Consider the following 288,358-nt stretch of genomic DNA (forward strand, 5'->3'; position numbering starts at 1 on the left):
GAGCTACCAAAGTCGAGAAGTGCGGAATAAACTGACGATAATAATTTATGAACCCCATAAAGCACTGCACCGCTTTAAGAGAATGGGGTTCCTGCCAGTCCATCACAGCCTGTAGTTTGGCAGGATCCATGGCCGATCCCTGGGCGGAGATGATATAGCCCAGGAAAGGTAAGGACTCCTGCTCAAACACACACTTCTCCAACTTGGCATAGAGGAAGTTTGCCCATAGGAGGTTGAAGACTTTGCAAACATCTCTCCGGTGGGAGTCAACATCTGGAGAGTAGATGAGAATATCATCCAGATAGACTATGACCGAGGTGGTGAGCATATCCCGGAAGATGTCATTCACAAAGTCTTGGAAAACGGCTGGGGCATTACAGAGCCCGAAGGGCATCACCAGATATTCATAGTGCCCATCCCTGGTATTAAAAGCCATCTTCCATTCGTCCCCCTCACGGATACGAATGAGGTTGTAAGCACCCTGCAGATCTAGTTTAGTAAACACCCTTGCTCACCGAAGCCTATCGAAGAGCTCAGATATCAAGGGCAAAGGGTACTTATTCTTAATGGTGATGGCGTTAAGACCTCTCTAGTCTATGCATGGACGCAGTTCCCCATTCTTCTTCTGCACGAAGAAGAACCCAGCCCCAGCAGGTGACACTGACTTCCTGATGAACCCTCTTGCCAGATTCTCTTGAATGTACTGAGACATTGCCTCTATCTCCGGGAGAGATAATGGATAAACTCGACCCCGAGGAGGCTCAGCACCAGGCAAGAGATCAATAGGACAGTCATAGGGGCGATGGGGTGGAAGGGTCTCTGCCGCCTTTTTGGAGAACACATCCGCATAAGACCAATACTGCTTGGGGAGAGAGGATAGATCTGCGGGTACCTCTGTAGTAGCAACCTGAATGCACTCCCTCTGACACCTACCCCCACAAGATTCACCCCATCCCAAAATTCTGCCTGAGGACCACTCGATATGAGGAGAGTGGTACAGTAACCAAGGTATCCCCAACTGGACCTCATCAATTCCCTCAGGAATGACGAGCAGAGATATAATCTCCTGATGGTATGGGGACATGGACAGAGTAAAAAGGATGGTCTGGTGTGTTATCTGTGAGGGCAGTGTCGACCCATTCACCACTCGTACCGTCACTGGTTGAGCAAGCATAATCAGGGGTATTGCATGACGTTGGGCAAAGGCAGAAGACATAAAATTGCCCTCCGCCTCAGAATCCACGCAGAGCTCTACCGAGTGGGAGGATGAGCCAATAATAATTGTCCCCTTAAAGAACAATTTGGAGGCAAACATCGCTATGTCTAGTGTACCTCCACCTACTACCACTAGATGCTGACATTTCCTCGACTGCTGAGAACATCTGATGGCAAGATGTCCTGACTGCTGGCAAACATGACAAACCTGGGGTGCACGAGCAGTCCGGGACTTAGAACCCGCTCGTGACACTTCCATGGTCTCATGTGACTCAGGTACCATGACCGGAGACTTGAGAGGTTTGGCGAAGGTGGGAGCCAGCCGAAACCTCTGCCTACACTGGGCTTGCTCTAACCTCCGCTCGTTAAAACGGAGGTCAATGCCCCCCTCTGCACAGGGGGAATCTCGGTCCATCTTCGCTGGGGTTTCCCATTCTTCTCCTGCCACAGTGGAGCCTGCTCAGCGGAGACGTCAGTCCCAGCGTCTCGCTCAGTCTGACTCTGTGCTAAGTTACTGCTGCCTTTCCTGCTTCTGCCATTGAAGTCGGTGCTGGGCAGCGGCGAGCAGATGCTTCTGGGTCTAAGTCCTGCTTTGCTCGTTCTGAGCATGCCCAGAATAAGATCTCTCAGTGGAGATCGAGGGTCACATGATCCGTTACTGCAGCTAAGGTCATTGGCTCCTTCAGGAAGGTCCTGTTGGTGCTCACGCTCTGGTGTAGCTTCTCATTGGTCCTTCTAGGAAGGTCCTGTACATGCTGCAGCAATTTAAGGTTCGCATGACCGCACGGCCATGCGCTAGTATTGTTCTTTGTTAAGTGCTTTGCGCCAGTGTGGTCACGAGAGTATGTGTTCAGGGACCCAGCTGAAATAAGCCCCTAGAATGCTGGCACCTCCGGCGAGGAGTTTGTGTTTGAATGTGTACAGGGACCCGGCTGAAATAAGCCCCTAGAATGCTGGCACCTCCGGCGAGGAGTTTTGTGTGCATGCGTGACCACTGACTGCTCTCTGTGTGGGCAGTTAGCCTGTGCCTCTGTGAAGCCTAACAGGTCACAGTGCTTTTCTTTCACGACTACTCAGTGAAGTAACTGAGTTTGTCCATACCGCCATATCGTGCCGCCGTTGCTAGCAGCAGGTACTCCTGCACTGTGGACCCCAGGCTGTGAACGCACCAACATCTCTATTTATTCGGTGCGTTCGGCTAGCCGTAACAATGAGGAATGATTAGAAGTGTGGGTACATCCTGTTCTGCATGGTGGGCATGGAAGTACAGGCATGGCTGTGATTGGCTGCTGAAATGATGTCATGATGCACTATAAAAGTCGTTGCCGCCATTTAGGGCTCACTCTGCTGTGAATTCAGTTAGGGACAGGATGCTGTGTTCTGACTGAGGGCCAGTTTAGAGATAGCGATTTGCTTCATTGTGCTTTACCAAGGCTAATTTAGCAACCGCTGTGTGAGATCCTTGCTTTTGCCTTGCAGCGCTGTTCACAGCTGTCTGCAAGGTCTCTGTGTGTGTGAGTGCACATCGCTCTGTAGTCTGTCTGCAGCCACAGCCAGTTGTAGTCAGCTCAGAGTGCGTCACTGCCTCATACTGTTCTATCCATTGTCCTTTTTTGCAATTAATGCAGCCTGCTGCACATTTTTTCAAATATTTCCTATTAGTGGCTTTCCATCCGTATCCAACAAAATTGTGGAAAACCACTACATAGGATTACATAGAGCAGCTTTTTTTGGCCTTGCAGTGACGTTTACGGCTGTCTGCACTGCCTCTGTGTGAGTGCACATCGCTCTGTAGTCTGTCGGCAGCCATAGCCGGTTGCAGTCAGCTCAGGGTGCGTGACTGCCTCATACCGTTCCATTGTCTGTTTCTCAATTAGTGCAGCCTGCTGCATATTTTTTCAAATGTATCCTATTAGTGGCTTTCCCTCCATATCCTGATAGATTGTGGAAAAACACTAAATATGATTACATAGAGGATCTTGTTTTTCCTTTCAGCGCCGTTCACGGCTGTCTGCACGGTCTATGTGTGAGTGCAGCTCACTCGGTAGTCAGTTCTGCAAAAAAAAAAATTTATAAAGTTCACCAAACACATCACTTTACAGTTGTGTAGGCCACATTAGCTTATATTAAAGTATAGTCCACACTTTAGAAAATTAGTGTTTCTTATACCTGTTAGGAGCTGTTCAGGAATAAGCACACTAAGCCCTTAGTACTTTTCTGCTTATCTTTATCAGTCAACCAAGATGAAGAAGGCAGGGAGTAAGGCACGTGGGCGTTGGCACGGAGCAGGGAGAGGACATGGGGATTCTGTGCCTGCTGCGGGCACCGGTGACTCATCATCACCCAGTTTCAGCAGGAACAGTCCTTCATGCGCAGCTTTGTAGGAGATCGCCGTAAACCGCTGCTGCGTGAAGAACAAATTGAAGCCGTTGTCGGATGGATGGCAGCTAACGCAGTGACTTCAATTAGTGCCACATCCTCTCAGGCACAGAGCACTGGAGAGCACCCATCTGTCTCTTCACCACCTGCCAAATTACCCAGGCAGTCAGAGAGCCCAGGACAGGAGCCTTCTCTACTTCTGTTCTCTGAATCTCTTGGCTTGGAAACAGGGGGCCAGCCAAGCAGCATTGGAGAAATGGAAGAAGAGGCAGTATGCAGTGATGCCCAACAGCTTTGTCTCTCTGACTCTGAAGAGACGGGTGGGCCAGTGCCTCCGGTCACCACACCACAGTACGCATCTGATGATGAGACTCAGGTGCCGCTTTCTGGTGCATACTGTGCTGCCAAGACTACCCAGGAGAAGCAGTTGGTGGCAGAGTGTAGTGTAGATGATGAGGTCCTTGACCCATTGTGGCGTAAGATACAGGAAGGTGGTGGGAGCAGCTCTGAGGAAGAGATTCCCCGAACGGGCCAAAGAGGGAGGGGGAAGACTGCGGCTAATGTAGCCTCCACTTCAGCACCCGTTAGTAGCATGCCTCTTCCAAAAGCCAAAACGGGCACTCCCAAGACTTGCAGTGCCTGGTCCTTTTTTGACACAGATGACATTTGCTTTGTCAAATGCAAGGTGTGTCATCAGAAAGTCAAAAGAGGGAAAAATGTCAGCAACCTCAATACCACAAATATGTGGAAACATGTGCGGACAAAGCACGCGGTGGAGTTACAAAAACACACTGAAGACCTAGGCCAACCAACAGCGGCACCTACCACCTCTTCAGCTCGTGTTGTTGCCTCTTCCTCCAGCTCACACACAGCTGGTTCAGCTTCCTCACAGGATCGCCATGGAAGAACCTCTGGCACTGTTGTCCAGAGACCCACTGTAATTCCCCCCACAGCATCACGTTCCCAGTCATCCTCACACTCCCAGCCCAGTCTACAGCCATCGGTAGCACAGGCATGGGAGAAAAGGCGGCCTTTCTCGGCAAACCACCCCTGAGCACAGGCTCTGAATGCTGGCATTGCAAAACTACTGTCCCTTGAAATGCTGTAATTCAGGCTTGTGGAGACTGACAGCTTCCGTAACTTGATGGCATTGGCAGTCCAACAATACAATGTGCCCAGCTGCTTTTATTTCAGCAGGCAAGCCGTCCCTGCCCTGCACAAGCATGTGGAGGGACATATAAAACACGCTCTACTGAACACCGTCAGTAGCAAGGTCCACCTCACCACCGATGCATGGACCAGTCACCATGGACAGGGGCGATACCTTTCCCTCACTGCCCATTGGGTTAATGTTGTTGAGCCTGGTACAGATCGTGCGAGTGGCTCAGGATGTGTTCTGCCAACTCCAAGGATTGCAGGAATCCAGTCCGTATGCATTGACTCCTCCTCATACACAAGTTCCTCAGCATCATCGCTGCAGGAGCCGTCACAGTCCACCTCCACATGGACCCGTGAACGTTTACCTGTTATGACTGACATGAGCACAGCTGTGGCCAAATGTCAACAGGCCGTCTTGAAATTAGTTTCTTTGGGGAATCGAAGCCACACAGCACAGGAGCTCTGGAATGCCATCAAGCAGGAGAGCGACGTGTGGTTTGTGCCAGCAAATCTCCAGCCTGGCATGGTAGTGTGTGACAATGGCCAAAATCTGGTGGCAGCTCTTGCCCTAGGCAACCTCACTCACATCCCATGTCTGGCACATGTGCTCAACTTGGTCGTGCAGAGTTTTTTGAGGGACTATCCGGATCTTGATGCACTGCTGCAAAAGGTCCGCCTAGAGTGTGCTCACTTGTGGCGTTCCAGCATGGCAAGATCACGCATTGCAGCTCTGCAGCGCCGATTCCGCCTTCCGGAACATCGCATCATATGTGACCTACCCACCAGGTGGAATTCCACGTTACATATGTTGGAGCAGTTGTGTGAGCAGCAGCCAGCAGTAATGGAGTACCAGCTGCATCAGGCGCAAAGAAATCGCACTCCACGCTGTTCAGACTTCACAACCACTGAGTGGGCCACTATGAAGAACGTCTGCCAGGTTTTGCGTTTCTTCGATGATTCCACGCAAATGGCGAGTGCAGATGATGCACTAGTCAGCATGACTGTCCCCCTTATCTGCCTGCTTCAACAAACACTGAAATTGCTAAGGGATGATGTTGTGGAAGAGGTTGAGGATGAGGAGTCACAAATTCCATCAGCTTCTGGACAGTCAGCGCTACGTGGTTCCTCACAAAGGCCTAGGCAGGGGACACTTTGTGAGGAGGATGAGGAGGAGTCAATGGAGGAGGAAGACATCGGTCCAGAGGAGGGAGTTACACAATTCTCCAGTAGTCAGTGTGTAGAGCGAGGGTGGGGTGATGCAGAGCAGGCAGAGATCACACCTCAAGCAGGGGACAGCGTTTCTTGGCCAGTTGGCAGTCTGCAGCACATGGCTGATTACATGCTGCAGTGCCTGAGAAACGACTGCCACATCGCCCACATTCTCAACACGGCTGATTATTGGGTGTACACTCTCCTAGATCCTCACTACCAGGACAACTTACAAAGCCTCATAACACCGTTGAACCGGAAGCGTAAAATGTGGGAGTACAAGACACACTGGTGAATTCCATCATCTTCTCCAGTCCAAATGAGAGCAGTGCTGCTAGTGCTTTACAAAGCAGCTCAGTGCGTCGAGGCAGTGGAGGAAGCTCTGCACAAAGAGGGAGCAGAAGCAGTGCTTCAGCATAAGGCAAGACCAGTATGGCCCAACTGTGGCACAGTTTTGTGTGCCCGCCACACATGTCTACATCATCACAGACGGCTCCAGTCAGCAGGAGGCAATGTTTCCGTCAGATGGTGACAAACTACATGTCTTGCCCTCTTACTGTACTCCCAGACGGCTCTTCCCCCTTCAAATTTTGGGTCTCTAAGCTGGATACATGGCCAGAGCTAAGCCAGTATGCATTGGAGGTGCTGGCTTGCTCTGCTGCTAGTGTATTATCGGAACGCGTCTTTAGTGCCGCAGGTGGTATACTAACAGATTGTCACATGCGATCATACTCCAATAACGTTGACCAGCCTACTTTTCTGAAAATCAACAAGGCCTGGATCTCGCAGGAATTTGCCACTGCTCTTCCAGATTAAATAATTGGTTGGCTACAGTATCCAGGTCTCCTGTTGCGTTTATGTTTCTTCCACCTGAACTGTAATCCCTGGGCTCCAACACCGCTAGTTGATGCTCAGAAGTGCCGTCTGCACATTCAAAACACATGACCCAGTGTTATTGGGTTTCAGTAATGTCAGCTGATCCCCAGCTGTGTAGTCGGCAATGTGTCCTGCGACCGCCACGCTGACACATCTACTGAAATTTAATGGAACCTGTCCCCCCCCAGGCGTTTGTTACTGAAAGAGCCACCTTGTGCAACAGTAATGCTGCACAAGGAAAAGGTGCCTCTTGTTGTTGTGGTCCTTGCATATGCTGAACCTAACACTTATGAATTGTGTCCCCTCACACCGTGAGACCGTCCCGGAGGTGGGACCTTCCTTCATAATGGGAAGCAGCACAGCCGTCATTCCTACCCCCTTGGCGCCGTGTGCTGCCTCCTCAGCGTTGTTTGATTCTGTCCCGTAGCCTGCGCTGTTATGTTCAACCTTGGCCATGCGCATTTAGCGCTGCCCTTCTGACATCATTGTGTTGTCAGGCTGCCTGCGCCTGTGTGGCCACGCAGCCCGAGATCCCGCCTCGCAGTCTCTTAACCTCAGGCTCTCACTCATCTCCCTCTGCCTTATTCAGACTATGCCCTGTCAGCTGATCCTTAATAGCATGCCACGGCTGTGACGTCTGAAGAAGCCGGAAGGAGGGGAGTGAGAGGCGAAGATATGCACTGCGCATGCCCATAGATCCCAGGCCCGCAGTGTGATTACATTATGACGACACTGCCAGGCAGGATATCGGGCAGCGCGTCAGCACAGGCGCAGCCAGCCTGACACCAAATGATGTCAGAAGATGGGCTGCGCTAACTGCGCATGGCCAAGGTTGAACATAACAGCGCAGGCTAGGGGACAGTTTCAAACAACGCTGAGGAGGAGGCGCATGGCGCCAAGGGGGTAGGAATGACGGCTGTGCTGCATCCCATTTTGAAGGACAGTCCCACCTCCGGGATGGTTTCACGGTATCAGGGGACACATTTTATAAGTGTTTAGTTCTGCGTTTGCAAGGAGCATAATTAAAAGAGCCACCTTTTTCTTTTGCATCCTTAGTGCTGCACAAGATGGCTCTTTCAGCTACAAACGCCTTGGGGGAGGGTTAAAGGTTCCCTTTCAACTTCCTCCAATCAGGCTTCGGCCTACACTCTGTTCCTCCTTGATTCCCTTTTCTCTAACACTTCCAGTTGGTGCTCGGAAGTGCTGGCTGCACAGAGAAAAACACTCGCCACTGTGTTAGTGGGGTTCAGTAACGCCAGCTGTTTCCCTGCTGTGTAGCCGGCAACGTGTCCTGCAAATGCCAGGCAGACAAAACAGACAATAAGCTGCCTCTAGTGCAGGTTTCGGCCTACACTCTGCTCCTCCTGCTGTCCCTGGGCTCTAACACCGCCAGTTGGTGCCCGGAAGTGCTGGCTGCACAGAGAAAAACACTCGCCACTGTGTCAGTGGGGTTCAGTAACGCCAGCTGTTCCCCTGCTGTGTAGCCGGCAACATGTCCTGCAAACGCCACGCAGACACAACAGACAATAAGCTGCCTCCAGTGCAGGCGTCTTCCTGCACTCTGCTCCTCCTGCTGACCCTGGGCTCCAACACCGCTAGTTGCTGCTCATAAGTGCTGGCTGCACAGAGAAAAACACTCGCCATTATGCCAGTGGGGTTCAGTAACGCCAGCTGTTCCCCTGCTGTGTAGCCAGCAACGTGTCCTGCTAATGCCACGCAGACACAACAGACACTAAGCTGCCTCCAGTGCAGGCTTCGGCCTACATTCTGCTCCTCCTTGATTCCCTGGGCTTTAACACCGCCAGTTGGTGCTTGGAAGTGCTGGCTGCACAGAAAAAAACAATCGCCACTATGTTTGTGGGGTTTAGTAATGTCAGCTGTTCCCTGCTGTGTAGCCGGCAACGTGTCCTGCAAACGCCACGCAGACACAACAGACAATAAGCTGCCTCCAGTGCTGGCTCCAGCCTACACTCTTCTCCTCCTGCTGACCCTGGGCTCCAACACCGCTAGTTGCTGCTCGGAAATGCTGGCTGCACAGAGAAAAACACTTGCCACTGTGTCAGTGGGGTTCAGTAACGCCAGCTGTTCCCCTGCTGTGTAGCCGGCAACGTGTCCTGCAACCACCACGCAGACACAACAGACAATAATCTGCCTCCAGTGCAGGCTTTGGCCTACACTCTGCTCCCCCTGCTGACCCTGGGCTCTAACACTGCCAGTTGGTGACCGGAAGTACTGGCTGCACAGAGAAAAACACTCACCACTGTGTCAGTGGGGTTCAGTAATGCCAGCTGTTCCCATGCTGTGTAGCCTGCAACGTGTCCTGCAAACGCCACGCAGACACAACAGACAATAATCTGCCTCCAGTGGAGGCTTCGGCCTACACTCTGCTCCTCTGCTCCTCCTTGATTCCCTGGGCGCTAACACCACCAGTTTGTGATCAGAAGTGCTGGCTGTACAGAGAAAAACACTCGCCACTGTGCCAGTGGGGTTCAGTAACGCCAGTTGTTCCCCTGCTGTGTAGCCGGCAACGTGTCCTGCAAATGCCACGCAGACGCAACAGATATTAAACTGCCTCCAGTGCAGGCTTCGGCCTACACTCTGCTCCTCCTGCTGACCCTGGGCTCCAACACTGCTAGTTGCTGCACGGAAGTGCTGGCTGCACAGAGAAAAACACTCGCCACTGTGTTAGTGGGGTTCAGCAACGCCAGCTGTCCCCCTGCTGTGTAGCTGGCAACGTGTCCTGCAAATGCCACGCAGACGCAACAGATATTAAACTGCCTCCAGTGCAGGCTTCGGCCTACACTCTGCTCCTCCTGCTGTCCCTGGGCTCTAACACCGCCAGTTGGTGCTCGGAAGTGCTAGCTGCACAGAGAAAAACACTCGCCACTGTGTCAGTGGGGTTCAGTAACGCCAGCTGTTCCCCTGCTGTGTAGCGGGCAACGTGTCCTGCAAACGCCACGAAGGCACTAAGTTCCACCAACGTCAGGTGGTCCTTGGTAGTGCTTTCTGGCACGGGTACCTCGTGCTTAGTAACCGGGTTCCAGTAATGTCAGCTGGTCCTCGGTAGTTCCATTGGCTCTTGGACCTTTGGGTAGCCATCCGAGTTCCAGTTCCATCAGCTGGTTCTCAGCATTTTCTCAGCCATCTTGTACCTTCTGCTACATTTCCAAGTTCAAGACCCTAAAGACGATGACCCGGAAGACCGAGAAGCAGAAGAACAAGAGGCTACAGAACAAAGAGCAGAAGAACATTAAGCATAAGACTAAACATCAGAGCAAAAGATATTATCTAAATTATAAGCAGAAGAAGACTAAGCAGTGTATGGAGGTGAGTCCGTTCCTCCTCGTGGTGCCCCTGGAAAAAGCCTGCTGCTGCAGGCCTAACTGAATGCGGACAAATCCTGCTGTATCTCTTTTGTGACAGACAGAACGGAAGGTGTAATCTTCACACTGTTATAGATAACAACTACAGGAATGCCTGTCACAAATAAGAATATGATGAAGAAGTAGAATATGAAGAAGAATAATAGTTTAATAAAAAGAATATGAAGAAAGTAACAAAAAAAAATAATCGGTAGAAGATGAAGAAGATGAATAAGGTGAAGAAGAAGTTGATGTCAAAGATGCTGCTGCTGAGGATGATGAAGAAGAAAGTGTCGGAGAAGTAAAAAACAAGGTGAAGGGCATGGAAGTAGTGAAATATCAATATCTGACAAAATAAAATTTTTTTTAACATAGTCAATATCTTTGTAACTCCGAACCCAACGTCACGGCTTGTGTGATTGGTCGCGTCGCGGTCACATGGGCGGCACGCGACCAATCAGAAGCCGTGAAGTAATTTTCAGGTCCTGAATGCCTAGAATTAGGCATTCAGGACCTGAAAATTACGTCACAGCTTGTGTGATTTGTCGCGTCGCGGTCACATGGGCGGCACGCGACCAATCAGAAGCCGTGACGTCACGGAAGGCAGTAAACACGCGCATTTTAAGCAAAGAAGGCTGCCGGTTCCCTCGGTAAAGTGCAGGCTGTGTCGGAGAGGTGAGTATATCAATATTTTTTATTTTAATTCTTTATTTTACACATTATATCGATCCCGATACCGATTCCCGATACAACAAAAGTATCGGATCTCGGTATCGGAATTCCGATACAGCAAATATCGGCCGATACCCGATACTTGCGGTATCGTAATGCTCAACACTACTTATAACCTGACGTTAAATTCATCCATTGGTTGGATAAATTATTCTTTTGAAAGCTGAAACCCTCCGAAATGTGGTTTAGGTTATGGAAATAAATTGGCATCAATGCAGAAATATTGATCAGTTAATGGACACAGAATGGTCAGATTTTGGCAAGACAAAAGTTTTGTCGCATGGTCATATAATGCACCCAATCCTAGCTTATATCCTCACCTGCGCTAAGTAAATGTTCGATTAATTAGTGTGTGTGTGTGTATAAAAAGAAACCCAGCACCCCAGACCTTCACTTGAACTGCAAATTGAGCTCTGACAACATGCCAAAAATCCACCCTGTGACCAAAGCCTGGATTATCAAGAGGCTGAAGACCAGATCCACTGCAGAGGTGGCTGGCACCTTTAATATGTCTCAGCGTCAAGTACAAAGAATTAAAAAAAAAGATTTGAAGAGACTGGAGATGTGTTTGACAAGCCCAGGTCCAGCAGACCCCGCAAGACATCTGCTCAGGAGGAACGTTTGTTGGTTAGAAAATCCAAAGCAAGCCATTCTCCCTCTACAGCAGAGCTTCATCAGGCCTGGTCACCTCAGGTCCCTTTGTCAACTAGAACAATTTGTAGGATTCTGTCTCGAAATGGCCTCCATGGTCGATTCAGTGCCCAGAAGCCAACACTAAACAAAAGGCAAATAAAAAACCGTGTGGCATTTGCAAAGTCCCACAGCCTGCTAAACAGATGGATGCTGGAAAAGTGGCAGAAGGTGGATTTCTCTGATGAATCTTCAGTAGAATTACACCACAGCTGCCGCAAGTACTGCAGGAGACCCACTGGAGCCCGTATGGATCCAAAATACACCCAGAAAAGTTACATTTGGTGGTGGAAAGATCATGATCCGGGGTTACATTCAGTATGGGGGTGTGCAAAACATTTGCAAGGTGGAAGGCAATATCAATAGCCTAAAATATCAAGAAGTATTAGCTATCTCTTATGTTCCAAATCATAAAAGGGGTCAAATTCTGCAGCAGGATGGTGGCCCATCTCATACATCCATCTCTACAACAAAGTTCCTCCAGGCAAAAAAGATCAAGGTGCTCAAGGACTGGCCAGCCCAGTTACCAGACATGAACATCATTGAGCATGTTTAGGGTAGGATGAAAGAGGAAGCTTGGAAGACAAAACCAAATAATCTAGGTGAACTCTGGGAGGCATGTAAGACTGCATTCCTTGCCATTCCTGATGACTTAATTAATAAATTGTATGAATCATTGTTGAACCCAGGGGCGGACTGGGCCAGGTGGCAGGAGTGCATATGCCCCCCGGGCCGGTGCCTGAGCAGCTGCACAGGGCCGCTGGAGGACCGGCAGCGATTTTAATACATAGTGCGCCGCATCCCTCCAGCCGGCCCTTTAACCAGGTCCTGTGTGCGCGCGGTGCCGCGCTGATAAGTGCCGCGGCGGCCCACGCTAGTGCGCGAGCACGGCCGCGGTCCTAGTTCCTGCGCATGCTCGTCTGCTGCCCGTGTCAGTGCGGGCAAGCAGAGACCACGCGCGTACATTTGAAAAGGCCGGCGCGCATAGGACGCCTCCACCTGACTGTGTCTGACGCTGGCCGGCCTGCACCAGCGTCAGAGAAGACTGCTCACCAATGCCTGGGATCCTCTTCACTGCCGACGCTGGAGAGGACCCGACACACCTCAGCCCTTCATCCTCCCGACCTCCCCCCCCAATCTCAGGGACCTGGGTGAGTCCCAAGATGATTTTTTAATGTATATACAGCAGTTGCAGCTATATAATGTGTATAGACTGCTATATATACGTTATATAGGTGATACTGCTGTATATAATCACTATACCACTAAAATGTATGTATAGCAGCCTATATCTTATATAGGTGACACTGCTACTGATGCATATATACCTTATATAGGTGACACTGCAGTGTGTGTGTATACATACTGTATATACAGTATACTGTACACACACATGTATGTATACACATATATGTACATGTATACACAGCAGTACCACCTATATAATGTATATACACATCAGTAGCAGTGTTACCTATATAAGATGTAGACTGCTATACATACATTATATAGGTAGTATAGTGATTATATACATCAGTATCACCTATATAATGTATATTTAGTAGTCTATACACATTATATAGGCAATGCCGCTACTGATGTGTATATAGGTGATACTGCTGTGTATATATGTCGTTATATAGGCGATACTGGTGTGTGTGTGTGTGTGTGTGTGTATGTGTATACACGCACATGTACATATATACACAACAGTATCACCTATATATAACATATATACACATCAGTAGCAGTATTGCCTATATAATGTATATAGACTGCTGTATACATGATATATAGGTGATACTATCATTATATACAGCAGTAGCAGTATCGCCTATATATCGTGTATCCAACATTTGCAGTATCACCTGTATAATGTATAGACTACTGCATATACATTGTATAGGTGATACTGCTGTGTATAGCAGCACTATCTATCTGTGTCTAATATATATATATATATATAATTTTATTTTTTCAGTTTCATCTATAATGTGTGTACACCAGTCACAGTATCACATACAATATATAGGTGATACTACAACTATAGAGATCAGTCGCAGTGTCAACTATATATTGTATATACAGTAGCTTCAATGTGATATATATTCAGCAGTCGCGGTGTCTCCTATGTACATCAGCCTCTGTGTCTCCTACGTGATGTATGCCTCATAACATAGCATAATGCTGTCCTAATTACCGTATATTGTAGAGATGTGTGTGTGTTTATATTTTTTGAATATATATATATATATATATATATATATATATATTATATAGAGAGAGAGAGAGTGTAGAGATGTTTGTATAGTGTAGAGATGTTTATATAGTATGGCGCTATGTATATAGTGTGGAATTCACACTATATATACACTGCTGCCACATCTCTACACTATCTACTATATAATTGTCTAAGGGCCACTTCCGTCTGTCTGTCACGAATATACATTGGTTGTGGCCTCTGTCTGTCATGGAATCCAAGTCTCTGATTGGTCTCGCCAGCTGCCTGTCATGGCTCCCGCGACCAATCAGCGACGGGCACAGTCCGATTAGTCCCTCCCTACTCCCCTGCAGTCAGTGCCCGGCGCCCGCTCCATATTCCCCGCAGTCACCGCACACAGGGTTAATGCCAGCGGTAACGGACCGCGTTATGCCGCGGGTAACTCACTCTGCTACCGCCGCCGCCTGTGTGACCAAGTTTTTACTATTGACGCTGCCTATGCAGCGTCAATAGTAAAAACATCTAATGTTAAAAATAATTTAAAAAAAATAAAAAGTCATTATATACTCACCTTCCGCCGCCTTTCCCACTCCTCGCGACGCTCCGGTGACCGGTCCATGCAAGCGGCAGGTTCCGTTGGCAAGGATGGTCTGCGAGAAGGACCTGCCGTGATGTCACGGTCATGTGACCACGACGTCATCACGGGTCCTGCACGAGAAGGACCTGCGATGACGTCACGGTCAAGTGACTGCGACGTCATCACACCCTTGGACCGGAAGCTGCCGCCTGCACGGCACACAGGCGACAGAACTACAAGGGACCCCTCGGAAGGTGAGTATATGTTTATTTTTGATTTTTTAACCTGTGACATACATGGCTGGGCAATATACTACGTAGCTGGGCAATATACTACATGGCTCTGTGGTGTATACTATGTCGCTGTGCAATATACTACGTGGCTCTGTGCTGTATACTACGTCACTGGGCAATATACTACGTCACTGGGCAATATACTACGTCACTGGGCAATATACTACGTGGCTGGGCAATATGCTACGTGGCTGGGCAATATACTACGTGGCTCTGTGCTGTATACTACATCGCTGTGCAATATACTATGTAGCTCTGTGCTGTATACTACGTGGCTGGGCAATATACTACGTGGCTCTGTGCTGTATACTACGTGGCTGGGCAATATACTACGTGGCTGGGCAATATACTACGTGGCTAGGCAATATACTACGTGGCTGGGCAATATACTACGTGGCTGGGCAATATACTACGTGGCTGGGCAATATACTACTTGGCTGGGCACTATACTACGTGGCTGGGCAATATACTACATCACTGGGCAATATACTACGTAGCTGGGCAATATACTACGTGACTGGCCAATATACTACGTGGCTGGGCAATATACTGCGTGGCTCTGTGCTGTATACTACATCGCTGTGCAATATACTACGTGGCTCTGTGCTGTATACTACATCGCTGTGCAATATACTACGTGGCTCTGTGCTGTATACTATGTAACTGGGCAATATACTACGTGGCTGGGCAATATACTACGTCACTTGGCAATATACTACGTGTCTGGGCAATATACTACGTCACTGGGCAATATACTACGTGGCTGGGCAATATACTACGTGGACATGCATATTCTAGAATACCCGATGCGTTAGAATCGGGCCACCATCTAATATAATATATACACCGCTCTATATTCCTTAACACGGTATATAATATGCCTCTGTGTATATAATAGATTGTAGTATACCGTATAAACTCATGTATAAGCCGAGTTTTTCAGCATATTTTTTTTGTCCTGAAAACACCCCCCTCGGCTTATACACGAGTCATTGTCCCAGAAAAACGGAGGGGGAGCAGCGAGTCACAGAATATTCCAGTGCCGTGAATATTCATTTCTCTTATAGCGTTCACAGCCACAGCCGCCGGCTTCCAGAACACATCCTACTTACCTTCCCTGCGCTCCCTCGCTGCATCTTGTTCCGGCGCCAGCAGCTCTTCAGGCCGAGCGATCATGTGTCTGCCTCTCATTAAGGTAATGAGTATTCACCCCTCTCCACTCCCATAGGCGTGGGTACATATTCATTACCTTAATGAGTGGGGGACACGTGATCACCCAGCCACAGGAGCTGCTGGCACCAAAACGAGATGCTGCAAGGGCATACAGGGAAGGTAAGTAGGATGTGTTTTTTTTTTTTTATCGGAACCATGCATACATGAACAAGGAAGGAGCCATGCATACAAGGACGGGGATAAGGAGCCATGCATACAAGGACGAGGATAAGGAGCCATGCATACAAAAATGGGAATAAGAGGCCCATGCATACAAGGACGGGGATAAGGAGTCATGCATACAAGGATGGGGATAAGGAGCTAAGGAGCCCATGTAGACAAGGATGGGGATAAGGAGCCATGCATACAAAGACGGGGATGAGGATCCATGCATACAAGGACGGGGATAAGGAGCCATGCATACAAGGACTGGGATAAGGAGCTCATGCAGACAAGGATGGGGATAAGGAGCCATGCATACAAAGATGGGGATGAGGAGCCATGCGGACGGGGATGGGGGAGCCATGCAGACAAGGATGGGGATGAGGAGCTATGCATACAAGGACTGGGATAAGGAGCAATGCATACAAGGACAGGGATGGGGGAGCCATGCAGACAAGGATGGGGATAAGGAGCCGTGCATACAAGGACTGGGATAAGGAGCAATGCATACAAGGACAGGGATGGGGGGACCATGCATACAAGGACAGGGATGAGGAGCTATGCATACAAGGACGGGGATAAGGAGCCATGCATACAGGGACAGGGGAGCCATGCATACAAGGACGGGGATGTGGGGACAATGCATACCTGGCTTATACTCGACTCAATAAGCTTTCCCAGTTTTTTTCTGGCAAAATTAGGTGCCTCGGCATATACTTGGGTCGACTTATACTCAAGTATATACGGTATATTGTGGAGCTGTGTATACTTCTACTGTCCTGCATAAATGGTGTAATTCTCAGTATCTATTCTTATTATGTATGTGTGTGTATCTGTCTATCTATCACTCTGATTAATTGTGAGAAAAGTAGCGTACTCCTTATTGGCCCATGTGGCAACGTTTCGGATCCATAACTGCACATTTCTCTGATATGGAAGTGAAATGTTGCCACATGGACTAATATAGTGTATAAAAAAAAAATCGGTTCCATTTTCTTCCACAAAAGTAGTACGATTCTCTTCTCACTTGCTGTCCGTGTGCAGTCGTTTTTTTTTTTCTCAGCAGATGTTGCAGTCTGATACACGGCGAGTCAGACCATTGAGAAGATGGAGAAATTAATTTCTCCGTCTCCTCCACACTTGTGCTGCGAGAGCATTGGAGCACGGACACTCGGATCATGCTCACAGCAGAGCAAGAGCCAAGTATCATTGGCAGATCACATCCAATGCCATATGCTAGTGTTATTCCACCCTAATGAGCACCTGTATTAAAGGGAACCTGTCACCCCTCCCCCCCCCCCCCCGGCGTTTTTAACTAAAAAAGCCACCTTGTGCAGCTCTAATGCTGCATTCTGTGAAGGTGGCTCTTTTAGTTCTGGTCCCTTCCAACGCTGAAGTAATCGTTTTTAGAATTTGCCTGTCATACCTGTAGTTTGTCAGGGGGGCATGTCTTTTCCCCCCTGACACAAACGCCTCCCTCAGTACTCTGTGTGCCAGGCACCACCTCCTCTTCCTTCATTAGCGTCTCCAGCGCCTGCGATGTAAGGTTTTTTTCGGGCATGCGCAGCTTGCGCTGCCCTTCCAACTTACAACCCAGGCGCCGGGGGCACTAATGAAGGAGAGGAGGAGGCGCCTGGCTCCGGAGCAGATACTGCTGGGCAGCAGGAGGAGCGCTGGTCCCCTGTGAGGGAGATGGCACCTCTGCTGTGAGTCCTCTGCAGAGCGGTCACTGGGCGCTGTGCTCCTCAGTCCTCTGCCATCCTCTGGGCTCTCCTCATCCCCAGCGGTGTAAAGAGCACCATGTAAATGGACCTGTGTTCGATCATGCGCACTGCGGCGCCATTCACATGTGGCTCTTCAAATAACGCCTTTAAGAGGAGTGTTGAAGGGCAGTACAAAGTATAGCAAAATTCACTGATCGGGATGGGGAGTGTTATAGTATGTGGGCTGGTGGGGTTTGTGTGGCAGGGCTGTTTTTTGTTGTCCCAGTCCAGCCCTGTGTGTCTGATTATACAGTGTGTGCGTGAGATTATACAGTGGGGCTGTGCGTGTCATTATACAGTGGGGCTGTGCGTGTCATTATATAGTGGGGCTGTGCCTGTCATTATATAGTGGGGCTGTGCCTGTCATTATACAGTGGGGCTGTGCCTGTCATTATACAGTGGGGCTGTGCCTGTCATTATACAGTGGGGCTGTGCCTGTCATTATACAGTGGGGCTGTGCCTGTCATTATACAGTGGGGCTGTGCGTGCGTGTGTGTGTCACTATACAGTGGGGCTGTGTGTGTGTCATTAATTATACAGTAGGGTTGTGCGTGTGTGTGTCATTATACAGTGAGGCTGTGCCTGTCATTATACAGTGGGGCTGAGCCTGTCATTATACAGTGGGGCTGTGCCTGTCATTATACAGTGGGGCTGAGCCTGTCATTATACAGTGGGGCTGTGCCTGTCATTATACAGTGAGGCTGTGCCTGTCATTATACAGTGGGGCTGTGCCTGTCATTATACAGTGGGGCTGTGCCTGTCATTATACAGTGGGGCTGTGCGTGCGTGTGTGTGTCACTATACAGTGGGGCTGTGTGTGTGTCATTAATTATACAGTAGGGTTGTGCGTGTGTGTGTCATTATACAGTGAGGCTGTGCCTGTCATTATACAGTGGGGCTGTGCCTGTCATTATACAGTGGGGTTGTGTGTGTGACTGTCACTGTATGTGACTGTGTGTGTATGTAGGACTGTGTGTGTGTTATATATATATATATATATTCAGTCGCATGCTTGCAGTCACAAGACCACCTGTTCCCGGCGCCGGCACCAGAGAATCCTCACAGTGTGCACGATATGGGGATTCACACACAGTGACTTTAGACATGTAGGTTAAGATCCGACAACCCCTTTAAGGATGGGCCGCGACTCATGGGCCACTGCTGTGTGGTTGCCCCCCAGGCTAAAATTTGCCAGCCAGCCCCTGGTTGAACCGCATGGATGCAGTCCTTCAAGCTCATGGAAGTCACACAAAATATTAAATATGACACTAATAGCACCGCAACTTCATTCACCAATGTTATGCAACATATATTTGTCTTTAAGTTATTAATTGTATGAATATCACATTACTTTCTGTGGGTGACAAAACTTTTGTCTTGCCAAATACTGACCATTCTGTCTCCATTAACTGATCAATATTTCTGCGAAGATGACAATTTATTTTCTTAACCTGAACCACATTTCGGAGGGTTTCAGGTTTCAAAAGAATAACTTATACAACCAATGGATGAATTTAACATCAGGTTATAAGCTTTTATTTACATAACATGGATAAGCAACATAACTTCTGTCAGGGAGTGTAATAAGTAACACAAGACCTCTCTAAGAAATTCATATAGATAGGCCACAAGAATGTATAGTTAAAAAATACAAACTTTATTTCAAACAAAAGAGAAAAAGTATCTCAATCATAAATATAAACACATAAATGTAATGTTAATGATGCCTCCAATCTAACATAGGTCCTGGTGAAAAAAATCCACAGTATCTAAATCTCATACAGTATAAACATATCATTCGATATGCCACCTAGTAGCTATTAATATAGATGCATCAATATGATAACGGCAGCTATACAGACAGGTTAAAGTGCATGGTGCCTATGTTTTATTTTATGGCTTATTTTTTGTTTTATTTTATAACGATACCACACATGATTGGAAAAACATCTATGGTGTACCCATACATATAATTAGCCACTAATATGCCTCAGATACTCCAAAGCCAAATACCGATATCAAACTTATTGGACTGATCTGCTCAGCCTCCCTGTAGTCAAGTGCAAATGTGCTGACAGGAGGTATTATAGAGGAACCTGTGTCAGAGATCTAACAATAGTGTTGTAGCATAGCAGGCCAAAGTCCTCTGCATGCGGTATAAAGGCTCCCTATAATAAAGTGCAAATGTGCTGACAGGAGGTATTATAAAGGAACCTGTGTCAGAGATCTAACAATAGTGTTGTAGCATAGCAGACCAAAGTCCTCTGCATGTGGTATAGAGGCTCCCTATAAAATGCAAATGTGCTGACAGGAGGTATTATAGAGGAATCTGTATCAGAGATCTAACAATAGTGTTTTAGCATAGCAGGCCAAAGTCCTCTGCATGCGGTATAAAGGCTCCCTATAATAAAGTGCAAATGTGCTGACAGGAGGTATTATAGAGGAACCTGTGTCAGAGATCTAACAATAGTTTTGTAGCATAGCAGACCAAAGTCATCTGCATGTGGTATGGGGCTCCCTATAAAATGCAAATGTGCTGACAGGAGGTATTATAGAGGAACCTGTATCAGAGATCTAACAATAGTGTTTTAGCATAGCAGACAAAAGTCCTCTGCATGCGGTATAAAGGCTGCGCACTGAAAGAACTGAAACCTGTGGCATAGTTACCAGGATAGAAGACACCGGACCTGAGAACCCCTACGCGCGTTTCGATGTATATTCTTCTTCCGGGGGCATGTAGTGTTAGAGGGAAGTGGGAGTGTTTTATATAAACCCCAGCCAATCAGATTGTTAAGAGCCCACATGATCCAATATGCTGTGACGAGTGTTACTACACATGGGGCGGAAACTGAACAGACACCAATACAAATTGTACTGCTGGATCAGAATGTGTGGGTATAAAAACTAATCAATTGTGGGCATACGTGCTAACGTTCAGCCCGTAATATAGTGAGTATGCATGTAAAATACAATTCAACATGAATATATTATAGAGGGTGCCGGACCGAAAGTGATCAACGGTGGATAGTAAACAAACCGCAATATTTTGTTAAAAATACACAAAACCATGTGCTGAATTAGAAAAGGAATTGCGATAATAATATTGCCGTAATAATAGGCTGTGATCGCCATATTGTGTAAAAAATACAAGATAAATCCAGTATTAGCGGCGCATGCGCTGTCGGCGCCGCAAGTAAAGTGACCTATTCCACTGCCGATGGTGACCGGATCTGCGCACTAACCCGATGTTAACGGGTAGGTCACAGGTATAGTCTGTATCAGCAGCAGAATGATCTGCTCGCGGCGCAAAGGTGCATGCGCACTACTGGCATCCGTATAACGTGGAAGTGACAGTGCCTAAAGTGCCAAGTGCATAGGGCTATGATGATTAATCACTGTCACATAAAGAGATTGTAATAATAAATGCAACAGTTAATTATAAACAATATCACACATTAGTGACAAATCAAATACATACAATAATGCATATAATTTAAATTAACAATAGGTTGTGAAAAATTAAAATAATGACCCAACATATAAGATTATTCTCTGTAGGGCTGTTGGATGTGCATTTGAACGTGAAGCATACGAATTCATTCCGCCAACTTGCTCGAACAAGACAATTGGACCAAAGATAAAAATTGTGGAGCTGGGGTGTACTATTGAGATAAACAAACATACAAAATAATTAATGGTTAAAATAAAAACATTGGATAATTAAAAACAAAACCCATTCCCATAAAACAGTATCTGATAGGAGACATGTTCAATAGTAGAAATACTGGATGAAAAAACTACCTATAGGAAGGACCCAAAACCTAAATTCTCATTTAAGCCCTGTGGAGCCATGGTGCCCAGTCTATAAATCCAGCGGCTTTCAGTTTGCGCCAGGAGTCGCCCAAGATCACAACCACGTATGCCCATTGATACAGAGTCAATACCCCTTATTATAAGGCCCACAGTACTACATTTATGATAGATCTTGAAGAGGCGGGGTAATGTTTTGAGCACTGTTACATCTTCTATTGTTTTGGCCTTTTCGATGTCCCTACAATGTTCCCTGATCCGGACTTTGAGCTCTCGGGTGGTGAGCCCAATATAAATCTTGCCACAAGGGCAAGTAGCATGGTAAATCACTCCTTTAGTGGAGCAGTTGATATACTTCCTAATATCATATCTTTTTGAGCCATCAAAATTGACAAATGTTGATGTCCTGATAGTATTGGCACAAGCCTTACATAGCCCACAAGGATGAAAACCGGCATTGGGGCTGACTCTAGTGTTCCTATTGGGGTCAGTGGGATTGTAAAAACTGTGCACCAAGGTGTTGGCCAAATTTCTGGATCTCCTGGCTGTTATTAATGGCTTAGTAGGTAGAAACTTTTTCAATATAGGGTCTGTAAATAATATTTGCCAATGTTTGTTAATAACATCCCTGAATTGATACCATTTATTGTGGTAAGTTGTAATTAGTCTCGCCTGCATAGAGTCGTTATTTTTGGTTTTGTTGGTTTGTCCGTATAATAAATCTTGTCTAGGTTTGTTTACAGCCCTTTGGTAACCCCTTCTAATGCTTTTTTTGCTATAACCCCTTTCCTCAAAGCGATCGGCCAGATCCCTGGCCTGAGCATCAAAATCCATAGGGTTAGTGCAAATCCTTTTGGCTCGAAGGAACTGGCCGATCAGAATGCCCCTGATGGTTGAGGATGGGTGGGATGAGGTTGCGTGCAAAAAAGAATTTGTGGCTGTAGATTTTCTATACAAATTCGTTACAAGACAACCATCTTGATCAGCTTTAATGGAGAGATCCAGAAATTCAACTTCCCTACCGTATTTGTAAGTAAGCTTGATATTTAAGTTGTTATCATTTAGTTGAGTCATATAGGTGTTTTAGAATATTAAGGGGGCCCTCCCAAATGAACCAAATGTCATCGATATACCTCATCCAGCCTGAAACCAGGCTGGAATGAGGTATAGGGGCACACACAAATATCTCACGTTCCCAAGCCCCAAGAAACAGATTGGCATATGAGGGGGCACAACTGGCCCCCATTGCCGTACCTTGGAGTTGTAAGTACGTATAGCCCTTAAATATAAAGATATTATGCGTTAGGGCATACTCCAATAGTTGCAGCAACAGTTTAGCAACGTCATGATCCAAGCTGCTGGAATTCAAAAACATTTGGACCGCATGAAGCCCGTCTTCATGCCGGATGGAAGTGTAGAGTGTTTCTACATCGGCTGTTACCATGACTGCTGACTCGCTCAAGTATATATCATCAATTCTTCTTAGGGCGGCATTAGTGTCCTGTATATAGGACGGTAGTTCACTGACTAGGGGCTTAAGATAATGATCTATTATCTTGGTGACAGTCTCACAGAGACTCCCAAACCCAGAGATAATGGGTCTCCCGGGTGGATCCAAAGGATCCTTATGGATCTTCGGGATTAGGTATAAAGTTGGAAGTCGTGGATGCATTCCCTTTACCACGTCCAAGAATTTTTTTGGGATAATGCCTTGACTAAAGGCCCCATTCAAAATTTCAATCAATTCATCCTGAAATGATTGTAATGGACTGTTGGTTAACTTGCGGTAACATTGTCTGTCGTTTAATAATTTCGTAGCTTGCCCCTCATACATTGAGCATGGCCAGATGACGATATTGCCGCCCTTATCGGAGGGTTTGAACACCACATCGGTAAGATTTGCCAGCGTGTTGATTGCCTCTCTCTCAGCTTTGCTGCAATTTGAGTTACCATACCCATTCATGCATAATTTTTCAATATCAGTGGAAACCACCTTGGTAAAGACTTCAATCGCAGAACAAAGACTGAGAGAGGGGAATTTTTTTGATTTACCCAATAAAGATATCGGGAATTTGTGGCTTACCGATGTGCTGCTGTTTTCCTCCTCAAGGGCCTCTAGATCCGCTAATGCCTCTTTCTCCTGAGTGGTGGTAAACAGATCTTCTACATCTGATCTGTAATGCATTCTCTGTAGAATCATTTTTCTAGAGAAAAGATGGAGATCTTTGATGGCTACGAATGGATCTAGACGTTGAGAGGGAGAAAAAGTTAATTCTTTGGATAAAACCCTATGTTCAATGTCAGATAGGCAATAGCTAGATAGATTGATTACCTTAAATTTGTCATCCCTAGGCTTGGGGGTTCTAGAGAAGATGTCAGCCTGTTTTTTTAAATCATTTTTTCTCGACCCAAATCTGGTAGTCATGTTTGGTTCTTGATTAGTACTGGATGTACTAGTATCAGACACAGAGGAAATCGAGCTGAGAGATGATTGGCGATGTCTACTAGTATCAATATTATTTTTCTTCCATTGCCACTTATATATTTTATTTTCATCGTAGTCTCTCACGTCTCTTTGATATTTTTTATATTTTCTCTGTGACACTTCATTCTCCCATTTATCCAAATCAGTGTTGAACTCACTTGACCAGGCTTCCAAAGTTTCTTTTTTAATGTCCTTTTTCATGCACTCCTCCAATTTTTCTAATTCTGAGTGTAATAAGTATGTTATTACGTTATTTGTCAATAAAATATAGGGCTACTCTGTAGAGGAAGAGAGGACATGGTTGGGCAATTATCTTTAGTAGACATTTGTAAAAAAACCCATATTGTTGTGAATTCCGTCTGGGCTCCCTCTGGTGGCCTTTAGCGATACTGCGGGTCTGGAGCTGGGCTCAGCTGCCTCATTTCCTGCTATGCTGGTTCCTATTTAACTCCACCTGCACCTTTGTTTGTTGCCTGCTGTCGTTGTATTCAGTACTGGTTCTGATCTCTCTGGACTTCCTTGTGACCTGTCTCCATCCGGAGAAGCTAAGTCTTGCTAGTTCATGTTTGCTCATTTTTCTCTTGAAAATATGTTTCATTATATGATGAGTTCAGTCCAGCTTGCTTATATGTGATTTTTTGCTTGCTGGAAGTTCTGGGGTGCAGAGTGCGCCCCTCACATCGTGAGTCAGTGTGGGGGTTCTTGTATTTTCTGCGTGGATAGTTTTTGATAGTTTTTGTACTGACCGCACAGATCCCTTGCTATCTTCAGTCTATTTAGCGTTAGCGGGCCTCATTTGCTTAAAGATGTTTTTCATTACTACGTTTGTATTTTCCCCTTAACTCACCGTTATTATTTGTGGGGGCTGTCTAAACTTTGGGGTCATTTTCTCTGAGGCAAGTGAGGCTTGGCTTTCTCTCTAGGGGTAGTTAGTTCCTCAGGCTGTGACGAGGCGTCTAGGTTTTTAGGTAACGCTCCACGGCTGCCTTTAGTGTGTTTTGGATAGGTTCAGTGTTGCGGTCAGTATAGTTTCCACATCCCCAGAGCTCGTCCTAATATTCTGGTTTACCTATCAGGTTAGTTTGGTGATCCTACCTCTGGATCATAACAGTACAGCAGGCCAGTAAAGAGTTAATGCATCGCAAAAGAGGGATAAGAGAAATCCTGAGTTCATTTTTTTTTTTTTTCTGCAGTGTGTCTAGCCTCTCTCCTCCCCTTAATCTCTGGGTGGTTCAGAATTCAGCTGCAGCCATGGACCTTCAGAGTCTGTCTTCTAGTGTGGATCATCTCACTGCTAGAGTACAAGGCATTCAGGATTATGTAGTTCACAGTCCTATGTCAGAGCCTAAGATACCTATTCCTGAGTTGTTCTCCGGAGACAGATCTAGGTTTTTGAACTTTAAAAATAATTGCAAATTACTCCTTTCTCTGAGACCTCGTTCCTCTGGTGATCCGGTTCAGCAAGTTAAAATTGTTATTTCTTTGTTGCGTAGTGACCCTCAGGATTGGGCATTCTCTCTGGCGCCAGGAGATCCTGCATTGCAAAATGTGGATGCGTTTTTTCTGGCGCTTGGAGTGCTTTATGAGGAACCTAATCTGGTAGACCAAGCAGAAAAAGTTTTGCTGGCTCTCTCCCAGGGTCAGGATGAAGCAGAGGTTTACTGTCAGAAGTTTAGGAAATGGTCTGTGCTCACTCAATGGAATGAGTGTGCCCTGGCAGTGATTTTCAGAAAGGGTCTTTCTGAAGCCATTAAGGATGTTATGGTGGGGTTCCCCATGCCTGCGGGTCTGAATGAGTCAATGTCTTTGGCCATTCAGATTGATCGGCGTTTGCAGGAGCGCAAACCAGTGCACCATCTGGCGGTATTTTCTGAGCAGAAGCCTGAGTCTTTGCAATGTGACAGGATTCTGACCAGAATTGAACGGCAAAATCACAGACGTCAGAATGGGTTGTGCTTTTACTGTGGTGATTCTGCTCATGTTATCTCAGATTGTTCTAAGCGCACAAAAAACTTAGCTAAGTCTGTCACCATTGGTACTGTACAACCTAAATTCATTTTGTCTGTTACTTTAATTTGCTCTCTGTCATCCTACTCAGTTATGGCTTTTGTGGATTCAGGTGCCGCCCTGAATTTGATGGATTTGTCTTTTGCCAGGCGCTGTGGTTTTGTCTTGGAGCCTTTGCAATTCCCTACTCCATTAAAGGGAATTGATGCCACGCCATTGGCCAAGAATAAACCTCAGTACTGGGCTCAAATGACTATGTGCATGACTCCTGCACATCAGGAGGTGATTCGCTTTCTTGTGTTACATAATTTGCATGATGTTGTCGTGTTGGGTCTGCCATGGCTGCAGGCTCATAATCCAGTCCTGGATTGGAAAGCAATGTCTGTGTCAAGTTGGGGTTGCCAGGGGATTCATGGCGATGCTCCTTTGGTGTCAATTGCTTCTTCTACTCCTTCTGAAGTCCCTGAATTTTTGTCGGACTACCAGGATGTATTTGATGAGCCCAAATCCAGTGCCCTACCTCCTCATAGGGATTGTGATTGCGCCATAAATTTGATTCCTGGTAGTAAGTTCCCTAAGGGACGACTTTTTAATTTGTCTGTACCAGAACATGCCGCTATGCGGAGTTATATCCAGGAGTCTTTGGAGAAGGGGCATATTCACCCGTCCTCATCCCCTTTGGGTGCGGGGTTCTTTTTTGTGGCCAAGAAGGATGGTTCTCTAAGACCCTGTATAGATTATTGCCTTCTAAATAAAATCACGGTCAAATTTCAGTATCCTTTGCCACTGTTGTCTGATCTGTTTGCTCGGATTAGGGGGGCCAGTTGGTTCACCAAGATAGATCTTCGTGGAGCGTATAATCTTGTGCGTATAAAGCAGGGCGATGAATGCAAAACAGCATTTAATACGCCCGAAGGCCATTTTGAGTACTTGGTGATGCCTTTTGGGCTTTCTAATGCCCCTTCTGTGTTCCAGTCCTTCATGCACAACATCTTCCGAGAGTATCTGGATAGGTTTATGATTGTGTACCTGGATGATATTTTGGTCTTTCCGGATGATTGGGAATCTCATGTGAAGCAGGTCAGGATGGTATTTCGGGTCTTACGAGCCAATGCCTTGTTTGTGAAGGGCTCTAAATGTCTCTTCGGAGTCCAGAAGGTTTCCTTTTTGGGCTTTATTTTTTCTCCTTCTACCATTGAGATGATCCAGTCAAGGTCCAGGCTATTCATGACTGGACTCAACCTACATCGGTAAAAAGTCTTCAGAAGTTCTTGGGTTTTGCTAATTTTTACCGTCGCTTCATCACTAATTTTTCCAGTGTGGTTAAGCCTTTGACGGATTTGACTAAGAAGGGTTCTGATGTGACGAATTGGTCTCCTGCGGCCGTGGAGGCCTTTCAGGAGCTCAAACGTTGGTTCTCTTCGGCTCCTGTCTTGCGTCAGCCAGATGTCTCTCTACCATTCCAGGTCGAGGTTGATGCTTCTGAGATTGGAGCAGGGGCTGTCTTGTCACAGAGAAACTCTGATGGCTCTGTGATGAGGCCATGTGCTTTCTTTTCAAGAAAGTTTTCGCCTGCCGAGCGGAATTATGATGTTGGTAATCGGGAGTTGTTGGCAATGAAGTGGGCATTTGAGGAGTGGCGACATTGGCTTGAGGGAGCCAAACATCGTGTGGTGGTCTTGACTGATCACAAGAATTTGACTTATCTCGAGTCTGCTAAACGGCTAAATCCTAGACAGGCTCGATGGTCGCTGTTTTTCTCCCGTTTCAATTTCGTGGTTTCATACCTTCCGCGTTCGAAGAACGTGAAGGCTGATGCTCTTTCTAGGAGCTTTGTGCCTGACTCTCCGGGAGTTTCTGAACCGGCTGGTGTCCTCAGAGAAGGGGCGATTTTGTCTGCCATCTCCCCTGATTTACGACGGGTACTGCAGGAATTTCAGGCCAATAGACCTGATCGTTGTTTGTCCCGGATAGATGGACCAGTAGAGTCATTTCCGAGGTTCATTCTTCGGTGTTGGCAGGTCACCCTGGGATTTTTGATACCAGGGATTTGGTGGCTAGGTCCTTTTGGTGGCCTTCCTTGTCGCGGGATGTGCGTTCCTTTGTGCAGTCCTGTGGGATTTGTGCTCGGGCCAAGCCATGCTGTTCTCGTGCCAGTGCTTTGCTTTTGCCTTTGCCTGTCCCGAAGAGGCCCTGGACGCATATTTCCATGGATTTTATTTCGGATCTTCCAGTCTCTCAGAAGATGTCTGTTATTTGGGTGGTTTGTGATCGTTTTTCTAAAATGGTCCATTTGGTGCCCTTGCCTAAGCTGCCTTCCTCCTCTGATTTGGTTCCACTGTTTTTTCAGAATGTGGTTCGTTTGCATGGTATTCCTGAGAATATTGTGTCTGACAGAGGATCCCAGTTTGTGTCCAGATTTTGGCGGTCCTTTTGTGCTAAGATGGGCATTGAATTATCTTTTTCATCGGCCTTCCATCCTCAGACGAATGGCCAAACTGAACGTACTAATCAGACCTTGGAGACTTATCTGAGATGTTTTGTTTCTGCTGATCAGGATGACTGGGTGACTTTTTTGCCATTGGCTGAGTTCGCCCTCAATAATCGGGCTAGTTCTGCTACTTTGGTTTCGCCTTTTTTTGCAATTCTGGTTTTCATCCTCGTTTTTCCTCAGGTCAGGTTGAGCCTTCTGACTGTCCTGGGGTGGATTCTGTGGTGGATAGGTTGCAGCAGATTTGGAACCACGTGGTGGACAATTTGACGTTGTCACAAGAGAAGGCTCAGCGCTTTGCTAACCGCCGTCGCTGTGTGGGTCCCCGACTTCGTGTGGGGGATTTGGTGTGGTTGTCTTCTCGTTATGTTCCGATGAAGGTTTCCTCTCCTAAGTTCAAGCCTCGTTTCATCGGTCCTTATAAGATTTTGGAAATCCTCAACCCTGTGTCATTTCGTTTGGACCTCCCAGCATCATTTGCCATTCACAATGTGTTCCATAGGTCATTGTTGCTGAGATATGTGGTGCCTGTGGTTCCTTCTGTTGATCCTCCTGCTCCGGTCTTGGTCGAGGGAGAATTGGAGTATGTGGTGGAGAAGATCTTGGATTCTCGTGTTTCGAGACGAAGGCTTCAGTACTTAGTTAAATGGAAGGGCTATGGTCAGGAGGATAATTCCTGGGTTGTCGCCTCTGATGTCCATGCGGCCGATTTGGTTTGTGCTTTTCATTCGGCTCATCCTGGTCGGCCTGGGGGCTCTGGTGAGGGTTCGGTGACCCCTCCTCAAGGGGGGGTACTGTTGTGAATTCCGTCTGGGCTCCCTCTGGTGGCCTTTAGCGATACTGCGGGTCTGGAGCTGGGCTCAGCTGCCTCATTTCCTGCTATGCTGGTTCCTATTTAACTCCACCTGCACCTTTGTTTGTTGCCTGCTGTCGTTGTATTCAGTACTGGTTCTGATCTCTCTGGACTTCCTTGTGACCTGTCTCCATCCGGAGAAGCTAAGTCTTGCTAGTTCATGTTTGCTCATTTTTCTCTTGAAAATATGTTTCATTATATGATGAGTTCAGTCCAGCTTGCTTATATGTGATTTTTTGCTTGCTGGAAGTTCTGGGGTGCAGAGTGCGCCCCTCACATCGTGAGTCGGTGTGGGGGTTCTTGTATTTTCTGCGTGGATAGTTTTTGATAGTTTTTGTACTGACCGCACAGATCCCTTGCTATCTTCAGTCTATTTAGCGTTAGCGGGCCTCATTTGCTTAAACCTGTTTTTCATTACTACGTTTGTATTTTCCCCTTAACTCACCGTTATTATTTGTGGGGGCTGTCTAAACTTTGGGGTCATTTTCTCTGAGGCAAGTGAGGCTTGGCTTTCTCTCTAGGGGTAGTTAGTTCCTCAGGCTGTGACGAGGCGTCTAGGTTTTTAGGTAACTCTCCATGGCTGCCTTTAGTGTGTTTTGGATAGGTTCAGTGTTGCGGTCAGTATAGTTTCCACATCCAGAGCTCATCCTAATTTTCTGGTTTACCTATCAGGTCAGTTTGGTGATCCTACCACCAGATCATAACACCATATACATTAGATGGCTGTCAGTCGAAGGGTCATTCCAGACGTCTCTTCCACTCACAGGGTCATTGAGTGCTTCTATTTTCTCAATAAGAATGTCACCAATACACATATCTCTGCCGGCATCTTATACCTGGGAGATCAAAGTACTTGGCAACCCGAAATCAGAAACACTTGATTGACACATCATCCAGCAATCAGTTGGCTGGCGCCGCCATATATTAGACTGTTGACTGAACCTGTTGATATTGGTGGGTCCAGCAAACATTAGTTTAATATTTACAAAGGGCTTTAGACTTCCTAAAAACTCTCTCCTTTGAAATGCATTGTCGACATTTCAATTTACACATAGAGAACTTTTCGTGATGTATACAGTAATCAACTTTTTAACAACAATTAAATTCTTACAAAACTTGAATTATTGGTAGCAATGGTCCCTGTCACGACTTGCTTAACTACTTTAGTCAGTCCCCAGTTAAACACTGACATAGCAATACCATCAGCTTGACAATATTTCATATTATATGACCTGATAAAACAGATAAATCAGACCATATTTAGCATTGTTTGATAAGGAATAAAGAGTCAAGGCAGATTACACTAGTCTTCAATTTTTTTTTTGTCCCACATAGTAATTAAATATGAGTGAACCTGAACTTAAAAGTTTGGCGCTCGTACAATACAGATAGTGTCTGGTGCTAAATGCCAAACACGGACTTCTCCCAGGAGTCCATTGCATTGTTCGGTTTTCAGGGCTAAGTCCATTGCAGAGAGTTAATTTTCCAGCCAAAAGTTTGGTTCCCCATTGTTTTCAATGAGGTTTGAGTTCTGGTTCAAGTTTGAGTATAGTTCTTGCAACCGAACCGAATTTTGGAATAAAGTTCAGCTTAGGTACTAGAACCTGAACTTCCACGGCTCCTCTCATCCCCAGCAGTAACATAGGTGACTATTTTATTTTTTTGTGCTAAATTCAAATATGCTATCACTTTATACACTGCTCAAAAAAATAAAGGGGACACTAAAATCCCACATACTAGATATCACTGAATGAAATATTCCATTTGTAAATCTTTATTCATTTCATAGTGGGATGTGTTGAGAACAATAAAACCTAAAAATTATCAACATAATTCCGAATTGATATCCCAAGGAGGTCTGAAGTTGGAATGATGCTCAAAATCAAAGTGGAAATTAATTTACAGGCTGATCCAACTTCAGTGGAAATGCCTCAAGACAAGGAAATGATGTTCAGTAGTGTGTGACCTCCATGTTCCTGTATGACCTCCCTACATGGGCATGCTGCTGATGAGGCGGCGGATGGTCTCCTGAGGGATCTCCTCCCAGACCTGGACTAAAGCATCCGCCAACTCCTGGACAGTCTGTGGAGCAACATGACGTTGGTGGATGGTGTAAGACATGATGTCCAAGATATATTCAATCAGATTCAGGTCTGGGGAATGAGCGGGCCAGTCCATAGCTTTAATGCCTTCATCTTGCAGGAACTGCTGACACACTCCAGCCACAGGAGGTCTGGCATTGACATGCATTAGGAGGAACCCAGGGCCAACCACACCAGCATATGATCTCACAAGGGGTCTGAGGATCTCATCCCGGTAACTAATGGCAGTCAGGTTACCTCTGGTGAGCACGTAGAGGGCTGTGTGGTCCTCCAAAGAAATGCCACCCCACACCATTACTGACCGACTGCCAAACCGGTCATGCTGAAGGATGTTGCAGCATCAGATCGCTCTCCATGGCATCTCCAGACTCTGTCACATCTGTCACATGTGCTCAGTGTGAACCTGCTTTCATCTGTGAGGATCACAGGGCACCAGTGGCGAATTTGCCAATCCTGGTGTTCTGTGGCAAATGCCAAGCATCCTGCATGTGTTAGGCTGTGAGCACAACCCCCATCTGTGGTTGGACACTCAGACCATCCTCATTGAGTCAGTTTCTAATTGTGCAGACGCATGCACATTTGTGGCCTGCTGAAGGTCATTTTGCAGGGCTCTGGCAGTGCTCCTCCTGTTTCCCCATGCACCTCAAGGCTGAGGTAGCGGTCCTGCTGCTGGGTTGTTGCCCTCTTAAGGCCCCCTCCATGTCTCCTGATGTACTGGCCTGTCTCCGGGTAGTGCCTCCAGCCTCTGGACACTACGCTGACAAACACAGCAAACCTTCTTGCCACAGCTCGCATTGATGTACCATCCTGGATGAGCTGCACTACCTGAGCCAATTTTGTGGGTCGTGGAGTCCATCTCATGCTACCACGAGTGTGAAAGCACAACCAACATTCAAAAGTGACCAAAACATCAGCCAGAAAGCATTGGTACTGAGATGTGGTCTGTGGTCCCCACCTGCAGAACCACTCCTTTATTGAGTGTGTCTTTATAATTGCCAATAATTTTCATCTGTTGTCTATTCAATTTGCACAACAGCATGTGAATTTGATTGTCAAACAGTATTACTTCCTAAGTGGACAGTTTGATTTCACAGAAGTTTGATTTACTTAGAGTTATATTCTGTTGTTTAAGTGTTCCCTTTATTTTTTTGAGCAGTGTATATTATCCATATTTTTTAAGTTTCACCCCTATTTGACACATTAGGACACAGTAACATTTCTCAAATCTACAAGATGTCAATTTGAGTGTATCCAAGTGATTTTGAGATTGTTTTATCATTACACATTGCACTTTTTGACTTAATAAATTTCAGTCAATACATTTAAATGTTTTTCATTTATTGAAAAAAATAAAATATAAAAATATGTTTTTTTTAAATTCAATTTTCAAACTTTTATTGTGTCTATTGTGTTTCTTTGTGATTTTTTTGTCAATTTTCTGGAGGATTTTTAAGTCCTCTTTGTGCGTCTGTGAGCTTTTACTCAATGTTTAGCGTTAGGACCGGCAAAAATGTAAGGACCCTTGACTTGGGTTGCCGGCTTACGTGTTGAGGCCCCAGTATAAACTAATACCTTACATACAGTACAGACCAAAAGTTTGGACACACCTTCTCATTTAATCATTTTTCTTTATTTTCATAACTATGAAAATTGTAAATTCACACTGAAGGCATCAAAACTATGAATTAAGACATGTGGAATTATATACTTAACAAAAAAGTGTGAAACAACTGAAAATATGTCTTATATTCTAGGTTCTTCAAAGTAGCCACCTTTTGCTTTGATGACTGCTTTGCACACTCTTTGCCTTCAAGTTTGAATAAATCCGCAACAGTGTCACAAGCAAAGCACCCCCACACCATCACACCTCCTCCTCCATGCTTCACGGTGGGAACCAGGCATGTAGAGTCCATCCATTCACCTTTTCTGGTCACATAAAGACACGGTGGTTGGAGCCAAAGATCTCAAATTTGGACTCATCAGACCAAAGCACAGATTTCCACTGGTCTAATGTCGATTTCTTGTGTTCTTTAGCCCAAACAAGTCTCTTCTTCTTGTTGCCTGTCTTTAGCAGTGGTTTCCTAGCAGCTATTTTACCATGAAGGCCTGCTGTACAAAGTCCCCTCTGAACAGTTGTTGTAGTGATGTGTCTGCTGCTAGAACTCTGTGTGGCATTGACCTGGTCTCTAATCTGAACTGCTGTTAACCTGTGATTTCTGAGGCTGGTGACTCGGATAAACTTATCCTCAGAAGCAGAGGTGACTCTTGGTCTTCCTTTCCTGGGACGATCCTCATGTGAGCCAGTTTCTTTGTAGCGCTTGATGGTTTTTCCACTGCACTTGGGGACACTTTCAAAGTTTTCCCAATTTTTCGGACTGACTGTCCTTCATTTCTTAAAGTAATGATGGCCACTCGTTTTTCTTTACTTAGCTGCTTTTTTCTTGCCATAATACAAATTCTAACAGTCTATTCAGTAGGACTATCAGCTGTGTATCCACCAGACTTCTGCTCAACACAACTGATGGTCCCAACCCCATTTATAAGGCAAGAAATGCCACTTATTAAACCTGACAGGGCACACCTGTGAAGTGAAAACCATTTCCGGTGACTACCTCTTGAAGCTCATCAAGTGAACGCCAAGAGTGTGCAAAACAGTCATCAAAGCCAAAGGTGGCTACTTTGAAGAACCTAGAATATAAGACATATTTTCAGTTGTTTCACACTTTTTTTGTTAAGTATATAATTCCACATGTGTTATTTCATAGTTTTGATGCCTTCAGTGTGAATTTACACTTTTCATAGTCATGATAATACAGAAAAATCTTTAAATGAGAAGGTGTGTCCAAACTTTTGGTCTGTACTGTACATTGATATGTGGGTTTTTTGCACTTTATCTTACAGGGAGCAGTCGGACCAAGATGGCTCTGTAAACTGTAGGTCTCTATTCACACAGCATGCATTTTTTAGCACTGGGCAGCCCGCCTGTATGTGCGTTAGTTATAGGCTGTAGACCAGATGCTCTGCATTGCTTGTGTGAACAATGCCACATACAGACTATTATCGCTTATCTCTTTGTGCACTAATGCCAAACAACCAATACTGGATTGAAAGTGGTTGTTTCATCGGTATTTTTTGCACCTGTGTTTTTGCCATCATTAATCGGGTCCGATGCGCCCTGCTGGTGCATTTGTTTGGAGGCTTCAGCAGGTAACCATCTCTGCTTTTTTCTCTGTGATTTTTATTGTGTCTACCCTTAAAACAGATGGTGATACCATACAAATTACTTAGTAATTAATATTTACCATATGACTATTTTCATTTGGCATCATCTTTATGTTTCCATTTATTTTTTGAGGACATTAGACAAATTGTAGGGTTGACAGAAATTTTTCAAATTTCCAAGAACTTTAAGGCTGTGTGCACACGTAGCGGATTTTTCACGTTTTTTTCGCTATAAAAACGCGAAAAAAATGCATACATTATGCATCCCATCATTTAGAATGCATTCCACAGTTTTTGTGCACATGATGCATTTTTTTCTGCGAAAAAAACACATTGAGGTAAATAACGCAGCATGTTCATTAATTTTGCGGATTTTTTTCAGATTTCCCACTATATAATTGCATTTGGAACCTCCAGAAAAATCCTCAAAAAAAGCACCAAAAGCACAGTTTTTACGCGTTTTTACCGCGCTTTTGGTGTGTTTTTTGTGCAGTTTTTTTGGGGATTTTTCCTGAGGTTCATGTGCAGAAAAATTGCAGAATGCATTCTAAATGATGGGATGCATAATGTATGCGTTTTTTTCACATTTTTATAGTGAAAAAACGCGAAAAAAAGTGAAAACGTGCAACGTGTGCACACAGCCTAAGAAGCCTGTCTTATCAGGGGCCAATTCAATTCTAATGTGTCAATTAGGGTTTTGCATATTATTATTTCCTTACAAATCTCCCTATTTTGAAAAGAGGTGCCTTCACTAAAAATTATCGCAAGGTGGAATTAAAAACCAAAATTTTATTCCCCCAAAATATTGTTTCAGGGTCAAATTTTTAATTTTCACAAAGAGTAAGAGCTGAAAAAACACCCCACATTTTATTATGCAAGTTCTCCCAAGTTCAGCAATACCTTATATGTGGTCATGCACAACTGTTGGGACACAGAACATGGCTCAGAAAAAAAGGTGTGCAATTTGGCTTTTGGAGCACAGATTTTTACTGGAATAATTTCTATCCAGGCTGAGAATCACTGGTGAAGGAGCTGTTGGGAACACAGCGAAAGGTGACCGACGGTGAATTCATAGAGGTTATCTCTGGTCACTGACGCTCTATTCTATTCCCAGTCGGGCTGAACTGGTGACTTCGTTGTGATCCCAGCTAGCACTGTGAGCCTTGAGCGCTCACCGCAGCTCAGCCCGACTGGGAACAGAGCCTCAGGGATCAGAGATAAATAGTGATGGGCGAACGTGCTTGCCACTACTCGTAACTCACCCGAGTATTTCCGGGATTATTCGGCGGGAGCTCGGGTCTCCGCCCTGCAATTCTGGTGCTCCTTAAAGTGCCAATGACAGTGCAGGGATTGTCAGTCATGCACTGTAATACCGCAGCCATCTTTGTTGTGGTATTAAAGTGATTGGCTGGCCACACAGCATCATCAGGTCTATAAGAGAACTGACGCTGCCCTGCTTGCTGCATTCTGATCCAGACTTAGCAAGTGTAGGGAGGGCTGCTGCTGAGATATGGTCAGAATCGTGCTTTTGAGGCCGGCGTCACACTAGTCAGTTTTACGGATGTATGAGAGGTGCAGAAAATATGGATTGCATACTGTACAATGATTCTCTATGGCTCAGCTCCTATCTGCCGCATTTTACGGATCCGTATTATACGGTCTTGTACGGCCGTAGAAAATTGCAGCATGCTGCATTTGTCACCATATTACGCAAAAAAATTGCCAAAGAAAGTCTATGGGGGCGAGAAAAATACAGATTACACACGGACCAGCAGTGTGACTTGCGAGAAATACGCAGCGGTGTTCTATAGAAAAGCCGGTAATTCAATTGCTTGCTTTTCCTCTCTCCTTCACAAACCCAACATGATATGAGACATGGTTTACATACAGTAAACCATCTCATATCCCTTTTTTTTGCATATTCCACACTACTAATGTTAGTAGTGTGTATGTGCAAAATTGGGGCGCTGTAGCTTGTAAAATAAAGGGTTAAATCGCAAAATTGGCGTGGGCTCCCGCGCAATTTTCTCCGCCAGAGTGGTAAAGCCAGTGACTGAGAGCAGATATTCATAGCCTAGAGAGGGTCCATGGTTATTGGCCCCCCTGGCTAAAAACATCTGCCCCCAGCCACCCCAGAAAAGGCACATCTGGAAGATGCGCCTATTCTGGCAGTTGGCCACTCTCTTCCCACTCCCGTGTAGTGGTGGGATATGGGTGATGCGCCCTCTGCTGGATGAACTCACCGCGACTCAAGGTAACTACAGGACATTCCCCTGCACTCCGTTCATTCACAAAATTTTACAGACAGGAGCACAGCTGCATTAGCAGGCTCCAGGGTGTAAAATGATTTAACCCCTTCAGATGGATTTACATCGTGGGAAGTGACGGAAGGTATGGGATATTGTTGATTTTTTATTTTTCCTTTTTTACAGAACAAGGGTCTTCAGGTGGATTAAGAGTATAATAAAATATTAAAACACCCTGTGTCTTTATTTCATTGAAATACTTTTTAATAATGTGTGTGTGTTTTATTAACCATTTCGTACTATTGGATTAATAATGGATAGGTGTCGTAATTGACGCCTCTCCATTATTATCCTGGCTTAATGTCACCTTACAATAGCAAGATGACATTAACCCTTCATTACCCCATATCTCGCCGCTACACGGGAGTGGGAAGAGAGTGGCCAAATGCCAGAATAGGCACATCTTCCAGATGAGCCTTTTCTGGGGTGGCTGGGGGCAGATGTTTTTAGCCAAGGGGGGCGAATAACCATGGACCCTCTCTAGGCTATTAATATCTGCCCTCAGTCACTTGGAGCCCACGCCAATTTTTTCTGCAATTTAACCCTTTATTTTGCAAGCTAGAGCGCCCAAATTTTGCACATACACACTACTAACATTAGTAGTGTGGAATATGCAAAAAAAGGGATATGAGATGGTTTACTGTATTTAAACCATGTCTCATATCCTGTCGGGCTTGTGAAGGAGATAGCACAAAAGCCGGTAATTCAATTGCCGGCTTTTGCTATCTCGTGCTGAATTAAATATAAATACAGTATATATTGTAGCATGGCTAAAGGGTGTGTAGTCGACGGGAGGTATGTACCACATAAGTGCCTTGTTGCTGTAATGTAGCCCGGAATATTTCTTTGTTGCCCATAACCATGTATATATATGTGTGTCAGGACCTGTGGTGATGTCAGACCACATGGCTAATCATGTGATGGGTTACTGGGTGTGGTTAGCTCTATATAAGACAGGCTAATGCTTAACACAGAGGATATGTGTGGAGGTGAAACCCTCCAGAGTGTGTTAAGGCTCCAGGTCTGAGCCTGAAAGACTGGACACTTTGTTTTTCCTTTTCCTGAACTAAAGGCTATTTGTTTGCTGTTATTTTGCCACGTGGTTTATGAAGTAATAAACCCTATGAACTTTTAAAGGAACGTGCCTACTGAATTGTCAGCCGTCGCACCTGAGTGAGTGAAATCCCTACAATTGGTGGTAGACGTGCGGGCAGCGTTCCCAGCGGAGACGAAAAGTCTGTTATTGAATGTCCTGGGTCAAGTCTGTTGTAAGCCAGCCGGGGAAAATGGAGGAACTGCTGAAACACTTGGTCCAGTTGCAGTCACAGCAGCAAGAGGCTAACAGGCTGTTGCAGTCACAGCAGCAAGAGACCAACAGGCTGTTGGTGCAGCAGATACAACAGAGCCAGCAGGAGCAACGGCAGCAGATGCAACAGAACCAGCAGGAGCAACGGCAGCAGATGCAGCTTCTGGCAACCGCCATCGAGGGCAAGACAGGCGCCCAACCCCAGGTTTGGCTGATGACACCCACGTCCGGAAGACGGTAAGACACGCATTACAGAAAATGACTCCCGGGGATGATGTTGAGGCCTTCCTGACGGTGTTTGAGAGGGTCGCTGAGAGGGAGAAACTTCCGCCAGAGCAGTGGGCAGAGGTGTTGGCGCCTTACCTGATGGGGGAACCTCAGAAGGCGTACTATGATTTGACCTTGCAGGATGCCAAGCAGTATCGCAAACTGAAAGCCGAGGTTCTCACACGTTTGGGGGTGACACTGACTGTTAGGGCACAGCGAGTTCACTGCTGGGCCTATCACAGGGATAAACCGCCTCGCTCCCAAATGTTTGACCTGTTGCACCTGGTCCAGAAATGGCTGCAGCCAGAGTCTTCTACGCCTGCACAGATGGTAGAACGGGTGATGATGGATCGTTTTGTGCACTCCCTCCCGAGGTCCATACAGACTTGGGTTGCCCAGGGTGATCCCCAGAATGCCGATGAACTGATTGGACTGGTCGAGAGATACCAAGGGATGGAAGCCTCCTTTGGGAGACAGCCCATGCTGTACTGGGGGTCCCAGAAAAGTGCTGAGTCCCAAAAAGGGGTGGCGCGTCCAAGGTCACAAAGGGCGGGGGAGGTGGTGCCCAAGGTCCCTACGGGTGATATTATTTGCTGGAGGTGCCACGGGCCCGGACATATAGCTGCCTGTTGTTCCCAGACCACTGAGCAGATGGACTGCAGCATGGGACGCCGTAGTTCATACTATGCATATCCAGCCTGCAGTGTGAACTCTCCACCCAATGAGGGGCCCAAGCGTGTTCTGTAAAAGTGAACGGTCGAGCACTAATGGCGCTGTTAGACTCGGGGAGCTTAGTGACCCTGGTGAGGGCCACTTTCCCTCTCCACCTGCTCCCGGGAAAGAAGGTCGGCGTGCGGTGCATACATGGTGATGCAAAGGACTACCCTATGGCCAGGGTGGATATTGAAATGGCATGTGGTACTGAGTCCCATGAAGTCAGTGTTGTTCGGGACTTGTTGCACCCTATAAATATTGGTCGGGATTTCTGTTTGTTTTGGGATTTGTGGGGTAAGGGTTCCGAGGTCACTAGCAAGAGTAGGGAACCAATGAATCCTAAAAAGGTATCACCACACCCAGAGACAGACAGGTTTCCTTTTAGTGTCCTGGTTGGGGATGAGGAGGAAGTGTCCCCTGCATCTGACATTCTGGAGTTAGAGGTAACCGGTGAAAATTTTGGGACTGCCCAACATAGGGACCCAACTCTGAGGGAAGCCTTTAATAATGTCACAGTTATTAATGGGGTTGCACAGGAGCCGGGCGCAGACACCAGATTTCCCTATTTTCTTATGAATGGGGAGTTGTTGTACCGAGTCACAAAAATGAGGGAGGAGTTGATAGAGCAGTTGGTAGTGCCGGGTCCATATAGACGGAAGGTATTAGATATGGCCCATTCACACATCTTGGGTGGACACCTAGGGGTGGAAAAAACACAGGAACGGGTTGTGCAGAGGTTCTATTGGCCTGGGTGTCACCGGGAAATAGTGAACTATTGCAGGTCTTGACATACATGTCAACTAACTGCCCCCACTCCTCATTTCAGGAACCCCCTTGTGCCACTGACCGTTATTGAGGTGCCATTCGAGAGAATTGCCATGGACTTGGTCGGTCCCTTAGTTAAATCAGCCCGGGGCCATCAGTATATATTAGTCACCCTGGACTATGCCACACGCTCTCCTGAGGCAATTCCTCTGAGAAATTCTTCCTCGAAGAGTATAGCCCGCGAGTTAGTCCATGTGTTTTCCCGGACAGGTCTGCCGAAGGAGATTCTGACTGACCAGGGGACACCTTTCATGAGCAAGGTGATGAGGGAGTTATGCAAAGTCCTGAAAATCTCTCAGTTGAGGACCTCGGTGTATCATCCCCAGTCAGATGGTCTTGTTGAGAGATTTAACAAGACACTGAAGAGCATGCTGAGAAAAGCTATAGAGAAAGATGGTAGAGACTGGGACTGTCTCTTACTCTATCTGATGTTTTCCATTCGTGAAGTTTCACAGGCCTCCACAGGGTTCTCACCGTTTGAGCTTCTATATGGCCGACATCCGCGAGGACTCCTGGATATAGCCAAGGAAACCTGGGAAGCCGAAGCCACGCCCCACAGAAGCGTCATTGAGCATGTGGCCCTGATGCAGCAGAGGATTGCAAAGGTGATGCCTATCGTGAAAGAACACCTCCTCCAGGCACAAGAAGCTCAGGCCAGAGTCTACAACCGGTCTGCAAGAGTGAGGCAGTTCAATCCGGGAGACCGAGTTCTTGTGTTGGTTCCGACGGTGGAGAGCAAGTTCTTGGCCAAATGGCAAGGGCCATATGAGGTTGTCGAGAAACTGAAGTAAATTATAAAATTCACCAACCAGGACGACGGAAACCATTCTAAGTATACCATGTCAACCTCATCAAGCCGTGGCAAGATAGAGAGCCGACAGTAACTCCATCGTTGTTAAGCAACCCAGAAGGTGAGGTTGGAGCAGTTACTATAGCGGAGATGCTATCGAAGACCCAGAAACAACAGTGCCGGGAGTTACTCCAGAAAAACAGGGACCTGTTTTCAGAGTTGCCAGGACACACGAAGGTCATAGAGCACGAGGTCCTAACAGAGCCACATTTGCAGGTGAACGTGAAGCCCTATCGTATTCCTGAGGCTTGTCGAGAAGTTATCTCCAAGGAAGTGGAGCGTATGTTGAAGCTTGGAGTCATTGAGGAATCCAAGAGCGGTTGGTCGAGCCTAATTGTCCTGGTCCCAAAACCTGATGGAGAGTGGAGGTTTTGCAACGACTATCGGAAGTTGAATGAGGTCTCCAAGTTTGACGCTTATCCCATGCCCCGCGTTGATGAGCTCATCGAAAGGCTTGGGCACGCCAGATATATATCCACCTTGGATTTGACAAAGGGGTATTGGCAGATCCCCATGGCACAGGAAGCCAAGGAGAAGACGGCCTTTTCGACACCTGATGGATGCTTCCAGTATGTCCAGATGCCATTTGGCCTACAGGGAGCTCCGGCGACCTTCCAGAGGGCTATGGATAGAGTCCTTGCACCCCATAAGGCCTATGCTGCTGCGTACCTAGATGATATCGTCATCTTTAGCCCGGACTGGGAGAGTCATCTGGAGAAAGTCCAAGCAGTGTTTGATGCTCTAAGAGAGGCGGGGTTTTCAATAAACCCGAAGAAGTGTGCCTTGGGTAAGGAAGAAGCTAAATACCTAGGCTATATAGTGGGTCGTGGAGAAATAAAGCCCCAAATCAGGAAAGTGGAGGCAATCCAAACATGGCTGAAACCACTCTCCAAAAAGCAAGTTAAAGCCTTTCTGGGAATCGTGGGATATTACAGGAGGTTCATCCCGAACTTCGCCACAGTGGCTGTGCCTCTGACTGATCTGCTAAAGGGGACAAAATCGGTGATGGTTAAATGGTCCGAAGAGACAGAGTCAGACTTCTAAGAGTTGAAAGGGGCTCTATGTAAGCAGCCCGTTCTGATGGCCCCAGACTTCAAGAAAGAATTTATTCTTCAGACAGATGCCTCAGATGTTGGGGTAGGAGCAATCCTTTCCCAAGAGCTACATGGGGAGGAGCATCCTGTTCTCTATCTGAGTAGAAAGCTGTCCTCATCTGAGAAAAACTACTCAGTCGTGGAAAAAGAGTGTTTGGCCATAAAGTGGGTGGTGGACACGTTAAGGTACTATCTGCTGGGTCGTAAATTCAGACTAATATCTGACCATGCCCCTCTTAGATGGATGAGGGAAACAAAGGGTAGAAATGCTAGGGTCACCCATTGGTTCTTAGCCCTGCAGGACTTCAGTTTCCATGTGGAACATAGGGCCGGAAAGCTGCACGGTAATGAAGATGCCCTATCAAGAATCCCTTGTTTAGTGGGGGAAAGTGCCAAGCCCCATAGCTTTAGGCAGAGGGGGAGGTATGTAGCATGGCTAAAGGGTGTGTAGTCGACGGGAGGTATGTACCACATAAGTGCCTTGTTGATGTAATGTAGCCCGGAATATTTCTTTGTTGCCCATAACCATGTATATATATGTGTGTCAAGACCTGTGGTGATGTCAGACCACATGGCTAATCATGTGATGGGTTACTGGGTGTGGTTAGCTCTATATAAGACAGGCTAATGCTTAACACAGAGGATATGTGTGGAGGTGAAACCCTCCAGAGTGTGTTAAGGCTCCAGGTCTGAGCCTGAAAGACTGGACACTTTGTTTTTCCTTTTCCTGAACTAAAGGCTATTTGTTTGCTGTTATTTTGCCACGTGGTTTATGAAGTAATAAACCCTATGAACTTTTAAAGGAACGTGCCTCCTGAAGTGTCAGCCATCGCACCTGAGTGAGTGAAATCCCTACAATATATATATATACACTCACCGGCCACTTTATTAGGTACACCTGTCCAACTTCTTGTTAACACTTAATTTCTAATCAGCCAATCACATGGCAGCAACTCAGTGCATTTAGGCATGTAGACATGGTCAAGACAATCTCCTGCAGTTCAAACCGAGCATCAGTATGGGGAAGAAAGGTGATTTGAGTGCCTTTGAACGTGGCATGGTTGTTGGTGCCAGAAGGGCTGGTCTGAGTATTTCAGAAACTGCTGATCTACTGGGATTTTCACGCACAACCATCTCTAGGGTTTACAGAGAATGGTCCGAAAAAGAAAAAAAATCCAGTGAGCGGCAGTTCTGTGGGCGGAAATGCCTTGTTGATGCCAGAGGTCAGAGGAGAATGGGCAGACTGGTTCGAGCTGATAGAAAGGCAACAGTGACTCAAATCGCCACCCGTTACAACCAAGGTAGGCCTAAGAGCATCTCTGAACGCACAGTGCATCGAACTTTGAGGCAGATGGGCTACAGCAGCAGAAGACCACACCGGGTACCACTCCTTTCAGCTAAGAACAGGAAACTGAGGCTACAATTTGTACAAGCTCATCGAAATTAGACAGTAGAAGATTGGAAAAACGTTGCTTGGTCTGATGAGTCTCGATTTCTGCTGCGACATTCGGATGGTAGGGTCAGAATTTGGCGTAAACAACATGAAAGCATGGATCCATCCTGCCTTGTATGGAGCATCTTTGGGATGTGCAGCCGACAAATCTGCGGCAACTGTGTGATGCCATCATGTCAATATGGACCAAAATCTCTGAGGAATGCTTCCAGCACCTTGTTGAATCTATGCCACGAAGAATTGAGGCAGTTCTGAAGGCAAAAGGGGGTCCAACCCGTTACTAGCATGGTGTACCTAATAAAGTGGCCGGTGAGTGTATATATATATATATATATATATATATATATATATGTGTCTCAATGACATATATATACATATATATATATATATATATATATATATATATATACATATATAGACTGTATATATGTTTTAACGAACATTTGAGCCCATAAATCCATTAGATGTCGGTTTTGCAAGCCTGCGAGAAAATATCGCAGTACGGATGCCATACGGATTACATACGGAGGATGCCATGCGCAAAATACGCTGCCACACCCTGCCTACGGATGACATATGGATCACTATTTTGGGAACATTTATGCGTATTACGGGCGTAAAAAACAGACCGTAGTTTTATACGCTGAGTGTGATGCCAGCCTAATAGTGTAGGTATGCAACAGTCCACAACTCCTGAGAAACCAACAGTCCTTTTTAGTGCTAATTCGGGGGTCCCAAGATGGCAGCGCTGTAGGTAGGCAGGGGAGTCTATGTGCGCATATCCACATCAGTGCAAGGCCTGCAGGCACTGTATGTGAGTACATAGCTCTCACTGCATACCTCCAAAAGCTCCATTACGGTCTGCTGCTGCCTATTTAATATATATCTAGCTGCAGTTTTCTGTGGCTTTTTTTTTCTTCAGCTGATACGTGCTCCTTTTATTCTAAAGCAATCCATAGCCCCCTTATTTTAATATTTATTTGCTTGCTCACGCTACCTACTACCGCCAGGATATTGAAATCTAAGAACGTACAAACCTACCTTTTTTTTTCTTAGTCCAAGACACCACACGTGAGCGCTGAAAAATATTTCTTTTTTCTTTTTTTGTGTCATAGCCAACTTGTTGACACAATTTAGTTGTGCCCAAAAAATCAAGGCCACATTTACATCAGTCTGTTATCTGAGGCTAAGAGCTGGTGTATCGGTGTTGGAAAAATCGTAGCTTTGTAGGCATAAGTTTCATAGTTCTGTCTGCTAGCCTTGTTCCACTCTTTTTTTTTATTTGAAAAATTCTCCAAACCCCCCCAAATATTATACAGTCTGTTATGTCAGGCTGAGGCCTGGTGTATCTGTGTTTGAAAAATTGTAGCTTCGCAGGCATAAGTATCATAGTTCTGTCTGCTAGCCTTGTTCCTCTTTTTTTAAAAAAAAAATATATATATATCCAAAAACTATAAAAAAATATATGCAGTCTGTTATGTCAGGCTGAGGCCTGGTGTATTGGTGGTGGAAAAATTGTAGCTTTGCAGGCATAAGCTTCATAGTTCTGTCTGCTAGCCTTGTTCCACTTTTTTTTGTTATTTTAAAAATTCCTCAAAACCCCTCCAAAAAATTATACAGTCTATTATGTCAGGCTGAGGCCTGTTGTATCGGTGGTGGAAAAATCGTAGCTTTGCAGGCATAAGTTTCATAGTTCTGTCTGCTAGCCTTATTCCACTCTTTTTTTTTATTTTAAAAATTCTCCAAAACCCTCCCAAAAATTATACAGTCTGTTATTTCAGACAGAGGCCTGGTGTATCTGTGTTTGAAAAATTGTAGCTTCGCAGGCTTAAGTATCATAGTTCTGTCTGCTAGCCTTTCTCCACTCTTTTTTTTGTTATTTTAAAAATTCTACAACCCCCCCAAAAAAATTATACAGTCTGTTATGTCAGGCCTCATGAGGCCTGGAGTATCTATCTGTGTTTGAAAAATCATAGCTTCACAGGCATAAGTATCAAAGTTCTGTCTTCTAGCCTTGTTCCACTTTTTAAAATGTTCTTTTTCCAAAAACCCCTCAAAAAGTTCTACATTCTGTTATGTCAGGCTGAGGCCTGGTGTATCTGTGTTTGAAAAATCATAGCTTCACAGGCATAAGTATCATAGTTCTGTCTGCTAGCCTTGTTCCACTTTTTTTTTTTTTAACTATACAAAAACCATAAAAAATATATATACCGTCTTTTATGTAAGGCTGAGCCCTGGTGTATCGGTGGTGGAAAAATCTTGCCTTCGCAGGCATAAGTTTCATAGTTCTGTCTGCTAGCCTTGTTCCACTCTTCTTTTGTTTTTTTAGAAATTTGCCAAAAAAAACCCAAAAAATTTATGCAGTCTGTTATGGCAGGCTGAGGCCTGGTGTGTCTGTGTTTGAAAAATCATAGCTTCACAGGCTTAAGTATCACAGTTCTGTCTGCTAGCATTGTTCCACTTTAAAAAAACAAAAAAATATCCAACCCCCCAAAAAAAATATATACAGTCTGTTATCTCAGGCTGAGGCCTGGTGTATCAGTGGTGGAAAAATCGCAGCTTCGCAGCCATAAGTATTTGTTATTCCAAAAATTCTCCAACCCCCAAAAAAAAATTATAGTCTGTTATGTCAGGCTGAGGCCTGGTGTATCTGTGTTTAAAAAATTGTAGCTTCGCAGTCATAAGTATCATAGTTTTGTCTGCTAGCCTTGTTCCACTTTAAAAATATATATACATATTTCCAAAAACCATAAAAAAATATGCAGTCTGTTAAGTCAGGCTGAGGCCTGGTGTATCGGTGGTGGAAAAATAGTAGGTTCGGAGGCATAAGTTTCATAGTTCTGTCTGCTAGCCTTGTTCCACTCTTTATTTTTTATTTTAAAAATTCTCCAACCCCCAAAAAAATTATAGTCTGCTATGTTATATCGGTGGTGGAAAAATCGTAGCTTCGCAGGCATAAGTTTCAGAGTTCTGTCTGCTAGCCTTGTTGCACTCTTTATTTTTTATTTTAAAAATTCTCCAACCTCCAAAAAAATTATACAGTCTGCTATGTTATATCGGTGGTGAAAAAATCGTAGCTTAGCAGGCATAAGTTTCATAGTTCTGTCTGCTAGCCTTGTTCCACTTTTTTTTTTAAAACTATATAAAAACCATAAAAAATATATATATCGTCTTTTATGTAAGGCTGAGCCCTGGTGTATCAGTGGTGGAAAATACTTGCCTTCGCAGGCATAAGTTTCATAGTTCTGTCTGCTAGCCTGGTTCCACTCTTCTTTTGTTATTGTAGAAATTCGCCAAAAAAACCCCAAAATTTATGCAGTCTGTTATGTCAGGCTGAGGCCTGGTGTATCTGTGTTTGAAAAATCATAGCTTCACAGGCTTAAGTGTTGTGAATTCTGCTCCTGGGCTCCCTCCGGTGGTTGTAAGTGGTAGCGCTGCTGTCTCTGAATCACAGCAGATATCAGGTTTGTTCACTTTTTGCAATTCGGACTGGGCTATTTAGTCTTGCTTGACCCTTTAGTCAGTGCCAGTTGTCCATTGTTCCTGGAGGATTCACATCCTTGCCTGGTCTCTCCTGCTTTGCTGTTCATTTCAACAAAGATAAGTTCTGGCCTATGTTGCTGTCCACATGCTGTGGTCTATTGTTCAGTTCTTTTCCATGTTTTTGTCTTGTCCAGCTTGGTCTGTATAAGGATTTGTTTTGCCAAGCTGGTATCTCTGGAGATGCAGATATACCCTCCATATCTTTAGTTAGCTGTGGAGATTTTGTATTTTCTGTGGTGGATTTTCTAGTGTTTTTATACTGACCGCATAGTACTCTGTCCTATCCTTTCTATTTAGCTAGAAGTGGCCTCCTTTGCTAAAATCTGATTTCAGTCTGTGTATGTTATTTCCCTCTCTTCTCACAGTCAATATTTGTGGGGGGCTGCCTATCCTTTGGGAATTTTCTCTGAGGCAAGATAGTTTTCCCTTTTCTATCTCTAGGGGTAATTAGTCCTCCGGCTGTGTCGAGATGTCTAGGGAGCACTAGGTACATTCCACGGCTACTTCTAGTTGTGGGGTTAAGTTCAGGGTCTGCGGTCAGTACAGGTACCACCTTCTCCAGAGTACGTCCCATGCTGCTCCTAGGCCACCAGATCATAACAGTACAACTGGCCCACAATGAGTTAACCGCATCTCAGAAGAAGGGAAGGAAATTGCTGAGCCATTTTTTTTCTGTAGTCTGTTGTGTTTTTTTCCTTCCCTCTTTACCTCTGGGTGGCTCAGGAGTTCGGCGCTGGTATGGATGTTCAGGGATTAACTTCTCGTGTGGATCAACTTGCTGCTAGAGTACAGGGTATTTCCGATTATATCGTTCAGATTCCAGTTTTGGAGCCTAGAATTCCAACTCCTGATTTGTTTTTTGGGGATAGGTCCAAATTTTTGAGCTTTAAAACTAACTGTAAACTGTTTTTTGCTCAGAAACCCCGTTCCTCTGGTGATCCCATCCAGCAGGTTAAAATTGTTATATCTCTGCTGCGTGGTGACCCCCAGGATTGGGCATTTGCCCTGGAACCTGGGAATCCGGCGTTGCTTAATGTTGACACCTTTTTTCAGGCGCTTGGGTTATTGTATGACGAACCTAATTCAGTGGATCATGCTGAGAAGACCTTGTTGGCCCTGTGTCAAGGTCAAGAAGCGGCAGAATCATATTGCCAGAAATTTAGAAAATGGTCTGTACTGACTAAATGGAATGAGGATGCCTTGGCTGCAATTTTCAGAAAGGGTCTTTCTGAATCCGTTAAAGATGTTATGGTGGGGTTCCCCACGCCTGCTGGTCTGAGTGATTCTATGTCTCTGGCTATTCAGATTGATCGGCGCTTGCGCGAGTGCAGAGTTGTGCACACTATGGCATTGTCTTTCGAGCGGAGTCCTGAGCCTATGCAGTGTGATAGGATTGTGTCTAGAGCTGAACGACAAGGATTTAGACATCAGAATAGGTTGTGTTTTTACTGCGGCGATTCTGCTCATGTTATTTCTGATTGCCCTAAGCGTACCAAGAGAATCGCTAGTTCAGTTACTATCAGTACTGTACAACCTAAATTTCTGTTGTCTGTGACCCTGATCTGCTCATTATCGTCATTTTCTGTCATGGCATTTGTGGGTTCAGGCGCCGCTCTAAACTTAATGGACTTAGAATTTGCCAGACGTTGTGGTTTCCCCTTGCAGCCTTTGCAGAGTCCTATTCCTTTGAGGGGCATTGATGCTACACCGTTGGCTAAAAATAAACCTCAGTTTTGGACACAGCTGACCATGTGCATGGCACCAGCCCATCAGGAAGATTGTCGTTTTCTGGTGTTGCATAATTTGCATGATGCTATTGTGCTGGGTTTCCCATGGTTACAGGTGCATAATCCGGTATTAGATTGGAAATCTATGTCTGTGACTAGTTGGGGTTGTCAGGGGGTTCATGGTGACGTTCCCTTGATGTCAATTGCCTCCTCCCCCTCTTCTGAAATTCCTGAGTTTTTGTCAGATTTCCAGGATGTATTCAATGAGCCCAAGTCCAGTTCCCTTCCACCGCATAGGGACTGTGATTGTGCTATTGACTTGATTCCAGGCTGTAAGTTCCCTAAAGGCTGACTTTTCAACCTGTCTGTGCCAGAACATACCGCCATGCGGAGCTATGTTAAGGAGTCCTTGGAGAAGGGGCATATTTGGCAATCTTCTTCACCATTGGGAGCAGGTTTTTTCTTTGTTGCCAAAGAAGATGGCTCTTTGAGACCCTGTATTGATTATCGCCTCTTGAATAAGATCACGGTCAAATTCCAATACCCTTTGCCTTTGCTTTCTGGTCTGTTTGCTAGGATTAAGGGGGCTAGTTGGTTTACTAAGATTGACCTTCGAGGGGCATATAATCTTGTTCGTATTAAGCAGGGTGACGAATGGAAAACTGCGTTTAATATGCCCGAAGGCCATTTTGAATACCTTGTGATGCCATTCGGACTCTCTAATGCTCCATCTGTGTTTCAGTCCTTCATGCATGATATATTTCGGAATTATCTTGATAAATTCATGATTGTATATTTGGATGATATTTTGATTTTTTCAGATGATTGGGAGTCTCATGTGAAACAAGCCAGGATGGTATTTCAGATCCTTTGTGATAATGCCTTGTTTGTGAAGAGGTCTAAGTGCCTCTTTGGAGTACAGAAGATTTCTTTTTTGGGCTTCATTTTCTCTCCCTCATCTGTAGAGATGGATCCAGTTAAGGTTCAGGCCATTCATGATTGGATCCAGCCCACATCCGTGAAGAGCCTTCAGAAATTTTTGGGTTTTGCTAATTTTTATCGCCGTTTCATTGACAACTTCTCCAGTGTGGTTAAACCCCTGACCGATTTGACGAAGAAGGGCGCTGATGTGACGAATTGGTCCTCTGCGGCTGTTTCTGCCTTTCAGGAGCTTAAATGCCGATTTACTTCTGCCCCTGTGTTGCGTCAGCCGGATGTTTCTCTTCCTTTTCAGGTTGAGGTTAACGCTTCTGAGATTGGGGCAGGGGCCGTTTTGTCTCAGAGGAATTCTGATGGTTCCTTGATGAAACCGTGTGCCTTCTTTTCTCGAAAGTTTTCCCCTGCGGAACGCAATTATGATGTCGGCAATAGTGAGTTGTTGGCTATGAAGTGGGCATTTGAGGAGTGGCGACATTGGCTTGAGGGGGCCAAGCACCGTATTGTGGTCTTGACCGATCATATGAATCTGATTTACCTCGAGTCTGCCAAACAGCTGAATCCTAGACAGGCCCGATGGTCCCTGTTTTTCTCCCATTTTGATTTTGTGGTCTCGTATCTTCCGGGTTCTAAGAATGTTAAGGCTGATGCCCTCTCTAGGAGCTTTTTGCCTGATTCTCCTGGGGTCCTTGAGCCGGTTGGTATTCTGAAGGAAGGGGTGATTCTTTCTGCCATCTCCCCTGATTTACGACGGGTTCTTCAGGAATTTCAGGCTGATAAACCTGACCGCTGTCCAGTGGGGAAATTGTTTGTTCCTGACAGATGGACTAGTAAAGTGATTTCGGAGGTTCATTGTTCTGTTTTAGCTGGTCATCCTGGGATTTTTGGTACCAGAGATTTGGTTGGTAGGTCCTTTTGGTGGCCTTCTTTATCATGGGATGTGCATTCTTTTGTGCAGTCCTGTGGGACTTGTGCGTGGGCCAAGCCTTGCTGTTCCCACGCTAGTGGGTTGCTTTTGCCTTTGCCGGTCCCTAAGAGGCCTTGGACGCATATTTCTATGGATTTTATTTTGGATCTTCCGGTTTCCCAGAGGATTTCAGTTATCTGGGTGGTTTGTGACCGGTTTTCTAAGATGGTTCATTTGGTACCTTTGCCTAAATTGCCTTCCTCTTCTGATTTGGTTCCGTTGTTTTTTCAGCATGTGGTTCGTTTGCATGGCATTCCGGAGAATATTGTGTCCGATAGAGGTTCCCAGTTTGTTTCTAGGTTTTGGCGGGCCTTTTGTGCTAAGATGGGCATTGATTTGTCTTTTTCTTCCGCATTTCATCCTCAGACAAATGGCCAAACCGAGCAAACTAATCAGACTTTGGAAACTTATTTGAGATGCTTTGTGTCTGCTGATCAGGATGATTGGGTGGCTTTCTTGCCATTGGCTGAGTTTGTCCTTAATAATCGGGCTAGTTCTGCTACCTTGGTTTCACCCTTCTTTTGTAACTCTGGTTTTCATCCTCGTTTTTCTTCGGGGCAGGTTGAGCCTTCTGATTGTCCTGGGGTGGACTCTGTGGTTGATAGGTTGCAGCAAATTTGGGCTCATGTTGTTGACAATTTGGTGTTGTCTCAGGAAGTGGCTCAGCGTTTTGCTAACCGTCGTCAGTGTGTTGGTTCCCGGCTTCGGGTTGGGGATTTGGTCTGGTTGTCTTCCCGTCATGTTCCTATGAAGGTTTCTTCCCCTAAGTTTAAGCCTCGGTTTATTGGCCCTTATAGGATTTCTGAGATTATCAATCCAGTGTCTTTTCGTTTGGCCCTTCCGGCCTCTTTTTCCATCCATAATGTTTTTCATAGATCTTTGTTGCGGAAATATGTGGTGCCCGTTCTTCCCTCTGTTGATCCTCCTGCCCCGGTGTTGATTGATGGGGAGTTGGAGTATGTGGTTGAGAAGATTTTGGATTCTCGTTTTTCGAGGCGGAAGCTTCAGTATCTTGTCAAATGGAAGGGTTATGGCCAGGAGGATAATTCTTGGGTTGTTGCCTCCGATGTTCATGCTGAGGATTTGGTTCGTGCCCTTCATTTGGCTTGTCCGGATCGGCCTGGGGGCTCTGGTGAGGGTTCGGTGACCCCTCTTCAAGGGGGGGGGCACTGTTGTGAATTCTGCTCTTGGGCTCCCTCCGGTGGTTTTAAGTGGTAGCGCTGCTGTCTCTGAATCACAGCAGTTATCAGGTGTGTTCACTTTTTGCAATTCGGACTGGGCTATTTAGTCTTGGTTGACCCTTTAGTCAGTGCCAGTTGTCCATTGTTCCTGGAGGATTCACTTCCTTGCCTGGTCTCTCCTGCTTTGCTGTTCATTTCAACAAAGATAAGTTCTGGCCTATTTTGCTGTCCACATGCTGTGGTCTATTGTTCAGTTCTTTTCCATGTTTTTGTCTTGTCCAGCTTGGTCTGTATAAGGATTTGTTTTGCCAAGCTGGTATCTCTGGAGATGCAGACATACCCTCCATATCTTTAGTTAGCTGTGGAGATTTTGTATTTTCTGTGGTGGATTTTCTAGTGTTTTTATACTGACCGCATAGTACTCTGTCCTATCCTTTCTATTTAGCTAGAAGTGGCCTCCTTTGCTAAAATCTGATTTCATTCTGTGTATGTTATTTCCCTCCCTTCTCACAGTCAATATTTGTTGGGGGCTGCCTATCCTTTGGGAATTTTCTCTGAGGCAAGATAGTTTTCCTTTTTCTATCTCTAGGGGTAATTAGTCCTCCAGCTGTGTCGAGATGTCTAGGGAGAGCTAGGTACATTCAACGGCTACTTCTAGTTGCGGGGTTAAGTTCAGGGTCTGCGGTCACAACAGGTACCACCTTCTCCAGAGTACGTCCCATGCTGCTCCTAGGCCACCAGATCATAACACTTAAGTATCACAGTTCTGTCTGCTAGCCTTGTTCCACTTTAAAAAAAAAAAAAATATCCAAACCCCCCCAAAAAATATATACAGTCTGTTATGTCAGGCTGAGGCCTGGTGTATCTGTGTTTGAAAAATTGTAGCTTCACAGGCATAAGTATTCGCAGGCAAAAAAATATATATAAACCCCCCAAAATATATGCAGTCTATTATGTCAGGCTGAGGCCTGGTGTATCGGTGTGGAAAAATTGTAGTTTTGCAGGCATACCTATCATAGTTCTGTGGGCTAGCCTTGGTCTCCTCTTTTTTTCTTTTTAAATCCCCCCCCCAAAAAAAAAAAAATTATACAGTCTGTTATGTCAGGCTGAGGCCTAGTGTATCTGTGGTGGAAAAGTCGTAGCTTTGAAGGCATACTGATCAGATATAATTTTGCTCCAAATAAATAAATTTATGTTGAGCTTTTGCAATAGCTCAGTAGTTCATTTAGAATGGGAAAGACAAGGGATGTGGAAGTGGACAAGATGCTGATGGTGCATGAAGAAGACGAGGCCGTGGCCAAGCTGAAAGTGGGCCACAACAAAGACCCACATCTTCTTGATCGACCTTCATGTCCCAGTTTTTAGGGGATCACAGCACACCACTATTGAAGCCAGAGCAGTGTGAAATGGTTGTTGGCTGGATAGCGGATAATGCTTCCAGTCACTTAGCCACCACCACCATGTCTTCCACACAGTCAAGTCTGAGTAGCCGTGAGTGTGGACCAGATATTCCTCACCCTGATCCTCCTTCCTCCCACCATGCCGAGTGCCCTGAGACAACTGATCTCACACTTGGAAACTCTGAAGAGCTGTTCAGTTTTCCCTTTCAAGATTCCGTACTCTCGGCCGGTCAACTTGAAGTGGGGAAAGATGAGATCGCATGTAGAGCTGCCCAAAGCTTTGACATGTCCCAGTCACACGAAGGCGATGGTGGGAAAGTGTCACAAGAGGTGGACAATGATGAGGCACAATTGCCAGAAAGTCAGGAGGAGGAGCAGGGTGCGGATGTGGAAGACAAGGTTGTGGATGACATAGTGACTGAACTGAACCTGGCAGGAGGACATGCAGAGCGAGGTCAGCACACCAATGGGGAAGGAGGCATATCACCCCCAACAGGCAGGAAGAAGCAGTGTGGTGGCCGCAGACAGAAGGCGTGCATCCGTTCCTCGTAACACCAACATAAGGGAAGTTGCCATTCCAACTTTATTTTTTCCAATGGGAAGAGGGTCATGTGACACAGCAAACTTATTGAGAATTTCACAAGAAAAACAATGGTGTGCTAGGTTTTAATGTAACTTTATTCTTTCATGAGTTATTTACAAGTTTATATTTGTTTACAACCATTGACATGTCGCAGAGGTTAACACGTGAGGAGTGGATAGAAATTGTGTTGATTTCAGGTGAACAATGTATGCAAGAAAACTATCACAATTTCAATGTTATTTAGGTGTATCCATATAAATGGCCACCCGAAAAAGTTTGCCTCATCACTGAACATAATGTTCTGTGTAAACTGAGGGTCCTGTTCCAATTTTTGTTTTGCCCATTCTACAAATTCAGCGAGCCTATCTGAGTCATCCTTGTTGAGATGCTGCAGCTGCTGGATTTTGTAAGGGTGCCATTTGTAAGTAGCTAATATCCGCCGAAGGGATGTTCAACTGATGCCAGATTGGCTCGCTGTATTTGCAAAATGGGCAAAACAAAAATTGGAACAGGACCCTGAGTTAAAACAGAACATTATGTTCAGTGATGAGGCAAACTTTTTTGGGTGGGCCATTTATATGGATACACCAAAATAACATGGGAATGGTGACAGTTTTCTTGCATATGGTTTCTTGCAATGAAATCTGCTGCAATGCTGCAACGGGTACTGTGTTCATCAGACATCAACTCAATTTCTATCCGCTCCTGACGTGTTACCCTCTGCGACATGTCAATGGCTGCAAACAAAGAGAAACTTGTAAATGACTCATGAAAGAATAAAGTTACGTTAAAACCAAGCACACAATTGTTTTTCTTCTCAAATTCTCAATAAGTTTGATGTGTCACATGACCATGTCCCCTTTGGAAAAAATAAAGTTGGATCCAAAATGGCCGACTTCAAAAAGGACGCCATGGTCACCACCCATCCTGAAAAGTTTCCCCCCTCCCATATACTAATGTGCCACAATCATGAAGTTGATGTCTCCAACTATTCCCATTTTTTTAGGTGTATCCATATACATGGCCCACCCTGTACTCTAGTTTAAATGTCCTGTAGAAATGTCCCATTGTTCTCGTAATGTTACTGTTTTTTAAATTACTGTGTTGAACTCCCACATTGTTTTCCGAATGTTACTGTTATTTAAGTCACTGGTTAGAACTCCCCTATTGTTCTCAAAATGTTACTGTTTTTTAAAATACTGTGTAGAACTTCCCAATTTTTCCCAGAATGTTAGTGAAATATAAATTACTCTGAGGAACTCTCCCAATGTTCTCAGAATTCTACTGTAGTTTAAAAACTCCTTGAGAACAATATCATTATTCTTGGAATGTTACTGCTATTTAAAAATTGTGTAGAACTATCCCATTGTTCTCAGAATGTTATTGTTATTTACACTACTCTGCAGAACTCTCCCAATGTTCTCGGAATTCTATTGTATTTTACATATCCTGTGTATCCCTCCATAGTTCTATTGTTACTGTTATTTAAATTACTGTGTAAAACTCCTCCATTGTTCTTAGAATGTTATTATTTAAATTAGGCTGGTTTCACATTTGCGTTTTTTGCCGCCGCGTTTTAGCGCAAAAAAAGCATGCGGTTTTTTTCCTATATTTAACATTAAAAACGCATGCGTTTTTTTGTATGCGTTTTGACGCGTTTTACGATGCATGCGTTGTTTCTATGCTTGCGTTTTGTTGCAGAAATGCAACATGTAGTAATTTCTAGAGGTGTTTTTTTGCCGCAAAAAAAAATGCATGCTTTTTTTGCGGCAAAAAAACTTATTGCTGTCTATGTAAACGCATGCGTTTTTAAGCACATGCGTTTGGTTGCATTTTTAAACGCATGCGTTTCCATAGAAAAAAACAAGACTACACACTGATAAGCCACCCCCCACCATCAAGGTGATAAAGGGATCCAAACCCTAACCCTACCCCTAACCCTAACCCTAGGGATCCTAACCCTAACCCTACCCCTAACCCTAGGGATACTAACCCTACCCCTACCCCTAACCCTAACCCTACCCCTAACCCTAGGGATCCTAACCCTACCCCTAACCCTACCCCTAACCCTAACCCTACCCCTAACCCTAACCCTACCCCTAACCCTAGGGATCCTAACCCTACCCCTAACCCTACCCCTAACCCTACCCATAAACCTAACCCTACCCCTAACCCTAGGGATCCTAACCCTACCCCTAACCCTACCCCTAACCCTACCCCTATCCCTAGGGATCCTAACCCTACCCCTACCCCTAACCCTACCCCTAACCCTAACCCTAGCTATTTCTATTTCTAGTGGGTTTTCTTGTTGATTTTGATGATTGGCAGCTGTCACACACTTCTCAGCATGCGTTTCAAAAACGCAAATGCAGGAAAAAACGCATGTAAACGCGGCAAAACGCTGCATTTTTTTTACCGCATGCGAAAACGCATGCGTCTAAAAAACGCAGCGTTTGCACGTGTTTACATGTGTTTTTTTCACCACCTGCGTTTGCATTTTAAATGCTGCGTTTTTAAACGCAAATGTGAAACTAGCCTTACTCTGCAGAATTCTCCCATTGGTCTCATAATTTTATTGTCATTTAAATTTCTCTGCAGAGCCCTCTGATTGTTCGTGGAGTGTTATGGTTATTTATTTTACTTTGTTGAACTCTCCCACATTGTTCTCAGATTGTTATTGATGCATAAATTACTGTGTAGAACTCACCCATCTTTCTCAGAAAGTTATTGTTATTTAAATTACTCTGTAGAACTTTCCTATGGTTTTTGGAAAGTTACTGTTATTTAAATTACTGTGTATAACTACTCCGTTGTTAAATCTGAATGTTATTGAATTTAATTTACTGTGTAGTACTTACCTATTGTTTTTGGAAAGCTATTGTAATTTAAATTGCTGTGTAAAACTCCCCCATTGTTCTCAGAATGTTACTCTGTAGGACTCTCCTATTGATAAATCAGAATTCTATTGTTATTTAAATTATTGTGTGGAACTCACCCATCATTTTTCGAGTATTATTGTTATTTAACTTACTGCGTAGAACTCTCCCATTGTTCTCGGAATGTTAATGTTATTTAAATTACTCTGTAGAACAACCTGATTGCTATCTGAATTTTACTGTTATTTAAATTACTCTTTCGAACTACCCATTCTTCTCCGAATGTTACTGTTATTTAAAAGACTCTGTGGAACTCTGCCTTTGTTCTCATAATTCTACTGTAGTCTAAATATCCTGTAGAATTCTCCCATTATTCTTGGAATGTTTCTGTTATTTAAATTACTGGTTAGAACTCCCCCTTTGTTCTCAAAATGTTACTGCTATTTAAATTACTGTGTAAAAATCCCCCATTTTTCCAGGAATATTACTGAAATTTAAATTACTCTGTAGAACTCTCCCATTGTTCTCAGAATTCTACTGTAGTTAAAAAACTCCTGGAGAACAATATCATTATTCTCGGAATGTTACTGCTATTTAAATATTGTGCAGGACTGTCCCATTAACCTCGGATTGTTATTGTTATTTAAATTACTCTGTAGAACTCTCCCATTGTTCTTTTAAATTATTGTTATTTAAATTTCTGTGTAGAACTCCCTGATTGCTCTCAAAATGTTATTGTTATTTAAATTACTCTGTTGAACTCTCCCATTGTTCTTGGAATGTTATTAATATTTAAAGTACTGTGTAGAACTCACCCATCGTTCTCAAAAAGTTATTGTTATTTAAATTACTCTGTAGAACTCTCCCATTGTTCTCGAAATACTACTGTACTCTATAAATCCTGTAGAAGTCTTCCATTGTTCCCTGAATGTTATTGTTATTTAAATTACTGTGTAGAATCACCTATTTTTCACCGAAATGTTACTGCTATTTATTTGAATTTGTGGACCTCTCATATTGTTCTCAGAATTCTACTGTAGTTTAAAAATCACAATCCTGTAGAACTTTCCCATTGTTCTTGGAATGTTAAAGTTATTTACCGTATATACTCGAGTATAAGCCGACCCGAGTATAAGCCGACCCCCCCTAATTTTGCCACAAAAAACTGGGAAAACTTATTGACTCGAGTATAAGCCTAGGGTGGAAAATGCAGCAGCTACCGGTGAATTTCAAAAATAAAAATAGATGCCCCATACCGTTCATTATGGCCCCATAGCTTTGCCATATAGTGCTCTGCACCGTTCATAATTGCCCCATAGCTGTGCCATATAGTGCTCTGCACCATTATTGCCCCATAGCTGTGCCATACAGTGCTCTGCACCGTCCATTATTGCCCCATAGCTGTGCCATATAGTGCTCTGCACCATTATTGCCCCATAGCTGTGCCATATAGTGCTCTGCACCATTATTGCCCCATAGCTGTGCCATATAGTGCTCTGCACCATTATTGCCCCATAGCTGTGCCATATAGTGCTCTGCACCGTCCAATATTGCCCCATAGCTGTGCCATATAGTGCTCTGCACCATTATTGCCCCATAGCTGTGCCATACAGTGCTCTGCACCGTCCATTATTGCCCCATAGCTGTGTCATATAGTGCTCTGCACCATTATTGCCCCATAGCTGTGCCATATAGTGCTCTGCACCGTCCATTATTGCCCCATAGCTGTGCCATATAGTGCTCTGCACCATTATTGCCCCATAGCTGTGCCATATAGTGCTCTGCACCATTATTGCCCCATAGCTGTGCCATACAGTGCTCTGCACTGTCCATTATTGCCCCATAGCTGTGCCATATAGTGCTCTGCACCATTATTGCCCCATAGCTGTGCCATATAGTGCTTTGCACCATCCATTATTGCCCCATAGCTGTGCCATATAGTGCTCTGCACTATTATTGCCCCATAGCTGTGCCATATAGTGCTCTGCACCATTATTGCCCCATAGCTGTGCCATACAGTGCTCTGCACCATCCATTATTGCCCCATAGCTGTGCCATATAGTGCTCTGCACCATTATTGCCCCATAGCTGTGCCATATAGTGCTCTGCACCATTATTGCCCCATAGCTGTGCCATATAGTGCTCTGCACCATTATTGCCCCATAGCTGTGCCATATAGTGCTCTGCACCGTCCATTATTGCCCCATAGCTGTGCTGCTGCTGCTGCTGCAATAAAAATAATAAAACACATACTCACCTCTCTTGCTTGCAGCTCCTCACGTCCCGTCCCGGCGTCTCTCTGCACTGACTGATCAGGCAGAGGGCGGCGCGCACACTATATGCGTCATCGCGCCCTCTGACCTGCACAGTCAGTGCGGAGAGACGCCGGGAAGATGGCGCGGCACCCGGCGTGTGGAACGAGGACAGGTGAATATGCGATACTTACCTGCTCCCGGCGTCCCGCTCCTTCCCCCGGACAGCTGGTCTTCGGTGCCGCAGCCTCTTCCTCTATCAGCGGTCACCGGCACCGCTGATTAGAGAAATGAATTATGCGGCTCCGCCCCTATGGGAGGTGGAGCCGCCTATTCATTTCTCTAGTGAGCGGTCCCACGTGACCGCTGAACAGGGGAAGAGCTGCGGCACCCAGAGACCGTGGGACAGGCAGGGACAGCGTCAGGAGCGCCGGGACTAGGTAAGTATGCCTCGGGCGCCCTCTCCCCCTCACCCGCCGACCGTGACTCGAGTATAAGCCGAGGGGGCACTTTCAGCCCAAAAATTTGGGCTGAAAATCTCGGCTTATACTCGAGTATATACGGTAAATTAATTTGTAGAACTTTCCCATTGTTAGATCAAAATGTTATTGTTATTTTAATTTCTGTGTAGAGCTCACCCAGTTTTCTTGGAATGCTATTATCATTTAAATTACTCTGCAGTACTCTCCCATTGCTCTTAGAATTCTACTGCAGTTTAAATATCATGTAGAATTGTCAAATTGTTCTCGGGAAGTTATTATTTTTTATTACTCTGTAGAAATTCCCATAGAACTCTTCCATTGTTCTCGTAATGTCATTGTGTAAATTACTGTGCAGAACTCCTCCATTGTTCTTAGAATGTTATTGTTATTTAAATTACTATGTAGAACTCCCCCATTGTTCTCGGAATGTTATTGTTATTTAAATTACTCTGTAGAACTCCCCCATTGTTCTCCTAATGTGATTGTTATTTATCCCCTTCACGACATGTGCCATACCTGTACTGCACATGTCCTGTCTCCCCCTTTAATGTGGGCTCCAGTGGTGAGCCCACATCTTTCCCAACACATGTCAGCTGTTTTGACTAGCTGACATGTGCCCGGAACAGCCGCTGGTGAAATCGCGATCCACCCGCTGCTATTAACTTGTTAAATACTGCTGTCAATCTCTGACAGCTGCATTCAACGAGCACTTCTGGCCATTGCAATGGAAATCTGCCCATCGGTGACACCCATCACATGATCACGGGTCACCGATGGGTGGTATGACAACCAGATCTCCTTCAGACATCTAAGGATGTCAGTGCAGGATTGAGCACCGCCCAGTGATTGGCGCACCAATTCTGCTACATACAGTGATCTTATCGTTGCATTTAGCAGAGCAGATCGAGCTATGGCAGCTGCTAGTCTTCCATGGAAACTATTGAAGCATGCCAAAAGTAAAAAAAAATGTTTTTAACCCCTTCAAGACTGGGCCCTTTTTTGTTTTTGCTATTCTGTTTTTCTCTCCTGTCATGATCTCTGCAGGCAGAGATCATAGCAAGCCTATAGAGGGACAAGCTCTCGGAAGATGGAACTATACTGACCATGAACTAAGCCTGCCGCGCAACTAGAAATAGCCAGGTAGCATTTCCTATTTATCGCTAGATGCCCAGCTCTGGCCTAAGACCTAAATAGCTAGCAGAGGGAAATATAAGACCTGGCTCACCTCTAGAGAAATATTCCAAAGAAGACAGTAGCCCCCCACATATAATGACGGTGAGTTCAGATGAAACAACAAACGCAGCAGGAAAATAGTCTTAGCAAATTTGAGGTCCGCTTACTAGATAGCAGAAGACAGATAGTATACTTTCATGGTCAGCAGAAAAACACTAACAAAACACCATCCAGAGATTACCTTAAACTCTGGCATTAACTCATAACGCCAGAGTAGCAATCCCTGATCAACGAGAGCTTTCCAGACACAGTAACAAAACTTCAGCTGTGAACTGGAACAAATAGGCAAAACAAAACATGGACAAAAGTCCAACTTAACTAGTAGTTGTCTAGAAGCAGGAACAAGCACTGAGAGGCATCAGATAACATTGTTGACCGGCAAGAAACCACCAGAGAAATGAGCTTAAATAGCGACACCCACTACTGATGGAACCAGGTGAAACAGGAAAGAGGATGACAAGTCCAATTCCACAAGCGGCCACCGGGGGAGCCCAGAATCCAAATTCACAACAGTACCCCCCCCTCAAGGAGGGGGCACCGAACCCTCACCAGATCCACCAGGGCGACCAGGATGAGCCCTATGGAAGGCACGAACAAGATCAGAAGCATGAACATCAGATGCATTGACCCAAGAATTATCCTCCTGGCCGTAACCCTTCCAGTTGACCAGATACTGGAGTTTCCGTCTGGAAACACGAGAGTCCAAAATTTTCTCCACAACGTACTCCAACTCACCCTCAACCAACACCGGAGCAGGAGGCTCAACTGAAGGTACAACAGGTACCTCATACCTGCGCAATAACGACCGATGAAAAACGTTATGAATGGAAAAGGACGCAGGGAGGTCCAAACGGAAAGAAACAGGATTAAGAATCTCCAATATTCTATAAGGGCCGATGAACCGAGGTTTAAACTTAGGAGAAGAGACCCTCATAGGGACAAAACGAGAAGACAACCACACTAAATCTCCAACACAAAGCCGAGAACCAACACGACGATGACGGTTGGCAAAACGCTGAGTCTTCTCCTGGGACAACTTCAAATTGTCCATAACCTGCCCCCAGATGTGATGCAATCTCTCCACCACCGCATCCACTCCAGGACAATCCGAGGATTCCACCTGACCGGAGGAAAATCGAGGGTGAAACCCCGAATTACAGAAAAACGGGGACACCAAGGTGGAAGAACTGGCCCGATTATTGAGGGCGAACTCTGCCAATGGCAAAAAAGCAACCCAATCATCCTGGTCAGCAGAGACAAAACACCTCAGATATGTCTCAAGGGTCTGATTAGTCCGCTCGGTCTGGCCATTAGTCTGAGGGTGAAAAGCAGATGAAAAAGACAAATCTATGCCCATCCTAGCACAGAATGCCCGCCAAAATCTAGACACAAATTGGGTACCTCTGTCAGAAACAATATTCTCAGGAATACCGTGCAATCGGACAACATTCTGAAAAAACAGAGGAACCAACTCAGAAGAAGAAGGCAACTTGGGCAGAGGAACCAAATGGACCATTTTAGAGAAACGGTCACAGACCACCCAGATGACAGACATCTTCTGGGAAACAGGCAGATCTGAAATAAAATCCATCGAGATGTGTGTCCAAGGCCTCTTAGGAATAGACAAGGGCAACAGCAGTCCGCTAGCCCGAGAACTACAAGACTTGGCCCGAGCACAAACGTCACATGACTGCACAAAGACTCGCACATCTCGTGACAGGGAAGGCCACCAGAAGGATCTTGCCACCAAATCCCTGGTACCAAAAATTCCGGGATGACCTGCCAATGCAGAAGAATGTACCTCAGAGATGACTCTGCTGGTCCAATCATCCGGAACAAACAGTCTATCAGGCGGACAACGATCCGGTCTATCCGCCTGAAACTCTTGCAAGGACCGCCGCAGATCAGGAGAAACGGCCGACAAAATTACTCCCTCCCTAAGGATACCTGTGGGTTCAGAATTACCAGGAGAGTCCGGGTCAAAACTCCTAGAAAGGGCATCTGCCTTAACATTCTTAGAACCCGGTAGATATGACACCACAAAATTAAAGCGAGAAAAAAATAAAGACCAGCGCGCCTGTCTAGGATTCAGGCGTCTGGCAGTCTCAAGATAAATCAAATTTTTGTGGTCAGTCAATACCACCACCTGATGCCTAGCCCCCTCGAGCCAATGGCGCCACTCCTCAAACGCCCACTTCATGGCCAAAAGCTCCCGATTCCCAACATCATAATTCCGCTCTGCGGGCGAAAATTTGCGAGAAAAGAAGGCACAAGGCCTAATGACGGAGCAGTCGGAACCTTTCTGCGACAACACTGCCCCAGCTCCGATCTCCGAAGCGTCAACCTCAACCTGAAAAGGCAGATTCACATCAGGCTGACGCAACACAGGGGCAGAGGCAAAACGGCGCTTAAGCTCCTGAAAGGCCTCTACAGCATGAGGGGACCAATTAGCAACATCAGCGCCTTGTCTGGTCAAATCAGTCAGTGGTTTAACGACATCCGAAAAACCAGCAATAAATCGACGGTAAAAGTTGGCAAAGCCCAAAAATCTCTGAAGACCCTTAAGAGAGGAGGGCTGAGTCCAGTCACAAATAGCTTGCACCTTGACGGGATCCATCTCAATGGAAGAGGGAGAAAAAATATACCCCAAAAAGGAAATTTTCTGGACCCCAAAAACGCACTTAGACCCCTTCACACATAAAGAATTAGACCGCAGAACCTGAAAAACTCTCCTGACCTGCTGGACATGAGAGTCCCAGTCATCAGAAAAAATCAGAATATCATCCAGATATATTATCATAAATCTATCCAGAAAATCGCGGAAAATATCATGCATAAAAGACTGGAAAACTGAAGGGGCATTAGAAAGACCAAAAGGCATGACCAAATACTCAAAGTGGCCCTCGGGCGTATTAAATGCGGTCTTCCACTCATCCCCCTGCCTGATCCGCACCAAATTATACGCCCCACGAAGATCAATTTTAGAGAACCACTTAGCACCCTCTATACGAGCAAACAAATCAGTAAGCAATGGCAATGGGTATTGATACTTAACAGTGATCTTATTCAGAAGCCGATAATCAATACATGGTCTCAAAGAGCCGTCTTTTTTTGAGACAAAGAAAAACCCAGCTCCCAAGGGAGAAGAAGATGGACGAATATGTCCCTTTTCCAAAGACTCCTTTATATATTCCCGCATAGCAGCATGTTCCGGCACAGACAAATTAAACAAACGACCCTTTGGATATTTACAACCCGGTATCAAATCTATGGCACAATCGCACTCACGGTGCGGAGGTAACGACCCAAGCTTGGGTTCGTCAAAGACGTCTTGATAATCAGAGAGGAACTCAGGGACTTCAGAGGGAATGGACGACGAAATAGAAACCAAAGGTACGTCCCCATGAATACCCTTACATCCCCAGCTCAACACAGACATTGCTCTCCAGTCCAAGACTGGGTTGTGAGACTGCAACCATGGCAATCCCAGTACCAAATCGTCATGTAAATTATACAGCACCAGGAAACGAATAATCTCCTGGTGATCCGGATTGATACGCATGGTTACTTGTGTCCAGTATTGTGGTTTATTATTAGCCAATGGGGTGGAGTCAATCCCCTTCAGAGGAATAAGAGTCTCCAAAGGCTCTAAATCAAAACCACAACGATTGGCAAAGGACCAATCCATAAGACTCAGAGCGGCGCCAGAGTCAACATAGGCGTCCGTGACAATGGATGACAAAGAGCAAATCAGGGTTACAGACAAAATAAACTTAGACTGAATGGTGCCAATGGAAACAGACTTATCAAGCTTCTTTGTACGCCTAGAGCATGCTGATATAACATGAGTAGAATCCCCACAATAGAAACACAATCCATTCTTCCGTCTAAAATTCTGTCGCTCGCTCCTGGACAGAATTCTATCACACTGCATACTTTCTGGCGTCTTTTCCATAGACACCGCCAGATGGTGCACCGGTTTGCGCTCCCGCAGACGCCTATCAATCTGAATAGCCATTGTCATGGACTCATTCAGACCTGCAGGCAAAGGGAACCCCACCATAACATCCTTAACGGCATCAGAGAGACCTTCTCTGAAAGTTGCCGCCAAGGCGCACTCATTCCACTGAGTAAGCACAGACCATTTACGGAATTTTTGGCAGAAAACTTCAGCTTCGTCTTGCCCCTGAGATAGTGCCATCAAAGTTTTTTCTGCCTGAAGTTCCAAATGAGGTTCCTCATAAAGCAAGCCCAAGGCCAGAAAAAACGCATCCACATCGCGTAACGCAGGATCCCCTGCTGGCAATGAGAAGGCCCAATCTTGAGGGTCACCCCTGAGCAAAGAAATCACAATCCTAACCTGCTGAGCAGGGTCTCCAGCTGAACGAGACTTCAGGGACAAATAAAGCTTACAATTATTTCGGAAATTCTGGAAGCTAGCTCTATTCCCTGTGAAGAACTCCGGCAAAGGAATTCTCGGCTCAGATACCGGAGCATGAACCACAAAATCTTGTAAATTTTGTACTTTCGTGATGAGATTATTCAAACCCGCAGTTACACTCTGGAGATCCATTATTGTCAGGTGCACACAGAGCATACAGAGATTAGGAGGAGAGAGAGAAAAAAGACTGCAGCAAGGCAGACTGGAGGAAAAAAAAAAAAAAAAAAAAAAAAAAATTCCAGCAGACTTCTTATAACTCTCCTTTCTCAACCTGGGTCTTTAACACTTTAGTGGCCGGTCAAACTGTCATGATCTCTGCAGGCAGAGATCATAGCAAGCCTATAGAGGGACAAGCTCTCGGAAGATGGAACTATACTGACCATGAACTAAGCCTGCCGCGCAACTAGAAATAGCCAGGTAGCATTTCCTATTTATCGCTAGATGCCCAGCTCTGGCCTAAGACCTAAATAGCTAGCAGAGGGAAATATAAGACCTGGCTCACCTCTAGAGAAATATTCCAAAGAAGACAGTAGCCCCCCACATATAATGACGGTGAGTTCAGATGAAACAACAAACGCAGCAGGAAAATAGTCTTAGCAAATTTGAGGTCCGCTTACTAGATAGCAGAAGACAGATAGTATACTTTCATGGTCAGCAGAAAAACACTAACAAAACACCATCCAGAGATTACCTTAAACTCTGGCATTAACTCATAACGCCAGAGTAGCAATCCCTGATCAACGAGAGCTTTCCAGACACAGTAACAAAACTTCAGCTGTGAACTGGAACAAATAGGCAAAACAAAACATGGACAAAAGTCCAACTTAACTAGTAGTTGTCTAGAAGCAGGAACAAGCACTGAGAGGCATCAGATAACATTGTTGACCGGCAAGAAACCACCAGAGAAATGAGCTTAAATAGCGACACCCACTACTGATGGAACCAGGTGAAACAGGAAAGAGGATGACAAGTCCAATTCCACAAGCGGCCACCGGGGGAGCCCAGAATCCAAATTCACAACACTCTCCCCTTCCAGGTGAGGGCTTGTTTTTTGCCAGACAAGTTTTACTTTTGAACAAAACCATTGGTTTTACCCTATTGTGTACTCAAAACGGGAAAAAAATCGAAATAATGTGAAATTGCCAAAAAAGTGCAATTCCACAATGTTTTTTGGATTTTTTACCATGTTCCCCTAATGCTAAAACTGACCTGCTATTATGATTCTGCAGGTCATTACCAGTTCATAGGCACCAAACATGTCTAGGTTCTTTTTTATTCTCTTAGGCAATTCATTAGACATAATACCTATCAACAGGGTTCAACAATAACTAAAGGAATACGTTATTTATTGATTTACCTTACTATTTACTACAGGGTTGTTATTGTTTAAATATCTGTACTGCACATGAAAACAGTTATTGGATTGGAGGTATTCTTTGTATTATGAAATTTTATGTTGCTGTATGTGATGTGATGAGTTTTTTTTATCTCATTTGTTATAAATAAAATTACTAGTTTGAACTGAACATTCTTTGGCCTGTTTAATTATCTATGAGACCTTTCTTAGTGCATCTTTTTTATTTAAGTGGTGAAAAAAAATCCAAAGTTTGTTAAAAAAATGCATCATTTTTTGAGACCCATCGCGTCTCCATTTTTCGTGATCTTGGGTTGGGTGCGGGCTTATTTTTTGCGTGCCGAGCTGACATTTTTATTGATATCATTTTAGTGTAGATACAATCTTTTGATCACCTGTTATTGCATTTTAATGCAATGTCATGGCTACAAAAAACATAATTCTGGTGTTTTTACTTTTTTTCTTGCTACGCCATTTAGCAATCAGGTTAATCTTTTTTTTATTGATAGATCGGGCGATTCTGAATGCAGTGATAACAAATATGTGTATACTTGAGGTTTTTTTATTGTTTTATTTTGAATGGGTCAAAAAATAATCAAAAACAGTTATTTAACTTACTGTGTAGAAGTCCCCCATTGTTCTCAGAATATTATTGTTATTTAACCCCTTAGTGACAGAGCCAATTTGCTGCTTAATGACCAAGCCAGTTTTTACAATTCTGACCACTGTCAATTTATGTGGGTATAACTCTGGAACACTTCAACGGATCCCACTGATTCTGAGAATGTATTTTGTGACATATTGTACTTAATGTTAGTGGTACAATTTCTTTGATATGACTTCCATTTATTTATGAAAAAAATGGAAATATGGCGAAAATTTTGAAAATTGTGCAATTGTCAAATTTTGAATTTTTATGCCCTTAAATCAGAGACTGGTGTCACACAAAATACTTAATAAATAACATTTCCCATATGTCTACTTTACATTAGCAGAATTTTGGAAACAATTTTTTTTGTTAGGAAGTTATAAGGTTTAAAAGTTGACCAGCAATTTCTCATTTTTCCAACAAAATTTTACAAAACCATATTTTTAGGTTTTTCATTTGATGTGAGTTTGGGAGGTCAATATAACAGAAAATACCCAAAAGTTACACAATTCTTAAAACTGCACCCCTCATGGTGTGCAAAACCACATTCAAGAATTTCATTAACTCTTCAGGTGCTTCACGAGAACTAAAGCAATGTGGAAGGAAGAATGAACTTTACTTTTTTTCACAAGGGTATCAGGAGAAAATGAACCAAACAATTGTTGAGAAATTTCTCCTGAGTACGCCGATACCCTATATGTGGGGGAAAGCCACTGTTTGGGTGCATGGCAGGGCTCAGAAGGGAGGAAGCACCGATTTACTTTTTGAATGCAATATTGGCTGGAAGCAATTATGACACCATGTCGCGTTTGGAGTCCCCCTGATGTACCTCAACAGTGCAGACCCCCCAATTCTAACTCCAACCTAAAGCCCAACACACCCCTAAACCTAATTCAAACCCAAACAATAACCTTAATGAAAAACAACCCCAACACACCCCTAACCGTAATCCCTACCCTAACCCTGACCCTAACCCCAGCCCTAATTCTAATCCTAACCCTAGCCCTAACCCTATCCCTAACCCGAACCCTAGCCCCAAACCTAGCCCCAACACACCCCTAACCCTAATCCCAATCCTAACCCTGACCCTAACCCTAGCCCTAATTCTAATCCTAACCCTAGCCCTAACCCTATCCCTAACCCTAACCCTAGCCCCAAACCTAGCCCTAACACACCCCTAACCCTAATCCCAATCCTAACCCTGACCCTAACCCTAGCCCTAATTCTAATCCTAACCCTAGCCCTAACCCTATCCCTAACCCTAACCCTAGCCCCAAACCTAGCCCTAGCACTAACTCTAGCCTTAACCCTAGCCCTAACCCTAATTCTAACCCTAAACATTACCCTAGACTTAACCCTAGCCCTAACCCTAAAGCTAACCCTAGACCTATTCCTAACTTTACCCCAGCTCACTTTTGCAAAATTCATTTTAGCCCAACTCAAAACCCTATTGGAAAAATGGAAATACATTTTTTTTTATTTCATTATTTTTCCCTAACTAGGGGGGTGATAAATGGTTCATTTATTATTTTATTTTATTTTGATCACTGTGATAGTGTCTATCAAAATGATCAAGATAAACCAGTAGGAAAAATTTCCTATTGTTGCCGGGTGCTGGCCAGCAAATCTTAGCAGGGGCACTGTGCATGCGCTTGCCATTTTCTCCCAGAAGAAGTCACTGGTGGCCCAGGGGACTTTGTGGGGGCATGCAGGTGATGATCGGGAGACCACGGGACCCTATTTCTCTCTCTCCTCTGATGTGCGATCACATCAGAGGAGAGAGAAATTCAATGCAAAATCTGACTTTTTTTTGCAGTCGCCGTTATAACATTAGTAACGGCAATCTCAACACTAGGGTTGGTAAAAACTGACATGAATCATGTTATTTTGGGTCTCAGCTACCCCCAGTAGCCGAGACCCCAGAGAAATTCCTACTCTGGGGACGCTATACACTTTTTCCACAGCGCTGTGGTTTAAGTATCTTTAACTTCCGCTGTTTAAAGGCTTATTATTGGTCGCTAAGGGGTTAAATTACTCTGTGGAACTCTATCATTGTTCATGGAAATCTACTGTAGTTTACATATCCTGCAGAACTCTCCCATTTTTCTCAGGATCTTACTGTTATTGCAGTTACTGTGTAGAAAGCCCCCATTTGTTCTTGGAATGTTATTATTTAAATTACTCTGTAGATCTCTCCATTTGTTCCCGGAATATTTTTGTTATTTAAATTACTCTGTAGTACTCTCCATTGTTTCGGAAATCTACTGTAGTTTAAAAATCCTGTAAAACTCTCCCATTGTTCTCGGAATGTTAGTTTTTTAAGTTACTCTGTAGAACTCTCCCATTGTTAAATCAGAATATTATTGATATTCAAATTACTGTGTTGAACTCTCTTATGGTTCTTGGAATTCTACTGTAGTTTAAATATTTTGTAGAACTCTCCAATTGTTCTCGGAATGTTATGGTTATTTAATTTACTGTGTAAAACTCCCCGATTGTTCTAGGAATGTTTTCATTATTTAAATTACTCTGTAGAACTCTCCTATTGTTCTGGGAATTATATTGTAGTTTAAATATCCTGTAGAATTATCCAATTGTTCTCATAAAGTAACTGTTATTAAAATTACTGTTATTTAAATGACTGTAAAACTTTTCCATTGTTCTCACAGTTTTGTACTGTAGTTTACATTTTCTGTAGAACTCTACATTTTTCTCAAAATTTTACTGTTATTTAAAATACTCTGTAGATCTATCTCATTGTTCTTGTAATGTTATTGTTATTTAAATTTCTGTAAAGAACTTCCCTATTGTTCTCAAAATGTTATTGTAACTTAAATTTCTCCGTAAAACTCTCACATTGTTCTTTAAATGTTATTGTTATTTAAATTACTGTGTAGAACTCCCACAATTTTTCTCATATTGTTATTGTTATTTAAGTTACTCTGTAGAACTCTCCTTTTGTTTAAATGTCCTGTAGAGCTCTCCCATTGTTCTCCGAATGTTACTGTTATTTTAAATGACTTCATGGATCTCTCCCTGTGATCTCGGAATTCTACTATAGTTTAGAAATCCTGTAGAACTCTCCCATTGTTCTAGGAATGTTAAAGTAATTTAAATTACTCTGTAGAACTCTCCCATTGTTAAATCAGAATGTTATTGTTATTTAAATTTATGTGTGGAACTCACCCATTGCTCTTTGAATGTTATTGTTATTTAAATTACTGTTGAACTCTCCCAGTTTTCACCGAATGTTACTGTTATTTAAATTACTTTGTGGACCTTTCCCATTGTTCTCGGAATTCTACTATTAACTGTTGTGAATTTGGTTTCTGGGCTCCCCCGGTGGTCACTGGTGGTACTAACTTGTGTGCTTCATCGCCTCTGTTCACCTGTTTCCATCAGGATGTGGGAGTTGTCTATTTAGCCTTGCTCCTCAGTCATTTCTATGCCGGCCAACAATGTTACCAGAAGCCTTTCTGTTGCATGTTCCTGCTCCTAGACTACTATCAGCTAAGTTGGACTTGTAGTCCTAAGTTTGTTTTGCATTTTTGTTCCAGTTCTCTGTGTTTGAATATTTCTGAGGCTGGAAGCTCTTGTGAGCTGAAATTGCCACTCTGGTGTCATGAGTTGATATTAGAGTCTTAAAGTAATTTCAGGATGGTGTTTTGAAAGGGTTTTCAGCTGACTGTGTAGTTCCCTTTTCTGTCTTCCTACTATCTAGTAAGCGGACCTCAATTTGCTAAACCTATCTTCATACTTCGTATGTCAATTTCCTCTAAAATCACCGACATTATATGTGGGGGCTACTGTCTGCCTTTTGGGGAAAATTTCTCTAGAGGTAAGCCAGGTCTGTATTTTCCTCTGCTAGGGTCAGTCAGTTCTCCGGCTGGCGCTGGGCGTCTAGGGATAAAACGTAGGCACGCTACCCGGCCACTGTTAGTTGTGCGGTAGGTTTAGCTCACAGTCAGCTCGAGTTCCCATCTTCCAAGAGCTAGTCCTTTTGTATGCTTTACTACGGTCTCTTGCCATTGAGAACCATGACAGTTTGGCCGGCCACAAGAATTTGATTTATCTTGAGTCTGCCAGGCGCCTGAATCCTAGACAGGCGCGCTGGTCGTTATTTTTCTCTCGGTTTAATTTTGTGGTTTCTTACCTACAGGGTTCTAAAAATGTGAAGGCGGATGCCCTTTCTAGGAGTTTTGAGCCTGATTCCCCTGGTAATTCTGAACCTACAGGTATCCTTAAGGATGGAGTGATATTATCTGCTGTTTCCCCAGACTTGCGACGGGTCTTGCAGGAGTTTCAGGCGGATAGACCTGATCGTTGCCCGCCTGGTAGAATGTTTGTTCCTGATGATTGGACCAGTAGAGTCATCTCGGAGGTCCATTCTTCTGCGTTAGCTGGTCATCCTGGAATCTTTGGTACCAGGGATTTGGTGGCTAGGTCCTTCTGGTGGCCTTCCCTGTCGCGAGATGTGTGAGGTTTTGTGCAGTCTTGTGATGTTTGTGCTCGGGCCAAGCCTTGTTGTTCTCGGGCTAGTGGATTGTTGTTATCTTTGCCTATTCCGAAGAGGCCTTGGACTCACATCTCCATGGATTTTATTTCTGATCTCCCTGTTTCTCAGAAGATGTCTGTCATCTGGGTGGTATGTGACCATTTCTCTAAGATGGTCCATTTGGTCCCCTTGCCTAAATTGCCTTCCTCATCCGAGCTGGTTCCTCTGTTTTTTCAAAATGTGGTTCGCTTGCATGGTATTCCGGAGAATATCGTGTCGGACAGGGGAACCCAATTCGTGTCTAGATTTTGGCGAGCGTTCTGTGCTAGGATGGGCATTGATTTGTCTTTTTCATCTGCTTTCCATCCTCAGACTAATGGCCAGACCGAGCGAACTAATCAGACCTTGGAGACTTATTTGAGGTGTTTTGTGTCTGCGGATCAGGATGATTGGGTTGCCTTTTTGCCCTTGGCGGAGTTTGCCCTCAATAATCGGGCTAGTTCTGCCACCTTGGTTTCTCCTTTCTTCTGTAATTCGGGGTTTCATCCTCGTTTCTCTTCCGGTCAGGTGGAGTCTTCGGATTGTCCTGGAGTGGATGCTGTGGTGGAGAGGTTGCATCAGATTTGGGGGCATGTGGTGGACAATTTGAAGTTGTCCCAGGAGAAGACTCAGCATTTTGCCAACCGCCGTCGTCGTGTTGGTCCTCGTCTTTGTGTTGGGGACTTGGTGTGGTTGTCTTCTCGTTTTGTCCCTATGAAGGTTTCTTCTCCTAAGTTTAAGCCTCGGTTCATCGGCCCGTACAAGATATTGGAGATTCTTAACCCTGTGTCCTTTCGTTTGGACCTCCCTGCATCTTTTTCTATTCATAATGTCTTCCATCGGTCATTGTTGCGCAGGTATGAGGTACCGGTTGTGCCTTCCGTTGAGCCTCCTGCTCCGGTGTTGGTTGAGGGTGAGTTGGAATACGTTGTCGAGAAGATCTTGGACTCCCGTGTTTCCAGACGGAGACTTCAGTATCTGGTCAAGTGGAAGGGCTACGGTCAGGAGGATAATTCTTGGGTGACAGCCTCTGATGTTCATGCCTCCGATTTGGTCCGTGCCTTTCACAGGGCTCATCCTGATCGCCCTGGTGGTTCTGGTGAGGGTTCGGTGCCCCCTCCTTGAGGGGGGGGTACTGTTGTGAATTTGGTTTCTGGGCTCCCCCGGTGGTCACTGGTGGTACTAACTTGTGTGCTTCATCGCCTCTGTTCACCTGTTTCCATCAGGATGTGGGAGTTGTCTATTTAGCCTTGCTCCTCAGTCATTTCTATGCCGGCCAACAATGTTACCAGAAGCCTTTCTGTTGCATGTTCCTGCTCCTAGACTACTATCAGCTAAGTTGGACTTGTAGTCCTAAGTTTGTTTTGCATTTTTGTTCCAGTTCTCTGTGTTTGAATATTTCTGAGGCTGGAAGCTCTTGTGAGCTGAAATTGCCACTCTGGTGTCATGAGTTGATATTAGAGTCTTAAAGTAATTTCAGGATGGTGTTTTGAAAGGGTTTTCAGCTGACTGTGTAGTTCCCTTTTCTGTCTTCCTACTATCTAGTAAGCGGACCTCAATTTGCTAAACCTATCTTCATACTTCGTATGTCAATTTCCTCTAAAATCACCGACATTATATGTGGGGGCTACTGTCTGCCTTTTGGGGAAAATTTCTCTAGAGGTAAGCCAGGTCTGTATTTTCCTCTGCTAGGGTCAGTCAGTTCTCCGGCTGGCACTGGGCGTCTAGGGATAAAACGTAGGCACGCTACCCGGCCACTGTTAGTTGTGCGGTAGGTTTAGCTCACAGTCAGCTCGAGTTCCCATCTTCCAAGAGCTAGTCCTTTTGTATGCTTTACTACGGTCTCTTGCCATTGAGAACCATGACAATTAACTCATCATAATCCTCTTTGTTCTCTCTCTCTTCGCCCTGAGAGTCACCATTCGCCTCTTACTTCCTTGACAGCACAGCACAGTCCGCTGGCAGCTCAAGTATCTGATTCTCATCACAAATGGATCACCTTCACCCAACGGGTTAACGTCTGTTGATGAGGGTTTGGTTTATGCTCAGACCAAACTTCGTCCGGCCATGCGAGAAAAAATTTGGCTATTGGAGCACATGATTTCCTCTTCTTAACTTTGTGATTCTTTAGTGTACATTTCCTATATCCATGGCATACAATATATGAAGAGATCTTCTGACTCAGCCAGTCAGTTCGGCGCTTGGAGAGTCATGATGTTGAGGAAAAAAGGGTAATTGGGGTGCCACCACTGAGAGCTGTACTGTGTGTGATGTTAAAGTGGAGGAAGAGAAGCAGAGGCCACTTGATTCAGCGCTTATCATCTGGAGCACATGTTATTTCTGGCCCTCATCTACAAAGTGCACCTTTGTATGGCTGCCTAAGAAAGGGAGCAGAGTTGCCCATCCAGTAACAGAAGTTGTAAAAATGCTGTGCAATTGCTCACTGCAGCAAAACAAACCAACTTCTCATCTCTCATATCATACCTGTCTCACAACCCTAAACAACTATTCAATGCTTTCAATTTTTCCTGCATCCACCAGCTCCCCCTCCCTCTGCTCACATCTCAGCTGAATACTTTGCCTCACCACCTGTCAACTTGACACAATAACGTCCCACTTCATTCCAAACTTTATCACAGTCTTCATCACAAGTATAACCCACCTCTTCAGCCTGTCACTAACAACTTGTGCCATATGTGGAATCAGGAAGGATTTTTTTTTTCCCAAATGTGGAGCTTACTGTTTGCCACATGAGTTTTTTTTACCTTCGTCTGGATCACCATGTTAGGGCACTTTAGGTTATGATATGGGTTGAACTAGATGGACTGAAAGTCTTCCTTCAAGCTTAAAAACTATGTTACTATGTTAAATAGCTTGCCCAAGACCAACACTCACTTTTATTCTGCATTGCAATCCCAGCTATGCCTGTTACTGCAATGCACTTTTGCGGCCTCAAAACGCTTCTGTGCGCATCCTGGGGGACACATAGGGACCCTCGCATATGACCCTGGTCACTGCCTCACATACTCCCCCTATGTTTAATCTTGTGGGGTTGAATATTTGTCAAAATAACTAATACCTCTAAAGATTACTTCTTATTTATATTTAAATATAAGAAGTATTAGTTTTTTTGATGAGACTACACTTCCACAAATCCTAACTATTCTTATTTATAATTTGTTGAACATTTGTCACCATACAGGTTACCCGTGACAGGGCGGCCGCATTAACCTGTGACTTCCCCACCCAATTTTCCATGGTAAAATTGAAATTTTGCAAAGACAGGAACCATCAGGTGACCTAGCATTCCTCTCCTTCGCATTCCTCATCCTGACCAAGGGCGAATGATCTGTCACCAAGCGAAATGGTTGAATGACCAATATGTGGTCCTGCATATTAGCCACATGTTCTATTACACTTTTATGAAGCGTAGGTTCCTGCCCAATCGTCTTTTTGGCTACATCCAGCAGACACCTAGGATGCCTGCCATACAGTTGCTCGAAGGGTAAAAACCCCATGAAAGTCTTCTGTGCCTCGTGAATGACGAATATCAAGTAGGGTAACAACATGTCCCAATCCCTTTCATCCTTGGAAACCACCTTCTTAAGCATTGACTTGAGGGTTTTGTTAAAGCACTCACTTAACTCGTCAGTCTGAGGGTGGTACACTGACTTACACGACTGCCTTGTCTTGAGTAGCCTTCACAGTTCACTCGTCACCTTGAACATGAAAGGAATCCCCTGATCAGTGAAGATCTCCTTAGATAGCCCAAGGCGATGTGTTGGTTGCCTTGGGCAAATTTTACTATTGGCCCTACCAGGTCCATTCCTATCCACTCAAATGGTACCTCTATGATGGGCAGATGTACCAACAGACTCCAGTTGTTTGCGGTGAGTTTAGTTGTCACTCTGGACACTTGTCACAGTCCCTCTAGACCTCCGCGTAGACTCCAGGCCAAAAGAAACACTGCAGTATGCGCTCCTGCATCTTTTTGGCTGCCAAGTGCCCTCCCAGGATGTGGGTTTGAGTCATGTCGCGCACCACCCGACAGTACGATTGGGGCACCACAAGTTGTTCCACCAACTCATCCAAGATTTTATCCACCCTGTATAATAAATCCTGATGGGTAGCCATGTGGGGAAAAACTGTTTCTGCCCCCCAGGTGTTGAGCCACCCCATTTATTTCCACCACCCTTTCTCAGGCCTGTGCCAGGGTGGGATCCTGGAGCTGCACTGTCCCGAACTTACCAGGGAACACTTCCAGCTCGGGGATTGGTGGGGTCTCCTCGACCTCTCCTGCCAATACCTCTAAGGGAAACCTATCAGAGTTACACTCTGTCTCTAGGTTGGTGACCCCTACGGCAGGTATCCATGAGTTGGGACCTTTGGGTGCTGCACCCGAAATACCATTTACCTTGAGAGGGTTAACCCTTGTCTCCCACAGGGACCATAACAGGGGCAAGTCTTTTCCCAACACAGTCCCATATAGAAGAGTCTTTACAACTCCCACCACATGTCTTATTTCTCCACAAGAGCATGTAAAATGTAACCTCTGTGGTCGGGAACTCTTGGAGTTCCCCGTATATACACACGACCCCCAATTTCCAACCTTTGGGTATGTGACCCATGTACCAGAGTTACTAAGCTCCCTGAATCCTAGAGAGCCTCAGTCTGGTATCCATTGATAAGTACCTGGCAAAGTTGGGGTTTGCTGCCAGTAGTGCCTGTAGTCGCGGTGCATACTGGCTGGGCGTACATCGATGTATGATGAATGTACACAAAGTCCGTGGGTTCAGCTGTCAGGAGGCAGTTAGCAGCCATATGTCCAAGCTCTAGGCACCACCTTGGGGTCAATTTAGGGGAAACACGTCTGTTATCACTGCCACTTCAGGATGCTCCTCCAGTATGGTCTCGGTCCAGATTGGCCCCGAAGAGGATCGCATATTTTTTCCCAGCTCAGTTGCAACAGTTGAAGTGGAGCAGTGACCCGTATGAAGTACTGAGTGGCCGTATACTGCTCAATCAGTCCCACCACCTGGTCCACAGTGCCCGGGTCCCCTTGCCCCACCCAACTCTTTATGGCTGCTGGCAGAGCCCTCACCAGCCAGTTGACCACCACCCTCTCTACTATATGCAGTGGGGTTAAGGTCTCAGGTTGGAGCCATTTTTTTTACCAGCAGCAGTAAGTCATATGCTTGAGACCTGGTGGGACGAGACTCTGCAAAGGACCCCTGGTACACCATCTGATCCCGCACATATGTATTAACCCCCAGTTGGGCAAGGATCTCACCTCTCAGCGTCCTGTAGTCCAGTGCAGTGTCCTGACTGAGGTCCATGTAGGCCTATTGGGCATTTCCCATCAGGAAAGGGGCCACCATTTCAGCCCACTGCGTCACCGGCAAGCTCTCCCGCTCTGCAGTGCATTCGAAAATGGTGAGGAAGGCCTACATGTCATCCTCATGACTCATCTTCCCAAGGCTGACCATACTTTGTACCGGGCCTCTGAACAGAATGTGGTCGCTTGAGTGGAGACCTCTCACAGAGCCATGATCTGTTGCATCAACAGGTTAGTTGTCTGCTGCTGTAACTGCAGCGCCTCCTGCTGCTGCCGTTGCTGATGCTTCTGCTGCTGCCGCTGCAGCTGCAGCGCATCTTGCTGCTGCTGCTGCTCCTGCTGCCATTGCTGAGTGAGGACCAACTGTTTTAAAAGCTTTTCCATCTTGTTGGCAGACTTGGGCTTTAGTGTTGCAGGCCTAATTACTGACATGCCACACGCTTTGTCTTATGCCTCATTTCACACTGCCCGCAATTTTCAACCATATGTAATGCAGCGGGGTTGGTGCAGTGTGACAGAGGCAGTGACCAAGAAAAGTTCAAACAAAAGTCTCTTTTAATATCCAGTGTACTCACAAAACAGAATGTAACTAGAATTCTCTGGATCACAGCTGGAAAGCAAGATAGTCAGTAACCAGGACCAGCACCGCTGTGTACTCTGAGGGGTGCCAGTCCTTTTGGCTCCTATTGGCTCTGTGTTGCCTTATACAGGTGGAGCTCTGCAGAGCCTCCTGCTATGCACACTTGCAAAATCAAAATTGACACACCCAACCCTCTGCTGCAGGGGGTTGTACAAGGAACCTGTGGCTGTAGGCCATATGGAAAACCTGACAGGGGAGGAAATGGACTGCTCCACTACCTTCCTATAGTCCTTTTAAAAAATAAAAGCCAATGGCAGATTTTCCTAAATCTTCCTTGGACAAATAGTTTGTCTAAGACCAACACTCACTTTTATTCTACATTGCAATCACAGCGATGCCTTTGACTGCAATGCACTCCCACAGCCTCATTATGCTTCTGTGCGCATCCTGGGGGACACATAGCAATCCTCACATATGACCCCAGTCACTGCCTCACAAGCTGCAAAGGCTTCCTAAGCATTTAAAAAAGTCCCTCTGTTTCAGTAGGCTCCGCAATCATGGGGAGATGGACTACACCTCAACAAACCTGGGAAACACACATTCGCCAGAAGACTCGCTACACTCATCAGGAGGGTGTTAAATGAGAAGAAGAGGGGACAGGAAGAAAAACGTTAGACACGAACATGAAGCCAGAAAATATATTGATGAAGAATATGAGGTGCTGCAAAGAAGACCCAAGACATCATTCTCTGCGTCTGGAGGAGAGAAGGTGTTTCCACCAACATAGCAAAGGATTCTTTACTGTTAGGGCAGTGAGAATCTGGAATTTCTTTCCTGAGGAGGTGGTGATGGCGACCTCAGTCAAGGGGTTCAAGAGAGGCCTTGATGTCTTCCTTGAGCGTAACAATATTGTATCTTACAGTTATTAGGTTCTTTAGAAGGACGTAGATCTGGGGATTTATTCTGACGGAATATAGGCTGAACTGGATGGACAAATGTCTTTTTTTGGCCTTGCTAACTATGTTACTATCATACTCAGAAGGAAGGTAAGACAATTTCTAAAACAATCCTCAGGGAGGAGATTGGAACAAAACAAAATCCTCTAAACTGCATGTTCGCAAATGCCAGAGGCATGACTAACAAGATGGAAGAACTAGAAGCAGAAATATCTACAGGTAACTATGACATAGTGGGAATAACAGAGAATTGTTAGATGAAAGATATGACTGGGCAGTTAACTTACAGGGTTACAGTCTGTTTAGAAAGGATCAGAAAAAATCGGAGAGGAGGAGGGGTTTGTCTATGTAAAGTCTTGTCCACTTTAAGGGAGGATAGTAGCAAAGGGAATGAGGATGTCGAGTCCATATGCGTCGAAATACATGGATGGAAAAAAAGTAACAAAATTCTCATTGGGGTCTGTTACAAACCCCCAAAAATAACAGAAATCATAAAAAGTCTACTACTAAGGCAGATAGATGAAGCTGCAACCCATAATGAGGTCTATTTTATGGGGGACTTTTACTACCGGATATTAACTGGGAAACATAGACCTACAAAACCCATAAAGGCATAAGGTTTATGAAAAAAATTATCTTTCACAATTGGTGCAGTATCAAACCAGAGGAGCAGCACTTTTAGACCTAATACTAATAGACCTGACAAAATAACAAATCTGCAGGTAATCGGGCATCTAGGAAATAGCGATCACAATATTGTACAGTTTCACTTGTCTTTTACTAGGGGGACTTATCAGGGAGTCACAAAAACACTGAACTTTAGGAAAGCAACGTTTGACCAGCTTAGAGATGCCCTTAATCCGGTTGACTGGGACAATTTCCTCAGAAATAAGAATACAGATAATAAATGGGAAATGTTTAAGAGCATCCAAAATAACTGTAACCAGTTTATACCTTGTGGGAATAAAAGGAAAATAAATAGGAAAAACCCAATGTGGCTAAATAAAGAAGTAAGAGGGGTAAAAAGAAAGCAGTTAAATTACTAAAGCAGGATGGAACTGTTGAAGCTCTAAAAAACTTTATGGAGAAAAATATTTTATCTAAAAAACTAATTAAAGCTGCCGAAAAGGAAACAGAGAAGCACATTGCTAAGGAGAGTAAAACTAATCCCAAACTGTCCTTCAACTATATCAATAGTAAAAGAATCAAAAGTGAAAGTGTAGGCCCCTTAAAAAATTGTGAGAAAAGAATGGTTGTAGATGATGAGGAAAAAGCTAATACACTAAACAACATCTTCACCACGGTATTCATGGTGGAAAATAAAATGCTAGGTGAAATGCCGAGAGACAAAGAAAAGCCTTTATTAAGGGTCACCAATCTAACCCAAGAAGAGGTGCGAAACCAGCTAAATAAGATTAAAGTAGATAAATCTCCGTGTCTGGATGGCATACGTCCATGAGTACTAAGAGAACTAAGTAATGTAGTAATGTAATAGACAAACCATTATTTCTTATATTTAGGGACTCTAAAGCGACGTGGTCTGTGCCACAGGACTGCTGCATAGCAAATGTGGTACCAGTATTCAAAAAGGGCTCTAAAAGTGAACCTGGAAATTATAGGCCAGTAAGTCTAACCTCTATTGTTGGTAAAATATTTGAAGGATTTCTGAGGGATGTTATTCTGGATTATCTCAATGAGAATAACTGTTTAACTCCATATCAACATGGGTTTATGAGGAATCGCTCCTGTCAAACCAATCTAATCAGTTTTTATGAAGAGGTAAGCTATAGACTGGACCAAGGTGAGTCATTGGACTTGGTATATCTTGGTTTTTCCAAATCGTTTGATACGAAGACTTAAAGTCTTCCTTCAACCTTAATAACTATGTAACTATGTAACTATGTGCCACACAAGAGGTTGGCACACAAAATGAAAATGCTCGGTCTGGGGGAAAATGTGTGTAAATGGTTAAGTAACTGGCTTAGTGATAGAAAGCAGAGGGTGGTTATAAATAGTATATTCTCTAACTGTGTCGCTGTGACCAGTGGTTTTAGAATCTGTTTAGTTTGTGACTATCCGCCATTTTCTTGTGGAGTTCTGGCTGCTGGTCTTTTTCCTCTGCTGCTGGGTTTGTCTTGGGTCAGGTGTTTGTATCACTCTTTAATAACCAGCACCTGCCTCCCAGTCCTTGCTGGACAATAGTGTTAATCTGCTTGAGCTCTAGCTTGGTGTTCTGTGTGTGTTATTTGTGCAGTGCTGGTACCGCTGGTTCTGCTAGCCTTAGTTTCTGTTTTCTATTGGTTTCTGCAGCCTTCTCTGTGTTTTTTATTAGGAGGTGACCCATTTTTGTACCCAGCCCTTAGTTCTTTTAGGGAACTCCTTCCCCTTATCTATGGGTCTTCATTTGAGATTAACCTATGATCGTCGGTGGGTCTATTTGCAAGGAATGGGTCGCCCACTCCATCGTAGGGTTTCAGCCTAGTCATAGTGTAGGGACAGTTTTCCCCCTTCTACCTTAGTCCTGTGTTGCAGATCCGTAACAAGTGGGGTACCACAGGGGTCAGTGTTGGGAACTATTCTCTTCAACATATTTATTAATGATCTGTTATAAGGTTGACACAGTAAAATATCAAAATATCGATATTTGCAGATGATACAAACTATGTAAAGCAGTCAATACAAGAGAATATAGTATTCTGCTGCAGATGGATCTGGATAAGTTGGAAACATGGACGGAGAGGTGGCAGATGCAGTTTAACATTGATAAATCTAAGGTTATACACATGGTAAGAAGGAAACAATATCACCATTACACACTGAACAGGAAACTACTGGGTAAATCTGAACATGGAGAAGTACTTGGGGATCCTAGTTAATGATAAACTTACCTGGAGCAGCCAGTGCCAAGCAGTGGCTGTCAAGGCAAACAGGATCATGGAGTGCATTAAAAGAGGTCTGGATACACATGATGAGATCATTATACTGCCTCTGTACAAATCTCTAGTTAGACCGCACATGCAGTACTGTATACAGTTTTGGACACCGGTGCTCAGGAAGGAGTACAAAGGCGAGCTACAAAATTAATAAAGGGGACGAGGGTACTACAATACCAAGAGAGATTAGCAAAATTAGGATTATTTAGTCTAGAAAAATGACAACTGGAGTGGTGAACTAATAACCATGTATAAGTATTTAAGGAGACAATACAAATATTTCTCCGAGGATCTGTTTATACCAAGAAACGTGACAGTCCTTGTGACTGTCACCTTTCTTGGTATAAACAGATTCTCGGAGAGATATTTGTATTGTCTCCTTATATACTTATACATGGTTATTAGTTCACCACTCCAGTTGTCATTCTCTGCATATGGAGGAGAGAATGTTTTTCCACCAACATAGAAGACAATTCTTTACTGTTAGGGCAGTGAGAATCTGGAATTCCTTACCTGAGGAGGTGGTGATGGAGAAATCAGTCGAGGGGTTCAAGAGAGGCCTGGATGTCTTTCTGGAGGGTAACATTATTGTATCTTACAGTTATTAGGGTCTTTAGTAGGACGTAGATCTGGGGATTTATTCTGATAGAATATAGTCTGAACTGGATGGACAAATGTCTTTTTTCGGCCTTGCTAACTGCGTTACTATGTTACTATGGGGAAGACTGCTGACTTGACAGATGTACAGAAGGTAGTGATTGTCACACTCCACAAGTACAGTAAGCCCCAAAAGGTCATTGCTAAAGAAGCTGGCTGTTCGCAGAGTGCTGTATCCAAGCATATTAATGGAAAGTTGAGTGGAAGGAAAAAGTGTGGTAGAAAAAGGTGCACAAGCAACTGTGATAACCGCAGTCTTGAAAGGATTGTTACTAAAAAGCAATTAAAAAATTTGGGAAAGATTCACAAGGAGTGGACTGCTGCTGAAGTCATTGCTTGAAGAGCCATTACACACAGACTTATCCAGGACATGGGCTACAAGTGTCACATTCCTTGTGTCAAGCCACTCATGCCCAATACACAACGCTAGAAGCATCTTAACTGGGCCAAGGAGAAAGAGAACTGGACTGTTACTCAGTGGTCCAAGGTGTCGTTTTTAGATGAAAGTAAATGTTGCATTTAATTTGAAAATCAACATCCCAGAGTCTGGAGGAAGAGTCGAAAGGAACACAATTCAAACCAGTGATGGTTTGGGGAGCCATGTCATCTTCTGGTGTAGGTCCACTGTGTTTTATCAAGACCAAAGTCAGAGCAGCCATCTACCAGGAAATGTTACAGCACTTCATACTTCCCTCTACCAACAAACTTTTTGGAGATGGACATTTTATTCTCCAGCAGGACTTGGCACCTGTCCACACTGCCAAAAGTACCAATACCTGGTTTAAAACAATGGTATCACTGTGCTTGATTGGCCAGCAAACTTGCCTGAGCTTAACCCAATAGAGAATCTATGGGGTATTGTCAAGAGAAAGATGACACCAGACCCAACAATGCAGACGAGCTGAAGGCTGCTATCAAAGCTACCTGGGCTTCCATAACACCTCAGCATTGCCACAGGCTCATCGCCTCCATGCTTTGCCGCATTGGTGCAGTAAGTGATGCAAAAGGAGCCCCGACCAAGTATTCAGTGCATTTACTGAACATACATTTCAGTAGGCCAACATTTTGGATTTTAAAATCATTTTTCAAGCAGGTGTTATAAAGTATACAAATGTACTGAGATAATGACTTTTGAGTTTTCATTGGCTGTAAGCCATATTCATCAACATTAGCAGAAATAAACACTTGAAATAGATCACTCTGTTTGTAATGACTCTATATAATGTATGAGTTTCACTTTTGTATTCAAGAACTTAAATAAATTAACTTTTTGATGACATTCTAATTTTGTGAGAAGCACCTGTATGTTTTAAATATTTAGAGCACCAAATATCATTTCTAGGGATGAGCGAACGTGCTCGATGATACTCAGTTATCACTCAAGTATCACAGTGCTAGGATGTGCTTGTTACTCAGCAAGTAATGGGTGGTGCTCAATGTAAAGCTCAAATTCCTACCCTGCATCTTTGGCGCCTGTTATGCAGCCATTAAGCATTGCCTGTGAGTCACTGTAATGCTGTAGCCATCTTGGTTGTGGTATTACTGTGATTGGCTGGCCATTTGATATCATCACGGATTATAAAAGTACAGACGCCACCAGGCACAGCACACTGACTCCATTTCACAGCTCGGTGACACTTCAAATTGGAGGGAGAGTGCTTGTCTAGGCCTGTGTGCACAGTATAACAAATAAGAGGTCTGTAGTGTTGATACTGGTGCTGAAGCTGAGCTATCATAGCCATTCTAAGGGCTAATCATTTGCATCACATGCAATGTATATTAAAAATGTTTGCTTCATTTCTCAGACATGCAGTGTGACATTTCTGTGATCTCTAAACCTCAGAGAAAGCATTGGAACATTTTCTGGATTGAAATTGATTATTATCCACTTTTGCACTCTTTCTGTAACATTATGGTGGAGTACACTCACAAAAAACACTTTGATTACTGCAGGTGACAATTTTTTTCTTCTAATAAAAATAAACTTGGTTTCAAGAGATTAAGCAATTACAAAATGTCCAAGGTGTGCGTTATTTTATTTAATTGTATGAACATATATTTTAACATCATATAAGAATGAATAACGAACAATAGAAAAATGTTTAGAATTGAGAGTCCTCAGTGGTTGATACCTTTTAATGGCTAACTGAAAAGATGGTAACAAATTGCAAGCTTTCGAGACTACACAGGTCTCTTCATCAGGCATACATGGTATCAAGATATATATCTTTCCTGTAACGAACAATAAACAGTGATTGAAAAGAACAAAGGAACAGAAATCAGAGTTGAACATTGAGATTTTCTATGTATACAATGACATTGTCATTTCCAGTGTACAAATCATTCTTGTCACCAGTAGGGTTGAGCGACTTTCATTTTTTTAAGATCAAGTCTGGTTTTGTGAAACCCGACTTTGTCCAGAGTCGAGTCGAGTGCAGTCGGCCGATTATCGCTAAAAGTCGGGGATCGACCGAAACACGAAACCCAATGCAAGTCAATGGGGAAGCATAGTCAGCAGTGAGTGGAGGCCAGGAAAACACCTACAGTGCCCATTTTAATGCCAAAAACATCCATTCTTGTTTCTGAAGCTTGTCAATCTTAATTAACTTTATAATAATAGTTGGGCATAGGAAATTGGGGGTCATTTGGCAAAAGTTGTGGGGGGAGTAGGGCTGGCTCAAGTTTTTCGTGGGCCCAGGAAATGCAGACTACGTCACGGCGGTGGAGCAGGGAGAGGTAAGTATTTCAACGTTGCAAGTGCTGTGATCCTGAGCAAGCAGGGGGGGCCCACTCGTTCGCATTGGCACTGGCACAGGGCCCCTCAAAGTACGGCGGTGTGTTTGCATGGCGGGGGCACCTCCCACCAGCAGCGACACTTTTGCGTACTCTGAGGGGCCCTGTGCCAGTGACGTCGCCAACGAGTATGCCCCCCCCCACCTGATGAAGGAACCTGCACTTTCATCTGCACTTTCCTCTTTGTCCTTGTGTAAGGTGGTATAACAAGCGGGAGGGGGAACCTTACTTTCAGCAGGGTCAGATTCTGGCTGTGTAGAGTGCAAGGGGAATGTAGTGGCCTAGGTCAATGTACCAGCAGACTCATCTAGCAGTGGCTGGGCAATGGGCAGGATGAGGAGGAAACAGATATAGGGCCAAAGAATAAAGTAGGCTAAATGCAGTTCAAAATTGCTAACAGGACTAAACAGGCGGCATTGCTTTGTTCAGTGGAGTAGCAAACCCAAGAGCAGCAGACACTGTTTCAAGGGCCTAACCACACTAGTAGGCCAAATGCAGTTTAATATCTGATAGTATAGGCCGAAAGCCAGAATGTGGAAGCTCAGCTTTGTTCAGTTGAGGACAACACCAGGGAGGGGCAGACACCGTTAGTAGGCCGGAACCACCAATTTTTTAAAAAACAGCAGTTAATCAGAGCCAGAAGGTAGAAGCTCAGCTTTATTCAGTTGAGGACAACACCAGGCAGGGGCAGACACCGTTAGTAGGCCGGAACCACCAATTTTTTAAAAAACAGCAGTTAATCAAAGCCAGAAGGTAGAAGCTCAGCTTTGTTCAGTTGAGGACAACACCAGGGAGGGGCAGACACCGTTAGTAGGCCGGAACCACCAATTTTTTAAAAAACAGCAGTTAATCAGAGCCAGAAGGTAGAAGCTCAGCTTTATTCAGTTGAGGACAACACCAGGCAGGGGCAGACACCGTTAGTAGGCCGGAACCACCAATTTTTAAAAACACAGCACTTAAAGAGAGCCAGAAGGTAGAAGCTCAGCTTTATTCAGTTGAGGACAACACCAGGCAGGGGCAGACACCGTTAGTAGGCCGGAACCACCAATCTTTAAAAAACAGCACTTAATGAGAGCCAGAAGGTAGAAGCTCAGCTTTATTCAGTTGAGGACAAACACCAGGGAGCAGCTAACAGAGGTATTAGGCCCCATCCAGCAATAAAAAAAAAAAAAACAAACAAAAAAAAGCTTAATCAGAGCCAGAAGGTAGAAGCTCAGCTTTATTCAGTTGAGGACAACACCAGGCAGGGGCAGACACCGTTAGTAGGCCGGAACCACCAATTTTTTAAAAAACAGCAGTTAATCAAAGCCAGAAGGTAGAAGCTCAGCTTTATTCAGTTGAGGACAACACCAGGCAGGGGCAGACACCGTTAGTAGGCCGGAACCACCAATTTTTAAAAAACAGCACTTAATGAGAGCCAGAAGGTAGAAGCTCAGCTTTATTCAGTTGAGGACAAACACCAGGGAGCAGCTAACAGAGGTATTAGGCCCCATCCAGCAATTAAAAAAAAAAAAAAAAAAAAAAAGCTTAATCAGAGCCAGAAGGTAGAAGCTCAGCTTTATTCAGTTGTAGACAACACCAGGCAGGGGCAGACACCGTTAGTAGGCCGGAACCACCAATTTTTAAAAAAACAGCAGTTAATCAAAGCCAGAAGGTAGAAGCTCAGCTTTATTCAGTTGAGGACAACACCAGGGAGGGGCAGGCACCGTTAGTAGGCCGGAACCACCAATTTTTTAAAAAACAGCAGTTAATCAAAGCCAGAAGGTAGAAGCTCAGCTTTGTTCAGTTGAGGACAACACCAGGGAGGGGCGGACACCGTTAGTAGGCCAGAACCACCAATTTTTAAAAAACAGCAGTTAATCAGAGCCAGAAGGTAGAAGCTCAGCTTTATTCAGTTGAGGACAACACCAGGCAGGGGCAGACACCGTTAGTAGGCCGGAACCACCAATTTTTTAAAAAACAGCAGTTAATCAAAGCCAGAAGGTAGAAGCTCAGCTTTATTCAGTTGAGGACAACACCAGGCAGGGGCAGACACCGTTAGTAGGCCGGAACCACCAATTTTTAAAAAACAGCACTTAATGAGAGCCAGAAGGTAGAAGCTCAGCTTTATTCAGTTGAGGACAAACACCAGGGAGCAGCTAACAGAGGTATTAGGCCCCATCCAGCAATAAAAAAAAAAAAAAAAAAAAAAAAGCTTAATCAGAGCCAGAAGGTAGAAGCTCAGCTTTATTCAGTTGAGGACAACACCAGGCAGGGGCAGACACCGTTAGTAGGCCGGAACCACCAATTTTTAAAAAAACAGCAGTTAATCAGAGCCAGAAGGTAGAAGCTCAGCTTTGTTCAGTTGAGGACAACACCAGGGAGGGGCAGACACCGTTAGTAGGCCGGAACCACCAATTTTTAAAAAACAGCAGTTAATCAGAGCCAGAAGGTAGAAGCTCAGCTTTATTCAGTTGAGGACAACACCAGGCAGGGGCAGACACCGTTAGTAGGCCGGAACCACCAATTTTTTAAAAAACAGCAGTTAATCAAAGCCAGAAGGTAGAAGCTCAGCTTTATTCAGTTGAGGACAACACCAGGGAGGGGCAGACACCGTTAGTAGGCCGGAACCACCAATTTTTTAAAAAACAGCAGTTAATCAAAGCCAGAAGGTAGAAGCTCAGCTTTGTTCAGTTGAGGACAACACCAGGGAGGGGCAGACACCGTTAGTAGGCCGGAACCACCAATTTTTTAAAAAACAGCAGTTAATCAGAGCCCGAAGGTAGAAGCTCAGCTTTATTCAGTTGAGGACAAACACCAGGGAGCAGCTAACAGAGGTATTAGGCCCCATCCAGCAATTAAAAAAAAAAAAAAAAAAAAAAAAAGCTTAATCAGAGCCAGAAGGTAGAAGCTCAGCTTTATTCAGTTGAGGACAACACCAGGCAGGGGCAGACACCGTTAGTAGGCCGGAACCACCAATTTTTAAAAAACAGCACTTCATGAGAGCCAGAAGGTAGAAGCTCAGCTTTATTCAGTTGAGGACAAACACCAGGGAGCAGCTAACAGAGGTATTAGGCCCCATCCAGCAATTAAAAAAAAAAAAAAAAAAGCTTAATCAGAGCCAGAAGGTAGAAGCTCAGCTTTATTCAGTTGAGGACAACACCAGGCAGGGGCAGACACCGTTAGTAGGCCGGAACCATTAATTTTTTAAAAAACAGCAGTTAATCAAAGCCAGAAGGTAGAAGCTCAGCTTTATTCAGTTGAGGACAACACCAGGCAGGGGCAGACACCGTTAGTAGGCCGGAACCACCAATTTTTAAAAAACAGCACTTAATGAGAGCCAGAAGGTAGAAGCTCAGCTTTATTCAGTTGAGGACAAACACCAGGGAGCAGCTAACAGAGGTATTAGGCCCCATCCAGCAATTAAAAAAAAAAAAAAAAAAAAAAAAGCTTAATCAGAGCCAGAAGGTAGAAGCTCAGCTTTATTCAGTTGAGGACAACACCAGGCAGGGGCAGACACCGTTAGTAGGCCGGAACCACCAATTTTTTAAAAAACAGCAGTTAATCAAAGCCAGAAGGTAGAAGCTCAGCTTTATTCAGTTGAGGACAACACCAGGGAGGGGCAGACACCGTTAGTAGGCCGGAACCACCAATTTTTAAAAAAACAGCAGTTAATCAGAGCCAGAAGGTAGAAGCTCAGCTTTATTCAGTTGAGGACAACACCAGGGAGGGGCAGACACCGTTAGTAGGCCGGAACCACCAATTTTTTAAAAAACAACAGTTAATCAAAGCCAGAAGGTAGAAGCTCAGCTTTGTTCAGTTGAGGACAACACCAGGGAGGGGAAGACACCGTTAGTAGGCCGGAACCACCAATTTTAAAAAAAACAGCAGTTAATCAGAGCCAGAAGGTAGAAGCTCAGCTTTATTCAGTTGAGGACAACACCAGGCAGGGGCAGACACCGTTAGTAGGCCGGAACCACCAATTTTTTAAAAAACAGCAGTTAATCAAAGCCAGAAGGTAGAAGCTCAGCTTTATTCAGTTGAGGACAACACCAGGCAGGGGCAGACACCATTAGTAGGCCGGAACCACCAATTTTTAAAAAACAGCACTTAATGAGAGCCAGAAGGTAGAAGCTCAGCTTTATTCAGTTGAGGACAAACACCAGGGAGCAGCTAACAGAGGTATTAGGCCCCATCCAGCAATTAAAAAAAAAAAAAAAAAAAAAAAAAAGCTTAATCAGAGCCAGAAGGTAGAAGCTCAGCTTTATTCAGTTGAGGACAACACCAGGCAGGGGCAGACACCGTTAGTAGGCCGGAACCACCAATTTTTTAAAAAACAGCAGTTAATCAAAGCCAGAAGGTAGAAGCTCAGCTTTATTCAGTTGAGGACAACACCAGGGAGGGGCAGACACCGTTAGTAGGCCGGAACCACCAATTTTTAAAAAAACAGCAGTTAATCAGAGCCAGAAGGTAGAAGCTCAGCTTTATTCAGTTGAGGACAACACCAGGGAGGGGCAGACACCGTTAGTAGGCCGGAACCACCAATTTTTTAAAAAACAACAGTTAATCAAAGCCAGAAGGTAGAAGCTCAGCTTTGTTCAGTTGAGGACAACACCAGGGAGGGGAAGACACCGTTAGTAGGCCGGAACCACCAATTTTAAAAAAAACAGCAGTTAATCAGAGCCAGAAGGTAGAAGCTCAGCTTTATTCAGTTGAGGACAACACCAGGCAGGGGCAGACACCGTTAGTAGGCCGGAACCACCAATTTTTTAAAAAACAGCAGTTAATCAAAGCCAGAAGGTAGAAGCTCAGCTTTATTCAGTTGAGGACAACACCAGGCAGGGGCAGACACCGTTAGTAGGCCGGAACCACCAATTTTTTAAAAACAGCACTTAATGAGAGCCAGAAGGTAGAAGCTCAGCTTTATTCATTTGAGGACAACACCAGGCAGGGGCAGACACCGTTAGTAGGCCGGAACCACCAATTTTTTAAAAACAGCACTTAATGAGAGCCAGAAGGTAGAAGCTCAGCTTTATTCAGTTGAGGACAACACCAGGCAGGGGCAGACACCGTTAGTAGGCCGGAACCACCAATTTTTTAAAAAACAACAGTTAATCAAAGCCAGAAGGTAGAAGCTCAGCTTTATTCAGTTGAGGACAACACCAGGCAGGGGCAGACACCGTTAGTAGGCCGGAACCACCAATTTTTAAAAAACAGCACTTAATGAGAGCCAGAAGGTAGAAGCTCAGCTTTATTCAGTTGAGGACAAACACCAGGGAGCAGCTAACAGAGGTATTAGGCCCCATCCAGCAATTAAAAAAAAAAAAAAAAAAAAAAAAGCTTAATCAGAGCCAGAAGGTAGAAGCTCAGCTTTATTCAGTTGTAGACAACACCAGGCAGGGGCAGACACCGTTAGTAGGCCGGAACCACCAATTTTTAAAAAAACAGCAGTTAATCAAAGCCAGAAGGTAGAAGCTCAGCTTTATTCAGTTGAGGACAACACCAGGGAGGGGCAGACACCGTTAGTAGGCCGGAACCATTAATTTTTTAAAAAACAGCAGTTAATCAAAGCCAGAAGGTAGAAGCTCAGCTTTATTCAGTTGAGGACAACACCAGGCAGGGGCAGACACCGTTAGTAGGCCGGAACCACCAATTTTTAAAAAACAGCACTTAATGAGAGCCAGAAGGTAGAAGCTCAGCTTTATTCAGTTGAGGACAAACACCAGGGAGCAGCTAACAGAGGTATTAGGCCCCATCCAGCAATTAAAAAAAAAAAAAAAAAAAAAAAAGCTTAATCAGAGCCAGAAGGTAGAAGCTCAGCTTTATTCAGTTGAGGACAACACCAGGCAGGGGCAGACACCGTTAGTAGGCCGGAACCACCAATTTTTTAAAAAACAGCAGTTAATCAAAGCCAGAAGGTAGAAGCTCAGCTTTATTCAGTTGAGGACAACACCAGGGAGGGGCAGACACCGTTAGTAGGCCGGAACCACCAATTTTTAAAAAAACAGCAGTTAATCAGAGCCAGAAGGTAGAAGCTCAGCTTTATTCAGTTGAGGACAACACCAGGGAGGGGCAGACACCGTTAGTAGGCCGGAACCACCAATTTTTTAAAAAACAACAGTTAATCAAAGCCAGAAGGTAGAAGCTCAGCTTTGTTCAGTTGAGGACAACACCAGGGAGGGGAAGACACCGTTAGTAGGCCGGAACCACCAATTTTAAAAAAAACAGCAGTTAATCAGAGCCAGAAGGTAGAAGCTCAGCTTTATTCAGTTGAGGACAACACCAGGCAGGGGCAGACACCGTTAGTAGGCCGGAACCACCAATTTTTTAAAAAACAGCAGTTAATCAAAGCCAGAAGGTAGAAGCTCAGCTTTATTCAGTTGAGGACAACACCAGGCAGGGGCAGACACCATTAGTAGGCCGGAACCACCAATTTTTAAAAAACAGCACTTAATGAGAGCCAGAAGGTAGAAGCTCAGCTTTATTCAGTTGAGGACAAACACCAGGGAGCAGCTAACAGAGGTATTAGGCCCCATCCAGCAATTAAAAAAAAAAAAAAAAAAAAAAAAAAGCTTAATCAGAGCCAGAAGGTAGAAGCTCAGCTTTATTCAGTTGAGGACAACACCAGGCAGGGGCAGACACCGTTAGTAGGCCGGAACCACCAATTTTTTAAAAAACAGCAGTTAATCAAAGCCAGAAGGTAGAAGCTCAGCTTTATTCAGTTGAGGACAACACCAGGGAGGGGCAGACACCGTTAGTAGGCCGGAACCACCAATTTTTAAAAAAACAGCAGTTAATCAGAGCCAGAAGGTAGAAGCTCAGCTTTATTCAGTTGAGGACAACACCAGGGAGGGGCAGACACCGTTAGTAGGCCGGAACCACCAATTTTTTAAAAAACAACAGTTAATCAAAGCCAGAAGGTAGAAGCTCAGCTTTGTTCAGTTGAGGACAACACCAGGGAGGGGAAGACACCGTTAGTAGGCCGGAACCACCAATTTTAAAAAAAACAGCAGTTAATCAGAGCCAGAAGGTAGAAGCTCAGCTTTATTCAGTTGAGGACAACACCAGGCAGGGGCAGACACCGTTAGTAGGCCGGAACCACCAATTTTTTAAAAAACAGCAGTTAATCAAAGCCAGAAGGTAGAAGCTCAGCTTTATTCAGTTGAGGACAACACCAGGCAGGGGCAGACACCGTTAGTAGGCCGGAACCACCAATTTTTTAAAAACAGCACTTAATGAGAGCCAGAAGGTAGAAGCTCAGCTTTATTCATTTGAGGACAACACCAGGCAGGGGCAGACACCGTTAGTAGGCCGGAACCACCAATTTTTTAAAAACAGCACTTAATGAGAGCCAGAAGGTAGAAGCTCAGCTTTATTCAGTTGAGGACAACACCAGGCAGGGGCAGACACCGTTAGTAGGCCGGAACCACCAATTTTTTAAAAAACAACAGTTAATCAAAGCCAGAAGGTAGAAGCTCAGCTTTATTCAGTTGAGGACAACACCAGGCAGGGGCAGACACCGTTAGTAGGCCGGAACCACCAATTTTTAAAAAACAGCACTTAATGAGAGCCAGAAGGTAGAAGCTCAGCTTTATTCAGTTGAGGACAAACACCAGGGAGCAGCTAACAGAGGTATTAGGCCCCATCCAGCAATTAAAAAAAAAAAAAAAAAAAAAAAAGCTTAATCAGAGCCAGAAGGTAGAAGCTCAGCTTTATTCAGTTGTAGACAACACCAGGCAGGGGCAGACACCGTTAGTAGGCCGGAACCACCAATTTTTAAAAAAACAGCAGTTAATCAAAGCCAGAAGGTAGAAGCTCAGCTTTATTCAGTTGAGGACAACACCAGGGAGGGGCAGACACCGTTAGTAGGCCGGAACCACCAATTTTTTAAAAAACAGCAGTTAATCAAAGCCAGAAGGTAGAAGCTCAGCTTTGTTCAGTTGAGGACAACACCAGGGAGGGGCAGACACCGTTAGTAGGCCAGAACCACCAATTTTTAAAAAACAGCAGTTAATCAGAGCCAGAAGGTAGAAGCTCAGCTTTATTCAGTTGAGGACAACACCAGGCAGGGGCAGACACCGTTAGTAGGCCGGAACCACCAATTTTTTAAAAAACAGCAGTTAATCAAAGCCAGAAGGTAGAAGCTCAGCTTTATTCAGTTGAGGACAACACCAGGCAGGGGCAGACACCGTTAGTAGGCCGGAACCACCAATTTTTAAAAAACAGCACTTAATGAGAGCCAGAAGGTAGAAGCTCAGCTTTATTCAGTTGAGGACAAACACCAGGGAGCAGCTAACAGAGGTATTAGGCCCCATCCAGCAATAAAAAAAAAAAAAAAAAAAAAAAAAGCTTAATCAGAGCCAGAAGGTAGAAGCTCAGCTTTATTCAGTTGAGGACAACACCAGGCAGGGGCAGACACCGTTAGTAGGCCGGAACCACCAATTTTTAAAAAAACAGCAGTTAATCAGAGCCAGAAGGTAGAAGCTCAGCTTTGTTCAGTTGAGGACAACACCAGGGAGGGGCAGACACCGTTAGTAGGCCGGAACCACCAATTTTTAAAAAACAGCAGTTAATCAGAGCCAGAAGGTAGAAGCTCAGCTTTATTCAGTTGAGGACAACACCAGGCAGGGGCAGACACCGTTAGTAGGCCGGAACCACCAATTTTTTAAAAAACAGCAGTTAATCAAAGCCAGAAGGTAGAAGCTCAGCTTTATTCAGTTGAGGACAACACCAGGCAGGGGCAGACACCGTTAGTAGGCCGGAACCACCAATTTTTAAAAAACAGCACTTAATGAGAGCCAGGAGGTAGAAGCTCAGCTTTATTCAGTTGAGGACAAACACCAGGGAGCAGCTAACAGAGGTATTAGGCCCCATCCAGCAATAAAAAAAAAAAAAAAAAAAAAAAAAAAAAAAAAAGCTTAATCAGAGCCAGAAGGTAGAAGCTCAGCTTTATTCAGTTGAGGACAACACCAGGCAGGGGCAGACACCGTTAGTAGGCCGGAACCACCAATTTTTAAAAAAACAGCAGTTAATCAAAGCCAGAAGGTAGAAGCTCAGCTTTATTCAGTTGAGGACAACACCAGGGAGGGGCAGACACCGTTAGTAGGCCGGAACCACCAATTTTTAAAAAACAGCAGTTAATCAAAGCCAGAAGGTAGAAGCTCAGCTTTGTTCAGTTGAGGACAACACCAGGGAGGGGCAGACACCGTTAGTAGGCCGGAACCACCAATTTTTTAAAAAACAGCAGTTAATCAGAGCCAGAAGGTAGAAGCTCAGCTTTATTCAGTTGAGGACAAACACCAGGGAGCAGCTAACAGAGGTATTAGGCCCCATCCAGCAATTAAAAAAAAAAAAAAAAAAAAAAGCTTAATCAGAGCCAGAAGGTAGAAGCTCAGCTTTATTCAGTTGAGGACAACACCAGGCAGGGGCAGACACCGTTAGTAGGCCGGAACCACCAATTTTTAAAAAACAGCACTTAATGAGAGCCAGAAGGTAGAAGCTCAGCTTTATTCAGTTGAGGACAAACACCAGGGAGCAGCTAACAGAGGTATTAGGCCCCATCCAGCAATTAAAAAAAAAAAAAAAAAAAAAAAAAGCTTAATCAGAGCCAGAAGGTAGAAGCTCAGCTTTATTCAGTTGAGGACAACACCAGGCAGGGGCAGACACCGTTAGTAGGCCGGAAACACCAATTTTTTAAAAAACAGCAGTTAATCAAAGCCAGAAGGTAGAAGCTCAGCTTTATTCAGTTGAGGACAACACCAGGGAGGGGCAGACACCGTTAGTAGGCCGGAACCACCAATTTTTAAAAAAACAGCAGTTAATCAGAGCCAGAAGGTAGAAGCTCAGCTTTATTCAGTTGAGGACAACACCAGGGAGGGGCAGACACCGTTAGTAGGCCGGAACCACCAATTTTTTAAAAAACAACAGTTAATCAAAGCCAGAAGGTAGAAGCTCAGCTTTGTTCAGTTGAGGACAACACCAGGGAGGGGAAGACACCGTTAGTAGGCCGGAACCACCAATTTTTAAAAAAACAGCAGTTAATCAGAGCCAGAAGGTAGAAGCTCAGCTTTATTCAGTTGAGGACAACACCAGGCAGGGGCAGACACCGTTAGTAGGCCGGAACCACCAATTTTTTAAAAAACAGCAGTTAATCAAAGCCAGAAGGTAGAAGCTCAGCTTTATTCAGTTGAGGACAACACCAGGCAGGGGCAGACACCGTTAGTAGGCCGGAACCACCAATTTTTTAAAAACAGCACTTAATGAGAGCCAGAAGGTAGAAGCTCAGCTTTATTCATTTGAGGACAACACCAGGCAGGGGCAGACACCGTTAGTAGGCCGGAACCACCAATTTTTTAAAAACAGCACTTAATGAGAGCCAGAAGGTAGAAGCTCAGCTTTATTCAGTTGAGGACAACACCAGGCAGGGGCAGACACCGTTAGTAGGCCGGAACCACCAATTTTTTAAAAAACAACAGTTAATCAAAGCCAGAAGGTAGAAGCTCAGCTTTATTCAGTTGAGGACAACACCAGGCAGGGGCAGACACCGTTAGTAGGCCGGAACCACCAATTTTTAAAAACACAGCACTTAATGAGAGCCAGAAGGTTGAAGCTCAGATTTATTAATTTGAGGACAACTTGAATCAGGGACTGCAGACAGACTTACCAGGCTGTCCCCTGTGTGGACCATGCATCCAATACATTAACCCATTGCGCCACAAAGGACACGTAACCTTCCGTGGCCATGCCTACCGCTCCATGTGTCTGTTGTCAGGTGTACCTTTGGACTCACAGATTGACAGAATGTAAGGACAATGTGGTCTTTAACATGCTGGTGGAGGGGTGGGATGGCTTTTCTCGCAAAAGAATTGTCAACTGGGTAGCTCATAGTGTGGTACAGCGTAGTACATCATGGCTTTATTAATATTAAATAAAATAAAAAAATAGGCTCTATGCACTGTAAAATTGGTTCCAGGGGTACACGGGCAGCAGTGGTCAGATCAGTGGAGGGCTAGTGGAAGGAGGGACCGCAGACAGGCTTCGAAGGCCTAACATTATAAAATGGGCTGGCTGTAGGCACTTTATAATTGGTTCCAGGGGTACACGGGCAGCAGTGGTCAGGTCAGTGGAGGGCTAGTGGAAGGAGGGACCGCAGACAGGCTTCGAAGGCCTAACATTATAAAATGGGCTGGCTGTAGCCACTTTGTAATTGGTTCCAGGGGTACACGGGCAGCAGTGGTCTGGTCAGTGGAGGCCTAGTGGAAGGAGGGACCGCAGACAGGCTTCGAAGGCCTAACATTATAAAATGGGCTGGCTGTAGCCACTTTATAATTGGTTCCAGGGGTACACGGGCAGCAGTGGTCAGGTCAGTGGAGGGCTAATGGAAGGAGGGACCGCAGACAGGCTTCGAAGGCCTAACGTTATAAAATGGGCTGGCTGTAGGCACTCTATAATTGGTTCCAGGGGTACATGGGCAGCAGTGGTCAGGTCAGTGGAGGGCTAGTGGAAGGAGGGACCGCAGACAGGCTTCGAAGGCCTAACATTATAAAATGGGCTGGCTGTAGGCACTGTAAAATAGGTTCCAAGGGTACACGGGCAGAAGTGGTCTGGTCAGTGGAGGCCTAGTGGAAGGAGGGACCGCAGACAGGCTTCGAAGGCCTAACATTATAAAATGGGCTGGCTGTAGGCACTTTATAATTGGTTCCAGGGGTACACGGGCAGCAGTGGTCAGGTCAGTGGAGGCCTAGTGGAAGGAGGGACCGCAGACAGGCTTCAAAGGCCTAACATTATAAAATGGGCTGGCTGTAGGCACTGTAAAATAGGTTCCAAGGGTACACGGGCAGCAGTGGTCTGGTCAGTGGAGGCCTAGTGGAAGGAGGGGCCGCAGACAGGCTTCTAAGGCCTAACATTATAAAATGGGCTGGCTGTAGGCACTTTATAATTGGTTCCAGGGGTACACGGGCAGCAGTGGTCAGGTCAGTGGAGGGCTAATGGAAGGAGGGACCGCAGACAGGCTTCGAAGGCCTAACGTTATAAAATGGGCTGGCTGTAGGCACTCTATAATTGGTTCCAGGGGTACATGGGCAGCAGTGGTCAGGTCAGTGGAGGGCTAGTGGAAGGAGGGACCACAGACAGGCTTCGAAGGCCTAACATACTAAAATGGGCTGGCTGTAGGCACTTTATAATTGGTTCCAGGGGTACACGGGCAGCAGTGGTCAGGTCAGTGGAGGCCTAGTGGAAGGATGGACCGCAGACAGGCTTTGAAGGCCTAACATACTAAAATGGGCTGGCTGTAGGCACTGTAAAATAGGTTCCAAGGGTACACGGGCAGCAGTGGTCTGGTCAACGGAGGCCGATTGTAATATGAGTGTCTGCCAGTTAGTAGTCAAAAAACAACAAATAAATGTGAATGTCTCGCATTAAAACAAAACAAAAACACTAAAGGGTGCAATCATTAGGTTCAGGGGTGGGATCCTCTGCGTTGTTTCAGACCTACTAATTTAGCGCAAAGTATTTACTGTGGTAAATAGAGGACACTGCCTCTGACTATGTTAAGTACCATCATACATGTCAACACAATGGTATTGTCAGTGGCAGGTATGGAAGGATGTCAGCGCATAGACAAAACATTGGTGGAAGTGTGAGAGATAACTGTGGAAGTGTTAGAGCAATGTTTGCCCTGGGGGTGGGTGAACTCTCTTGTGGCCGGCGGTACAGGCTCAGGGCCCCTCATGTTACAACAGTGTGTCTGACGTTGGGTGTGCACCACCACCGCCAGAGACACTTTATTGTACTATGAGGGACCCAGTAGCAATGCCGTCGACCAAAAGCGAGCACACCCACCTCTTCAGACAAACAGCAGTCTCACGGGTGCTTGCGCCAAGTCACGATACCACGGCCCCGTGTGGTGAGTTTGGCCATTTAGGGAGGTGTAAACATGTCGTATGCTGGACAATCAGCTGCAGCAAATTAGACATTAGAAAAGTAATTCACAGTAGTCCACAGGCAAGAGCTTTTCATAGGAAAGCTAGGTGTCGGCCGGGCAAGGTGGGGCAAAAGATTTCGAAATCCAGTTGTGGTTCATTTTAATGAATGTTAGATCATCAACATTTTGGGTAGCCAGACGAGTCCTTTTTTCGGTTAATATTTCATATATTAATGTTATAATATAACCTGCAGCACTGAATACTCTTTCTGATAGGACACTTGCTGCCGGGCAAGCAAGCTCCTACAATGCATATTCTGCCAATTCTGGCCAGGTGTCTAATTTTGATGCCCAGTAATCAAATGGGAATGACGGTTGAGGGAGAACATCGATAAGGGATGAAAAATAGTTAGTAACCATACTGGACAAATGTTGTCTCCTGTCACTTTCAATTGATGCAGCAGTACCTGTCCTGTCTGCGGTCATAGCAAAATCACTCCACAACCTGGTCAGAAAACCCCTCTGTCCAACGCCACTTCTGATGTGTGCACCCCTAACACTCCTAGTCTGCTGCCCCCTGGAGCTTGTGTGAGAACGATCACGTGCGCTGTGTGCTGGGAATGCCTGAAGCAAACGGTCAACAAGAGTTGATTGTTTGGTTGCTAATATTAGTTCCAAGTTCTCATGTGGCATAATATTTTGCAATTTGCCTTTATAGCGTGGATCAAGGAGGCAGGCCAACCAGGAATCGTCATCGTTCATCATTTTCGTAATGCGTGTGTCCCTTTTTAGGATACGTAAGGCATAATCCGCCATGTGGGCCAAAGTTCCAGTTGTCAAATCTCCGGTTGTGATTGGTTGAGGGGCAGTTTCAGGCAAATCTATGTCACTTGTGTCCCTCAAAAAACCAGAACCCGGCCTTGCCACGCAACCAATTTCCAGTGCCCCCGGGAAAGCTTCCGCATTAAAAATATACTCATCCCCATCATCCTCCTCGTCCTCCACCTCCTCTTCACCCGCTACCTCGTCCTGTACACTGCCCTGACCAGACAATGGCTGACTGTCATCAAGGCTTTCCTCTTCCTCTGGTGCAGACGCCTGATCCTTTATGTGCGTCAAACTTTGCATCAGCAGACACATTAGGGGGATGCTCATGCTTATTATGGCGTTGTCTGCACTAACCAGCCGTGTGCATTCCTCAAAACACTGAAGGACTTGACACATGTCTTGTATCTTCGACCACTGCACACCTGACAACTCCATGTCTGCCATCCTACTGCCTGCCCGTGTATGTGTATCCTCCCACAAAAACATAACAGCCCGCCTCTGTTGGCACAGTCTCTGAAGCATGTGCAGTGTTGAGTTCCACCTTGTTGCAACGTCTATGATTAGGTGATGCTGGGGAAGGTTCAAAGACCGCTGATAGGTCTGCATACGGCTGGAGTGTACAGGCGAACGTCGGATATGTGAGCAAAGTCCACGCACTTTGAGGAGCAGGTCGGAGAACCCAGGATAAGTTTTCAATAAGCACTGCACCACCAGGTTTAAGGTGTGAGCCAGGCAAGGAATGTGTTTCAGTTGGGAAAGGGAGATGACAGCCATGAAAGTCCTTCCGTTATCACTCACTACCTTGCCTGCCTCAAGATCTATTGTGCCCAGCCACGACTGCGTTTCTTGTTGCAAGAACTCGGACAGAACTTCCGCGGTGTGTCTGTTGTCGCCCAAACACTTCATAGCCAATACAGCCTGCTGACGCTTGCCAGTAGATGGCCCATAATGGGACAACTGGTGTGCAACAGTGTCATCTGCCGATGGAGTGGTTGGCTGACTGCGGTCTGTGGAAGAGCTGTAGCTTCTGCAGGAGGACGAGGAGGAGGAGGAGGGGGTGCGAACGCCTACAGCCAACTGTTTCCTAGACCGTGGGCTAGGCACAACTGTCCCGAAATTGATGTCCCCTGTGGACCCTGCATCCACCACATTCACCCAGTGTGCCGTGATGGACACATAACGTCCCTGGCCATTCCTACTGGTCCATGCATCTGTAGTCAGGTACACCTTTGTACTCACAGATTGCCTGAGTGCATGGACGATGCGCTGTTTCACATGCTGGTGCAGGGCTGGGATGGCTTTTCTGGAAAAAAAGTGTCGACTGGGTAGCTCGTATCGTGGTTCAGCGAACTCCATCAGGGCTTTGAAAGCTTTGCTTTCAACTAACCGGTAGGGCATCATCTCTAATGAGATTAGTCTAGCTATGTGGGCGTTAAAACCCTGTGTATGCGGATGCGAGGATAAGTACTTCCTTGTTCTAACCAGAGTCTCATGTAGTGTGAGCTGGACTGGAGAGCTGGAGATCGTGGAACTTTCGGGTGTGCCAGTGGACATGGCAGACTGAGAGACGGTTGGAGACGGTATTGTTTCCGCCGGTGCCCTAGATGCAATATTTCCTCCTACAAAACTGGTGATTCCCTGACCCTGACTGCTTTTGGCTGGCAAAGAAACCTGCACAGATACTGCCGGTGATGCGGAAAATGGTGGCCTTACAGTGACGGAAGGGATGTTGCGTTGATGACTAGCTTCATTGGCCGAGGGTGCTACAACCTTAAGGGACGTTTGGTAGTTAGTCCAGGCTTGAAAATGCATGGTGGTTAAGTGTCTATGCATGCAACTAGTATTGAGACTTTTCAGATTCTGACCTCTGCTTAAGCTAGTTGAACATTTTTGACAGATGACTTTGCGCTGATCAATTGGATGTTGTTTAAAAAAATGCCAGACTGCACTCTTCCTAGCATCGGATCCCTTTTCAGGGATTGCAGACTGAGCTTTAACCGGATGGCCACGCTGTCCTCCAACAGGTTTTGGCTTTGACACGCGTTTTGGGCCAGATACGGGCCCGGCAGATGGAACCTGTTGCGATGTTGATGCCTGCTGCGGCCCCTCCTCCACCTCCGCTTCTGAACTACTGCTGCCTGCACCCTGTTCCCCCAATGGCTGCCAATCGGGGTCAACAACTGGGTCATCTATTACCTCCTCTTCGAGCTCGTGTGCAACTTCGTCTGTGTCACTGTGTCGGTCGGTGGTATAGCGTTCGTGGCGGGGCAACATAGTCTCATCAGGGTCTGATTGTGGATCAGTACCCTGAGAGGGCAATGTTGTGGTCTGAGTCAAAGGAGCAGCATAGTACTCTGGCTGTGGCTGTGCATCAGTGCACTCCACGTCAGAATCTACTTGTAATGGGCATGGCCTGTTAAGTGTTTCACTTTCTAAGCCAGGGACGGTATGTGTAAAGAGCTCCATGGAGTAACCCGTTGTGTCGCCTGCTGCATCCTTCTCTCTTGTTGTAGTTTTTGCTGAAGAGGACAAGGAAGCGACTTGTCCCTGACCGTGAACATCCACAAGCGACGCGCTGCTTTTACATTTACCAGTTTCAGAAGAGGAGGCAAAAGAGCTAGAGGCTGAGTCTGCAATGTAAGCCAAAACTTGCTGTTGCTGCTCCAGCTTTAAAAGCGGTTTTCCTACTCCCAGAAAAGAGAGCTTTCGAGGCCTTGTGTAGCCAGACGACGAAACTGGCTCCACAGCTCCAGACTTAGGTGGAATATTTTTATCCCCACGACCACCTGATGCTCCACTACCACTACCATCATTACCAGCTGACAATGAACGCCCACGGCCACGACCTCTTGCACCAGACTTCCTCATTGTTTTAAAAACTTAACCAAAGTAACTTTATTTGTTGCTGTCAAACAACTTACACGGTGAGCTATAACTTCAGTATGATTTCAATATCCCTTAACAGGTTGGTGAGACCACAAGGAAAATCAGGCACAATGTTACACACTCTGTTTTCTGTGGCACCAAATCACAAAGATGCCACACACGCAGGACTGTCACTCAAGTACAAATGTCAATATTAATCTCCCACCTATTTTTTTTTTCTCAGGGAGACTTTAGAAACCAAATAAGATAAAATGTTTTTTTCAGGGACAATTTAGAAACCAAATAATAAAAAAAAAAAAAAAAAGGCTTTCTATGGCCCACTGAGTGAGAGATGGCACACACAGGAGTCAGGAGTGGCACACAAGCCCTGACTGAGGCCAATATTTTTCTCCCACTGATTGATGTAGTGATTTTTTTTCAGGTAGATTTTAGAACCCAAATCAAGCAAAAAAATAAATAGGCTTTCTATGGCCCACTGAGTGAGAGATGGCACACACAGGAGTCAGGAGTGGCACACAAGCCCTGACTGAGCCAATATTTTTCTCCCACTGATTGATGTAGTGATTTTTTTTCAGGTAGATTTTAGAACCCAAATCAAGCAAAAAAATAAATAGGCTTTCTATGGCCCACAATTTGAGAGAGAGAGAGATGGCACACCCAGGAGTCAAGACTGGCACACAAGCAGAAAGGGCAATATTAATCTCCCACTGTTTTTTTATTTTTTTATTTTTTTTCAGGGAGACTTTAGAAACCAAATAAGATAAAATGTTTTTTTCAGGGACAATTTAGAAACCAAATAATAAAAAAAAGGCTTTCTATGGCCCACTGAGTGAGAGATGGCACACACAGGAGTCAGGAGTGGCACACAAGCCCTGACTGAGGCCAATATTTTTCTCCCACTGATTGATGTAGTGATTTTTTTTCAGGTAGATTTTAGAACCCAAATCAAGCAAAAAAATAAATAGGCTTTCTATGGCCCACTGAGTGAGAGATGGCACACACAGGAGTCAGGAGTGTCACACAAGCCCTGACTGAGGCCAATATTTTTCTCCCACTGATTGATGTAGTGATTTTTTTTCAGGTAGATTTTAGAACCCAAATCAAGCAAAAAAATAAATAGGCTTTCTATGGCCCACAATTTGAGAGAGAGAGATGGCACACCCAGGAGTCAAGACTGGCACACAAGCAGAAAGGGCAATATTAATCTCCCACTGTTTTTTATTTTTTTATTTTTTTTCAGGGAGACTTTAGAAACCAAATAAGATAAAATGTTTTTTTCAGGGACAATTTAGAAACCAAATAATAAAAAAAAAAAAAAAAAAAAGGCTTTCTATGGCCCACTGAGTGAGAGATGGCACACACAGGAGTCAGGAGTGGCACACAAGCCCTGACTGAGGCCAATATTTTTCTCCCACTGATTGATGTAGTGATTTTTTTTCAGGTAGATTTTAGAACCCAAATCAAGCAAAAAAATAAATAGGCTTTCTATGGCCCACAATTTGAGAGAGAGAGATGGCACACCCAGGAGTCAAGACTGGCACACAAGCAGAAAGGGCAATATTAATCTCCCACTGTTTTTGTATTTTTTTATTTTTTTTTCAGGGAGACTTTAGAAACCAAAGAAGATAAAATGTTTTTTTCAGGGACAATTTAGAAACCAAATAATAAAAAAAAAAAAAAAAAGGCTTTCTATGGCCCACTGAGTGAGAGATGGCACACACAGGAGTCAGGAGTGGCACACAAGCCCTGACTGAGGCCAATATTTTTCTCCCACTGATTGATGTAGTGATTTTTTTTCAGGTAGATTTTAGAACCCAAATCAAGCAAAAAAATAAATAGGCTTTCTATGGCCCACTGAGTGAGAGATGGCACACACAGGAGTCAGGAGTGGCACACAAGCCCTGACTGAGCCAATATTTTTCTCCCACTGATTGATGTAGTGATTTTTTTTCAGGTAGATTTTAGAACCCAAATCAAGCAAAAAAATAAATAGGCTTTCTATGGCCCACAATTTGAGAGAGAGAGATGGCACACCCAGGAGTCAAGACTGGCACACAAGCAGAAAGGGCAATATTAATCTCCCACTGTTTTTTTATTTTTTTATTTTTTTTCAGGGACAATTTAGAAACCAAATAATAAAAAAAAAGGCTTTCTATGGCCCACTGAGTGAGAGATGGCACACACAGGAGTCAGGAGTGGCACACAAGCCCTGACTGAGGCCAATATTTTTCTCCCACTGATTGATGTAGTGATTTTTTTTCAGGTAGATTTTAGAACCCAAATCAAGCAAAAAAATAAATAGGCTTTCTATGGCCCACTGAGTGAGAGATGGCACACACAGGAGTCAAGACTGGCACACAAGCTCTGACTGAGGCCAATATTTTTCTCCCACTGATTGATGTAGTGATTTTTTTTCAGGTAGATTTTAGAACCCAAATCAAGCAAAAAAATAAATAGGCTTTCTATGGCCCACTGAGTGAGAAATGGCACACACAGGAGTCAGGAGTGGCACACAAGCCCTGACTGAGGCCAATATTTTTCTCCCACTGATTGATGTAGTGATTTTTTTTCAGGTAGATTTTAGAACCCAAATCAAGCAAAAAAATTAATAGGCTTTCTATGGCCCACAATTTGAGAGAGAGAGATGGCACACCCAGGAGTCAAGACTGGCACACAAGCAGAAAGGGCAATATTAATCTCCCACTGTTTTTTATTTTTTTATTTTTTTTCAGGGAGACTTTAGAAACCAAATAAGATAAAATGTTTTTTCAGGGACAATTTAGAAACCAAATAATAAAAAAAAAAAAAAAAAAAAGGCTTTCTATGGCCCACTGAGTGAGAGATGGCACACACAGGAGTCAGGAGTGGCACACAAGCCCTGACTGAGGCCAATATTTTTCTCCCACTGATTGATGTAGTGATTTTTTTTCAGGTAGATTTTAGAACCCAAATCAAGCAAAAAAATAAATAGGCTTTCTATGGCCCACAATTTGAGAGAGAGAGATGGCACACCCAGGAGTCAAGACTGGCACACAAGCAGAAAGGGCAATATTAATCTCCCACTGTTTTTTATTTTTTTATTTTTTTTCAGGGAGACTTTAGAAACCAAATAAGATAAAATGTTTTTTTCATGGACAATTTAGAAACCAAATAATAAAAAAAAAAAAAAAAAAAAAAAGGCTTTCTATGGCCCACTGAGTGACAGATGGCACACACAGGAGTCAGGAGTGGCACACAAGCCCTGACTGAGGCCAATATTTTTCTCCCACTGATTGATGTAGTGATTTTTTTTCAGGTAGATTTTAGAACCCAAATCAAGCAAAAAAATAAATAGGCTTTCTATGGCCCACAATTTGAGAGAGAGAGATGGCACACCCAGGAGTCAAGACTGGCACACAAGCAGAAAGGGCAATATTAATCTCCCACTGTTTTTTTATTTTTTTATTTTTTTTCAGGGAGACTTTAGAAACCAAATAAGATAAAATGTTTTTTTCAGGGACAATTTAGAAACCAAATAATAAAAAAAAAAGGCTTTCTATGGCCCACTGAGTGAGAGATGGCACACACAGGAGTCAGGAGTGGCACACAAGCCCTGACTGAGGCCAATATTTTTCTCCCACTGATTGATGTAGTGATTTTTTTTCAGGTAGATTTTAGAACCCAAATCAAGCAAAAAAATAAATAGGCTTTCTATGGCCCACTGAGTGAGAGATGGCACACACAGGAGTCAAGACTGGCACACAAGCTCTGACTGAGGCCAATATTTTTCTCCCACTGATTGATGTAGTGATTTTTTTTCAGGTAGATTTTAGAACCCAAATCAAGCAAAAAAATAAATAGGCTTTCTATGGCCCACAATTTGAGAGAGAGAGATGGCACACCCAGGAGTCAAGACTGGCACACAAGCAGAAAGGGCAATATTAATCTCCCACTGTTTTTTATTTTTTTATTTTTTTTCAGGGAGACTTTAGAAACCAAATAAGATAAAATGTTTTTTTCAGGGACAATTTAGAAACCAAATAATAAAAAAAAAAAAAAAAAAAAGGCTTTCTATGGCCCACTGAGTGAGAGATGGCACACACAGGAGTCAGGAGTGGCACACAAGCCCTGACTGAGGCCAATATTTTTCTCCCACTGATTGATGTAGTGATTTTTTTTCAGGTAGATTTTAGAACCCAAATCAAGCAAAAAAATAAATAGGCTTTCTATGGCCCACAATTTGAGAGAGAGAGATGGCACACCCAGGAGTCAAGACTGGCACACAAGCAGAAAGGGCAATATTAATCTCCCACTGTTTTTGTATTTTTTTATTTTTTTTTCAGGGAGACTTTAGAAACCAAAGAAGATAAAATGTTTTTTTCAGGGACAATTTAGAAACCAAATAATAAAAAAAAAAAAAAAAAGGCTTTCTATGGCCCACTGAGTGAGAGATGGCACACACAGGAGTCAGGAGTGGCACACAAGCCCTGACTGAGGCCAATATTTTTCTCCCACTGATTGATGTAGTGATTTTTTTTCAGGTAGATTTTAGAACCCAAATCAAGCAAAAAAATAAATAGGCTTTCTATGGCCCACTGAGTGAGAGATGGCACACACAGGAGTCAGGAGTGGCACACAAGCCCTGACTGAGCCAATATTTTTCTCCCACTGATTGATGTAGTGATTTTTTTTCAGGTAGATTTTAGAACCCAAATCAAGCAAAAAAATAAATAGGCTTTCTATGGCCCACAATTTGAGAGAGAGAGATGGCACACCCAGGAGTCAAGACTGGCACACAAGCAGAAAGGGCAATATTAATCTCCCACTGTTTTTTTATTTTTTTATTTTTTTTCAGGGAGACTTTAGAAACCAAATAAGATAAAATGTTTTTTTCAGGGACAATTTAGAAACCAAATAATAAAAAAAAAGGCTTTCTATGGCCCACTGAGTGAGAGATGGCACACACAGGAGTCAGGAGTGGCACACAAGCCCTGACTGAGGCCAATATTTTTCTCCCACTGATTGATGTAGTGATTTTTTTTCAGGTAGATTTTAGAACCCAAATCAAGCAAAAAAATAAATAGGCTTTCTATGGCCCACTGAGTGAGAGATGGCACACACAGGAGTCAAGACTGGCACACAAGCTCTGACTGAGGCCAATATTTTTCTCCCACTGATTGATGTAGTGATTTTTTTTCAGGTAGATTTTAGAACCCAAATCAAGCAAAAAAATAAATAGGCTTTCTATGGCCCACTGAGTGAGAAATGGCACACACAGGAGTCAGGAGTGGCACACAAGCCCTGACTGAGGCCAATATTTTTCTCCCACTGATTGATGTAGTGATTTTTTTTCAGGTAGATTTTAGAACCCAAATCAAGCAAAAAAATTAATAGGCTTTCTATGGCCCACAATTTGAGAGAGAGAGATGGCACACCCAGGAGTCAAGACTGGCACACAAGCAGAAAGGGCAATATTAATCTCCCACTGTTTTTTATTTTTTTATTTTTTTTCAGGGAGACTTTAGAAACCAAATAAGATAAAATGTTTTTTCAGGGACAATTTAGAAACCAAATAATAAAAAAAAAAAAAAAAAAAAGGCTTTCTATGGCCCACTGAGTGAGAGATGGCACACACAGGAGTCAGGAGTGGCACACAAGCCCTGACTGAGGCCAATATTTTTCTCCCACTGATTGATGTAGTGATTTTTTTTCAGGTAGATTTTAGAACCCAAATCAAGCAAAAAAATAAATAGGCTTTCTATGGCCCACAATTTGAGAGAGAGAGATGGCACACCCAGGAGTCAAGACTGGCACACAAGCAGAAAGGGCAATATTAATCTCCCACTGTTTTTTATTTTTTTATTTTTTTTCAGGGAGACTTTAGAAACCAAATAAGATAAAATGTTTTTTTCATGGACAATTTAGAAACCAAATAATAAAAAAAAAAAAAAAAAAAAAAAAGGCTTTCTATGGCCCACTGAGTGACAGATGGCACACACAGGAGTCAGGAGTGGCACACAAGCCCTGACTGAGGCCAATATTTTTCTCCCACTGATTGATGTAGTGATTTTTTTTCAGGTAGATTTTAGAACCCAAATCAAGCAAAAAAATAAATAGGCTTTCTATGGCCCACAATTTGAGAGAGAGAGATGGCACACCCAGGAGTCAAGACTGGCACACAAGCAGAAAGGGCAATATTAATCTCCCACTGTTTTTTTATTTTTTTATTTTTTTTCAGGGAGACTTTAGAAACCAAATAAGATAAAATGTTTTTTTCAGGGACAATTTAGAAACCAAATAATAAAAAAAAAAGGCTTTCTATGGCCCACTGAGTGAGAGATGGCACACACAGGAGTCAGGAGTGGCACACAAGCCCTGACTGAGGCCAATATTTTTCTCCCACTGATTGATGTAGTGATTTTTTTTCAGGTAGATTTTAGAACCCAAATCAAGCAAAAAAATAAATAGGCTTTCTATGGCCCACTGAGTGAGAGATGGCACACACAGGAGTCAAGACTGGCACACAAGCTCTGACTGAGGCCAATATTTTTCTCCCACTGATTGATGTAGTGATTTTTTTTCAGGTAGATTTTAGAACCCAAATCAAGCAAAAAAATAAATAGGCTTTCTATGGCCCACAATTTGAGAGAGAGAGATGGCACACCCAGGAGTCAAGACTGGCACACAAGCAGAAAGGGCAATATTAATCTCCCACTGTTTTTTTATTTTTTTATTTTTTTTCAGGGAGACTTTAGAAACCAAATAAGATAAAATGTTTTTTTCAGGGACAATTTAGAAACCAAATAATAAAAAAAAAAGGCTTTCTATGGCCCACTGAGTGAGAGATGGCACACACAGGAGTCAGGAGTGGCACACAAGCCCTGACTGAGGCCAATATTTTTCTCCCACTGATTGATGTAGTGATTTTTTTTCAGGTAGATTTTAGAACCCAAATCAAGCAAAAAAATAAATAGGCTTTCTATGGCCCACTGAGTGAGAGATGGCACACACAGGAGTCAAGACTGGCACACAAGCTCTGACTGAGGCCAATATTTTTCTCCCACTGATTGATGTAGTGATTTTTTTTCAGGTAGATTTTAGAACCCAAATCAAGCAAAAAAATAAATAGGCTTTCTATGGCCCACAATTTGAGAGAGAGAGATGGCACACCCAGGAGTCAAGACTGGCACACAAGCAGAAAGGGCAATATTAATCTCCCACTGTTTTTTTATTTTTTTATTTTTTTTCAGGGAGACTTTAGAAACCAAATAAGATAAAATGTTTTTTTCAGGGACAATTTAGAAACCAAATAATAAAAAAAAAGGCTTTCTATGGCCCACTGAGTGAGAGATGGCACACACAGGAGTCAGGAGTGGCACACAAGCCCTGACTGAGGCCAATATTTTTCTCCCACTGATTGATGTAGTGATTTTTTTTCAGGTAGATTTTAGAACCCAAATCAAGCAAAAAAATAAATAGGCTTTCTATGGCCCACTGAGTGAGAGATGGCACACACAGGAGTCAAGACTGGCACACAAGCTCTGACTGAGGCCAATATTTTTCTCCCACTGATTGATGTAGTGATTTTTTTTCAGGTAGATTTTAGAACCCAAATCAAGCAAAAAAATAAATAGGCTTTCTATGGCCCACTGAGTGAGAAATGGCACACACAGGAGTCAGGAGTGGCACACAAGCCCTGACTAAGGCCAATATTTTTCTCCCACTGATTGATGTAGTGATTTTTTTTCAGGTAGATTTTAGAACCCAAATCAAGCAAAAAAATTAATAGGCTTTCTATGGCCCACAATTTGAGAGAGAGAGATGGCACACCCAGGAGTCAAGACTGGCACACAAGCAGAAAGGGCAATATTAATCTCCCACTGTTTTTTATTTTTTTATTTTTTTTCAGGGAGACTTTAGAAACCAAATAAGATAAAATGTTTTTTCAGGGACAATTTAGAAACCAAATAATAAAAAAAAAAAAAAAAAAAAAAAAAGGCTTTCTATGGCCCACTGAGTGAGAGATGGCACACACAGGAGTCAGGAGTGGCACACAAGCCCTGACTGAGGCCAATATTTTTCTCCCACTGATTGATGTAGTGATTTTTTTTCAGGTAGATTTTAGAACCCAAATCAAGCAAAAAAATAAATAGGCTTTCTATGGCCCACAATTTGAGAGAGAGAGATGGCACACCCAGGAGTCAAGACTGGCACACAAGCAGAAAGGGCAATATTAATCTCCCACTGTTTTTTTATTTTTTAATTTTTTTTCAGGGAGACTTTAGAAACCAAATAAGATAAAATGTTTTTTTCAGGGACAATTTAGAAACCAAATAATAAAAAAAAAAGGCTTTCTATGGCCCACTGAGTGAGAGATGGCACACACAGGAGTCAGGAGTGGCACACAAGCCCTGACTGAGGCCAATATTTTTCTCCCACTGATTGATGTAGTGATTTTTTTTCAGGTAGATTTTAGAACCCAAATCAAGCAAAAAAATAAATAGGCTTTCTATGGCCCACTGAGTGAGAGATGGCACACACAGGAGTCAAGACTGGCACACAAGCTCTGACTGAGGCCAATATTTTTCTCCCACTGATTGATGTAGTGATTTTTTTTCAGGTAGATTTTAGAACCCAAATCAAGCAAAAAAATAAATAGGCTTTCTATGGCCCACTGAGTTTGAAATGGCACACACAGGAGTCAGGAGTGGCACACAAGCCCTGACTGAGGCCAATATTTTTCTCCCACTGATTGATGTAGTGATTTTTTTTCAGGTAGATTTTAGAACCCAAATCAAGCAAAAAAATAAATAGGCTTTCTATGGCCCACAATTTGAGAGAGAGAGATGGCACACCCAGGAGTCAAGACTGGCACACAAGCAGAAAGGGCAATATTAATCTCCCACTGTTTTTTATTTTTTTATTTTTTTTCAGGGAGGCTTTAGAAACCAAATAAGATAAAATGTTTTTTCAGGGACAATTTAGAAACCAAATAATAAAAAAAAAAAAAAAAAAAAAAAAAAAAAAAAAGGCTTTCTATGGCCCACTGAGTGAGAGATGGCACACACAGGAGTCAGGAGTGGCACACAAGCCCTGACTGAGGCCAATATTTTTCTCCCACTGATTGATGTAGTGATTTTTTTTCAGGTAGATTTTAGAACCCAAATCAAGCAAAAAAATAAATAGGCTTTCTATGGCCCACAATTTGAGAGAGAGAGATGGCACACCCAGGAGTCAAGACTGGCACACAAGCAGAAAGGGCAATATTAATCTCCCACTGTTTTTGTATTTTTTTATTTTTTTTCAGGGAGACTTTAGAAACCAAATAAGATAAAATGTTTTTTTCAGGGACAATTTAGAAACCAAATAATAAAAAAAAAAAAAAAAAAAAGGCTTTCTATGGCCCACTGAGTGAGAGATGGCACACACAGGAGTCAGGAGTGGCACACAAGCCCTGACTGAGGCCAATATTTTTCTCCCACTGATTGATGTAGTGATTTTTTTTCAGGTAGATTTTAGAACCCAAATCAAGCAAAAAAATAAATAGGCTTTCTATGGCCCACTGAGTGAGAGATGGCACACACAGAAGTCAAGACTGGCACACAAGCCCTGACTGAGGCCAATATTTTTCTCCCACTGATTGATGTAGTGATTTTTTTTCAGGTAGCTTTTAGAACCCAAATCAAGCAAAAAAATAAATAGGCTTTCTATGGCCCACTGAGTGAGAGATGGCACACACAGGAGTCAGGAGTGGCACACAAGCCCTGACTGAGGCCAATATTTTTCTCCCACTGATTGATGTAGTGATTTTTTTTCAGGTAGATTTTAGAACCCAAATCAAGCAAAAAAATAAATAGGCTTTCTATGGCCCACTGAGTGAGAGATGGCACACACAGGGATGGCACTCTAGCAGAAATGCCAATCTTAATCTCCCACAAAAAAAAAACAAAAAAAACAGGGACTGTCCTACAATTACTATCTCCCTGCAGTAATCTCAGCCAGGTATGGCAGGCAGCAATAAGGAGGGGACTGATGCACAAATTAAATAAAAAGTGTGGACAAACAAAAAAGATAGCTGTGCAGAAAGGAAGGAACAAGAGGATATGTGCTTTGAAAAAAGCAGTTGGTTTGCACAGTGGCGTACACACAGCAATGCAGCTATCAGGGAGCCTTCTAGGGCAGCCCAATGAGCTACAGCGCTGAGAGAAAAAAAAAATGTAGCTTCCACTGTCCCTGCACACCGAAGGTGGTGTTGGACAGTGGAAATCGCTACAGCACAAGCGGTTTGGTGGTTAATGGACCCTGCCTAACGCTCTCCCTGCTTCTGACGAAGCGGCAGCAACCTCTCCCTAAGCTCAGATCAGCAGTAGTGAGATGGCGGTCGGCGGGAACGCCCCTTTATAGCCCCTGTGACGTCGCAGACAGCAAGCCAATCACTGCAATGCCCTTCTCTAAGATGGTGGGGACCAGGACCTATGTCATCACGCTGCCCACACTCTGCGTTCATCTTCATTGGCTGAGAAATGGCGCTTTTCGCGTCATTGAAACGCGACTTTGGCGCGAAAGTCGCGTACCGCATGGCCGACCCCGCACAGGGGTCGGATCGGGTTTCATGAAACCCGACTTTGCCAAAAGTCGGCGACTTTTGAAAATGAATGACCCGTTTCGCTCAACCCTAGTCACCAGTGTATAAGATCTGAAGGGACATTTCTCAACAATGGGCTGAATTGTTTGTCGGTCAGCTCCACAGTCACAGGCAGGAGAGCCAGATTTTCCCCACTTACGCATGAGATCTGCACAGACACCAAAGTTTGTTCTGATGTGATTCAGAGTAAGGGTACTGTCTCACAGTGGCACTTTGGTCGCTACGACGGCACGATCCGTGACGTTCCAGCGATATTCATATGATATCGCTGTGTCTGACACGCTACTGCGATCAGGGACCCCGCTGAGAATTGTACGTCGTAGCAGATCGTTTGAAACTTTCTTTCGTCGTCAAGTGTCCCGCTGTGGTGGCATGATTGCATCGTGTGACAAAGGTTGTATATGATGTGCGCACAGTAACCAACGGCTTCTACAGCGCAAATACTTCATGAAATTATCGCTCCAGCGCCGTGCATTGCAAAGTGTGACTGCAGTCTACGACGCTGGAGCGATAATCAAGCGACGCTGGAACGTCACGGATCGTGCCGTCGTAGCGACCAAAGTGCCACTGTGAGACGGTACCCTAAAGGTACCTTCACACTGAACAACTTAACAATGATAACGATAGCGATCCGTGACGTTGCAACGTCCTGGATAGCGATATCGTTGTGTTTGACACGCAGCAGCGATCTGGATCCTGCTGTGACATTGTTGGTCGGAGCTAGAAGGCCAGCACCTTATTTCGTCGCTGGCTCACCCACTGACATCGCTGAGTCGGCGTGTGTGACGCCGATTCAGCGATGTCTTCACTGTTAACCAGGGTAAACATCGGATTACTAAGTGCAGGGCCGCGCTTAGTAACCCGATACTTACCCTGGTTACCATAGTAAATGTAAAAAAACCCAAACACTACATACTTACATTCCGGTGTCTGTCGCGTCCCCCGGCATCCGCTTCCCTGCACTGTGTCAGTGCCGGCCGGCCGTAAAGCAGAGCACAGCGATGTCACCGCTCTGCTTTACGGCCGGCGCTTACACAGTGCAGGGAAGCGGACACCGGGGACGCGACAGACACTGGAATGTAAGTATGTAGTGTTTGGTTTTTTTTACATTTACACTGGTAACCAGGGTAAACATCGGGTTACTAAGCGCGGCCCTGCGCTTAGTAACCCGATGTTTACCCTGGTTACCTGGGGACTTCGGCATCGTTGGTCGCTGGAGAGCTGTCTGTGTGACAGCTCTCCAGCAACCACACAACGACGAAACAGTGATGCTGCAGCGATCGGCATCGTTGTCTATATCGCTGCAGCATCGCTTAATGTGACGGTACCTTAACCCAGGTTTTCTTTGGTTGATTAAAGCCTGGTGGTGGATTTTATAAGGAAAAGTTTGAAGCTCACCGTCTACTGCACTGACCCAAAGTTCTCGGCATTTCTCTTCTAAATTAAAATCATGTTCATACAAAGTAATTGCAGTTTGGAAGGGTGTGCGTTAAGGTTTAGTGATGGACAAAACTTAGAACAGCCAAGGCCACAAGAGCAAGATTTTGAGGAACAGCAAATTTTAGATAAGGAGGAAGATAATGATGAGACACAGTTGCTGCTGAGTCTTTTAATTGTTGTCACAGAGTCAGGAGGACCATGTTGTACTGGAGGAAGACAAAGTGGTAAATGACAGTCACAGACCCTACCTCGGAAGCTGATATTTAGAGCAAGGCCATTAGCGCTGAGGTGGAGAGATCGAAAGCACTAAAACAGACAGGAAGAGGCAATGGGGTGGCCAGAGGGAGAAGATGGGCAACTGTTCCACAGAGCAGTGACACTCTTGAATTTCACTGTCAAAGAGCTAGGTGTTCACCAGTGTGGGACTTTTTTAATGAAAGTTCTGAGACAAAAAAATGGCCATTTGCAACCGTCTCGCGCCAGCCGGAGAACTAACTAACCCTAGAAGGGAAAAGATAGACCTTTCTTGCCTCCAGAGAAAAGACCCCAAAAGTTGGATACAAGCCCCCAACAAATAATAACGGTGAGGTAAGAAGAAAAGACAAACGTAAGAATGAACTAGGTATTTAGCAAAGAGAGGCCCACTGACTAATAGCAGAATATAGTAAGATGACTTATACGGTCAGCAAAAACCCTATCAAAAATATCCATGCTGGATATTCAAGAACCCCCGAACCGTCTAACAGCCCGGGGGGAGAATACCAGCCCCCTAGAGCTTCCAGCAAAATCAGGAATCACATTTAGTACAAGCTGGACAAAAAATAAGAGCAATACAAATAACCAAAATACAAGGAAGCAGGACTTAGCTTAATTTTTCATGAACCAGGACCAGCAGACAGGAGCAAACAGAAAGGACTGATTACAACGATGCCAGGCACCAGACTAAGAATTCAGGAAGTTCATATAGCAACACCCCTGGACTAACGACCCAGGTGGGTGCCAAACTAGGGAAAGACAATCTCAGAGTCATACCACTAGTGACCACAAGAGGGAGCCAAAAAAGTCTAATTCACAACAGTACCCCCCCTTTAAGGAGGGGTCACCGAACCCTCACCAAGACCACCAGGGCGATCAGGATGAGCAGCGTGAAAGGCACGAACTAAATCGGCCGCATGCACATCAGAGGCAACCACCCAGGAATTATCCTCCTGACCATAGCCCTTCCACTTGACCAGATACTGAAGCCTCCGTCTGGAGAGACGAGAATCCAAGATTTTCTCCACCACGTACTCCAACTCGCCCTCAACCAACACTGGAGCAGGAGGCTCAACAGAGGGAACCACAGGTACAACGTACCGCCGCAACAAAGACCTATGGAACACGTTGTGAATGGCAAACGACACCGGAAGATCCAAGCGAAAGGACACAGGATTAAGGATTTCCAATATCTTGTAAGGACCGATGAAGCGAGGCTTGAATTTAGGAGAGGAGACCTTCATAGGAACAAATCAAGAAGACAGCCATACCAAATCCCCAACACGAAGTCGGGGACCCACACCGCGGCGGCGGTTGGCAAAACGCTGAGCCTTCTCCTGTGACAACTTCAAGTTGTCCACCACATGATTCCAAATCTGCTGCAACCTATCCACCACAGAATCTACCCCAGGACAGTCAGAAGGGTCCACATGTCCCGAGGAAAAACGAGGATGGAAACCAGAGTTGCAGAAAAATGGCGAGACCAAAGTAGCGGAACTAGCCCGATTATTAAGGGCAAACTCAGCCAACGGCAAGAAGGTCACCCAATCATCCTGATCCGCAGAAACAAAACACCTCAAATAAGCCTCCAAAGTTTGCTTAGTTCGCTCCGTTTGTCCATTAGTCTGAGGATGAAAGGCAGACGAAAACGACAAATCAATGCCCATCTTAGCACAAAAGGATCGCCAGAACCTGGAAACAAACTGGGATCCTCTGTCAGACACGATATTCTCAGGAATGCCATGTAAACGAACCACATTCTGAAAGAACAAAGGAACCAGATCGGAAGAGGAAGGCAGCTTAGGCAAAGATACCAAATGGACCATCTTGGAAAAGCGATCACATACCACCCAGATGACAGACATGCCCTGAGACACCGGGAGATCTGAAATGAAATCCATGGAAATGTGTGTCCAAGGCCTCTTCGGGACAGGCAAGGGCAAGAGCAACCCGCTGGCACAAGAACAGCAAGGCTTAGCTCGAGCACAAGTCCCACAGGACTGCACAAATGACCGCACATCCCGCGACAAGGAAGGCCACCAAAAGGACCTAGCCACCAAATCTCTGGTGCCAAAAATTCCAGGATGACCTGCCAACACCGAGGAATGAACCTTGGAAATGACTCTGCTGGCCCATTTAACAGGAACAAACAGTCTGTCAGGTGGACAAGAGTCAGGTCTACCAGCCTGAAATCTCTGCAACACACGTCGCAAATCCGGAGAAATGGCTGACAAAATTACTCCCTCTTTAAGAATACCAACTGGTTCTGCGACTCCAGGAGAGTCAGGCACAAAGCTCCTTGAAAGAGCATCAGCCTTCACATTCTTTGAACCTGGTAAATACGAGACCACAAAGTCAAAACGGGAGAAAAACAATGACCAACGGGCCTGTCTAGGATTCAGGCGTTTAGCAGACTCGAGATACATCAGATTTTTGTGATCAGTCAAGACCACCACACGATGCTTAGCACCCTCGAGCCAATGACGCCACTCCTCAAATGCCCACTTCATGGCCAGCAACTCCCGATTGCCAACATCATAATTCCGCTCAGCAGGCGAAAACTTCCTAGAGAAAAAAGCACATGGTCTCATTACAGAGCAACCAGGGCCTTTCTGCGACAAAACGGCCCCTGCCCCAATCTCAGAAGCATCCACTTCAACCTGAAAGGGAAGTGAGACATCAGGCTGGCACAAAACAGGCGCTGAAGTAAACCGGCGCTTCAACTCTTGGAAAGCCTCCACGGCTGCAGGAGCCCAGTTAGCAACATCAGAACCTTTCTTGGTCATATCCGTCAAAGGTTTAACAACGCTAGAAAAATTAGCGATAAAACGACGGTAGAAGTTAGCAAAGCCCAAGAACTTCTGAAGACTCTTAACTGACGTGGGTTGAGTCCAATCATGAATAGCTCGGACCTTGACTGGGTCCATCTCCACCGCAGAAGGGGAGAAAATAAAACCCAAAAAGGGAACCTTCTGTACTCCAAAGAGACACTTTGAGCCCTTAACAAACAAAGCATTCTCACGCAAAACCTGAAACACCATCCTGACCTGCTCTACATGCGAGTCCCAATCATCAGAAAAAAACAGAATATCATCCAGATAAACAATCATAAATTTATCCAGATACTTCCAGAAAATATCATGCATAAAGGACTGAAACACTGAAGGAGCATTAGAGAGCCCAAAAGGCATCACCAAGTACTCAAAATGACCTTCGGGCGTATTAAATGCAGTTTTCCATTCATCTCCTTGCTTAATGCGCACAAGGTTGTACGCACCACGAAGATCTATCTTGGTGAACCACTTGGCACCTTTAATCCGGGCAAACAAGTCCGACAACAGAGGCAAAGGATACTGAAATTTAACAGTGATTTTATTCAGAAGCCGATAGTCAATACAAGGTCTCAAAGATCCGTCCTTCTTGGCCACAAAAAAGAATCCCGCACCAAGAGGGGAAGAGGATGGACGGATATGCCCCTTCTCCAGAGATTCCTTGATATATGAACGCATTGCGGTATGCTCAGGTACAGACAGATTAAATAATCTTCCCTTAGGAAATTTACTACCCGGAATCAAATCTATAGCGCAGTCACAGTCCCTATGAGGAGGAAGAGCACTGGACCTGGACTCGCTGAATACATCCTGATAATCAGACAAATACTCAGGAACTTCCGAAGGAGTAGAGGAAGCAATAGACACCGGCAGGGAATCACCATGAATTCCCTGACAGCCCCAACTTGACACAGACATTGCCTTCCAATCCAAGACTGGATTATGGGTCTGTAACCATGGCAGACCCAAAACGACCAAATCATGCATTTTATGCAGAACAAGAAAACGAATCACCTCCCGATGTTCAGGAGTCATGCACATGGTTACCTGTGTCCAAAACTGCGGTTTATTTTCCGCCAATGGCGTAGCATCAATACCTCTAAGAGGGATAGGATTTACCAATGGCTCAAGAACAAAACCACAGCGCTTGGCAAACGACAGATCCATAAGACTCAGGGCAGCACCTGAATCCACAAACGCCATAACAGGGTAGGAAGACAATGAGCAAATTAAAGTCACAGACCAAATAAATTTAGGTTGCAAATTACCAATGGCGACAGGGCTAACAACCCTTGTAAGGCGTTTAGAGCATGCTGATATAACATGTGTAGAATCACCACAGTAAAAACACAACCCATTCTGCCGTCTATGATTTTTCCGTTCATTTCTAGTCTGAATTCTATCACATTGCATTAAATCAGGTGTTTGTTCAGACAACACCACCAGAGGATTAGCAATTTTGCGCTCCCGCAAACGCCAGTCAATTTGAATAGCCAGCGCCATGGAATCATTCAGACTTGTAGGAATGGAGAAACCCACCATCACATTCTTAATGGCTTCAGAAAGGCCATTTCTGAAATTTGCGGCCAGAGCACACTCATTCCACTGAGTAAGCACGGACCATTTCCGAAATTTTTGGCAATACACTTCAGCTTCACCCTGGCCCTGAGAAATAGCCAGCAAGGCTTTTTCTGCCTGAATTTCAAGATTGGGTTCCTCATAAAGCAATCCGAGCGCCAGAAAAAACGCATCAATATTCGCCAATGCCGGATCTCCTGGCGCTAGCGAGAAAGCCCAATCCTGAGGGTCGCCCCGCAAGAAAGAGATAACAATTTTAACTTGCTGAGCTGAGTCTCCAGACGAACGGGGTCTCAGAGAAAGAAACAATTTACAATTATTCCTGAAATTCCTAAACTTAAATCGATCTCCAGAGAACAGTTCAGGAATAGGTATTTTAGGTTCAGACATAGGACTACTGGTAACAAAATCTTGTATGCCCTGCACACGAGCAGCAAGCTGATCCACACTTGTAATCAGAGTCTGGACATTCATGTCTGCAGCAAGCTTAAGCCACTCAGAGGTAAAGGGGAGGAAGAAAGAGAGGAAAAAAAAAAAAAAAAACCTCAGAATTTCCTTTCTTATTATCCCACTTCTGCAATGCATTAAACATTCAACTTTGGCCTGGCATACTGTTATGACCCCAATGGCAGAGGGTCTTTGCAATAAATACCAAGTCTGCAAACACAAAAAAACAGCTCATAGGGCAGTGGTAACTGGGCTGACCGTATATCTAATCCTAGCACCACAAATAGCAGCAGCCAGGGAACGTGCCTACGTTGGTTCTTGACGTCTCCCGCCAGCCGGAGAACTAACTAACCCTAGAAGGGAAAAGATAGACCTTTCTTGCCTCCAGAGAAAAGACCCCAAAAGTTGGATACAAGCCCCCAACAAATAATAACGGTGAGGTAAGAAGAAAAGACAAACGTAAGAATGAACTAGGTATTTAGCAAAGAGAGGCCCACTGACTAATAGCAGAATATAGTAAGATGACTTATACGGTCAGCAAAAACCCTATCAAAAATATCCACGCTGGATATTCAAGAACCCCCGAACCGTCTAACGGCCCGGGGGGAGAATACCAGCCCCCTAGAGCTTCCAGCAAAATCAGGAATCACATTTAGTACAAGCTGGACAAAAAATAAGAGCAATACAAATAACCAAAATACAAGGAAGCAGGACTTAGCTTAATTTTGCATGAACCAGGACCAGCAGACAGGAGCAAACAGAAAGGACTGATTACAACGATGCCAGGCACCAGACTAAGAATTCAGGAAGTTCATATAGCAACACCCCTGGACTAACGACCCAGGTGGGTGCCAAACTAGGGAAAGACAATCTCAGAGTCATACCACTAGTGACCACAAGAGGGAGCCAAAAAAGTCTAATTCACAACACCGTTCCCCTGTCCAAAACACTGGCACAGATGCCTCCTGTTCTGAACCTATCCTTGAACATTCTGACTTATCATCATCATGTATCAAGTGATTGTGGCCAGGGATGCCACATTTCAATGATGGCACACTAGGTGAACAGTGTGGGGGTTTGGGCTAAGTTACTAGAGATGAGCAAACCTTTTAAGGTTTGGTTTGGCTCAGATGGGCAAGCTTCCCGATGTTCGACGAACAGTTCGCCAAACTCATCTGGACCCTATTGAATTCAATGATGGGTAAAACCAAACGCATGGACAACACCTGCAGGAGGGCCCAAAATTTGCCAAAATAGCTCATATTAGGGGGCAGAGTCCAGCAAAAGTGGCATCAATTGACCCACAGTACAAATAATATAATTATGCAGCATGGATGCATGGGACAGGACTTGGACCAGCATTTCTAGCTCAAACATTGATCAGTAACAGGTGGATGGGTGACTGCCAAATTAAGGCAACACACATGAAGGAGATCCAATTTGGAGTCCAAACATTTCCAAAAATTAGGGGCAGACACCAGTAAAAGTGGTACAGCAGTCAGGCTTGGGCCTTGGATAAGACAGAGTCTGGGCCTGCATTTACATCTTTGAATTTAAGTTATAATTATGAGGTGGGCAAGGGACCAGTGTAGGCCTGCTGTGCTGGGAGCCCTGATATTTCATGAAACAGCACAAATTACTTTTCTGCTAAGCAACACTCAGATAGCACAAATATCAGCTTCATAGAGTACTATTGTTAGAAATATTTAAGTATAGTAACACAGGCAGTTGACTGAAAGTTTGTGCAGGCCTGCTGGTCTGGGAACCATACTGCTACAGGCAACACACATGAAGGAGACCCAAATTGGAGTCCAAACACTTCTAAAAATGAGGGGCAGACTCCAAGAAAAGTGGCATCAATTGACACATAGTATAAATTTTATAATGGCATGGCAGTCAGGCATGGCCCATACATGAGATGGGGTCTGGGCCAGGATTCAAATTAAGTTGAAATTAAAAGGTGAGTTAGGGACCAGTGTAGGCCTGCTGTGTTGGGAGCCCTGCCAATTTCAGGCAACACACATAAAGGAGACCCAATTTGGAGTCAAAACATTTCCAAAAATTAGAGGCAGACATCAGGAAAAGTGGTATCAATTGACCCACAGTAGAAAATTTATAATGGTGCAGCATGAATTGGGCCTGGCCCAGCATTTCTAGCTTACAAGTTCTTTTTTTTTTTCAAATTAATGTACACTCTTAATGTACCCCATCTTTACTGAAAAAAAACCCAAATATAGACATTTTTGAAAATTTAATAAAAAAGAAAAACTGAAATATCACATGGTCATAAGTGTTCAGATCCTTTGCTCAGACACTCATATTTAAGTCGCTTGCTGTCCATTTCCATGTGATCCTCCTTGAGATGGTTCTACTCCTTCATTGGAGGCCAGCTGTGTTTAATTAAACTGATCGGACTTGATTTGAAAATGCACAAACCTTGCTATTTAAGACCTCACAGCTCACAGTGCATGTCAGACCAAATGAGAATCATTAGGTCAAAGGAACTGGCCAATGAGCTGAGAGACAGAATTGTGGCAAGGCACAGATCTGACCAAGGTTACAACAGAATTTCTGCAGTGCTCAAGGTTCCTAAGAGTACAATGGCCTCCATAATCTTTAAATGGAAGACATTTGGGACCACCAGAAGTCTTCCTAGACCTGGCCATCCAGCCAAACTGAGCAATTGTGGGAGAAGAGCCTTGGTGAGAGAGGTAAAGAAGAACCCCAAGATCCAACCTACCAACAACCAAAAAGTGAAGAGGGTGGGTGGGTCTTCACTCTCCGGATTCTTTTTGAAAATGGCGATATTCCCGCACTTTTTTCCCACCCAAACTAATCCCTAGGCCCGCCCCCTATAACCCCCCTTCTTAAACTCCACCAATCCCTGTCCATCCTATAACCCCTTCTGGAAACTCTCCCCTAGCCAACTGCAGTCATGGGGTGCTTCCATCTAGCTATGTCTATTCCAGCCCACATCTTGACAGCGCATGGCAAATACGTGTTTCTTACCATGCAACTGCCCTCCTTTCTGCACCCAACCCATAAACCATTATACCTTTTGAAAATAAAAACATTATTCATCAGTTCTGTAGATAATATTGGCCACAGCAGCCAGTTTATTAACAAACAATAACAAATACATATCAATTATTGACATAATCTCTAAAATGAAGGGAGGGTTCTTGGAGCTAAAAGATCTGTCTTTTATTTAGCAGTAACCAATGAACTTCAACCACCATGTTACCCTCAGCCTAAACCACCAGCTCGAGGGCACCAAACAACCCGTTCAGGGAAGACTAACCACCAAAAGGTCCCAGGGTAAGACCCCGTCCAGAGCTCATAGCCGAATGCCAGATCATCCGCACCTCATTTTACTCACAATTCCTTCCCTGACGAATCAGCGTCAACTCCAAGAACCCCAACACCCCGCCAAACACCATCAGCCCTGACCACCTCAGGCTCGTGAGTGCCCCAACACCGTCACTGCTCTCTCAACCCCTTCCTGTATTGCAAGTGCCCACAAATCAATCCCTATGTCATTCAAATGAACCACGTCTTCCCTCCAAAAATTACCAACCCCAGATTCCAATTCAAAGTGTCTCACAACTTATGCCACCATTCCTGGATACAAAACTCGACATGGCCTTATTCAACTTAACCCTTGCCCTATTGATCTCCTTAACCGATCTGGCCACCCTCCACTTTTTCCTAGGAACAATATCCGACCATACTGTCAATACTCCCAGAAACGATGTCCACGGTCTCAAAAGATCAAAACAAATATCCCTGATCAATTCTCTGACCAGTTTAACTCCCAAATTGTTCCCACCCGTATGCACAACCCAAATGTCAGGAGCTTTATCAAAACAAGTGGCTCTCGAAAATTCACCTAAAACCCTACTCCAAACCATACCTCTAAAACCTAACCAATGAATAACCACCTGATCTCTACTAAAGTATAATTGCCTACCGTCCGGCCTCATGTCAGCCCGTAGGGCCCCCAATACACAAACTAATGTCCGAAAATCCAGGCTAAAAAGGGGTCCTGACCTGAAAAATACACAACAACAAACAACATGAAAAACCATTCCTGCCCCACTTGCCCCATGACATTAATAATGCACATAATTAAATAACAGTCAGAGCTCCATCTGCCAATCCGATGAATTGCCTCAGCTCCTAAACCCCGACTATGGGCCTTTGACGTGGCTCCAATCCCGAAAGAATGCGAAGCGTATGTATCCGGAGACAAGCCCAACTCATGCAACCCTTTATTCAACATAAATTGGAAACGAGACAAGAATGCCCCCCCTGCATGACACAAAAGTGGGCACGCGCTTCCTGACCACAAGCACCAGTACGATTCCACACATCTTTGCGGACACATCAAAGCACCATCCACTTTTCCAAGCACCATGCGCCTACCTTTTCCCAACTGATCGGTCTTTGAACATAATATCCAAAAAACAATGCCCCCTGTCCAAATTTCCACGTCCTATGCCATCCACACCCCTACCCTGTCTCTGCTGCGTGACACGAGTTCACCAATGAGCAATGCCCCAAAAAACGCCAAAGAAAAAGCAAGTCTAAACAAAGAAACTTTGAAGTTAGAACAACAAATCTTTTTCAACACACTGCCTAACCGTTCAAGCATGCTGAACGAGATCGGTCTGCGCCTGTCAAAACTCCAATTGCCCCTCCGCAAACCCTTTTGGGCCTGCCGAACCAAAACTTTTTTTGTAACATCTACAGACCCCTCTAACCTAAAAACAAAGGCCAAACCTGCCACAAATTTATTGCCTTTAGAAACTGACCTGCCATTGTCAGTAACATTACCCACAACCCATAACAACGCCTGTACTGTACTTCTTCCAACTCAACCACTTCCCACTGTATTAGCCAACCTTGCCACACCCTCCACGATTCAACGTAAGATGCCCAGTTCTGGCCCATAACCAACTCACGAATCAGTTATCCTGGTCGTCCGTATCCACTTGCCACAAGTGTAAAGGGCATTCCTCTCCCGATGACTCTGCTTCTGGTGCCAATTCCCAGAGACTCTCCAACTGAAAATGAGATAAAGCATCCGCTGTAGAGTTTTGAACACCTGGCACATGCACTGCAGAAATCCAAGCATTCAGTTCAAGGCACCGTAAAACTAATTCCCGCACCAACTTAATAACTGGGGGACATGACGCCGACAAGCTATTAATCACCGACACCACGCTGATATTTTCACAATGAAACCGAACTTTCCGATTCACAAACATATCTCAGCAGATGAAAACTGCCACCACAATCGAGAACAATTCCAACAAAGCCAGATTTTTTGTCAGGCCTTTCCTCTGCCACCCCTCCGGCCAACTTCCGACACTCCGCTGCCCTTTACAATAGGCCCTGTAGCTGACCCCACCTGCTGCATCCGTGTAGATTTCACAGTCAAAATTACTCAAAATCTCCTATTGAATCAATGACCATCCATTATAATGTTCCACAAAACGTTGCCACACAATCAAATCCTCCCTGTGCTCTTTCTTCAAATGGACAAAATGGTGCACTGCCCGCACTCCAACTGTCGCACTAGCCAGCCTCCAGCAAAAAATTCCGCCCATAGGTATGATTCTGCACGTGAAACTTAACTGACCTAGTAACGACTGCAACTCCTTCAACGTCAATTTGTGCAGTTTCCTAACCCTATTCACTTCCTGTTCCAGTAACAATAATTTATCATCAGGTAACCGACACTCCATTCTCTCTGAATCAATTAGAATTCCAAGGAAACTTAACACTGTGCCCGGGCCTTCAGTCTTTTCCCTAGCCAAAGGCACACCAAAACACCCTGCCACCCATTCCATGGTAGCCAAGGGATTCCTACACAGCACCGGATCTGGTGGACCTATAAACAAAAAATCGTCCAATTAGTGAATAACAGACTGGATGCTGGCAACATCCCTAACCACCCACTCTAAAAAGGTACTGAACATTTCAAAGAAAGAACATGAAATTTCACAACCCATTGGCAAACATCTATCTAAATAGTACCTGCCTTTCCAAAAGCAGCCCAACAACGGAATACTATCCAGGTGGAAGCAAAATAAAGGCCGATTCAATAGCAGTTTTTGCCAACAAAGTACCCATCGCACTGCCGTATCAAACAATGTGTATTCCACTGAACACAACCCCTGTGCAATGCCATCATTAACCAACCGGCCCTTCGGGTATGACAAATGTTGAATCAATCTGAACTTATTCAATTCTTTTTTAGGCACAACCCCTAATGGAGAAATAATCACCCCTGCAACCGGCAAAGACAAAAATGGACCCGCCATCCTCTCCAACTCGACCTCCTTCTCCAATTTTACACTAACAATTTCAGAATGTAATTCAGCTAACCTCAGATTTTTAACAGAAAAAGGAACCATGTGGTTAGGGGGAAGGATTCTAAAACCTTCCGCAAAACCACTCCAAATAACCTTTACCTTCTCTCGGTCCAGATACCTATTTAGAAAGGGGGCCATCTTTTGAAGCTTCACTGGTGTCACCCCCATGACCGGCACCCACTGCAGGCTTCCCCCTTGATTTTTTAAAACATTTTGATGCTCCATGGGAACTCCCATTGCAAAAGGAGTGTACTTGCCTGAACTTACAGGTACTGCCGTACTTGCACTGGTGATCGTTGACTTGCCAGCACATTCTGGATTTTTCTTTTGATCCTTGCGTCCCCTGACCACTGCTTCCGTGTCCTGCTTGCTGACTGCTGCTACCTCCGCTCCCATGAAAAGACTGCCCATACCGGACAGGAGCCATAACCTTCAGCCAAAGCTGCCTTTCTGTGTCTAAATTGGTCGTCGTAGCACAGCCATGCTGAACTTCCGCATGTATGGTGCACCTCTCCAATTGCATCCAAATAGCAGAATAAACCAAAACAATTTTCAGGAAATTTTTCTCCAATAACACTAGCCAAAATCGTAAACGCCTGTAGCCAATTAACAAATGTCTGCGGAATCAGCCGCCACCGCCGCTTTTCTTTTTCCTGTTTTTTACTATCATCCTTCTTTCCTTTGTCTAAATTAAACTTTTCCAATGGAAGAAGGGAGAATATTTCCACATATTCATCCCGCTAAATCTTCCCCTTTACCTCTTTCTTCAAATGGGCTACCAAGGGGCCCTCAAAACACACATAGACTTCACCCTTTGCTCGATCGTCCAACTTAATTGCATCCCTTTTTACCTTTTCTATTTGTACAGACACAGATACATCGGAACTAGTGGCCCACTCCCCTTCAACCGATACCAGCTCACTTGTGACCTGCGACCTAAAAGCTATCCCCGGCAAACATGCCCCAACTGGCGTTGTCCCCACAGCGCCCATTGCCCCACGCTAATCTCTGCAAAATCTGCGCCATACTATGCAAGATGTCGCAAAGGCCCCAACCCCCTCCCCTTCCCTCCGACCCTAGCTCCTGACTCCCCATAGCCTCCTGTAGCACCGCCCCTGTGGGCGACAAATCACACATAGAATCATGCTCACAAAGCTGCACAGGTGCTGTGTCCCCGCCAGCTGTAAATCCGTCTTCTATCCTCCTGATGATTGCTGCCCGACTCAGATTCCTCTTCTCCTCTCTGTGGCCCCAGGCCCGCGCCCCTGACCTCCTCGTCATCATGGGGGACCGGTGGCCTTAAAGAGCTTGCTGTGCTGATGGTCTCCTCGAGCGCAACTGTACCGGGGTGCCTGACCCATGCCCAACAGACTGTTCCAGAAAGCGGCCAAGCGATCTGTCAGGCAGCCCTCGGTCACCCCAGCTGCTCTACCTGCCTGTCCAAGTCGCACTGGGCCTGGCAGCATGGACTCCCATTGCTGCTGCCTGCCCGCCGAAGGCGTCCTCCTGTTGCTGCATCCGCCAGGCATCCCAGACCCCATGCCACCGGGTACCTGCCGCATTGTCCTGCCTTGTGGAAGTGTGCCCCGCGCTGCCTGACAGCTCTTCCTCCTCCGCCGCCAAGCTCCCCGGACCCGGCCATAGTTCAGCACTTCTGCTGCACCCGCCTCGGACCCGTGACACCATACGTGTAGGCTGCCATGATAATCCGGCCTGCCCTTCCTTTCCCGGCCTTGCTTCTGCTGCAGCCTGTGTCCCTGGCATGGCCCACTCTTCCATTCCAGCCTGTGCTCCTCTCAGACTCTGTTGCCCCGCACCAGCAGACCGACTGCGTGGATTCCTGCTGGAGCGGGCACAGCTGGGTGAAGCCACACGACCACGCCCGCCAGCCGCAGTGTTCCAGAGGGGCTCCAGAAACTGCTCCTGCTGCGCGCCGCCATATCCGGTGAAAGTCTCTCCGGGTGCATTGTCCTCCTGCCTCTCCTGCTCAGTTCACATGACCCAGCGGCACCCAAAATTGGAGAGAAATGTTCCTCCAACCATCCTCCCCGCCTGGAGCAAGCGACATTCCTCAGCTTGTCCATCAGGTCATCAACGGACTCCATGAGGTAACTCCACAGGTCTTCACTCTCCAGATTCTTTTTGAAAATGGCGATATTCCTGCACTTTTTTCCCGCACAAACTATTCCCTAGGCCCGCCCCTATAGCCGCTCCTATAACCCCCCTTCTTAACTTCCACCAATCCCTGTCCGTTCTATGACCCCTTCTGGAAACCCTCCTTTAGCCAACTGCAGTGATGGGATACTGCCATCTAGCTATGCCTATTCCAAGCCCCATCTTTATGTGCAGTCCCCCTACTCCTTCCCCCGTCATCATGTGCAATTCCTCCACCTCTCACCCATTTACTTCATTTTGTACAGAAAGCAAAAAAGTTTTGTATACTTACCTCACAGTCGCTCCCCAGCAGCGTGGCTCTGCCTCCAGCATTCGGTACATGTCGGGCGGTGCGTACACGATGACGTCATCTGACAGGACGTACACAGAAGATGGAGGGAGCAGGAGCTGCGCAGCCATCAAGGTAAGATGGCTGTGCACAGCTCCGGGAAAGATCCCGAGCCCCAGCACAGACATGTGAGCTGTAGCACACACCACTTTGCTGCACGATGGGGCCCGATGAACAGTAGCACATAAGCGGGCCCCCCCCCCCCGGACCTGCGAGCTCCTCTATGTACTGCAGTTTACCGGGCCCCAAATAGCAGTAAGGACATAAATGTCCTGATAGCAGCCCTGTACACAAGGCATGCAGAAGAACAAATACATTATTCTTACATAATAGCCTTTGCTGCACTATTTGCACAAAAATGCTGATGTGCTGCTTATCTAGTACTAGTAACAAAAGTCTGCAATCACTCTGTGTGAATTCAACCTATCGAATTGTGATAGTGTGTGGTGTACATCCTGTCACATTTCCCAGGATTCCAAATGCAAGTGGGTGGTCATTTGACTGTATGTATGTGATTTGCTAGACTCATCCAGTTTCTCAATTCACAATTCTCTTTTATTGATAGAAGGTGAACATGCAAATTACATACATTTTCTCACATGACTGTTCGCTGATACTGGAAATACCAGGGAAATTGTCAAAGTTTGTGCACCACACTATCAATTTTCATCAATCTGTAGTCGGATAGTAATCGTCATTAAATGTGTGTGACCAAGCTTGGAATAAGTCTGCAGTCACTCTAATTGCAGCCAAAAATAATACATAATAATGGTAATGGAAAAACATTTTTGGACTGGAATATACTTGCATACTAGATTATAAACACTAGATGGCAATATGGCAATAGGTGAAGATGCATCTGGCATTATTATTATTATTGCGTTTTCCAATTTTTATGTCACTTCCAAATTAAACATATTTAAATATTCGCAGTATTTAGCATCCTAAAGAATTTACAATCATTATTTACTCCTGAATTTTACAGATTGCTTCCTTTTTTAAAGTTATTCCAAAATTAATGTGCATGTCTATTTATACTATGTAAAATATTAGGATGCTTCAGCTTGTCTCAGCTTACCAGAGAGGCAGTGCAGACAGTTAGGACATGAATACACCGTATTAATTACAGGATTTATAGAAATGTAAATGATATGCAAATGAAAAAAAATGGAAATATTTTCAAGAGCTATCGGCTATGAGACCCACTTGCAGAAATACTCATATTAATACGCTTTGGCTGCTATCATTAAGTGCTTAATTGTTGTCTAAAGAATAGTGTTGAGCGATGCCTTCCGATATCCAGAAGTATCGGTATCGGATTGGATCGGCTGATATCCAAAAAATATCGGATATCGATAATGCAAGTCAATGGGACACAAATATCGGAAAGTAAATAAGCCCTTTCTGTCTTTCTACATCCTGTTCCGGAGGGGGGAAGAGTGTGGGCGGTGCGTGGTTGGAGACTGTGCGTGTCTGTGTGTGTGGGCGGGGCCTGCCAGGGATCTGTTCGTGACTCTCGGGGTTCTGTGCTGGCTGCCGGGGCTCTGTGCGGGCCTGCCGGGGCTCTGTGCGGGCCTGCCGGGGCTCTGTGCGGGCTGCCAGGGGCTCTATGTGAGCCTGCTGGGGCTCTGTATGGGCTGCTGCAGCTCTGTGTGGGCTGCCGGGGCTCTGTGCGAGCTGCCAGGGCTATGTGCGGGCTGCCTGGGGCTCTGTGCGGGCTGCCGGGGGCTCTGTGCGGGCTGCTGGGGGCTCTGTGTGGGCTGCCGGGGCTCTGTGTGGGCTGCCAGGGGCTCTGTGCGGGCTGCCGGGGGCTCTGTCCGGGCTGCAGGGGGCTCTGTGCGGGCTGCTGGGGCTCTGTGCGGGCTGCCAGTGGTCTGTGCATGTGTGCAGGCATTGTCCGATGCTACAGTGACAGTGATTTACGCATTAGTAGTAGTCTCATCATCCAGCTAATGTGTTGAATGTAAAAGAAAAAAAAAACATACATACTACATACATGCAAAATACTACCATCCGGCTAATGTGTTGAATGTAAAAGAAAAAAAAAACATACATACTACATACATGCAAAATACTACATACATACTACATACATACTACATACAATACATTCATACAGACATACATACATACTACATACAATACATACTACATACATACTACATATAATACATTCATACATTACATACAATACATACATGCAGACATACAGTACATTAAACATAGATTACATACTCACCATTACTTGTCACTTTGATCCACAAAGCCAGTGTCACCTGTAAAAAAGATTAAAATAACAAACAACCAATATACTCCCTGATCCACAGAAATCCACGAGTGTCCCACGACAATCTCCCGTGGAGAATGGCAGCATCAGCTGATGCTATCGCTCTCCGGGGGGTTCCAGGAACACATTGACAGGAGGAAGGTATCCTTCCGCACTGTATTCCTCCTGCACTGTAAAAAAAATAGTCCCTAGTCTCACTTTATGCCATTGCTGTGTGAGAAATTTTCCCACACAGCAATTGCCATAAAGTGAGACTGAGTGGTTACTATAGTTCAGTGATGCACTGCAGGAGCCATTGTCTCCTGTCAGTGTGTCACTGAGGGTCCTATAGAGCAGTGACATCACCCGATGTCACTGTTCTATAGGGGAGATCGTCGTGGGAGACTCATTATTAATTGGACTACGGCGGACAGGTAGTATATGGTTTATTATTTTACGTTTTTTGCAGGTGCTGAAGTATGGTAAGTATGGTTAAATGAAGAATATTAAAATACTTTTTTCATAATGTGTGTGTGTTTTATTAATCCTTTACTAGTATGGCATTAATAATGGATAGGCATTTTATTGACGCCTCTCCGTTATTAAACCGGCATAATGTCACCTTACAATAGCAAGGTGACATTAACCCCTTATAACCCCATATCCCACCGCTACACAGGAGTGGGAAGAGAGGGGCTAAGTGCCATAATTGGCGCATCTTACAGATGCGCCATTTCTGGGGCGGCTGTGGGCTGGTATTTGCAGCCGGGGGGGCAATATCCATGGCCCCTTTCTAGGCTATGAATATCAGCCCGCAGCTGTCTGCACAGCCTTTATGACTATAAAATATATGGGGACGCCAAGTCATTTTTTTGGGGGGGTCCCCCTATTTTAATAGCCAGTAAAGGCTGCGCAGACAGCTGTGGGCTGATATTCATAGCAGGCTACAAATATTGGCCCCCGGCCGTCGGCTTCCACCCTCTGGTGCAGAAAATTGCGCTGGAGCCCACGCCGTTGTTTTCTGTTTTTTTTAATTCAACGCTCATTAAGGCCTCTTTCACCCTTGAGTTGGTACAGGTCCATCGCTATGCATCGGGCCGACGTACCGACGCACGTTGTGAAATTTGTGCATGATGCGGGCAGCGGATGCAGTTTTTCAACGCATCCGCTGCCCATTCTGAATTCTGAATCCGCTCCCCATTCCGGGGAGGAGGGGGCGGAATTTCAGCTGCGCATGCGCGGTAGAAAATGGTGGACGCGATTAACAAAAAAACATTCACTTCAACATTTTTTCGTGCGGGCGGTCCACCAAAACACGACGGATCCGTTGCACGACGGACGTGACATGTGGCCATCCATCGCCATCCGTTGCAAATACAAGTCTATGGGTAAAAACGCATCCTGCGAGCACATTTGCAGGATCCATTTTTTTCCGCCGGATCCGTTTTTTTCCGCCTGATCCATTTTTATTCCACCGGATCCTTTTTTTATTCTGCCGGATCCTTTTTATTCCGCCGGATCCGTTTTTTCTGCGGATCCGTTTTTTTCTCATAGAGTTGTAATAGCACCGGATTGCGCCTGATGGCCACACGTTTCATCCGTTTTTTGCCAGATCCATCAGAAAAGCTGTTTCCGCCGGATGGAAAACACATGCAGAGGAATGTTTTTTTAAAAAAACGCGAAGTGTGAACATGGCCTTAGGAATTTCTGGTGCGGAATCTGCCTCTCCTGGTTGTCTGTGTGGTTCTGCAGCATTTTTTGTGCGTTTTTGCTGTGGTTTTCTTGCGGATTTGCTGCATTTTTTAACCCTGCAGTTTTCTGTAATGGAATGGGTACAAAAACGCTGCAGATTCACAAAAAAGACATGCTACTTCTTTTAACCCCTTCCTGACATCAGACGTACTATCCCGTCGAGGTGGGGTGGGCCCGTATGACAGCCGACGGGATAGTACGTCATCATCGATCAGCGGCGCTCACGGGGGGAGCGCGGCCGATCGCGGCCGGGTGTCAGCTGCATATCGCAGCTGACATCCGGCACTATGTGCCAGGAGCGGTCACGGACCGCCCCCGGCACATTAACCCCCGGCACACCGCGATCAAACATGATCGCAGTGTACCGGCGGTATAGGGAAGCATCGCGCAGGGAGGGGGCTCCCTGCGGGCTTCCCTGAGACCCCCGGAGCAACGCGATGTGATCGCGTTGCTGTGAGGGTCTCCTACCTCCCTCCTCGCCGCAGGTCCCGGATCCAAGATGGCCGCGGCATCCGGGTCCTGCAGGGAGGGAGGTGGCTTACCGAGTGTCTGCTCAGAGCAGACACTTGGAAAGCCTGCAGCCCTGCACAGCAGATCGTCGATCTGGCAGAGTGCTGTGCACACTGCCAGATCAATAATCTGTGATGTCCCCCTCTGGGACAAAGTAAAAAAGTAAAAAAAAAAATTGTCCACATGTGTAAAAAAAAAAAAAAAAAAAAAATCCTAAATAAATAATAATAAAAAAATATATATTATTCCCATAAATACATTTCTTTATCTAAATAAAAAAAAAAAAACAATAAAAGTACACATATTTAGTATCGCCGCGTCCGTAACGACCCAACCTATAAAACTGCCCCACTAGTTAACCCCTTCAGTAAACACCGTAAGAAAAAAAAAAAAAAAACGAGGCAAAAAACAACGCTTTATTACCATACCGCCGAACAAAAAGTGGAATAACACACGATCAAAAAGACTGATATAAATATCCATGGTACCGCTGAAAACGTCATCTTGTCCCGCAAAAAACAAGCCGCCATACAGCATCATCAGCAAAAAAATAAAAAAGTTATAGTCCTGAGAATAAAGCGATACCAAAATAATTATTTTTTCTATATTTTAGTTTTTATCGTATAAAAGCGCCAAAACATAAAAAAATGATATAAATGAGGTATCGCTGTAATCGTACTGACCCGACGAATAAAACTGCTTTATCAATTTTACCAAACGCGGAACGGTATAAACGCCTCTCCCAAAAGAAATTCATGAATAGCAGGTTTTTGGTCATTCTGCCTCACAAAAATCGGAATAAAAAGCGATCAAAAATGGTCACGTGTCCGAAAATGTTACCAATAAAAACGTCAACTCGTCCCGCAAAAAACAAGACCTCACATGACTCTGTGGAGCAAAATGTGGAAAAATTATAGGTCTCAAAATGTGGAGACGCAAAAACTTTTTTGCTATAAAAAGCGTCGCTGGTTTCACACTTGCGTTTTTGTCTGCAGCGTTTTTTGCACAAAAAAACGCATGCGTTTTTTCCCTATATTTGACATTGAAAACGCATGCGTTTTTTTTGTACGCGTTTGGTCGCGTTTTCAAACGCATGCGGTTTTTTTCTGCATGCGTTCATTTTCAGAAATACAACCTGCAGTATTTTCTTGCGTTTTTAAGCACATGCGTTTGTTTGCGTTAAAAACGCATGCATTTTTATCGAAAAAAAAACAGAAAACACACTGAAAAGCCACCCACCACCATCAAGGTGATAAAGGGATCCAAACCCTAACCCTACCCCTAAACTCATCCCTAACCGTTTAATGAACATTTTCTGACAGTCATAGTGCCACGTATTTCAGTGCCACGTATTTCAGTGCCACGTATTTCAGTGCCACGTATTTCAGTGCCATGTATTTCAGTGCCACGTATTTCAGTGCCACGTATTTCAGTGCCACGTATCACGTATTTCAGTGCCACGTGTTTCAGTGCCACGTATTTCAGTGCCACGTATCACGTATTTCAGTGCCACATATTTTAGTACCACGTATTTCAGTGCCACGTATTTCAGTGCCACGTATTTCAGTGCCACGTGTTTCAGTGCCACGTATTTAAGTGCCACGTATCACATATTTCAGTGCCACGTATTTAAGTGCCACGTATTTAAGTGCCACGTATTTAAGTGCCACGTATTTCAGTGCCACGTATTTCAGTGCCACGTATTTCAGTGCCACGTGTTTCAGTGCCACGTATTTAAGTGCCACGTATCACATATTTCAGTGCCACGTATTTAAGTGCCACGTATTTAAGTGCCACGTATTTAAGTGCCACGTATTTCAGTGCCACGTATTTCAGTGCCACGTATTTCAGTGCCACGTGTTTCAGTGCCACGTATTTAAGTGCCACGTATCACATATTTCAGTGCCACGTATTTAAGTGCCACGTATTTAAGTGCCACGTATTTCAGTGCCACGTGTTTCAGTGCCACGTATTTAAGTGCCACGTATCACATATTTCAGTGCCACGTATTTAAGTGCCACGTATTTAAGTGCCACGTATTTAAGTGCCACGTATTTCAGTGCCACGTATTTCAGTGCCACGTATTTCAGTGCCACGTGTTTCAGTGCCACGTATTTAAGTGCCACGTATCACATATTTCAGTGCCACGTATTTAAGTGCCACGTATTTAAGTGCCACGTATTTCAGTGCCACGTATTTCAGTGCCACGTATTTCAGTGCCACGTATTTCAGTGCCACGTATTTCAGTGCCACGTATCATGTATTTCAGTGCCACGTGTTTCAGTGCCACGTATTTAAGTGCCACGTATCACGTATTTCAGTGCCACGTATTTCAGTGCCACGTATTTCAGTGCCACGTATTTCAGTGCCACGTATTTCAGTGCCACGTATTTCAGTGCCACGTACTTCAGTGCCATGTATTTTAGTGACACGTATTTCAGTCACGTTTAGGGTTAGGGTTAGGGGTAGGGTTAGGGTTAGGGCTAGGGTTGGAGGTAAAGTTAGGGTTAGGATTACATTTACGTTTGGATTAGGGTTGGGATTAGAATTATGGGTGTGTCAGGGCTAGGGGTGTGGTTAGGGTTACCGTTGGGATTAGGGTTAGGGGTGTGTTTGGGTTAGGGTTTCAGGTAGAATTGGGGAGTTTCCACTGTCCAGGCACATCAGGGGCTCTCCAAGCGCGACATGGCGTCCAATCTCAATTCCAGCCAATTCTGCGTTGAAAAAGTAAAACAGTGCTCCTTCCCTTCCGAGCTCTCCCGTGCGCCCAAAAAGGGGTTTACCCCAACATATGTGTTATCAGCGTACTCGGGACAAATTGAACAACAACTTCTGGGGTCCAAGTTCTCTTGTTATCCTTAGGAAAATAAAAATTTGGGGGGCTAAAAATCATTTTTGTGGGAAAAAAAAGATGTTTTATTTTCACGGCTCTGCGTTGTAAACTGTAGTGAAACACTTGGGGGTTCAAAGTTCTCACAACACATCTAGATAAGTTCCTTGGGAGGTCTAGTTTCCAATATGGGGTCACTTGTGGGGGGTTTGTACTGTTTGGGTACATCAGGGGCTCTGCAAATGCAACGTGACGCCTGCAGACCAATCCATTTAAGGCTGCATTCCAAATGGCGCTCCTTCCCTTCCGAGCTCTGTCATGCACCCAAACAGTGGTTCCCCCCCACATATGGGGTATCAGCGTACTCAGGACAAATTGGACAACAACTTTTGGGGTCTAATTTATCCTGTTACCCTTGTAAAAATACAAAACTGGGGGCTAAAAAATCATTTTTGTGAAAAAAAAAAAAGAATTTTTATTTTCACGGCTTTGCGCTATAAACTTTAGTGAAACACTTGGGGGTTCAAAGTTCTCAAAACACATCTAGATAAGTTCCTTGGGAGGTCTAGTTTCCAAAATGGGGTCACTTGTGGGGGGTTTGTACTGTTTGGGTACATCAGGGGCTCTGCAAATGCAACGTGACGGCTGCTGACCAATCCATTTAAGTCTGCATTCCAAATGGCGCTCCTTCCCTTCCGAGCTCTGTCATGCGCCCAAACAGTGGTTGCCCCCCACATATGGGGTATCAGCGTACTCAGGACAAATTGGAAAACAAAATTTGGGGTCCAATTTATTCTGTTACCCTTGTAAAAATACAAAGCTGGGTGCTAAAAAATCATTTTTGAGAAAAAAAATAAAAATTATTTTCACGGCTCTGCGTTATAATCTGTAGTGAAACACTTGGGGGTTCAAAGCTCTCAAAACACATCTAGATAAGATCCTTAGGGGGTCTACTTTCCAAAATGGTGTCACTTGTAGGGAGTTTCAATGTTTAGGCACATCAGGGGCTCTCCAAACGCAACATGGCGTCCCATCTCAATTCCAGTCAATTTTGCATTGAAAAGTCAAATGGCGCTCCTTCCCTTCCAAGCTCTGCCATGCGCCCAAACAATGGTTTACACCCACATATGGGGTATCAGCGTACTCAGGACAAATTGCACAACATTTTTTGGGGTCCAATTTCTTCTCTTACCCTTGGGAAAATAAAAAATTGGGGGCGAAAAGATCATTTTTGTGAAAAAATATGATTTTTTATTTTTACGGCTCTGCATTATAAACTTCTGTGAAGCAGTTGGTGGGTCAAAGTGCTCACCACACATCTAGATAAGTTCCGTAGGGGGTCTACTTTCCAAAATGGTGTCACTTGTAGGGAGTTTCAATGTTTAGGCACATCAGGGGCTCTCCAAACGCAACATGGCGTCCCATCTCAATTCCAGTCAATTTTGCATTGAAAAGTCAAATGGCGCTCCTTCCCTTCCAAGCTCTGCCATGCGCCCAAACAATGGTTTACACCCACATATGGGGTATCATCGTACTCAGGACAAATTGCACAACATTTTTTGGGGTCCAATTTCTTCTCTTACCCTTGGGAAAATAAAAAATTGGGGGCAAAAAGATCATTTTTGTGAAAAAATATGATTTTTTATTTTTACGGCTCTGCATTATAAACTTCTGTGAAGCACTTGGTGGGTCAAAGTGCTCACCACACATCAAGATAAGTTCCTTAGGGGGTCTACTTTCCAAAATGGTGTCACTTGTAGGGGGTTTCAGTGTTTAGGCACATCAGGGGCTCTCCAAACGCAACATGGCGTCCCATCTCAATTCCAGTCAATTTTGCATTGAAAAGTCAAATGGCGCTCCTTTCCTTCCGAGCTCTGCCATACGCCCAAACAGTGGTTTACCCCCACATATGGGGTATCAGCGTACTCAGGACAAATTGTACAACAACTTTGGGGGTCCATTTTCTCCTGTTACCCTTGGTAAAATAAAACAAATTGGAGCTGAAATAAATTTTGTGTGAAAAAAAGTTAAATGTTCATTTTTATTTAAACATTCCAAAAATTCCTGTGAAACACCTGAAGGGTTAATAAACTTCTTGAATGTGGTTTTGAGCACCTTGAGGGGTGCAGTTTTTAGAATGGTGTCACACTTGAGTATTTTCTATCATATAGACCCCTCAAAATGACTTCAAATGAGATGTGGTCCCTAAAAAAAAATGGTGTTGTAAAAATGAGAAATTGCTGGTCAACTTTTAACCCTTATAACTCCGTCACAAAAAAAAATTTTGGTTCCAAAATTGTACTGATGTAAAGTAGACATGTGGGAAATGTTACTTATTAAGTATTTTGCGTGACATATGTCTGTGATTTAAGGGCATAAAAATTCAAAGTTGGAAAATTGCAAAATTTTCAAAATTTTCGCCAAATTTCCATTTTTTTCACAAATAAACGCAAGTTATATCGAATAAATTTTACCACTAACATGAAGTACAATATGTCACGAGAAAACAATGTCAGAATCGCCAAGATCCGTCAAAGCGTTCCAGAGTTATAGCCTCATAAAGGGACAGTGGTCAGAATTGTAAAAATTGGCCCGGTCATTAACGTGCAAACCACCCTTGGGGGTGAAGGGGTTAAACCGCAGCGTTTCCGCAGCGGATTTTCCGCATAGTGGCACAGCATTTTTTTCTCATTGATTTACATTGTATTGTAAATCAATTGCGGATCTGCAGCGTTTCTGCACTGCAAAAAATGCTGCGGATCCACAGAGAATCCGCAACGTGTGCACATACCCTTACAGCATCAAAAACTGCACCAAAAACCTGTATCAAAAACTGCACGAAAAACTGCATCAAAAATCGCACCAAAAACTTGCATCAAAAACTGCATCAAAAACAGCATCAAAACTGCATCAAAACCGCACCAAAAACTGCATCGAAAACCGCACCGAAAACCTGCATCAAAAAACACCAAACACTGCATCAAAAACCACACGAAAAACCTACATCAAAAACTGCACCAAAAACTGCATCAAAAACCGCATCAAAAACTGCATCAAAATCTGCATAAAAATCTGCACTAAAAACTGCATCAAAAACCGCATCTAAAACCTGCACCTGCAGTTTTTGGTACAGTTTTTTTATGCAGGTTTTTTACGCATTTTTTGATGCAGTTTTTGGTGCAGTTTTTGGTGCAGTTTTTGATGCAGATTTTTGATGCAGTTTTTGGTGTGGTTTTGATGCAGTTTTTAGAACAGTTTTTGATGCATTTTTGGTGCAGTTTCTGGTGCAGTTTTGATGCAATTTTTGGTGCAGTTTTTGGTGCAGTTTTTTATGCAGTTTTTGGTGCAGTTTTGATGCTGTTTTTGATGCAAGTTTTTGGTGCTGTTTTTGATGTTGTTTTTGATGCAGTTTTTGGTGCAGTTTTGATGCAGTTTTTGGTGCAGTTTTTGATGCAGCTTTGATGCAGTTTTGGTGCAGTTTTGATGCAGTTTTTGGTGCAGTTTTTATGCAGTTTTTTGATGCGGGTTTTGATGCAGTTTTGGTGCAGTTTTTAAAGCAGTTTTTGGTGCAGTTTTTGGTGCAGTTTTTGATGCAGGTTTTTGATGCAGTTTTTGGTGCGGTTTTGATGCAGTTTTTGATGCAGGTTTTGGTGCTGTTTTTGATGCAGTTTTTGATGCAGTTTTTGGTGCAGTTTTTGATGAAGGATTTGGTGTGGTTTTTTATGCGGTTTTTCATGCAGTTTTTGGTGCAGTTTTGATGCAGTTTTTGGTGCAGTTAAGATGCAGTTTTTGCTGCAGTTTTTGTTGCAGTTTTTGCGTGGTTTTGATGCAGTTTTTGGAAATAAATAAATAAACGGAAAATGTGCATGATTTGAATGGAAACATGCATGAAAAAATGGATCCGGAGGCCAGATTCATCATTTCACATCTCAGTTTCATACGTTTTTTGCCAGATCCATTGCTGTGCGTTTTTTTCACTGGACAGAAAAACCGTTGCTCTGTATGTGTTTTCCGTCTGGCAGAAACAGCTTTTTTGACGGATCCGGCAAAAAATGGATTAAACATGTGGCCATCAGGTGCAATCCGATGCTAATACAAATCTATGAGAAAAAAACGGATCTGGCGGAAAAAAAAGGATCTGTTGTAAAAAAACGGATCCGGCGGAAAAAACGGATTTGGCAGAAAAAAATGGACCTGGAAATGTGCTCGCAGGATGCGTTTTTTACCCATAGACATGTATTGCCGACGGATCACGACGGATGGCCACACGTCGCGTCCGTCGTGCAACAGATCTGTTGTGTTTTGGCAGACCGTCGGCACAAAAAACGTTCAAGTGAATGTTTTTTTTGTCCGTCGCGTCTGCCATTTTTTACCATGCATGCGCAGCCGAAACTCTGCCCCCTCTTCCCTGGACTTCAGAATGGGCAACGGATGCGTTGAAACACTGCATCTGCTGCCCTTGTCGTGCACAAATTTCACAACGTGCGTCGGTACGTCGGCCCGACGCATAGCGACGGACCCGTACCGACGCAAGGGTAAAAGAAGCCTTAATGAGCGTTGAAAAAAAAAGAAACAGAAAAAAACGGTGTGGCCTCCAGCACAATTTTCTGTGCCGGGGGTAAGCTGACGGCCGGGGGCCAATATTTGTAGCCTGCTATGAATATCAGCCCGCAGCTGTCTGCGTAGCCTTTACAGGCTATTAAAATAGGGGACCCCAAAAAAAATGAAGTGGGGTCCACCTATATTTTATAGCTAGAAAGGCTACGCAGACAGCTCCAGGCTGATATTCATAGCCTAGAGAGGGGCCATGGATATTGGCCCCTCTGGCTACAAATAACAGCCCGCAGCCGCCCCGGAAATGGCACATCTGTACGATGCGCCAATTCTGGCACTTAGCCCCTCTCGTCCCACTCCTGTGTAGCGGTGGAAGATGGGGTAATAATTGGTTAATGTAACCTTGCTATTGTAAGGTGACATTAAGCCGGGTTAATAACGGAGAGGCGTCAATAAGACGCCTATCCATTATTAATCCAATACTAGTAAAGGGTTAATAAAACACACACACATTAGGAAAAAAGTATTTTAATATTCTTCATTTAACCATACTTTCCATACTTCAGTGCCTGCAAAAAACATAAAATAATAAACCGTATACTACCTGTCCGCTGTAGTCCAATTAATAATGAGTGTCCCATGACGATCTCCCCTATAGAACAGTGACATCGGGTGATGTCACTGCTCTATAGGACCCTCAGTGACACACTCACACTAGACAATGGCTCCTGCAGTGCATCACTGAGGTTACTATAGTTCAAAGTCTCACTTTATGGCAATTGCTGCATGGGAAAATTTCTCACACAGCAATGGCATAAAGTGAGACTAGGGACTATTTTTTTACAGGAGGAATACAGTGCGGAAGGATACCTTCCTCCCGTCATTGTGTTCCTGGAGCCCATGGAGAGCGGTCGCATCAGCTGATGCTGCCGTTCTCCACGGGAGATCATGATGGGACACTCGTGGATTTCTGCGGACAGGGAGTATATTGGTTGTTTGTTATTTTAATCTTTTTTACAGATGACACTGGCTTCAGGGGAACAAAGTGACAAGTAATGGTGAGTATGTACTCTGTTTAATGTACTGTATGTCTGTATTTATGCATTGTATGTAATGCATGAATGTATAGTATGTATGTAATATGTAGTATGTATGTAATGTATATATGTATTTATGTAGTATGTATGTGGTATGAATGTTATGTATGTAGTATGTATGTAATGTTTGTAGTATGTATGTATGTAGTATGCATGTAGTATGTATGTATGTACTGTATGTAGTATGTATGTATGTAGTATGTATGTTGTATGTATGTAGTATTTATGTATGTAGTATGTATGTAGAATGTATGTAGCATGTATTATGTATGTAGTATGTATGTAGCATGTATGTAGTATGTATGTACTATGTATATATTATGTAGCATGTATATAGTATGTATGTAGTATGTATGTATGCAGTATGTATGTAGTATGTATTATGCATGTAGCATGTATGTAGTATGTATGTATGTAGTATGTATGTAGCATGTAGTATGTATATAGTATGTAGCATGTATGTAGCATGTATGTAGTATGTATGTATGTAGTATGTATGTAGCATGTGTGTAGTATGTATTTATGTAGTATGCATGCAGTATGTATGTAGTATGTATGTAGCATGTAGTATGTATGCAGTATGTATGCAGTATGTATGCAGTAAGTATGTAGCATGTGTGTAGCATGTATGTAGTATCTAGCATGTATGTAGCATGTATGTAGTATGTATCTATGTAGTATGTATGTAGTATGTAGTATGCATGTAGCATGTATGTAGTATGAATGTATATAGTATGTATGTAGCATGTATTATGTATGTAGTATGTATGCAGTATGTATGTAGCATGTATGTAGCATCTATGTAGCATGTAGTATGTATGTAGTATGTATGTAGCATGTATGTAGTATGTATATAGTATGTAGCATGTATGTAGTATGTGTGTATGTAGTATGTATGTATGCAGTATGTATGTAGTATGTATGTAGCATGTATATAGTATGTATTTATGTAGTATGTATGTAGTATATATGTATTATGTATGTAGTATGTATGTAGAATGTATGTAATGTATGTAGTATGCATGTAGTATGTATGTATGTAGTATGTATGTGTGTATGCAGAATGTATGTAGTATGTATGTGGTATATATGTTGTATGTATGTAGTATGTATGTATGTAGTATGTATGTAGTATGTATGCATGTAATATGTATGTAGCATGTATGTAGCATGTATGTAGTATGTATGTAGTATGTATGTAGCATGTATGCAGCATGTAGTATGTATGTTGCATGTATGTAGCTTGTATGTAGCTTGTATGCAGCATGTATGTAGTATGTAGCATGTATGTAGCATGTATGTAGTATGCATGTATGTAGTATGTATGTAGCATGTATGTAGTATGTATGTATGTATGTAGCATGTCTGTTGTATGTATATATGTATGTAGTATGTATGTATGTATGCAGTATGTATGTAGCATGTATGTAGTATGTATGTTGTATGTATGTAGCATATATGTTGTATTTTTTTACATTCAACGCATTAGCCGGATTATGGGACTACTACTGTCCCATTGTTGGCTAATGTGTCAATCACTGTCATTGTAGCAGGCATCATCCGATGGGACTTGTAGTCCCATCGGACGATGCCTGCACAGACACAGAGACCCCCGGCAGGCCCACACAGACCCCCAAGAGGCACGCACAGAGCCCCCTGGCAGCCTGCACAGAGCCCCGGCAGGCCGCACAGACCCCCCTGCAAGCCGCACAGACCTCCGAGAGGCCACACAGACCCCCGGCAGGCCGCACAGACCAATGGCAGGCCGCACAGACCCCCCAGCAGGCCACACAGACCCCCGGCAGGCCGCACAGACGCCCAGCAGGCACGCACAGACAACCCACGATCCCGCACAGACCCCGCCCGCACAGAGACACATGCAGTCTCCACCCACGCACTGCCCACGCACCGCCCACACTCAATTATAGTGCATTATTGCACTATGGGAACTTCCGATTCCGGTATCCGATATCACAAAAATATCGGAACTCGGTATCGGAATTACGATACAGCGAATATCGGCCGGTACCCGATATTTGCAGTATCGGATTGCTCAACACTACTAAAGAATGTTCTGCACACTAAATGTATTTGAGAATGCAAATTATCAAGATTCAATGCTGGCAGCTCCGTTTGCAATTGCAAACAAATGATATCCCAGATGTGGTAGATTGGAGAAAAGTTTGAAGAATATACAGTCCATGCTAGCATGCTTAGGTCACTTGGGGTGCTCATAGTAGAACAAGCAACATGCAGCATAGCATTATCATATTGAAAAACTGCTCTTGGGGGTTTTCTTGTTGACTGTGGTCCCAGCTGCCTTGATATCATTAGCAAGTTCCCCTCTTGTAGTTTTAGGCTGATTTCTCACCTTCCTCATGATCGAGGATACCCCACGAGGTGAGATTTTGCATGGTGCCCCAGATCGATGTTGATTGACAGTCATTTTGTATTTCTTCCATTTTCTTACTATTGCACCAACAGTTGTCTCCTTCGCACCCAGCGTCTTACTTATGATTTTGTAGCCCATTCCAGCTTTGAGCAGGTCTATGATCTTGTACCTGACAGCCTTATAAAGCTCTTTGGTCTTGCCCATGTTGTAGAAGTTAGAATCTGACTGAATATTGAGTCTGTGGACAGTAATCTTTTCTAAAGGTGACTTTGTAAGACACCTGTCTTTAATGCCATTAACGAGATGATTAGGAGTGTCTAACTGGTCTGTAGGAGCCAGAACTCTTAATGGTTGGTAGGGGATCAAATACTTATTTCTCACTGTAAAATACAAATAAATTTATATGATTTATACAATATGATTTTCTGGATTTTATTTTTGATATTCTGTCTCTAAATGTTAAAATTAACCTACCGTTAAAATTATAGACTGTTTATGTCTTTGTCAGTGTGCAAACTTACAAAATCAACAAGGGATCAAATACTTATTTCCCCCACTGTACTGTCTCATCTCACATCCACCCTGCTATCCCTACTATTTATTGCCTCTCTCTCCATACTGCCTCCTCACACATCTCCCCAACCCTCGTACTATGTCTGGACCCATCCTATCACCCTTGCTCACCATACTGTGCTCATATACATTCTTCCTCTCGCTTTTCATATTGTGTCTGCATACATTCACCCCTCACTACTCATACTGTGCATGCACCCATCTCACCACTCAACATACTGTGTCTGTACCCACTCCCTTCCTTGCTTCCCATAGTGCGTCTGCATGCTTTCTCCCCTTGACTACCCATACTGTGTTTGTATCCATCCTCCCCATTCGGCATCCTCATCAATCTCCACACTGACCACACTGTGTCTGTACCCATCCCCCTTCATACTGTTTTCTCATATATGCCCCACATCTCCCCCTAGCTCCTCATGTCGTCTTCAAATTTCTCCCTCTCCCCTTATTGTGTCTGCACCTGTCTCTTTCTTGCTCCCCAAACTGTGTCCTCAAATCTTCCTCTTGTTACACTAAGTCTTCCCCACCCCCTGTTACTATAAATCTTCTCCACCCACACGTTACACTATAACTTTTCAGCTAAACTGGAGCACTTAAAATCAACATTGTAGGAGACTCTGCAGTGCCACCGAGTGACATCAGCAGCGTGATCTCATGACCTGATCATGCTGCTAACGTCACCCTGACTCAGTGGTCAGAGCTTCAATTATACTCGTATCTGAAAGACACAAGTACAATTGATCACAGGGAGCTGGCGCGCTGCACCTTCTCTGAGCCGGCTGTCAGCTTGACAGCTGGCTCAGAAAACATTCAACTCCCATTCTGGGGGACAGCAAAATGCAGCCTCTGGGAAGGCACCTCAAACCGCTGCATCAGGTGGCCTGACAGCGCCCCATTGCCGGCTATGCCCAGGGCAGATTTCCTGCCTGCCCACCCTAAATACGCCTCTGCCCTCTGTTTCTGCTTCAGCCTTAAGGCAGCACTGTGTCTTTGTTGCAGGCAGTGTGATAGTATGCTGTATTTGCTGGGACTTTTGGAAGCTAAGGGGTTAACATCTATCTCTGGCTAATAGTGTTGAGCATTCCGATACCGCAAGTATCGGGTATCAGCCGATATTTGCTGTATCGGAATTCCGATACCGAGATCCGATATTTTTGTGGTATCGGGTATCGGTATCGAAACAACATTAATGTGTAAAAGAAAGAATTAAAATAAAAAATATTGCTATACTCACCTCTCCGACGCAGCCTGGACCTCACCGAGGGAACCGGCAGCGTTGTTTGCTTAAAATTTGCGCGTTTACTTCCTTACGTGAAGTCCCGGCTTGTGATTGGTCGCGTGCCGCCCATGTGGCCGCGACGCGACCAATCACAGCAAGCCGTGACGTAATTTCAGGTCCTTCAGGATTTTAAAATTACGTTCCGGCTTTGTGATTGGTCGCGTCGCGGTCACATGGGCGACGCGACCAATCACAAGCCGTGACGTCACGGGAGGCTGGACACGCGCGCATTTTAAAATGCGCACTTGTCCTGCCTCCCGTGACGTCACGGCTTGTGATTGGTCGCGTCGCCCATGTGACCGCGACGCGACCAATCACAAGCCAGAACGTAATTTTAAAATCCTGAAGGACCTAAAATTACGTCACGGCTTGCTGTGATTGGTCGCGTCGCGGCCACATGGGCGACGCGACCAATCACAAGCCGGGACGTCACGGGAGGCAGGACATGCGCGCATTTTAAAATGAACGCTTGTCCAGCCTCCCGTGACGTCACGGCTTGTGATTGGTCGCGTCGCCCATGTGACCGCGACGCGACCAATCACAAAGCCGGAACGTAATTTTAAAATCCTGAAGGACCTGAAATTACGTCACGGCTTGCTGTGATTGGTCGCGTCGCGGCCACATGGGCGGCACGCGACCAATCACAAGCCGGGACTTCACGTAAGGAAGTAAACGCGCGAATTTTAAGCAAACAACGCTGCCGGTTCCCTCGGTGAGGTCCAGGCTGCGTCGGAGAGGTGAGTATAGCAATATTTTTTATTTTAATTCTTTCTTTTACACATTAATATGGATCCCAGGGCCTGAAGGAGAGTTTCCTCTCCTTCAGACCCTGGGAACCATCAGGGATACCGTCCGATACTTGAGTCCCATTGACTTGTATTGGTATCGGGTATCGGTATCGGATTGGATCCGATACTTTGCCGGTATCGGCCGATACTTTCCGATACCGATACTTTCAAGTATCGGACGGTATCGCTCAACACTACTGGCTAATAATAAATTCCTGCTATTTGTCATGAGTGAGTATGTTAACTATTTATTCTCCTAATTCCTCCCTCCTTTGCCATATATAAGTTCTGCTTGACCTGGGCCATACATGTTTTTCACCCTCTACCCAGATTAGTGATTCCTATAGTTTGGCCTGCATTTTGATCACTTTTTTGTCTTGTATTTCTACTTCTGTTCCCTGTTTTGGACCTCCTGGAATTTAGGTGTCTTACTTACTATCTTCTGCCAGCCCACTCTCAGTGAAGGTTAAAAAAAGGAGTAATAAACAAAACAGATGTAGAAATAGGCAGTAAAAGGAAAATCACTAGCAAAACACAGTACACAGGGAATAAGTATGTTGACTAATAGACATCAGTGCAAAGTATGCTCAAAATACAATGGAAAGCACAACAAATATCACCATATATAATATGGTATGAAGGTAAATCACATGTGTATTGAGCACATCCCATGTACATGGAACATATACTGTATATGATAGTGTTAAATTGCCAAGAATTCCTTACCCATGTTTGTAGGGTATGCCTCACAACTAGTGTTGAGCATTCCGATACTGCAAATATCGGGTATCGGCCGATATTCGCTGTATCAGAATTCCGATACCGAGTTCCGATATTTTTGTGATATCGGAAATCGGAATCAGAAGTTCCCAGTGTATGGTTCCCAGGGTCTGGAGGAGAGGAAACTCTCCTTCAGGCCCTGGGATCCATATTTATGTAAAAAATAAAGAATAAAAATAAAAAATATGGATATACTCACCCCTCCGGCAGACCCTGGACCTTAGCGGTGCAACCGGCAGCCTCAGTTCCTAAGAATGCAGTGAGTGTACAGGACCTGCGATGACGTCGCGGTCTTGTGATTGGTCGCGTGACCACTCATGTGACCGCTCACGTGACTGCGACATCATCGAAGGTCCTTCACTGACTGCATTCTTAGGAACGGAGGCTGCCGGTTGCACCGCTAAGGTCCAGGGTCCGCCGGAGGGGTGAGTATATCCATATTTTTTATTTTTATTCTTTATTTTTTACATGAATATGGATCCCAGGGCCTGAAGGAGAGTTTCCTCTCCTTCAGACCCTGGGAACCATCCAGGATACCTTCCGATATTTGTGTCCCATTGACGTATTGGTATCGGGTATCGGTATCGGCGATATCCGATATTTTTTGGATATCGGCCGATCCAATCCGATACCGATACTTTTGAATATCGGAAGGTATCGCTCAACACTACTCACAACCTTTTTTTGAGCCTTCACTGAGAACCTTCGCTTGCTACTCATAGTCTGCAAAATGGGGGAGCTGTATGATCAATGTCAGTAAATTGGATTCTACCAGACACCAAAAGAATTAGAATTAAATTCTGAATACAGAAGGCCTGTATTGTGCTCAGTCTGTCAGGCCTGAAACCTGTGTCAGGAACATGTACAAGCCTCATTTTACTTGGAAGCAACCTCCTCAAGGCAAAGATACAGGAGTGCCATTAACTTTACAGTTCTTATGGAAACTGCCCAACCAGCAGAATGTATCTTTTGCATGGTTTTGAGCAACAATGAAATAATTACAGCATATGTCCCATAGAGTGTTAAGGTCTGTGGATTATATTACTCAGGTGACAGGCAGCGCTACAGAGCTCAGGTAAAGGCCTTAGTGTGGCAATTACCATGTTCCAATATGTGTAAAGCTGCGGCCTGAATAGGTCCGTGGAGCGTATTAACCTAGTCCTTAGATGTGCTTAAAATGTCATCAAAGCCACGGCGAAATGCGTGTCGGGCACGTGCAGGTCAAATAAAGGGGTATGTAGCTTGGTCAGCACCTCATTCACTGATATTCATTAGCACTTTTTCTTGCAACAGCACTTTCCTATGCATTAGCACTTTAGTAGGCTGGTTATTTTCCTTCCCACTTATATAACACTTGTTTATTATTTTTTTATGTTGACCTGTCCTATATTTATTAACCCATGGAGGTTATATATTATTGATTCTGCTGCATTGTTTGCTGATTTTCCAGTTTTGTGCACACAGAAATCAGCAGCTGACCACGCTATTATTCACTGCATACAGTATATATACATATGATATTACTATAGCACTTCGGTTTGACACATATACTTATTTTTATACTTTTTAATACTCATAGTAATTTGATTGGCCATACATTATTTATCTAATATATTGTATTTTTTATCACATCAAATAATCTTATTGTGTATTGAATTGTATAATTTATTTATTTACTTCTGTCCATATCATTAGAATTTATATGTATATGCATACCCTATTGTTTTGTCCTGTACTCTTTTGCCACCTGGTGGCCTTTCCTTTTATTAATTCCCTAAGATATATATGTAATTTGTTAGTAAACATTGTGTTTTCTATACCATCTGGCTGTGTATCACATTTTTAGGTGTTTTTATTCTTAGTGGATACACAACATTTGAATTTATTTGTCTTCTTCTATGCTAACTATGTTCCAATATGTGTAAGGCTGCGGCCTGAATAGGTCTGTGGAGCGTATAAACCCAGTCTCTTAGAATGATTAAAATATACAGAAACTGGCCAATACCCCACCACCATTTTTTATAAGGACCTAAATGTAGAAAATGTAAGGGAAGCAACAGTTTAGTAAAGAGACACAAGTCTCATTTAGGAGCCTGGAAAATTCAGCAGTGGTCAGTGTCCAGCACCGGAGAATGTAAATTGCTAACAAATATGTATGCCTCATCTAACTAGCAATTTGTGAACAGCAGTGATGAGTAAGCATGCTCACCACTACTCGGTACTCGACCACTGTGCTCGGTGTACTCGGCGAGCGCCGAGCATTTCCGGGATTATTCTGCGGAAGCTCGGGTCTTCTCCTTTTAATTTTGGCACTTTATAGAGCACCAGTCAACATGCAGGGATTGTCTGCCATGCACTGTAATACCGCAGCCATCTTTGTTGTGGTATTACAGCGATTGCCTGGCCAAGCAGCGTCATCAGATCACCAGGGTTAACGTGTTCCGTGCTGTTACAGCCAGTCTATTTTTTGGCAAGGGTGTCTATGATCCCCATAACATTTAAAAAAAAAATATATATACCCTCCATGAGGAAATGTTTGTAAGCCCATACATTCAGTGCATGAGCATTAAGAGTCTAGGAGACCGGCATCTTTGTAATGGGACAGCTTTTTTATGAGGTCCTCTTCCATTTTTCAAGGGGGGATTGGGGTGTGTGCAAATTTCAGTCAAAGGGACCCTTGCATTCAATGCATTAGGAAACAGTATGGCAGGACCAACTGAAGAATGTGAAGTGGGTTTTCCTGCGGCCATCCAGTATCTGGGTTCAATGGCTTATTGGGGTGCATAAGACTTGGTATCAGGGCAGGCCTTGCAGTCAATACATAAGAAAACAGCATGGGAGTACAAAATGAATAATGTGAAGTGTATTTTCCTGAGACCATCCAGTACCTGGGTTCTAAGGGGATTGGGGTGCATATGACCTAATAGCAGGGAAGGCCTTGCAGATAATACATAAGAAAACAGTATGGCAGGACTAACTGAAGAATGTGAAGTGGCTTTTCCTGTGGCCATCCAGTACCTGGGTTCAAAGGATTCTTTGGGTGCATATGACTTGATAGCAGGGCAGGCCTTGCATTCAATGCAACATTTTTTCAGCAAGCCCTCATGTACCTCTCATGAAAGGGATAATGGGGTGCGTGGAAATTCTTGGCAGCCCAGCCACTGACTGCACAGGCAATAACAGAATAGGAGACCCCTGTTTAATAATGGCCCTTAAAGAATATTAATGCCGCCTGATGTCCCTCTAAAAATAGGCTTTGTGACGTTAACAGTAGTGTTGAGCATTCCGATACCGCAAGTATCGGGTATCGGCCGATACTTGCGGTATCGGAATTCCGATACCGGGATTCCGATACTTGCCGCGTATCGGATACCGGAATCGGAAGTTCCCAGATTCAAAATTCCGAAATTCAGCCAATGAGAATGATTCCAAGTGTGAGCACATCCTGTTTAGCATGGAGGGCATGAAAGTACTGGCAAGGCTGTGATTGGCTGCTGAAATGATGTCATGATGCAGTTTAAAAGTCGCTGGTGCCATTTTGCGATCACTCTGCTGTGAATTCAGTTAGTGACAGGACGCTGTTTGCTGACTGAGGGACAGTTTAGAGATAGCGATTTGCTTCTTTGTGCTTTCCAAAGGCTAATTTAGCAACCGCTGTGTTCACCTACTATTCACCTTGCTTTTGCCTTGTAGCGCTGTTTTCACAGCGATCTGCAAGGTCTGTGTGTGTGTGTGTGTGAGTGCAGCCCACTCTCTAGTCTGAGTGCAGCCACATAGGCCATCCATAGCTGGTTGTATTCAGTTCAGGGAGGGTGGTTCATTGCCTCATACTGTTCTTTTTTTTTTTTTTTTTTTCAAGTAGTGTAGTCTGCTGCTAATTTATTAAAAAAAATCCTATTAGTGTCTTTCCACCCATCTCCAGCTAATTTGTGGAAAAACACTACATAGGATAAAGTAGAGGAGGGTTTTTGGGCCTTGCAGCGCCGTTTACGGCTGTCTGCACGGTCTCCGTGTGACTGCAGCTCGCCCTGTAGTCTGTGAGCAGCCGTAGCCTGGTTGTCTGCAGCTCAGGGTTGTTCACTGCGTCATACCGCCAAATCAATTTTAATTTTTTTTCAAGTAGTGTAGTCTGCTGCTAATTAATTTAAAAAAATCCTATTAGTGTCTTTCCACCCGTCTCCAGCTAATTTGTGGAAAAACACTACATAGGATAAAGTAGAGGAGGGTTTTTGGGCCTTGCAGCGCCGTTTACGGCTGTCTGCACGGTCTCCGTGTGACTGCAACTCGCCCTGTAGTCTGTGAGCAGCCGTAGCCTGGTTGTCTGCAGCTCAGGGTTGTTCACTGCGTCATACCGCCAAATCAATTTTAATTTTTTTTCAAGTAGTGTAGTCTGCTGCTAATTAATTTTAAAAAATCCTATTAGTGTCTTTCCACCCGTCTCCAGCTAATTTGTGGAAAAACACTACATAGGATAAAGTAGAGGAGGGTTTTTGGGCCTTGCAGCGCCGTTTACGGCTGTCTGCACGGTCTCCGTGTGACTGCAGCTCGCCCTGTAGTCTGTGAGCAGCCGTAGCCTGGTTGTCTGCAGCTCAGGGTTGTTCACTGCGTCATACCGCCAAATCAATTTTAATTTTTTTTCAAGTAGTGTAGTCTGCTGCTAATTAATTTTAAAAAATCCTATTAGTGTCTTTCCACCCGTCTCCAGCTAATTTGTGGAAAAACACTACATAGGATAAAGTAGAGGAGGGTTTTTGGGCCTTGCAGCGCCGTTTACGGCTGTCTGCACGGTCTCCGTGTGACTGCAGCTCGCCCTGTAGTCTGTGAGCAGCCGTAGCCTGGTTGTCTCCAGCTCAGGGTTGTTCACTGCGTCATACCGCCAAATCAATTTTAATTTTTTTTCAAGTAGTGTAGTCTGCTGCTAATTAATTTAAAAAAATCCTATTAGTGTCTTTCCACCCGTCTCCAGCTAATTTGTGGAAAAACACTACATAGGATAAAGTAGAGGAGGGTTTTTGGGCCTTGCAGCGCCGTTTACGTCTGTCTGCACGGTCTCTGTGTGACTGCAGCTCTATCTGTTGTCAGTTCAGCCCCCAAAAAAGAAATAAATAATAAAGTTCACCAAACACACCAGTTACACCACTTTACATTTGTGTAGGCCACATTAGCTCATATTAAAGTCTAGTCCACACTTTAGAAAATTAGTGTTTCTTATACCTGTTAGGAGGAGTTGCTCAGGAATAAGCACACAAATCCGTTAGTACTTTTCTGCTTATCTTTATCAGTCAACCAAGATGAAGAAGGCAGTGAGTAAGGCACGTGGGCGTGGGCGCGGAGCAGGGAGGGGACGTGGGGATTCTGTGCCTGCTGCGGGCACCGGTGACTCATCAGCACCCACTTTCACCAGGCAACAGTCGTTCATGCGCAGCTTTGTGTCAGAGCGCCGTACACCGCTGCTGCGTGAAGACCAAATTGAAGCCGTTGTCGGATGGATGGCAGCTAATGCATCAACTTCCATTAGTGCCACATCCTCTCAGACACAGAGCACTGGAGAGCAGCCATCTGTCTCTTCACCACCTGCCAAATTGCCCAGGCAGACAGAGAGCCCAGGACAGGAGCCGTCTCTACTTCTGTTCTCTGAATCTCTTGGCTTGGAAACAGGGGGCCAGCCAAGCAGCATTGGAGAAATGGAAGAAGAGGCAGGGTGCAGTGATGCCCAACAGCTTTTTCTGTCTTCCTCTGAAGAGGCGGGTGGGCCAGTGGCTCCGGTCACCACATCGCAGGCCGCATCAGCTGATGATGACACTCAGGTGCCACTTACTGGTGCGTGCTCTGCTGCTGAGACTACCCAGGAGGAGCAGTTGGGGGCAGAGGGTAGTGTAGATGATGAGGTCCTCGACCCATCTTGGCGTGAGGGACAGGAAGGTGGTGGGAGCAGCTCTGAGGAAGAGATTCCCCGTACGGCCCAAAGAGGGAGAGGGAGGGGGAAGACTGCGGATCCTGCAGCCTCCGCTTTGGCACCCGTTAGGAGCATGTCTCTTCCAAAAGCCAAAAAGGGCGCTCCCAAGACTTGCAGTGCCTGGTCCTTTTTTGACACAGTTGCAGATGACATTTGCTATGTCAGATGCAACGTGTGTCATCAAAAAGTCAAAAGAGGTCGAAATGTCAGCAGCCTCAATACCTCCAACATGTGGAAACATGTGCGCACCAGGCACCCGGCGTTGTTAGAAAAACACACTGAAGAGGTAGGCCAACCAACAGCGGCAGCTACCACCTCTTCAGCTCGTGTTGCCTCTTCCTCTAGCTCACACGCAGCTGGTTCAGCTTCCTCCCAGGATCGCCGTGGAAGAACCTCTGGCCCTGTTGTCCAGAGACCCGCTGTAATTCCACCCGCAGCACCACTTTCCCAGTCATCCACACACTCCCAGCCCAGTCTACAGCCATCGGTAGTACAGGCATGGGAGAAAAGGCGGCCTTTCTCGTCAAACCACCCACGAGCACAGGCTCTGACTGCAGGCATTGCCAAACTTCTTTCACTGGAAATGCTGTCATTCAGGCTGGTGGAGACTGACAGCTTCCGTGACTTGATGTCATTGGCAGTCCCACAGTACAATGTGCCCAGCCGCTTTTACTTCAGCAGGCAAGCCGTCCCTGCCCTGCACAAGCATGTGGAGGGACACATAAAACACGCGCTACTGAACGCCGTCAGTAGCAAGGTCCACCTCACCACCGATGCGTGGACCAGTCAACATGGACAGGGGCGATACCTTTCCCTCACTGCCCATTGGGTTAATGTCGTTGAGCCGGGTACAGACCGTGCGAGTGGCGCAGGACGTGTCCTGCCCACTCCAAGGATTGCAGGAATCCATTCTGTACGCATTGACTCCTCCTCTTACACCAGTTCCTCAGAATCATCGCTGCAGGAGCCGTCACAGTCCACCTCCACATGGACCCGTGATGAACGTGTACCTGTTACGACCAACATGAGCACAGCCGTGGCCAAACGTCAACAGGCCGTCTTGAAATTAATTTTTTTGGGGAATTGTAGCCACACAGCGCAGGAGCTCTGGAATGCCATCAAGCAGGAGAGCGATGTGTGGTTTGTGCCAGCGAATCTCCAGCCAGGCATGGTAGTGTGTGATAATGGCCGAAATCTGGTGGCAGCTCTGGGCCTCGGCAACCTCACTCACATCCCATGTCTGGCACATGTGCTCAATTTGGTCGTGCAGAGCTTTTTGAGGGACTATCCGGATCTTGATGCACTGCTGCACAAGGTCCGCCTAGAGTGTGCTCACTTGCGGCGTTCCAGCACGGCAAAAGCGCGCATTGCGGCTCTGCAGCGCCGACACCGCCTGCCGGAACATCGCATCATATGTGACCTACCTACCAGGTGGAATTCCACGTTACATATGTTGGAGCGGTTGTGTGAGCAGCAGCAAGCTGTAATGGAGTACCAGCTGCTTCAGGCGCAAAAAAGTCGCAGTCAGCGCCGTACAGACTTCACAACCACAGAGTGGGCCACTATGAATGACGTCTGCCAGGTTTTGCGTCCCTTTGATTATTCCACGCGGATGGCGAGTGCAGATGATGCACTAGTCAGCATGACTGTCCCCCTTATCTGCCTGCTTGAAAAATCACTGCAAGCGCTAAGGGATGATGTTGTGGAAGAGGTGGAGGATGAGGATTCACCATTTCCATCATCTTCTGGACAGTCAGCGCCACGTGGTTCCTCACAAACGCTTAGGCAGGGGACAGTTTGTGAGGAGGATGAGGAGGAGTCAATGGAGGAGGAAGACATCCGTCCAGAGGAGGGAGTTACCGAATTGTCCAGTACTCAGTGTGTACAGCGAGGGTGGGGTGATGACGAGTGGGCAGAGATCACGCCTCCAGCAGGGGACAGCGTTTCTTGGGCAGTTGGCAGTCTGCAGCACATGGTGGATTACATGCTGCAGTGCCTGAGAAACGACCGCCGCATCGCCCACATTCTCAACATGTCTGATTATTGGGTGTTCACCCTCCTCGATCCTCGCTACCGGGACAACGTAGAAAGCCTCATCACACCGTTGAACCGGGAGCGAAAAATGCGGGAGTACCAAGACACACTGGTCAATTCCATCATCTTCTCCATTCCAACTGAGAGAAGTGCTGCTAGTGCATTCCAAAGCAGCTCAGTGCGTCCAGGCAGTGGTGGAGGCTCTGCACAAAGAGGGAGCAGAAGCAGTGCCTCTGCCCAAGGCAAGACCAGTATGGCCCAACTGTGGCACAGTTTTCTGTGCCCCCCACAAAAGTCTACACCATCACAGACGGCTCCAGTCAGCAGGAGGCAACGGTTCCGTCAGATGGTGACAGACTACATGTCTTGCCCTCTTGCTGTACTCCCAGACGGCTCTTCCCCTTTCAAGTTTTGGGTCTCAAAGCTGGATACATGGCCAGAGCTAAGCCAGTATGCATTGGAGGTGCTGTCTTGCCCTGCGGCCAGTGTATTATCGGAACGTGTCTTTAGTGCTGCAGGTGGTGTACTAACTGACCGTCGCATACGACTATCCTCCGATAACGTTGACCGGCTTACTTTCCTGAAAATGAACAAGGCCTGGATCTCGCAGGAATTTGCCACTCCTCCTCCTGATTAAATAATTAGGTCACTGTATACGTTATCCAGGTCTCCTGTTGTGTTCATCTTTCTACCACCTGAACTTAAATTCCTGTGCTCCAACACCGCCAGTTGAGGCTCAGAAGTGCCGTCTGCACAGTCAAAACATACGACCCAGTGTTATTGGGTTTCAGTAACGTCAGCTGATCCCCAGCTGTGTAGCCGGCAATGTGTCATGCGACCGCCACGCTGACACAACAACTGAAATGTAAGGGAATCTGTCCCCCCCCCAAGGCGTTTGTTACTGAAAGAGCCACCTTGTGCAGCAGTAATGCTGCACAAGGAAAAGGTAGCTATTTTTGTTTAGCTCCTTGCACACGCAGAACTTAACACTTATAAAATGTGTTCCCTGCAACCGTAAAACCGTCCCGGAGGTGGGACTTTCCTTCGTAATGTGACGCAGCACAGCCGTCATTCCTACCCCCCCGGCGCCGCGCACCGGCTCCTCAGCGTTGTTTTATTCCGTCCCGGAGCCTGCGCTGTTATGTTATCCCGTGGCCAGGCACACTTAGCGCTGCCCGTCTTCTGGCATCATTTGGTGTCAGGATGGCTGCGCCTGTGCGGCCGCGCTGGCAGAGAGCCCGCCTCTCAGTGTCTTCTGATTTAATCCCACTGGGGGCCTGGGATCCATGGACATGCGCAGTGCATATCTGAACCTCCACCTCTCACTCATTTCCCTATGGCTTCTTCAGACTGTTCGGTGTCAGCTGGTCCCTAATAGCATGCCACGGCCGTGACACCGCACAGTCTTAAGAAGCCGTAGGGAGGGGAGTGAGAGGCGAGGATATGCACTGCGCATGTCCATGGATCCCAGGCCCCCAGTGGGATTAAATCAGAAGACACTGCGAGGCGGGCTCTCTGCCAGCGCGGCCGCACAGGCGCAGCCATCCTGACACCAAATGATGCCAGAAGACGGGCAGCGCTAAGTGTGCCTGGCCACGGGATAACATAACAGCGCAGGCTCCGGGACGGAATAAAACAACGCTGAGGAGCCGGTGCGCGGCGCCGGGGGGGTAGGAATGACGGCTGTGCTGCGTCACATTACGAAGGAAAGTCCCACCTCTGGGACGGTTTTACGGTTGCAGGGGACACATTTTATAAGTGTTTAGTTCTGTGTTTGCAAGGAGCATGATGAAAAGAGCCACCTTTTCCTTTTGCATCTTTTGTGCTGCACAAGCTGGCTCTTTCAGCTACAAACGCCTTGGGGGGGGGGTTAAAGGTTCCCTTTCGACTTTCTCAGGCTTCGGCCTACATTGTGTTCCTCTGCTTTTCCACCTGTCCCTGGGCTCCAACACCGCCAGTTGCCATCCAGAAGTGCTGTACGCACAGTCAACAGTCGCTCCTCTGTTATTGGGGTTCAGTAACGTCAGCTGTTCCCCTGCTGTGTGTGTGGCAATCCCTCCTACCTCCTCCAACCTCCTCCAACCTCCTCCTCCTCCACCTGTCCCTGGGCTCCAACACCGCCAGTTGCCGTCCAGAAGTGCTGTACGCACAGTCAACAGTCCCTCCTCTGTTATTGGGGTTCAGTAACGTCAGCTGTTCCCCTGCTGTGTGTGTGGCAATCCCTCCTACCTCCTCCTACCTCCTCCAACCTCCTCCTCCTCCACCTGTCCCTGGGCTCCAACACCGCCAGTTGCCGTCCAGAAGTGCTGTACGCACAGTCAACAGTCCCTCCTCTGTTATTGGGGTTCAGTAACGTCAGCTGTTCCCCTGCTGTGTGTGTGGCAATCCCTCCTACCTCCTCCTACCTCCTCCAACCTCCTCCTCCTCCACCTGTCCCTGGGCTCCAACACCGCCAGTTGCCGTCCAGAAGTGCTGTACGCACAGTCAACAGTCCCTCCTCTGTTATTGGGGTTCAGTAACGTCAGCTGTTCCCCTGCTGTGTGTGTGGCAATCCCTCCTACCTCCTCCAACCTCCTCCAACCTCCTCCTCCTCCACCTGTCCCTGGGCTCCAACACCGCCAGTTGCCGTCCAGAAGTGCTGTACGCACAGTCAACAGTCCCTCCTCTGTTATTGGGGTTCAGTAACGTCAGCTGTTCCCCTGCTGTGTGTGTGGCAATCCCTCCTACCTCCTCCTACCTCCTCCAACCTCCTCCTCCTCCACCTGTCCCTGGGCTCCAACACCGCCAGTTGCCGTCCAGAAGTGCTGTACGCACAGTCAACAGTCCCTCCTCTGTTATTGGGGTTCAGTAACGTCAGCTGTTCCCCTGCTGTGTGTGTGGCAATCCCTCCTACCTCCTCCAACCTCCTCCAACCTCCTCCTCCTCCACCTGTCCCTGGGCTCCAACACCGCCAGTTGCCGTCCAGAAGTGCTGTACGCACAGTCAACAGTCCCTCCTCTGTTATTGGGGTTCAGTAACGTCAGCTGTTCCCCTGCTGTGTGTGTGGCAATCCCTCCTACCTCCTCCTACCTCCTCCAACCTCCTCCTCCTCCACCTGTCCCTGGGCTCCAACACCGCCAGTTGCCGTCCAGAAGTGCTGTACGCACAGTCAACAGTCCCTCCTCTGTTATTGGGGTTCAGTAACGTCAGCTGTTCCCCTGCTGTGTGTGTGGCAATCCCTCCTACCTCCTCCTACCTCCTCCAACCTCCTCCTCCTCCACCTGTCCCTGGGCTCCAACACCGCCAGTTGCCGTCCAGAAGTGCTGTACGCACAGTCAACAGTCCCTCCTCTGTTATTGGGGTTCAGTAACGTCAGCTGTTCCCCTGCTGTGTGTGTGGCAATCCCTCCTACCTCCTCCAACCTCCTCCTCCTCCACCTGTCCCTGGGCTCCAACACCGCCAGTTGCCGTCCAGAAGTGCTGTACGCACAGTCAACAGTCCCTCCTCTGTTATTGGGGTTCAGTAACGTCAGCTGTTCCCCTGCTGTGTGTGTGGCAATCCCTCCTACCTCCTCCTACCTCCTCCAACCTCCTCCTCCTCCACCTGTCCCTGGGCTCCAACACCGCCAGTTGCCGTCCAGAAGTGCTGTACGCACAGTCAACAGTCCCTCCTCTGTTATTGGGGTTCAGTAACGTCAGCTGTTCCCCTGCTGTGTGTGTGGCAATCCCTCCTACCTCCTCCAACCTCCTCCAACCTCCTCCTCCTCCACCTGTCCCTGGGCTCCAACACCGCCAGTTGCCGTCCAGAAGTGCTGTACGCACAGTCAACAGTCCCTCCTCTGTTATTGGGGTTCAGTAACGTCAGCTGTTCCCCTGCTGTGTGTGTGGCAATCCCTCCTACCTCCTCCTACCTCCTCCAACCTCCTCCTCCTCCACCTGTCCCTGGGCTCCAACACCGCCAGTTGCCGTCCAGAAGTGCTGTACGCACAGTCAACAGTCCCTCCTCTGTTATTGGGGTTCAGTAACGTCAGCTGTTCCCCTGCTGTGTGTGTGGCAATCCCTCCTACCTCCTCCTCCTCCACCTGTCCCTGGGCTCCAACACCGCCAGTTGCCGTCCAGAAGTGCTGTACGCACAGTCAACAGTCCCTCCTCTGTTATTGGGGTTCAGTAACGTCAGCTGTTCCCCTGCTGTGTGTGTGGCAATCCCTCCTACCTCCTCCAACCTCCTCCAACCTCCTCCTCCTCCACCTGTCCCTGGGCTCCAACGCCGCCAGTTGCCGTCCAGAAGTGCTGTACGCACAGTCAACAGTCCCTCCTCTGTTATTGGGGTTCAGTAACGTCAGCTGTTCCCCTGCTGTGTGTGTGGCAATCCCTCCTACCTCCTCCAACCTCCTCCAACCTCCTCCTCCTCCACCTGTCCCTGGGCTCCAACACCGCCAGTTGCCGTCCAGAAGTGCTGTACGCACAGTCAACAGTCCCTCCTCTGTTATTGGGGTTCAGTAACGTCAGCTGTTCCCCTGCTGTGTGTGTGGCAATCCCTCCTACCTCCTCCTACCTCCTCCAACCTCCTCCTCCTCCACCTGTCCCTGGGCTCCAACACCGCCAGTTGCCGTCCAGAAGTGCTGTACGCACAGTCAACAGTCCCTCCTCTGTTATTGGGGTTCAGTAACGTCAGCTGTTCCCCTGCTGTGTGTGTGGCAATCCCTCCTACCTCCTCCTACCTCCTCCAACCTCCTCCTCCTCCACCTGTCCCTGGGCTCCAACACCGCCAGTTGCCGTCCAGAAGTGCTGTACGCACAGTCAACAGTCCCTCCTCTGTTATTGGGGTTCAGTAACGTCAGCTGTTCCCCTGCTGTGTGTGTGGCAATCCCTCCTACCTCCTCCAACCTCCTCCAACCTCCTCCTCCTCCACCTGTCCCTGGGCTCCAACACCGCCAGTTGCCGTCCAGAAGTGCTGTACGCACAGTCAACAGTCCCTCCTCTGTTATTGGGGTTCAGTAACGTCAGCTGTTCCCCTGCTGTGTGTGTGGCAATCCCTCCTACCTCCTCCTACCTCCTCCAACCTCCTCCTCCTCCACCTGTCCCTGGGCTCCAACACCGCCAGTTGCCGTCCAGAAGTGCTGTACGCACAGTCAACAGTCCCTCCTCTGTTATTGGGGTTCAGTAACGTCAGCTGTTCCCCTGCTGTGTGTGTGGCAATCCCTCCTACCTCCTCCAACCTCCTCCAACCTCCTCCTCCTCCACCTGTCCCTGGGCTCCAACACCGCCAGTTGCCGTCCAGAAGTGCTGTACGCACAGTCAACAGTCCCTCCTCTGTTATTGGGGTTCAGTAACGTCAGCTGTTCCCCTGCTGTGTGTGTGGCAATCCCTCCAACCTCCTCCAACCTCCTCCTCCTCCACCTGTCCCTGGGCTCCAACACCGCCAGTTGCCGTCCAGAAGTGCTGTACGCACAGAGCCAAACACCTCGCCAATGTGTTAGTGGGGTTCAGCACCGCCAGCTGTTCCCCTGCTGTGTATACGGCAACGTGTACTGCGACCGCCACGCAGTCACAACAAGTTTACTTTAAGGGAACCTGTCCCCCCCCCCCCCCAGGCGTTTGTTACTGAAGGAGCCACCTTGTGCAGCAGTAATGATGCAAAGGGAAAAAGTGCCTCTTTTCGTGGTGCTCCTTGCACATGCGGAACCTAACAGTTATGAAATGTGTCCCCTCACAGCGTAAAACCGTCCGGTAGGTGGAACTTTCCTTTGTCGTGTGACGCAGCACAGCCATCATTTTTACCCCCTTGGCGCCGTGCGCCGCCTCCTCAGCGTTGTTTGAATCTGTCCCGGAGCCTGCGCTGTTAGGTTAGCCCTTGGCCATGCACACATTTTGCGCTGCCCGTCTTCTGACATCATTTGGTGTCAGGCTGGCTGCGCCTGTGCGGGTGCGCTGGCCGAGATCCCGCCTCGCAGTGTCGTCTAATGTAATCCCACCGCGGGCCTGTGATCCGTGCCCGTGCGCAGTGCATATCCTCGCCTCTCACTCCCCTCCCTACGGCTTCTTCAGACTGTGCGATGTCAGCTGGTCCCTAATAGCATGCCACGGCCGTGACACCGCACAGTCTGAAAAAGCCGTAGGGAGGGGAGTGAGAGGCGAGGATATGCACTGCGCACGGGCACGGATCACAGGCCCGCGGTGGGATTACATTAGACGACACTGCGAGGCGGGATCTCGGCCAGCGCACCCGCACAGGTGCAGCCAGCCTGACACCAAATGATGTCAGAAGACGGGCAGCGCAAAATGTGTGCATAGCCAAGGGCTAACCTAACAGCGCAGGCTCCGGGACAGATTCAAACAACGCTGAGGAGGCGGCGCACGGCGCCAAGGGGGTAAAAATGATGGCTGTGCTGCGTCACACGACAAAGGAAAGTTCCACCTACCGGACGGTTTTACGCTGTGAGGGGACACATTTCATAACTGTTAGGTTCCGCATGTGCAAGGACCATAATTAAAAGAGCTAAGTTTACCTTTTCCAGCATTAGTGCTGTACACAATGGCTCTTTCAGCTACAAACGCCTGGGGGGGGGGGTTAAAGGTTTCCTTTCAACTTGCTCGAGTGCAGGCTTCGGCCTACACTCCGCTCCCCCTGCTCCTCCTGCTGACCCTGGGCTCTAACACCGCCAGTTGGGGCCCGGTACTGCTAGCTGCACAGAGAAAAACACCAGCCAATGTGTCAGTGGGGTTCAGCACCGCCAGCTGTTCCCCTGCTGTGCAGCCGGCATCGTGTCCTGCAAAAGCCACGCAGACACAAGAACTGAAATTGAAGGGAACCTGTCCCCCCTCCCCCAGGCGTTTTTACGTTATCCAGCCACCTTGTACAGCGGTAATGCTGCATGTGTGCAAGGTGGCTCATAAACGTATTCTCCTCGCACATGTGGAACTGAAAACACGTCTGCAATGTGTCCTCTGTGTGACCATTTAACCGTCCCGGTGGTGTGACTTTCCTTTGTAATGACACGCTGCAACCCCCTTGGTAGCGCTGCCCGTCTTCTGGCATCATTGTTTGGCTGGCTGCGCCTCTGCGGCCGCCCTGACCCACACAACGCCCCTCGGTGTCTTATTTATTGGGACTGCGAGGGTGTGATTGATGGGCAGGATCAGTGCATCAGTTCGCCTGTCCCTCCTCTCCTTCCGCCTTCTTCGGCCGTGGCATGCGTTAAGGGACCAGATGACGCCGCACAGTCTGAAGCGGGTGTAAGGACCCGAGTGCGAGAGGCGAACATATGTGCTGCGCCAGGCCCTGAATCCCAGCCCCGCAGTGTTTTTACAATGTTAAGACACTGCGGGGCTGGGATTCATGGTCATCGCGAACCGCACCGGCCGACATTAAATGATGTCAGAAGATGGGCAGCGCTAACAGCGCTAGGCCAGGGGATAACACGACAGCGCAGACTCCTGTACAGCAAATAACAACGCTCAGGAGGCTGCACCCAGCACCAAGGTGGGATTCTTGACATCTGTGCTGCGTCTCATTACAAAGGGAACTCGCGCCTCCAACACAGTTTGACTGTATAAAGGGCTAAATGTTATACGTGTTTCATTCAGCGTGTGCAAGGAGCGAAATTAAAAGAGCAACCTTTGACTTGTGCAGCACTACTGCTGCATAAGCTGTGGCTCTTCTACTTTCTAACCCCTGAGGGGGGGTTAAAGGTTACCTTTGAAATTGGTTCAAGTAGGCTTCGGCCTACACTCTGCTCCCCCTGCAGAGCCCGGGCTCCAACACCGCTAGTTGCTGTCCGGAAGTGCTGGCTGCACAGAGCCAAACACCTCGCCAATGTGTCAGTGGGGTCCAGCACCGCCAGCTGTTCCCCTGCTGTGTAGCCGGCAACGTGTCCTGCGACCGCCACGCAGACACAACAGACCCAAAGCTGCCGCCAGTGCAGGCTTCGGCCTACACTCCCCTCCCCCTGCTCCTGCTCCTCCTCCTCCTGCTGACCCTGGGCTCTAACAAACCGCCAGTTGGGGCCCAGATGTGCTAGCTGCACAGAGAAAAACACCAGCCAATGTGTCAGTGGGGTCCAGCACCGCCAGCTGTTCCCCTGCTGTGCAGCCGGCAACGTGTCCTGCAAAAGCCACGCAGACACAAGAACTGAAATTGAAGGGAACCTGTCCCCCCTCCCCCAGGCGTTTTTACGTTATCCAGCCACCTTGTACAGCGGTAATGCTGCATGTGTGCAAGGTGGCTCATAAACGTATTCTCCTCGCACATGTGGAACTGAAAACACGTCTGCAATGTGTCCTCTGTGTGACCATTTAACCGTCCCGGTGGTGTGACTTTCCTTTGTAATGACACGCTGCAACCCCCTTGGTAGCGCTGCCCGTCTTCTGGCATCATTGTTTGGCTGGCTGCGCCTCTGCGGCCGCCCTGACCCACACAACGCCCCTCGGTGTCTTATTTATTGGGACTGCGAGGGTGTGATTGATGGGCAGGATCAGTGCATCAGTTCGCCTGTCCCTCCTCTCCTTCCGCCTTCTTCGGACTGTGCGGCTTCATGGCCGTGGCATGCGTTAAGGGACCAGATGACGCCGCACAGTCTGAAGCGGGTGTAAGGACCCGAGTGCGAGAGGCGAACATATGTGCTGCGCCAGGCCCTGAATCCCAGCCCCGCAGTGTTTTTACAATGTTAAGACACTGCGGGGCTGGGATTCATGGTCATCGCGAACCGCACCGGCCGACATTAAATGATGTCAGAAGATGGGCAGCGCTAACAGCGCTAGGCCAGGGGATAACACGACAGCGCAGACTCCTGTACAGCAAATAACAACGCTCAGGAGGCTGCACCCAGCACCAAGGTGGGATTCTTGACATCTGTGCTGCGTCTCATTACAAAGGGAACTCGCGCCTCCAACACAGTTTGACTGTATAAAGGGCTAAATGTTATACGTGTTTCATTCAGCGTGTGCAAGGAGCGAAATTAAAAGAGCAACCTTTGACTTGTGCAGCACTACTGCTGCATAAGCTGTGGCTCTTCTACTTTCTAACCCCTGAGGGGGGGTTAAAGGTTACCTTTGAAATTGGTTCAAGTAGGCTTCGGCCTACACTCTGCTCCCCCTGCAGAGCCCGGGCTCCAACACCGCTAGTTGCTGTCCGGAAGTGCTGGCTGCACAGAGCCAAACACCTCGCCAATGTGTCAGTGGGGTCCAGCACCGCCAGCTGTTCCCCTGCTGTGTAGCCGGCAACGTGTCCTGCGACCGCCACGCAGACACAACAGACCCAAAGCTGCCGCCAGTGCAGGCTTCGGCCTACACTCCCCTCCCCCTGCTCCTGCTCCTCCTCCTCCTGCTGACCCTGGGCTCTAACAAACCGCCAGTTGGGGCCCAGATGTGCTAGCTGCACAGAGAAAAACACCAGCCAATGTGTCAGTGGGGTCCAGCACCGCCAGCTGTTCCCCTGCTGTGCAGCCGGCAACGTGTCCTGCAAAAGCCACGCAGACACAAGAACTGAAATTGAAGGGAACCTGTCCCCCCTCCCCCAGGCGTTTTTACGTTATCCAGCCACCTTGTACAGCGGTAATGCTGCATGTGTGCAAGGTGGCTCATAAACGTATTCTCCTCGCACATGTGGAACTGAAAACACGTCTGCAATGTGTCCTCTGTGTGACCATTTAACCGTCCCGGTGGTGTGACTTTCCTTTGTAATGACACGCTGCAACCCCCTTGGTAGCGCTGCCCGTCTTCTGGCATCATTGTTTGGCTGGCTGCGCCTCTGCGGCCGCCCTGACCCACACAACGCCCCTCGGTGTCTTATTTATTGGGACTGCGAGGGTGTGATTGATGGGCAGGATCAGTGCATCAGTTCGCCTGTCCCTCCTCTCCTTCCGCCTTCTTCGGACTGTGCGGCTTCATGGCCGTGGCATGCGTTAAGGGACCAGATGACGCCGCACAGTCTGAAGCGGGTGTAAGGACCCGAGTGCGAGAGGTGAACATATGTGCTGCGCCAGGCCCTGAATCCCAGCCCCGCAGTGTTTTTACAATGTTAAGACACTGCGGGGCTGGGATTCATGGTCATCGCGAACCGCACCGGCCGACATTAAATGATGTCAGAAGATGGGCAGCGCTAACAGCGCTAGGCCAGGGGATAACACGACAGCGCAGACTCCTGTACAGCAAATAACAACGCTCAGGAGGCTGCACCCAGCACCAAGGTGGGATTCTTGACATCTGTGCTGCGTCTCATTACAAAGGGAACTCGCGCCTCCAACACAGTTTGACTGTATAAAGGGCTAAATGTTATACGTGTTTCATTCAGCGTGTGCAAGGAGCGAAATTAAAAGAGCAACCTTTGACTTGTGCAGCACTACTGCTGCATAAGCTGTGGCTCTTCTACTTTCTAACCCCTGAGGGGGGGTTAAAGGTTACCTTTGAAATTGGTTCAAGTAGGCTTCGGCCTACACTCTGCTCCCCCTGCAGAGCCCGGGCTCCAACACCGCTAGTTGCTGTCCGGAAGTGCTGGCTGCACAGAGCCAAACACCTCGCCAATGTGTCAGTGGGGTCCAGCACCGCCAGCTGTTCCCCTGCTGTGTAGCCGGCAACGTGTCCTGCGACCGCCACGCAGACACAACAGACCCAAAGCTGCCGCCAGTGCAGGCTTCGGCCTACACTCCCCTCCCCCTGCTCCTGCTCCTCCTCCTCCTGCTGACCCTGGGCTCTAACAAACCGCCAGTTGGGGCCCAGATGTGCTAGCTGCACAGAGAAAAACACCAGCCAATGTGTCAGTGGGGTCCAGCACCGCCAGCTGTTCCCCTGCTGTGCAGCCGGCAACGTGTCCTGCAAAAGCCACGCAGACACAAGAACTGAAATTGAAGGGAACCTGTCCCCCCTCCCCCAGGCGTTTTTACGTTATCCAGCCACCTTGTACAGCGGTAATGCTGCATGTGTGCAAGGTGGCTCATAAACGTATTCTCCTCGCACATGTGGAACTGAAAACACGTCTGCAATGTGTCCTCTGTGTGACCATTTAACCGTCCCGGTGGTGTGACTTTCCTTTGTAATGACACGCTGCAACCCCCTTGGTAGCGCTGCCCGTCTTCTGGCATCATTGTTTGGCTGGCTGCGCCTCTGCGGCCGCCCTGACCCACACAACGCCCCTCGGTGTCTTATTTATTGGGACTGCGAGGGTGTGATTGATGGGCAGGATCAGTGCATCAGTTCGCCTGTCCCTCCTCTCCTTCCGCCTTCTTCGGACTGTGCGGCTTCATGGCCGTGGCATGCGTTAAGGGACCAGATGACGCCGCACAGTCTGAAGCGGGTGTAAGGACCCGAGTGCGAGAGGCGAACATATGTGCTGCGCCAGGCCCTGAATCCCAGCCCCGCAGTGTTTTTACAATGTTAAGACACTGCGGGGCTGGGATTCATGGTCATCGCGAACCGCACCGGCCGACATTAAATGATGTCAGAAGATGGGCAGCGCTAACAGCGCTAGGCCAGGGGATAACACGACAGCGCAGACTCCTGTACAGCAAATAACAACGCTCAGGAGGCTGCACCCAGCACCAAGGTGGGATTCTTGACATCTGTGCTGCGTCTCATTACAAAGGGAACTCGCGCCTCCAACACAGTTTGACTGTATAAAGGGCTAAATGTTATACGTGTTTCATTCAGCGTGTGCAAGGAGCGAAATTAAAAGAGCAACCTTTGACTTGTGCAGCACTACTGCTGCATAAGCTGTGGCTCTTCTACTTTCTAACCCCTGAGGGGGGGTTAAAGGTTACCTTTGAAATTGGTTCAAGTAGGCTTCGGCCTACACTCTGCTCCCCCTGCAGAGCCCGGGCTCCAACACCGCTAGTTGCTGTCCGGAAGTGCTGGCTGCACAGAGCCAAACACCTCGCCAATGTGTCAGTGGGGTCCAGCACCGCCAGCTGTTCCCCTGCTGTGTAGCCGGCAACGTGTCCTGCGACCGCCACGCAGACACAACAGACCCAAAGCTGCCGCCAGTGCAGGCTTCGGCCTACACTCCCCTCCCCCTGCTCCTGCTCCTCCTCCTCCTGCTGACCCTGGGCTCTAACAAACCGCCAGTTGGGGCCCAGATGTGCTAGCTGCACAGAGAAAAACACCAGCCAATGTGTCAGTGGGGTCCAGCACCGCCAGCTGTTCCCCTGCTGTGCAGCCGGCAACGTGTCCTGCAAAAGCCACGCAGACACAAGAACTGAAATTGAAGGGAACCTGTCCCCCCTCCCCCAGGCGTTTTTACGTTATCCAGCCACCTTGTACAGCGGTAATGCTGCATGTGTGCAAGGTGGCTCATAAACGTATTCTCCTCGCACATGTGGAACTGAAAACACGTCTGCAATGTGTCCTCTGTGTGACCATTTAACCGTCCCGGTGGTGTGACTTTCCTTTGTAATGACACGCTGCAACCCCCTTGGTAGCGCTGCCCGTCTTCTGGCATCATTGTTTGGCTGGCTGCGCCTCTGCGGCCGCCCTGACCCACACAACGCCCCTCGGTGTCTTATTTATTGGGACTGCGAGGGTGTGATTGATGGGCAGGATCAGTGCATCAGTTCGCCTGTCCCTCCTCTCCTTCCGCCTTCTTCGGACTGTGCGGCTTCATGGCCGTGGCATGCGTTAAGGGACCAGATGACGCCGCACAGTCTGAAGCGGGTGTAAGGACCCGAGTGCGAGAGGCGAACATATGTGCTGCGCCAGGCCCTGAATCCCAGCCCCGCAGTGTTTTTACAATGTTAAGACACTGCGGGGCTGGGATTCATGGTCATCGCGAACCGCACCGGCCGACATTAAATGATGTCAGAAGATGGGCAGCGCTAACAGCGCTAGGCCAGGGGATAACACGACAGCGCAGACTCCTGTACAGCAAATAACAACGCTCAGGAGGCTGCACCCAGCACCAAGGTGGGATTCTTGACATCTGTGCTGCGTCTCATTACAAAGGGAACTCGCGCCTCCAACACAGTTTGACTGTATAAAGGGCTAAATGTTATACGTGTTTCATTCAGCGTGTGCAAGGAGCGAAATTAAAAGAGCAACCTTTGACTTGTGCAGCACTACTGCTGCATAAGCTGTGGCTCTTCTACTTTCTAACCCCTGAGGGGGGGTTAAAGGTTACCTTTGAAATTGGTTCAAGTAGGCTTCGGCCTACACTCTGCTCCCCCTGCAGAGCCCGGGCTCCAACACCGCTAGTTGCTGTCCGGAAGTGCTGGCTGCACAGAGCCAAACACCTCGCCAATGTGTCAGTGGGGTCCAGCACCGCCAGCTGTTCCCCTGCTGTGCAGCCGGCAACGTGTCCTGCAAAAGCCACGCAGACACTTGCTCTTGGACCTTCTGCTCCCCATCCTGGTTCCAGTACCGTCAGCTGGTTCTGGGCAGAGCCTTTGGCTTAGGTGCCTCCCTTTGGTATCCGAGTTCCACCAACGTCAGGTGGTCCTTGGTAGTGCTTTCAGGCACGGGTACCTCCTGCTTAGTAACCGGGTTCCAGTAACGTCAGCTGGTCCTCGGTAGTTCCATTGGCTCTTGGACCTTCGGCTACCCATCCGGGTTCCAGCACCGTCAGCTGGTTCTCGGCAGTGTCTTTTGCTCTTGTACCTTCTGCTCCCCATCCTGGTTCCAGTACCGTCAGCTGGTTCCGGGCAGAGCCTTTGGCTTAGGTGCCTCCCTCTGGGTATCTGAGTTCCACCAACGTCAGGTGGTCCTTGGTAGTGCTTTCAGCACAGGTACCTACTGCTTAGTAACCGGGTTCCAGTAACGTCAGCTGGTCCTCGGTCGTTCCATTGGCTCTTGGACCTTCGGGTAGCCATCCGAGTTCCAGTTCCATCAGCTGGTTCTCGGCATTTTCTCAGCCTTCTTGTACCTTCTGCTACATTTCCAAGTTCAAGAGACTAAACACGATGACCCGGAAGACCACCCCTAAGATGACGACGACACCAGAGACGACAACCACCGTGATGACGACGACCCTGGAGACGATGACCCTGAAGACCACCCCGATGACGACGACCCCGGAGACCACCCCGATGACGACGACCCCGGAGACGACGACCCTGGAGACAACGACGACCTGGAAGACCGAGAAGCAGAAGAACAAGAGGCTGCAGAACAAAGAGCAGAAGGACATTAAGCATAACACAAAATATCAGAGCAAAAAATATTATGTAAATTATAAGCAGAAGAAGACTAAGCAGTGTATGGGGGTGAGTCCGTTCCTCCTCGTGGTGCCCCTGGATAAAGCCTGATGCTGCAGGCCAAACTGAACGCGGACAAATGTAACTGTTTTGTGACAGGCAGAACGGAAGGTGTAATCTTCAAACTTTTATAGATAACAACTACGGGAATGCCTGTCACAAATAAGAATATGATGAAGAAGTAGAATATGATGAAGATAATAGTAAACTAAAAACAATATGAACAATGTAACCCAAAAAATAATAGGTAGAAGATGAAGAAGAAGATGAATAAGGTGAAGAAGTTGATGTCAAAGAAGCTGATGATGAGGATAATTAAGAAGAAAGCGTGGGAGAAGTAAAAAAAAAGGTGAAGGGCGTGGAAGCAGTGAAACATCAATATCTGACATTAAAAAAAAAATTAACATAGTCAAATTCTTTCTAACGCCGAACGTCATAAAAAAAAACGCAAAATCCTGCTATTCTATTACATTGGGCTAAACCTCTGTGCCTTTAATATCTCCGCCACGTCCCCCAATACATCCTACATTATTCTTAGTTGTTTTCCTTCATGTAGAATGAACCTACAAGTGTATAAAGGGTTTCTTTTAATTCCGATATTTTCGTCCCATTGACTTGCATTGGGATCGGGTATCGGTATCGGATTGGATCCGATATTTTGACGGTATCGGCCGATACTTTCGGAAAGTATCGCTCAACACTAGTTAACAGTCCCTCCTTCATAAATGAAACAAGATGCGTCTCCTTATGTGTCACACACCTCATGGCGAGCTGGGGTTGTTAAATGTTACAATGACATTTCCCAGTGAATGCATTTGTATTGGTTGAAAGCAATGTTAAAGTTGAAAAACGCATCAAAAACGCAGCGTGTGAACATATCCCAAGTGGTGGAGGAACATTTTGGTCTGGGGTTAATTATTTTGCCTTATATACAAGTCATTACCCTGGAAAGGATGTACTTTAACCTATTTCCCAGCAAAATCCATTTTGATTTTGTTTTTGTATTTTTTTTGGTGCACCTGTAAAAATGGTGTGAAACTCTGACAACATTGCTTAGAGCTGTGACCTAGGAGTCAGAAATGCTTCCAGGGGTGATCCCCATGATGTTCCCTTGTCATTTGAGCAGTGTTTCCATCATTTTCAGATGTTTTTAGAACTTAAAAGGACCCCCGGGAGGATTGCGGCAAAAATGCTTGGGTTTCCCATAAACTTACATTGGACTTGGTGCTTGTGTTGCGTACCCGAGTAGTCCAATTTGTTTAACCCAAGCAATGAGCACACGAGCATTTTAGTGCTCATCCATCACTAGTGAACAGACATATATGCTGACAAGGGACAACTGAACGCTGCACTGGGACAACGAACTGGACGTGGTTGCTGACTGTTGTGTCTGTGCAACTGCAGGTTGTGGACAGGAGGCATCAGCGCCTCCTTCCTTGACAGCAGATTGTGAAGGATGAAATACAGGGGAAGGGCCAGTGGTTTCATTGTCAGATACAGATTTTGTACCTGGGCATTTCTCCCACTTGTGTGAAGCATATTAATGCATTCATGTTCCAAAATGTCCAAGTGCAGACTCAAAAATCAACATCAGGCTCCCAGATACACGCTTATAGAGACCATGAGAAGGCCAGCAAAATAAAAAAATATAATAATAGAATATATGGAGATTGAGAGCACAAATTTGACCTTTGCACAATGTACAAAGGTTTCCAAAAATTATTCCAAGAGGTCTGTATCATACAGGCTGTGATGGGGACCTCAAAATACAGCAGCAAAATTTAGCAGTTATTACAAGAGGTAGAGATAGGGAGTACAAGTTTCACCATTGCACAATGTGCAAAGTTTTCAAAAAATTACTCTATCAGACCAGCTGAAAGATGCTGTGATGGGAACATCACAAAACACTTTGCAGTTATTACAAGAGGTATATAAAAAAAATCATAATTTTAGATTGGTTTAATAAATAGTGTATCTTTACCTAGCAGTTGTGCGACTGGCGCAAAGCCTGCTGATATATGCAAACATGACTATTTACCTCTAATTTTCGTCAGTCTGCTCTTGCTGTTTGTAATAAAGCTGATTTCTTAAAAAAAATTGCCACACATTGCTACATACAGTAAATTTGTACATAACATCTCTGTGAGGGTACTTGTGAAAAATTAAGCCAGGAAATTAACCCTAGAACGCATGACATAAAAAATATACATATTAACGTATTGGGGGCCTTTTAGGCCCCCATGCACATAATGTAGAAAAACACACTTAAATAACTTTCACAAGTTTATTTCAAAATTGCTCAATAAAATATGAATAGTGGACAAAATTTAATTATAATTTTTCACAGAAAACACCAAAAAATCTTTTTTTTTTCCCAAATTTCACACAAAGACATGAAAACACACAAAAACACATAGAAATCTATAGCAAACTAGCTGCAGCTACATTTTTATTGTAACTTTCTTTTCTATTATATTAGTCTTCCAAACAATTCTGACATGTTATTTTTTCAGAAGAGTGTTCTTTGCAAACAGTTTCCTTACAAGTGGAACAATATCGCTCAGTTTTCCTCTCTATGTTTCTTGGACACATGAAACAACGCTTTTGTTTTCTTTCTCCTGGCTCTGGAATAATCTGAAACTGTACGCCACACCGTTTCATTGCTTCTTTAGTTTGCTTTGGCAAGCATTTCAAGTCGCTTCGCTCTATCATGTGAGGCATTACAAGTTCATGACAAAGGTCCTTCAAGAATATGCGTCTCCTGTCCTTCCTCTGTGCATGAAATTCCGGATGAGTTTCTGTATAAATAATGAATGAATTTAGGGCTGCTACATCAAGCATATTTGAAAATAGTACTACAGGCCATCGTTTTGTTTGCCACTTACACGAATATTCTCCCACCATCTCATCTATTTTATCTACACCTCCTTTTGTTGTATTGTAATGCAGGATGATTTCTGGTTTCAATTTTTTGTCATTGCTGTCAACACTGCAATTGTGATGCATGGTACTGAGTAAAATTACAGATTTCTCCTTCTTCGCCTTGTAGGATACCAAAGTCGCTTTGTTATTGAATCCAAAAAAAACTCTCATAAAGTGCTCGCTGACGATTGTGTTTCAGTGCTTCTGGAATTTCTCGTCTGTTTTGCTTTATAGTACCAACAAGTGTAATAGCTTTTGCAAGCAGAAAATTGCCTAGTTCAACATTGGTGAAATAATTGTCCATGGTAATGTTTCTACCTGAATTGAATATTGGAACAGCAAGAGTTTTGACTATTTCAGACCCCAGATCCTTCTGTACTGGTGCACCAACCTCTTTGCCACAGTAGATTACGCCATTTATGCCATAATAATTTGCAGAATCACACATCCAGAAGATTTTTATTCTGTACTTGGCTGGCTGTTATGACCCCAATGGCAGAGGGTCTCAGAAATAATTACTAAGTCTGCAAACACAAAAAACCAGCTCATAGGGCAGTGGTAACTGAGCTGACCATATATCTAATCCTAGCACCACAAATAGCAGCAGCCGGGGAACGTGCCTACGTTGGTTCTAGACGTCTCGCGCCAGCCGGAGAACTAACTAACCCTAGAAGGGAAAAGAAAGACCTTTCTTGCCTCCAGAGAAAAGACCCCAAAAGTTGGATACAAGCCCCCAACAAATAATAACGGTGAGGTAAGAGGAAAAGACAAACGTAAGAATGAGCTAGGTATTTAGCAAAGAGAGGCCCACTAGCTAATAGCAGAATATAGTAAGATGACTTATATGGTCAGCAAAAACCCTATCAAAATATCCTCGCTGGATATTCAAGAACCCCCGAACCGTCTAACGGCCCGGGGGGAGAACACCAGCCCCCTAGAGCTTCCAGCAAAGTCAGGAATCACATTTAGTACAAGCTGGACCAAAAATAAGAGCAAAGCAAATAACCAAAAAACAAAGAAGCAGGACTTAGCTTAAATATGCACGAACCAGGACCATCAGACAGGAGCAAACAGAAAGGATCTGATTACAACGATGCCAGGCACTGGACTAAGGATCCAGGAAGTTTATATAGCATCACCCCTGGACTAACGACCCAGGTGGGTGCCAAACTGAGGAAAGACAATCCCAGAGTCATAACACTAGTAACCACAAGAGGGAGCCAAAAAGTCTAATTCACAACAGCTGGCTTGCTGGGCATGTATTGTATGAACTTGCAGCGTTCTCTGAACGGTACAAGTTGCTCATCTACTGTAACATTAGTACTAGGATTGTAAAGTTTTGTGCAATTTTTGATAAATATGTTCCAGATATAACTGATAGGGGCTAATTTGTCTGTTTCAAACCTCGCTGCACAAGTTCGCTTATCATCAAAGCGAATGATTCTTCTAATTTCCTCATATCTGCCCACTGACATTGTCGCCTTATAGTGTGGATCAGAAAGTAGGTCCAGAAATAATTCTCGTATTGGGACATCATACGATTTTTGACTCCCTGCCAGCAGTAAAAATCCAATATATGCATAAAGTTCCTCTTTTGAGATATTTTTCCAGGACTTATTTTTTGCAGAAGCGATACGTCTTCCTTCTAGGTTTGAACATAATAGGACCTCTTCTGCAATATTGTCAGAAAAATAAGTACAGAATACATCTTCTGGGCAGCACGGTGGCGCAGTGGTTAGCACAGCAGCCTTGCAGCGCTGGAGTCCTGGGTTCTAATCCCACCTTGGACAACATCTGCAAAGAGTTTGTATGTTCTCTCCGTGTTTGCGTGGGTTTCCTCCGGGCACTCCGGTTTCCTCCCACATTTCAAAGACATACTGATAGGTAATTTAGATTGTGAGCCCCATCGGGGACAGCGATGACAATGTGTGCAAACTGTAAAGCGCTGCGTAATATGTTAGCGCTATATAAAGATTATTATTATTATTATTTAGGGGTAAAGTAACTGGGACTTCCCACAGCTCCTTGAGCCTATCTCACAATATTGTGTGTTGGAGTATGTCCGACTAATGTAGGATTACTGTCCCAAAAAACATTTGTTTTGGATGTTCTGCTTATCGCTTCTTGAGTAGGGTTGAGCGAAACGGGTCGATCATTTTCAAAAGTCGCCGACTTTTGGCTAAGTCGGCGTCTCATGAAACCCGATCCGACCCCTGTGCTTGTCGGCCATGCGGTACGCGACTTTCGCGCCAAAGTCGCGTTTCAATGATGCGAAAAGCGCCATTTCTCAGCCAATGAAGGTGAACGCAGAGTGTGGGCAGCGTGATGACATAGATCCTGGTCCCCACCATCTTAGAGAAGGGCATTGCAGTGATTGGCTTGCTGTCTGCGGCGTCACAGGGGCTATAAAGGGGCGTTCCCGCCGACAGCCATCTTACTGCTGCTGATCTGAGCTTAGGGAGAGGTTGCTGCCGCTTCGTCAGAAGCAGGGAGAGCGTTAGGCAGGGTCCACTAACCACCAAACCGCTTGTGCTGTAGCGATTTCCACTGTCCAACACCACCTTCGGTGTGCAGGAACAGTGGAAGCTATTTTTTTTTTTTTCCTCAGTGCTGTAGCTCATTGGGCTGCCCTAGAAGGCTCCGTGATAGCTGTATTGCTGTGTGTACGCCACTGTGGAAACCAACTGCTTTTTTCAAAGCACATATCCTCTTGTTCCTTTCTGCACAGCTATCTTTTTTGTTTGTCCACACTTTTTATTTAATTTGTGCATCAGTCCACTCCTATTGCTGCCTGCCATACCTGGCTTAGATTACTGCAGGGAGATAGTAATTGTAGGACAGTCCCTGTTTTTTTTTTTTGTTTTTTTTTTTGTGGGAGATTAAGATTGGCATTCCTGCTACAGTGCCATCCCTGTGTGTGCCATCTCTCACTGAGTGGGCCATAGAAAGCCTATTTATTTTTTCCGTGATTTGTGTTCTAAATTCTACCTCAACACAAAAACACTACATCAATCAGTGGTAGAAAAATATTGGCCTCAGTCAGGGCTTGTGTGCCACTGCTGTGTGTGCTATCTCTTATTCAGTGGGCTATAGAAAGCCTATTTATTTATTTATTTATTTTCTTATTATTTGGTTTCTAAAGTCTCCCTGAAAAAAAATAAAAAAATAAAAAAACACTGGGAGAGTAATATTGCCCTTTCAGCTTGTGTGCCAGTCTTGACTCCTGGGTGTGCCACCTCTCTCTCTAATTGTGGGCCATAGAAAGCCTTTTTTTTTTTTTTAAATATTATTGGGTTTCTAAAGTCTCCCTTAAAAAACAAAAAATACATAAAAAAACAGTGGGAGAGTAATATTGCCCTTTCAGCTTGTGTGCCAGTCTTGACTCCTGGGTGTGCCACCTCTAATTGTGGGCCATAGAAAGCCTTTTTTTTTTTTTTTTTTTAAATATTATTGGGTTTCTAAAGTCTCCCTTAAAAAACAAAAAATACATAAAAAAACAGTGGGAGAGTAATATTGCCCTTTCAGCTTGTGTGCCAGTCTTGACTCCTGGGTGTGCCACCTCTCTCTCTCATTCAGTGGGCCATAGAAAGGCTATTTATTTTTTTGGTTTTTTTAATATTATTTGGTTTCTAAAGTCTCCCTGAAAATAAAAAAAAAAAACTTAAAAAAACAGTGGGAGTAATATTGCCCTTTCAGCTTGTGCGCCAGTCTTGACTCCTGGGTGTGCCACCTCTCTCTCTCTAATTGTGGGCCATAGAAAGCCTTTTTTTTTGTTTGTTTTTTAATATTATTTGGTTTCTAAAGTCTCCCTTAAAAAACAAAAAATACATAAAAAAACAGTGGGAGAGTAATATTGCCCTTTCAGCTTGTGTGCCAGTCTTGACTCCTGGGTGTGCCACCTCTCTCTCTCATTCAGTGGGCCATAGAAAGGCTATTTATTTTTTTGGTTTTTTTAATATTATTTGGTTTCTAAAGTCTCCCTTAAAAAACAAAAAATACATAAAAAAACAGTGGGAGAGTAATATTGCCCTTTCAGCTTGTGTGCCAGTCTTGACTCCTGGGTGTGCCACCTCTCTCTCTCATTCAGTGGGCCAAAGAAAGGCTATTTATTTTTTTGGTTTTTTTAATATTATTTGGTTTCTAAAGTCTCCCTGAAAAAAAAAAAAAAACATAAAAAAACAGTGGGAGAGTAATATTGCCCTTTCAGCTTGTGTGCCAGTCTTGACTCCTGGGTGTGCCACCTCTCTCTCTCATTCAGTGGGCCATAGAAAGCCTATTTATTTTTTTTTTTAAATATTATTGGGTTTCTAAAGTCTCCCTTAAAAAACAAAAAATACATAAAAAAACAGTGGGAGAGTAATATTGCCCTTTCAGCTTGTGTGCCAGTCTTGACTCCTGGGTGTGCCACCTCTCTCTCATTCAGTGGGCCATAGAAAGCATTTATTTTTTTTTTCCTTGATTTGTGTTCTAAAATCTACCTCAACACAAAAACACTACATCAATCAGTGGGAGAAAAATATTGGCCTCAGTCAGGGCTTGTGTGCCACTGCTGTGTGTGCTATCTCTCATTCAGTGGGCTATAGAAAGCCTATTTATTTATTTATTTTTTTTCTTATTATTTGGTTTCTAAAGTCTCCCTGAAAAAAAAAAAATACCTAAAAAAACAGTGGGAGAGTAATATTGCCCTTTCAGCTTGTGTGCCAGTCTTGACTCCTGGGTGTGCCACCTCTCTCTCTCATTCAGTGGGCCATAGAAAGGCTATTTATTTTTTTGGTTTTTTTTAATATTATTTGGTTTCTAAAGTCTCCCTGAAAAAAAAAAAAACATAAAAAAACAGTGGGAGAGTAATATTGCCCTTTCAGCTTGTGTGCCAGTCTTGACTCCTGGGTGTGCCACCTCTCTCTCTTATTCAGTGGGCCATAGAAAGGCTATTTATTTTTTTGGTTTTTTTAATATTATTTGGTTTCTAAAGTCTCCCTGAAAATAATTAAAAAAAAACTTAAAAAAACAGTGGGAGAGTAATATTGCCCTTTCAGCTTGTGCGCCAGTCTTGACTCCTGGGTGTGCCACCTCTCTCTCTCTAATTGTGGGCCATAGAAAGCCTTTTTTTTTTGTTTTTTTTTTAATATTATTTGGTTTCTAAAGTCTCCCTTAAAAAACAAAAAATACATAAAAAAACAGTGGGAGAGTAATATTGCCCTTTCAGCTTGTGTGCCAGTCTTGACTCTTGGGTGTGCCACCTCTCTCTCTCATTCAGTGGGCCATAGAAAGGCTATTTATTTTTTTGGTTTTTTTAATATTATTTGGTTTCTAAAGTCTCCCTGAAAAAAAAAAAACATAAAAAAACAGTGGGAGAGTAATATTGCCCTTTCAGCTTGTGTGCCAGTCTTGACTCCTGGGTGTGCCACCTCTCTCCCTCTCATTCAGTGGGCCATAGAAAGCCTATTTATTTTTTTTTTTAAATATTATTGGGTTTCTAAAGTCTCCCTTAAAAAACAAAAAATACATAAAAAAACAGTGGGAGAGTAATATTGCCCTTTCAGCTTGTGTGCCAGTCTTGACTCCTGGGTGTGCCACCTCTCTCTCATTCAGTGGGCCATAGAAAGCATTTATTTATTTTTTTCCTTGATTTGTGTTCTAAAATCTACCTCAACACAAAAACACTACATCAATCAGTGGGAGAAAAATATTGGCCTCAGTCAGGGCTTGTGTGCCACTGCTGTGTGTGCTATCTCTCATTCAGTGGGCTATAGAAAGCCTATTTATTTATTTATTTTTTTTCTTATTATTTGGTTTCTAAAGTCTCCCTGAAAAAAAAAATACCTAAAAAAACAGTGGGAGAGTAATATTGCCCTTTCAGCTTGTGTGCCAGTCTTGACTCCTGGGTGTGCCACCTCTCTCTCTCATTCAGTGGGCCATAGAAAGGCTATTTATTTTTTTGGTTTTTTTAATATTATTTGGTTTCTAAAGTCTCCCTGAAAATAAAAGAAAAAAAACTTAAAAAAACAGTGGGAGAGTAATATTGCCCTTTCAGCTTGTGCGCCAGTCTTGACTCCTGGGTGTGCCACCTCTCTCTCTCTAATTGTGGGCCATAGAAAGCCTTTTTTTTTTTTTTTTTTTTTTTTTTAATATTATTTGGTTTCTAAAGTCTCCCTGAGAAAAAAAAAAAATAAATTAGGTGGGAGATTAATATTGACATTAGTGCTTGAGTGACAGTCCTGCGTGTGTGTCATCTCTGTGATTTTGTGCCACAGAAAACAGAGTGTGTAACATTGTGCCTGATTTTCCTTGTGGTCTCACCAACCTGTTAAGGGATATTGAAATCATACTGAAGTTATAGCTCACCGTGTAAGGCCGGCCTCACACTCAGCGTATAAAATTACGGTCCGTTTTTTACGGCCGTAATACGCCTCAAGCTTCGAAATACGGTGATCCGTACGAACTCCGTAGGCAAGGTGTGGTGGCGTATTTTGCGCAGGTAATGTTGCGTATGTAATCCGTATGTCCACCGTATTGCGTTTTTTTCACGCAACTTGACAAAATGGACAATTAACGGTTTTTGAGGCTGAACTTGATTTAAATTACCATCATCAACCCTATTTAAGGCCCCTACAACAGGTGTCTCCCTCCCATATGGTCATTTTGTGGTTTGCCATCTGTTGGAGTGTTGGGTTAACATTTGGACCATGTCTGACCACCTGCAGTTCACCCCAACACAGCGGGTTTTGTTTAACTGGGTCTTGTCGCGTCGGTTTGGCCAGCCATACCCTGTGATTGTGGATCTGCGAAGGAGGAGCAGAAGAATGTGGGTGCATCCTCTGTTGACCCAACGCCTCACTAAAGGCCATTTTCATCGGCTATATACAGCTCTGCGGGCACATCCAGAAAAGTTCTATCTCTACTGCCGCATGACAATCCAAACATTTGACAGATTGTTGGAGATATTACGCCCAGGAATAACATTTCAGGACACAATGATGCGCAAAGCCATCTCCGCCGAGGAACGTCTTCTCCTTACATTACGGTATGTATTCTACATCCTCACATACCTTTTGTTGTATTTATGGGTTTGTTTCCTTTATTTTTGACCCAGAATATGTGTACATTAGGTCACAAGCAGATGTGACAAAGATCATAAAATATTTTAGTTAAGCTCCCTTTGTAATTTTGGTTTGTCCCAGCATTGTTTGGGATTTTTTTATGAGAAATGTTTTGTGTGCACTCTTGACCCATATGTAATTTTTTGGTATGTGTTTCTCTTTCAGATTCCTGGCCACTGGATTGTCATTTGCGGGACTCCACCTGGAGTTTTTGATTGGCCAATCAACCATTTCTGGCATTGTGCGTTTAACATGTCGGCAAATATGGGATAGACTCAAGGACCTTGTGATGCCTGAGCCAAAACAGGCTGATTGGCTCAAAATAGCCCATGGGTTCCAGGTGAATTGTGACTTCCCAAACTGCATTGGAGCGGTGGATGGGAAACATATCCGGGTACGTAAGCCGCCGAACTCGGGCTCCCAATTCTACAACTATAAGCAGTTTTTCTCTGTAGTACTGTTAGCTGTAGTTGACAGTAACTACAGGTTTATAATTGTAGACATTGGGGCCTATGGCCGAACTGGAGACTCTAGGGTATTCAATTCGTCTATAATGGGTCGGCGGCTACGTGACAACCAGTTACATCTCCCACCACCACAACCACTCCCAGGCTCCACTGCAGAACCAATGCCTTTTTTTTTGGTTGGTGATGAGGCGTTCCAACTGACCAGACACCTCATGAGGCCTTATCCCCGGCGCAACCTGGACCACCGTCGGAGGATATTTAATTTGCGCCTTTCTAGGGCGCGGAGACTGGTTGAGTGTGCATTTGGTATTCTGGTGGCAAAATGGAGTGTCCTCCAGACTGCCATACAGCTCAGTGAGGCTACCGTCACTGAAGTTATCAAAGCATCAGTCATTTTGCACAACTTTACCCGCATACATGATTGCTTTGCAGATGGTAATGATGAACACATGTTGCGTAGTGTAATTAGGCCAACACCACATGGCCCTCCTCCGCGCCGTCCCCTTTCTGGAGTCAAAGTTAGGGATGTTTTGACAAATTATTTTGTATCTCCTCAGGGTTCTACTCCCTGGCAAGATTATGCTGTTTCTCAGTTGTAATTTTCTTATTTTCTTGATGTCTTTGTGAAATATAATTTTTTATGCCCCAGAAAAAGTACTGTGTGTGTTGTGTTTCCTTATTGACCCTATGTTTATGTTTCTAGAATATGTGTGTGATGCAATAATGATTTTGACCAAAACATCATTTAGCTTTTTCAAAAACATTTTACTTAAAGAACCAGCCTTTTTTGGTTTCCCTGTTAACATATTTTTTTCATATGTTAGTTTTCCTTTTTTAGGGTGAAGTTTAAAACCAGAAAAAACAGAAAAGGTTAAATGGTGCCAAAAATAACACAAAACCATGGTAGGCAGCTCACAAATATAAAGATTAGGCCACAAAACAACAATACATTACAAATCCCTGTAAGTTGGCGGGGGAGATGGTGTCTGCTCTGGGTCCTGGTCAGGGGGCCTTTGTTGGGCCAATGTGACTTCATCCTGTGAGGATGCACTGGCTTGTGGCACAGAATACTGGCCTTGTCCATATTGGCCAGTTGGGTGGTGTCCATAAGCCAATTGTCTCTGTGCCTCATGCTGACGGACATATTGGCTTGCATCATACCCAAGCCCAAAATGGCCATGTTGTCCAAACCCAGGTTGGGACCAGCCTACATCACTGGGTCTGGAAAAGTTGCCATATTGGGATTGGGGGTTGTAGGCTGCCATTTGGTAGACTGATGGCCTTTGTATATTTGGTGGTGGGAGGGGTTGAGGTGGAGGCATACGTGGAGGAGGTGCTGCAAATCCTGATTGATCTTGCTCCTGTTGAGGGAATTGAAGGCGCAAGAGGTTGGTTTGGGAAAGCTGCCTTCGCTCAAGATATTCAAACACCTCATAGGGGTTATTTGGAGCTGTGCTTAAATCAATCAGGATTTGCATACACCCTCTCACACGTAGCCTCACCTCATGGGGAAGGGGTCTAAGGTAACGGGCAAGGCTGCGGGCAAAGGCCTCCTCTCCATCATCCGTTGCTGCCCTGGCCAAATAATTGAGGACCCCAGCGTCAACATCATTTCTTGTTGCTTGCAGCTCTCTCCTTCGGCGGGCTCTCCGTAAAGGCCCAGCTGCCTGTGGGGATGACACCAGTGGGTGTGGAGGGCTGCTGCTCTGGGCATGTTCCTCAGGCCTTTCAGCATCATGTGGTGCTGAGGGTGGTGGTGCTGCTGCATCTTCCTCACTTGCTGCTGCCTGCTGTGATGATGATGCTGATGGGTCCTCAAGGATGGATGCTGAAGCTTGGAAAGATGGGCCTGCCACCTCTTCATCAACACTTACAGGATCGATCAGAGCCTCCGATTCTGACCCGGTCTCCCTCTCTGTGAGGTTAGACTGTGTTCTGTTAATAAAATGCAAAAAAAAAGGGATTAGTTTTTGCCCATTGTTTAATTACACATCTGTGAGCTATATTGTGTCAAAAAACATACACACAACCTCATATCAGACCAACATCTACTCCACTCTTATCTCAAATTCACACATGAATATACCAGATTTTTCTGTGGGATCACACCAAAGGTTAACAACACTATCACAACACATCATAATGTGGCCTAACATTTCAAGCTCAAACAAAAACAGGAAGACCCACATCTTCAAACAATCACAGAACATCCAGTAACAAACCAACTAACAAACCACTGCATGAACATTTCTAATCTCGCCTACTACCTTCTCATCCATCCCTTGTAGTAGGTAGTGATGTTTGGCGGGCAGGGTCCTCTCTCATCCAGGATCCTTTTTGAATTTAGCCTTGTTTACATTATATTTTGCACTATATTTACACATCCTTACATGTAATTGGCAATGTAAGAACCGTAAAAATAACAAGATAAGATTGATTATCAATCAAAATGTGTGGAGAGGTTATTACTTACTGCCTCAGATTCATACTGACATCCAAAAATGAAAGACGGTCATAGTAGATATATTTCCGCTTCTTGAGTGGGGCTGATGACCCACTTCTTGCCCGCTGCTGTCTTTCACGCCGGTATTGGTCCCGGATGCTGCGCCATCGTGTCATTACATCATCCACTGCAATTACATGTTCAAAAATATTGAGCAAGATCAGTAGGAACATAGCTTCTTACAGTTGTCAGTGATTTTTTTTTTTTGTTTGTTTTTTTTTGGGGGGGGTTTCTTGCACCATTATTTACATGGTGCAGCAGATGTGAAAGGGGTTACATGCAGTGGTCTATATATCGGTCACAGTTGGAAACTTTACAGTCACAGACTGGGAGGGGAGAGAACCCTGTTCTTGCAAACATACATTAGGTCGGATTGTGAATGTGAAATAAAAATGCCTTCTGCAAGAATTAGCCTAATGTGACAATTTAGGACAAATAAAGACAAGGGGCAACACCCCTCTGGGCGAGGTATGAGTACCAAGAAATATTTATCCGCGCAACATCAAGATTACCTATGTACATAAACACTTGGCCTTGTTAATCAGCTTTGGGATTTGACAAAATGGACATAAATGACACAGATATCTAAAAATGATTCTTCAAGTCATCATGTAGGGAAAGCATCTTGTAAAGTCAAATCTGGGGAATACATGAGTGTACTTACTTAGTCTTGTCTGCTCCGCACGTGGCCGTTGGGCATAATCAGGGAATAGGAGGCCACAGATGGCCCTCCAAGCTGCCTCTTTCCTGGCCCGGTTGGAGTAGTTTGGATCCCGCTGGTCCCATATTTCTGGCCTTTCTTGGACCAGGATGAGGAGCATGTCCACATTAATTAGACTGGCCATGATGCATGCAACTCTGTGGAGGCGAGCCCCAGACTTCCGGGATGTCTGTGTGGCGTTTTCAGCTAATTAGCATGTCTGGGATTCATGATTGAGGGCTTGGCTCAATTCCTTGCACCTGGCGTTGGCTGGCGTATTTCTCGCAAGTCACACTGCTGGTCCGTGTGTAATCCGTATTTTTCACGCACCCATAGACTTTCATTGGCGATTTTTTTGCGCAACACGGTGACAAACGCAGCATGCTGCGATTTTCTACGGCCGTACAAGACCGTATATTACGGATCCGTAAAATACGGCAGATAGGAGCTGGGACATAGGGAATCATTGGGCCATGTTTAATGCGTATTTTACGGACGTAGTTTATGCGCTCATACGTCCGTAAAACTCGCTAGTGTGAGGCCGGCCTAAGTTGTTTGACAGCAACAAATAAAGTTACTTTGGTTAAGATTTTAAAACAATGAGGAAGTCTGGTGCAAGAGGTCATCGTGGGCGTTCATTGTCAGCTGGTAATGATGGTAGTGGTAGTGGAGCATCAGGTGGTCGTGGGGATAAAAATATTCCACCTAAGTCTGGAGCTGTGGAGCCAGTTTCGTCGTCAGGCTACACAAGGCCTCGAACGCTCTCTTTTCTGGGAGTAGGAAAACCGCTTTTAAAGGCGGAGCAGCAACAGCAAGTTTTGGCTTACATTGCAGACTCAGCCTCTAGCTCTTTTGCCTCCTCTTCCGAAACTGGTAAATGTAAAAGCAGCGCGTCGCTTGTGGATGTTCACGGTCAGGGACTAGTCGCTTCCTTGTCCTCCTCAGCAAAAACTACAACAAGAGAGAAGGATGCAGCAGGCGACACAACGGGTCACTCCATGGAGCTCTTTACACATACCGTCCCTGGCTTAGAAAGTGAAACATTTAACAGGCCATGCCCATTACAAGTAGATTCTGACATGGAGTGCACTGATGCACAGCCACAGCCAGAGTACTATGCTGCTCCTTTGACTCAGACCACCACATTGCACTCTCAGGGTACAGATCCACAATCAGACCCTGATGAGACTATGTTGCCCCGCCACGAACGCTATACCACCGACCGACACAGTGACACAGACGAAGTTGCACACGAGCTCGAAGAGGAGGTAATAGATGACCCAGTTATTGACCCCGATTGGCAGCCATTGGGGGAACAGGGTGCAGGCGGCAGTAGTTCAGAAGCGGAGGTGGAGGAGGGGCCGCAGCAGGCATCAACATCGCAACAGGTTCCATCTGCCGGGCCCGTATCTGGCCCAAAACGCGTGTCAAAGCCAAAACCTGTTGGAGGACAGCGTGGCCATCCGGTTAAAGCTCAGTCTGCAATCCCTGAAAAGGGATCCGAGTCTAGGAAGAGTGCAGTCTGGCATTTTTTTAAACAACATCCAACTGATCAGCGCAAAGTCATCTGTCAAAAATGTTCAACTAGCTTAAGCAGAGGTCAGAATCTGAAAAGTCTAAATACTAGTTGCATGCATAGACACTTAACCACCATGCATTTTCAAGCCTGGACTAACTACCAAACGTCCCTTAAGGTTGTAGCACCCTCGGCCAATGAAGCTAGTCAGCAACGCAACATCCCTTCCGTCACTGTAAGGCCACCATTTTCCGCACCACCGGCAGTATCTGTGCAGGTTTCCTTGCCAGCCAAAAGCAGTCAGGGTCAGGGAACCACCAGTTTTGTAGGAGGAAATATTGCATCTAGGGCACCGGCGGAAACAATACCGTCTCCAACCGTCTCTCAGTCTGCCATGTACACCGGCACACCCGAAAGTTCCACGATCTCCAGCTCTCCTGTCCAGCTCACCCTACATGACACTCTGGTTAGAAAAAGGAAGTACTTATCCTCGCATCCGCGTACACAGGGTTTTAACGCCCACATAGCTAGACTAATCTCGTTAGAGATGATGCCCTACCGGTTAGTTGAAAGCGAAGCTTTCAAAGCCCTGATGGAGTACGCTGAACCACGATACGAGCTACCCAGTCGACACTTTTTTTCCAGAAAAGCCATCCCAGCCCTGCACCAGCATGTTAAACAGCGCATCGTCCATGCACTCAGGCAATCTGTGAGTACAAAGGTGCACCTGACTACAGATGCATGGACCAGTAGGCATGGCCAGGGACGTTATGTGTCCATCACGGTACACTGGGTGAATGTGGTGGATGCAGGGTCCACAGGCGACATCAATTTAGGGACAGTTGTGCCTAGCCCACGGTCTAGGAAACAGTTGGCTGTAGGCGTTCGCACCCCCTCCTCCTCCTCCTCCTCGTCCTCCTGCAGAAGCTACAGCTCTTCCACAGAACGCAGTCTGCCAACCACTCCATCGGCAGATGACACTGTTGCACACCAGTTGTCCCATTATGGGCCAGCTACTGCCAAGCGTCAGCAGGCTGTATTGGCTATGAAGTGTTTGGGCGACAACAGACACACCGCGGAAGTTCTGTCCGAGTTCTTGCAACAAGAAACGCAGTCGTGGCTGGGCACAGTAGATCTTGAGGCAGGCAAGGTAGTGAGTGATAACGGAAGGAATTTCATGGCTGCCATCTCCCTTTCCCAACTGAAACACATTCCTTGCCTGGCTCACACCTTAAACCTGGTGGTGCAGTGCTTATTGAAAACTTATCCTGGGTTCTCCGACCTGCTCCTCAAAGTGCGTGCACTTTGCTCACATATCCGACGTTCGCCTGTACACGCCAGCCGTATGCAGACCTATCAGCGGTCTTTGAACCTTCCCCAGCATCGCCTAATCATAGACGTTGCAACAAGGTGGAACTCAACACTGCACATGCTTCAGAGACTGTGCGAACAGAGGCGTGCTGTTATTTATTTGTGGGAGGATACACGGGCAGGCAGTAGGATGGCAGACATGGAGTTGTCAGGTGTGCAGTGGTCTAAGATACAAGACATGTGTCAAGTCCTTCAGTGTTTTGAGGAATGCACACGGCTGGTTAGTGCAGACAACGCCGTAATAAGCATGAGCATCCCCCTAATGCGTCTGCTGATGCAAAGTTTGACGCACATAAAGGAGCAGGCGTCTGCACCAGAGGAAGAGGAAAGCCTTGATGACAGTCAGCCATTGTCTGGTCAGGGCAGTGTACAGGACGAGGTAGCGGGTGAAGAGGAGGTGGAGGACGAGGAGGATGATGGGGATGAGTATATTTTTAATGCCGAACCTTTCCCGGGGGCACAGGAAATTGGTTGCGTGTCACGGCCGGGTTCTGGTTTTTTGAGGGACACAAGTGACGTAGATTTGCCTGAAACTGCCCCTCAACCAATCACAACCGGAGATTTGACAACTGGAACTTTGGCCCACATGGCGGATTATGCCTTACGTATCCTAAAAAGGGACACACGCATTACGAAAATGATGAACGATGACGATTACTGGTTGGCCTGCCTCCTTGATCCACGCTATAAAGGCAAATTGCAAAATATTATGCCACATGAGAACTTGGAACTAATATTAGCAACCAAACAATCAACTCTTGTTGACCGTTTGCTTCAGGCATTCCCAGCACACAGCGCACGTGATCGTTCTCACACGAGCTCCAGGGGGCAGCAGACTAGGAGTGTTAGGGGTGCACACATCAGAAGTGGCGTTGGACAGAGGGGTTTTCTGACCAGGTTGTGGAGTGATTTTGCTATGACCGCAGACAGGACAGGTACTGCTGCATCAATTGAAAGTGACAGGAGACAACATTTGTCCAGTATGGTTACTAACTATTTTTCATCCCTTATCGATGTTCTCCCTCAACCGTCATTCCCATTTGATTACTGGGCCTCCAAATTAGACACCTGGCCAGAATTGGCAGAATATGCATTGCAGGAGCTTGCTTGCCCGGCAGCAAGTGTCCTATCAGAAAGAGTATTCAGTGCTGCAGGTTCAATATTAACCGAAAAAAGGACTCGTCTGGCTACCCAAAATGTTGACGATCTAACATTCATTAAAATGAACCACAACTGGATTTCGAAATCTTTTGCCCCACCTTGCCTGGCCGACACCTAGCTTTCCTATGAAAAGCTCTTGCCTGTGAATTACTTTTCTAATGTCTAATTTGCTGCAGCTGATTGTACAGCATACGACATGTTTACACCTCCCTAAATGGCAAAACTCCCCACACGGGGCCGTGGTATCGCGACTTGGCGCAAGCACCCGTGAGACTGCTGTTTGTCTGAAGAGGTGGGTGTGCTCGCTTTTGGTTGACGGCATTGCTACTGGGTCCCTCATAGTACAATGTAGTGTCTCTGGCGGTGGTGGTGCGCACCCAACGTCAGACACACCGTTGTAACATGAGGGGCCCTGGGGCGGTCCCGCCGGCCTCAAGAGAGTTCCCCCCTACCCCAGCTCAAAATGTGCTCTACCACGTGCAAAATTATGTCGCACAGCTCCACCAATCTTTAGTCTATTCGCTGACATCATTCAATGTCTGGCACTGACAATACAAATTTGTAGACATCTATGATGCAACTTAAAGTAGTCTGTGTCTGTGTCCTATATTGGCACCATTAAATAGTTACTGCCAAATTACTATGTCAGAAACTCAGTAGATGAGCCCACCCCTGTACCTAAGTATGCCACCTTTTTTTTTGTTTTGGTTGTTTTGCGAGACATTAACATCTATTTATATTTTGGGAGTACTGGGACAGACACTCCTTGCACTACTCCTCCACTCACCACCAAGCTGCCTGTGTATCCATGTAACCGCTGTAAAGCTGCCATGAGCCTATTGTTTGTTATTTTAGGCCTTTGATAGCCTGTCTGCGGTCCCTACTTTAAATACTCCTCCACTCATCACCAGCTGCCTGCCCGTGTATCCATGTAACCGCTGTAAAACTGCCATGAGCCTATTGTTTGTTATTTTAGGCCTTTGATAGCCTGTCTGCGGTCCCTACTTTAAATACTCCTCCACTCATCACCAGCTGCCTGCCCGTGTATCCATGTAACCGCTGTAGAACTGCCATGAGCCTATTGTTTGTTATTTTAGGCCTTTGATAGCCTGTCTGCGGTCCCTACTTTAAATACTCCTCCACTCATCACCAGCTGCCTGCCCGTGTATCCATGTAACAGCTGTAAAACTGCCATGAGCCTATTGTTTGTTATTTTAGGCCTTTGATAGCCTGTCTGCGGTCCCTACTTTAAATACTCCTCCACTCACCACCAAGCTGCCTGCCCGTGTATCCATGTAACCGCTGTAAAACTGCCATGAGCCTATTGTTTGTTATTTTAGGCCTTCGATAGCCTGTCTGCGGTCCCTACTTTAAATACTCCTCCACTCACCACCAAGCTGCCTGCCCGTGTATCCATGTAACCGCTGTAAAACTGCCATGAGCCTATTGTTTGTTATTTTAGGCCTTCGAAGCCTGTCTGCGGTCCCTCCTTCCACTAGGCCTCCACTGACCAGACCACTGCTGCCCGTGTACCCCTGGAACCAATTTTAAAGTGCCTACAGCCAGCCCATTTTATTGTGTTAGGCCTTTGAAGCCTGTCTGCGGTCCCTCCTTCCAATAGGCCTACACTGACAAAGGTACACCTGACAACAGACACATGGACCTGTAGGCATGGCCACGGAAGGTTACGTGTCCTTTGTGGCTCAATGGGTTAATGTATTGGATGCATGGTCCACACAGGGGACAGCCTGCTAAGTCTGTATGCAGTCCCTAATTCAAGTTGTCCTCAACTGAATAAAGCTGATCTTCTACCTTCTGGCTCTCATTAAGTGTTTTTTAAAAAACAAAATGGTGGTTAGGGCCTACAAACGGCTTCTGCCCCTCCCTGGTGTTGCCCTCAACTGAATAAAGCTGAGCTTCTACCTTCCGGCTCTGATTAACTGCTGTTTTTAAACACATTGCTGGTTCCGGCCTACTAACGGTGTCTGCCCCTGCCTGGTGTTGCCCTCAACTGAATAAAGCTGAGCTTCAACCTTCTGGCTCTCATTAAGTGTTTTTTAAAAAACAAAATGGTGGTTAGGGCCTACTAACGGCTTCTGCCCCTCCCTGGTGTTGCCCTCAACTGAATAAAGCTGAGCTTCTACCTTCCGGCTCTGATTAACTGCTGTTTTTAAACACATTGCTGGTTCCGGCCTACTAACGGTGTCTGCCCCTCCCTGGTGTTGCCCTCAACTGAATAAAGCTGAGCTTCTACCTTCCGGCTCTGATTAACTGCTGTTTTTAAACACATTGCTGGTTCCGGCCTACTAACGGTGTCTGCCCCTGCCTGGTGTTGCCCTCAACTGAATAAAGCTGAGCTTCAACCTTCTGGCTCTCATTAAGTGTTTTTTAAAAAACAAAATGGTGGTTAGGGCCTTCTAACGGCTTCTGCCCCTCCCTGGTGTTGCCCTCAACTGAATAAAGCTGAGCTTCTACCTTCCGGCTCTGATTAACTGCTGTTTTTAAACACATTGCTGGTTCCGGCCTACTAACGGTGTCTGCCCCTGCCTGGTGTTGCCCTCAACTGAATAAAGCTGAGCTTCAACCTTCTGGCTCTCATTAAGTGTTTTTTAAAAAACAAAATGGTGGTTAGGGCCTACTAACGGCTTCTGCCCCTCCCTGGTGTTGCCCTCAACTGAATAAAGCTGAGCTTCTACCTTCCGGCTCTGATTAACTGCTGTTTTTAAACACATTGCTGGTTCCGGCCTACTAACGGTGTCTGCCCCTCCCTGGTGTTGCCCTCAACTGAATAAAGCTGAGCTTCTACCTTCCGGCTCTGATTAACTGCTGTTTTTAAACACATTGCTGGTTCCGGCCTACTAACGGCTTCTGCCCCTCCCTGGTGTTGCCCTCAACTGAATAAAGCTGAGCTTCTACCTTCCGGCTCTGATTAACTGCTGATTTTAAACACATTGCTGGTTCCGGCCTACTAACGGTGTCTGCCCCTGCCTGGTGTTGCCCTCAACTGAATAAAGCTGAGCTTCAACCTTCTGGCTCTCATTAAGTGTTTCTTAAAAAACAAAATGGTGGTTCCGGCCTACTAACGGTGTCTGCCCCTGCCTGGTGTTGCCCTCAACTGAATAAAGCTGAGCTTCAACCTTCTGGCTCTCATTAAGTGTTTTTTAAAAAACAAAATGGTGGTTAGGGCCTACTAATGGCTTCTGCCCCTCCCTGGTGTTGCCCTCAACTGAATAAAGCTGAGCTTCTACCTTCCGGCTCTGATTAACTGCTGTTTTTAAACACATTGCTGGTTCCGGCCTACTAACGGTGTCTGCCCCTGCCTGGTGTTGCCCTCAACTGAATAAAGCTGAGCTTCAACCTTCTGGCTCTCATTAAGTGTTTTTTAAAAAACAAAATGGTGGTTAGGGCCTACTAACGGCTTCTGCCCCTCCCTGGTGTTGCCCTCAACTGAATAAAGCTGAGCTTCTACCTTCCGGCTCTGATTAACTGCTGTTTTTAAACACATTGCTGGTTCCGGCCTACTAACGGTGTCTGCCCCTGCCTGGTGTTGCCCTCAACTGAATAAAGCTGAGCTTCAACCTTCTGGCTCTCATTAAGTGTTTTTTAAAAAACAAAATGGTGGTTAGGGCCTACTAACGGCTTCTGCCCCTCCCTGGTGTTGCCCTCAACTGAATAAAGCTGAGCTTCTACCTTCCGGCTCTGATTAACTGCTGTTTTTAAACACATTGCTGGTTCCGGCCTACTAACGGTGTCTGCCCCTCCCTGGTGTTGCCCTCAACTGAATAAAGCTGAGCTTCTACCTTCCGGCTCTGATTAACTGCTGTTTTTAAACACATTGCTGGTTCCGGCCTACTAACGGTGTCTGCCCCTGCCTGGTGTTGCCCTCAACTGAATAAAGCTGAGCTTCAACCTTCTGGCTCTCATTAAGTGTTTTTTAAAAAACAAAATGGTGGTTAGGGCCTACTAACGGCTTCTGCCCCTCCCTGGTGTTGCCCTCAACTGAATAAAGCTGAGCTTCTACCTTCCGGCTCTGATTAACTGCTGTTTTTAAACACATTGCTGGTTCCGGCCTACTAACGGTGTCTGCCCCTGCCTGGTGTTGCCCTCAACTGAATAAAGCTGAGCTTCAACCTTCTGGCTCTCATTAAGTGTTTTTTAAAAAACAAAATGGTGGTTAGGGCCTACTAACGGTGTCTGCCCCTGCCTGGTGTTGCCCTCAACTGAATAAAGCTGAGCTTCAACCTTCCGGCTCTGATTAACTGCTGTTTTTAAACACATTGCTGGTTCCGGCCTACTAACGGTGTCTGCCCCTGCCTGGTGTTGCCCTCAACTGAATAAAGCTGAGCTTCAACCTTCTGGCTCTCATTAAGTGTTTTTTAAAAAACAAAATGGTGGTTAGGGCCTACTAACGGCTTCTGCCCCTCCCTGGTGTTGCCCTCAACTGAATAAAGCTGAGCTTCTACCTTCCGGCTCTGATTAACTGCTGTTTTTAAACACATTGCTGGTTCCGGCCTACTAACGGTGTCTGCCCCTGCCTGGTGTTGCCCTCAACTGAATAAAGCTGAGCTTCAACCTTCTGGCTCTCATTAAGTGTTTTTTAAAAAACAAAATGGTGGTTCCGGCCTACTAACGGTGTCTGCCCCTGCCTGGTGTTGCCCTCAACTGAATAAAGCTGAGCTTCAACCTTCTGGCTCTGATTAACTGCTGTTTTTAAACACATTGCTGGTTCCGGCCTACTAACGGTGTCTGCCCCTGCCTGGTGTTGCCCTCAACTGAATAAAGCTGAGCTTCAACCTTCTGGCTCTCATTAAGTGTTTTTTAAAAAACAAAATGGTGGTTAGGGCCTACTAACGGCTTCTGCCCCTCCCTGGTGTTGCCCTCAACTGAATAAAGCTGAGCTTCTACCTTCCGGCTCTGATTAACTGCTGTTTTTAAACACATTGCTGGTTCCGGCCTACTAACGGTGTCTTCCCCTCCCTGGTGTTGCCCTCAACTGAATAAAGCTGAGCTTCTACCTTCCGGCTCTGATTAACTGCTGTTTTTAAACACATTGCTGGTTCCGGCCTACTAACGGCTTCTGCCCCTCCCTGGTGTTGCCCTCAACTGAATAAAGCTGAGCTTCTACCTTCCGGCTCTGATTAACTGCTGTTTTTAAACACATTGCTGGTTCCGGCCTACTAACGGTGTCTGCCCCTGCCTGGTGTTGCCCTCAACTGAATAAAGCTGAGCTTCAACCTTCTGGCTCTCATTAAGTGTTTTTTAAAAAACAAAATGGTGGTTCCGGCCTACTAACAGTGTCTGCCCCTGCCTGGTGTTGCCCTCAACTGAATAAAGCTGAGCTTCAACCTTCTGGCTCTGATTAACTGCTGTTTTTAAACACATTGCTGGTTCCGGCCTACTAACGGTGTCTGCCCCTGCCTGGTGTTGCCCTCAACTGAATAAAGCTGAGCTTCAACCTTCTGGCTCTCATTAAGTGTTTTTTAAAAAACAAAATGGTGGTTAGGGCCTACTAACGGCTTCTGCCCCTCCCTGGTGTTGCCCTCAACTGAATAAAGCTGAGCTTCTACCTTCCGGCTCTGATTAACTGCTGTTTTTAAACACATTGCTGGTTCCGGCCTACTAACGGTGTCTGCCCCTGCCTGGTGTTGCCCTCAACTGAATAAAGCTGAGCTTCAACCTTCTGGCTCTCATTAAGTGTTTTTTAAAAAACAAAATGGTGGTTCCGGCCTACTAACGGTGTCTGCCCCTGCCTGGTGTTGCCCTCAACTGAATAAAGCTGAGCTTCAACCTTCTGGCTCTCATTAAGTGTTTTTAAAAAAACAAAATGGTGGTTAGGGCCTACTAACGGCTTCTGCCCCTCCCTGGTGTTGCCCTCAACTGAATAAAGCTGAGCTTCTACCTTCTGGCTCTGATTAACTGCTGTTTTTAAACACATTGCTGGTTCCGGCCTACTAACGGTGTCTGCCCCTGCCTGGTGTTGCCCTCAACTGAATAAAGCTGAGCTTCAACCTTCTGGCTCTCATTAAGTGTTTTTTAAAAAACAAAATGGTGGTTAGGGCCTACTAACGGCTTCTGCCCCTCCCTGGTGTTGCCCTCAACTGAATAAAGCTGAGCTTCTACCTTCCGGCTCTGATTAACTGCTGTTTTTAAACACATTGCTGGTTCCGGCCTACTAACGGTGTCTGCCCCTGCCTGGTGTTGCCCTCAACTGAATAAAGCTGAGCTTCAACCTTCTGGCTCTCATTAAGTGTTTTTTAAAAAACAAAATGGTGGTTAGGGCCTACTAACGGCTTCTGCCCCTCCCTGGTGTTGCCCTCAACTGAATAAAGCTGAGCTTCTACCTTCCGGCTCTGATTAACTGCTGTTTTTAAACACATTGCTGGTTCCGGCCTACTAACGGTGTCTGCCCCTGCCTGGTGTTGCCCTCAACTGAATAAAGCTGAGCTTCAACCTTCTGGCTCTCATTAAGTGTTTTTTAAAAAACAAAATGGTGGTTCCGGCCTACTAACGGTGTCTGCCCCTGCCTGGTGTTGCCCTCAACTGAATAAAGCTGAGCTTCAACCTTCTGGCTCTCATTAAGTGTTTTTTAAAAAACAAAATGGTGGTTAGGGCCTACTAACGGCTTCTGCCCCTCCCTGGTGTTGCCCTCAACTGAATAAAGCTGAGCTTCTACCTTCCGGCTCTGATTAACTGCTGTTTTTAAACACATTGCTGGTTCCGGCCTACTAACGGTGTCTGCCCCTGCCTGGTGTTGCCCTCAACTGAATAAAGCTGAGCTTCAACCTTCTGGCTCTCATTAAGTGTTTTTTAAAAAACAAAATGGTGGTTAGGGCCTACTAACGGCTTCTGCCCCTCCCTGGTGTTGCCCTCAACTGAATAAAGCTGAGCTTCTACCTTCCGGCTCTGATTAACTGCTGTTTTTAAACACATTGCTGGTTCCGGCCTACTAACGGTGTCTGCCCCTGCCTGGTGTTGCCCTCAACTGAATAAAGCTGAGCTTCAACCTTCTGGCTCTCATTAAGTGTTTTTTAAAAAACAAAATGGTGGTTCCGGCCTACTAACGGTGTCTGCCCCTGCCTGGTGTTGCCCTCAACTGAATAAAGCTGAGCTTCAACCTTCTGGCTCTCATTAAGTGTTTTTTAAAAAACAAAATGGTGTTTAGGGCCTACTAACGGTGTCTGCCCCTCCCTGGTGTTGCCCTCAACTGAATAAAGCTGAGATTCAACCTTCTGGCTCTCATTAAGTGTTTTTTAAAAAACAAAATGGTGGTTAGGGCCTACTAACGGTGTCTGCCCCTCCCTGGTGTTGTCCTCAACTGAACAAAGCTGAGCTTCCAGATTCTGGCTTTCGGCCTATACTATCAGATATTAAACTGCATTTGGCCTACTAGTGTGGTTAGGCCCTTGAAACAGTGTCTGCTGCTCTTGGGTTTGCTACTCCACTGAACAAAGCAATGCCGCCTGTTTAGTCCTGTTACCAATTTTGATCTGCATTTAGCCTACTTTATTCTTTGGCCCTATATCTGTTTCCTCATCATCCTGCCCATTGCCCAGCCACTGCTAGATGAGTCTGCTGGTACATTGACCTAGACCACTACATTCCCCTTGTACTCTACACAGCCAGAATCTGACCCTGCTGAAAGTAAGGTTCCCCTTCCCGCATATTATACCACCTTACACAGGGACAAAGAGGAAGGTGCAGATGAAAGTGCAGGTTCCTTCATCAGGTGGGGGGGCATACTCGTTGGCGACGTCACTGGCACAGGGCCACTCAGAGTACGCAAAAGTGTCGCTGCTGGTGGGAGGCGCCCCCGCCATGCAAACACACCGCCATACTTTGAGGGGCCCTGTGCCAGTGCCAATGCGAACGAGTGGGCCCCCCCTGCTTGCTCAGGATCACAGCACTTGCAACGTTGAAATACTTACCTCTCCCTGCTCCACCGCCATGACGTAGTCCATGTTTCCTGGGCCCACTAAAACCTTGAACCAGCCCTACCCCCACAACTTTTGCCAAATGACCCCCAATTTCCAGTGCCCAACTATTATTATAAAGTTAATTAAGATTGACAAGCTTCAGAAAACAAGAATGGATGTTTTTGGCAGTAAAATGTGCACTGTAGGTGTTTTCCTGGCCTCCACTCACTGCCGGCTATGCTTCCCCATTGACTTGCATTGGGTTTCGTGTTTCGGTCGATCCCCGACTTTTAGCGATAATCGGCCGACTTCACTCGACTCGACTCTGGACTAAATCGGGTTTCACAAAACCAGACTCGATCTTAAAAAAATGAAAGTCGCTCAACCCTATTCTTGAGGATCCACTAGATTAACTGTTTACATTTTTTGTAATTTGTCAAGCCTCTCAATGTGCACCATTAAAAAGGGTCATGAGGAGGTGGAGTGCAGTGATGCCCAAACAATTCAGCACCCACGACCAGGAGAAAACCACATTGGAGAAGGTCAATTCAGGTGGAGGATAATCATGATGCACAGTTGTCATCAAGTCAGCATAAAATCACAGCTCAGAAGGACGATCAGATTGATGAATTGATGAATTGTAAGATGATGTGGTCAATGATGAGGTCACTGATCCAACCTGGCATGGTCGCACGCCTAGTGAACATAGCAGTGCAGACAGAGATGGATCTGTAGCACAAAAACAGGCAAGAAGAGGTAGTGGTTTGACCACAGGGAGTACTCGGTCTGCTGTTTGATAGAGCCCCGTATACTTGGCTAGATAACAGGCCAAGGGTGCATTGTTCTTCTGTATGGTAGATTTTTTCTGAAATTCCTCAGACAAAACAACTGTAATTTGCAGCATGTGCCAAACAAAGCAAAGGAGAGGCATGAACACTGCCAGCATGCAAAAGCACATGGCAACCAATCACCCCAGTAGGTGGGGGCGGAACACCTGGGTACAGAATCTGTGTCTGATGGTGAAACCACTGCTCCTTCCTCTGTATTACAACCATCTCTATCTGCTGTCCATGAAGCAGGCACTGATGCCTCTTGCCCACAACCTGCAGTTGCACAGATACAACAGTTAGCAACCACATCCAGCTAGTTGTCCCAGCCCAGCGCTCGGTTGTCATTGCCCCAGACATTTAACAGAAAGTAGAAATATACACCTACTCACAGGCACAAATGCTAAACACCCACATTTCCAGATTTCTAGCCCTGGAAATGTTGCCGTTTCAACTTGTGGGAACTGAGTCTTTCCGCAACTCCATGGTACTCTATTCCCAGATGATCACTTTTCCCGGTGTGCCATCCCTGTGTTACATAAGCACGTGTTACACAATATCAGCCATGCTCTGGCCAATGCAGTCACAGGGCAGGTCCACCTAATCACAGACAAGTGGACAAGTTCTTGTGGACAGGGATGCTACATTTCCCTGATGGCACACTGAGTTAACCTAGTGGAGTCTGGTTCAGGATCAGATGATGGGACACCACACATCTTACCCACACCAAGAGTAACGGGCCCAACTTCCATCAGGGTTTCAGTCTTCTTGTATTCCAGTTCCTGTCTTTCATCCTCCTCATGCTCAGCTGAACTAGCCTCCCCATCACTCCCCAGCTGGGAAGTCCACAGTACTGCCTTGGCAAAGCGGCAGCACACTCTGCTGAAGCTCATCTGTTTAGGTGATAAGTCTCACAACACAGCTGTTGAAAGGGATAAAGAACGGACTGATCATTGGCTCTCCCTGCTGAACCTCCAACCACGTCTTATTGTGTACGATAATGGACTAACTTGGCAGCTTTAAAGCTCAGAAATCTGGTACATGTTCCATGCATGGCCCATGTGCTGAACTTGGTTGTAGAGCAGTTTTTAAAAACATAACCTGACTTGCCAGACCTACTTGCCATGCCACACCGTGTTAGAGTACATTTCCGAAAGTCATCTCAGGATTTGGCCAGTCTAGCTTGGCTGCAGCAGTGCTTAAATTTGCCTCGTCACTGACTGATTTGTGACCTGCCCACACGCTGCAATTCAACCTTTTACATGTTGGCAAGGCTTAGTGAGCAGCAGAGGGCAGTGGCCAATTTCCAGCTTTTCAATGCCTGCCAGATTAACACTCAGCCCCCCACACACAACAACTGTGAAGTGGGTGTGGATTGCTGACATACTGTATATGAGGGTTATGATGAGAGGAACGTAGTGTAAATGTAGCTCAAATTTTTTTTGGAAGTTATCTTAACATCCATCCATTACCATCCAAACCGATTCTGTTCAGGAAATCACCTCCTCCTACTCCTGCTTCTGCAACAAGTACTTAGTGGTCATGTATGTATACCCCACATGGGTAATGTTTTTGTACTTTGTGAAAACTTTGCACATGCAATGGTGATATTTGTACTCCCTATACCTCTTGTAACAACTGCAAAGTGTATTGTGATGTCCCCATCATGGAGTCTTTCATTTGTTCTCATATAGACCCCTTGAGTAATTTTTGGAAAACTTTGCACATTGTGCAATGGTGAAACTTGTACTCCCTATCAATGGCCTTGCTGACACACTATAACAGCGAAGTAATGAAAATTATTGCCAATGCTAAATTGCCACGTTTGATTATCTCTGCCTGGATAGTGCCAGTCACACAACTGCTAGATAAAGATACACTATTTAATAAACCAATGGAAAATAATGATTTTTTTTATTGATTGCCTTGCTGACACACTCCAATAGTGGAGTTATGAAAATTATTGCCATTGCTAAACTGTCACTTTTGATTATCTCTACCCGGATTGTGCCATTCGCACAACTGCTAGATAAAGATATGATATTTATTAAACAAATAGAAAATTAGGATTTTTTTAGATTGCCTTGAAGACACACTCCAGCGGAGTTATGAAAATTATTCTCATTGGTAAATTGTCACGTTTGATTATCTCTACCTGGACTGCGCCAGTCGCACAAGTCCTAGATAAAATTATCCTAATTTTTTAACAAATAGACTTTTTTAAATTTTTTTACATTGTCTTTATCAGACATGCCAACAGCAGACTCAGGAAAATTAATGGCAACAAGTTTTGCGCCAACTGCTAGAGAAATATTAGGTATTTAAGCAATAGACAAGGAATATTATTTTGCAATTAGCTTTTAAAATGGATGTTCCTATATGCTGCTGGCACTGAGAAATATTATTTTGCGGGAAAAAATGTATAGGCTGCTACACAAGAATATTATGTAGCTCCAAAAAATGGTTTTGTATATGCTGGTACTACCTAATATTATTTGCCTATAACAATAGCTGATATATTTTGGTAGTGGATGAAACCCTCCCTATTTCACCCTAATCCCACAGTCTGTTCCTAATACTAACTACTATACAACACAGTGGAAAATAGCAGAGATCTATCTAATGAGAACACCCATGTGCCTGCCTTTATACTTTCCCTCCTATTAAATCTCTCCCTACGCTATCCCCACCTAACAAACAACTATTCTTCACAATCTTCAGCTCTTAAAAGAAATGAATAATGCTCCCTATAAGCTCCTACCACTCTCACACTACGCTCCCCTACATTTCATGCCCCTACATGAACCATATGATCTTGTGATAAATTTAGCCAAGTGGCATAACAATTAAAGCAAGTGCAAGGGCATAGCTAACCAAGGGGGGAACTGTAGCTGACCCAGATGGCAGGACCCAAAGCGTGTTTTGCATGTTTTAAACACCGCTTTCTTAAGGGCATCTCCTTGAGAAAGTGGTGTTTAAAACATGCAAAATGCGCATTGGGGTCCTGCCATTTAGCTCAGGGTCAGCTACAGTTTCCCCCTTGGTAAGCTATGCCCTTGCATTTGCTTTGATTGTTGTGCCACTTGGCTACATTTACCACCAGAACTTATAGTCCATGAAGGGGCACACTTTACCTGGGTGTATTAAGCTGCTTTTATTATGCACTATGTATCATACTTTATGTTCTTATGCAGGACCTTTATCTGACCATGTGTGTTTGTCCGTTTGTTATGCACTTTATCCACTTTCTATTATGTCATTTATACATACAGGTCTGGCAAAAATTAAGAGACCACTGCAAAATGTTAACATTGTCTGATTTTTCTCTTTATAGGTGTATTTTTAAGTAAAATGTAAATTGCTATTTTATTATATAAAACGTCTAACAACATGTCTCCGAATTTCCAAGCAATAAATGTTGTACTTATTTTCTGAAAAAGAAAAATTGTCAAAATTAAAAAAAAACAGTGCTTTCAGACCTCAAATAATGCAAAGAAAACAAGTTCATAATTATTTAGTAACATCAATACTAATGTTTTAACTCAGGAAGAGTTCAGAAATCAATATTTTGTGGAATAACCATGATTTTTAATCACAGCTTTCATGCGTTTTGGCATGCTTTCCACCAGTCTTTCACACTGCTTTTGCAGCAAAAATTTAAGCAGTTCTTCTTTGTTTGATGGCTTGTGACTAATCCTATCCATCATCATATTGATTACATTCCAGAGGTTTTCAATGGGGTTCAGGACTGGAGATTGGGCTGCCAATGACAGGGTTTTGATATGGTGGTGGTCTCTTAATTTTTGCCAGAGCTGTATATTTATAAAAATAAAAAATACAAATTGCTTTAACCTGTTTATTCTGAATTCTCTTTTATTCTCATCTCTAATGGTGGTGGATCAGAACAAAGATGACATATTAGAAGTAAACTATTTTTTATTATTATTATTCCCAAATCTTATCAAGCAAGACTTCTGGCTTGGGGATTGACCCTCATTCATTAGCACATGACACAAACTACACAAACTATGTGGCTAATAAAATACACAACACCTTATTTCAATTTCAAAAGGCTACAGCTTTATTTAAAATCAAATGACAATAGTAAGAGTCAGGTGAAATCACAGACAAATTTATTCTGAGATCCCTGAGCTACCAAACTTACAGCAATTGGCAGGCAGCAATCCAGGGGTGGCACGCTCTGACTTGCCACACTAGCTAAGCCAGTCGACTTTAACCCCTTAAGCCCCGAGGGTGGTTTGCACGTTAATGACCGGGCCAATTTTTACAATTCTGACCACTGTCCCTTTATGAGGTTATAACTCTGGAACACTTCAACGGATCCCGGTGATTCTGACAATGTTTTCTCAAGACATATTGTAATTCATGATAGTGGTAAAATTTATTTGATATTATCTGTGTTTATTTGTGAAATAAATGGAAATTTGGCGAAAATTTTGAACATTTTGCAATTTTCCAACTTTGAATTTTTATGCCCTTAAATCACAGAGATATGTCACACAAAATACTTAATAAGTAACATTTCCCACATATCTACTTTACATCAGCACAATTTTGGAAACACATTTTTTTTTTCATTATGGAGTTATAAGGGTTAAAAGTCGACCAGCAATTTCTCATTTTTACAACACCATTTTTTTAGAGACCACATAACATTTGAAGTCATTTTGAGGGGTCTATATGATATAAAATAACCAAGTGTGACACCATTCTCAAAACTGCACCCATCAAGGTGCTCAGAACCACATTCAAGAAGTTTATTAAACCTTCTGGTGCTTCACAGGAATTTTTGGAATGTTTAAAAAAATGAACATTTAATTTTTTTTCACAAATTTTTTTACTTTAGCTCCAATTTGTTTTATTTTACCAAGGGTAACAGGAGAAAATGAACCCAAAAAGTTGTTGTACAATTTGTCCTGAGTACCCCGATAACCCATATGTGGGGGTAAACCACTGTGTGGGCGCATGGCAGAGCTCGGAAGGGAAGGAGCGCCATTTGACTTTTCAATGCAAAATTGTCTGGAATTGAGATGGGACGCCATGTTGCGTTTGGAGAGCCACTAATGTGCCTAAACACTGAACCCCCAACAAGTGACACCATTTTGGAAAGTAGACCCCCTAAGGAACTTATCTAGATGTGTGGTGAGCATTTTGACCCACCAAGTGCTTCACAGAAGTTTATGACGCAGAGCCGTGAAAATAAAAATTCTTTTTTTTCCACAAAAATAATTTTTTAGCCCCCAGTTTTGTATTTTCCCAAGAGTAAAAGGGGAAATTGGACCCCATGAGTTGTTGTGCAATTTGTCCTGAGTATGCTGATACCCCATATGTGGGGGGTAACCATCCTTTGGGCACATTGCAGAGTTCGGAAGGGAAGGAGCGCCATTTGGAATGCTGACTTAGATGAAATGGTGTGCAGGCGTCACATTGCATTTTCAGAGCCCCTAATGTACCTAAACATTGAAACCCCCCATAAGTGACCCCATAATAGAAACTAGACCCCCACGAAACTTATCTAGATGTGTTGTGAGAACTTTGAACCCCCAAGTGTTTCACTACAGTTAATAACGCAGAGCCGTGCAAATAAAAAATCTTTTTTTTCCACAAAAATTATCTTTAACACCCAGTTTTGTATTTTCCCAAGGGTAACAGGACAAATTGGTCCCCAAAAGCTGTTGTCCAATTTGTCCTGAGTACGCTGATACCCCATACATGGGGGGAACCACCATTTGGGTGCATGGCAGAGCTCGGGGGGGATGGAGCTCCATTTGGAATGCAGACTTGGATGGATTGGTCTGCAGGCATCACATTGCATTTGCAGAGCCCCTGATGTACCTAAACAGTAGAAAACCCCCACAAATGACCCCATATTGGAACCTAGACCCCCAAGGAACTTATCTAGATGTGTTGTGAGAACTTTGAACCCCAAGTATTTCACTACAGTTTATAACGTAGGGCCGTAAAAATAAAAAATCATTTTTTTCCAACAAAAATGGTTTTTAGCCCACCAAATTGTTATTTTCCTAAGAGTAACAAGAGATATTGGATCCCAGACATTGTTGTCCAATTTGTCCTGAGTATGCTGATACCCCATATGTTGGGGTAAACCCCTGTTTGGGCACACGGGAGAGCTTGGAAGGGAAGGAGTACTGTTTTACTTTTTCAACGCAGAATTGGCTGGAATTGAGATCGGACGCCATGTTGCGTTTGGAGAGCCCTGATGAGCCTAAACAGTGGAAACCCCCAATTTTAACTGAAACCCTAACCCAGACACACTCCTAACCCCAATCCCAACCACACCCCTTACCCCAACTCCAACACACCCCTAACCCTAATCCCAACCATAACCCTAGCCACACCCCTAACCCTGACACACCCCTAACCCTAATCCCATCCATAAATGTAATCCAAACCTCATCCCTAACCCTAGCCCCAACCCTAGCCCTAACCCTAGCCCTAACCGTAACCCTAGCCCTAACCTAACCCTAACCATAGCCCTAAACCTAATGGGAAAATAAAAATAAATACATTGTTTTAATTTTTTTATTTTTCCCTAAATAAGGGGGTGATGAAGGGGGGGTTTATTTACTTTTATAGTGGTTTTTTTAGCGGATTTTTATGAATGGCAGCCGTCACACACTAAAAGACGCTTTTTATTGCAAAAAATATTTTTTTGCATTACCACATTTTGAGAGCTATAACTTTTCCATATTTTGGTCCACAGAGTCATGTAAAGTCTTGTTTTTTGCGGGACGAGTTGACGTTTTTATTGGTAACATTTTTGGGCACGTGACATTTTTTGATCGCTTTTTGTTCCGATTTTTGTGAGGCAGTATGACCAAAAAACAGCTATTCATGAATTTCTTTTGGGGAGGGGCGTTTATACCGTTCTTCGTTTGGTAAAATGGATAAAGCAGTTTTATTCTTTGGGTCAGTACGATTACAGCGATACCTCATTTATATCATTTTTTTAAGGTTTTGGTGCTTTTATACGATAAAAACTATTTTATAGAAAAATTAATTATTTTTGCATCGCTTTATTCTGAGGACTATAACTTTTTTATTTTTTTGCTGATGATGCTGTATGGTGGCTCGTTTTTTGTGGGACAAGATGTCATTTTCAGCGGTACAATGGTTATTTATATCGGTCTTTTTGATCGCGTGCTATTCCACTTTTTGCTTGGTGGTATGATAATAAAGCGTTGTTTTTTGCCTCGTTTTTTTTTTTTTTTTAAATTGGTGTTCACTGAAGGGGTTAACTAGTGAGACAGTTTTATAGGTCGGGTCATTACGGACACGGCAATACTAAATATGTGTGTTTTTATTTAGATAAAGAAATATATTTATGGGAACAATATATATATTTTTTTCTTTATTTAGGATTTTTTTTTTTTGTACACATCTAAATATGTATTTTTTTACTTTATAACATTGCCCCGGGGGATGGCATCATGTTATAAGGTCAGATCGCTGATCTGACACTTTGCAGAGCACTGTGTCAGATCAGCGATCTGACATGCAGTGCCGCAGGCTTACCAGCGCTTGCTCTGAGCAGGCACTTGGTAAGCCACCTCCCTGCAGGACCCGGATTCAGCCCCGTGGCCATTTTGGAGCTGAGGCCTGCAGGAAGGAGACGCTCGGTACAAGGTGAGCACATCGCCTTGTACCGAGGGTCTCAGGAAAGCCCGCAGGGAGCCCCCTCCCTGTGCAATGCTTCCCTATGCCCCTGGAACGCTGCGATCATGTTTGATCGCAGTGTGCTGGGGTTAATGTGCCAGGAGTGGTCTGTGACCACTCCTGGCACATAGTGCTGGATGTCAGCTGCAACTGTCAGCTGAAACACGCGGCTGATCGCTATGACGCACTATCCCATCCCTGGGAATTAAGTCCCAGGTCACCTTGATGGGATAGTACGTCATATGGAGTTAAAAGCTAAAATGACACTACTAAAGAGCCTCATTAATTTATGTTTAACAGCAAACCTGCCCTGGGTGATGTCACCAATATCTTATTCTTCAGGCTGACCATCAATGTTCAGACTATGCACCACCAATGGTTAACAGCTTCTATCAAGTAATTAAAATTAGTTCACCATAACTTGCTGCCCAATTCCACTTTACTCCCTAACTGCATCATCATAATATGATAAAAGACCATTCTGACTTGATTTATATAGAGTTTCAGGGCTCATTCACATGTCAGATGTTCTTTATTTTCTCAGACGGTAAAGCTAGTACTCTTCTTGGCAAAATGCCTCCAGTTCCTGTAAATTCCTGGTCTGTCTAGCATGAACTGCGAGCTTGAGATCTCCCTAGAGTAGCTCAATGATATTGAGGTCAGGAGACTGAGATGGTCACTACAGAATCTTCACTTTGTTCTGCTGTAGCCAATGACAGGTCTACTAGGCCTTGTGTTTTTGATCGTTGTCATGTTGGATTTCAAGTACGTCCCATGCGCAGCTTCTGGGCTGATGAGTGCAAATTTGCCTTTAGTATTTGCTGATAACATGCTGCATTCATCTTTTCTTCATCTTTGACCAAGTTTCCTGTGCCTTTTTAGCTCACACATCTCCAAAACATCAGCGATCCCCCTCCGTGCTTTACAGTAGGAATGGTGTACCTTTCATCATAGGCCTTGTTGACCTTTCTCCAAATTAAACGTTCATGGTTGGTGCCAAAAAGTTCAATTTTGGTCTCATCATTCCATCATTTCCTTGTTCCAGAGGTTTTGAGGCTTGTCTCTGTGTTGTTTTGCATATTGTAGGTAAGATACTTTGTGGCATTTGTGCAGTAATGGATTTCTTCTGGCGACTCAACCATGCAGCTCATTTTTCTTCAAGTGCCTCCTTATTGTGCATTTTGAAACAGCCACACTGCTAGTTTTATAAAAACAGTATACCAGGCCTCTGACACACCTTGCACGACAGGCAACCCACCAGATGGAGACCCAACTTTGTGTCTCCTGATATATCTATGTTCATATCCACTGATAGCCACATATTTTAACCCCTTACTGACCTCGGATGGGATAGTACGTCCGAGGTCAGCTCCCCTGCTTTGATGCAGGGCTTCGCGGTGAGCCCGCATCAAAGCCGGGACATGTCAGCTGTTTTGAACAGCTGACATGTGCCCGCAATAGCGGCGGGTGAAATCGTGATTCACCCGCCGCTATTAACTAGTTAAATGCCACTGTCAAATGCAGACAGCGGCATTTAACCACCGCATCCGGCCGGGTGGCCGGATATGGGCGCATCGCCGACCCCCATCACATGATCGGAGGTTGGCGATGCTTCTCCATTGTAACCATAGAGGTCCTTGAGACCTCTATGGTTACTGATCCCTGGCAGCTGTGAGCTCCACCCTGTGGTCGGCGCTCACAGCAAACCTGATTTTCTGCTACATAGCAGCGAACAGCAGATCGCTGCTATGTAGCAGAGCCGATCGTGCTGTGCCTGCTTCTAGCCTCCCATGGAGGCTATTGAAGCATGGCAAAAGTTAAAAAAAGTTAAAAAAATGTGAAAAAAATCAAAAAAATATAAAAGTTTAAATCACCCCCCTTTCGCCCCAATCAAAATAAATCAATAAAAAAAAATCAAACCTACACATATTTGGTATCTCCACTTTCAGAATCGCCCTATCAATAAAAAAAAAGCATTAACCTGATCGCTAAACGGCGTAACGAGAAAAAAATCAAAACGCCAGAATTACATTTTTTTAGTCGCCGCGACATTGAAAGAACGTATCTGCACCAAATTGTAATCATTAAAAAAGCCAGCTCGGCACGCAAAAAAATAAGCCCTCAACCAACCCCAGATCATGAAAAATGGAGACGCTACAAGTATCGGAAAATGGAGCAATTTTTTTTTTTTTTAAGCAAAGTTTGGAATTTTTTTTCCTCCACTTAGGTAAAAAATAACCTAGTCATGTTAGGTGTCTATGAACTCGTAGTGACCTGGAGAATGATAATGGCAGGTCAGTTTGAGCATTTAGTGAACCTAGCAAAAAAGCCAAGCAAAAAACAAGTGTGGGATTGCACTTTTTTTGCAATTTCACCGCACTTGGAATTTTTTTCCCGTTTTCTAGTACATGACATGGTAAAACCAATGATGTCGTTTAAAAGTACAACTCGTCCCGCAAAAAATAAGCCCTCACATGGCCAAATTGACTGAAAAATAAAAAAGTTATGGCTCTGGGAAGGAGGGGAGTGAAAAACGAACACGGAAAAACAAAAAATCCCAAGGTCATGAAGGGGTTAAAATTTGTAATCTCTCAATGATATTACTAGATTACATTTGAGTTATTCAAGGATGTAACGAACCTCCATGCTGTTGGAAACAAAATAGCACAAAAAAACAGAAAAAAAAAAACAGAAAACAGAAAAAATAGCACAAAGCAGGAGAAAGGAGGACACATATATTACAGCATGGACATTCTAGAGCATTAAACAGGTTGTCTACTACCCAGACAGCCTCCTTTTAAAATTATCTAGTCCCTATTTTGCATATGGGTTCACATTTCAAACCATTGAGGCAAATCCAGCAGACTTGGCACTAGCAACGCTAATACAGCGCAAGTACAGGAAGTGGGTGTTAGGGCTAGCAGAACGCACCAAATAATTAGAGAAAAGGAATAAGGTGTGTTCGCAACCCAGGGTCCACCGTGCAGAGATGGAATCTGCTGCTAAACAATGATGGACTATATGGCGGTACAATGAGGATACACACACGGGTTAGCTTCACCCTGGGGGAAAAAAGAAGCAAACCCTGTTGCGTCACAGGGCCGCAGTACCGCACGCCACTAACCACCCAGACTTGGATTTGGAAAGCGTGGTGATAGCGCACGGCGCCACACTGTCGGTCACAGTAAGGCCGGCGTCACACTTGCGTGTTTTACGGACGTAAGAGCGCAAAAACTACGTCCGTAAAACTCGCATTACATACGGCACAATGATTCTCAATGGGTCTAGTCCTATCAGCCGTATATTACGGATCCGTAATATACGGCGTTCTACGGCCGTACAAAATCGCAGCATGCTGCATTTGTCAGCGTATTGCGCAAAAAAATCGCCAATGAAAGTCTATGGGGGCGAGAAAAATACGGATTCCACACGGACCAGCAGTGTGACTTGCGAGAAATACGCAGCGGTGTTAGTGAAAAGTCGGTAATTCAATTGCCGGCTTTTCATTTCTCCTGCCTTAACCCGACAGGATATGAGACATGGTTTAAATACAGTAAACCATCTCATATCCCATTTTTTTTTTGCATATTCCACACTACTAATGTTAGTAGTGTGTATGTGCAAAATTTCTGCGCTGTAGCTGCTAAAATAAAGGGTTAAATAGCAGAAAGAAATGGCGTGGGCTCCCGCGCAATTTTCTCCGCCAGAGCGGTAAAGCCAGTGACTGAGGGCAGATATTAATAGCCAGGAGAGGGTCCATGGTTATTGGCCCCCCCTGGCTACAAACATCTGCCCCCAGCCACCCCAGAAAGGGCACATCTGGAAGATGCGCCTATTCTGGCACTTGGCCACTCTCTTCCCACTCCCGTGTAGCGGTGGGATATGGGGTAATGAAGGGTTAATGCCACCTTGCTATTGTAAGGTGACATTAAGCCAGATTAATAATGGAGAGGCGTCAATTATGACACCTATCCATTATTAATCCATGTGTCTGAAAGGGTTAAAAAACACACACACACATGATTAAAAAGTATTTTAATGAAAGAAACAAACAGGTTGTTTTAATAATTTATTGCTCTCTCAATCCATCGGCAACACCCTCGCTTGGCAAAATAATAAACACACAATATACATACCTTCTGATGTCCTATCACGTCCCACGAGGTAATCCATCTGAAGGGGTTAACTAATATTACAGGCATGAGCTGCGATAAACCACTCGCTCGTGCCTGTAATCCCCGGGTGCTGAAAGGAAAGCAGAGTGATCTATACTTACATTCAGTCGCGGTGATGCGCCCCTGCTGGATGTTCTCATGAACTGCAGCCTGGGAACTTTTTCCCACGCTCCAGGTCATATGAGGACATCCACCAGGGGGCGCATCACCGCGACTGAAGCAAATGTAGGTCAATGACCTACATTTCCTTCATTCGCCGGGGAATTACAAGCACGAGCACAGCTGCATTTGCAGGGCTCCTGCTTGTAAATTATTTTAACCCCTTCAGATGGATTACCTCGTGGGACGTGACGGTTCAACAGAGGGTATGTATCTTGTGCATTTATTGTTTTGCCAAGCGAGGGTCTGCAAATGGATTGAGAGAGCAATAAAATATTAAAACAACCGCTGTGTTTATTTCATTAAAATACTTTTTAATAATGTGTGTGTGTGTTTTTTAACCCTTTCAAACAATTGGATAAATAATGGATAGGTGTCATAATTGACGCCTCTCCATTATTAACCTGGCTTAATGTCACCTTACAATAGCAAGGTGGCATTAACCCTTCATTACCCCATATCCCACCGCTACAGGGAGTGGGAAGAGAGTGGCCAAGTGCCAGAATAGGCACATCTTCCAGATGTGCCTTTTCTGGGGTGGCTGGGGGCAGATGTTTTTAGCCACGGGGGGGCCAATAACCATGGACCCTCTCCTGGCTATTAATATCTGCCCTCAGTCACTGGCTTTACCGCTCTGGCGGAGAAAATTGCGCGGGAGCCCACGCCAATTTTTTCCGCCATTTAACCCTTTATTTTAGCAGCTACAGCGCCCAAATTTTGCATACACACACTACTAACATTAGTAGTGTGGAATATGCAAAAAAAATGGGGATATGAGATGGTTTACTGTATGTAAACCATGTCTCATATCCTGTCGGGTTTGGGAAGGAGAAATGAAAAGCCGGCAATTGAATTACCGGCTTGTCACAGATATCGCGCTGTAGTAAATATAAATACAGAATATATATATATGTGTCTCAATGACATATATATATATATATATATATATATATATATATATATATATATATATATATATATACTGTATATATGTTTTCCCGAACATTTGAGCACATAAATCCATTAGATGTCGGTTTTGCAAGCCTGCGAGAAAATCTCGCAGTACGGATGCCATACGGATTACATACGGAGGATGCCATGCGCAAAATACGCTGACACACCCTGCCTACGGATCAATATTTTGGGAACATTTCTCCGTATTACGGCCGTAGTACGAACATATAATACGTTCCGTATTGTCTTACGCCAAGTGTGACGCCGGCCTAATAGTCACTGTTTGTGTACCAGTGTTGGTAACAAGTCGGACGGTAAATTACAATCATCTTCCTTACGCGAGCATTCACGCACAAGGGAGGGGATGATTAACCCCTTAGTGACAGAGCCAATTTGGTACTTAAGGACCGAGCCAATTTTTACAATTCTGACCACTGTCACTTTATGAGGTTATAACTCTGGAACGCTTTATCGGATCCCGCTGATTCTGAGATTGTTTTTTCGTGACATATTGAACTTCAAGTTAGTGGTAACATTTCTTCGATATTACTTGCGATTATTTATGAAAAAAATGGAAATATGGCGAAAATTTTTAAAATTTTGCAATTTTCAAACTTTGTATTTTTATGCCCTTAAATCAGAGAGATATGTCACAAAAAATAGTTAATAAATAACATTTCCCACATGTTCACTTTACATCAGCACAATTTTGGAAACAATTTTTTTTTTGTTAGGGAGTTATAAGGGTTAAAAGTTGACCAGCAATTTCTCATTTTTACAACACCATGTTTTTTTTAGGGACCACATCACCTTTGAAGTCATTTTGAGGGGTCTATATGATAGAAAATAACCAAGTGTGACACCATTCTAAAAACTGCATCCCTCAAGCTGCTCAAAACCACATTCAATAAGTTTATTAACCCTTTACGTACTTCACAGGAACTGAAACAATGTGGAAGAAAAAAATGAACATTTAACTTTTTTTTGCAAACATTTTATTTCAGAACCATTTTTTTTTATTTTTACAAGTGTAAAAACAGAAATTTAACCACAAATTTTGTTGTGCAATTTCTCCTGAGTACGCCGATACCCCATATGTGGAGGTAAACCACTGTTTGGGCGCACCGCAGAGCTTGGAAGTGAAGGAGCGCCGTTTGACTGTTTCAATGCAGAATTGGCTGCAATTGAGATCGGACGCCATGTCGCGTTTGGAGAGCCCCTAATGTGCCTAAACTGTGGAAACCCCCCACAAGTGACACCATTTTGGAAACTAGACCCCTTAAGGAACATATCTAGATGTGTGGTGAGCACTTTGAACCCCAAAGTGCTTCACAGAAGTTTATAACGTAGAGCCGTGAAAATAAAAAATCGCATTTGTTTTCACAAAAATGATTTTTTCGCCCACAAATTCTTATTTTCACAAGGGTAACAGGAGAAATTAGACCACAAAAGTTGTTGTGCAATTTCTCCTGAGTACGTCGATTCCCCATATGTGGGGGTAAACCACTGTTTGGGCGCACCGCAGAGCTTGGAAGTGAAGGAGCACCGTTTGACTTTTTCAATGCAGAATTGGCTGGAATTGAGATCAGATGCCATGTCGCGTTTGGAGAGCCCCTCATGTGCCTAAACAGTGGAAACCCCCCACAAGTGATACCATTTTGGAAACTAGACCCCTTAAGGAACTTATCTAGATGTGTGGTGAGCACTTTGAACCCCAAAGTGCTTCACAGAAGTTTATAACGTAGAGCCGTGAAAATAAAAAATCGCATTTTTTCTACAAAAATTATTTTTTTGCCCCAAAATTTTTATTTTCACAAGGGTAACAGGAGAAATTAGACCACAAAAGTTGTTGTGCAATTTCTCCTGAGCACGTCGATACCCAATATGTGGGGGTACACCACTGTTTGGGCGCACCGCAGAGCTTGGAAGAGAAGGAGTGTCGTTTTACTTTTTCAATGTAGAATTGGCTGGAATTGAGATCGGACGCCATGTCACGTTTGGAGAGCCCCTGATGTGCCTAAACAGTGGAAACCCCCCACAAGTGATACCATTTTGGAAACTAGACCCCTTAAGGAACTTATCTAGATGTGTGGTGAGCACTTTAAACCCCCAGGTGCTTCACAGAAGTTTATAACGTAGAGCCATGAAAATAAAAAAATCGCATTTTTTCTACAAAAATGATCTTTTTGCCTTAAAATTTTTATTTTACCAAGGGTAACAGGAGAAAATGGACCCCAGAAGTTGTTGTACAATTTGTCCTGAGTACTCCAACACCCCATATGTGGGGGTAAACCACTGTTTGGGAGCATGGCTGAGCTCGGAAGCAAAGGAGCGCCATTTGACTTTTCAATGCAAAATTGACTGGAATTGAGATCGGACGCCATGTCGCGTTTGGAAAGCCCCTGATGTGCCTAAACAGTAGAAACCCCCCAAAAGTGACCCCATTTTGGAAACTAGACCCCCCATGGAACTTATCTAGATGTGTAGTGAGAACTTTGAATGCCCAAGTGCATCACAGAAGTTTATAATGCAGAGTCGTGAAAATAAAAATATTTTTTTTTTTAACAAAAAAGATTTTTTAGCCCCCAAGTTTTTATTTTCACAAGGGTAACAAGAGAAATTGGACCGCAAAAGTTGTTGTGCAATTTGTCCTGAGTATGGTGGTACCCCATATGTGGGGGTAAACCACTGTTTGGGCGCATGGCTGAGCTCGGAAGGGAAGGAGCGCCGTTTTGGAACGCAGACTTTGATAGAATTGTCTGCTGGCATTATGTTGCGTTTACAGACCCCTAATGTACCTAAACAGTAGAAACCCCCAACAATTGACCCCATTTTGGAAAATAGACCCCCCAAGGAACTTATCTAGATATGTGTTGAGAACTTTGAATGCCCAAGTGCTTCACAGAAGTTTATAATGCAGAGTAGTAAAAATAAAAAATATATTTTTTTCTCACAAAAAAGATTTTTTAGCCCCCAAGTTTTTATTTTCACAAGGGTAACAAGAGAAATTGGACACCAATATTTGTTCTCCAATTTGTCCTGAGTATGCTGGTACCCAAAATGTGGGGGTAAACCACTGTTTGGGCACACGGCAGAGCTCGGAAGAGAAGGAGAGCCATTTTGGAATTCAGACTTTGATAGAATTGTCTGTGGGTGTTATGTTGCGTTTGCAGAGCCCCTGATGTACCTAAACAGTAGAAACCCCCCACAAGTGACCAAATTTTGGAAACTAGACCCCCTAAGGAACTTATCTAGATATGTGGTGAGAACTTTGAATGCTCAAGTGCTTCACAGAAGTTTATAATGCAGAGTAGTGAAAATAAAAAATATTTTTTTTCCCACAAAAAAGATTTTTAGCCCCCAAGTTTTTATTTTCACAAGGGTAACAGGAGAAATTGGACCCAAAAGTTGTTGTCCAATTTATCCCGAGTAGGCTGATGCCCCATATGTGGGGGTAAACCACTGTTTGGGCGCACGGCAGAGCTCAGAAGGGAGGGAGCACCATTTGACTTTTTTAGCGCAAAATTGTCTGTCGTGTTTGGAGACCCCCTGATGTACCTAAACAGTGGAAACCCCCCAATTCTAACTCCAACCCTAACTCCAACACACCTCTAACCCTAATCTCAACCCGGTCTATAATCCTAATCACAACCCTAACGATAATCACAACTAGTGTTGAGCATTCCGATACCGCAAGTATCGGGTATCGGCCGATACTTGCGGGTATCGGAATTCCGATACCGAGATCCGATACTTTTGTGGTATCGGGTATCGGTATCGAAACAACATTAATGTAATAATGTGTAAAATAAAGAATTAAAATAAAAAATATTGCTATACTCACCTCTCCGACGCAGCCTGGACCTTACCGAGGGAACCGGCAGCGTTGTTTGCTTAAAATTCGCGCGTTTATTTCCTTACTTGAAGTCCCGGCTTGTGATTGGTCGCGTGCCACCCATGTGGCCGCGACGCGACCAATCACAGCAAGCCGTGACGTAATTTTAGGTCCTTCAGTATTTTAAAATTACGTTCCGGCTTTGTGATTGGTCGCGTCGCGGTCACATGGGCGACGCGACCAATCACAAGCCGTGACGTCACGGGAGGCTGGACACGCGCGCATTTTAAAATGCGTGCTTGTCCTGCCTCCCGTGACGTCACGGCTTGTGATTGGTCGCATCGCGTCGCGACCAATCACAAGCCAGAACGTAATTTTAAAATCCTGAAGGACCTAAAATTATGTCACGGCTTGCTGTGATTGGTCGCGTCGCGGCCACATGGGCGGCACGCGACCAATCACAAGCCGGGACTTCAAGTAAGGAAATAAACGCGCGAATTTTAAGCAAACAACGCTGCCGGTTCCATCGGTAAGGTGCAGGCTGCGTCGGAGAGGTGAGTATAGCAATATTTTTTATTTTAATTCTTTATTTTACACATTAATATGGTTCCCAGGGCCTGAAGGAGAGTTTCCTCTCCTTCAGACCCTGGGAACCATCAGGAATACCGTCCGATACATGAGTCCCATTGACTTGTATTGGTATCGGGTATCGGTATCGGATTAGATCCGATACTTTGCCTGTATCGGCCGATACTTTCCGATACCGATACTTTCAAGTATCGGACGGTATCGCTCAACACTAATCACAACCCTAACCCCAAAACAGCCCTAATCTCAACTCTAACCATAACCCTAATCAAAACCCTAAATCCAACACACCCCTAACCCTAATCTCAACCCTAACCTCAAACCTAACCCTAATCCCAATACACCCCTAACCCTAATCCCAACCCTAACCTTAACCCTAATCCCAACCCTAACCCTAATCCCAACCCTAATCCCAAACGTAACCCTAATCCCAACCGTAACCCTAATACCAACCCTAATCCAAACCATAACCCTAATCCCAACTCTATCCCTAACTTTAGCCCCTACCCTAACCCTAACCCTAATTTTAGCCCCAACCCTAGCCCTAACCCTAAATTTAGCTCCAATCCTAACCCTAAATTTAACCCTAACCCTAGCCCTAACTTTAGCCCCAACCCTAACCCTAAGGCTACTTTCACACTGGCGTCGTGTGGCATCCGTCACAATCCGTCGTTTTGGACATAAAACGCATCCTGAAAATGTGCCCACAGGATGCCTTTTTTGCCCATAGACTTGTATTACCGACGGATGGCCACACATCGCGTCCATCGTGCACTGGATCCATTGTGTTTTGGCGGATCGTCGTCACAAAAAAAGTTCAATGTAACCTTTTTTTTGTACGTCGCGTCCGCCATTTCTGCGCATGCGTGGCCGTAACTCTGCCCCCTCCTCCCCAAGACATAGACTGGGCAGCGGATGCGTTGAAAAACTGCATCCACTGCCCACGTTGTGCACAATTTTCACAACGTGCGTCGGTACGTCGGGCTGACGCATTGCGACCGCCCCGTACCGACGCAAGTGTGAAAGAAGACTAAGGCTACTTTCACACTAGCGTCGTACTCGGCCCATCGCAGTGTGTCGGGCCGACGTACCGATGCTAGCGTTGTAAGCGCCGCACAACGGGTGCAGAGGATGCTGTTTTTTCAACGCATCCGCTGCCCCATTGTGAGGTGCGGGGAGGCGGGGGCGGAGTTCCGGCCGCGCATGCGCGGTCGGAAATGGTGGACACGTCACACAAAAAAAGTTACACGTAGCGTTTTTTTGTGCCGACGGTCCGCCAAAGCATGACGCATCCGTCGCATGACGGATGCGACGTGTGGCAATCCATCGCAATGTGTCACTAATGCAAGTCAATGGAGAAAAAAACGCATCCTGCAAGCACTTTTGCAGGATGCGTTTTTTTCTCCAACGACGCATTGCGACGGAAGCCAAGAAACGCTAGTGTGAAAGTAGCCTAACCCTAACCCTAGCCCTAACCCTAAATTTAGCCCCAACCCTAGCCCTAACCCTAGCCCTAACCCTAGCCCTAACCCTAACCCTAGCCCTAGCCCTAACCCTAACCTTAGCACTAACCCTAGCCCTAACCCTAACCCTAGCCCTAGCCCTAATTTTAGCCCCAACTCGTCTCTCCTGCCGGCCGGCAGATGGCAGCAGATGGCGGGCGCACTGCGCATGCGCCCGCCATTTTCTTTGCAGAGGAAGAAGCCGGCTGGGTGAGTATGATAGGGTCCCAGAATCCCCCTATTTCTCTGTCCTCTGATGTGCGATCACATCAGAGGACAGAGAATTACAGATCGCTTTTTTTTTTTTTGCGGTCGCCGGTAAACAGTTAATTACCGGCGATCGCAAAACAGGGGTCGGTAAAAACTGACCCCGATCATGTTCTTTGGGGTCTTGGCTACCCCCGGCAGCCTTCCGGGTGCCGGGCGGCGGGCGCACTGCGCATGCACCCGCCATTTTTTCCCGGAAAAAAGATGGCGGTGCCCATCGGGAGCCACGAGGAGCACCGGGGGAGATAGGTGAGTATTGGGGGGCTATTGGGGGCCATCGGGGACACTATTTCTCTGTCCTCCGATGTGCGATTACATCGGAGGACAGAGAAATTAAATGGCAAATCGCGTTTTTTTTTTGATGCAACCGCCGGTAAATGGTTAATTACCGGCGATCGCAACTCGGGGGTCGGTAAAACCCCCCCGAATCATGTTCTCTGGGGTCTCGGCTACCCTCGGCAACCGAGACCCCAGAGAAAATCCGACTCTGGGGGGCGCTATTCACTTTTTCCACAGCGCTGTTAATTAACGGCGCTGTGGTTTAAGTACCCTTAGTGGCCGCTGTTAAAAGGCGTATCGGCGGTCGTTAAGGGGTTAAAGAGCGACTTTCACTCACAATACACAAACATAAACAAGTGTATACTAGCTCATGGCCGTGAGGCCATGCGAACCTTTTATAGCTGCAGCAAGTTCAGGACCTTCCTAGAGGACCAATGAGAACTGCTACAGTGACTGAGCAACTTCAGGACCTTCCTAGAGGACCAATAGGAGCTACTGCAGTACCTGAGCATGTGACCCCACACCTCCACTGAGAGGTCTTCCTTTGGGCATGCTCAGAAGTGGAAAAGCAGGACTTAGTCCCAGAGACGTCTGCTCACTGCTGATCAGTGCATTCTACAATGGCAGAGCCTGGAAAGGCAGCAGTAACCGTTTGCACAGAATCAGACTGAGTGAGATGCCGGGACTGATGTGTCTGCTCAGCAGGCTCCACTGCAGCTGATGCAGAATGAGAGACCGCAGCAGACATGATTCGAGATTCCCCCTGTGCAGTGGCAGGCACTCGACTCCTAACAGTGGGTTTATTTTTTTTATTTTACAAGAAAGACTACACCATTTTTTTTTAAAGAGGCTGTCTATCTGTGACAACTGCAGTTTTAGTAGCACATAAGCTCCAGCAACTCCCACTCCCCAATCAGATTTGTATTACTCTTGTCTGATTTATAAATTTAAGTGGAAAAATTAGTAGCAATCACCCATAGTATTTTTGTCATGTAACCATGTTCACTGATCAAATAGTAATTTGTTATTCTATATAATAGCCATAAATGTCTATACTATTTTCATAGTTTCTTTATAGGTTTAAATTCCATCATTAGTTTTTTATTTTGATATAATTTATTGTTTTTCATCAATGATCTTTTTTGCTGATTCTAACTAAATAGGTAAATGAATGTTAAAAAAATGATCCTGAGCACCAATTAGTCTTATGGAGTGTAAAAGCAGACTTCTTAAAATAGTGAAATTTAAAAGCAGGCTATTTAATATAAGCTAACAGTATATGAAATTATAAATTAAAATGACCAAACTACTTTTTAATTAAATGTTAAATTAAATTTATGCACATTGTTCCAAACCTGATTATTGAATCTACATGTAACCAATGTCAATGTTATTCCTATTTCTTCTATACATGATTGTTATGTGACATCGAGTGTAAGAAATTAAGTGCAGTGTTCCATCATGACCTGCCTCTTGGATCTGAACATTCTTCCTTATATAGAGCTTTCTGTGTACTTATGGGTTCATTTCACTCCACAAAAAAAGTGATTGTTTTCTCTTCATTTGAAACAAAAGGAATGAGAACAATCTCCCATAGGATTTCTGGGTAAGAATGAAATGTTGGCTTTGCTACAAGGACTAATAAACTATTAGAAAATGTTTTTATTTTTATGATATAAGTGGAATCATCCCATATTTTTTCATTTATGAGTAGCGTGGATGACAAGAGTACAAGAATAATGAAAACGGAAATGATTTACACAAGTTAGTTCACGAGGTGACTACTGTGGACCACATCATATAACAATCTAAAAAATAGAAACAAATAACTGTTGACCAAATTATCAGTACTTAAAGAGGACATATTACAAGTTAAATACTTTGTAAAACTCTTTTCCATTTTGCCCTACGTTACTCCACTGCCAAGATGTGAATATCCCTGGAATATTGCAGCATAAAATGTAAAAGGGTGGCAAAATCAGGAAGCTTGAGGACTCTTACAAGTTATTTTCCTCATTTTCTTATTTGGAGCATGTGACAGTTCATATTTATTCCTACAGCTCTGGCAAAAATTAAGAGACCACCACATCAAAACCCTGTCATGGGCAGCTGTTGTGAATTCTGCTCTTGGGCTCACTCCAGTGGTTGTAAGTGGTAGCGCTGCTGTCTTTGAATCTCAGCATTTATCAGGTGTGTTCACTTTTTGCAATTCTGACTGGGCTATTTAGTCTTGCCTGACCCTTTAGTCAGTGCCAGTTGTCCATTGTTCCTGGAGGATTCACATCCCTGCCTAGTCTCTCCTGTTTTCCTGGTCATTTCAACAAAGTTAAGTTCTGGCCTTGATTTTTTGCTGTCCACATGCTGTGGCCTTATTGTTCAGTTCTTTTCCATGTTTTTGTCTTGTCCAGCTTGGTCAGTATAAGGATTACCCTTATATACCCTCCATATCTTTAGTTAGCTGTGGAGATTTTTTATTTTCTGTGGTGGATATTTTCTAGTGTTTTAATACTGACCGCATAGTACTCTGTCCTATCCTTTCTATTTAGCTAGAAGTGGCCTCCTTTGCTAAATTCTGATTTCAGTCTGTGTATGTTTTTTCCCTCTCCTCTCACAGTCAATATTTGTGGGGGGCTGTCTATCCTTTGGGGATTTTCTCTGAGGCAAGATAGTTTTCCCTTTTCTACCTCTAGGGGTAATTAGTCCTCCGGCTGTGTCGAGATGTCTAGGGAGTGATAGGTACATTCCACGGCTACTTCTAGTTGCGGTGTTAAGTTCAGGGTCTGCGGTCAGTACAGGTATCACTTTCTCCAGAGTACGTCTCATGCTGCTCTTAGGCCACCAGATCATAACAGTACAACTGGCCTGCAAAGAGTTAACCGCATCTCAGAAGAAGGGAAGGAAAGTGCTGAGCCATTTTTTTTTCTGTAGTCTGTTGTGTTTTTTTTTTTCTTCCCTCTTTACCTCTGGGTGGCTCAGGAGTTCGGCGCTGGTATGGATGTTCAGGGATTGGCTTCTCGTGTGGATCAACTTGCTGTTAGAGTACAGGGTATTTCCGATTATATCGTTCAGACTCCGGTTTTAGAGCCTAGAATTCCAACTCCTGATTTGTTTTTTGGGGACAGGTCAAAATTTTTGAGCTTTAAAAATAACTGTAAACTGTTTTTGCTCTGAAACCCCGTTCCTCTGGTGATTCCATCCAGCAGGTTAAAATTGTTATATCTCTGCTGCGTGGTGACCCCCAGGATTGGGCATTTGCCCTGGAACCTGGGAATCTGGCATTGCTTAATGTAGACTCCTTTTTTCAGGTGCTTGGGTTATTGTATGATGAACCTAATTCAGTGGATCATGCTGAGAAGACCTTGTTGGCCCTGTGTCAGGGTCATGAAGCGGCAGAATCATATTGCCAGAAATTTAGAAAATGGTCTGTACTGACTAAATGGAATGAGGATGCCTTGGTGGCAATTTTCAGAAAGGGTCTTTCTGAATCCATTAAAGATGTTATGGTGGGGTTCCCCATGCCTGCTGGTCTGAGTGATTCTATGTCTCTGGCCATTCAGATTGAACGGCGCTTCCGCAAGCGCAGAGTTGTGCACTCTATGGCATTGTCTTCCGATCGGAGTCCTGAGCCTATGCAGTGTAATAGGATTGTGTCTAGAGCTGAACGACAAGGATGCAGACGTCAGAATAGGTTGTGTTTTTACTGCGGCGATTCTGCTCATGTTATTTCTGATTGCCCTAAGCGTACCAAGAGAATCGCTAGTTCTGTTACCATCAGTACTGTACAACCTAAATTTCTGTTATCTGTGACCCTGATCTGCTCATTATCGTCATTTTCTGTCATGGCATTTGTGGATTCAGGCACCGCTCTAAACTTAATGGACTTAGAATTTGCCAGACGTTGTGGTTTCCCCTTGCAGCCTTTGCAGAGTCCTATTCCTTTGAGGGGCATTGATGCTACACCGTTGGCTAAAAATAAACCTCAGTTTTGGACACAGCTGACCATGTGCATGGCACCAGCCCATCAGGAAGATTGTCGATTTCTGGTGATGCATAATTTGCATGATGCTATTGTGCTGGGTTTCCCATGGTTACAGGTGCATAATCCGGTATTAGATTGGAAATCTATGTCTGTGACTAGTTGGGGTTGTCAGGGGGTTCATGGTGACTTCCTTTGATGTCAATTGCCTCCTCCCCCTCTTCCGAAATTCCTGAGTTTTTGTCAGATTTCCAGGATGTATTCAATGAGCCCAAGTCCAGTTTTCTTCCACCGCATAGGGACTGTGATTGTGCTATTGACTTGATTCCAGGCTGTAAGTTCCCTAAGGGCCGACTTTTCAACCTGTCTGTGCCAGAACATACCGCCATGCGGAGCTATGTTAAGGAGTCCTTGGAGAAGGGGCATATTCGGCCATCTTCTTCACCATTGGGAGCAGGTTTTTTTTTTGTTGCCAAAAAAGATGGCTTCTTGAGACCCTGTATTGATTATCGCCTCTTGAATAAGATCACAGTCAAATTCCAATACCCTTTGCCTTTGCTTTCTGATCTGTTTGCTAGGATTAAGGGGGATAGTTGGTTTACTAAGATTGACCTTCGAGGGGCATATAATCTTGTTCGTATTAAGCAGGGTGACGAATGGAAAACTGCGTTTTATAAGCCCGAAGGCCATTTTGAATACCTTGTGATGCCATTCGGACTCTCTAATGCTCCATCTGTGTTTCAGTCCTTCATGCATGATATATTTTGGAATTATCTTGATAAATTCATGATTGTATATTTGGATGATATTTTGATTTTTTCAGATGATTGGGAGTCTCATGTGAAACAAGTCAGGATGGTATTTCAGATCCTTCGTGATAATGCCTTGTTTGTGAAGGGGTCTAAGTGCCTCTTTGGAGTACAGAAGATTTCTTTTTTGGGCTTCATTTTTTCTCCCTCATCTATAGAAATGGATCCGGTTAAGGTTCAGGCCATTTATGATTGGATCCAGCCCACATCCGTGAAGAGCCTTCAGAAATTTTTAGGCTTTGCTAATTTTTATCGCCGTTTCATTGCCAACTTCTCCAGTGTGGTTAAACCCCTGACCGATTTGACGAAGAAAAGCGCTGATGTGATGAATTGGTCCTCTGCGGCTGTTTCTGCCTTTCAGGAGCTTAAACACCGATTTACTTCTGCCCCTGTGTTGCGTCAGCCAGATGTTTCTCTTCCTTTTCAAGGTTGAGGTTGACGCTTCTGAGATTGGGGCAGGGGCCATTTTGTCTCAGAGGAATTCTGATGGTTCCTTGATGAAACCGTGTGCCTTCTTTTCTCGAAAGTTTTCGCCTGCGGAATGCAATTATGATGTCGGCAATCGTGAGTTGTTGGCTATGAAGTGGGCATTTGAGGAGAGGCGACATTGGCTTGAGGGGGCCAAGCACCTTATTGTGGTCTTGACTGATCATAAGAATCTGATTTACCTCGAGTCTGCCAAACGGCTGAATCCTAGACAGGCCCGATGGTCCCTGTTTTTCTCCTGTTTTGATTTTGTGGTCTCGTATCGTCCGGGTTCTAAGAATGTTACGGCTGATGCCCTCTCTAGGAGCTTTTTGCCTGATTCTCCTGGGGTCCTTGAGCCGGTCGGCATTCTGAAGGAAGGGGTGATTCTTTCTGCCATCTCCCCTGATTTACGACGGGTTCTTCAGGAATTTCAAGCTGATAAAACTGACCGCTGTCCAGTGGGGAAACTGTTTGTTCCTGACAGATGGACTAGTAAAGTGATTTCTGAGGTTCATTGTTCTGTGTTGGCTGGTCATCCTGGGATTTTTGGTACCAGAGATTTGGTTGGTAGGTCCTTTTGGTGGCCTTCTTTATCATGGGATGTGCGTTCTTTTGTGCAGTCCTGTGGGACTTGTGCGCGGGCCAAGCCTTGCTGTTCCCGCACTAGTGGGTTGCTTTTGCCTTTGCCGGTCCCTGAGAGGCCTTGGACGCATATTTCTATGGATTTTATTTCGGATCTTCCGGTTTCCCAGAGGATGTCAGTTATCTGGGTGGTTTGTGACCGGTTTTCTAGGATGGTTCATTTGGTACCTTTGCCTAATTTGCCTTCCTCTTCTGATTTGGCTCCGTTGTTTTTTCAGCATGTGGTTAGTTTGCATGGCATTCCGGAGAATATTGTGTCTGATAGAGGTTCCCAGTTTGTTTCTAGGTTTTGGCGGGCCTTTTGTGCTAGGCTGGGCATTGATTTGTCTTTTTCTTCCGCATTTCATCCTCAGACAAATGGCCAAACCGAGCGAACTAATCAGACTTTGGAAACTTATTTAAGATGCTTTGTGTCTGCTGATCAGGATGATTGGGTGGCTTTCTTGCCATTGGCCGAGTTTGCCCTTAATAATCGGGCTAGTTCTGCTACCTTGGTTTCACCCTTCTTTTGTAACTCTGGTTTTCATCCTCGTTTTTCTTCGGGGCAGGTTGAGCCTTCTGATTGTCCTGGGGTGGACTCTGTGGTTGACAGGTTGCACCAAATTTGGGCTCATGTTGTTGACAATTTGGTGTTGTCTCAGGAGGGGGCTCAGCGTTTTGCTAACCGTCGTCGGTGTGTTGGTTCCCGGCTTCGGGTTGTGGATTTGGTCTGGTTATCTTCCCGTCATGTTCCTATGAAGGTTTCTTCCCCTAAGTTTAAGCCTCGGTTTATTGGCCCTTATAGGATTTCTGAGATTATCAATCCAGTGTCTTTTCGTTTGGCCCTTCCAGCCTCTTTTTCCATCCATAATGTTTTTCATAGATCTTTGTTGTGGAAATATGTGGTGCCCATTGTTCCCTCTGTTGATCCTCCTGCCCCGGTGTTGATTGATGGGGAGTTGGAGTATGTGTTTGAGAAGATTTTGGATTCTCGTTTTTCGAGGTGGAAGCTTCAGTATCTTGTCAAATGGAAGGGTTATGGCCAGGAGGATAATTCTTGGGTTGTTGCCTCTGATGTTCATGCTGAGGATTTGGTTCGTGCCTTTCATTTGGCTCGTCCGGATCGGCCTGGGGGCTCTGGTGAGGGTTCGATGACCCCTCCTCAAGGGGGGGGTACTGTTGTGATTCCGCTCTTGGGCTCCATCCGGTGGTTGTAAGTGGTAGCGCTGCTGTCTCTGAATCTCAGCATTTATCAGGTGTGTTCACTTTTTGCAATTCTGACTGGGATATTTAGTCTTGCCTGACCCTTTAGTCAGTGCCAGTTGTCCATTGTTCCTGGAGGATTCACATCCCTGACTAGTCTCTCCTGCTTTTCTGTTCATTTCAACAAAGATAAGTTCTGGCCTTTATTTTTTGCTGTCCACATGCTGTGGCCTTATTGTTCAGTTCTTTTCCATGTTTTTGTCTTGTCCAACTTGGTCAGTATAAGGATTTGTTTAGCCAAGCTGGTATCTCTGGAGATGCAGATATACCCTCCATATCTTTAGTTAGCTGTGGAGATTTTGTATTTTCTGTGGTGGATATTTTCTAGTGTTTTAATACTGACCGCATAGTACTCTGTTCTATCCTTTCTATTTAGCTAAAAGTGGCCTCCTTTGCTAAATTCTCATTTCAGTCTGTGTATGTTTTTTCCTCTCCTCTCACAGTCAATATTTGTGGGGGACTGTCTATCCATGGGGATTTTCTCTGAGGCAAGATAGTTTTCCCTTTTCTATCTCTAGGGGTAATTAGTCCTCCGGCTGTGTCGAGATGTCTAGGGAGTGATAGGTACATTCCACGGCTACTTCTAGTTGCGGGGTTAAGTTCAGGGTCTGCGGTCAGTACAGGTACCACCTTCTCCAGAGTCTGTCTCATGCTGCTCTTAGGCCACCAGATCATAACAAGCAGCCCAATCTCCAGACAGACCTGAACCCCATTGAAAACCTCTGGAATGTAATCAAGAGGATGATGGATAGTCACAAGCCATCGAAGAAGGACTCCTTAAATGTTTGCGCCAGAAGCAGTGTGAAAGACTGGTGGAAAGCATGCCAAGACGCAGGAAAGCTGTGAATAAAAATCATGGTTATTCCACAAAATATTGATTTCTGAACTCTTCCTGAGTTAAAACATTAGTAATGTTGTTTCTAAATGATTATGAACTTGTTTTCCTTGCATTATTTGAGGTCTGAAAGCACTGTTTTTTTATTTTGATCATTTTTCTTTTTCAGAAAAAAAATACAAAATGTATTGCTTGGAATTTCTGAGACATGTTGTCAGAAGTTAATAGAATAAAAGAACAATTTACATTTTACTCAAAAATATACCTATAATGAGAAAAATCAGACAAACTGAACATTTTGCAGTGGTCTCTTAATTTTTTCCAGTCACCAATTTCACAACCATATCAATGTTGGCACTCATGCAAATGTTTATTTGGGTCTTTTTCACTTGATCACTCACTTGCACGCATGTTCACTACACTTCCTTCACTTTAATACACTGTGTTCCAAGTTATTATGCAAATTGGATTTAAGTGTCATAAAGATTTAATTGTTTTGTTTTTCAAACAATCTTATGGATGATATTGTGTCTCAGGGTTCAATGGATCACTGAAATCAATCTTTAACACATGTGATAATTAGTTTTCCAGGTGATCCTAATTAAAGAAAAACTACCTAAAAATGATGTTCCACATTACTAAGCAGGCCACAGTTTTCATGTAACATGGGAAATAAAAAGGATCTCTCTGCTGCCGAAAAGCATCAAATAGTGCAATGCATTGGTCAAGGGACGAAAACATTAGATATTTCCCGAAAACTTAAGCGTGATCATAGTACTGTTAAGAGATTTGTGGCTGAATCTGAGCAGACGTGTTCGTGCTGATAAAGGCATAATGAGGAAGGTTTCTGCCAGGCAAGTTCGGATTAAGAGAGCAGCTGCTAAAAAGCCATTACAAACCAGCAACCAGATATTTGAAGCTGCTGGTGCCTCTGGTGTCCCTCAAACCTCAAAGTGTAGGATCCTTCAAAAGCTTGCTTTGGTTCATAAACCTACTATTCGGCCACCCCTAAACAGTGTTCACAAGCAGAAATGGTTGCAGTCGGCCCAGACATACATGAAGACTAATTTTCAAACAGTCTTGTTTACTGATGAGTCTCGAGCAACCCTGGATGTTCCAGATGGATGGAGTAGTGTATGGTTGGTGGATGGCTACCATGTCCCAACAAGGCTCCGACGTCAGCAAGGAGGTGGAGGAGTCATGTTTTGAGCCGGAATCATGGGGAAACAGCTGGTAGGGCCCTTTAAGGTTCCTAAAGGTGTGAAAATGACCTCTGCAAAGTATATAGAGTTTCTGACTGACAACTCTCTTCCATGGTATAAAAAGCAGAAACATGCTTTCAGGAGCAAAATAATCTTCATGCATGACAATGCACATCTCATGCTGCAAATAGTACCTCTGATTCATTGGCTGCTATGGGCATAAAAGGAGATAAACTCATTGTGTGGCCACCATCTTCCCCTGACCTCAACCCTATAGAGAACTTTTGGAGTATCATCAAGCAAAAGATCTAAGGGTGGGAGGCCGTTCACATCAAAACAGCAGCTCTGGGAGGCTACTCTGACTTCATGCAAAGAAATACAAGCAGAAACTCTCCAAAAACTCACAAGTTCAATGGATGCAAGAATTGTGAAGGTGATGTCAAAGAAGGGTCCTATGTTAACATGTAACATGACCTGTTAGGATGTTTTGGAGTTAAGTAGCTTTTTTGTTCAGTGAATGTGACCTCCTAATGCTGCAAATTCAACAAATGAGCATTTTCAGTTCTTTAAAACATATCAAATGTTTAGAAATTCTACTGTGCCTAATAATTTGGAACAGAGCATTCTGAGTTTTTATTCATTTTGGAGATTATACTGTTATCATTGGGAGGTTTCTTCAATAAAATTTGATGCATACTCTAACGGGTGATGACTTTTATTAGACTGACTGTCATTTGCACCGACCGTTTAGGAAAACCAGAGAAAAATATCATTTGCATAATAATTTGGAACATGGTGTAATTATATATATTTATTCGTTTTTGTGTATAGATTTTACTTACCTGAATAGGTGTTATTTTATATACCCTATTATGACTTTATGATTATGCTTTTTTCACTTTATCTATACATCCAGCTCAGGTATATTTGGATGGTCTTGATACTGTTTTAGCCTCCTCTAGTGTCCATTTTTGTATTTTAATATTGTTGATATTATTATATGTATATAGGGTTTGAACATGTACGATCATGTTATGTAGTCTTTTGCCCATTACAACTATCAGTGTGCTGTGGTTTCAGCATATTTTGTCATTTTGTTTCCCTCCTTTATGTCTTTCATATTTTAATATTTTGAATAAATGAAAGTTATACATATATATATATATATATATATATATATATATATATATATTTTTTTTTTTTTCCTCATTTGCTTTATTCACTAATTTTTGAATAGGTTTTCTTAATGTTCTCTAGCGAATATCCTTACTTATGATATTATTATGAGCTAGTCTCATTTAGTTGTTGTATCAAGCATACGTCAAAGTAAAAAGGATAAAACAAACGAGTAGTCAAACGCAAAATCTGGATTCAGGTAAGTAAGGTCAGTGTATGTCATAGATGAAATGTGTATGTCATGGTTCGCAGCAAAGGGGTGCATGCTGAACCCACCATGCTGTTGTCTTTTTGTCACTAACAGCCCTTTGCTGCTCTATATCATCAGGACAATAACAAAATTTACCAGTGATTAATGGATGAGGCTGCTACCTGTAATAGGTCGGATACTGGAGAAATAAGAGAATGTATGTTACCATATTTTTCAGACTATAAGACGCACCAGACTATAAGACATACCCAGGTTTTAGAGGTGGAAAATAGAGAAAAAAATATTTGAAGCACAAAAGGTGATAAAATATTTAACAACATAAACATACTATTATATGTGTTGTTATTATTATATATAACAGTATGTTATTATGTTGGAAGCTGCGGGTAGAAGATGGAGCTGCGGGTGTCTGTAAAGTACTATATGAAGACGCTGGAGGGTGAGTATAAGAATGGGGGCACAGGGCTTATATTTAAAGCACAAATCCAGCACTGAAAAATAACACTGGAGTGCTGCTTTGAGATCCCATTGGGAGAACTATAACTCCCAGCATGTCCTGCAGATTCTATGGCATGCTGAGAGTTATAGTTCACCACAGAAGTGGCAGAGTGCTTTATTGTGTGTTGTAGTGAGTAACCTTTTAATTGTGGCAGCCAGCCAGCTGTGGTGAGGTAAACTACTGGAGCATCCCATCCCATGACACCACAGAGCACTCCCTCTTGTTGACTCTCCACAGCACAGGAGGAAGCTTGCAGATTGTAGTGTGGTGTCTGCAGGACCTGTGATGACATCAGAAGAGGGAGGGCTCTGTGCTGCCATGTGATGCTCCAGCCCGCCCACTCCTGACATCACAGAGGTCCTTGTGCTGGAGCACTCAGCATCCAGCACAGTCAGGCAGGTATGCAGCGATCTTGTTCCCTCTGGCCCCTTCTCCTGCCTCCTCCTCCACCAGACACACAGATCTCCCCAGCTGCTGCAGGAATCCAGCGCTGGGGAAACCATGTGTGTCCCTGTGAAGGAGTATTCATTTGCTGCTCCCGACTCACTGCTCAGCTGACAGGTGGGCGGTGAAGCAGCTAATGAATATTCACTGCATTTTAATGATCAGGACACTGTGGTTTCCCTAGTGCTGATTCCTGAAGCCCCAGATTCCTGAAGCCGGGCATGGACATTTTTCTGCCTCCCAGTGCAATCCCACTCGCTGCTGCCCCCTCCCCACGTTACATCCCTACCATGAGACGCACCCACACTTTCCTCCCAAATTTGGAGGAAAAAAGTGCGTCTTATGGTCAGAAAAATACGGTATATGCACCTCCAATACCAATGCATTATATATATATATATATATATATATATATATATATATATATATATATATATATATACTGCTAGCTGCATGATAGCTCAAGAGCTACTTGCTGCCACCACCAATCAATTTTTACAGGCCTATCGGACACCTGGTTTCTGGTAGCGCATGGCTTTCCGAAGTTTGATTTACAGAACAAAGGAACAGAAATATTACATTTTAGATTTAAACCAGAGCGATAGGCAGTGTTTATAAAAAATATACAAAAATACAAAAGATTTTAGAATGGGAGCAAACAATACAGCACATACAGTTACATAAAATAAAATGGATTAACCGAGAAACTTACTATTCTGTTCACAGAAATGGCTCAACTTAGCGAATGAGATCACTTCGATTGAAAACATCCAGTGAATGTGGATCATACATACACTGACTTGCATCTCTGAGCAGGAGCGCAGATTATAATTCACCTTGTCCTTTTATCAACACCTAAGTTACACCCGCACACCTCATCTTGATGACTCTTAACAGAGCTGGTCATGGTGTGGTTTCAGTTTCAGAAAATTATAATATTCCCAACATTCACAAAAATTCACAGAGTTTCAAAATTAAGTGCATTAAATAAAGTAAATCACCGACACATGACACTAATTACACAATGAAGTAAATGACCACAATAAAACTTAACGTTTACTCATTTTTCATAAAACCCAACAATACAACATACATACCCCCATGCCACCGCCACCCCCAACTTCCTTATTTGTGCCCAGGTCTCTATCTGCCCTATCTTCCCCTCCTATAAATTGAATACCCTCCCCCCAATCCCTAGTTTAAACACTCCTCCAACCTTCTAGCCATTTTCTCCCCCAGCACAGCTGCACCTTCCCCATTGAGGTGCAGCCTGTCCCTCGCGTAGAGCCTGTAGCCCACTGAGAAGTTGGCCCAGTTCTGCAGGAACCCAAATCCCTCCTTCCTACACCAATTCTTGAGCCACTTATTAACCTCCCTAATCTCCCATTGCCTCTCTGGCGTGGCACGTGGTACAGGCAGTATTTCGGAAAATACCACGTTGGAGGTTCTTGCTTTCAGCTTGCAGCCTAATTCCCTGAAATCATCTTTAAGGACCTTCCACCTACCTCTAACTTTGTCATTTGTGCCAATGTGCACCATGACCGCTGGGTCCTCACCAGCCCCTCCGAGTAATCTGTCCACCCGATCAGCGATGTGTCGGACTCGAGCGCCAGGTAGGCAGCACACCATCCGACGATCCCTGTCTTTGTGACAGATTGCCCTATCTGTTCCCCTAATAATTGAGTCCCCCACTACCAGCACCTGTCTGGCCTGTAGTGCTCTCCTATTTCCCTCCTTACTGCAGCAGTCACTCCTCTGGCTTTCAGAGGACATGCCTTGCTGCAACAGTGCTACCCCTGTACTGGCACCCCCTCATCTGCCATCTTAGCAAACTTATTGGGGTGTGCCAGATCAGGACTAGCCTCCCTAGCACTCTTCCCTCTACCCCGCTTTCTGAATGTCACCGAGCTTGCTGCTTCATTGTCCTGCAGCTCCATCCTACCATCCTCCCCTTCATCTATCCCATTGAGCGTCTGCTCAGTGAGCAGAAGACTCCTCGCCATATTGTCTATGGATCTCAGTGTTGCCAGCTGCACATTTAGATCCAGAATCTGGGCTTCCAAATGCTCAACGTGCTCACATCTCGCACAGCAGTATGCACCCTCGACCGGCTGATCAAGGACTGTATACATGTGGCAAGATGTGCACTGGATGGCATTAACAATAGTGGAGCACATTTCTAATGGGGATTGCACCAGACAGAAACGTTAAATAAAAATAAATGCAAAGTATTAATAAAATACAGACAGCAATTCAGCAATTCCTCCCTTGGAAACTCCCTGATTCCAAAGTCACTGAATCACAAGTCACACTTACCGCCGTTCACACTTACGCTCAGGTCACACTCAGCTCGCTCACACTCGCTAAGCTGAAGATTTAAAGATTTTTTTTTTCCCCTCAACAACAATCCACCTTGCTGTTCAATGCTCAATGCTCTTGACAAAGAACAAAATACAGAGAGGTCAGGTATATAGTTAAAGTAACCCAAGAAGTGCACTAAGAAGCCCTACAGTGACAATAAGTATGATAGTACCAAGTATGCTAAACTCGACGCATTTCCCCTATGTCGGTTCATCAGGAGACATACTCATATAATCATTCAATATTACAGTACAGAAACTTATCTGAATTTTGAACAGGGGATGATTCACACTGAAGCGATGTGCCCTCTATTGCAGTGGGGAACAATGTCCATCCCAAACCTGCCGGTCATTATCAGCCTTATCGTAAGTATGCTCACCGGACTTTTATGTCTTCACATGCGGCTCATGACCCCCGCCCGTTACCACTTCCGGGTTAGGATCTCTGTTTACTGTGCGCAGGCTCAAACTCGCAAAGAAGGTGTGAGACGCAAATGCGTTCCACCATGCGCACGTGCCATAAATAATATACCTAGTGTTACGCTTCAAATGCGCTTCACTATGTGCACGCGCCATCACGTCTCACTCTGCACAGGCACAATACTATGAACAGCTGGTCCGTCCCTGCACGCTTAGAGATCATAGAGCTACTGGTGCATTCCAATCAATGTGCGCTCGTGACAAATTAACACAGATAGAATCACATAAATATATATACTATAATAACATTATAGATAATGACCAAATCCTATTTTGGAGCAATGGGTCAAGGGATTTAAAACTAACCGGGAGTTTGTAGAAGGATTTCTGGGCTATGCCATCACACAAAACAACCAAACTGCAACTGATCATTTAGGCCCTTTGGTTTAATGCTTTTTATACAGAAGATCCATTTTGCTTCCTTTTGAAGAATCAGTCTATCCCAATCCCCACCTCTAACTGATGGTGTAACCACTTCAATCACAGAGAAACTACAGCAATTCAGATCACCTCCATGCACACCCCTCACATGGTTAGAAATAGGAGTGTCTCTTCCATTCAGGACATCCCCAATGTTTTCAATGTTTGTGGAGGTACTAAACAACAATGAAATTGGCCATAGGCTTACTTATGAGTTCAAATATGAATCTATCAATTTCCTAGATGTCACAATCTGGTTAGGGGTGAGGGAGGTGTGTTGCAAGTATGCTTCATAAAGCAGAGAATTAATGTTTACTAGTTTTGTATTTACCTAATATGATAGGCACAATTGGGAGCGTCCTCCCAGCTTTAAGCGCATAACGCCTGCGCAGAATAGAGCGCACCAGCAGCTCTATGATCTCTAAGCGTGTAGGGATGGACCAGCTGTTCATAGTATTGCGCCTGTGCAGAGTGAGACGTGATGGCACGTGCGCGTAGTGAAGCGCATTTGAAGCGTAACACTAGGTATATTATTTATGGCGCGTGCGCATGGTGGAACGCATTTGTGTCTCACACCTTCTTTGCGAGTTTGAGCCTGCGCACAGTAAACAGAGATCCTAACCCGGAAGTGGTAACGGGCGGGGGTCATGAGCCGCATGTGAAGACATAAAAGTCCGGAGAGCATACTTACGATAAGGCTGATAATGACCGTCAGGTTTGGGATGGACATTGTTCCCCACTGCGATAGAGGGCACACCGCTTCAGTGTGAATCATCCCCTGTTCAAAATTCAGATAAGTTTCTGTACTGTAATATTGAATGATTATATGAGTATGTCTCCTGATGAACCGACATAGGGGAAACGCGTCGAGTTTAGCATACTTGGTACTATCATACTTATGGTCACTGTAGGGCTTCTTAGTGCACTTCTTGGGTTACTTTAACTATATACCTGACCTCTCTGTATTTTGTTCTTTGTCAAGAGTATTTACTGTTGTTTGTTACCTTAATTTAAACATCAGGGTGTAGTAGGGTCAGACGACGTGAGCGGGGGCACAATATGCGCAGGATTTTAGAGTGCTAACCCCCGCAGGCAGGCAGGTCGTTTCTAGGTACAGTGCAGGGGTTTAGGATATACCATCTAAGTATAGGCCAATAGGGATATGTGCAATATATAACATAAGTGTGCAAGATTGTTACAATATTTATAAGCACACCTTTGCACAGGCCCCTAATCTAAAGGTTATTATTGTCCAGTGACATTTGTATTGTTTGTCTGTCTGAAGTGTATGGTCTGCTGTTTGTTCTTTATTCACGCACGATAGGGCCTTTAGGGTCAGTTAGGGCAAGCCTACGTTGAGCGGGGGCGCCATTGCGCAGGTTTATAGGGTGCCAACCTCTGCGGCAAGGTAGTACACAGATAGGAGGCCCTTTAGGGATTGTGTGCACCCTGTATCTTTTTGCAGCCACACATGTTTTTAGGTCGTGTATGTTGTATTGTTGGGTTTTATGAAAAATTTGTAAACGTTAAGTTTTATTGTGGTCATTTACTTCATTGTGTAATTAGTGTCATGTGTCGGTGATATTCCCAACATTCACCATTTCTTCCCTCCTGACGATCACAGGAGTTCAATATTGCCAGCATATTTTTTATCTGGATTTTACCTTTCCGTATATAGGAAACATGACCTGGCTGTTGTCAGTGATCTGGCCTCCAATTATTTGGGCCTTATAGACATGTGTCCCAGTTGTGAAACAATATGCATATTCATCCCTTATTAGTCCTACAGTTAACAATGTACACATTTAGTCAAAATGTTGGTACCCCTTGTTTAATGACAGAAAAACCCACAATTGTCACAGAAATAACTTGAATCTGACAAAAGTAATAATAAATGAAAAATCTATGAAATTGAACAAATTAAAGTCAGATATTGCTTTTCCACCATGCTTCCACAGAATTAAAAAAAAATAAATAAAACTCATCAAAAAGGCCTGAACAGAAATGATGGTATCCCTAACTTAATATTTTGTTGCACAACCTTTTGAGGCAATCACTGCAATCAAACGATTCCTGTAACTGTCAATGAGACTTCTGCACCTCTCGACAGGTATTTTGTCCCACTCCTTAAGAGAGTTGTCTCTTGTTTGAAGGTTGCCTTTTTCAAACAGCATGTTTCAGCTCTTTCCAAAGATGCTCATTAGGATTTAGGTCAGGGCTCATAGAAGGCCACTTCAGAATAGTCCACTATTTTCCTCTTAGCCATTCTTGGGTGTTTTTATCTGTGTGTTTTGGATCATTATCCTGTTGCGAGACCCATGACCTGCGACTGAGACCAAGCTTCCTGACACTGGGCAGCACATTTCTCTCTAGAATCCCTTGATAGTCTTGAGATTTCATTGTATCGTGCACAGATTCTAGACACCCTGTGCCAGATAGGGTAAGCATATAACCAAGCCTATTTTCCTACACTAAGGATGGGCAACACTCCACTAAATATATGAACATACTGATCAAAAAATAGCTATTAAACTGTATTGAATCAAGAAGTGTCTCTTTCTTTTTTAATTAAAAATTATACCTTTATTTACATATACATACAATAAACACACACAATTAAAATACTGTAGTGCCCCTGAACCAAAAACAATTGTATGAAAGAAGTAACAAAGGGCATATATAGATATCCAAAGAAAATAAAATTTATAAGCTCCCTTTCATGAAATGCTGACTATGGACATTCAGAATAACATTCACAAAATATCCTCACTCATTTCCTAAAAATGTATATGGGAATTTCCCTATAAGGTGAAGTAAATTGTAATTATAAAGTGCAAATGCATCAATACCCCAATGTCCAAGTCACATTAATTATAAGGGGTAATCCACAGTAGCAACTAACAGAGCATGTATCAAAAGTGCAGGTGCATATCGTATTAATTTAAGTAACTACTAGGCTGAGCCATGTGGGAAGTGTCCACACAATCCAAGCCAAGCCAAGTCCATGACTTCAGTTCATTGGCCAGGTCAGTAATTGTGACTGCTGGATGGGAGACCTGAGAATCTCATTACTTCCTGGCATTCTTGACTCATCTTTTGATTAGCCGTGCTGGCGCAATGTTATTGTTGCTGCATGATGTACACACAATGTCGCTCTAGACTGACTAAACAAATGATGAGCCAGGAATGTAAGGATGCAAGTAGATTTGCAGTTTTCATGTTCAGACGCCATAGATTACTGACCTGGCTGATTCTCCCATCTCTCATTAGCACTACACTGTTTTAGCTTTTTGATCCTTAAGTCTTGTACTTTTCATAAATCTTTTATGTTTTCTGATAATTTAATCAACACACATGAAGGATACAGTGATAAACTCTTTTACCTTTATTATGGCATCATGTTTGGCACTGCTTTGTCATTTTTGCTGTAATTCACTGTTCTTATAGTGTCCTTGATTGATTATACAACTTTCAAGAGCATCTGGCATCTTTTCATCTAGTCAAGTCAAATATTAAGTTTCTGATTTTTAGAGGGTAAAAACATTTATAACTGCATACATAGTTTGTTAAAGAGGCCACAAAAAAATTCTGTTCCTAGTGTCATACAGTAGGGGACCTGACTTTCAAATTGTTTTTAGGATCAAGTGTGTTATAGAAGCCTGATCTTTAGGCCACAAAAGAAATCTTCTGTTCATAGTGTCATACAGTAGGGGACCTGCATTTAAAATAGTTTGTAGCATCTAGGTTTTTTTTATAGAGGCCTGATCCATAGGCCACAAAAAATCCTTCTGCTCCTTGTGTCATACTGTAGGGGACCTGACTTTCAAATTGTTTGTAGCATCTAGTATGTTATAGATCTTCTGATCATAGTGTCATACAGTAGGGGACCTGCATTTAAAATAGTATGTAGCATCTAGTTTTTATATGATGGGTAAGTGTAGCGCCCCCACTGCCTGCCGCAGGACCGAGGGGTACCCAGTACCGGGCCTCTGAGTCTCTGCTCTGGGGTTGTCATGGTGGCTAGGCCCGGTCCGTGACCCTGCTGAGGGGCGTACAGTGGTAGATATGATGGATGATGGTGGTGGTGAGGCTGTAGTAGTGCGGTGCAGTAAATAACGAGGACACCAGGTTGCAGTCTCTTTACCTCTTTACTGAAGATCTCTGGATCCTCAGTCCGGAATCCAGATAACCAGGCTGCGCAAGTCCGGCCGGTCCAATGGCACCTCCAGAGTTCTCTTAACAGGTGGAAATCTGTGCCTTCCTTCTAGCGCTATGTGTTGTGGTCCTTCCCTGCTGTGCTTATGGAAAGTCCCCACAACTGTTGTGTCCGTTTCTTAAGTTCCCTCACAACTCGATTAGATTATGTTCTGCTAATTCTCCGTCCCTCCCTGATGTTACGGTTAGAACGGCACCCGTTTGAGGGGTAGGCTCGGAGCTCTTCCGGGACCCTAGAGTCGCCCCTCTCCACTAGTTGCCCCCCAAGACTGCATAGGTGATTTAGGTGAGACAGCCCGCCTTAGACTGACTGTCCTGCCGCTGTTTAGAGTATTGCTTGAAGCTGAATATTGTAATACTCCCTCTGCGTTCCGGCCGCCGGTTGTGCGCCTCAGTAGGATGTTGCCTCGGTCTTACAGCACGACCCCTGTTGTGAATTAGACTTTTTTGGCTCCCTCTTGTGGTCACTAGTGATATGACTCTGGGATTGTCTTTCCTCAGTTTGGCACCCACCTGGGTCGTTAGTCCAGGGGTGTTGCTATATAAACTTCCTGGTTTCTCAGTCCAGTGCCTGGCATCGTTGTAATCAGTTCCTTTCTGTTTGCTCCTGTCTGCTGGTCTTGGATCTTGCAAAATTAAGCTAAGTCCTGCTTCCTTTTTTTTTTTTTTTTTTCCTTTCCTCTCTTTTTTCCTCCCCTTTACCTCTGAGTGGCTTGTGCTTGCTGCAGACATGAATGTCCAGACTTTGAATACAAGTGTGGATCAGCTTGCTGCTCGTGTGCAGGGCATACAAGATTTTGTTACCAGTAGTCCAATGTCTGAACCTAAAATACCTATTCCTGAACTGTTCTCTGGAGACCGATTTAAGTTTAGGAATTTCAGGAATAATTGTAAATTGTTCCTATCTCTGAGACCCCGTTCATCTGGAGACTCAGCTCAGCAAGTAAAAATTGTTATCTCTTTCTTACGGGGCGACCCTCAGGATTGGGCCTTCTCGCTAGCGCCAGGAGATCCGGCATTGGCAAATATTGATGCGTTTTTTCTGCTTTACGATTGCTTTACGAGGAACCCAATCTTGAAATTCAGGCAGAAAAAGCCTTGCTGGCTATTTCTCAGGGTCAGGATGAAGCTGAAGTGTATTGCCAAAAATTTCGGAAATGGTCCATGCTTACTCAGTGGAATGAGTGTGCTCTGGCCGCAAATTTCAGAAATGGCCTTTCTGAAGCCATTAAGAATGTGATGGTGGGTTTCTCCATTCCTACAGGTCAGAATGATTCCATGGCGCTGGCTATTCAAATTGACCGGCGTTTGCGGGAGCGCAAAGCCGCGAATCCTCTGGTGGTGTTGTCTGAACAAACACCTGATTTAATGCAATGTGGTAGAATTCAGACTAGAAATGAACAGAAAAATCATAGACGTCAGAATGGGTTGTGTTTTTACTGTGGTGATTCTACACATGTTATATCAGCATGCTCTTAACGCCTAACTAGGGTTGTTAGTCCTGTCGCCATTGGTAATTTGCAACCTAAATTTATTTTGTCTGTGACTTTAATTTGCTCATTGTCCTCCTACCCTGTTATGGCGTTTGTGGATTCAGGTGCTGCCCTGAGTCTTATGGATCTGTCGTTTGCCAAGTGCTGTGGTTTTGTTCTTGAGCCGTTGGTAAATCCTATCCCTCTTAGAGGTATTGATGCTACGCCATTGGCGGAAAATAAACCGCAGTTTTGGACACAGGTAACCATGTGCATGACTCCTGAACATCGGGAGGTGATTCGTTTTCTTGTTCTGCATAAAATACATGATTTGGTCGTTTTGGGTCTGCCATGGTTACAGACTCATAATCCAGTCTTGGATTGGAAGGCAATGTCTGTGTCAAGTTGGGGCTGTCAGGGAATTCATGGTGATTCCCTGCCGGTGTCTATTGCTTCCTCTACTCCTTCGGAAGTTCCTGAGTATTTGTCTGATTACCAGGATGTATTCAGCGAGTCCAGGTCCAGTGCTCTTCCTCCTCATAGGGACTGTGACTGCGCTATAGATTTGATTCCAGGTAGTAAATTTCCTAAGGGAAGATTATTTAATCTGTCTGTACCTGAGCATACCGCAATGCGTTCGTATATCAAGGAATCTCTGGAGAAGGGGCATATCCGTCCATCCTCTTCCCCTCTTGGTGCGGTATTCTTTTTTGTGGCCAAGAAGGACGGATCTTTGAGACCTTGTATTGACTATCGGCTTCTGAATAAAATCACTGTTAAATTTCAGTATCCTTTGCCTCTGTTGTCGGACTTGTTTGCCCGGATTAAAGGTGCCAAGTGGTTCACCAAGATAGATCTTCGTGGTGCGTACAACCTTGTGCGCATTAAGCAAGGAGATGAATGGAAAACTGCATTTAATACGCCCGAAGGTCATTTTGAGTACTTGGTGATGCCTTTCGGGCTCTCTAATGCTCCTTCAGTGTTTCAGTCCTTTATGCATGATATTTTCCGGAAGTATCTGGATAAATTTATGATTGTTTATCTGGATGATATTCTGTTTTTTTCTGATGATTGGGACTCGCATGTAGAGCAGGTCAGGATGGTGTTTCAGGTTTTGCGTGAGAATGCTTTGTTTGTTAAGGGCTCAAAGTGTCTCTTTGGAGTACAGAAGGTTCCCTTTTTGGGTTTTATTTTTTCCCCTTCTGCGGTGGAGATGGACCCAGTCAAGGTCCGAGCTATTCATGATTGGACTCAACCCACATCAGTTAAGAGTCTTCAGAAGTTCTTGGGTTTTGCTAACTTCTACCGTCGTTTTATCGCTAATTTTTCTAGCGTTGTTAAACCTTTGACGGATATGACCAAGAAAGGTTCTGATGTTGCTAACTGGGCTCCTGCAGCCATGGAAGCCTTTCAAGAGTTGAAGCGCCGGTTTACTTTGGCGCCTGTTTTGTGCCAGCCTGATGTCTCACTTCCCTTTCAGGTTGAAGTGGATGCTTCTGAGATTGGGGCAGGGGCCGTTTTGTCGCAGAGAGGCCCTGGTTGCTCTGTAATGAGACCATGTGCTTTTTTCTCTAGGAAGTTTTCGCCTGCTGAGCGGAATTATGATGTTGGCAATCGGGAGTTGTTAGCCATGAAGTGGGCATTTGAGGAGTGGTGTCATTGGCTCGAGGGTGCTAAGCATCATGTGGTGGTCTTGACTGATCACAAGAATCTGATGTATCTCGAGTCTGCTAAACGACTGAATCCTAGACAGGCCCGCTGGTCATTGTTTTTCTCCCGTTTTGACTTTGTGGTCTCGTATTTACCAGGTTCAAAGAATGTGAAGGCTGATGCTCTTTCAAGGAGCTTTGTGCATGACTCTCCTGGAGTCGCAGAACCAGTTGGTATTCTCAAAGAGGGAGTTATCCTGTCAGCCATTTCTCCGGATTTGCGACGTGTGTTGCAGAGATTTCAGGCTGGTAGACCTGACTCTTGTCCACCTGACAGACTGTTTGTTCCTGATAAGTGGACCAGCAGAGTCATTTCCGAGGTTCATTCCTTGGTGTTGGCAGGGCATCCGGGAATTTTTGGCACCAGAGATCTGGTGGCTAGGTCCTTTTGGTGGCCTTCCTTGTCACGGGATGTGCAGTCATTTGTGCAGTCCTGTGGGACTTGTGCTCGAGCTAAGCCTTGCTGTTCTCGTGCCAGCGGGTTGCTCTTGCCCTTGCCTGTCCCGAAGAGGCCTTGGACACACATTTCCATGGATTTAATTTCAGATCTTCCGGTGTCTCAGGGCATGTCTGTCATCTGGGTGGTATGTGATCGCGTTTCCAAGATGGTCCATTTGGTATCTTTGCCTAAGCTGCCTTCCTCTTCCGATCTGGTTCCTTTGTTCTTTCAGAATGTGGTTCATTTACACGGCATTCCTGAGAATATTGTGTCTGACAGAGGATCCCAGTTTGTTTTCAGGTTCTGGCGATCCTTTTGTGCTAAGATGGGCATTGATTTGTCATTTTCGTCTGCCTTTCATCCTCAGACTAATGGACAAATGGAGCGAACTAATCAGACTCTGGAGGCTTATTTGAGATGTTTTGTTTCTGCAGATCAGGATGATTGGGTGACCTTCTTGCCGTTGGCTGAGTTTGCCCTTAATAATCGGGCTAGTTCCGCTACTTTGGTTTCGCCATTTTTTTGCAACTCTGGTTTCCATCCTCGTTTTTCCTCGGGACATGTGGAGCCTTCTGACTGTCCTGGGGTAGATTCCATGGTGGATAGGTTGCAGCGGATCTGGAATCATGTGGTGGACAACTTGAAGTTGTCACAGGAGAAGGCTCAGCGTTTTGCCAACCGCCGCCGCGGTGTGGGTCCCCGACTTCGTGTTGGGGATTTGGTATGGCTGTCTTCTCGATTTGTTCCTATGAAGGTCTCCTCTCCTAAATTTAAGCCTCGCTTCATCGGTCCTTGCAAGATATTGGAAATCCTTAATCCTGTGTCCTTTCGCTTGGATCTTCCGGTGTCGTTTGCCATTCACAACGTGTTCCATAGGTCTTTGTTGCGGCGGTACGTTGTACCTGTGGTTCCTTCTGTTGAGCCTCCTGCTCCGGTGTTGGTTGAGGGCGAGTTGGAGTACGTGGTGGAGAAGATCTTGGATTCTCGTCTCTCCAGGCTGAGGCTTCAGTATCTGGTCAAGTGGAAGGGCTATGGTCAGGAGGATAATTCCTGGGTGGTTGCCTCTGATGTGCATGCGGCCGATTTAGTTCGTGCCTTTCACGCTGCTCATCCTGATCGCCCTGGTGGTCTTGGTGAGGGTTCGGTGACCCCTCCTTAAAGGGGGGGTACTGTTGTGAATTAGACTTTTTTGGCTCCCTCTTGTGGTCACTAGTGATATGACTCTGGGATTGTCTTTCCTCAGTTTGGCACCCACCTGGGTCGTTAGTCCAGGGGTGTTGCTATATAAACTTCCTGGTTTCTCAGTCCAGTGCCTGGCATCGTTGTAATCAGTTCCTTTCTGTTTGCTCCTGTCTGCTGGTCTTGGATCTTGCAAAATTAAGCTAAGTCCTGCTTCCTTGTTTTTTGGTTATTTGCTTTGCTCTTATTTTTTGTCCAGCTTGTACTAAATGTGATTCCTGATTTTTCTGGAAGCTCTAGGGGGCTGGTGTTCTCCCCCCGGGCCGTTAGACGGTTCGGGGGTTCTTGAATATCCAGCGTGGAAATTTTGATAGGGTTTTTGCTGACCATATAAGTCATCTTACTATATTCTGCTATTAGTCAGTGGGCCTCTCTTTGCTAAATATCTAGTTCATTCTTACGTTTGTCTTTTCTCCTTACCTCACCGTTATTATTTGTTGGGGGCTTGTATCCAACTTTTGGGGTCTTTTCTCTGGAGGCAAGAAAGGTCTATCTTTTCCCTTCTAGGGTTAGTTAGTTCTCCTGCTGGCGCGAGACGTCTAGAACCAACGTAGGCACGTTCCCCGGCTGCTGCTATTTGTGGTGCTAGGATTAGATATATGGTCAGCCCAGTTACCACTGCCCTATGAGCTGTTTTTTTGTGTTTGCAGACTTGGTATGTACTTATGAGACCCTCTGCCATTGGGGTCATAACAGACCCCTACTGGTATTCTCCTTGTTGCTTTGATCTCGTTTCTCACTCAGCACAATCTATCTCGCTTCCAATCCCTTCTTGGGCACCGCCGTTATACTGAGCAGGCACGGTCCCGTTACGTTCGCTCAAGTTGCCCAGTCTCTGTCAGGATCCCAGAGACCCTACCGAATCTTCTCCCGCAACACCCTCTGCCACAAGGTGTTGCCTGGTTCCAACCCAGTCAGCTTTCTGTCTAACTTCCTGCCTCACCCCCAGTTTTACCAGTGTGTAGGGAGTGGCCTAATGAATAGAACCCTTAGCTCCCCCTGGAGGCCCGGCGGTGAAATGTATTGGTGTCTGTGATACCTGATCAGATGAACTCCTTCAGTGCCATCAGACGTACCATAGCTCCCCTTAGTGGCAGAGCCACAGTACTGCAAGGACCAGGACTCTGGGGCGCTGCACTCCCCCCCGGTTAAATCCAGTACTCCGGGACTGGGAAGAAAACAACAATACAGATTAGCAAAAAGACATACAATTTGTTGAGTGCAATAACAATAAGTATACTTGAACAGAGCTTCCCTTTATGGGAGGTGAGGACACTTGAACGTTACAAACATGGTTAAGTATCATAGCAATATGCTATAAATAACTTTTCTTACCCAACCGGGTATTCTACTTAGTACAAATTCTTGAACAATAATTTAACATTGCCTTTAAGGACGTACACTCTGAATCCGCTAAAGACCTTCTTATAATCACATTATAAGGCAATTTAACTTTTACATTCTCCTTCTTTAAATCTGCAGGACCGCCTGTCCTAACGGCGCCAGACCTACTGCCTCTCCTTTCTTACAGGACCGCTCCTTTCAGCCCGAGCCTTCTGTCTTTTCAACTACTATACACAGTATAGAACATAACACTTCTTTCAGTTTAGGATCAATGAGCCATTTCTTCAAGGCCCCTAAGAGGACTCGCTAACTAACCCCGTACGGGTTCACTCTCTGTCCTCATCTTTCTATCAACATTATCTAACATTTTCCACAATTAACTTGTTAAATACACATAACTTTTACATGTAAGCATCATCATCACTTTCTTTCTGTCAAGACATTATTGCTATCTTTCAGTCTTAAAGCAATACTATCCTTTAAGTGCAACAAGTGAACATCCCCTTTAAGAGGGGACCAAGTCTCTATGAGGTAGCATATCTTCTCAAGCTACCAGTCCATACTCAGCAAAGGCTCCGGTGCGGTAACTTCACAAAGAGTCCTTCTTTAAGTAAAACCAGTAGGGAGCACCTTTAATAAGGTGCAAACTATTTACAAAAAGTTTGTATCATGCACTGTTCATGATTGCGGCAGTTCTGGAAACTTGTGCAACATTTAGAAAAAAGCAAACAAAACAATAGGGACCCCGGGTCAACAAAGGGGTCCCTTTAAGGGTTAACCCAGGATGGGTTTAGCAGCAAAACAGCAGAGAAACAGTTAACTATTTACAGTTTCAGGTTTCCGAGGTTTAGTTGAACGGCTTCCAGGGCTGCACCTGGCACTTAACCCTTCCTGGCCTGGGAAAGGTGAGGTCCAGGGTTACACCCAGTGCTGGACAAACGCCGTTAATCCATCTTTCATGTACGGTTAAATCATGCGCAGCGATGGAGGTCTGCGCAGCTTGAGTATGGACATTTGCTGCAGCAGAGGTAGCGGCTGCTGCAAGATCAGTCACTGGAACGGAGTCAGCAGCTGTGGCACTAGCAGTCACTGAAGTGGTGTCAGTCGTCAGGGCAGGATCGTCCTTCATACCTGCTTCAGACGTGGTCCCTCCGGTGGCGGTCTGCTCCGCCTCCGCTGGGGTCTGGAACGCTGGTTGCGGGGCCTTGCGCTGCAGCGTTGTCATCTCCGTTTGCAGCATCTCGCTTTCCGGCAGGGCCTTGCCTTCTGGCTTCGGAGCGCTGGAACTTTTTCCTGCTCCGGACCAGATGAGGCTGCCGACAGATGTCTGGTGAGGCTCCTGATGATGGTCTTCTTCCACCCGGCCTCAGTGCTCGGCTGCATCCGCAGGAGTTGGTGGATCAGCCCGTCCGCTCCGGTCTGCAGGAGGTCAGTGCCCGCTGTGGAGGTCTGGCTGCGGTGCCTCTCCGGGTAGCTGGGGGAGTCCTCGGCTCCGACCCCACGCTCCGGCTCCGAGCGGCTGGCCATGGTGTCCTCCATGTCGCTGACTTCTTCTTCCTGGTCCTTTTCACGCTCTCTCCTTCGTGGGCGGTTTCGTTTTCTTTGTCTCTGCCCACCATTGAGGATCAGGAGGCGGACCTTGGCTGCTGACGGACACGTCCTCAAGGGGCAGAAATACTTAGACTGGGTGGCCATTGTCTTTCGCGCTCTTCAGCTTGTTTACGCCCACTTCCACGCCCTTCTTCTTCTCCTGCGCTCTCCTTAGCGCTATAATGGCGGCGGTTTTGGTGGGAACTTCTGGCGGCAAGTGGCAACACACAGTCTTTGCAATAAGTCACAGTCCAAGCATAATAAATCACAGTTCCAAGGCACACATGACCCGATTCCTCAGGCTTAAGTAGATCCTGTTCGTGACGCCAAGTTGTAGCGCCCCCACTGCCGCAGGGCCGAGGGGTACCCGGTACCGGGCCTCTGAGTCTCTGCTCTGGGGTTGTCACGGTGGCTAGGCCCGGTCCGTGACCCTGCTGAGGGGCGTACAGTGGTAGATATGATGGATGATGGTGGTGGTGAGGCTGTAGTAGTGCGGTGCAGTAAATAACGAGGACACCAGGTTGCAGTCTCTTTACCTCTTTACTGAAGATCTCTGGGTCCTCAGTCCGGAATCCAGATAACCAGGCTGCGCAAGTCCGGCCGGTCAAATGGCACCTCCAGAGTTCTCTTAACAGGTGGAAATCTGTGCCTTCCTTCTAGCGCTATGTGTTGTGGTCCTTCCCTGCTGTGCTTACGGAAAGTCCCCACAACTGTTGTGTCCGTTTCTTAAGTTCCCTCACAACTCGATTAGATTATGTTCTGCTAATTCTCCGTCCCTCCCTGATGTTACGGTTAGAACGGCACCCGTTTGAGGGGTAGGCTCGGAGCTCTTCCGGGACCCTAGAGTCGCCCCTCTCCACTAGTTGCCCCCCAAGACTGCATAGGTGATTTAGGTGAGACAGCCCGCCTTAGACTGACTGTCCTGCCGCTGTTTAGAGTATTGCTTGAAGCTGAATATTGTAATACTCCCTCGGCGTTCCGGCCGCCGGTTGTGCGCCTCAGTAGGATGTTGCCTCGGTCTTACAGCACGACCCCTACTGGTATTCTCCTTGTTGCTTTGATCTCGTTTCTCACTCAGCACAATCTATCTCGCTTCCAATCCCTTCTTGGGCACCACCGCTATACTGAGCAGGCACGGTCCCGTTACGTTCGCTCAAGTTGCCCAGTCTCTGTCAGGATCCCACCCCTGACAGAGACCCTACCGAATCTTCTCCCGCAACACCCTCTGCCACAAGGTGTTGCCTGGTTCCAACCCAGTCAGCTTTCTGTCTAACTTCCTGCCTCACCCCCAGTTTTACCAGTGTGTAGGGAGTGGCCTAATGAATAGAACCCTTAGCTCCCCCTGGAGGCCCGGCGGTGAAATGTATTGGTGTCTTTGATACCTGATTAGATGAACTCCTTCAGTGCCATCAGACGTACCATAGCTCCCCTTAGTGGCGGAGCCACAGTACTGCAACGACCAGGACTCTGGGGCGCTGCACAAGCAGACTTGGAGGGATTACTTCTAATGCACTTGTAACAACTTATGGACCTTTGGCACTAACTGGAAAATGCCATGGTTGAGGCTATATTATGTGACACCTAGTGTTGAGCGATACCGTCCGATATTTGAAAGTATCGGTATCGGATTGGATCGGCCGATATCCAAAAAATATCGGATATCGCCGATACCGATACCCGATACCAATACAAGTCAATGGGACACAAATATCGGAAGCTATCCTGGATGGTTCCCAGGGTCTGAAGGAGAGGAAACTCTCCTTCAGGCCCTGGAATCCATATTCATGTAAAAAATAAAGAATAAAAATAAAAAATATGGATATACTCACCCCTCCGACGGACCCTGGCTCTCACCGGTGCAAGCGTCTGCCTCCGTTCCTAAGAATGCAGTGAGTGAAGGACCTTCGATGACGTCACGGTCACGTGAGCGGTCACATGAGCGGTCACGCGACCAATCACAAGACCGCGATGTCATCGCAGGTCTTACACTCACTGCATTCTTAGGAACTGAGGCAGACGCTTGCACCGGTGAGAGCCAGGGTTCGTCGGAGGGGTGAGTATATTCATATTTTTTATTTGTATTCTTTATTTTTTACATGAATGAAGGATCCCAGGGCCTGAAGGAGAGTCTCCTCTCCTGCAGACCCTGGGAACCATATGCACCGCACACGCCTGGGAACTTATAGGAACTTCCGATTCCGATTTCCGATACCACAAAAATATCGGAACTCGGTATCGGAATTCCGATACAGCGAATATCGGCCGATACCCGATATTTGCAGTATCGGAATGCTTAACACTAGTGACACCACATTTTTTTGTCTATTTGTCTGGTCTAATTAATTTTGCTTAAACATTTAGCAGTGACCTCTGATGTTTTCTTGCCCTGCTTTCTTGTGATTTGTGGGGGTGCCATAGTAAATGCATTCATGATTGCTCTATGTGTTATGCACTATGCACTTTATTAATGGATTTTTTTGCATGCATGTCTGGGCTTCCCCCACACAGTAACATTATGTGCCCTCCTTTGCCTTTCAAGGTTTAACATTGCTGCCCACTTGTTCTCTTCTTAATTTAGATAGAATTTTTGATATAGATTTGTATTATTATGGGATTTGGTTGTAAGTAATTCTTTGTCATAATAAAGACATTTTGTAACTATACATTAATTGACTGTGATGATTAATCTACAATCAGACTTACTATGGAATATATTGATTGATATGGATTTAAAAACACTCTAAAGTTCTCATGTATTTATAGTTTTTATAGAGGCCTGTCCATAGTACACAAAAAATTGTTTCTGTTCCTATTGTCATACAGTAGGGGACCTGACTTTAAAATAGTTTGTAACATCTAGTGTTATAGAGGCCTGATCCATAGGCCACAAAAAATTCTTCTGTTCATAGTGTCATACAGTAGGTGACCAGACTTTAAAATAGTTTGCAGCATCTAGTGTGTTATAGAGGCCTGATCCATAGGCCACAAAATATTCTTCTGTTCCTAGTGTCATACGGTAGGGGACCTGACTTTAAAATAGTTTGTAGCATCTATTGTGCTATAGAGGCCTGATTCACAGGCCACAAAAAAATTATTCTGTTCCTAGTGTTATACAGTAGGGGACCTGACTTTAAAATAGTTTGTAGCATCTAGTATGCTATAAAGGCCTGACCCATAGGCCACAAAAAATTCTTCTGTTCCTAGTGTCATACAGTAGGGGAACTGACTTTCAAATTGTTTGTAGCATAACTTTTTTGTCATACAGGCCTCATCCACACTCAAACAATTCTTTTTTCCGACGCGTTTCCCCCTAGGTCAATACACCAGGGTTCATCAGGGGAAGGAACAGGGCTTCTCATAATACGAGGCGGCTATGATGCGCCGAGTCTCGGCGTGACCTCTTTTAGTAAAGGGCTGCCCTAAACGCGTCAGGATGGGCGACAACTAACGGATGAGTACATCCTTATTTCTCTTCTGACCGCTATGAAGATGCTAATTAACCCTTTGCACTAATGTCTTTTATGAGTAATTGGAGGTACATTTGAATTGTAGTGGTGATATCATATTGATAAGGCAGTGATATATTATTACCTTCTCTTAGGTGTACTAGAGTTGTACTGCTTTCCTGATTATTATAGGCAGGATCAGTATCATTAATATTGTTAATACTTTAAAAATCTATTCGTCTTCAATATTAGACACATACTGCACCTCCAATGTACGAATGTATAAGGGTAAATATTTATAAGACCCTTTTTTTGTGGAAATTGTTCCAAAAAGACTTTAACAGTTTTATCTTGCACCTTATAAGCACAATTGCACTTTAGATAAGGTTTGGTGTGGTGGTAGTTTCCTTTGTTAAGTTCCTTTGAGGGCTATAAGGGAGAGCCGTCGACGAGTGGGGGCGCCATGTCGAACTTAGGGTGCCAACCTCCGCTGTGAGGTAGGGTGAATAAGGGATAGCTCACCCCCCCCCCACTTATTAGTTTCTATCCTTTATTGATTGTCTAGATAGATTTTGGTGTTACTGTCTCCTGACCCTTTTTATGGGTAATTTCTACTCAATGTTATTAAAAGTTATATTTTAGGGGTATTATTTGGTTCTTTTTGGTATATGAGTAAAGATAGCCAAGGGCGTAACATGTTGCTGATTGGGAAGTGGGTGACTCTGGTGGCTGTGGGGACAGGCACTGCTCCACATGTCTTGGAATCCCCAAGGCTTTCAGGACAAACCTCTACATTTAACACTTCCTCCGCTGTTTCTGCTTCTTCTATCTCCTCTTGGGCCACCACCTGCACCCACAACCTCTGCCTTAACGAGTTACAAGTTCCAACAATGCAGAGCAAATCCCCACCACCTCCCTTCTGCGCAGCCAGGGCTCATCACAATCAGGCAGTCTTAAAATTGACATGCCTTGGAGATTGCAGTCATACAGCTGAGGAGTTGTAGACAACTCTCCAGGGTGAGCTTCATCAATGGCTGTCTCCGCTGAACCTGCATCCAGGGAAGGCCGTGTCCGATAACAGTGTGATTCTGGTGGCAGCCCTAAGGTGAGGCAAACTCACACACGTGCCTTGCATGGCTCACATCCTCAACCTGGTGCTACAGCATTTTCTCCACCACTATCCTGGCCTGAGTGAGCTGCTCGAGAAAGCACGTAAGCTGTGTGCTCATTTCTACCGTTTGCACCCCTCAGATCATAGACTTGCATCGATACAGAGGTATTTGTCCATGACAGATATCAGGTTGATATGCAATGTGCCAACGTGGTGGAATTCCACTCTGCAAATATTGTAGTGAATGTGGCAGCAGCAACAAGCCCTGACACAGTATGTCATGTGGTATAGCCTGGGCCAACGCAGTACGGAGGTGGCGCATATCACATTTACAGAGTGGGCACAGATTAAGGTCCTCTGCACTCTTCTGCACAGTTTCAGATTGGCTACTAAGATGGTTAGAGTTGATGGCGCCGTCATCAGCATCACTATTTCGGTCATCTATATGCTGGAGCAGACTTTGAGTAGTCTGCGGGACGAGATGGTTGTCCTAGAAGAAGAGGAGGAAGCAGAAGAGGATGTGGAAGGGATAACATTGTCTCTAAGTTCAAGACTGTCATCACACAGGCAGATGTCAATGGAGAGTGGATAACTGTGATCTCAGGTGGCTGATGATAACATACAAACTGTTATCAAAGGTGCAAGATCCGAGGAACAAATGGAGGAGGAAGAGGAGATGGGCGAGCAACTGTCAGATGAAGAAGATAATCCTCCCCTCCCTGTTGTTTGTGTTTGGGGGGGAGGATGGAGGAAAGGAGCCTAATTGCTACCCAACCAGCAACACAGCATCGGCTTGAACCTCATGATAGAGCCCGACATACGAGTGCCTTCTTGCTGTACTATCTGCAAAATGATGCCTGTATAGTTATGACTAGGAATCCTGCTGACTAGGAATCCTGCTGACTACTGGGTTGCCACTCTGCTAGATCCACGTTATAAAGCCAAATTTTGCCAGATGATTCCCACCCTAGAAAAGGGACCCACAAATGCTGGAGTATCGAAACACGCTTTTACACAACCTTAAGTGAGGTTTTTCCCAAGGCAGCAGTGAAGCACACAGTTAACATTGCAACTCTAGACTTCCAAACTTCAGCACGTCAATTCGTCAACACCAAACATTAGTAGCAGCAGCAGCAGTGATGGAAGTGGAAGAAGCAATTTCTGTGACACTTTTTTAGACCAACTTGTGCACCAGCACAACAAAGTCCAAATCTTACACTTGGTGAAAGAATGGAGAGGATGGTGCAGGAGTATCTAGAACTGAATATAAATATAAACAGGGAGGGTTTGGAGCCTTTCACATTTTGGTCTTCCAAAATGGATGAGTGGCCTGAAATTGCCTCACACGCCTTGGAGGTTTTATCGTGCTTGGCAGCCAGCGTTCTATCAAAATGTGTCTTCATCATTGCTGGTGGTGTCCTGACAGATAAGCACAGCCTGCTGTCCCCTAAAAGTGTAGACCGCCTAACTTTCAACAAGATGAACAAGTCATGGATCTCCAAGGACTTTTGCACCCCAATCACAGACTGTACAGACCAGGTGATATTGCATTTTTTAGTGCGATGCATTAATGTCACATAACTGCACTGTGATATCTTTAGCGTGTCTTCTGTGCCTGCTGTGGCTGCTGCTGCTGTTAACACAAATTTGTTGAACTGTGAACAGACACGGTTGGTCTATATCTGCTGGGTTAGCTGTAGTGGAAGACGTCTCGGTACCAATTATACTATTTCTATTCTCGTGACAGTTTCTCCACTGGTCTCAGGCCCCCATTTTTTAAAATGTGAACACTCCTGGTTGGGTGTTCATCAGTTGGATTGGGTGTAGATGAAGGCCTGTCGGTCCCTATTATACTATTTCAACTTATGTGAAATTGATGCCACTTCTGTGGTGTAGGGCCCACATTTGTTCAATTGTGAACACTCCTGGTTGGGTGTCCATCTTTTGGATTGGATGTAGTGGAAGACCTGTCAGTACCTTTTATACTATCTATACTGTGGTGAAATTGATGACACATTGGTATTGTCTGCCAATAATTTTTGCAAATGTGAACTCTCCTTGTTGGGTGTCCATCTGCTGGATTGGGTGTAGTGGAAGACTTATCGGTCCCTATTATATTATTTCTACTCTCTTGAAATTGATGGCACGTTTGTAGTGTTTGCCAGTAATTTTTGGAAACGTGAACACTCCTGGTTGGGTGTCCATCTTTTGGATTGGATGTAGTGGAAGACCTGTCGGTCCCTATTATACTATTTCTACTGTATTGAAATTGATGCCACTTTTGTGGTGTCTGCCAGTAATTTTTTGAATTGTGAACACCCCAGGTTGGGTGTCTATCTGCTGGATTGGGGGTAGATGAAGACCTGTCAGTCCCTATTATACCATTTCTACTGTGGTGAAATTGATGTCACTTTGGTAGTGTCTGGCACTAATTTATAAAAATGTGTAGACTACTGGTTGGTAGGGTTGAGCGACTTTCATTTTTTTAAGATCGAGTAGGGTTTTGGGAAACCCGATTTTGTCCAGAGTCGAGTCGAGTGCAGTCGGCCGATTATCGCTAAAAGTCGGGGATCGACCGAAACACGAAACCCAATGCAAGTCAATGGGGAAGCATAGTCGGCAGTTAGTGGAGGCCAGGAAAACACCTACAGTGCCCATTTTAATGCCAAAAACATCCATTCTTGTTTCTGAAGCTTGCCAATCTTAATTAACTGTATAATAATAGTTGGGCATAGGGAATTGGGGGAAAGTTGTGGGGGGAGTAGGGCTGGCTCAAGTTTTTCGTGGGCCCAGGAAATGCGGACTACGTCACGGCGGTGTTGCAGGGAAAGGTAAGTATTTAAAAGTTGCAAGTGCTGTGATCCTGAGCAAGCAGGGGGGGGGCCCACTCGTTCGCATTGCCACTGGCACAGGGCCCCTCAAAGTACGGCGGTGTGTTTGCATGGCGGGGGCGCCTCCCACCAGCAGCGACACTTTTGCGTACTCTGAGGGGCCCTGTGCCAGTGACGTCGCCAACGAGTATGCCCCCCCACCTGATGAAGGAACCTGCACTTTCATCTGCACCTTCCTCTTTGTCCCTGTGTCAGGTGGTATAACATGCGGGAAGGGGAACCTTACTTTCAGCAGGGACAGATTCTGGCTGTGTAGAGTACAAGGGGAATGTAGTGGTCTAGGTCAATGTACCAGCAGACTCATTTAGCAGTGGCTGGGCAATGGGCAGGATGAGGAGGAAACAGATATAGGGCCAAAGAATAAAGTAGGCTACATGCAGTTCAAAATTGGTAACAGGACTAAACAGGCGGCATTGCTTTGTTCAGTGGAGTAGCAAACCCAAGAGCAGCAGACACTGTTTCAAGGGCCTAACCACACTAGTAGGCCAAATGCAGTTTAATATCTGATAGTATAGGGCGAAAGCCAGAATGTGGAAGCTCAGCTTTGTTCAGTTGAGGACAACACCAGGGAGGGGCAGACACCTTTAGTAGGCCGGAAAAGCCTATTGCATTTTTTAAAATGGTAATTTGGAGCAGAAGGTTGAAGCTCAGCTTTATTTAGTTGAGGGCAACACCAGGCAGGGGCACACAGACAGACACCTTTAGTAGGCCGGAAAAGCCTATTGCATTTTTCAAAATGGTAATTTGGAGCAGAAGGTTGAAGCTCAGCTTTATTTAGTTGAGGGCAACACCAGGGAGGGGCAGAAGCCGTTAGTAGGCCCTAACCACCATTTTTTTTTTTAAAACCACATAATGAGAGCCGGAAGGTTGAAGCTCAGCTTTATTTAGTTGAGGACAACACCAGGGAGGGGCAGAAGCCGTTAGTAGGCCCTAACCACCATTTTTTTTTTTAAAACCACATAATGAGAGCCGGAAGGTTGAAGCTCAGCTTTATTTAGTTGAGGACAACACCAGGGAGGGGCACACAGACAGACACCTTTAGTAGGCCTGAAAAGCCTATTGCATTTTTCAAAATGGTAATTTGGAGCAGAAGGTTGAAGCTCAGCTTTATTTAGTTGAGGGCAACACCAGGGAGGGGCAGAAGCCGTTAGTAGGCCCTAACCACCATTTTTTTTTTTTAAAACCACATAATGAGAGCCGGAAGGTTGAAGCTCAGCTTTATTTAGTTGAGGACAACACCAGGGAGGGGCACACAGACAGACACCTTTTGTAGGCCTGAAAAGCCTATTGCATTTTTCAAAATGGTAATTTGGAGCAGAAGGTTGAAGCTCAGCTTTATTTAGTTGAGGGCAACACCAGGGAGGGGCAGAAGCCGTTAGTAGGCCCTAACCACCATTTTTTTTTTTAAAACCACATAATGAGAGCCGGAAGGTTGAAGCTCAGCTTTATTTAGTTGAGGACAACACCAGGGAGGGGCACACAGACAGACACCTTTTGTAGGCCTGAAAAGCCTATTGCATTTTTCAAAATGGTAATTTGGAGCAGAAGGTTGAAGCTCAGCTTTATTTAGTTGAGGGCAACACCAGGGAGGGGCAGAAGCCGTTAGTAGGCCCTAACCACCATTTTTTTTTTTTAAAACCACTTAATGAGAGCCGGAAGGTTGAAGCTCAGCTTTATTTAGTTGAGGACAACACCAGGCAGGGGCACACAGACAGACACCTTTAGTAGGCCTGAAAAGCCTATTGCATTTTTCAAAATGGTAATTTGGAGCAGAAGGTTGAAGCTCAGCTTTATTTAGTTGAGGGCAACACCAGGGAGGGGCAGAAGCCGTTAGTAGGCCCTAACCACCATTTTTTTTTTTAAAACCACATAATGAGAGCCGGAAGGTTGAAGCTCAGCTTTATTTAGTTGAGGACAACACCAGGGAGGGGCAGAAGCCGTTAGTAGGCCCTAACCACCATTTTTTTTTTTAAAACCACATAATGAGAGCCGGAAGGTTGAAGCTCAGCTTTATTTAGTTGAGGACAACACCAGGGAGGGGCACACAGACAGACACCTTTAGTAGGCCTGAAAAGCCTATTGCATTTTTCAAAATGGTAATTTGGAGCAGAAGGTTGAAGCTCAGCTTTATTTAGTTGAGGGCAACACCAGGGAGGGGCAGAAGCCGTTAGTAGGCCCTAACCACCATTTTTTTTTTTTAAAACCACTTAATGAGAGCCGGAAGGTTGAAGCTCAGCTTTATTTAGTTGAGGACAACACCAGGCAGGGGCACACAGACAGACACCTTTAGTAGGCCTGAAAAGCCTATTGCATTTTTCAAAATGGTAATTTGGAGCAGAAGGTTGAAGCTCAGCTTTATTTAGTTGAGGGCAACACCAGGGAGGGGCAGAAGCCGTTAGTAGGCCCTAACCACCATTTTTTTTTTTAAAACCACATAATGAGAGCCGGAAGGTTGAAGCTCAGCTTTATTTAGTTGAGGACAACACCAGGGAGGGGCAGAAGCCGTTAGTAGGCCCTAACCACCATTTTTTTTTTTAAAACCACATAATGAGAGCCGGAAGGTTGAAGCTCAGCTTTATTTAGTTGAGGACAACACCAGGGAGGGGCAGAAGCCGTTAGTAGGCCCTAACCACCATTTTTTTTTTTTAAAACCACATAATGAGAGCCGGAAGGTTGAAGCTCAGCTTTATTTAGTTGAGGACAACACCAGGGAGGGGCACACAGACAGACACCTTTTGTAGGCCTGAAAAGCCTATTGCATTTTTCAAAATGGTAATTTGGAGCAGAAGGTTGAAGCTCAGCTTTATTTAGTTGAGGGCAACACCAGGGAGGGGCAGAAGCCGTTAGTAGGCCCTAACCACCATTTTTTTTTTTAAAACCACATAATGAGAGCCGGAAGGTTGAAGCTCAGCTTTATTTAGTTGAGGACAACACCAGGGAGGGGCACACAGACAGACACCTTTTGTAGGCCTGAAAAGCCTATTGCATTTTTCAAAATGGTAATTTGGAGCAGAAGGTTGAAGCTCAGCTTTATTTAGTTGAGGGCAACACCAGGGAGGGGCAGAAGCCGTTAGTAGGCCCTAACCACCATTTTTTTTTTTTAAAACCACTTAATGAGAGCCGGAAGGTTGAAGCTCAGCTTTATTTAGTTGAGGACAACACCAGGCAGGGGCACACAGACAGACACCTTTAGTAGGCCTGAAAAGCCTATTGCATTTTTCAAAATGGTAATTTGGAGCAGAAGGTTGAAGCTCAGCTTTATTTAGTTGAGGGCAACACCAGGGAGGGGCAGAAGCCGTTAGTAGGCCCTAACCACCATTTTTTTTTTTAAAACCACTTAATGAGAGCCGGAAGGTTGAAGCTCAGCTTTATTTAGTTGAGGACAACACCAGGCAGGGGCACACAGACAGACACCTTTAGTAGGCCTGAAAAGCCTATTGCATTTTTCAAAATGGTAATTTGGAGCAGAAGGTTGAAGCTCAGCTTTATTTAGTTGAGGGCAACACCAGGGAGGGGCAGAAGCCGTTAGTAGGCCCTAACCACCATTTTTTTTTTTAAAACCACATAATGAGAGCCGGAAGGTTGAAGCTCAGCTTTATTTAGTTGAGGACAACACCAGGGAGGGGCAGAAGCCGTTAGTAGGCCCTAACCACCATTTTTTTTTTTAAAACCACATAATGAGAGCCGGAAGGTTGAAGCTCAGCTTTATTTAGTTGAGGACAACACCAGGGAGGGGCACACAGACAGACACCTTTAGTAGGCCTGAAAAGCCTATTGCATTTTTCAAAATGGTAATTTGGAGCAGAAGGTTGAAGCTCAGCTTTATTTAGTTGAGGGCAACACCAGGGAGGGGCAGAAGCCGTTAGTAGGCCCTAACCACCATTTTTTTTTTTAAAACCACATAATGAGAGCCGGAAGGTTGAAGCTCAGCTTTATTTAGTTGAGGACAACACCAGGGAGGGGCACACAGACAGACACCTTTAGTAGGCCTGAAAAGCCTATTGCATTTTTCAAAATGGTAATTTGGAGCAGAAGGTTGAAGCTCAGCTTTATTTAGTTGAGGGCAACACCAGGGAGGGGCAGAAGCCGTTAGTAGGCCCTAACCACCATTTTTTTTTTTAAAACCACATAATGAGAGCCGGAAGGTTGAAGCTCAGCTTTATTTAGTTGAGGACAACACCAGGGAGGGGCAGACAGACAGACACCTTTTGTAGGCCTGAAAAGCCTATTGCATTTTTCAAAATGGTAATTTGGAGCAGAAGGTTGAAGCTCAGCTTTATTTAGTTGAGGGCAACACCAGGGAGGGGCAGAAGCCGTTAGTAGGCCCTAACCACCATTTTTTTTTTTAAAACCACATAATGAGAGCCGGAAGGTTGAAGCTCAGCTTTATTTAGTTGAGGACAACACCAGGGAGGGGCACACAGACAGACACCTTTAGTAGGCCTGAAAAGCCTATTGCATTTTTCAAAATGGTAATTTGGAGCAGAAGGTTGAAGCTCAGCTTTATTTAGTTGAGGGCAACACCAGGGAGGGGCAGAAGCCGTTAGTAGGCCCTAACCACCATTTTTTTTTTTAAAACCACATAATGAGAGCCGGAAGGTTGAAGCTCAGCTTTATTTAGTTGAGGACAACACCAGGGAGGGGCACACAGACAGACACCTTTAGTAGGCCTGAAAAGCCTATTGCATTTTTCAAAATGGTAATTTGGAGCAGAAGGTTGAAGCTCAGCTTTATTTAGTTGAGGGCAACACCAGGGAGGGGCAGAAGCCGTTAGTAGGCCCTAACCACCATTTTTTTTTTTAAAACCACATAATGAGAGCCGGAAGGTTGAAGCTCAGCTTTATTTAGTTGAGGACAACACCAGGGAGGGGCAGACAGACAGACACCTTTTGTAGGCCTGAAAAGCCTATTGCATTTTTCAAAATGGTAATTTGGAGCAGAAGGTTGAAGCTCAGCTTTATTTAGTTGAGGGCAACACCAGGGAGGGGCAGAAGCCGTTAGTAGGCCCTAACCACCATTTTTTTTTTTAAAACCACATAATGAGAGCCGGAAGGTTGAAGCTCAGCTTTATTTAGTTGAGGACAACACCAGGGAGGGGCAGACAGACAGACACCTTTTGTAGGCCTGAAAAGCCTATTGCATTTTTCAAAATGGTAATTTGGAGCAGAAGGTTGAAGCTCAGCTTTATTTAGTTGAGGGCAACACCAGGGAGGGGCAGAAGCCGTTAGTAGGCCCTAACCACCATTTTTTTTTTTAAAACCACATAATGAGAGCCGGAAGGTTGAAGCTCAGCTTTATTTAGTTGAGGACAACACCAGGGAGGGGCAGACAGACAGACACCTTTTGTAGGCCTGAAAAGCCTATTGCATTTTTCAAAATGGTAATTTGGAGCAGAAGGTTGAAGCTCAGCTTTATTTAGTTGAGGGCAACACCAGGGAGGGGCAGAAGCCGTTAGTAGGCCCTAACCACCATTTTTTTTTTTAAAACCACATAATGAGAGCCGGAAGGTTGAAGCTCAGCTTTATTTAGTTGAGGACAACACCAGGGAGGGGCACACAGACAGACACCTTTTGTAGGCCTGAAAAGCCTATTGCATTTTTCAAAATGGTAATTTGGAGCAGAAGGTTGAAGCTCAGCTTTATTTAGTTGAGGGCAACACCAGGGAGGGGCAGAAGCCGTTAGTAGGCCCTAACCACCATTTTTTTTTTTTAAAACCACTTAATGAGAGCCGGAAGGTTGAAGCTCAGCTTTATTTAGTTGAGGACAACACCAGGCAGGGGCACACAGACAGACACCTTTAGTAGGCCTGAAAAGCCTATTGCATTTTTCAAAATGGTAATTTGGAGCAGAAGGTTGAAGCTCAGCTTTATTTAGTTGAGGGCAACACCAGGGAGGGGCAGAAGCCGTTAGTAGGCCCTAACCACCATTTTTTTTTTTTAAAACCACTTAATGAGAGCCGGAAGGTTGAAGCTCAGCTTTATTTAGTTGAGGACAACACCAGGCAGGGGCACACAGACAGACACCTTTAGTAGGCCTGAAAAGCCTATTGCATTTTTCAAAATGGTAATTTGGAGCAGAAGGTTGAAGCTCAGCTTTATTTAGTTGAGGGCAACACCAGGGAGGGGCAGAAGCCGTTAGTAGGCCCTAACCACCATTTTTTTTTTTAAAACCACATAATGAGAGCCGGAAGGTTGAAGCTCAGCTTTATTTAGTTGAGGACAACACCAGGGAGGGGCAGAAGCCGTTAGTAGGCCCTAACCACCATTTTTTTTTTTAAAACCACATAATGAGAGCCGGAAGGTTGAAGCTCAGCTTTATTTAGTTGAGGACAACACCAGGGAGGGGCACACAGACAGACAACTTTAGTAGGCCGGAAAAGCCTATTGCATTTTTCAAAATGGTAATTTGGAGCAGAAGGTTGAAGCTCAGCTTTATTTAGTTGAGGGCAACACCAGGGAGGGGCAGAAGCCGTTAGTAGGCCCTAACCACCATTTTTTTTTTTTAAAACCACTTAATGAGAGCCGGAAGGTTGAAGCTCAGCTTTATTTAGTTGAGGACAACACCAGGCAGGGGCACACAGACAGACACCTTTAGTAGGCCTGAAAAGCCTATTGCATTTTTCAAAATGGTAATTTGGAGCAGAAGGTTGAAGCTCAGCTTTATTTAGTTGAGGGCAACACCAGGGAGGGGCAGAAGCCGTTAGTAGGCCCTAACCAAAGTTGAAGGCCAAATGCAGTTTAATTTCTGATACTATAGGCCGAAAGCCAGAAGGTGGAAGTTCCGATTTAGACAGTGGAGGACAATTTGAATTAGGGACTGCAGACAGACTTAGTAGGCTGTCCCCTGTGGACCATGCATCCACCACATTAACCCATTGCGCCGTAATGGACACGTAATCTTCCGTGGCCATGCCTACAGGTCCATGCGTCTGTTGTCAGGTGCACCTTTGTACTCACAGATTGCCAGAGTGCATGGACAATGCGGTCTTCTACATGCTGGTGGAGGGTTGGGATGGCTTTTCTCGCAAAAGAAGTGTCGACTGGTTAGCTTGTAGCGTGGTACAGCGTAGTCCATCATGGCCTTATTAATAGTAAATAAAATATATAACTAGGCTCTATGAACTTTTAAATAGGTTCCAGGGGTACACGGGCAGCATTGGTGTGGTCAGTGGAGGAGTATTGCAAGTAGGGGCTGCAGACAGGCTATCAAAGGCCTAAAATAACAAACAGTAGGCAGTCATGGCAGTTTTACATCGGTTACATGGATACACAGGCAGGCACTCCAGGCAGCATTGTGGTCAGTGGAGGAGTATTGCAAGTAGGGGCCGCAGACAGGCTATCAAAGGCCTAAAATAACAAACAATAGGCTCATGGCAGTTTTACAGCGGTTACATGGATACACGGGAAGGCAGCTTGGTGGTCAGTGGAGGAGTATTTAAAGTAGGGACCGCAGACAGGCTATCAAAGGCCTAAAATAACAAACAATAGGCTCATGGCAGTTTTACAGCGGTTACATGGATACACGGGCAGGCAGCTTGGTGGTCAGTGGAGGAGTATTTAAAGTAGGGACCGCAGACAGGCTTCAAAGGCCTAACATAAGAAAATGGGCTGGCTGTAGGCACTTTATAATTGGTTCCAGGGGTACACGGGCAGCAGTGGTCTGGTCAGTGGAGGAGTATTTAAAGTAGGGACCGCAGACAGGCTATCAAAGGCCTAACATAACAAACAATAGGCTCATGGCAGTTTCACAGCGGTTACATGGATACACGGGCAGGCAGCTTGGTGGTCAGTGGAGGAGTATTTAAAGTAGGGACCGCAGACAGGCTATCAAAGGCCTAAAATAACAAACAATAGGCTCATGGCAGTTTTACAGCGGTTACATGGATACACGGGCAGGCAGCTTGGTGGTCAGTGGAGGAGTATTGCAAGTAGGGGCCGCAGACAGGCTATCAAAGGCCTAAAATAACAAACAATAGGCTCATGGCAGTTTTACAGCGGTTACATGGATACACGGGCAGGCAGCTTGGTGGTCAGTGGAGGAGTATTTAAAGTAGGGACCGCAGACAGGCTATCAAAGGCCTAAAATAACAAACAATAGGCTCATGGCAGTTTTACAGCGGTTACATGGATACACGGGCAGGCAGCTTGGTGGTCAGTGGAGGAGTATTTAAAGTAGGGACCGCAGACAGGCTTCAAAGGCCTAACATAAGAAAATGGGCTGGCTGTAGGCACTTTATAATTGGTTCCAGGGGTACACGGGCAGCAGTGGTCTGGTCAGTGGAGGAGTATTTAAAGTAGGGACCGCAGACAGGCTATCAAAGGCCTAACATAACAAACAATAGGCTCATGGCAGTTTCACAGCGGTTACATGGATACACGGGCAGGCAGCTTGGTGGTGGTGAGTGGAGGAGTATTTAAAGTAGGGACCGCAGACAGGCTTCAAAGGCCTAACATAAGAAAATGGGCTGGCTGTAGGCACTTTATAATTGGTTCCAGGGGTACACGGGCAGCAGTGGTCTGGTCAGTGGAGGAGTATTTAAAGTAGGGACCGCAGACAGGCTTCAAAGGCCTAACATAAGAAAATGGGCTGGCTGTAGGCACTTTATAATTGGTTCCAGGGGTACACGGGCAGCAGTGGTCTGGTCAGTGGAGGAGTATTTAAAGTAGGGACCGCAGACAGGCTATCAAAGGCCTAACATAACAAACAATAGGCTCATGGCAGTTTCACAGCGGTTACATGGATACACGGGCAGGCAGCTTGGTGGTGGTGAGTGGAGGAGTATTTAAAGTAGGGACCGCAGACAGGCTTCAAAGGCCTAACATAAGAAAATGGGCTGGCTGTAGGCACTTTATAATTGGTTCCAGGGGTACACGGGCAGCAGTGGTCTGGTCAGTGGAGGAGTATTTAAAGTAGGGACCGCAGACAGGCTTCAAAGGCCTAACATAAGAAAATGGGCTGGCTGTAGGCACTTTATAATTGGTTCCAGGGGTACACGGGCAGCAGTGGTCTGGTCAGTGGAGGAGTATTTAAAGTAGGGACCGCAGACAGGCTATCAAAGGCCTAACATAACAAACAATAGGCTCATGGCAGTTTCACAGCGGTTACATGGATACACGGGCAGGCAGCTTGGTGGTCAGTGGAGGAGTATTTAAAGTAGGGACCGCAGACAGGCTTCAAAGGCCTAACATAAGAAAATGGGCTGGCTGTAGGCACTTTATAATTGGTTCCAGGGGTACACGGGCAGCAGTGGTCTGGTCAGTGGAGGAGTATTTAAAGTAGGGACCGCAGACAGGCTATCAAAGGCCTAACATAACAAACAATAGGCTCATGGCAGTTTCACAGCGGTTACATGGATACACGGGCAGGCAGCTTGGTGGTGGTGAGTGGAGGAGTATTTAAAGTAGGGACCGCAGACAGGCTTCAAAGGCCTAACATAAGAAAATGGGCTGGCTGTAGGCACTTTATAATTGGTTCCAGGGGTACACGGGCAGCAGTGGTCTGGTCAGTGGAGGAGTATTTAAAGTAGGGACCGCAGACAGGCTTCAAAGGCCTAACATAAGAAAATGGGCTGGCTGTAGGCACTTTATAATTGGTTCCAGGGGTACACGGGCAGCAGTGGTCTGGTCAGTGGAGGAGTATTTAAAGTAGGGACCGCAGACAGGCTATCAAAGGCCTAACATAACAAACAATAGGCTCATGGCAGTTTCACAGCGGTTACATGGATACACGGGCAGGCAGCTTGGTGGTCAGTGGAGGAGTATTTAAAGTAGGGACCGCAGACAGGCTATCAAAGGCCTAAAATAACAAACAATAGGCTCATGGCAGTTTTACAGCGGTTACATGGATACACGGGCAGGCAGCTTGGTGGTCAGTGGAGGAGTATTGCAAGTAGGGGCCGCAGACAGGCTATCAAAGGCCTAAAATAACAAACAATAGGCTCATGGCAGTTTTACAGCGGTTACATGGATACACAGGCAGCTTGGTGGTGAGTGGAGGAGTAGTGCAAGGAGTGTCTGTCCCAGTACTCCCAAAATATAAATAGATGTTAATGTCTCGCAAAACAACCAAAACAAAAAAAAAAGGTGGCATACTTAGGTACAGGGGTGGGCTCATCTACTGAGTTTCTGACATAGTAATTTGGCAGTAACTATTTAATGGTGCCAATATAGGACACAGACACAGACTACTTTAAGTTGCATCATAGATGTCTACAAATTTGTATTGTCAGTGCCAGACATTGAATGATGTCAGCGAATAGACTAAAGATTGGTGGAGCTGTGCGACATAATTTTGCACGTGGTAGAGCACATTTTGAGCTGGGGTAGGGGGGAACTCTCTTGAGGCCGGCGGGACCGCCCCAGGGCCCCTCATGTTACAACGGTGTGTCTGACGTTGGGTGCGCACCACCACCGCCAGAGACACTACATTGTACTATGAGGGACCCAGTAGCAATGCCGTCAACCAAAAGCGAGCACACCCACCTCTTCAGACAAACAGCAGTCTCACGGGTGCTTGCGCCAAGTCGCGATACCACGGCCCCGTGTGGGGAGTTTTGCCATTTAGGGAGGTGTAAACATGTCGTATGCTGTACAATCAGCTGCAGCAAATTAGACATTAGAAAAGTAATTCACAGGCAAGAGCTTTTCATAGGAAAGCTAGGTGTCGGCCGGGCAAGGTGGGGCAAAAGATTTTGAAATCCAGTTGTGGTTCATTTTAATGAATGTTAGATCGTCAACATTTTGGGTAGCCAGACGAGTCCTTTTTTCGGTTAATATTGAACCTGCAGCACTGAATACTCTTTCTGATAGGACACTTGCTGCCGGGCAAGCAAGCTCCTGCAATGCATATTCTGCCAATTCTGGCCAGGTGTCTAATTTGGAGGCCCAGTAATCAAATGGGAATGACGGTTGAGGGAGAACATCGATAAGGGATGAAAAATAGTTAGTAACCATACTGGACAAATGTTGTCTCCTGTCACTTTCAATTGATGCAGCAGTACCTGTCCTGTCTGCGGTCATAGCAAAATCACTCCACAACCTGGTCAGAAAACCCCTCTGTCCAACGCCACTTCTGATGTGTGCACCCCTAACACTCCTAGTCTGCTGCCCCCTGGAGCTCGTGTGAGAACGATCACGTGCGCTGTGTGCTGGGAATGCCTGAAGCAAACGGTCAACAAGAGTTGATTGTTTGGTTGCTAATATTAGTTCCAAGTTCTCATGTGGCATAATATTTTGCAATTTGCCTTTATAGCGTGGATCAAGGAGGCAGGCCAACCAGTAATCGTCATCGTTCATCATTTTCGTAATGCATGTGTCCCTTTTTAGGATACGTAAGGCATAATCCGCCATGTGGGCCAAAGTTCCAGTTGTCAAATCTCCGGTTGTGATTGGTTGAGGGGCAGTTGCAGGCAAATCTACGTCACTTGTGTCCCTCAAAAAACCAGAACCCGGCCGTGACACGCAACCAAATTCCTGTGCCCCCGGGAAAGGTTCGGCATTAAAAATATACTCATCCCCATCATCCTCCTCGTCCTCCACCTCCTCTTCGCCCGCTACCTCGTCCTGTACACTGCCCTGACCAGACAATGGCTGACTGTCATCAAGGCTTTCCTCTTCCTCTGGTGCAGACGCCTGCTCCTTTATGTGCGTCAAACTTTGCATCAGCAGACGCATTAGGGGGATGCTCATGCTTATTACGGCGTTGTCTGCACTAACCAGCCGTGTGCATTCCTCAAAGCACTGAAGGACTTGACACATGTCTTGTATCTTAGACCACTGCACACCTGACAACTCCATGTCTGCCATCCTACTGCCTGCCCGTGTATCCTCCCACAAATAAATAACAGCACGCCTCTGTTCGCACAGTCTCTGAAGCATGTGCAGTGTTGAGTTCCACCTTGTTGCAACGTCTATGATTAGGCGATGCTGGGGAAGGTTCAAAGACCGCTGATAGGTCTGCATACGGCTGGCGTGTACAGGCGAACGTCGGATATGTGAGCAAAGTGCACGCACTTTGAGGAGCAGGTCGGAGAACCCAGGATAAGTTTTCAATAAGCACTGCACCACCAGGTTTAAGGTGTGAGCCAGGCAAGGAATGTGTTTCAGTTGGGAAAGGGAGATGGCAGCCATGAAATTCCTTCCGTTATCACTCACTACCTTGCCTGCCTCAAGATCTACTGTGCCCAGCCACGACTGCGTTTCTTGTTGCAAGAACTCGGACAGAACTTCCGCGGTGTGTCTATTGTCGCCCAAGCACTTCATAGCCAATACAGCCTGCTGACGCTTGGCAGTAGCTGGCCCATAATGGGACAACTGGTGTGCAACAGTGTCATCTGCCGATGGAGTGGTTGGCAGACTGCGTTCTGTGGAAGAGCTGTAGCTTCTGCAGGAGGACGAGGAGGAGGAGGAGGAGGGGGTGCGAACGCCTACAGCCAACTGTTTCCTAGACCGTGGGCTAGGCACAACTGTCCCTAAATTGATGTCGCCTGTGGACCCTGCATCCACCACATTCACCCAGTGTGCCGTGATGGACACATAACGTCCCTGGCCATGCCTACTGGTCCATGCATCTGTAGTCAGGTGCACCTTTGTACTCACAGATTGCCTGAGTGCATGGACGATGCGCTGTTTAACATGCTGGTGCAGGGCTGGGATGGCTTTTCTGGAAAAAAAGTGTCGACTGGGTAGCTCGTATCGTGGTTCAGCGTACTCCATCAGGGCTTTGAAAGCTTCGCTTTCAACTAACCGGTAGGGCATCATCTCTAACGAGATTAGTCTAGCTATGTGGGCGTTAAAACCCTGTGTACGCGGATGCGAGGATAAGTACTTCCTTTTTCTAACCAGAGTCTCATGTAGGGTGAGCTGGACTGGAGAGCTGGAGATCGTGGAACTTTCGGGTGTGCCGGTGTACATGGCAGACTGAGAGACGGTTGGAGACGGTATTGTTTCCGCCGGTGCCCTAGATGCAATATTTCCTCCTACAAAACTGGTGATTCCCTGACCCTGACTGCTTTTGGCTGGCAAAGAAACCTGCACAGATACTGCCGGTGGTGCGGAAAATGGTGGCCTTACAGTGACGGAAGGGATGTTGCGTTGCTGACTAGCTTCATTGGCCGAGGGTGCTACAACCTTGAGGGACGTTTGGTAGTTAGTCCAGGCTTGAAAATGCATGGTGGTTAAGTGTCTATGCATGCAACTAGTATTTAGACTTTTCAGATTCTGACCTCTGCTTAAGCTAGTTGAACATTTTTGACAGATGACTTTGCGCTGATCAGTTGGATGTTGTTTAAAAAAATGCCAGACTGCACTCTTCCTAGACTCGGATCCCTTTTCAGGGATTGCAGACTGAGCTTTAACCGGATGGCAACGCTGTGCTCCAACAGGTTTTGGCTTTGACACGCGTTTTGGTCCAGATACGGGCCCGGCAGATGGAACCTGTTGCGATGTTGATGCCTGCTGCGGCCCCTCCTCCACCTCCGCTTCTGAACTACTGCCGCCTGCACCCTGTTCCCCCAATGGCTGCCAATCGGGGTCAATAACTGGGTCATCTATTACCTCCTCTTCGAGCTCGTGTGCAACTTCGTCTGTGTCACTGTGTCGGTCGGTGGTATAGCGTTCGTGGCGGGGCAACATAGTCTCATCAGGGTCTGATTGTGGATCTGTACCCTGAGAGGGCAATGTGGTGGTCTGAGTCAAAGGAGCAGCATAGTACTCTGGCTGTGGCTGTGCATCAGTGCACTCCATGTCAGAATATACTTGTAATGGGCATGGCCTGTTAAATGTTTCACTTTCTAAGCCAGGGACGGTATGTGTAAAGAGCTCCATGGAGTGACCCGTTGTGTCGCCTGCTGCATCCTTCTCTCTTGTTGTAGTTTTTGCTGAGGAGGACAAGGAAGCGACTTGTCCCTGACCGTGAACATCCACAAGCGACGCGCTGCTTTTACATTTACCAGTTTCGGAAGAGGAGGCAAAAGAGCTAGAGGCTGAGTCTGCAATGTAAGCCAAAACTTGCTGTTGCTGCTCCGCCTTTAAAAGCGGTTTTCCTACTCCCAGAAAAGAGAGCGTTCGAGGCCTTGTGTAGCCTGACGACGAAACTGGCTCCACAGCTCCAGACTTAGGTGGAATATTTTTATCCCCACGACCACCTGATGCTCCACTACCACTACCATCATTACCAGCTGACAATGAACGCCCACGACGACCTCTTGCACCAGACTTCCTCATTGTTTTAAAATCTTAACCAAAGTAACTTTATTTGTTGCTGTCAAACAACTTACACGGTGAGCTATAACTTCAGTATGATTTCAATATCCCTTAACAGGTTGGTGAGACCACAAGGAAAATCAGGCACAATGTTACACACTCTGTTTTCTGTGGCACAAAATCACAGAGATGACACACACGCAGGACTGTCACTCAAGCACTAATGTCAATATTAATCTCCCACCTAATTTATTTATTTTTTTTTCTCAGGGAGACTTTAGAAACCAAATAATATTAAAAAAAAAAAAAAAAAAAAGGCTTTCTATGGCCCACAATTAGAGAGAGAGAGGTGGCACAACCAGGAGTCAAGACTGGCGCACAAGCTGAAAGGGCAATATTACTCTCCCACTGTTTTTTATGTTTTTTTTGTTTTTTTCAGGGAGACTTTAGAAACCAAATAATATTAAAAAAACCAAAAAAAAAAAAGGCTTTCTATGGCCCACTGAATGAGAGGGAGAGAGGTGGCACACCCAGGAGTCAAGACTGGCACACAAGCTGAAAGGGCAATATTACTCTCCCACTGTTTTTTTATGTATTTTTTGTTTTTTCAGGGAGACTTTAGAAACCCAATAATATTTAAAAAAAAAATAAATAGGCTTTCTATGGCCCACTGAATGAGAGGGAGAGAGGTGGCACACCCAGGAGTCAAGACTGGCACACAAGCTGAAAGGGCAATATTATTCTCCCACTGTTTTTTTAGGTTTTTTTTTTTTTTTTCAGGGAGAATTAGAAACCAAATAATATTAAAAAAAAAAAAAAATAAATAGGCTTTCTATGGCCCACTGAATGAGAGGGAGAGAGGTGGCACACCCAGGAGTCAAGACTGGCACACAAGCTGAAAGGGCAATATTACTCTCCCACTGTTTTTTTAGGTTTTTTTTTTTTTTTTCAGGGAGACTTTAGAAACCAAATAATATTAAAAAAAAAAAAAAAAAAAAAAATAGGCTTGCTATAGCCCACTGAATGAGAGATAGCACACACAGCAGTGGCACACAAGCCCTGACTGAGGCCAATATTTTTCTCCCACTGATTGATGTAGTGTTTTTGTGTTGAGGTAGAATTTAGAACACAAATCACGGAAAAAATAAATAGGCTTTCTATGGCCCACTGAATGAAAGGGAGAGAGGTGGCACACCCAGGAGTCAAGACTGGCACACAAGCTGAAAGGGCAATATTACTCTCCCACTGTTTTTTTATGTATTTTTTGTTTTTTCAGGGAGACTTTAGAAACCCAATAATATTTAAAAAAAAAATAAATAGGCTTTCTATGGCCCACTGAATGAGAGGGAGAGAGGTGGCACACCCAGGAGTCAAGACTGGCACACAAGCTGAAAGGGCAATATTATTCTCCCACTGTTTTTTTAGGTTTTTTTTTTTTTTTTCAGGGAGAATTAGAAACCAAATAATATTAAAAAAAAAAAAAAATAAATAGGCTTTCTATGGCCCACTGAATGAGAGGGAGAGAGGTGGCACACCCAGGAGTCAAGACTGGCACACAAGCTGAAAGGGCAATATTACTCTCCCACTGTTTTTTTAGGTTTTTTTTTTTTTTTCAGGGAGACTTTAGAAACCAAATAATATTAAAAAAAAAAAAAAAAAAAAAAAAAAAATAGGCTTGCTATAGCCCACTGAATGAGAGATAGCACACACAGCAGTGGCACACAAGCCCTGACTGAGGCCAATATTTTTCTCCCACTGATTGATGTAGTGTTTTTGTGTTGAGGTAGAATTTAGAACACAAATCACGGAAAAAATAAATAGGCTTTCTATGGCCCACTGAATGAAAGGGAGAGAGGTGGCACACCCAGGAGTCAAGACTGGCTGAAAGGGCAATATTACTCTCCCACTGTTTTTTTATGTATTTTTTGTTTTTTCAGGGAGACTTTAGAAACCCAATAATATTTAAAAAAAAAAATAAATAGGCTTTCTATGGCCCACTGAATGAGAGGGAGAGAGGTGGCACACCCAGGAGTCAAGACTGGCACACAAGCTGAAAGGGCAATATTATTCTCCCACTGTTTTTTTAGGTTTTTTTTTTTTTTTTCAGGGAGAATTAGAAACCAAATAATATTAAAAAAAAAAAAATAAATAGGCTTTCTATGGCCCACTGAATGAGAGGGAGAGAGGTGGCACACCCAGGAGTCAAGACTGGCACACAAGCTGAAAGGGCAATATTACTCTCCCACTGTTTTTTTAGGTTTTTTTTTTTTTTTCAGGGAGACTTTAGAAACCAAATAATATTAAAAAAAAAAAAAAAAAAAAAAAAATAGGCTTGCTATAGCCCACTGAATGAGAGATAGCACACACAGCAGTGGCACACAAGCCCTGACTGAGGCCAATATTTTTCTCCCACTGATTGATGTAGTGTTTTTGTGTTGAGGTAGAATTTAGAACACAAATCACGGAAAAAATAAATAGGCTTTCTATGGCCCACTGAATGAAAGGGAGAGAGGTGGCACACCCAGGAGTCAAGACTGGCACACAAGCTGAAAGGGCAATATTACTCTCCCACTGTTTTTTTATGTATTTTTTGTTTTTTCAGGGAGACTTTAGAAACCCAATAATATTTAAAAAAAAAAATAAATAGGCTTTCTATGGCCCACTGAATGAGAGGGAGAGAGGTGGCACACCCAGGAGTCAAGACTGGCACACAAGCTGAAAGGGCAATATTATTCTCCCACTGTTTTTTTAGGTTTTTTTTTTTTTTTTCAGGGAGAATTAGAAACCAAATAATATTAAAAAAAAAAAATAAATAGGCTTTCTATGGCCCACTGAATGAGAGGGAGAGAGGTGGCACACCCAGGAGTCAAGACTGGCACACAAGCTGAAAGGGCAATATTACTCTCCCACTGTTTTTTTAGGTTTTTTTTTTTTTTTCAGGGAGACTTTAGAAACCAAATAATATTAAAAAAAAAAAAAAAAAAAAAAAATAGGCTTGCTATAGCCCACTGAATGAGAGATAGCACACACAGCAGTGGCACACAAGCCCTGACTGAGGCCAATATTTTTCTCCCACTGATTGATGTAGTGTTTTTGTGTTGAGGTAGAATTTAGAACACAAATCACGGAAAAAATAAATAGGCTTTCTATGGCCCACTGAATGAAAGGGAGAGAGGTGGCACACCCAGGAGTCAAGACTGGCACACAAGCTGAAAGGGCAATATTACTCTCCCACTGTTTTTTTATGTATTTTTTGTTTTTTCAGGGAGACTTTAGAAACCCAATAATATTTAAAAAAAAAAATAAATAGGCTTTCTATGGCCCACTGAATGAGAGGGAGAGAGGTGGCACACCCAGGAGTCAAGACTGGCACACAAGCTGAAAGGGCAATATTACTCTCCCACTGTTTTTTTAGGTTTTTTTTTTTTTTCAGGGAGACTTTAGAAACCAAATAATATTAAAAAAAAAAAAAAAAAATAGGCTTGCTATAGCCCACTGAATGAGAGATAGCACACACAGCAGTGGCACACAAGCCCTGACTGAGGCCAATATTTTTCTCCCACTGATTGATGTAGTGTTTTTGTGTTGAGGTAGATTTTAGAACACAAATCACGGAAAAAATAAATAGGCTTTCTATGGCCCACTCAGTGAGAGATGGCACACACAGGGATGGCACTGTAGCAGAAATGCCAATCTTAATCTCCCACAAAAAACAAACAAAAAAAAAAAACTGTCCTACAATTACTATCTCCCTGCAGTAATGTAAGCCAGGTATGGCAGGCAGCAATAGGAGTGGACTGATGCACAAATTAAATAAAAAGTGTGGACAAACAAAAAAGATAGCTGTGCAGAAAGGAAGGAACAAGAGGATATGTGCTTTGAAAAAAGCAGTTGGTTTCCACAGTGGCGTACACACAGCAATACAGCTATCACGGAGCCTTCTAGGGCAGCCCAATGAGCTACAGCGCTGAGGGGAAAAAAAAAAAAAAATAGCTTCCACAGTCCCTGCACACCGAAGGTGGTGTTGGACAGTGGAAATCGCTGCAGCACAAGCGGTTTGGTGGTTAGTGGACCCTGCCTAACGCTCTCCCTGCTTCTGACGAAGCGGCAGCAACCTGTCCCTAAGCTCAGATCAGCAGCAGTAAGATGGCGGTCGGCGGGAACGCCCCTTTATAGCCCCTGTGACGCCGCAGACAGCAAGCCAATCACTGCAATGCCCTTCTCTAAGATGGTGGGGACCAGGATCTATGTCATCACGCTGCCCACACTCTGCGTTCACCTTCATTGGCTGAGAAATGGCGCTTTTCGCGTCATTGAAACGCGACTTTGGCGCGAAAGTCGCGTACCGCATGGCCGACAAGCACAGGGGTCGGATCGGGTTTCATGAGACGCCGACTTAGCCAAAAGTCGGCGACTTTTGAAAATGATCGACCCGTTTCGCTCAACCCTACTGGTTGGACCTCCTTCATGTGTGTTGCCTGTAGCAGTATGTGCCGGCCCCAGGTCATTGCAGTGGTATTGCTTTCCTCTTGGGGAGAGTGATGCTATGTTTGGAGGCAAAGAAGGATAACTGCATCCAGGTATCACAAACATGCAACACATTTCATACACCAGGCCACCAGGGGGAGCTTTTGCTCCTATTTATTAGGTCACTCTATATATATATATATATATATATATATATATATATATATATATATATATATATTTATAACTGGTAGTCTGTAGGGAAAGTATGTTAGTTCCAGACAGGAGTCAGTTCCTGACAGAGCTCCAGTCAGGAGTTCTGTTAGGGAGTTCCAGACCAGAGTCTGAGGGGGACAGGTCAACGGAGCTGTGTATGCCCTCAGAGCTGCAGCTCCAAGAGAGAGACATTGAAAGGCAGAATTGTATTGCAGCAAGCGTGAAGGAAAGCAGAGCAAAGGAGAGATACCAGAAGGGGACCAGCCTGGCTAAGGCTGCCTCCTTCTGAGGCGCAAAATCCCAGTAGCCAGAACACTGAGGGAGTAAGGACCTCTGCGCCTTATTTCAGAGACCGGCAGGGCAGCTAATTGCAGGTTACCTGTCCACACCTACACCCAGGAGGCACGGTGACACCTACAGAGCCAGGTTATCTAAGAGACCCTATAAATAGGCTCAAGTCACCAGTCATACGGGTTTGTCCTATCCTATACGGGGGACAGAGAGAACGAAACACCACATCTGTGAGACACTTTTGTGAAGCCATAGGCAGTAAGGGACTACACCACTGCAGCACAAGGGAAGGCTACTGATTTCCACCTGGACAAGGGAACTCTGGACTTGCCTTCAAACTGGCCAGACTCTGCCTGCCTTGTGATCTGGTGCTCTGGACTGTGGACGCTGAAGCCTACAGTAAACGTAAAGAGACTGCAACCTTGTGTCCTCGTTCTTCTCTGCGCTTCTCACCATACCACCATCTACACACCGGGAAGCCCTGGGGACATACTTCACCTGTGGGAAGGTATACCATCTAGCTGCCATAACATCACCCCAGAAGACCCCTTAAAGCAGCGTCAGTCACCCTGACAGAATACCACAGGTGGCGTCACGAACATAAACTCTATAGCTGTAAAGACCTTTCCCTTTTACATGGGCGCTCAGGGCCACAGACCAGGTCACAGCCACCGTGACATCCCCCTGTGAAACAGCAGGACCCGGTACTGAGTATCCCTTGCCCGCGGGGCGACTCATATGCCTCCGAGACCGTCAGGCCTCCACTTCCTTGGACTCAACTACCCGTGTTACTATCCTTAAATTTTTCACAATGGTAGGCTACAAAGCTGATATTTGTGCCGAGTGTGGCTCAGCATGAAAGCAGGTAGAGGTGTTGCATGTGGTATCAGGGCTCCCAGCAAAGGAGGCCTACACCGATCCCTCACCCACCTCGTCTCACTGTGACGTTCAATTGAAATCTGTAAATGCTGTCCCAGACCCCAATACCTCATGCTTGGCTGATTGCTGCAGTGCCATGCTGCAAATTGTACTGTGGGTGCATTGAGGCCACTTTCCTGGTGTCTGTCCCTCATGTGATGTGTTTTGGTCGCATTTGGGACTGTTATAAGGTTTTGTGCATGCACCTGTTTTTGCCTCCCATTGACTGTAATGGCATTCGGTAATGTGTGGTGAATATTCGATGAATTAATCGACGAATATTGCATATTTGGTGATCGTAATCCGAACCGAACATTGAAATATTCGCTCATCTCTACTTCGACTCCCCTGCTTCACTGCTTGCCTGTGAGAAGTGACGTTTACAAGCGTCATAGTTGTATTTGCTATATAAATAAGAGTGCTATATAAATAAGAGTAAAAACAACAAATAAATAAACTGAAGTGTTATAATTATTGTTCTCTGTTTTACTGTTGAATTTGAGAAATTCAGTGTGTTAGGTGCTGTTTATATTGGCACATTTTTTATTTCTTTCATTCCTTTCTCTTATTCTGTGTTGGTCTTGCAAAATCGGTGCAAATTTGATGAAACAAAGAAGCATTACAGTGTTATTTTTTCTATGTCAAATTAAAATTGATTAATATTATAAATACATGCTTTTATTTCATGTACAACCTCCTTGAATGAATCTTTATTTAATAATCATTTCCTGTTTACTCATTCTCTACAATAAATTGAAGCTATTATTAAACTAGCAAACACCACAAAGCTGATCATCCAAAGTGGAAAATGAACAAATTCTGCCATTTGTTGTACAGATTGTGCATAGCTAAACTAATGATGGCAGCAAACACGTTATACCACTTTGATGGTGAATATCTGCATCCTAATCATCGACCTCAAACTGCTAGTCTATAATTCTGAGCAAGGTAATTCTAAAAGTAGTTAAGGTTAGTCATAGCATTTACTATTTCAAACTACTGTATACCATTGATGCAAACAGAAGCCTCAGCTGCATACTCAATGCAGGGTGGTGGCACTAAATAGTGACCCACCCTATATAGGAAGAAACACCATCTCCAAAAGGTTTATGTGGAAATAGGAGAATAAGGAGTACAGAGACATCAGGATCACCACTCACTAGTACAGCAATGATTGCACATGTCCCACTCTTTAACCTTGGTAAGCACCATTCCTGTATGTGATTTATACTTATCATCTAAATTACTTTTCTTATGGTGTAACTTCTCTGGTTCCTGCCAGGGTTCATCTTTTGATACATTATCACCTTATACATCTGACTACTAGATGCATAGAACATGTGCAATCATTGCTGTATTAGTGAGTGGTGAACCTGGTGTCTCTGTTTGTTCCTGTCCTGCAGCAAGTTACATTGTTTTTCTTATGTTATAAATTTTTTCTAATAAAATTTATATTTTTTACTTTATTCACTGAGTGTTCCTTATTCTATTTCCATGTGTATACAATAGATGCTTGAAGCTCGAAATGTAGAAATATACCAACAGAAACTTGTGTCTTATTGCAAGGATCTATATTTGGAAAAATAAGTATTTCATACACTGCCGATTTTCCAAGTTTTCTCACCTTCATAAAATAGAGAGGTCTGTAATTATCTATCAAAGGTATAATTCAACTGTGAGATATAAAAAAAATACAGAAAATCATGTTGTATGCATTTTAATGCATGAAATTAGTATTTGATAGAATAGAAAAACAGAACTTAATATTTGGTACAGAAATTTTTGTTTGTAATTACAGAGATCAGAGGTTTCATGTAGCTCTTGACCAAGTTTAAACACACTGCAGCAGGGAATCTGTCCCACTACTTTATACAGATCTTCTCCAGATCATTCAGGTTTCGGGACTTTCACTGAGAAATATTGAGTTTCAGCTCCTTCCAAAGATTTTCTATTGGGTTCAGGTCTGGAGACTGGCTAGAACACCCAGGCTATTACCACATACAAGGAACAAATACCGCCACACTATGACCCGACCATATATTACCATCACATAGTAACCAAATAATACCATATAAAAGGAACAAATACTGTCACACCATGACCAGACCACATATTTCCACAACATAGTGAACAAATAATAACACACACAAAGAACAAATACTGCCACATCATGACCAGACCATATATTACCATCACAGAGTGACCAAATTATACCACATACAAGAAACATATATCGCCACACTATGACCAGGCCACACATTACCACCACATAATGACCGATTAATACCACATACAAAGAGCAAATACCGTCAGACCATGACCAGACCACATACACACGAGGTCAAAATTGTTGGTACCCCTCGTTTAATGACAGAAAAACCCACAATGGTCACAAAAATAACTTGAATCTGACAAAAGTAATAAATAAAAGATCTATGAAAATGAACAAATGAAAGTCAGACATTGCTTTTCAACCATGCTCCCACAAAATAAAAAAAAAAAAAAAACTCATGAAATAGGAATGGACAGAAATGATGGTACCCCTGATAATAATGTAACAAAAGGGACATGTCAAATCAAGGTGTGTCCACTAACTAGCATCACAGGAGTCTACAATTTTGGAATCAGTGAGTGGGCCTGTATAGGGCTACAGATACTCACTGTGCTGTTTGGTGACATGGTGTGTATCACACTCAACATGGACCAGAGGATGTGAGGGAAAGAGTTGTCTCAGGAGATTATAAAGGAAATTATAGACAAACATGTTAAAGGTAAAAGTTATAAGACCATCTCCAAGCAGCTTGATGTTCCTGTGACTACAGTTGCATATATAATTCAGAAATTTAAGATCCATGGGACTGTAGCCAACCTTCCTGGACATGGCCACATAAAGAAAATTGATGACAAATCAAAGAGACGGATAATAAGAATGATAACAAAAGAGCCCAGAAAAACTTCTAAACAGATAAAAAGGTGAACTTCAATCTCAAGGAACATCAATGACAGATCGCACCAACCGACGTTGTATGAGCCAAAGTGGAATTCATGGGAGACGACTAGTGATGAGCGAATATACTCGTTACTCGAGATTTCCCGAGCATGCTCGGGTGGTCTCCGAGTATTTGGGCATGCTCCGAGATTCAGTTTTTGTCGCTGCAGCTGCACAGGGTGTCAAGAATCTGTGCAGGGTACAATGAAATCTCAAGGCTATGATGGGATTCTAGAGAGAAATGTTCTGCCCAGTGTCAGAAAGCTTGGTCTTAGTTGTAGGTGACGGGTCTTGCAACTGGATAATGACCCAAAACACACAGCTAAAATTACCCAAGAATGGCTAAGAGGAAAACATTGGACTATTCTGAAGTGGCCTTCTATGAGCCCTGACCTAAATACTATTGAGCATATTTGGAAAGAGCTGAAACATGCCATCTGGAAAAGGCAACCTTCAAAGACGAGACAACTGGAGCAGTTTGCTCTTGAAAAGTGAGCCAAAATACCTGTCGAGAGGTGCAGAAGTCTCATTGACAGGAATCATTAGATTGCAGTGATTGCCTCAAAAGGTTGTGCAACAAAATATTAATTTTAAGGGTACCATCATTTCTATCCAGGCCTATTTCATGAGTTATATATTTTTTTTAATTCTGTGGAAGCATGGTTGAAAAGTAATGTTTTTTTTTCATAGATTTTTTTATTTATTATTACTTTTGTCAGATTCAAGTTATTTCTGTGACCATTCTGGGGTTTTCTGTCATTAAACGAGGGGTACTAACAATTTTGACCACTTGTGTATTACCACCACATAGTGACCAATAATACCACATACAAGGAACAAATACCACCACTCCATGATCAGACCACATATTACCACAACATAGTAACCAAATAATACCACGTACAAGGAAAAAATATTGCCACACCATGACCAGACCACATAACACCACATAGAAGGGACAAATACCACCACACCATGACCAGACCATATAGTACCACCACACACAAAGAACAAGTGCTGCCATACAATGACCAGACCACATATCACCACCACATAGAGAATGAGTAATACCACATACAAGGGACAAATAGAGCCACACCATGGCCGGACCAAATATTGCTGCCACAAACAAGGGACAAATATGCCACACCATGACCAGACCTTAAGTTACAACCACATAATGACCGAATACTACAATACTGATCATTAATAAAAACATAATACTACTTATACCATTATACACAGGAGCTTTGTATATAGTACACAGTGTATAGTGTCAGTGTGCATGTAATACAGTGATTTTGCCACTGCGATACTTAATGTCAAAGCAGAAACTCGTCAATCTTGAAGCCAATCTCTGTTCCAGAACACCTAGCCATGCAGTATTAAGGTGAGCAAGAGGATTATTGTCCATGTAAACGGTGAATGGGGTAGCCGCTAGGTAATCTTTGAACCTTTTGGTGATGGCCCACACAAGAGCTAGCAGCTCTAACTTGAATGATCTGTAATTGTTATCGTTCCTCTCGGCACCTCTCAAGCTTTGGCTAGCATAGGCAATGACTCTCTCTTTGCCATTCTGGACTTGTGATAGTACCACCCCAACGCCTTGATAGCTGGCATCTGTGTAGAGATGGAAAGGATGGCAGTAAGGATACGCCAGAATTGGAGGGGGAGTTAGTAAGCTTTTCAGCATCTAAAAGGCAGTTTCTTGTTGCTCAGACCAATCAATTGGAAGTCTTCTGTCACAGTGTTCTCTATGGCAACCTCGTAGCAGTTCTGTAAGGGGTTATGCTATTTGCGCAGAATGAGGGATGAAGCGGCGGTAGTAGCTTGCAAAACCTAGGAAACTCTTGACTTCTTTCACGGTTCTTGGAGTATCCCAGTCGTTCACAGCTGAGACTTTGTCAGGATCAGACTGGATACCTTCAGCACTTACAACATGACCCAGGTATTTGACCTTCGGCTTGAGCAGATGGCACTTTGATGGTTTTGGTTTCAGGCCATGTTCAATGAGTACGTGGAATACTTCTGCAAGATGGCGTAAGTGCTTTTCATAAGTACAAAATTGCACAATCACATCATCAAGATATAACAGAACGCTTTGGAAGTTGAGGTGACCAAGACATCTCTCCCTGAGTCACTGAAATGTAGCAAGGGCAGTGCATAACCCAAATGGCATACCGGCGAACTCGCAGAGTTCCATCAGGGTGGTGAAGGCTGTCTTCTCTCTATCTTCAGGAACCATGGGTACTCACCAATAGTTGCTGGTCAAGTCAAGAGTGGAGAAATATGCAGCTGAACCAAGAGCTGTGATGGATTCTTCAATCCGTGGAAGAGGATAGGCATCTTTGTGGGTAACATTGTTCAGCTTTCTATAGTCGACACAAAACCTGATGTTACCATCCTTCTTCTTCACCAGGACAACTGGTGCAGCCCACTGGCTTTGATTTTCTTTAATGACTTTGGAATCTTTCATCTCCTTTAACAGCGTCTTTACTTGCTGATAGTTAGTAGGAGGTACTGGACAGTGTCTTTCCTTGATAGGAGGATGATCACCTGTTTTGATTGTGTTGTATCAGGGAAATTCTGCCAAAGTCAAGTGGGTGCTTGCTGAAAGCTTGGCTGTGTCGTTTAGCAACTATGGTGACACCCTGGATCTGTTCAATGGGAGTATTAGCATCTCCGACATTAAGTTTATTCCACCAGAAGGTAGTGGGTGCATTAGTGCCTTTGGGAGCGGATTTAATCGACTTTTGATGAGCGAGTGTCTTGTCATCTAGGATGTCTCCAAGATTAAAGCTGTACAGTTTAGCGACTGAACTAAACTTGTATAGCTCAATGGGTGCATCACTCAGATTGATTAGCCGTTCTGGTACTCTACCATTTGAGACAGTGACAATACTTCTGGCAGCTTTTACCAGGGACTGTCCTTCAATTGGGATGGAGTCAAGAAGCGCTTCATAGTCCTTGTTGTTAATTCCTGGTCGGGTTCGGCACCAGACTAAAATTTCACTGTTGGCCGACAGGGCAACTGGCCGTGCGTCGGTGATAAGCACATGGCAGATCTCAACTCTATAGTTGGCAAACTTCTGTTGGGCACAGAGCACTTTGATAGTCCGTTGAACAGCTTTCAAGTAAGGGAAAGAAGCAGAAGGGAGAGAAGCATGCAATGAAGTGAGCAATTCAGGAAACACATGTCGCATAACATTCATGCCTAGCACTACTGCTGTTGTATCTCCCTTAGCCTCACAACATTACACTTTGACCTGGTAACTTACGATCCCCAATTTCGATGATGTGTTCCCAGTAGCCTAGCTGGGGAACAGATTGACCATTACTTGAAATCACACGTAACTTCACTTTGCCCACTGGATTCAGAATATCATAGTCCCAATTCTTCTCAAAAGTTTGGTGGTCAATGGTGGTGACTTGTGAACCACTAATAAAGCTTCTAAGGATACACCATCAATCCATATGGTTATATATGGGCATTTGGAGACGAACCGGGAGACCCATTGCGACGGTCGCTCTTGGCCTTTGGATTCACCTCCCGAGGTGCAGCCCTTGGCCTCAGGGGTGGCCCATTTAAGTTATAGCAATGACCAGTGCCCAGGACACTCACAATAAGTACAGTAGACACAATCTCCAGATGGAAGCCCTCCAGCACCTGTTGACTAGAATGTAGCTCTAGGGACACTGCCTGAATTATGGATGATTCAAATGGTGCAGGGAAATGGCTTTTTAGTTCCTTCAAGGCTTGGCATACAGAATCAAGAAATTGGACAAGTGCATCTGTTGTAATAGGAATTTGACCGAGAGTAGGGGCTGGCACGGACTCTGTGGCCTGTATAAGTGGAGCAGGTGAAAGTGGAGATACGGTGGATATTCTGGCAGCCAGGTCTAGAGAACAAGGAGCAGGAGCATAGCGGGGACAAGGTGAGTCATTACCCACTAACTGCAAGGCTAGAGCATTAAAGTCTAAGAAAGTCATGTTGGTGTTCTGTACTACTAGCATGTGGAGTTGACTTTTTACGAGTAGTCTGGAATTTGCACCTTCTATGAATCTGTCAGTGATTGTTTTCTGTAGCAGCAGGATCTAGATTGTCGATTTGCTGTAAAGCCCTGTATGCAGACTGAAGGGCTAATGCATAGTCCCAGAGGGTCTCACCTGGTTCCTGACGTTGGTTGTAAAATTTTAGATGAACCTCGGTAGACGACTGGCACTCAAATTCTTTTCTCAGGCGGGTGAGGATCTTTTCTACGCTGGTCTTTTCAGTAGATGGCCAGGAACGGCCTTCTTCAGCCACTGGACCTTCAAGCTGGCCCAGGAGAAGTTGTACCCGCTGATGGGGAGAAAGTGAGAAGAGTTCAAGGGTGTACATCATCTTTTCTTTGAACCCAGCAAGTGTATGGGGATCTCCTCTGTAGATTGGGAGACTAGAGGTTCCTGTAAAGAATGGCATGCCAGTGGCCATGACAGGGGCTGGAACAAGGATGTCAGCATTAGCCTGTTAAACTGGAACACGAGCTGATGACGATAATGGTGCCGAGTTAGTGGACTCTGCCTGGTCATTATGAAGAGGGTCAGGCATTTTGGTGTTAATACCGGTACTGTCTTTTTAAGAATAAGGACGACACTGTAGCTTTAAGAAATGCACAATTATACCGCAACACAGTTTGTGAAGTGGAAGGCTCCCCCTCTTGAACATAGCACTGCTGGAAATGAGAATTTGCACTTATCTGTATAACCTGGGAGGCAGGAGAGGAGAGAAGCTATTGCAGAAGTCAGTCGCAGTGATGCAAAACAGGCAGGCACGTCCAGCCGTGAGAAACACAAGGATCACAGTTCTTGGCTTCATGCACGAATACAAGCAGCTGCAGCAAGCCAGTCTTTAGCAATATTCTCTAGCAAGATAAAGGTTAATGAGCAGTGCTGAGACTTGTAGTCAGTAACAGTAAATAGGAACAGAGGAATAAATCCTGTTCGTGATGCCATTTTTCAGCCTTGTAATGACCAGGCCAAACGTTCCCTGCTATCCACCCCCACATGGTGTCGGCAGCCGAAGGAGTCATGACACACACTAGTCTCGGGGATAACAGTTGCTTTTACTTCAGCAGGAACGTGAATTATAACACGGAACAAATAAGGAACAGTCTCTCATGGATAGTCTACAGCAATTACAGTTCACACTTAGATGCTGAAATGTGATTGGCGTCTGGAGCTTTAAGAGCACTCGACAGTGTCTTTTGATAGCTAACAGTAGGAGGTAGACGCAGCAATTAGAGGTTACAGACCTGTACTTGGGGTTAACTCCACAATGTGGCAAGCATGCTAGCTCATCACTAGTAGTAATGTCATACGCCGGCGACATGTGCGCTGACGTCAGCTGCCGACCTGTAATTGGCTGGCAGCTGTTGACTGTTTCCGTGAGGGAGGATATCCTCTCACACGGCAATAGATTTTAACTGAACTGGCAGACTCCTGCTCGCCGGTAAGGGCAGTAATGCCCTGATGATGGCCCTGGTTCTGCATATGGTAAAACTGATGAAAGCTTTATTCTAAAAGTCAATACGATTACAGCAATACCACATTGCTATTTATGACCCTGTGATATTTCAGTTTTTCTTTTTTAATACATTTGCAAACATTTCTACATTTGTTTTTTTCAGTCAAGATGGGGTGCAGAGTGTACATTAATGAGAAAAAAATGATCTTTTTTGAATTTACCAAATGACTGCAATGAAACAAAGACTGAAAAATTTATAGGAGTATAAATACTTTCGATACCAACTGTATGCACTTTTTTTATTTATTTTGGCTTTACATACTTGTAAGTATTTACTGATATAATTTTTTCTCATTTTATTATTATTTATTTATGATTTTTTTTATATTTTTGACATTTTAAAATGTTTTTTTAATCACTTTTTACTTAGTACCTTTATCATACTTTAACTTTTATTAGTCCGATCACTGGTGTAATGTATTTGCATTGCATCAGCACTGCAATGCATTAAACCTGTCAGTGAGACAATTGCAGAACTGATTTCAGACCATGCTCTCATCATGGTCTAACAGGCAAGCTGTAGCTTGCTGACCTGGAGGTCATTATATGACCTCGGATTGTTATAGCAATGATTGTCAGCCCATGATAACTTTGCAAGGGTACCGAGCCCCCTCCCAGCCTCCTAAATGCTATAAATGCTATTTATTGCGGCATTTAGCAAACTAAACAGCCAGGGGTGGAGTGAGCATTGCTATTAGCTGTTACAGCTGGGGCTCAGCTATTACGTAAGCCAAGTTCCCAGTGGCGATAGTTCAGGCACAGCACCATGATGTACCCATATGTCAAAGGTCTTGAACCCATTTGCAACCATGACGTATAGGTACGTCAAATGTCTTCAAGGGTCCTGCTCCCAAGCTTACAATCGATAGGAAATAGGGGGGACATAAAAAGTGAAATGTGTTGATAGTGTATGAGTCTGCTAACAGTATAATAAATAAGGGCAGGGGCTGTCATAACATTGGTACAACCTGTGCAGCCACATAAAAGTCCACTATAATGAGCTATTGGGTTGCAAAGGGCCTGTATATTGTTCTTGCACAGCGGCCCTTGTTTGTTTTTGTCTGTACTGAATATGGGTATTGAAGAGAAGCTTAAGGAACTAGTCATTAGCCAGTATGTGTATATTTTCAGATACAAAGCACCCCCACTGAGTGTGGGATCCTATGATGGAATAGACCAAATATTGAGGAAAATTTAAGAAGTATGAGTAAACATCATTTAGATTTGTGAGGTGATGTGATAAGCCTTTCTAAGACAATCTGTCTTTTGGTCATGCTTAACCCCTTAACGACCGCCGATACGCCTTTTAACGGCGGCCGCTAAGGGTACTTAATCCACAGCGCCGTTAATTGCCGAGGGTAGCCGAGACCCCAGAGAACATGATTCGGGGGTTTTTTACCGACCCCCGAGTTGCGATCGCCGGTAATTAACCGTTTACCGGCGGTCGCAACAAAAAAAAAAAAACGCGATTTGCCGTTTAATTTCTTTGTCCTCCGATGTGATCGCACATCGGAGGACAGAGAAATGTGGTCCCCGATGGCCCCCAATAGCCCCCCGATACTTACCTACCTCCCCCGGTGCTCCTCGTGTCTCCCCATGGGCGCCGCCATCTTTTTTCCGGGAAAAAATGGCCGGCGCACGCGCAGTGCGCCCGCCGCCCGGCACCCGGATGTTCTTTGGGGTCTCGGCTGCCGGGGGTAGCCGAGACCCCAAAGAACATGATCGGGGTCGGTTTGCACCGACCCCTGCTTTGCGATCGCCGGTAATTAACAGTTTACCGGCGACCGCAAAAAAAAAAAAAAAAAAAAAAAGCGATCAGTTATTTCTCTGTCCTCTGATGTGATCACACATCAGAGGACAGAGAAATAGGGGGATTCGGGGACCCTATCATACTCACCCGGGGTCCCTGGGTCCTCTTCTGTCTTCTCCTGCCAGCCGGCTTTTTCATCATGGCGGGCGCATGCGCAGTGCGCCCGCCATCTGCTGCCATCTGCCGGCCGGCAGGAGAAGACAAGTTGGGGCTAAAATTAGGGTTAGGGTTAGGGTTAGAGTTAGGGTTAGGGTTAGGGTTAGGGTTAGGGTTAGAGTTAGGGTTAGGGTTAGGGTTAGAGTTAGGGTTGGGGCTAAATTTAGGGTTAGGGTTAGGGCTAGGGTTAGGGTTAGGCTACTTTCACACTAGCGTTTTTTGGCTTCCGTCGCAATGCGTCGTTGGAGAAAAAACGCATCCTGCAAAAGTGCTTGCAGGATGCGTTTTTTCTCCATTGGCTTGCATTAGCGACGCATTGCGACGGATTGCCACATGTCGCATCCGTCGTGCGACGGATGCGTCGTGCTTCGGCGGACCGTCGACACAAAAAAAACTACATGTAACTTTTTTGTGCGACGTGTCCGCCATTTCCGACCGCGCATGCGTGGCTGGAACTCCGCCCCCGCCTCCCCGCACCTCACAATGGGGCAGCGGATGCGTTGAAAAAACAGCATCTGCTGCACCCGTTGTGCGGCGCTTACAACGCTAGCGTCGGTACGTCGGCCCGACACACTGCGATGGGCCGAGTACGACGCTAGTGTGAAAGTAGCCTTAGGCTTCTTTCACACTTGCGTCGGTACGGGGCGGTCGCAATGCGTCGGCCCGATGTACCGACGCACGTTGTGAAAATTGTGCACAACGTGGGCAGCGGATGCAGTTTTTCAACGCATCCGCTGCCCAGTCTATGTCCTGGGGAGGAGGGGGCAGAGTTACGGCCACGCATCCGCGGAAATGGCGGACGCGACGTACAAAAAAAAGGTTACATTGAACTTTTTTTGTGACGACGGGGGCTAAAGTTATGGTTAGGGTTGGGGCTAAAGTTAGGGTTGGGGCTAAAGTTAGGGTTAGAGTTGGGATTAGGGTTAGGGTTTGGATTAGGGTTGGGATTAGTGTTACGTTTGGGATTAGGGTTGGGATTAGGGTTAGGGTTGGGATTAGGGTTAGGGGTGTGTTGGATTTAGGGTTATGGTTAGGGTTGAGATTAGGGCTGTTTTGGGGTTAGGGTTGTGATTATCGTTAGGGTTGTGATTAGGATTATGGATCAGGTTGAGATTAGGGTTAGGGCTGTGTTGGGGTTAGGGTTGGAGTTAGAATTGGGGGGTTTCCACTGTTTAGGTACATCAGGGGGTCTCCAAACACGACAGCCAATTTTGCGCTAAAAAAGTCAAATGGTACTCCCTCCCTTCTGAGCTCTGCCGTGCGCCCAAACAGTGGTTTACCCCCACATATGGGGAATCAGTGTACTCGAGATAAATTGGACAACAACTTTTGGGGTCCAATTTCTCCTGTTACCCTTGTGAAAATAAAAACTTGGGGGCTAAAAATCTTTTTTGTTGGAAAAAAATATATTTTTTTATTTTCACTACTCTGCATTATAAATTTCTGTGAAGTACTTGAGCTTTCAAAGTTCTCACCACATATCTAGATAAGTTCCTTAGGGGGTCTAGTTTCCAAAATGGTATCACTTGTGGGGGGTTTCCACTGTTTAGGCACATCAGGGACTCTCCAAACGCGACATGGCATCCGATTTCAATTCCAGCCAATTCTGCATTGAAAAAGTCAAACGGTGCTCCTTCACTTCCAAGCTCTGCGGTGCGCCCAAACAGTGGTTTACCTCCACATATGGGGTATCGACATACTCAGGAGAAATTGCACAACAACTTTTGTGGTCTAATTTCTCCTGTTACCCTTGTGAAAATAAGAATTTGTGGGCGAAAAAATCATTTTTGTGAAAACAAATGCGATTTTTTTATTTTCACGGCTCTACGTTATAAACTTCTGTGAAGCACTTGGGGGTTCAAAGTGCTCAACACACATCTAGATAAGTTCCTTGGGGGGTCTAGTTTCCAAAATGGTGTCACTTGTGGGGGGTTTCCACTGTTTAGGCACATTAGGGGCTCTCCAAACGCGACATGGCGTCCGATCTCAATTCCAGCCAATTCTGCATTGAAACAGTCAAACAGTGCTCCTTCACTTCCAAGCTCTGCGGTGCGCCCAAACAGTGGTTTACCTCCACATATGGGGTATCGGCGTACTCAGGAAAAATTGCACAACAAAATTTGTGGTTAAATTTCTGTTTTTACACTTGAGAAAATTAAAAAAAATGGTTCTGAAGTAAAATGTTTTCAAAAAAAAGTAAAATGTTCATTTTTTTCTTCCACATTGTTTTAGTTCCTGTGAAGTACGTAAAGGGTTAATAAACTTCTTGAATGTGGTTTTGAGCAGCTTGAGGGGTGCAGTTTTTAGAATGGTGTCACACTTGGTTATTTTCTATCATATAGACCCAAACTCAAAAAAACTTGATTAAACAAATAAGGTCAAAATATTCAAAAACTAACAACTCATGCAGCATCATTTATCCGGGCCTCCTGATGATCCAGTTGGTGAAACGCGTTGAGGCGTGAGGCATGGGTCCTCAAGAACATCATCCATTTATGATGAGTATCATCTGACTTTAACTGACACTGTTCTTTGGTATCATATCCTGGGTGTGCAGGTTTATCCATACTGCATTATAACCTTTAACACCATCCTACCTTTATTTATTATAACTGATGTGGCCTCCCTCCTTTGCATATATCAATTAAGCCTTGTGGCTAGATTGTGGTGATGCGGTATTGCATTTATTATAACTGATGTGGCCTCCTTCCTTTGCATATATCAATTAAGCCTTGTGGCTAGATTGTGGTGATGTGGTATTGCTCCATTTATTATATCTAAGTTATTATCTGGAATTATATTTATCTGTATTTTATCATATGATTAGGCTCCACCACCACTAGCCACATCTAGAGGTTCTAGGGCTATTGCTAGGGAGAGCCATCGTTGAGTGGGGGCGCCACTTCCGCTGCACAGTAGGGTGCCAACCCCCACAGTTAGGTAGGTGGTCACAGAACAGGTGTCAGTATTAGTCTAGTTTGTTTGCACTGTTTGTCAGCACTTTAGGCACGGCATCACTTTTCTTCACATGGTCTTAACACGCTCTGACAAGCAAATTACCATGCGTATTTAGTACTTTCCTACCGCGTGAGACTGGGGTTCAATTGTATCACCTATGCTAGTGGCCTAAATAGGAGCCCCAGGACCAGTCGTCGAGGAGCGGGGGCGCCTCTCTCGTTATCTGATTAGGGTGCCAACCTCCGCTGTATAGGCAGGGCAAGTCAGTGATCATAGCGTGAGGGCCAGTTGCAGTGTGCACGGTTGTGTGTATTATTTGCTGTATGGTTTGAAGGTTTTAATATATGCTTAATAAAATTTAAGATTTTATCTAATATCATTCTAGTGCCATAAGGTTCTTGTTAGTTTTTTTATCATATAGACCCCTCAAAATCACTTCAAAGGTGATGTGGTCCCTAAAAAAAACATGGTATTGTAAAAATGAGAAATTGCTGGTCAACTTTTAACCCTTATAACTCCTTAATAAAAAAAAAAATTGTTTCCAAAATTGTGCTGATGTAAAGTAGACATGTGAGAAATGTTATTTATTAACTATTTTTTGTGACATATCTCTCTGATTTAAGGGCATAAAAATACAAAGTTTGAAAATTGCAAAATTTTAAAAATTTTCACCATATTTCCATTTTTTTCATAAATAATCGCAAGTAATATCGAAGAAATGTTACCACTAACTTGAAGTACAACATGTCACGAAAAAACAATCTCAGAATCAGCGGGATCCGATAAAGCGTTCCAGAGTTATAACCTCATAAAGTGACACTGGTCAGAATTGTAAAAATTGGCTCGGTCATTAAGTACCAAATTGGCTCTGTCACTAAGGGGTTAAAACTATGACTACTGGGAATTATTTGGATTCTCTTGGGTAGTGGATTCCAGAGAATAGGTGCAGCATTATAAAAGTCTTATAGGTGGGAGTGAGAGGTATGGATTATGAAGGATGTTAGTCTTAGATCATTAGCAGAATGGAGAGTGCGGGTAGGGTGGTAGACACAGATGAAGGAGGAGATATAGATTCACAGGAGCAAGGAAATTCCAAGTACTGATTAGGCAAGCATGGATTTACCATCAGATTTTGCACAAAAGTTGATATCCATCTGTCACTGTGAATTGCAGAAGTCTTGCAAAATAAGTGTCAATACGGCAAATATTAAGTTTTTGCATAAACTTGATGTATTTGTTAATGAAAGTTTAAAAACTTTTTAAATACTTATACATGTACTTCATTAACCATAGAAACATCCTACTAAAAACACTAAAGCAGCAAGAGCAAGAGATAGATGCTACTGCGCAGGCGCTACCACCGTTGCCATTTTGCTGGATGTAAAAAAAATTTCTAAGCCTCACAATAGCCACAATATTATAGGTATTAACAACAATAATACATATCAACAATATTCTCAGCTCGGCAATAATATTAACACTATTATATGCATTATATAAAATAGGGGGCAAAACACTGAGGATCAGGGATGTAAGCAGAGCACCACATAAAGCCCCGCCCACAGCCCCACCCACAGGTCGCTCCTAAGAACAAGAATCTCTTTAACTCAAAACTGCAAATAAAGATTAAAAACAACCACAAGATGGATTTCATCAACCAAGGTATAATTTTAATCAGTATAACGGTGCCAACCTGACAGTGTCTGTAGTTTAGTGATCAAAATCCTGCTGACAGGTTCCCTTTAATACCATGCTAAATATAGAAATGGAGAGTACAGTGAAATGCACTTGCCTGCAAATACTGCTGTTTTATAACTGTATGGACATCGTTGTTGGTCACAAAGTCACTACTATCATTCAGGGAAATTTCAGCGATTCTCTCTAAATGATTAGACTTTTTTCAAAGGATTGCGAGTGCCGAACTCTCCAGGCATAGACCAATCCTCCAAATTCAGGCAGAATGAATCAGAATCTGGCTCCACAGCTATGCAGCCAGGTATGTTTTTCTCTGAAACACCCTAGCATTTCTGAGAAAACATAGTTTGAAGTACATAGGAGAGACCTGTCAATCACCTAGAGTGGAGTAGGAAGAAGCTGGCTAGGGGCTACGCTGGACTAGTCTGGTCTGTCCCTATAGTCCCCAGCCATGGTTTCAAACCACACTCCAGCATTTCAGAGAAAAGAATATCTGGTTACAATTGTTCAGCCAGCAGACAGGCTGACCATGGTTTGGGCAGTATGAAACAACTGACAGGTTCCCTGTGAATAATGAGAACTCTATATACAATGTAGAACCAGAGGAAATGATCCAAGACAAGAAATATATAGTATACCTGGAGATTGTGCCTCCTAAATACGCTCCATTGTACAATGGAGCAGAGGTGTACATGCTCGACCGTGCTTTATGGGACCACTGGAGAAAGCTGAGTACCCTTTGCAGTCAAATAAGTTATCAATTAGGGTTGAGCGACTTTCATTTTTTTAAGATCGAGTCGGGTTTTGTGAAACCCGATTTAGTCCAGAGTCGAGTCGAGTGAAGTCGGCCGATTATCGCTAAAAGTCGGGGATCGACCGAAACACGAAACCCAATGCAAGTCAATGGGGAAGCATAGCCGGCAGTGAGTGGAGGCCAGGAAAACACCTACAGTGCACATTTTACTGCCAAAAACATCCATTCTTGTTTTCTGAAGCTTGTCAATCTTAATTAACTTTATAATAATAGTTGGGCACTGGAAATTGGGGGTCATTTGGCAAAAGTTGTGGGGGTAGGGCTGGTTCAAGGTTTTAGTGGGCCCAGGAAACATGGACTACGTCATGGCGGTGGAGCAGGGAGAGGTAAGTATTTCAACGTTGCAAGTGCTGTGATCCTGAGCAAGCAGGGGGGGCCCACTCGTTCGCATTGGCACTGGCACAGGGCCCCTCAAAGTACGGCGGTGTGTTTGCATGGCGGGGGCGCCTCCCACCAGCAGCGACACTTTTGCGTACTCTGAGTGGCCCTGTGCCAGTGACGTCGCCAACGAGTATGCTCCCCCACCTGATGAAGGAACCTGCACTTTCATCTGCACCTTCCTCTTTGTCCCTGTGTAAGGTGGTATAATATGCGGGAAGGGGAACCTTACTTTCAGCAGGGTCAGATTCTGGCTGTGTAGAGTACAAGGGGAATGTAGTGGTCTAGGTCAATGTACCAGCAGACTCATCTAGCAGTGGCTGGGCAATGGGCAGGATGATGAGGAAACAGATATAGGGCCAAAGAATAAAGTAGGCTAAATGCAGATCAAAATTGGAAACAGGACTAAACAGGCGGCATTGCTTTGTTCAGTGGAGTAGCAAACCCAAGAGCAGCAGACACTGTTTCAAGGGCCTAACCACACTAGTAGGCCAAATGCAGTTTAATATCTGATAGTATAGGCCGAAAGCCAGAATGTGGAAGCTCAGCTTTGTTCAGTTGAGGACAACACCAGGGAGGGGCAGACACCGTTAGTAGGCCCTAACCACCATTTTGTTTTTTAAAAAACACTTAATGAGAGCCAGAAGGTTGAAGCTCAGCTTTATTCAGTTGAGGGCAACACCAGGGAGGGGCAGACACCGTTAGTAGGCCCTAAACACCATTTTGTTTTTTAAAAAACACTTAATGAGAGCCAGAAGGTTGAAGCTCAGCTTTATTCAGTTGAGGGCAACACCAGGCAGGGGCAGACACCGTTAGTAGGCCGGAACCACCATTTTGTTTTTTAAAAAACACTTAATGAGAGCCAGAAGGTTGAAGCTCAGCTTTATTCAGTTGAGGGCAACACCAGGCAGGGGCAGACACCGTTAGTAGGCCGGAACCAGCAATGTGTTTAAAAACAGCAGTTAATCAGAGCCGGAAGGTAGAAGCTCAGCTTTATTCAGTTGAGGGCAACACCAGGGAGGGGCAGAAGCCGTTAGTAGGCCCTAACCACCATTTTGTTTTTTAAAAAACACTTAATGAGAGCCAGAAGGTTGAAGCTCAGCTTTATTCAGTTGAGGGCAACACCAGGCAGGGGCAGACACCGTTAGTAGGCCGGAACCAGCAATGTGTTTAAAAACAGCAGTTAATCAGAGCCGGAAGGTAGAAGCTCAGCTTTATTCAGTTGAGGGCAACACCAGGGAGGGGCAGAAGCCGTTAGTAGGCCCTAACCACCATTTTGTTTTTTAAAAAACACTTAATGAGAGCCAGAAGGTTGAAGCTCAGCTTTATTCAGTTGAGGGCAACACCAGGCAGGGGCAGACACCGTTAGTAGGCCGGAACCACCATTTTGTTTTTTAAAAAACACTTAATGAGAGCCAGAAGGTTGAAGCTCAGCTTTATTCAGTTGAGGGCAACACCAGGCAGGGGCAGACACCGTTAGTAGGCCGGAACCAGCAATGTGTTTAAAAACAGCAGTTAATCAGAGCTGGAAGGTAGAAGCTCAGCTTTATTCAGTTGAGGGCAACACCAGGGAGGGGCAGACACCGTTAGTAGGCCGGAACCAGCAATGTGTTTAAAAACAGCAGTTAATCAGAGCCGGAAGGTAGAAGCTCAGCTTTATTCAGTTGAGGGCAACACCAGGGAGGGGCAGAAGCCGTTAGTAGGCCCTAACCACCATTTTGTTTTTTAAAAAACACTTAATGAGAGCCAGAAGGTTGAAGCTCAGCTTTATTCAGTTGAGGGCAACACCAGGCAGGGGCAGACACCGTTAGTAGGCCGGAACCAGCAATGTGTTTAAAAACAGCAGTTAATCAGAGCCAGAAGGTTGAAGCTCAGCTTTATTCAGTTGAGGGCAACACCAGGCAGGGGCAGACACCGTTAGTAGGCCGGAACCACCATTTTGTTTTTTAAAAAACACTTAATGAGAGCCAGAAGGTTGAAGCTCAGCTTTATTCAGTTGAGGGCAACACCAGGCAGGGGCAGACACCGTTAGTAGGCCGGAACCAGCAATGTGTTTAAAAACAGCAGTTAATCAGAGCCGGAAGGTAGAAGCTCAGCTTTATTCAGTTGAGGGCAACACCAGGGAGGGGCAGAAGCCGTTAGTAGGCCCTAACCACCATTTTGTTTTTTAAAAAACACTTAATGAGAGCCAGAAGGTTGAAGCTCAGCTTTATTCAGTTGAGGGCAACACCAGGCAGGGGCAGACACCGTTAGTAGGCCGGAACCAGCAATGTGTTTAAAAACAGCAGTTAATCAGAGCCGGAAGGTAGAAGCTCAGCTTTATTCAGTTGAGGGCAACACCAGGGAGGGGCAGAAGCCGTTAGTAGGCCCTAACCACCATTTTGTTTTTTAAAAAACACTTAATGAGAGCCAGAAGGTTGAAGCTCAGCTTTATTCAGTTGAGGGCAACACCAGGCAGGGGCAGACACCGTTAGTAGGCCGGAACCACCATTTTGATTTTTAAAAAACACTTAATGAGAGCCAGAAGGTTGAAGCTCAGCTTTATTCAGTTGAGGGCAACACCAGGCAGGGGCAGACACCGTTATTAGGCCGGAACCAGCAATGTGTTTAAAAACAGCAGTTAATCAGAGCCGGAAGGTAGAAGCTCAGCTTTATTCAGTTGAGGGCAACACCAGGGAGGGGCAGAAGCCGTTAGTAGGCCCTAACCACCATTTTGTTTTTTAAAAAACACTTAATGAGAGCCAGAAGGTTGAAGCTCAGCTTTATTCAGTTGAGGGCAACACCAGGCAGGGGCAGACACCGTTAGTAGGCCGGAACCAGCAATGTGTTTAAAAACAGCAGTTAATCAGAGCCAGAAGGTTGAAGCTCAGCTTTATTCAGTTGAGGGCAACACCAGGCAGGGGCAGACACCGTTAGTAGGCCGGAACCACCATTTTGTTTTTTAAAAAACACTTAATGAGAGCCAGAAGGTTGAAGCTCAGCTTTATTCAGTTGAGGGCAACACCAGGCAGGGGCAGACACCGTTAGTAGGCCGGAACCAGCAATGTGTTTAAAAA

Source organism: Ranitomeya variabilis, chromosome 2 (assembly GCF_051348905.1).
Source record: "Ranitomeya variabilis isolate aRanVar5 chromosome 2, aRanVar5.hap1, whole genome shotgun sequence".
NCBI classification, from domain to species: domain Eukaryota; kingdom Metazoa; phylum Chordata; class Amphibia; order Anura; family Dendrobatidae; genus Ranitomeya; species Ranitomeya variabilis.